Source organism: Dendropsophus ebraccatus, chromosome 13 (genome assembly GCF_027789765.1).
Source record: "Dendropsophus ebraccatus isolate aDenEbr1 chromosome 13, aDenEbr1.pat, whole genome shotgun sequence".
In the NCBI taxonomy this organism is placed as follows: domain Eukaryota; kingdom Metazoa; phylum Chordata; class Amphibia; order Anura; family Hylidae; genus Dendropsophus; species Dendropsophus ebraccatus.
This window is the reverse complement of record NC_091466.1, coordinates 10,929,826-11,218,183: the sequence shown is the minus strand read 5'-3', so window position 1 is coordinate 11,218,183 and position 288,358 is coordinate 10,929,826. Positions and strand designations below refer to the sequence as shown.

Below are 288,358 nucleotides of genomic sequence, written 5' to 3'. Positions count from 1 at the left end.
TCCCCCATTTCCAGGCCGCCTCTGCATTGACTATCATGGACTCTGGCTTTTACCATGGAGGGGGGCCTATTGGCATTCATAAATGCTCCGATTTGTCAGTTTTTTCTATCTTTTACCCTCTTTTTAATCCTTACAGCTTTTTTCTCCACATCCCTACAGATTTAAGCCGGTCACATACATTTACCTCACATGATTCCGTAAGGCGAGATTATCTGAGAGAGGAGAAATGCACTTGAACAGTATAGTGAATGAGGGGATCATTTTTAAATAGAGAGTCTCGCCTTTGTTGACCGGCTTCCCAGCTGCCATAAAATCACAAGCCGGTTATTATATTTTCACTTGTCTTCCGAATCCTCCCCCCCCTCCCCTCCTTACCGTCTACTTGAGTGCTATAGAGAGGGTGCGAGAGCTCAGTATGTGAAGATCTTTTCAAAGGTCACTTGATTGCCTGCTCACTTTATGGCTTACACCTGCCGCATTCTGGTAGTCAATGGAGGGTTCCTCGAAGACCTCCTTCACATAGAGACAAGCAGGGGGGTCGTAGTGGTGCAACGGAGAGGTTTTTAGTTTTTATAAGGAAATGTATCTAGTAATACTGCTATAGTACAAGGGCCAATAGAACCTAACCGTGGCCATAAGTCATCACCAGCCAATGGCTATCTCTCCCGATCCCTCTATACACATATGAACGGTCAACATGACCAAGCATTCATAGGTTCTATTCTTGCCCAACTCTTCTCTCCTCCAGGTATCAGGGAACATCGAGAGGAACCTATACATATTAGACCCATTAGACCAGCCAAAACTTGTCACTCATGTAGTAGGTGGCCTAAGTCTCTGTTCACACTGGTGTGAAGGTTTCCATCATAGCAGCAGGAAAACTAAAAAAAATTGAAGTACTGGGTCCACCATATGATGGACATGACCAGTGCTTGATCAACTGCATTGAAAAGGAAGTTACATAGTTGAAGGGAATCTGTGAGTAGGTTTGTGCTGCCTTAAATGAGGGCAGCATAGACTAGTGATATAAATGCTGAACAGATCGGTGTATTACTTAAATAACTCTGTTAGGCTGTTCTCCTAATAGGCAGGAGAATAGGATTCTTGCCACACCCCTCCCTCTGCCCTCCAGCTGTCTATACACAGCATGGATAGATAACTGCCAATCAGCAGCTGGTGGGCGGAGTTTTCTGCTTCTCATGAATATCCAGGACTACTGGGCTCATGCACATAATGGAGAGGACTACTTATTGTCCTTGTTATTCAGGAGGAGATCTCTGGATCAGCTGCACAAAACAATGTAAGTGATATATTATTCTGTTCGAAAAGAAGAACCCGAATCCTTCAGCTCTAAAATTCTTTCTATCTTTAAAAACAACCGACGCATTTCGAACCAGTCCGGTTCTTAGTCATGGTATCTGAATCTAGGTATGGTGTGTAAGATGAAAGACCATCTATCCATTTCCCATAGGATGGATTAGTTCTTGAACATACTTGGAGAGGGAGCATGCAGGTGGTACGCCGACCACCCCAGTCTGGGCCTAGACAGACACCAAGGTGCCACCAGGGGGCCTAAGAAACCAAAGGGAAAGAAGGACCTTGATTGAAACCTTTAAATACGTTAAAGGACTATATAAGGTTCAAAAGGGAAGAAACTGAACTCAAGAACAAGGGGACATGATCCTGATGGGATCCCAAGATACAGCCAGGGGGAGAGAGTGCCAGTGTGCTCCATTCACTGGCTGGCTGAAGATCCGCCTCTTTCGCTTCATAGACTGTAGAGAAAGAGTTGGATTTGATTGACAGCTGGGATCCGCCCTGCCACGCACTCCCCCGGCTATTACAGGACTGCAGTGGGTCTGGCTATTCTCTGATTCTCTGGCTATTCTCTGATTAAATTTATCAAACATGGTGTAAAGTGAAACTGGCTCAGTTGCCCCTAGCAACCAATCAGATTCCACCTTTCATTCCTCACAGACTCTTTGGAAAATGAAAGGTGGAATCTGATTGGTTGCTAGGGGCAACTGAGCCAGTTTCACTTTACACCATGTTTGATAAATCTCCCCCATAATATGTCTTCGTTTGAGACACATACAAAGTCTGATCTTAGTCACGAATCAAAAATCTCAAAGACGGCGCCACTTGCAAAACTTTTATCACAAAGCACATAACAACGCGTTTCAAATTTGGAAAGACCTATTCCTCAGGATAATGAGCCATCCCATCCCTATCCTCTACCGCTATGCAGTAAAGAGCATCAGATGCCCCCAAGCCTGATTGGGGTTATTGGATTAGGAGAAGTTTGAATGTATGATGCAAAGCATTATGGTCCTCAGTTCAGGGACCGTGAAGAAATATGCCTACAGAAATTACAGAAATTTATCTTGCGTACTCAGGGCCACGTACTATTGATATCCGGAGCTGAAATCTGAATAAAGGAGAGAGGGGAATAAAGGAGTGCCGGAACCCTTTCATTTTGAGGAGTGTGGAGACCCCAGATCATGGACATGCACCAGAGTAATTTTCTGATCTGCCTATATGTTTGCTGCATTGACAATAATGGCCTCCATGCAGAATAATCTATCACTCTCAAGGAGACAGCCACTGCAGTCCTACGTCACACAGAGGATGACTGCAACCGTTCCATCTTAATTTCTCGACATGACCGAAATAACCTAATTTATCCTGATCCGACCATTAAGTGACATCATATTTACATAGGAGTCCTGTTATCTTGTGGAGCAAAGCGATGCCTTGGCAGGCCTGTGATTTTACAATGCCGCTCCATTTCAGCATAATCTGTGCCCGGAGACTTAAAGGGATTTTCTGATGATGAAACATATTTTCATCTAATAATTGAAGATATATTTACTACCTTCCTGTCTAGTTCTCTGGACATCTAGTAAATGAAATTCCTGTTTCTGCTGTACACTCTAGGCAGGATTTCAGACAACTCTTTGTAATTCCCACCACATCTTCTTGACTATAACCCCACTCACTATACTCACAGGACCCTCCTACATAGTGGGAGGGAAAAAGAGTTGGGTGAATTCCTAGTTAGAGTGTACAGCAAGAACAGGAAGTCTCTTTCAGGATGTACACCACAGAGAAAGTGGGACCATGAAGACAACAAAACAAACTGTTTGCCTCTGAAGCAGAAGAAAAAAATGAAAACTGATAAAAGGTTGTAAAATAACTTTATCTAACAATACATATTCATTCACTGTCAATTAGACAGTAGAAAATTGTCTCCATTGTTGGAAAATCCCTTTAAGCCACGACTGAAATGTTAAAAAAATGACTGCTCCAAGATTTTGTGATATCCTCAATGTGCAGCTGTCACCATTTTTGTGCAGGCCTGGACTATGTTCACACTAGGTATAACACCATGGACAGTTATAGATAGATGATAGATAGATAGAATAGAATAGATAGAGGGTATTATAGATATAGATTATTAAGGTAGATGGATAGATTATAAGGTATATTATAGATGGTATTATAGATAGATGGCATAGATAGACAGGGGACTGTATAAATATTATAGATATACACTAGGTATAACACCACAGACGATAGATAGATAGATAGATAGATAGATAGATAGATAGATAGATAGATAGGAGAGAGAGAGAGAGAGAGAGAGAGAGATAGATAGATAGATAGATAGATAGATAGATAGATAGATAGATAGATAGAGATAGGAGAGAGATAGATAGGAGATAGATAGATAGATAGATAGATAGATAGATAGATAGATAGGAGATAGATAGATAGATAGATAGATAGATAGATAGGAGATAGATAGATAAATAGATAGATAGATAGATAGATAGGAGATAGATAGATAGATAGATAGATAGATAGATAGATAGATAGATAGGAGATAGATAGATAGATAGATAGATAGATAGATAGATAGATAGATAGATAGATAGGAGATAGATAGGAGATAGATAATAGATAGATAGATAGGAGATAGATAGATAGATAGATAGATAGATAGATAGATAGATAGATAGATAGATAGATAGGAGATAGATAGATAGATAGATATAGATAGATAGATAGATAGAAGATAGATAGATAGATAGATAGATAGATAGATAGATAGATAGGAGATAGATAGATAGATAGATAGATAGATAGGAGATAGATAGATAGGAGATAGATAGATAGATAGATAGATAGATAGGAGATAGATAGATAGGAGATAGATAGATAGATAGATAGATAGATAGATAGATAGGAGATAGATAGATAGATAGATAGGAGATAGATAGATAAATAGATAGATAGATAGATAGATAGATAGATAGATAGATAGGAGATAGATAGATAGATAGATAGATAGATAGATAGGAGATAGATAGATAGATAGATAGATAGATAGATAGATAGATAGATAGATAGGAGATAGATAGGAGATAGATAATAGATAGATAGATAGGAGATAGATAGATAGATAGATAGATAGGAGATAGATAGATAGATAGATAGGAGATAGATAGATAGATAGATAGAAGATAGATAGATAGATAGATAGATAGATAGGAGATAGATAGATAGATAGATAGGAGATAGATAGATAGATAGATAGATAGATAGATAGATAGATAGATAGGAGATAGATAGATAGATTATAGCAATGTTCTATACATTAGGAAACTATAACAATTAGATATACAATTATTTTTTCTGTATATGACTAATTCTTATTAGAATGTGTAATTCTCATTTATTTAATTTTTCTTTTTGTTATATTAATATAATTGATCAGTTAATTATTATTGATATTTTAATCGTTCTATTTTCATCATTACTATTACTACTATTTTTTATTATGATGGTTGTTGCTGTTTGGGCCATCATCATAGTTAGGCAGTAAGTGTCCTAAGATGACTGCAAAGTGACAACTGTTCCCCTCCTGACATTAGAAGAATTGATGGCCTTAATTTATCGTCCATGCTTATCCCGAGTGCCGGTACAAGTGGCCTGTCTCTTATATTGAGTGTGGCTTGGAGAGACTTTGAGGAGGGGGGGTGGGGGGTCTGGTGATGGTCAGGTCTCCAGTGAGAATCATGTAGTGTAGACTTCCCCAGATAGAGAAATGAGAGCGGTGACAGGCCGTGAAATCCAAATGAATAGGCCTCATCCAGCCAAATCTGCAGGACATGTCTGAGAAATAACTAAATTAGCCCCCCGCCCTCCCATATAAAGGGGCTCTGGGTAGAGTCTGCGAGAATGGGACGCTGCTTAAAATATTCAAGACGACAGTCCGGCCGGAGTCTGGAGGAAGATCAAAGACACCATAGGGTATGAAAAGTCCACCAGAGAGAACTTCTTTATAGTCTTTAATCACATAGTAGTCACCAGTTATTCCACCATCATTTCTAGTTCCTTCTAGAACATTCATAAAATTCGGAATAAAAAAAAAAAAAAAAAAATTACATTAAAAATAAATAAAAGTGTCTGTTTCTGGGTGATGGGAATAGATATGGCCTCTCTAAGTCTCATCACCCAACCTATCCACCCCCCGAGAGGCTGACCTGCCCTCGTACGCCTTTCTGCGGTATTGCTTTGTCGAATTGTTCTTGACAAGATAAAAGCTGATCTGTGATTGGCCGCTATGGGCGTCAGGTTGGATAACTCCACCCTCGTATAGTGAGGCCATTAATTTCATGGAGAATTCTTAGGGTATACATCTCCTTAACAAGAGCAACTTTTTTGAATTTTTTGAATTGTTATACCTATATGCAGCCGTCCCAGAATCCCCCGGGATTGTGCTGATTTTGTTGTAAATTATTCGCATTGAATTCCAAGATCTGATCTGAAAGAATAACCATTGGGGGCAGGGGTTGGGGGGGACTACCCTTCCACATGTACGCAGTAACTTTTTTCGTGAAGCCTGTTTCAGAAATGAGTTTTTTTTTTTTTTTTTTAATTAATTAGTTTGTCAGAAAAATACACATACCTCTAACCACAGCCCCAGGGCCGAAAGTTTAAGGAGTGTCCCGGGGAACAAAAATACGGTGAGTACAAAATAGTTACCCCCATCACCTGCAGCTCCCTGGTGCCTCAGCCGCCCTATGCATTTGTGGTTGGCTGCAAGAGTCATGTGACCACACAACATGTTCTCTGCCAGTAAATCAGGATTGTCAAAAAGGAGGTCTGGCCATGGGAGCTGCAGGAGACGGGGAGGGTGAGTATCTTTTATTATATTAGACTAGAAATGAGTGAATCTCGAGCACTCTTCCAAACCTAAACACTTAGCATTTGATTACCAGTGGCTGAAGAAGTTGGATGAAGCCCTACAGAGTCCTGGGAAACATGGACACAGCATATCGCTATGTTCACACTATGTAAAAAATACGGTTTACATGTATCCATGTTTTCCAAGCAGCCTAAGGGCCACATCCAACTTCTTCAGTCACCAGTAATCAAATGCAGGGTGTTCAGGTTCGGAAGAACTCAAGAGTGCTCGAGATTCGCTTGTCTCTATGTAAGACACATTTTCCCCAGATCTAAAGGTAATTTAAAGGGAACTTCACAACTCAAGGATTTGATAAGATTTTTACATTTCCACTGGAGAAAGTCCACAGCAAATCTTCTTTGTTAGAGCCGATCAATTTCTACAGTGTGGAACTTGTTCAGCTCTCACCCACATTTGGGAGGGTGAGAGCTGAACATTTCACAATACGGTATATTACAAAGTTACTCAAAGGGGGTCTTCATTTTTTTACATATTTTCCATGGGCTTAATTAGTAATACTCACCTACTCAAGTAATCCTCACCTACCCTGTCCCCATCTCAGAAGCAGGAAGGAGGGTGACAAGCCGGGGGACTTGGTCTCAGCCAATCACTGACCACTGAAATTCCTATCCTTTGTGTCTTCTTCATATCCTTAGTAAATTATAAGGGATTTGGGGGGAGATTTATCAAACATGGGGGAGATTTATCAAACATGGTGTAAAGTGAAACTGGCTCAGTTGCCCCTAGCAACCAATCAGATTCCACCTTTCATTCCTCACAGACTCTTTGGAAAATGAAAGGTGGAATCTGATTGGTTGCTAGGGGCAACTGGGCCAGTTTCACTTTACGCCATGCTGATAAATCTCCTCCTTTATGTCTGTAATCTAGAGAAGATCCAAAAACAAAAATATTATTCATGTTAAACCCCTAAGATTTAGTTATAGAATAGATTCTGTGGTCAGGGAGAAGACCTGATGGGGAGAGCGGGGGTAGAAGATCATTGGCATATTACGCTATACTTATATACTTATACCTAGTGTTGAATGGACCTGTCAAACTTTTGGGGTTCACCAACTTTCTCCAAACCCGAACACTTGGTATTTAATTCCCCGCGGCTGCAGAACTTAGATGGTGCCCTAGGGAGTCCTGAAGAACATGGATACAGCCATAGCAGCCCTATGGCCTAATCCACCTTCTGTAGCCATGGGGAATCAGGTTTGGGTTTGGAGAACGTTGATTGACACGTCGGCCCAACACACACACATATATATATATATATATATATATATATATATATTGACTTTGAATTACTAAAGCGGCTATGTGCTGAACTGGGAGAGTCAGGAATCTGAGAGGGAGGGGAATTAACCAGCTGTATTCAATACCATCACCAATACCTTATACTTGGTTGTAACAAACAGGATATACAGGGAATAATTATTTTTCCCTTTGCATCTACACATATTTTTTCGGCAGACAATAGTAATATCAGCTCCGGGGACTACTAAGTAACATCACTAACCATAGTCTGTCCAACACAAGAAATATAACTTTTTCTCCCATGTAAAATTGAAATTATACACCCCCCCCCCCCCAACCATCTGATCCCGTTGTATAAAGACCAAGCTCAACCACCATCAGTTGGCCGAAATCCAAGAAGGATATGAAATGTATTAAGGGATATCAGCCCAAAGCAGCTGGGTATTTTGTAGACAAAGGTAAGGACGCAGCCAGCACTTTCATTTAAGAACGAGAGGGGGAAAAAAAATCTCTTTTGTTTGATAGGCCAGAAAAAAATATCCCGCTCTGAAATTCCTTACAGTCAAGGATTTCAAAGCGTAGCCAGGAGCAGAGATGTGAAGGATGAAAACGCTTCAAAACACAACATCTAAGTACTAGGCGAAGAACGGAGAAGTTGTGAGTGGTACACTACAGCCCCTAGTGGCCAGCAGACTGTATTACGGGAAGGCAATGACTACTTATCTCCAGCATATCATGAATCAATAGCGTCATGATATGATGTCCCCATTTTTATTTCAACGCATCAAAAACAAATTTTTTATTTAAAAAAATGTAAAAGTTTACTATTTTTAATGGTGTAAATCAGCCAAGGGGAAAAAAAGTTAACAAAACCTGGTGGTATCAGTTTGCTCGGTTACACCTAGTGTAGAATTGTAGGTAAATATGTAGAAGCAATATTCTGGGTGATTACCCCTGAAGGTCAATAAATTCATTATATGAATAAAAAAAATGGTTAAAATTTTCATAGTATTTTTTTTTTTATGTAGGAAATTCACACAAAGGGGATAAAGTGGATTCTATCTACTGGTAGGAACCAGGATTGAGCCATCATATGATCAATGCTCAGTATACATACAAAATGGCCATCATAGCTGAAAACACATAAAAACACACAAACACACACACAGTCTTCACTAAGAGTGTAGGTACAATAAAGGGTGCCTCAATAATATGTACAACACATCATCGTTTCCCCCCCCCCCTTACTTCTCGTTTCTGACACTATCTGTTACATTCATAATATACAATATCTCTGGGATTACCCAAAAAATCATTTACAGATTTGATTTTTTTTTTAAGTGTCCTTTAATTAAGATTAATTAAGATTTGCAGATTTTCTAAAAGATTAGAAGAGAGGAAACTGAGTATTACATTTTATTTAAAAATTATAAACTAATTAATAAAAAAAAATGAAATGAAAATGAATATAAAAAGAACAGGAAATGTTTTAATAAATTAAAATATATCTAAAAATGGTAAAATGATGTTCTTCCTTATAAGTACCAGGTTATATCATATAGATGGTGTTATATGAGTGGTAATAGTACCGGGTTATATCATATAGATGGTGTGATATGAGAGGTAATAGTACCATGTTATATCATATAGATGGTGTGATATAGGTGGTAATAGTACCATGTTATATCATATACATGGTGTGATATAAGTGGTAATAGTACCGTGTTATATCATATAGATGGTGTGATATAGGTGGTAATAGTACCCTGTTATATCATATAGATGGTGTGATATGAGAGGTAATAGTACCAGGTTATATCATATAGATGGTGTGATATAGGTGGTAATAGTACCATGTTATATCATATACATGGTGTGATATAAGTGGTAATAGTACCGTGTTATATCATATACGTAGATGGTGTGATATGACTGGTAATAGTACTGTGTTATATCATATAGATGGTGTGATATGAGAGGTAATAGTACCAGGTTATATCATATAGATCAGGCATGTCCAAACTTTTTTCGAAAAGTGCCAAATTTGATGAAGTGAACATGTGCGAGGGCCGACCATTTTACATGCTACATGCTATATGCTTTATAACACAGGCAGATAATAGCAAGCTGGATACCTGGGGGGCCGTAAAAGTTCGGAACGCGGGCCGCAAATGGCCCTCCGGCCGGACTTTGGACATGCCTGATATAGATGGTGGGATATGAGAGGTAATAGTACCAGGTTATATCATATAGAAGGTGTGATATAAGTGTTAATAGTATGGGGTTATATTATATAGATGGTGTGATATGAGAGGTAATAGTACCAGGTTATATCATATAGATGGTGTGATATAAGTGTTAATAGTATGGGGTTATATTATATAGATGGTGTGATATGAGAGGTAATAGTACCAGGTTATATCATATAGATGGTGTGATATGAGTGGTAATAGTACTGTGTTATATCATATACATGGTGTGATATAGGTGGTAACAGTACCGTGTTATATCATATAGATGGTGTGATATGAGTGGTAATGTTACTGGTTATATCATATATGTGGTCTCCCACCACGGGTGTTGCTATTGGTTACACCTTTTGTGAAAGTCTATACTCATATGTGTAAGTGGTAATGTAGCAGTACCAAAGTTTTACCACTAGATGTCGTTATCACAAGTATATATGACTAAATATTGCACAAAAGGTTATTGTTTTTGTGTGTCACATGGATCTGTACACCAATAAGAGTTCTTTCTTCTTCTTTCCTATCACCTTTCTCTTTGCATCTTTCACACGCACTCCTCACCCACTCACAGCACACCTTACATGCGATGTAGGGAGGAAGTCACATGGGTAGAGGAAGTGTAGGGTCTTTCTACTTTGGATTCTGTAGAGGAAGGACGTAAGTTAGAAGGCTCCCTACAGCAGCCAAGTTGGGCCCTGACTCCTGCCAGGTCCCCCAGTGAAGGGAGTTGTGGTCCAGACGTTGAGTGGAGCACATGCACAGGCTAGACCCAGAGAACGGTTCCCTCAAGCAACACTACTAAACACTATGCAGTGTTAAGTCGCTACTAGAGAGAACAAGTCAGGGATCATCTCAACCCATGCCGTGGACAAGAGGAACACAGTGCAGGACAGTCTCCATAAAAAGTAAAGGAACTGATCCAGATAGAGCAAAGTGGCTAGAAGCCTATGCACTCTATCTTGCAGCGCAGGTGTAATCAGAGAACTCTGACCACTCTGCTGATCCCAGGTAACAAGGTCTGGGGCTTGTGTCACCCTCTAGGACAGGTCACCCGACACTTGTGGGCAATAGGTGGTGCAAAGACCAAAGAGTCAAAACACAGGCACAAGTATTCTCTCTACTTTCAAGTACTCTACTTCTTCTACCTCTGAAGTTCCGTCAGAGCACAGTACTACTTTGGTTGGGACTCTCTCGACATCCTCCTCTGTTTTCTGAACTTTCTACCTCTCAGCACACAACTAAGCCAGCATGTCTGTATCTTCTGCTCCACTCTTAGTACAGATCTTGCCTATCAAGTATAACGTACCCTATCAAGGAAAAGCTGTATTACCTGCTTCCTACATTAAGTAAACAGATTTTATTTATTATAAAGGGACTCTGTGGTTCTTCACTAAGCATCTAAACAGCGAATACACCTTTATTAGGTCATCATTTCCCCTTTCTGTGGGTGGCAGTGCCAATAGTCTGGGTGGGTCCCTACTAGAGAAACTTTTTCGGAGAAATCAGTTTGACCGAATTTCGGATTTCTTTGGATTTCATAGTTTAAAGCATCTATATGATACGGGGGTAGTGTATTTGGATGAATTTAGGGCTCTACATGTCAGTAACATCATTATCTTTTCGATATCTCAAAGTCATTTTTTTTTTAGACTTTAGTATTCACCATTACAGGGTCTATGCAGGAAACTCACCATTACAGGGTCTATGCAGGAAATTCACCATTACAGGGTCTGTGCAGGAAACTCACCATTACAGGGTCTATGGAGGAAACTCACCATTACAGGATCTATGCAGGAAACTCACCATTACAGGGTCTATGCAGGAAACTCACCATTACAGGGTCTATGCAGGAAATTCACCATTACAGGGTCTATGCAGGAAACTCACCATTACAAGGTCTATGCAGGAAACTCACCATTACAGGGTCTATGCAGGAAATTCACCATTACAGGGTCTATGCAGGAAACTCACCATTACAAGGTCTATGCAGGAAACTCACCATTACAGGGTCTATGCAGGAAACTCACCATTACAGGGTCTATGCAGGAAATTCACCATTACAGGGTCTATGCAGGAAATTCACCATTACAGGGTCTATGCAGGAAACTCACCATTAACATGGAGGCCAGGCAGGATTAGCAGTAGCCAACATGGAGGCCAGGCAGGAGCAGCAGTAGCCATCATGGAGGACAGGCAGGAGCAACAGTAGTCAACATGGAGGGCAGGCAGGATCAGCAATAGTCAACATGGAGGCCAGGCAGGGTCAGCAGTAGGCAACATGGAGGCCAGGCAGGAGCAGCAGTAGCCATCATGGAGGACAGGGAGGAGCAACAGTAGCCAACATGGAAGCCAGGCAGGAGCAGCAGTAGCCAACATGGAGGCCAGGCAGGGTCAGCAGTAGCCAACATGGAGGCCAGGCAGGAGCAGCAGGAGCCATCATGGAGGACAGGCAGGAGCAACAGTAGTCAACATGGAGGGCAGGCAGGGTCAGCAGTAGCCAACATGGAGGCCAGGCAGGAGCAGCAGGAGCCATCATGGAGGCCAGGCAGGAGCAGCAGTAGCCAACATGGAGGCCAGGCAAGAGCAACAGTAGTCAACATGGAGGGCAGGCAGGATCAGCAGTAGCCAACATAGAGGCCAGGCAGGAGCAGCAGTAGCAAACATGGAGGCCAAGCAGGAGCAGCAGTAGCCAACATGGAGGCCAGGCAGGAGCAGCAGTAGTCAACCTAGATGCCAGTTAAGGCCCAGCAGTAGCCAACATGGAGGCAAAGCAGGCACACCAGTAGTCAACCTAGATGCCAGTTAAGGCCCAGCAGTAGCCAACATGGAGGCAAGGGCAGGCACAACAGCAGTCAACCTAGATGCCAGTTAAGGCCCAGCAGTAGCCAACATGGAGGCAAGGGCAGGCACACCAGTAGTCAACCTGGATGCCAGTCAAGGCCCAGCAGTAGCCAACAAGGAGGCAAGGGCAGGCACACCAGTAGTCAACCTAGATGCCAGTTAAGGCCCAGCAGTAGCCAACATGGAGGCAAGGCAGGCACACCAGTAGTCAACCTAGATGCCAGTTAAGGCCCAGCAGTAGCCAACATGGAGGCAAGGGCAGGCACAGCAGCAGTCAACCTAGATGCCAGTTAAGGCCCAGCAGTAGCCAACATGGAGGCAAGGGCAGGCACACCAGTAGTCAACCTGGATGCCAGTCAAGGCCCAGCAGTAGCCAACAAGGAGGCAAGGGCAGGCACACCAGTAGTCAACCTAGATGCCAGTTAAGGCCCAGCAGTAGCCAACATGGAGGCAAGGGAAGGCACAGCAGTAGTCAACCTGGATGCCAGTTAAGGCCCAGCAGTAAGCCACTAACTTCCATTGGGAAGGGTGAATGAATTCACACAGCTTGTTGCAATACCGTGGGTCCAGTAGTGTGGCCAGCCAGAACTCGTCCCGTTGACGAATCCTTTGCAAGCGTGGGTCGGTTAGAAAGCATATCAACATGCGCTTAGCCATCCGTCTCCCATACTGCCAATGGGTACTGCCTCCATCCTCCTCATCCTCCTCATAGCCCTGCATATCCTTCTCTGGCCCCCCTCTGGTCTGGCAGGAAGGCTCATCTCCTTCTCCTCCACTCGTCTCCCCTAAGAGTTCCTGTGCATTCAGGTCCTCCTCCTCCTTCTTCTCAACTTCCTCTCCCTCTTCCCCCTCGCTACTAAGTCGCATCAGCATCAGCTCCAGTACATGAAGCATGGGTATGATGGCGCTCAGTCCTGTGTCTTGCCCACTGACCAGAAAGGTGGCCTCCTCAAAGGGTTGTAGCAAGCGGCAGGTGTAACGCATGAGCTGCCACTGCCCGATCTCCAGGTTACACAGGGGAGTCGCCGTGTCCGCCTGCATCAAGAGGAAATCAGTCAAGGCCTTCCTCTGCTGATAGAGCTGGTCCAGCATGTGGAGGGTGGAGTTCCACTGCATGGCTACATCACAAATGAGACGATGGTTGGGAAGACCATTCCTCCGCTGCAGGTCGAGGAGGATGTGGTGAGAGCGACTTGAATGGCTGAAATGGTTACACAGCTTTCGAGCCATTGACAGCACAGTCTGTAAATGGGATGAAGACTTTAGAAAGTGTGTAACTATTAGGTTTAAAACATGTGCCATACACGGGGCGTGCCTCATACCTCCTTGACGCAGTGCGGAGAGAATATTGCTCCCATTGTCACTCACCCCCGTCCCAACTTTAAGATGGCGTGGAGTCAGCCACGAGAGGATTTCCGTCTCAAGCAGGCGGTGCAGCTCTTCCCCTGTTTTTCTCCTTTCACCCAGGCAGGCTAGATGCAGCACAGCGTGACACCTCCATGCTACACCCAAGTGGTACAAGGGAGGAACACTGGCGGTTGAGGAGGTTTTGGACCTACTGGAGGAGGTGGAGGAGGACCATGACACAGGAACCCTGCTGTGACAACGGGGTGGTGTCATCGCCCTTCCCTGGCCAAGTTGCTGTGGGTCCGCCGGCCATATTACATTTACCCACTGAGCAGTAATGGACATATACTGACCTTTCCCGTAATTACAGCTCCAGATGTCTGTGGTTAAATGTACATGTCTGCTCACTGAACGGCTCAGCGAGTCGGCAACCTTTTCGCGAACATAGCTATACATGGCCGGGATAGCTGCGTTGGAAAATTAGTGTTGACTCGGCACCTTCCACCGTGGCTCCGCACACAACATCAGTTCACGGAAAGGTGCAGAGCCTGGAGCACCAGCAACTTGGCCAGGTGGGTGTTCAGCTTTATTGCTGCGGGATTGCTGGGTGAATATGTCTGCCTCCGGTATAGGGGCTCCATGATGCCAGGCTGCCTACTGCTAGCAACACAGGGGCTACCAGCTGAAGAAGGGAGTGAAGCCACACTCCCTTCCACAGAGGAGGTCCGACTCTGTGAAAGGCCCCCCTGACCAGGGCCGTTTCTGCCATGAGGCGGAATGAGTATTCAGCGATGCCCCCGCTGACCCCAGGCACTCACGACTCTCTGGAGGGCGATGACAGCTGCTGACTGACGGCACTGGAGCGCGGAAAGGAACAGCGGTGGGACGGGACGGCTGCGGCAGGACAGGTGAGCGGCTGCAGGGTCGGGAGACAGCGGTGAGCGGGACGGGACGGCTGCTGCAGGACAGGTGAGTGGCTGCAGGGCCGGCCCGGGGGGGGGGTGCGGGGCGTCCAGGCGCGGGTGATTCGGTTACGGCGGGGGGGGGGGGGGGTGCGGGGGGTGCAGGCGCGGGTGATTCGGTTACGGCGGGGGGGGGGGGTTGTCAGGGGGGTTTGCCTCAGGCGGCAGAAACCCCAGAATCGGCCCTGCCCCTGACTACTGCTGCTTCCTGCTGCTGTTGACCGTGGCTCTGCCTGGGCCTGCTGTGACCCACTATCACCCCATTTCTCCCAGGCGGAAAGGTGGTGGCGCTTCATATGGGCAGCCATGGCGCTGGTGCACAGGCACAGGCGACAGATGACCACATAGGTATCCTCCGGGCACTTTTTAAAAAACTGCCACACAGGCGAGGTGTAGAGTCTAGTACCGACAGGCTGCAAGGATGGGCGGGTGCTGCCGATACTAGGACCTGCAGTGGAGGAGGTTTCCCCAGTGGTCATCTGCTTGTCCCGGCTACGCTTCCGACTTGTTAGTTGACTACTGCTGCCTGTCTGCTTTTTAGTTGTGGCGGGCCTGCTGGCGGACGGATTCCCGGTTTACGTCATTGGGAAAAAGGACACCTCTGCATCATAACTCAAATATTATCGGTTTAATACAGTATATATTACAGGTGAGATACAGTATATATTACCGGTGTGATACAGTATATATTACCAATGTGATACACTATATATTACTGGTGTGATACAGTATATATTACCAGTGGGATACAGTATATATTACCGGTGTGATACACTATATATTACTGGTGTGATACAGTATATATTACAAGTGTGATACAGTATATATTACCAGTGTGTTACAGTATATATTACAAGTGTGATACAGAATATATTACCGGTGTGTTAAAGTATATCTTACCAGTGTGATACATAATATAATACCAGTGTGATACAATATATATTACTGGTCTGACATGTGGTGTCCCACCACGGGTGTTGCTATTGGTTACACCCTTCATAAAAGCCTGTACTTATTGTACACAAGTGGTGATGAGTAGTGATAAAGTTTTCGCTGTATGAGGTATCTGCACTTAGATGCTGCAAGGCTGAAGTGTGTAAAGGGTTATTGCTTATTTGTGTGTCACATGGATCTGTGAACCTATGGGAATCTTTTCTTCTTCTGTCCTATCCCCTCTCTCTTTGCTCCTTATACTGCACTCTTCAACCACTAACAGCGTACCTTAGATACGCTGAGAAAGAAAGTCCCATGGGTAGAGGAAGTGTGTGTCTTTTTTGTGCTGGACATTGTAGAGGAAGGACACAAGCTAGATAGCTCTATACAGTGGTCCTCTCTGGGCTCTGGCCCTCTGCCAGGTCCCCCTACTTTCAAGAGTCAGCGGAATGCTGAGGATTTCCCGCTGACAGTTCCTGCGCTGCGAGTTCCTAGACTCTTAGCAACTTTACTCTATCCGGATCATTTTCTGTGACTGTGACTCTCCTAGTCCACGGCGTGGGTTGAGGTTATCTCTGACTTGTCCTCTCCAGTAGAAATTTAACACTGCATAGTGTTATATAGAGTAGACTAAAGAGAAACTGTTAACTGTGTCTTGTCTTGCTTCCTACCCATACAGGGATAGGTGATACAGTATATATTACATGAGCTATACAGCGTATATTACAAGTGTTATACAACATATACAATGTTTCTCTGAAAAAGGCCAGGCTTCTACATTTTATTCTTAGAAAAAAGGGCAAGGGCTTATTTTCAGGGTAGGTCTTATTTTTGGAAAAACTCTGTAGCCCCACTCTATACGGTAGTCAGCCACCATACTGTATATGCCACTGTTATTAGGCTCCTATACTGTAAGTTCCCCTGTAGTTAGGTCTCCGTATTGTATACCTCCCTCCCTTACTCCCTGTAGTTGTAGACCCTCCATACCTTATACCTCCCCCTTGGCCTATGTACCTTCCAGTAGTGGATTATAATAGGGGCGTTTCAGGCGGCAGCCCGGGGCCCTGAGCTCCTGGGGGGCCCATGACCACCCAAAAAAGACTTGTACTTTCAGTGGTGTACTGTCTCCTGGCTACACTTCCCACATGATTTGCAAAAAATCACTGTTTTTTATGGCAATTTTGCACAAATCAGGGCATCATGAGATTACCTATCCTGTACTATGAACGCCAGGCTAGTGCTTCCATAGTTACAGTGGTGGGGGCCCAGGCTTGGTGAACAGCCCGGGGTCTATGGTAAAGTTAATCCGCCCCTGGTACCTTCCGTCCCCCCATATTCAATGTCCCCTACTGTGCTTCTTCTTACCCCTCCTGCCTCCCCTGCAGCTTGTGTTGAGCAGGTTAGGGTGGGGCATAACAAGTCTGGCCCTGATTGGCTGATGCTTAGCACCCAGTGACAGGAATCTGGTCAGCTGACTATAACTAGGGCATATTTTTGGGGTAGGGCTTATATTTTAGGTCTGCAAAATGAAGCTAGGACTTATTTTTGGACAAACAGTATTTTGCATGTGTGATACAGCATATAAAAGAGGTGGTATGCAGTACATATTATTGGTGTAATATAGCATACTGAGTAGAAAAGTGAATTTAAAAAGAATTCAGCTCACCATCTCAATGAAGTCCAGCAGAGCACCGAGAAAGGAATAGTCGGTCCAACTCCCGATTTGTAGCAGCCAAATAAAAACTTACACTTAATTTGATCATAGTGACATTCCATGGATCATCAAACCCACGAAATTCTGACGCGTTTCGATCTGTGACAGTTCTTAATCATGGTATCAAACAGAGAACATTAAAGAAAGCAATGAGGGAAGAGAAGTTTCAATGCATGATAGATATGAATGGATGGCAGTAAGGGTCCTATTCCGCGGGCCGAGCAGGGCCCGATCAACCATGTAAACGAACGCTGATCTGCCTATTCCACGGCCCAATAATCGTTAGTGAGGGCTGCAGGGACATCGTTACCGATGTCCCTGCAGCCCTTGCAGCATACATTACGTAGCGGGGCTTCTCCTCCGCTCCATCTTCCTCCCCGGGTCCCGCGGCGCAGCATCAGCTTCGGTGCGGCCTGACTGAGCTGTCAGACCGCTCAGCCAATCACTGGCCGCGGCGGTCCTGGCCAGTGATTGGCTGAGCGGTATGACAACTCAGTCAGGCCGCACCAAAGCTGATGCTGCGCCGCGGGACCCGGGGAGGTGCTTCTCAAATCATCGGTCGCCCGCCGTGCACCGCTATTCCACCATAGCGATGCACGGTGGGGGACCGATGATTTTAGGTTTGGGACTAAATAAACGATCAGCCGATGACACGATCATCGGCAGATCGTTTTCTCTATTCCACCGAGTGATAATCTGTCGAATCGGGACGATTCAGCCAATTATCGCTCCGTGGAAAAGGCCCCTAAGAGAAGACAAAAGAAATTTCATACATTTTGGAGGAGCGGGTAATATTAGTCATTTCAAGAACTTTTCTTTGTTTTTTCTGTTTTGTTTTTTCTTTCTTTTTCTGATACGGGGGCGAGGGGGTCGAGTTTCACAAATGCCCTAAAACAAAGGGTAATATTAGATGCAAAAAGCCTATTTAAGTGGACCAGACCTCATCCAACCTAAAATTACAAGAAAATAAAAGTTTTGGGACATCTTCTGGCACGGAACACAAAGCCAGTAACGTTTCGGCTCATGCAGCTGATATTTTCAATCTTAAACATTTCGGTATAAGCTAAAATGTCACTGGTGTTATACTGAGAGCCAGTGACACTGAGTATAAAAAGTAATGGAGTACTGACCCTAGTATAAGTAATTGAGTACTGACCCTAGTATAAGTAATGGAGTGCTGACCCTAGTATAAGTAATGGAGTACTGACCCTAGAATAAGTAATGGAGTACTGACCCTAGTATAAGTAATGGAGTACTGACCCTAGTATAAGTAATGGAGTGCTGACCCTAGTATAAGTAATGGAGTACTGACCCTAGTATAAGTAATGGAGTGCTGACCCTAGTATAAGTAATGGAGTACTGACCCTAGTATAAGTAATGGAGTACTGACCCTAGTATAAGTAATGGAGTAATGACCCTAGTATAAGTAATGGAGTGCTGACCCTAGTATAAGTAATGGAGTGCTGACCCTAGTATAAGTAATGGAGTACTGACCCTAGTATAAGTAATGGAGTGCTGAACCTAGTATAAGTAATGGAGTACTGACCCTAGTATAAGTAATGGAGTGCTGACCCTAGTATAAGTAATGGAGTACTGACCCTAGTATAAGTAATGGAGTACTGACCCTAGTATAAGTAATGGAGTACTGACCCTAGTATAAGTAATGGAGTACTGACCCTAGTATAAGTAATGGAGTACTGACCCTAGTATCAGTAACGGAGTGCTGACCCTAGTATAAGTAATGGAGTACTGACCCTAGTATAAGTAATGGAGTACTGACCCTAGTATCAGTAATGGAGTACTGACCCTAGTATAAGTAATGGAGTGCTGACCCTAGTATAAGTAATGGAGTACTGACCCTAGTATAAGTAATGGAGTGCTGACCCTAGTATAAGTAATGGAGTACTGACCCTAGTATAAGTAATGGAGTACTGACCCTAGTATAAGTAATGGAGTAATGACCCTAGTATAAGTAATGGAGTACTGACCCTAGTATAAGTAATTGAGTACTGACCCTAGTATAAGTAATGGAGTACTGATCCTAGTATAAGTAACAGAGTAGTGACCCTAGTATAAGTAATGGAGTGCTGACCCTAGTATAAGTAATGGAGTACTGACCCTAATATAAGTATTGGAGTACTGACCCTTGTATAAGTAATGGAGTACTGACCCTAATATAAGTAATGGAGTACTGACCCTAGTATAAGTAATGGAGTACTGACCCTTGTATAAGTAATGGAGTGCTGACCCTAGGATAAGTAATGGAGTACTGACCCTAGTATAAGTAACAGAGTAGTGACCCTAGTATAAGTAATGGAGTACTGACCCTAGTATAAGTAATTGAGTACTGACCCTAGTATAAGTAATGGAGTACTGACCCTAGTATAAGTAATGGAGTACTGACCCTAGTATAAGTAATGGAGTACTGACCCTAGTATAAGTAACAGAGTGGTGACCCTAGTATAAGTAATGGAGTGCTGACCCTAGTATAAGTAATGGAGTGCTGACCCTAGTATAAGTAATGGAGTACTGACCCTAGTATAAGTAATGGAGTAATGACCCTAGTATAAGTAATGGAGTACTGACCCTAGTATAAGTAATTGAGTACTGACCCTAGTATAAGTAATGGAGTACTGATCCTAGTATAAGTAACAGAGTAGTGACCCTAGTATAAGTAATGGAGTACTGACCCTAGTATAAGTAATGGAGTACTGACCCTAGTATAAGTAATGGAGTGCTGACCCTAGTATAAGTAATTGAGTACTGACCCTAGTATAAGTAATGGAGTACTGACCCTAGTATAAGTAATGGAGTACTGACCCTAGTATAAGTAATGGAGTACTGACCCTAGTATAAGTAATGGAGTACTGACCCTAGTATAAGTAATGGAGTACTGACCCTAGTATAAGTAACAGAGTAGTGACCCTAGTATAAGTAATGGAGTGCTGACCCTAGTATAAGTAATGGAGTGCTGACCCTAATATAAGTATTGGAGTACTGACCCTTGTATAAGTAATGGAGTGCTGACCCTAGTATAAGTAATGGAGTACTGACCCTAGTATAAGTAATGGAGTACTGACCCTAGTATAAGTAATGGAGTGCTGACCCTAGGATAAGTAATGGAGTGCTGACCCTAGTATAAGTAATGGAGTACTGACCCTAGTATAAGTAATGGAGTACTGACCCTAGTATAAGTAATGGAGTACTGACCCTAGTATAAGTAATGGAGTGCTGACCCTAGTATAAGTAATGGAGTGCTGTCCCTAGTATAAGTAATGGAGTGCTGACCCTAGTATAAGTAATGGAGTACTGTCCCTAGTATAAGTGATGGACTACTGACCCTTGTATAAGTAATGGAGTACTGACCCTAGTATAAGTAATGGAGTGCTGACCCTAGTATAAGTAATGGAGTACTGACCCTAGTATAAGTAACAGAGTAGTGACCCTAGTATAAGTAATGGAGTACTGACCCTAGTATAAGTAATGGAGTACTGACCCTAGTATAGGTAATGGAGTACTGACCCTAGTATAGTGTAAGTAATGGAGTACTGACCCTAGTATAAGTAATGGAGTACTGACCCTAGTATAAGTAATGGAGTGCTGACCCTAGTATAAGTAATGGAGTACTGACCCTAGTATAAGTAATGGAGTACTGACCCTTGTATAAGTAATGGAGTACTGACCCTAGTATAAGTAATGGAGTACTGACCCTAGTATAAGTGATAGAGTACTGACCCTAGTATAAGTAATGGAGTACTGACCCTAGTATAAGTAATGGAGTACTGACCCTAGTATAAGTAATGGAGTAATGACCCTAGTATAAGTAATGGAGTACTGACCCTAGTATAAGTAATGGAGTACTGACCCTTGTATAAGTAATGGAGTACTGACCATTGTATAAGTAATGGAGTGCTGACCCTAGTATAAGTAATGGAGTACTGACCCTAGTATAAGTAATGGAGTGCTGACCCTAGTATAAGTGATAGAGTACTGACCCTAGTATAAGTAATGGAGTGCTGACCCTAGTATAAGTAATGGAGTGCTGACCCTAGTATAAGTAATTGAGTACTGACCCTAGTATAAGTAATGGAGTGCTGACCCTAGTATAAGTAATGGAGTACTGACCCTAGTATAAGTAATGGAGTACTGACCCTAGTATAAGTGATAGAGTACTGACCCTAGTATAAGTAATGGAGTACTGAACCTAGTATAAGTAATGGAGTGCTGACCCTAGTATAAGTAATTGAGTACTGACCCTAGTATAAGTAATGGAGTGCTGACCCTAGTATAAGTAATTGAGTACTGACCCTAGTATAAGTAATTGAGTACTGACCCTAGTATAAGTAATGGAGTGCTGACCCTAGTATAAGTAATTGAGTACTGACCCTAGTATAAGTAATGGAGTGCTGACCCTAGTATAAGTAATGGAGTACTGACCCTAGTATAAGTAATGGAGTGCTGACCCTAGTATAGTGTAAGTAATGGAGTACTGAACCTAGTATAAGTAATGGAGTACTGACCCTAGTATAAGTAATGGAGTGCTGACCCTAGTATAAGTGATAGAGTACTGACCCTAGTATAAGTAATGGAGTGCTGACCCTAGTATAAGTAATGGAGTGCTGACCCTAGTATAAGTAATGGAGTACTGACCCTAGTATAAGTAATGGAGTGCTGACCCTAGTATAAGTGATAGAGTACTGACCCTAGTATAAGTAATGGAGTGCTGACCCTAGTATAAGTAATGGAGTGCTGACCCTAGTATAAGTAATTGAGTACTGACCCTAGTATAAGTAATGGAGTGCTGACCCTAGTATAAGTAATGGAGTACTGACCCTAGTATAAGTGATAGAGTACTGACCCTAGTATAAGTAATGGAGTACTGAACCTAGTATAAGTAATGGAGTGCTGACCCTAGTATAAGTAATTGAGTACTGACCCTAGTATAAGTAATGGAGTGCTGACCCTAGTATAAGTAATTGAGTACTGACCCTAGTATAAGTAATTGAGTACTGACCCTAGTATAAGTAATGGAGTGCTGACCCTAGTATAAGTAATGGAGTACTGACCCTAGTATAAGTAATGGAGTACTGACCCTAGTATAAGTATTGGAGTACTGACCATTGTATAAGTAACGGAGTACTGACCCTTGTATAAGTAACGGAGTACTGACCCTAATATAAGTATTGGAGTACTGACCCTAGTATAAGTAATGGAGTACTGACCCTAGTATAAGTATTGGAGTACTGACCATTGTATAAGTAACGGAGTACTGACCCTTGTATAAGTAACGGAGTACTGACCCTAATATAAGTAATGGAGTACTGATCCTAGGATAAGTAATGGAGTACTGACCCTTGTATAAGTAATGGAGTACTGACCCTAGTATAAGTAATGGAGTGCTGACCCTAGTATAAGTATTGGAGTACTGACCCTAGTATAAGTAACGGAGTACTGACCCTTGTATAAGTAACGGAGTACTGACCCTAATATAAGTATTGGAGTACTGACCCTTGTATAAGTAATGGAGTACTGACCCTAGTATAAGTAATGGAGTGCTGACCCTAGTATAAGTAATGGAGTGCTGACCCTAGTATAAGTAATTGAGTACTGACCCTAGTATAAGTAATGGAGTGCTGACCCTAGTATAAGTAATGGAGTACTGACCCTAGTATAAGTAATGGAGTACTGACCCTAGTATAAGTGATAGAGTACTGACCCTAGTATAAGTAATGGAGTACTGAACCTAGTATAAGTAATGGAGTGCTGACCCTAGTATAAGTAATTGAGTACTGACCCTAGTATAAGTAATGGAGTGCTGACCCTAGTATAAGTAATTGAGTACTGACCCTAGTATAAGTAATTGAGTACTGACCCTAGTATAAGTAATGGAGTGCTGACCCTAGTATAAGTAATTGAGTACTGACCCTAGTATAAGTAATGGAGTGCTGACCCTAGTATAAGTAATGGAGTACTGACCCTAGTATAAGTAATGGAGTGCTGACCCTAGTATAGTGTAAGTAATGGAGTACTGAACCTAGTATAAGTAATGGAGTACTGACCCTAGTATAAGTAATGGAGTACTGACCCTAGTATAAGTAATGGAGTGCTGACCCTAGTATAAGTAATGGAGTGCTGACCCTAGTATAAGTAATGGAGTACTGACCCTAGTATAAGTAATGGAGTGCTGACCCTAGTATAAGTGATAGAGTACTGACCCTAGTATAAGTAATGGAGTGCTGACCCTAGTATAAGTAATGGAGTGCTGACCCTAGTATAAGTAATTGAGTACTGACCCTAGTATAAGTAATGGAGTGCTGACCCTAGTATAAGTAATTGAGTACTGACCCTAGTATAAGTAATTGAGTACTGACCCTAGTATAAGTAATGGAGTGCTGACCCTAGTATAAGTAATGGAGTACTGACCCTAGTATAAGTAATGGAGTACTGACCCTAGTATAAGTATTGGAGTACTGACCATTGTATAAGTAACGGAGTACTGACCCTTGTATAAGTAACGGAGTACTGACCCTAATATAAGTATTGGAGTACTGACCCTAGTATAAGTAATGGAGTACTGACCCTAGTATAAGTAATGGAGTGCTGACCCTAGTATAAGTAATGGAGTACTGACCCTAGTATAAGTGATAGAGTACTGACCCTAATATAAGTATTGGAGTACTGACCCTAGTATAAGTAATGGAGTACTGACCCTAGTATAAGTATTGGAGTACTGACCATTGTATAAGTAATGGAGTGCTGACCCTAGTATAAGTAACGGAGTACTGACCCTAGTATAAGTGATAGAGTACTGACCCTAATATAAGTATTGGAGTACTGACCCTAGTATAAGTAATGGAGTACTGACCCTAGTATAAGTATTGGAGTACTGACCATTGTATAAGTAACGGAGTACTGACCCTTGTATAAGTAACGGAGTACTGACCCTAATATAAGTAATGGAGTACTGATCCTAGGATAAGTAATGGAGTACTGACCCTTGTATAAGTAATGGAGTACTGACCCTAGTATAAGTAATGGAGTGCTGACCCTAGTATAAGTATTGGAGTACTGACCATTGTATAAGTAACGGAGTACTGACCCTTGTATAAGTAACGGAGTACTGACCCTAATATAAGTATTGGAGTACTGACCCTTGTATAAGTAATGGAGTACTGACCCTAGTATAAGTAATGGAGTGCTGACCCTAGTATAAGTAATGGAGTGCTGACCCTAGTATAAGTATTGGAGTACTGACCCTAGTATAAGTAATGGAGTACTGACCCTAGTATAAGTAATAGAGTACTGACCCTAGTATAAGTGATAGAGTACTGACCCTAGCATAAGTAATGGAGTGCTGACCCTAGTATAAGTAATGGAGTACTGACCCTAGTATAAGTATTGGAGTACTGACCCTTGTATAAGTAATGGAGTACTGACCCTAGTATAAGTGATAGAGTACTGACCCTAGCATAAGTAATGGAGTACTGACCCTTGTATAAGTAATGGAGTACTGACAGGGGCGGGCTGGGCCGGGGGGCAGGGTGGCATATGCCCCCTGGGCCGATCCCCCCCAGTACATCAAAGGCTGGTCGCCGGTGAGTGGGCGGGGCCAAGGCCACGGGGGCGGCACTATGGTCGGGTGTGAAGCGCTGACTTGTGTGGCTCTTCCTTTTCTGATGGGGCAGGCAGCACAGCTCACAGCTTCCCTGCTCCCTGGAAGGAGATGTGAGGGCTGCCCACTGCCCTGGCAGAGAGAACAGACCGCCCCCCTCCTACCTGGGCCTGAAGGAGAGGACCCCCATCTGCCAAGGCCAAGGTAAGGGAAATAAGGGGGTGGTCGCGGGTGAAAGGAGGTGGAGCCAAAGTTGCGGGGGTGGAGTCTCGTGGGCTGGGGTCATCCACTAGGCCTGAACAGTATCTGGATGTTTATTATGAATTATACAGCATCCCCTCTCCTCTGCACCATGGCCTAGTAAGCAGTATTGTGAGGGGAGAGGGGATCCTGTACTCCCTCCAATGTACTGTTCTGGGCCTGGTATATGCAGGGGAGGCGGGTGGTCTGTATAGGTACCAGGCCTTGAACAGTACATGGGTGAGGGGAATCCCCTGTCCCCTAACTATATACTCAGATCACCCAGCTTTCCCAGCATCTTGTAGTCAGTATGATGGAGGTCACCCAGCTTTCCCATCATCCTGTAGTCAGTGTAATGGAGGTCACCCAGCTTTCCCAGCATCTTGTATAGTAGTCAGTATAATGGTGGTCAACCAGCCTTCCCAGCATCTTGTATAGTAGTCAGTATAATGGAGCTCACCCACCTTTCCCAGCATCCTGTAGTCAGTGTAATGGAGCTCACCCAGCTTTCCCAGCAACCTGTAGTCAGTATAATGGCACTCACCCAGCTTTCCCAGCATCTGGTACTCAGTATGATGGAGGTCACCCAGCTTTCCAGCATCCTGTAGTCAGTGTAATGGAGGTCACCCAGCTTTCCCAGCATCTTGTAGTCAGTATGACGGAGGTTTTCCAGCATCTTGTATAGTAGTCAGCATAATGGCGATACATATCCCAGACCGCAATATACATACATATCCCAGACCCCTATATACACATATCCCCGACCCCAGTGAATATACATATCCCAGACCCCAATATATACATATCCCAGACCCCAATATATACATATCCCAGACCCCAATATATATATACATATCTCAGACCCCGGTACATATACATATCCCAGACCCCAGTATATATACATATCGCAGACCCCAGTATATACATATCCCTGACCCCAGTATACATACATATCCCAGACCCCAATATATACACATATCCCAGACCCCAATATATACACATATCCCAGACCCCAGTGAATATACATATCCCAGACCCCAGTGAATATACATATCCCAGACCCCAATATATACATATCCCAGACCCAAATATATACACATATTCCAGACCCCAATATACACATATCCCAGACCCCAATATATACATATCCCAGACCCCAATATATACACATATCCCAGACCCCAATATATACACATATCCCAGACCCCAATATATACATATCCCAGACCCCAATATATACACATATCCCAGACCCCAATATATACATATCCCAGACCCCAATATATACATATCCCAGACCCCTATATATATACACATCCCAGACCCCAATATATACATATCTCAGACCCCAATATATACATATCCCAGACCCCTATATGTACATATCCCAGACCCCAATATATACATATCCCAGACCCCAATATATACATATCCCAGACCCCAATATATACATATATCCCAGACCCCCAATATATACATATCCCAGACCCCAATATATACATATCCCAGACCCCTATATATATACACATCCCAGACCCCAATATATACATATCCCAGACCCCAATATATACATATCCCAGACCCCTATATGTACATATCCCAGACCCCAATATATACATATCCCAGACCCCAATATATACATATCCCAGACCCCAATATATACACATATCCCAGACCCCAATATATACATATCCCAGACCCCAATATAAACATATCCCAGACCCCTATATGTACATATCTGTGCTGTCAGTTTCCCTTTATCAGCTACACAAACCCGGCCAATAAGCTTTATAAACTTTAATAAACTTTACATTTTATAGCAGGTTCAGAGTAGATGATCAGCTGATAATTGGACGTTTTCCTCGTCCTCTGCTGATCGGTGTCACTTTCACAGTAGATGATTATGAGCCGGAGTAGTGTTTCTAGCGATGCTTCTGGTGGGTAATCGTCCTGTGTAGAAGCCCCTTAGTCCTGATAACATGAGAGGTGCAGGATGTGGCTAGCACCGCGCACATGTCTGGAGGCTACAGGAATCTGTCACTTCTCCTCCGTACGCCTCATTACTATTCATTCTAACATCTGAGTTTCTCCATCTTCTGCCTGGAGATTTTTCTGATACTTATCTGATCTGGGAGAAGAAAGACTTTTCCCCCGCTCCACGCTGCGAGGGAAACACCAAAGACATTGTTTACAATTCAGTTCTGGGGGAAAAATTCTTCAGTTAATGGAAATAAATCGGATGTGACGGGTTTTAATCTTCACGGTTAAAAATTATGGTTTTAAAGCTAATTGGGGACAACAGGGTTAAAATGGGAATATCCATTGATACCTCATCTCACAATGTGGGCCCACCTTTCATAAGCCTGTGGGGCTATAACAGGAGTCATGAAACGTACCTCTTTACACCCTAAGGGCCCTATTCCATGGGGACGATTATCGGCCACAAAAGGAGCCAATGATCAGCCGATCAGCTTTAACAGGTCTAAAAAAAAAAAACCTCATTCATTGTTTGCACATTTTCCTGTATAATAGGAATGAATGATGGAAATAAAGGGCCACACAAACAATACAGATATCGTTCATGTGGGCCTGTTTGAACAACTGAGGGGAGGTTGCCCGGGTAATCGCTAGATCGTCCAAGCAGCCCATAGAAGATAGCAGCGGTCTTCTGACCACAGAGCGACGGCAGCAGATTGTTGCTATCCTGCTTGTTTATCTTTCAACATGTTGAAAGACAAAGCACAGCAACAATCAGACGACATTGTTCATGTCAGCTGATCGTTGCCTTCTATTACACAGGACGATTATTGGCTGTAAAGGCCGATATCAGCCAAATACTAACGGTAATCGTTTAGTGTAGTAGGGCCTTTACTCGAGCATGCTCAGGTTCATGCAAATTTTTAGCATTTGATTACTGGTGCCTGAAGAAGGGAGTCCTGGAAAACATGCATACAGCCTATGGCCTATGGCTGTATCCATATTTTCCTGGCAGCCTTAGGGCTTCACCCAACTTCTTTAGCCACTGATAATCAAATGTGGAGAGTCCGGGCTGTTCATTGCCCCTAAAAAATGTTCTTTCCATTTCAACATATTCTTAGGCCACCGCAATAGACTCCTGTCCTGAGAAAAAAAAACAGCAGACTAACTTAGGTGGAAGTAGACGAATCTAACCTGCTGATATGTCCCAACTGCACAGGAGACGCAGAGGAGGACGGTATTTCTCTTACCTTCCCACTCTGCGCTGTTCCGGTGCAGTTTGTCATGTGCTCCACAATCCAGTGAGACTGTTAGGAGCACTAGGGCCCCCATTAGGAGCACTGCCTGCCTCCATAGCACCGAACTGCCCCCAGCCGGCCCGCCCCTTTTTAATGACAACGAATGGAGTGGGCCAGCCGGGAAAAAAAAAGACGAGAAATAGATGGACCCAATTCAGCAGGTTAACACAGGCACAAAAAGGTGGAAAAGTGAAGAAATCAACACTACGTACGGGACCGCATGTTACGCTACGGGCGTAAGTTACGGCATTTTCGTCCTCAAGCAATGGTCTGGTTCATTTTTTACGGCGCCGCGTACGATCCTCGCGTAAGTTCTTACGTAGTGTGAACTGTGCAGCTGTAGATCGTATACTTTCCATTGTACGCAAACTACGTAAGTCTCCGGCCGCTTATTCACGAAACGCGCTGCGTCCGAAGACTTACATAGTGTGAAGATAGCCCCCGATATGTGTCAGTTGAGTCCACCGATCTTCACTGGACTGGCCATTCATCTAATATCTATGGTGGCGTCCCAATTCTTCCACTGTAGCAGATGGCCAAGAGGGATCAGACATGTTGAATGTCAACTATCCTATGCTTTTGGGAGATACCATGCTCTTCAAAATCTCTAGTAGTAGCTTTCTCCTCTTAGGCCTCATTCACACGTTCCGTAGGCTGTCGGTAATCTTAGACTGTAGCTACGGAAGTGTATCTATAGGCTGCATTCACACTTCTCACAATGCACAAACCTGTTCAATAGTGAACACTGATCTGTGCCGCAATTGCAGGTCCATAATAGGACCTGTCTGTCATTTTTGCCGCACGGATCGCGGTCCCGTAACATGCGCTGTACATATGAACGGGGCCATTTTAATGTATGGGCCCATATGGGCCCAGTAATTGTGGTCCGCATATACAGACAAACAACCTAACATGTGAATGTGGCTTTAACCATCACCCCTTAAGTGGGTCTTAGCACAACATCTCAATGGAGTTTGTATGTTTTCCAAATTTTCGAGGGGGTTTCTTTCTACTTTATAAAAAAATCTGTTACCAAATGGAGAGGTCATTGGCTTAGTAGATATGCCTCTCTTATATAGGAAAACGAGAATACAAGTCCTACAGGTAGCTCCCTCTATGTTGGGGGACATGCTAGAGACACACTGGAAGATAAATGAACAGTCCAAGTTCGGCTAAACAAAATGTTCACGTCCGGCTATAAGATAAACGAAACGTATTGTATGGAACTATATAAGGTTAGTGCTACTAATCGTGGATTATATATTTTAGTTAGAATACAGACTGAGAAGATGCAAAAAATCCCAAAATAGTCTGCGTGGTGGATATGAAAAGGAACGCTGTGCCATCCCTATTCATACAATTTATCACAGCCAAATCATCCCTTTCTTGCTTCCCTACATCAATGGGCTCCGTACATTGTCTTTGTTCCACAGCTAATCAGTACCAATCACACTTAAAAGAAGATTAATTATAGCTGTTCGCAGAACCATTTCACTGTTCGGGGCCCCTTACGAGTAGAAGGGATTTTGGATCCCAACATTGTCTTGGTTTTTTTTTCCGGCATGGTCTAGAAGATAATACGAGTCTTCAGTGACATCTTTGAGCTATTGTCAAAAGCCATATTGATAGCTGTCTGTATACACAGGCCCCACCGATGGGTGCGCACAACCATCACGGCTGACAGATAGACAGACGGACGGACGCCCACTGTGTCGATGATTTGTTGACGTGCGTCTCATTATCAAATTTGCTTTTCAAGAGTCTGACATTTTAAAAGCAAATTCCTTTCACACGTTTCCCCTGGTCGCTCTTGTTGAACTACATTGAGATTTCATGGGAAGAATTGCTCAATAAAATGTCTTTCTGTTGGTATTGTATAATCTTCTGCGGCTTGGCGACACACCGGCTCATTACCAAGGCGTATAATAAAAGAGAAAAAAACAAGAGCGCCCATTTAAATGATAAAAAAAAAAAACAACAAAAAAACTAAATGTTTTAGTTATGGAGCACAGGTTCTCATACCATGGCTGTCAATACTTTTAGGAGGCGAGAGTTTTATCTAGACGCTCCATCGCGCCACTTTACGTCGGGTCTGTACGCTCTACAAACAGGAACTCTAAAATAATAGAAAAAGTTACATTGTTATTTTATGAGACCTTTATACTAAGGAAGCTAGACTCAGGATTTTTAAAATAATTTTGAGAAATATTTTTACATATTTTTATTGATTTCATGGTGTACAGTTTACACGTGTTACAAGTAAAATATACATTTTAGAACAAAAAGAAATTTTAGAAAATAATTTGATTTTATCAAATTTTAATTTAGAAAAAGTTCCAGTTGTGGGTTTGTGGATGTGCTCGCGAATCGCTAATATAACGGCAAGTTCTATGTTCAACATGAATAAAATAGCTGACGCTTTGGAATGTACCACTTCTCATTGGATTGTCCTATTAAATAGAAGACTGCAAACAGAATACTTAGGATTCTGGGATTATCAGGATGGTCCTTTGCCCTCCCCTCAATGACATGCAGAGCTATCTGGTAAATGTCTGAATCTCCGCAGGGAGATACCATTTGGCATTTGCTGTGCATCCTCCGCAGGTGACCTTGGGCCAGCCTGTATTGTCATCTGGAATTTTAAGCTAATTCAGCTCCTAACTACAATTCAGGACAATCATTTAAGTGCATTAAAGTGTTCTGCCCAGAACCTCAAATTACTTCAAGGTCAGCAGCCGGTATACATAGAAGACACTCTCTAGGCATGTCATCTAATTATACCGACAACCACTATCTTCTTCATTGTAGTCTTTGCTGATTTGCCACTCTTATATATTCATTATTTTCTAAGGGTCTATAAAGGGTCTATACAAAAATCTGTTAATTATATAAATAATGGTGAAAACCAGGAAAGCAGAAAAGCAGAATGGAAAAAAAATACTGAATCTTTAGGGGGGGGGGGGGGAGGAACTGGTTAATTACATAAACAACTGAAAAAAAATTAAACAAAAAGGAATGTGAATTTTTTGAAGGAAAACTTTATGGGCCGTGACGTAATACAACGTTATGTGTATATGTACTGACTATCTACAGTCCTTAGTTTTGATAGATATGTTTTCGGGTCACTTTTTTTTTTTTTTTTTTTTTTATACTTATTTTTCCCCAAATCAGTTTTATTAACCATGTGATGTCCGGATGGAATCTAAATTCAGGATTTTGTTCAATAACAAAAAATATGGGATCACTTGTAATAGTAATAGAATGATTATATATATATATATATATATATATATATATATATATAAATGCATACATGCTGTGGGATGAGATTGCTGTTTCTGACAATCCTGAATTGGGTTCCTGGGGATAGATGGTAAATGATGATGTAATAAGATATATAATCTCAAGGTATTTTTGTTAATTCCAATAACAACAGATGGAAAGTGCAGCTCCGGGCGGGTGAATACTGCGCTTATTAGAATTTAATTATTCATCCGAAATAATACATTTTACTGTTGGTCTTAAATTATTTTAGAAGTATAAATATAGATAAATAGATTGTATTGGAAGGATATATATATATATATATATATAGAGAGAGAGAGAGAGAGAGAGAGAGAGACAAAGACAGAGAGATTAAATTAGAAGTATAGAGATATATCAATTACATTAGTATATAAATATAGACACAAAATAAGCCTATAAATTACCTTATGAATGTAGCGAATATAATAAAAATCTGTGATTTTAGCACTATATCCATATCCATCTATATCTATATATAGCTCCTAAATATTATGTATACTAATATATATATATATATATATATATATATATATACAAATAAATATATATATACATACATATATATATAATTTAAAAAAATCTATATATTAATGAGAACACTAAGTAGTGAGCAAAACAAAACCTAAAAGAATGTTAGGGCTAAACGTATATCCAGTCACTAAAACCTCCAAGAACTGGAATTATTTTAGCATACTCACCTCTTATCCCTTTCAATGAAAGTTCAATGAAATTATTCTCTTCTTTTCTGGAACATTAAAAAATTATTGAGAAAACATTACAATTTGCCATTTGTATTTTACATTAAAAAAAATAATTATTTTAAAGTTGAATTAGTTTAACAGATAAGATAAAAGATATTATTAGCTATAAGAGTATGTTCGCACATTTTTGAGGTGAAAACATGGCTGTATTTTCACCTGAAAAAACATACCCTTAACGTGTTAATAGAAAAATTTGTGAATAGAATATGAACAGAAAGAAAATGGTTAAGGGTGACAGTATAGTGTTAAACATTTTAAGTTTATAGATTATAATAAAACCAAGTGTCTACAATTTAGAAAAATTAATATTGATTTAATTTGAGTTTATTCAGAAAGATATGAAAATATTTTTTTTGTAATATATATATATTTTTTTTTTTTGTAAAATCAGGCTAACCTAATCAAACTGGATTTATTATTGGTATCACGTCTGTGGACTTCACTATACCCTATGTACAGCTCCCCAGAAATTTATGATGCCTATAAAAAATATATATGATAATAATAAATTATATAACTTAATCAGGATTTTTTAAATGGTGTGATTAGTAGGGAAAGTAGAGAAAAATGGGAAAATCTACAGATTTCTTCTAAGAACAAAAAAATGTACTTGTAAGTCAGCACTTGAGACCGTGTAACATGGAACTTTATATTGATATAAAGTATTTCTGTACTTTTACTATTGCTTACTTAATAAAAACCAAAAAAAAAAAAGATTTAACATAAAAAAGTAAGTCATAAAATGTAAAAAAAAAAATGAAATTGATGTAATGGATCTAAAAAAATAAATAAATTAATTAATTACATATATCATATATACACTATCAAGACCTAACAAAAACTATGTTGTTAGTGTGTGAAATATTATATAATTATTACATGTTTGGATTTTGCTGTTTATAATTTACTCAGATTTTTTTATTTATTTTTTTTCTAAACCTATTATTCACTGATTACAGTTAGGAATCTAAAAAAATTTAAAAAGTTCCATAATATCTTAATAAAAAAACGAGCTCAGCCTTGAGTCCTCATTGATAAACTTCTTGAAGGATGGAATATCTTCTCATTGTGCGAGTGCTGATCATCTTAATTGTGTGGGGGATAATGCTCAACCACCAACTGTGCGAACATAAAGAATCTAAATGTTAGGAGACAGGTTCCACCATTAAATCAGAGTTATGTCAGCGACGTGTCACATGTCCCAGCAAATCAATGGCTGCCGAGATGGAGTTCAAGTTCTTTTTTCTCTTATGGGAAATTATATCATCATCCTATGTACTAATAGCAACTCACCACTCCAACTTCTAATTATATTAGGAGACTCTTTTTCCCATCGAGCTATACAGCCATTTCGCAGATACTGAAAAAGTCAACTGGTAAACTGGCAAAATTTTTGCATTTTCGATTAAATAAAAATATACTCTTGATAATTAAAAAAATATATATCTACAAACTGAATATTTGCAAATAATATTCAAATTATAAACACTTTCAAAGGATCCATTTTTAAATACATTTGCCAAAAAAAGAAAAATTTAAACTGTCAACTATTTTTGATGCTAAAGCTTTAGAATATTTTTGTGGATTTTTTGGTTATCTATAAATCTAGGACGGAATTCAACTTTTTGAATAAATCAAAATAAATTGGAGAAATTCATCAAATTGATTCATTGGTAACGATTCATCTGTAAATTCTACAGTTATTCAATGTTGTTGCTGTGAAAGGTTGAAAGTTTATTTCATGGTTTAATATTTTTTGTGCATATAAGGGGGTATAATCATTGCATATTGCATATTGATAATACTAGGGGATGTGATGGACTAACAGAATCTCCATAGTGAAAATGATATCATATTATAGATATGGCAAATAAGATAGATAGATAGATAGATAGATAGATAGATAGATAGGCTAGATAGATAGGAGATAGATAGATAGATAGATAGATAGATAGATAGGCTAGATAGATAGGAGATAGATAGATAGATAGGCTAGATAGATAGGAGATAGATAGATAGATAGATAGATAGATAGATAGATAGATAGATAGATAGATAGATAGATAGATAGAAGATAGATAGATAGATAGATAGATAGATAGGAGATAGATAGATAATATATAGATAGAAGATAGATAGATAGATAGATAGATAGATAGATAGATAGATAGATAGATAGATAGATAGATAGATAGGAGATAGATAGATAATATATAGATAGGAGATAGATAGATAGATAGATAGATAGGAGATAGATAGATAGATAGATAGATAGATAGATAGATAGATAGATAGATAGGAGATAGATAGATAGATAGATAGGAGATAGATAGATAGATAGATAGAAAGATAGATAGAATATAGATAGAAGATAGGAGATAGATAGAAGATAGATAGATAGATAGATAGATAGGAGATAGATAGATAGATAGATAGATAGGAGATAGATAGATAGATAGATAGGAGGTAGGTAGATAGATAGATAGATAGATAGATAGGAGGTAGGTAGATAGATAGATAGGAGGTAGGTAGATAGATAGATAGGAGGTAGATAGATAGATAGATAGATAGATAGATAGATAGATAGATAGGAGATAGATAGATGATAGATAGATAGGAGATAGATAGATAGATAGATAGATAGATAGATAGATAGATAGGAGATAGATAGATAGATAGATAGATAGATAGGAGATAGATAGATAGATAGATAGATAGATAGATAGATAGATAGATAGGAGATAGATGATATATTGATAGATATAGAACAGGTTCAGTGCATTGTGGGTATTGGTGGGGATTCCAGTGGTAGTACCACCCTCAGACTTTTAGGGCATATCCAACTGGTATTCCAAACAAGCAGAGATACCCTATAATGTACACTACCGTTCATAAGTTTGGGGTCACCCAAACAATTTAGTGTTTTCCATGAAAAGTCACACTTCTTCACCACCATACGTTGTGAAATGAATAGAAAATAGAGACATTGACAAGGTTAGAAATAATGATTTGTATGTGAAATAACATTGTTCTTCCATCACACTTTGCTTCCGTCCCAGAATCCTCCTTTTGCAGCAATTCCAGCATTGCACACCTTTGGCATTCTAGCTATTAATCTGTTGGGGTAAGCTGGAGAAATTGCCCCCCACACTTCTAGAAGCAGCTCCCACAAGTTGGATTGGTTGGATGGGCACTTCTGGCGTACCATACGGTCCAGCTGCTCCCACAATGGGGTGGTGATCTGGTGACTGCGCTGGCCACTCCATTACCTATGATAGAATACCAGCTGCTGCTTCTGCTGGAAATAGTTCTTGCACAATTTGGAGGTGTTTAGGGTCATTGTCCTGTTGTAGGATGAAATTGGCTCCAACCAAGCGCTGCCCACTGGGTATGGCATGGCGGTGCAGAGTGATAGCCTTCCTTATTCACAATCCCTTTTACCCTGTACAAATCTCCCACCTTACCAGCACCAACCCCAGACCATCACATGACCTCCACCATGTATAACAGATGGCGTCAGGCATTCTTCCAGCATCTTCTCATTTCTTCTGCGTCTCACAAACGTTCTTCTTTGTGATCCAAACACCTCAAACTTGGATTCATCCGCCCACAACACTTTTTTCCAGTCTTCCTCTGTCCAATGTCTGTGTTCTTTTGCCCATCTTAATCTTTTTCTTTTATTGGCCAGTCTCAGATATGGCTTTTTCTTTGCCACTCTGCCCTAAAGCCCAAAATCCCGCAGCCGCCTATTCACTGTAGATGTTGTGGTGTTTTGCGGGTACTATTTAATGAAGATGCCAGTTGGGGACCTGTGAGGCGTCTGTTTCTCAAACTAGAGACTCTAATGTGCTTATCTTCTTGCTTAGTTGTGCAACGCGGCCTCCCACTTCTTTTTCTACTCTGGTTAGAGCCTGTTTGTGCTGTCCTCTGAAGGGAGTAGTACACACCGTTGTAGGAAATCTTCAATTTCTTAGCAATTTCTCGCATGGAATAGCCTTCATTTCTAAGAACAAGAATAGACTGTCGAGTTTCAGATGAAAGTTCTCTTTTTCTGGCCATTTTGAGCGTTTAATTGACCCCACAAATGTGATGCTCCAGAAACTCAATCTGCTCAAAGGAAGGTCAGTTTTGTAGCTTCTGTAACGAGCTAGACTGTTTTCAGATGTGTGAACATGATTGCACAAGGGTTTTCTAATCATCAATTAGCCTTCTGAGCCAATGAGCAAACACATTGTACCATTAGAAGACTGGAGTGATAGTTGCTGGAAATGGGCCTCTATACACCTATGTAGATACTGCACCAAAAACCAGACATTTGCAGCTAGAATAGTCATTTACCACATTAGCAATGTATAGAGTGGATTTGTTTAAAGTTAGGACTAGTTTAAAGTTATCTTCATTGAAAAGTACAGTGCTTTTCCTTCAAAAATAAGGACATTTCAATGTGACCCCAAACTTTTGAATGGTAGTGTATGTGTAATGTTATTTCCCAGTATTGGCCCCTTTCTAATCCTTCCTAATGAGTGATAAGACTCACTTAGAATTTTCACAACTCTTCCCCCCATATTTCCTCTCAGCTTGTCTGACTCTTCCTTCTGACTCTGCTCCTTCCTCATTCATTTCTTAACGTACAATATATAGGTCAATAGGTCACATATAGCACAATACACAGACCTTGAATCCCTCGTCTATGGACAATGTTTTATCTAGTAAGGACAGTCACCTCCGTATCTATAGACCTCCCACATCCTTATATACAAGTTCACGGACAAGGATGTCTCAGTCCTCCCCGTGCCCCAGACCTCTCAGCCCCTAATAACATCCAATGGTAATGGCCTCCTTCCCTCCTGACGCTCATACGTTACACACCCAGACACAGACCTCTCATGAATTCCCAATACACAGACCACTCCACCTAATGTAGAGGTTCAAGGACACAGCCTTCTCCACCCCCTCTCGTCCTAATGAACACCTCCAAGGCCAGTGACCCGTCCCTCTCCACTATTACGCAGATGTCCTAATGTAAAGAACAGAGAAATCTGCTGCCAAATCGGGATGTGTAGCTTGTAGCTTTATTGTGTCATTCACCTAGATGTTGGGGCCGATTTACTAAAACCACAGAAAACTAAGACTATGTTCACACTGCATCAAAGGTTCGTTCAGGGCCTCTATCATTGCATATGCTTAAATGGGTACTCCGGAGGAAAAATAAATTCAAATCAACTGGTGTCAGAAAGTTACATAGATTTGTTATTTACTTCTATTTAAAAATCATCATTCTTCCAGTACTTATCAGCTGCTGAATGTCCTGCAGGAAGTGGTGTATTCTCTCCAGTCTGACACAGTGCTCTCTGCTGCCTCCTCTGTCCATGTCAGGAACTGTCCAGAGCAGCAGCAAATCCCCATAGAAAACCTCTCCTGCTCTGGACAGTTCCTGACATGGACAGAGGTGGAGGGCTAATAGATCACTATATAGAGCCCAACCCACAGGCAGAGGGTCTGGTCACTATCTGTGGTGGTAGGGACACACAGGACACTTACTATGAATTACTCTATGGACTCTTGGGGCCAAATAAACTGGTGATGCAATGGGATGAGATGCAGCATTGCTTTCTTAGATGTGGCATAAAAAATTTGTATCCAGAGATCAGCACACAGACATCTCCTCATACACTGCCACCATACATGTCTCCTCATACACATCTCCTCATACACTGACATCTCCTCATACACATCTCCTCATACACTGCCACCAGCACATACATGTCTCCTGATACACTGACATCTCCTCATACACATCTCCTCATACACTGACATCTCCTCATACACATCTCCTCATACACTGACATCTCCTCATACACATCTCCTCATACACATCTCCTCATACACATCTCCTCATACACTGACATCTCCTCATACACATCTCCTCATACACATCTCCTCATACACATCTCCTCATACATTGCCACCAGCACATACATGTCTCCTCATACACTGAAATCTCCTCATACACATCTCCTCATACACTGCCACCAGCACATACATATCTCCTCATACACTGACATCTCCTCATACACATCTCCTCATACACTGACATCTCCTCATACACATCTCCTCATACATTGCCACCAGCACATACATGTCTCCTGATACACTGACATCTCCTCATACACATCTCCTCATACACTGACATCTCCTCATACACATCTCCTCATACACATCTCCTCATACACATCTCCTCATACACATCTCCTCATACACTGACATCTCCTCATACACATCTCCTCATACACTGCCACCAGCACATACATGTCTCCTCATACACTGACATCTCCTCATACACATCTCCTCATACACTGCCACCAGCACATACATATCTCCTCATACACTGACATCTCCTCATACACATCTCCTCATACACTGCCACCAGCACATACATGTCTCCTGATACACTGACATCTCCTCATACACATCTCCTCATACACTGACATCTCCTCATACACATCTCCTCATACATTGCCACCAGAACATACATGTCTCCTCATACACTGACATCTCCTCATACACATCTCCTCATACACTGACATCTCCTCATACACATCTCCTCATACATTGCCACCAGCACATACATGTCTCCTCATACACTGACATCTCCTCATACACATCTCCTCATACACTGACATCTCCTCATACACATCTCCTCATACATTGCCACCAGCACATACATGTCTCCTGATACACTGACATCTCCTCATACACATCTCCTCATACACTGCCACCAGCACATACATGTCTCCTCATACACTGACATCTCCTCATACACATCTCCTCATACACTGACATCTCCTCATACATTGCCACCAGCACATACATGTCTCCTCATACACTGACATCTCCTCATACACATCTCCTCATACACTGCCACCAGCACATACATGTCTCCTCATACACTGACATCTCCTTATACACATCTCCTCATACACATCTCCTCATACACTGCCACCAGCACATACATGTCTCCTCATACACATCTCCTCATACATTGCCACCAGCACATACATGTCTCCTCATACACTGACATCTCCTCATACACATCTCCTCATACACTGCCACCATACATGTCTCCTCATACAATGACTACTTCTCATACACTGACATCTCCTCATACACATCTCCTCATACACTTGTGGTGTACCCCCGGGGTGGTGTTATATCGGAGGAGCGGCCAGCCACTTGCTAGTTGGTCAGGTGTGACTCCACGCTGGAGGAGGTTTGCTGAGATACAGCCGGACCTTGGGGTGTTACTTTGTGATGCCAGTGCCGGTTGCACACACAGGTGTGATGGCACGCCTGCTTTTAGTTGACAAGGCCGGTTGCACCCTTTTCCCCTGTGGTCAGTGTACTGCCGGGCTGCTACTGGGTCCCTTGGGTTACAGTGATCACGGATGGCCAGAGCGGTGTAGTGACCCTCCCAGACTATAGGAACCGCCACCCACAGAAAGGGGAAGTGTCCCAAGGCTGCGGTGTGTGCTGTGTCCATGTTTTGTGAGAAATCACAGAGTCTCTTTGGTTTACTTGAAGTTGCAAATGTGCAGCAGGTCATACAGATTCAACAGTATGAGGTTTCTCTTGATAAAGCACTTGACAATAGTTCCAGATAAATACTTAACAATACAGCAACCTGATCTGTAGTAAAAGTGCAGTGTAGGATATAGTCGTGTTGACTGAGCAGTGCTGAGTGATACAAAGAAGCAGAGTGGCAGAGAGGAGGATGCCGCAAGAGTCTCAACCTATGTAGAATAGTGATGAGCGAATAGTGAGATATTCGAATATTCGATATTCGTACAAATATCCCGCGAATATTCGATCGAATATTCAATCCCATTAAAGTCTATGGGAACAAGTATTCGATTAGTGAAAAACATCCATTTGACCATTTGGAGGGTGAAACCGGAAGCTGGGGGAAGCGTACGAATATCGAATATTCGAATATCTCACTATTCGATCGAATATCTATTCGATCGAACAGTATTCGCTCATCACTAATGTAGAATACTTAGAAGAAGAACACCTGTGCCCATGTATTGACTTTAAATTAGTCTTCACACCACCTTATGCCCACTAGACTCGGCTGAACCTTCCTAGAGGGTGACACAGATCCCAGACCTTGTTACCTGGGATGAGCAGAATGCTGAGGGTTCCCTGCTGACAACCATGCTGCAAGATAGAGTTCTTAGGCTTACTGCAACTTTGCTCAGTTCCTGGATCAGTTCCTAGCTCTTTGGCTTTGGTTGTGGATACTGTCCTGCTCTGTTACATCTCCTAGTCCATGGCATGGGTGAGGATGTCTCTGGCTTGTCCTCTCCTAAGAGGGCTTTAACAGTGCATAGTGCTGTGTAGTGTTACTAGTAAGAAAGTTGACAGAGGTGTACCATCTTGCTTCCTATCCATACGAGGTTCTAGCTAAGACTGACCTGCTTTTCCTGTCTAACGTGCGCTATGAGTGGGTAAAGAGTGCAACAGAAGAAATAAGGAGAGAGGTGATAGGAGAGGAGCAGATTCCTATTGGTCTGCAGATTCAGGTGACACATAAATGAACAATAACCCTTTACATCCTTCAGCTGTGCGGCTTCCAAATACATATATACAATACAGCGTCATCTAGTGGCGAAACTTTAGTACTCCTTTCATCACCACAATAGTACAATAAGTACAGACCTTTGTGAAGGGTGTATATAACTGTAACACCCATGATAGGACACCACACACTGACATCTCCTCATAAACATCAGCACATACACATCTCCTCATACAAAGACATTGGTACATGCACATCTCCTTATACACAGACATCAGCACATACACATCTCCTCATACACAGACATTGGTACATGCACATCTCCTTATACACAGACATCAGCACATACACATCTCCTCATACACAGACATTGGTACATACACATCTCCTCATTCATAGACATCTCATCATACACATCTCCTCATATACTGACATCAGCACATACACATCTCCTCATACACATCTCATACACAAACATCAAAACACAGACATCTCCCCATACACAGACATTGGCACACAAACATCTCCTTAAACACAGACATCTCCTCATACACAGACATCTGCTCATGCACAGACATCAGCACACAGATATCTCCTTATATGCAGACATCCCCTCATACACAGACATCTCCTCATACACAGACATCTCCTCATATACAGGCATCAGGACGCAGAGATCTCCCTATACACAGAGATTTCCTCATACGCAGACATCTCCTCATACGCAGGCATCTCCTCATACACAGACATCAGCACATACACATCTCCTCATACACAGACATCAGCACCCAGACATCTCCTCATACACAGGCATCAGCACCCAGACATCTCCTCATATACAGGCATCTCCTCATACACAGACATCAGCACATACACATCTCCTCATACACAGACATCAGCACATACACATCTCCTCATACACAGACATCAGCACCCAGACATCTCCTCATACACAGGCATCAGCACCCAGACATCGCCTCATATACAGGTATCTCCTCATACACAGACATCAGCACATACACATCTCCTCATACACATCTCCTCATACACATCTCCTCATACACAGACATCAGCACCCAGACATCTCTTCATACACAGGCATCAGCACCCAGACATCTCCTCATATACAGGCATCTCCTCATACACAGACATCAGCACATACACATCTCCTCATACACAGGCATCAGCACCCAGACATCTCCTCATACACAGACATCAGCACCCAGACATCTCCTCATACACAGACATCTCCTCATACACAGACATCAGCACCCAGACATCTCCTCATACACAGACATCAGCACCCAGACATCTCCTCATACACAGACATCTCCTCATACACAGACATCTCCTTATACACAGGCATCTCCTCATACACAGACATCAGCACATACACATCTCCTCATACACAGGCATCAGCACCCAGACATCTCCTCATACACAGACATCAGCACCCAGACATCTCCTCATACACAGACATCAGCACATACACATCTCCTCATACACAGACATCAGCACCCAGACATCTCCTCATACACAGACATCAGCACCCAGACATCTCCTCATACACAGACATCTCCTCATACACAGACATCAGCACCCAGACATCTCCTCATACACAGACATCAGCACCCAGACATCTCCTCATACACAGACATCAGCACCCAGACATCTCCTCATACACAGACATCTCCTCATACACAGACATCTCCTTATACACAGGCATCTCCTCATACACAGACATCAGCACATACACATCTCCTCATATACAGACATCAGCACCCAGACATCTCCTCATACACAGGCATCTCCTCATACACAGACATCAGCACATACACATCTCCTCATACACAGACATCTCCTCATACACAGGCATCTCCTCATACACAGACATCAGCACATACACATCTCCTCATACACAGACATCAGCACCCAGACATCTCCTCATACACAGGCATCTCCTCATACACAGGCATCAGCACATACACATCTCCTCATACACAGGCATCAGCACATACACATCTCCTCATACACAGGCATCAGCACATACACATCTCCTCATACACAGGCATCAGCACATACACATCTCCTCATACACAGGCATCCGCACACAGGCATCAGCACCCAGACATCTCCTCATACACAGACATCTCCTTATACACAGGCATCTCCTCATACACAGACATCTCCTTATACACAGGCATCTCCTCATACACAGACATCAGCACATACACATCTCCTCATATACAGACATCAGCACCCAGACATCTCCTCATACACAGGCATCTCCTCATACACAGACATCAGCACATACACATCTCCTCATACACATCTCCTCATACACATCTCCTCATACACAGACATCTCCTCATACACATCTCCTCATACACAGACATCAGCACATACACATCTCCTCATACACAGGCATCAGCACATACACATCTCCTCATACACAGGCATCCGCACACAGGCATCAGCACCCAGACATCTCCTAGTACACAGTTATTAGCACATCGACATCTACAGGCCTCTCCTAATGTATCGATATCACCTCATACACACATAAGCATACACCCACATACATAAAAAGACATCAATGCACAGATTACTCCTAATACACAGTCACTAGGCCACAAACACTACTTATATACAAAGCTGGGGTCACAGGCCTCTCCTAATACACAGATGCCGAGTTGCTGGCTGCTCTTCTGTACGGCATAGGGGAAGATCATTTAGCACACGCCGGCACAGTACTTGTGTATAGTAGAAAGGTCTGACTGTAGACGTATAGCTGCTCAAGCCCCTCAGAAACTCAAAATGGTCACCAGCTAAGACTGATTTAAGAAGAAGAATTGGAAGGCGTTCCGGGGTCTCGGAGTGCTGGGGAGCGAGGAAATCTGGGAATTGTATGCACTGATTAAAAAACAAAAATAAACAGCTCCCCTGACCGGCCCCAATACATTGCTGCCATTGTACATATCTGTATGAATAGAGCCCGTCTGGCACTGTGTCAGCGTGGCTCATCGTGCCAAGACGAGTCTTTCTTCCTATTCAGACATGATGTGTCCAGAGGAAATCAGCATATAGCCAGATAATAGCAGCCATTAGCCCAGAGACCATGCTGACACATCTATATCTATCTAAAATATCCAGAGCTGGTGTATCTAAGCCTTTTGTGTGTGATACTGTCTGTTGAGCGAGTGTATCTAAGCCTATACAATACTCTCTTCATGGCTGATAAATCTAAGCCCATCTTGTGTGATACAGTTCAGATGTTGCGGTACCGTTGCGGCTTTTGTCATGGGGCCTGAGAGGTACGCTAGCACTCCCTCAGTACCACAAACCAAAGAGGCTTTGGCCATCGACCAGGCCCCGGGGATGAAAACATCCTTTTTCTCTGCATACAACTAGATTTCTCACAATAACGCTGGAACAAGACTGACAGAAGATAACCCTAGGGTTGCTGTAATCATTCTTTTATGTTACAGAGAATGAGCTCCCATTGGAGGAGAAAGGCCTGATGTCATTTGAGAGCCCATTGGCTCAGGGGAATAAGGAGATACTGACTAGTCCCTGATAGGTAGAGAGTGGGGTGGTGACCCAGTCAGACCGACTCTGCAAGCAGGTGGCAGACCTTTACAGCAGAATAGAATCAAGCCTTATATCTCCTTCAGCAAATGCTACATGTCAGTGAAAAGAGCAGTGAAATACAAAAAAAATACAGTGGATCAACAGCCTACAGTGGAACTTCCAACCCACGAGGCGCATACAAGATCTTCCAATGTGGTCAGTGGTGCCTAAGAATATAAAGTAAGTGGCGATGTGTACTCCACAGAAGCAGGGAGGCCAGAGATAAATCCCTGCTGCTAGGGGCGTAGCTAAAGGCTGATGGGCCCTGGTGCTAAATTTTAGCTTGCGCTAAAATCAGGGGCAGTCAGAAAACAAAAAAAAAACGCTATATCCAATGTCTCTAAGGCAGTGGCGTAGCTACAGTGAAGGCAGGGAAGGCGACTGCTATGGGGCCCCTGCATGAAGGGGGCCCGAGGAAGCCTGCCCTGCCTTCATGGTAGGTACCCCGCTCCTCCAGGGGTCCAGAGAGGAAGAGGGACCCCCACTGCACTGTTCAGACCCCTCACTGTAGTGCCGGGTGAGGGGGCTGAACAGAGGAGCAGGACCTGCCAGACGGCACAGGAGAGAGATTAACCTCTTAAGGACCCATGACGTACCGGCACGTCATGGATCACTGTCACTTAAGGACCCATGACGTGCCGGTACGTCATCCCTTTAAACGGGCGCCGCGGCCGGCCGGGTCCCGATCGGGGGAGATAGCCTGCTATAATACATAGCAGGCCATCTCTCCCTGTCGGCATGGAGGGTTGTTAACCCCCCCCATGCCGACGATCGCCGCTATTGGCTGATAAGCCCATAGCGGCGATCGGAACCTTTCCGGGCCATCGGTGGCCCGATGACCCGGAAAAAAATGGCGGTCGGTGCTGTCCGAGGACGGCACCGACCGCCATTACTGTAAAAAGTAATGGTGGTCACGGTACCACCGTCCCGATCGCCGTGAACGGCCGGCCAGCCGGCCGGCCGTTCACGGCGATCAAAGTCCCCACAAGTAATAAATACCTGCTCCGGACCCCTCAGCTAGGTAGCTGAGGGGTCCGGAGCAGGTATTTGTACATTACTCACCTGTCCCGGGGTCCTGATCGGCGTCTTCCGGGTTCCCGGCGTCCACTTCCTCTTGTTGGGACTTCGGCTTCTTCCGTGAGTCCCGATCGTCTCTTTCCGGCTCCAGCGTCGTCTATTTTCGTATTTTTCCGGCTCCAGCGTCGTCTATTTTCGGATCTTGCGCTCTGCTGCCCCCTAGCGGCTGATAAGTGTAATACACGTATCAGCCACTACAGGGATGTTCAGAATGTAGTAAAAAAAAAAAATTTTTTCCCAATTTTTTTTTTTTCTATTTTCCGCACCCTATCGCCGCTGAGTGTTGATCAGCATCGCACGAAAGTGCGCTGCTAATCAGCAACTCCTCCTTTTTGGCGTAGGGTGTTTTTTTTTTATATCCTACTGCCACGGTCTGCTTATAAGTGCCGAACATAAGTGCGGCATTCATCAGCAACACCATTTTTGGCGTAGGTTTTTTTTGTATACTTACTGTAAAAAACACGTAAAAAAACACTACATTACACCACACTACATTGAATAAAGTTTTACACTACACCACTACATACCCCATATACCAATCCCCATATAAAGATGGCCCCCAGGGTGTTTTCGGTGTCGGACGCATACATTATTATTGCCTCCGACACCGAAACAGCCAGTGAGGATGAATTGGGGGGGATCCTTCTTTCCTCCATTCATCCTCATCCTCCTCATCATCCAGTGACGTGTCTGGGAGTAGCGTAGCGTACGCTGCCCCCCAGACACGTCTTTTCCGCCAGTACCGTCCCAATAAGAGATGACGGTATGGCGTGAAATTCTACAAACTCTGTGAGAGTACCTCAGGGTACACTTACAGATTTAGGGTACGTGCACACTGCGGAATGGCGAAGGATAACCCTTCGTGCATTCCGCAGCTGGCACCCGCCGGCGGACTGATGCAGGGGCGCGTCTCCGCCTGTGTCATAGACTCTATCCTATGCATGGGCGGATTCCATTATCCGTCATTCCATCAACACGTTGGACGCAGAGCGGAATCCGCCCGTGCATAGAATGGAGTCTACGACACGGACGGAGACGTGCGCCTGCATCAGTCCGCCGGCGGGTGCCAACTGCGGAATGCACAAAGGGTTATCCTTCGCGATTCCGCAGTGTGCACGTACCCTTAGAGTGTATGAAGGAAGGGACACTCGAATCCAGCCGCCAGATGCCCCCCCCCCCATCCTCGGAGTTAGTGGGGAGATCGTCCGGGAACTGATCTTCCCACTGCTGGATAAAGGTCACCACCACCCGTACGGGGATAACCTTTATACCAGCACCCCCTCTTCCGGTCCCTCGCTGCCCGAGCTACTGTAGCTTGCGGCACGATCCGAACATATCAGAAGTAGTAATAGAGCCCTAATATTTAGCAGCCATGGAGCGGACCCAGCGCTTCTGGATATGAAGGACCCCGTATCGCACCAGGACAACATTTTCCAGGTGACGTCCCCCACACTGGAGAACAGGAGACCCCAGAAGAAGTGCAGAGTGTGGGGTAACAGGGGGATCAGGAAGGACACCATTTACCAGTGTGACACCTGTTCTGATCCCCCCCGGCCTCTGCATACTGGATCGCTCCAAGGCGCACCACACGTCATTGGGGTTCTACATTATCTAAATTCTTCCCCTTATTCCTATTTCAGGGGTCACGTTGATCCAGGGATTATTCTGATCGCCATTATGGAGTCGGGAAGGAATTTTTCCCCTGTGATGAGGCTACTGTCGTCTGCCTCACGAGGGGTTTTTGCCTTCCTCTGGATCAACACAGGTTGAATTTGATGGACACCTGTCATTTCCAACCTTATAAACTAATAATTGGCCTAATACCCCCAAATAAATTAGAATTGTCCCTTTTCCCCAGCTAAATAGGTATGGCCGCCATTCCCATTAGAGGAGGCCATGATGCAATTACAAAGCCTCTGTGCGGCCAGGACAGTAGAAACCCCCCTCTGGAAACTACACCCCATAAGGAATCTAACAAGTGGGGCAGCGGGTATATGGCCCCCTGGTGACGGCCACATTTGGGACGTGAAAATGAAAAAAATGGTATTTTTTATTTTCACGGCACATGTCCTACACATGTGCCCATCACTAGTGGGGTCCATATGCTCACTGCACCCCTTGTTAGATTCCTTATGGGGTGTAGTTTCCAGAATGGGGTCACTTGTCGGGGGTTTCTACTGTTCTGGCAGCACAGGAGCTTTGTAATTGCGACATGGCCTCCATCCCCCATTCCAGCCTCTAAATGGCGCTCTGTCCTTTTGGTGACTTGCCCTGTGCCCATATGACAAATTATGTCCACATGTGGGGTATTTTCGTACTCAGGGGAAACTACCCTACACGTTTTGTGTTCATTTTCTTTTTTAACCCCTTGTGGAAATGGAAAAAAATCAAGGCTAGACCAACATTTAGTGTAATTTTTTTAAAATTTTTACTCTAAATCATTGATCTTGTCTTGATTTTTTCATTTTCACAAGGGGTTAAAAGATAAAAAAAAACACAATGTGTAGAGCAATTTCCCCTGAGTACGGAAATACCCCACATGTGGACATAAAGCGCCATGCGGGTGCAGGGTAAGCCTCCAAAGGGAAGGTGCGCCATTTGGTTTTTGAAGGCTGGATTTGGATGGAATGGATTTCGAGGGGCCATGTTGCATTCAAAAGGCCCCTGTGTTGCCAAGACAGTTGAAACCCCCCACAAGTGACCCTATTATGGAAACTACACCCCTCAAGGAATGTAACAAGGGGTGTAGTCAGCATATGGACCCCACTGGTGACGGGCACAAATGTGGAACAATGTGGCGTGAAAATGAAATATTAAATTTTTTACACTATAATGTTGGTCTAGCCTTGAATTTATCATTTTCACAAGGGGTTAAAAGAGAAAAAAACACACAAAATGTGTAGAGCAATTTCCCCCGAGTCCGTAAATACCCCACATGTGGACATAAAGCGCCATGTGGGTGCAGGGCAAGCCTCCGAAGGGAAGGAGCGCCATTTGGATTTTAGAGGTTGGATTTGGCTAGAATGGATGATGAACGCCATGTCGCATTTACAGAGCCCTTGTGCTGCCAAAACACTGTAAAACCCCCACAAGTGACCCCATTCTGGAAACTACACCCCTCAAGGAATCTAACAAGGGGTGCAGTGAGGATATGGACCCCTGGATGACGGGCACATTTGTGCCATGAAAGTGAAAAAATGAAAATTTTCACTTTCACGTCACATTTTTCCACATTTGTGCCCGTCACCAGTGGGGTCCATATGCTCACTGCACCCCTTGTTAGATTCCTTGAGGGGTGTAGTTTCCAGAATGGGGTCACTTGTGGGGGGTTTCCAGTGTCTTGGCAGCACGAGGGCTCTGTAAATGCGACATGGCCCTTGAAATCCATTCCAGTGAAATCCAGCTTCCAAAAGCCAATTGGCGCTCCTTCCCTTTGGAGGCTCGTCCTGCGCCCGCTTGGCACTTTATGTCCACATGTGGGGTATTTCCGTACTCGGGAGAAACTGTGCTACATGTTTTGTGTTTTTTTTTTCCTTTTATCCCTTTGTGAAAATGAAAAATTGAAGGCTAGAACAACATTTTAGTGTAAAAAATACTTTAGTCTTTTTTCAAGCCATATTGTTTGGAAAATCTGTGAAGCACCTGTGGGGTCCAGATGCTCACCGCACCCCTTGTTACATTCCTTGAGGGGTGTAGTTTTCTAAATGGTGTCCCTTTAGGGGTGTTTTTTAGGTTTTGGCACCCCAGAGCCTCTGCCAACCTGAAGTGGTACAGTCAAAAATGACCAAAAATAACGGAGCCATTGAAATTCACTAGGCGCTCCCTTATATCTGAGGCTTGTGGTTGCGTCAAATAGCGCAATAGGGCCACATATGGGGTATTTCTATAAACTGCAGAAATGGGGCAATCAATATTGGGGTGCATTTCTCTGGTAATAGGTTTATAATTATGAAAAATATTGGATTACAATAAAATCTCTGCACAGAAAATTAAAATTTTCAAATTTCTTACACACTTAGCTTTTATTTCTGTGACTCCCCTAAAGGGTTAAAAAACTTTCTGGATGTGCTTTTGCAGAGTTTAGGGGGTGCAGTTTCTGAAATGGGGTGCTTCGTGAGGCTTTCTAACACACAGTCCCCTCAAATACACTTTAAACCTGAACAGTTCCCTAAAAATATCTGATTTTGAAATTTTACTGAAAATTTGGAAATTTGCTGCTAATGTTTTAAGCTTCCTATTGTCTAAAAAAAATGAAATATAGTTTAATAAATGCCGCCAACATAAAGTAGACATGTTGCTAATGCTATTTAATATATAATTTATGTGGTATAACCATTTTCTGTATAAGCAGAAAAGTTTTAAAGTTGGAAAAATGCATTTTTTCACAATTTTTCACGCTATTTTGGTTTTTTTCATAAAGATTCGTTATAAGTATCGACTCCAATTTACAAGAAATGTGAAGTACAATATGTCACGAGAAAACAATCTCAGAATCAGCCGGATAGGTAAAAGCATCCCGAAGTTATTAATGAATAAAGTGACACTGGTCAAATTCATAAAATTTGCTCCGGTCCTTAAGGCCATTTCAGGCTCTGTCCTTAAGGGGTTAAATACCTTTGGGTCACATGACCCAAAGGTCCTCAATACCTATGTGAAGATCAGCCCGGACTACAGGAGGAGGAGGGGGGAAGCCTGGGAGCTGTAAGTGCTGTGTATGTGTGTCAGTGAGTGTATATATATGTATCTGTGGGTATATGTATATGTCAGTGTGTGTATATATGTATCTGTGTATATATTTATATGTCAGTATGTGTATGTATCTGTGGCTATATGTTTGTGTATGTCAGCAATGTCTGTAGCACTGGTGTATATGTGTGTGTGTGTGTATGTCAGCAATGTCTGTAGCACTGGTGTATATGTATATGTGTGTGTGTTTGTGTATGTCAGCAATGTCTGTAGCACTGGTGTATATGTGTGTGTGTATGTCAGCAATGTCTGTAGCACTGGTGTATATGTATATGTGTGTGTGTTTGTGTATGTCAGCAATGTCTGTAGCACTGGTGTATATGTGTGTGTGTGTATGTCAGCAATGTCTGTAGCACTGGTGTATATGTGTGTGTTTGCTCCCAAAGATGTTCTGCAGCAGCTTCTATTAATGCTGGGCTCTAATAAAAGAACCCACCCTTAATATCTGCAGCATTTTCTTTTATTTCTGGTTGAGTATTTCTTATTACACTGAGATGATTTCCCTGTGTACAGTCTATTCATGGTGTATACATCAGCACTAGTGTAATCACATTACAGCGTATATATGTGTGTATGTCAGTGGCGTATCTGTATATATGTTAATGGTGCCTCTGTGTGTGTATATGTGCGTCATTGTCTGTGTTTGGCGGGGGGGGGGGGGAGCTACAGGATTCATGGGGCCCCATACAGTTTTTTGCTATGGGGCCCCATGAATCCTAGCTACGCCCCTGCTCTAAGGTGACGCCCCCTAATGTGCCACCGTGTTCTAATGAACTGTCACTGTCCCCCTCATTTACTGTGCCACTATGTCCACCTGATGTACTGTGCCACTGTATCCCCCTCTTGTTTAATGTTTACTGTGTCATTCTGTAATAATACAAAAAATACAACTCACAATCCCCATTATGAACTGCCAGCAGGGCATGATGGGTGTTGTAGTTCTGCTGTCATCATAAATTGTCAATGAGGCATAATGGGTGTTGTAGTTCTGCAACCTGGAGAGCCACATGCTGCAAAACTACAACTACCATCAAGAACTGTTAGTAGCGCATGACGAGGGTTGTACTTCTGCAGCCTGTAGAGCCACTGACTGAAAAACTACAACCCCCATTATAAACTGTCAGCAGGGCATGGTGGGGGTTGTAGTTCTGCAAACTGGAGAGCCACATGCTGCAAAACTACAACTACCATCAAGAACTGTTAGCAGGGCATGATGAGGGTTGTACTTGTGCAGCTCCTGCCAGCAGTATATTCAGTTGTATCTGCGATTGCTGATACAACTGAATGGGGATAGAGAGCAGGCTGCAGGCCTCCCAAACCGGCTGCCATTATCACAGCTGATTCAGGAGAACTGCAGAGTGACAGGAAGTGGTGAGGGAGCCAGGCAAGCTCCCCTAGCGTACAGGTCCGGTCACCATGGCAAACGATGCAAACCCAATAGCTACGCCACTGCCTGCTCCTGTATATACATTTTGTCGTTTAGCACATAATCTATGTAGAGAAGCAGGAACTTCCTGGTTCCTGTGCGCCAGAGCAGTACAATACTAGGGGCATCATGGGAGATTAACTGGGAGAGCGCTGTGCAAGTTACTCCACACCCTGGTGCCAAGGAGCACTCCCACTTGCCCTTTCACCACCAGTACTCAGGTACACTGTGCCCAAGCATGTTCCATATCACTGTATGCAGGAGATACCCAGGTTATACCAGCTGTACATATATAATTACATATAGAAGATACATAGGTTATACCAGCTGTACATATATAGTTATATACAGGAGATACTCAGGTGATACCAGCTGTACATATATATTATATACAGGAGATACCCAGGTTATACCAGCTGTACATATATAATTATGTGCAGGAGACACCCTGGTTATACCAGCTGTTCATATATAGTTATATACAGGAGATTTCCAGGTTATACCAGCTGTACATATATAGTTATATACAGGAGATACCCAGGTTATACCAGCTGTACATATATAATTATATACAGGAGATCCCCATGATATACCAGCTGTACATATATAATTATATACAGGAGACACCCAGGTTATACCAGCTGTATATATATAATTATATACAGGAGATACCCAGGTTATACCAGCTGTACATATATAGTTATATACAGGAGATACTCAGGTGATACCAGCTGTACATATATATTATATACAGGAGATACCCAGGTTATACCAGCTGTACATATATAATTATGTGCAGGAGACACCCTGGTTATACCAGCTGTTCATATATAGTTATATACAGGAGATTTCCAGGTTATACCAGCTGTACATATATAGTTATATACAGGAGATACCCAGGTTATACCAGCTGTACATATAATCATATACAGGAGATACACAGGTGATACCAGCTGTACATATATAATTGTATACAGTATATACCCAGGTTATACCAGCTGTACATATATAATTATATACAGGAGACACCCAGGTTATACCAGCTGTATATATATATATATATATATATATAATTATATACAGGAGATACCCAGGTTATACCAGCTGTACATATATAATTATATACAGGAGATCCCCATGATATACCAGCTGTACATATATAATTATATACAGGAGACACCCAGGTTATACCAGCTGTATATATATAATTATATACAGGAGATACCCAGGTTATACCAGCTGTACATATGTAATTATATACATTTTATTTACCCAGGTTATACCAACTGTATATATATATATATATATATAAATTCAAATATGCGGTAGCACTCCAAAAGTCCAAGAAAAAAGTGAAAATTTATTAACACTCCATGCAAAAAATACAGCGACGTTTCTGACTGCACACCGCAGTCTTTTTTCAAGCTTAAGTGAACACACTACCAATACAGGTATAAATACGTGATACAATCAGGTGATCTGACGTGAAAAATAATCAACAGGTGTGCTAGGATTGACACATTGATCCATATGTCAAAAGATTGTATACAGTGATCATAAGAACAAAATCATAGTGTATGTTATATTAGTTACATAATATATATATATATATATATATATATATATATATATATATATATAGTTATACACAGAAGATACCCAGGTTATAGCAGCTGTACGTGTATAATTATATACAGGAGATACCCAGGTTATACCAGCTGTACATATATAATTATATACAGGAGATCCCCAGGTTATTCCAGCTGTACATATATGATTATATACAGCAGATACCCAGGTTATACCATCTGTACATATATAATTATATACAGGAGATCCCCAGGTTATACCAGCTGTACATATATAATTATATACAGGGGATCCCCAGGTTATACCATCTGTACATATATAGGTATATACAAAAGATACACAGGTTATACCAGCTGTACATATATAATTATATACAGGAGATCCCCAGGTTATACCAGCTGTACATATATAATTATATACAGGAGATACCCATGTTATACCAGCTGTACATGTATAATTATATACAGGAGATACCCAGGTTATACCAGCTGTACATATATCATATACAGGACATACCCTGGTTATACGAGCTGTACATATATAATTATATACAGGAGATACCCAGGTTATACCAGCTGTACATATATAACTATATACAGTATATACCCAGGTTATACCAGCTGTACATATATAATTATATACAGGAGACACCCAGGTTATACCAGCTGTACATATGTAATTATATACATTTCATTTACCCAACTGTATGTATATATATATATATATATATATATATATATATATATATATATATATATAGTTATACACAGAAGATACCCAGGTTATAGCAGCTGTACATGTATAATTATATACAGGAGATACCCAAGTGATACCAGCTGTACATATATATTATATACTGGAGATCCCCAGGTTATACCAGCTGTACATATATAATTATATATAGTATATACCCAGGTTATAGCAGCTGTACATATATCATATACAGGAGATACCCAGGTTATACCAGCTGTACATATATATTATATATAGTATATACCCAGGTTATACCAGCTGTACATATATAATTATATACTGGAGATCCCCAGGTTATACCAGCTCTACATATATAATTATATACAGATATACCCAGGTTATAGCAGCTGTACATATATAATTATATACAGGATATCCCCAGGTTATACCAGCTGTACATATATACTTATATACAGGAGATCCCAAGGTTATAGCAGCTGTATATATATATTATATATAGTATATACCCAGGTTATAGCAGCTGTACATATATAATTATATACAGGAGATCCCCAGGTTATACCAGCTGTACATATATAATTATATACAGATATACCCAGGTTATACCAGCTGTACATATATAATTATATACAGGAGATCCCCAGGTTATACCAGCTGTACATATATCATTATATACAGCAGATACCCAGGTTATACCATCTGTAAATATATAATTATATACAGGAGATCCCCAGGTTATACCAGCTGTACATATATAATTATATACAGAAGATACCCAGGTTATAGCAGCTGTACATATATAATTATATACAGGAGATGCCCAGGTTATACCAGCTGTACATATATAATTATATACAGAAGATACCCAGGTTATAGCAGCTGTACATATATAATTATATACAGGAGATCCCCAGGTTATACCAGCTGTACATATATAATTATATACAGGAGATGCCCAGGTTATACCAGCTGTACATATATAATTATATACAGATATACCCAGGTTATACCAGCTGTATATTTATAATTATATACAGGAGATGCCCAGGTTATAGCAGCTGTACATATATAATTATATACAGGAGATCCCCAGGTTATACCAGCTGTACATATATAATTATATACAGGAGATCCCCAGGTTATCCCAGCTGTACATATATAATTATATACAGGAGATCCCCAGGTTATACGAGCTGCACATATATAATTATATACAGAAGATACCCAGGTTATACCAGCTGTACATATATAATTATATACAGGAGATGCCCAGGTTATAGCAGCTGTACATATATAATTATATACAGGAGATCCCCAGGTTATAGCAGCTGTACATATTGTAGGGATCTTCCCGGGGGATGGTGTGTTTGGACACAGTTCACAGCAGACTTGGACTTGTAAAACAACAGCTTGGCGTTTATTTTCAGCATAAACAGTCCGTAACAGAAATATAGCAACACTGTGCTTTAAGAACAAAACAAAAGGTCTTGCCCGTCTGTGCGCTAACTAACAAAAGCAGGTTACCTCTCTGGCACTTCAGTGGTCAGTATTGCGGGGTGTGAACAGGCCCCAGCAGCGGCTGTCTTCCCAGCTCTCACCAAACAGCATGCAGGCTGTTCACTCCTGGCTGAGAGCGAGAGACCTGTACACTGAGCCCACCTTTTGCCTTCTCAGGCTGATTGGGATCAGAGCTCACCTGATCCCAAAACCCACACTGGATCGAGGGGGAGGGAATGGCAAGTCCCACTACCAAAACCTACCTGCCATTCCATGTAAGTTCAGGCCCGGCAATAATAAATAATAGCTCAGCAGCATAACACTGCTGAGCACAGATGCCTCCTGGACTCACCATCTCACACTATGTATCAACCTGGGTGAGATGTACATCCCCTCGAGCACTTTTCCCGTGACATGTCCACATATCCCCCCCCTCTTCTTCAGACCGGAGGGCTGAGCATTTTGTCCCCACAGACAGTGTACCCTAGATAGGGCGTCAGCATTTGCCTGTAATTTCCCTGGCCGGTGTTCCACCATGAAATTAAAGTTTTGGAGGGAAAGAAACCACCTAGTCACCCTTGCATTTTTCTCCTTGTTTAATTTCATCCATGTTAGGGGGGCATGGTCTGTCACTAACTTAAACCTCCTGCCTAGTAAGTAGTACTTCAGGGATTCTAGGGCCCACTTCACTGCCAGACATTCTCGCTCAACTATGGCGTAGTTTTTCTCGGCCGGGGATAGTTTCCTGCTTAAGTACATCACCGGGTGCTCCTCGCCATTCACGACCTGTGAGAGGACGGCACCTAACCCTGTGTTAGAGGCATCTGTCTGTACTAGAAACTCTCGCCTAAAGTCAGGGGTAACTAGCACAGGCTGTTGGCACAGGGCAGACTTAAGGCTTTGAAAAGCTTTCTCAGCTTCTGGAGTCCATGTCACCATTGCGGACTTTGCACCCTTTGTCAGGTCAGTTAGTGGGGCTGCAACTGAAGCAAAATTCGGCACAAACCTTCGGTAATAGCCCGTAATACCCAGGAAAGCTCTGACCTGTTTCTTTGTGAGGGGTTGAGGCCAATTCTGTATTGCCTCAATTTTATTTAGTTGTGGTTTCACTAACCCCCTTCCAATAATGTAGCCCAAGTATTTGGCCTCCTCTAAGGCTAGTGCACACTTCTCTGCATTGATGGTTAACCCCGCATCACTTATGGCATCTAACACCGCCTGGACCTTACAGAGGTGACTTTCCCAATCCGGACTAAAAATGACCACATCATCGAGGTAGGCAGCGGAGTAATCACGATGTGGTCGCAGAATCAAGTCCATCAACCTCTGAAAAGTGGCAGGGGCTCCATGTAACCCGAATGGCATCACTACGTATTGGAAGAGCCCATCAGGGGTGGAGAATGCAGTCTTCTCTCTAGCCTCAGGAGTGAGTGGGATCTGCCAGTAGCCCTTAGTGAGATCGAGGGTAGTTATGTACCTGGCATTACCCATCCTTTCTATCAACTCATCTACCCTGGGCATGGGGTAGGCATCGAACTTGGAGATCTCATTTAACTTTCTAAAGTCATTACAGAACCTCCAAGTTCCATTGGGCTTTGGGATTAACACAATCGGGCTGGACCACTCGCTCTGGGACACCTCAATGACTCCTAGGTCAAGCATACGTTTTACCTCGGATGATACCGCCTCCCTCCGTGCTTCTGGTATCCTATAGGGCTTCAGGTTTACTCTGCTTCTAGGCTCAGTTTCAATATGATGACTAATGAGATGCGTACGCCCTGGTAGGTCAGAAAACTTGTCTTTATTTCTCTGCAGGAACTCCTTAGCTTCCTGCTTCTGGGATACTGATAGGGTGTCACCAATCCTGACCGGAGGGATTGGTGGTGACAGATGACCAACAGGCTTTGTCGCCACCAAGGATTCCCTGTCTTTCCAGGGCTTGATCAAGTTTATGTGATAAACTTGGAAAGGCTTCCTTCTACCTGGTTGGTGTACCTTGTAGTTGACCTCACTGATCTTCTCTACAATTTCATAGGGACCCTGCCACTTGGCTAAGAATTTGCTTTCTACCGTGGGAACAAGTATGAGTACCCGGTCACCTGGGCTAAAGGTCCTGATTCTTGCAGAACGATTGTAAATTCTGCTTTGGCCCTCTTGCGCCCTCTGGAGGTGTTCCCTTACTAGGGGCATTACAGTGGCTATACGGTCCTGCATTTGTGCTACATGCTCTATAACACTCTTGTATGGGGTGGACTCACTTTCCCATGTCTCTTTCGCTATATCCAACAAACCCCTAGGGTGACGACCATAGACTAATTCGAAGGGAGAGAACCCTGTGGACGCTTGGGGTACTTCCCTAATAGAAAACATCAGATAAGGTAGTAAGTGATCCCAATCACGACCATCCTTTTCCACCACTTTTTTTAACATATGTTTCAGGGTTTTATTAAACCTCTCTACTAACCCGTCTGTCTGTGGGTGATATACAGAGGTACGTAGGTGTGAGATTTTAAACAGTTTGCATAGCTCTTTCATTACCTTTGACACAAATGGGGTACCTTGGTCAGTCAAGATTTCCTTGGGGATCCCCACCCTGGAAAACATATAAAACAATTCCCGTGCAATTGTTTTAGAGGTAGTGTTTCTTAGGGGTACAGCCTCAGGATAGCGGGTCGCGTAGTCCAACACCACTAGAATGTACTGGTGTCCCCTAGCCGACTTTACAATGGGACCCACCAAGTCCATTGCGATCCGGTCAAAAGGTACCTCTATGATGGGGAGTGGGACCAAGGGACTGCGAAAATGCGACACTGGAGCGCTAAGCTGACATGTGGGGCACGACTCACAGTATTTTTTTATGTCAGCATAAATCGCAGGCCAATAAAACCTCTGGAGGACTCTCTCCTGCGTTTTATCTGTCCCCAAGTGGCCCCCAAGGACATGATTATGGGCCATGTCGAGTACCTGACGCCGGTACGACTTAGGCACCAGAAGCTGTTCCACCACCTCATCATTAATCTTAGTGACTCTATAGAAGAGATCATTAGTCATAGAAAAATGTGGAAATTTTTTCTCAGCTTCTGGTTCCTGAGGTACCCCATTCATAACAGTGACCTGCTCTCTCGCATTTTTGAGAGTGGGGTCCTGTAATTGTGCAGTACCAAAATTATCCCTAGACACCTCTAAGTCTGGAACATTTTGTGCAGTGGGAGGAGCCTCTTCCTCACCAGCCAGGACCTGCAAAGGAAAAGCATCATTTTCATCCTGTACATTTTTATCATTTACCGTGGGTAATGCAATAGACTTAGGGGTCTCCTCACTCCTTTCAGGGGATTGTTGTTTTCCCCATAGAGCCCAGAACAAAGGAAAATCACGCCCCAATATAACATTATGCATAAGGTTTTTAACCACACCCACTTCATATTGTACAGCGCCTAGTTCAGTCCCGACATTAGCCAGTACTATAGGGTAAACCTTTGTATCGCCATGTATGCACACCACACTCATATGTCTTGCTGGCACAAAGTCCCCAGTCACCAGGCTGGCATGCACCAGGGTGACAAGGCTTCCTGAGTCCAGCAACGCCTTAACAGGAAAGTCATTTACAGTAATGTTGCAGACTTGTGGTTCAGTCTCTAGTCCAGTGACTGCAACAAAAGACGGCTCCGCAAATAGCGACTGACGCCGGCTAGCGTCACACTCCATGGGCTCAGTGGTAAGAGGGCAATGGGCAGACATATGTCCCGTCTCATGGCATCTCCAGCACTGGATAGGGCCTGGTCTCCTTGGCAGGGAGTCCTTTTTAGGGCCACTTAGCCACCGGGGACCACCACCAGTCTTTTGCCCCTGAGACGCCTCCTGAGCGCTCTTCCCTCTATCAGCACCCCTCCACACTCCCCCAATAGATGGAAGTCTCTTACCAGCTGACGGCACAGGTCTGGCACTCCGGGGAGGTGACGGTGCTGCAGGAACATCACGGAGGTAGTCCTCGGTCGCCTGGAACCTCTCCACAAGGCTGACAAGTTCGTCGGCACTCTTAGGGTCGCCTTGTCCCACCAAGCGTTGCAGATCAGCAGGAAGTGCGCGGAGGTAGCGATCCATCACGACCCTCTCTAGGATCTGTGCAGGAGTAGAGGTGTCTGGCTCCAACCACTTTCTTGCCAAATGAATCAGGTCGTACATCTGGGACCTCGCTGACTTGTCCAGACTGTAGCTCCAGTTGCGGACCCTCCGGGCACGGACAGCAGCAGTAACTCCTAGTCGGGCAAGTATCTCCGCTCTTAGCCGAGGATAGTCCTTGACCTCTTGCTCACTGAGGTCATAGTAGGCCTTTTGAGGTTCGCCTGTTAAATAGGGAGCAATGACCTCTGCCCACTCAGGGGAGGGTAACTTTTCTCGCTCAGCCACACGCTCAAAGACAGTTAAATAGGCCTCAACATCGTCATCAGCAGTCATCTTTTGCAGCGCTCGCTGCACGGCTCTTCTCACAGACAAGGTCTCTGGCGCGGCTGCTGCCACCAGCTGGGGATTAGCACCTGCAGACGCCTCTTGCTTTGCTATCAGGTGCTCAATAAGTCTCTGTTGTTGAGCCATCGCTTGTTCGTGGCGCAGATTAGCATCTGCCAGAGCCTGTTGTTGCTGCCGATTAGCCTGCTCATGGCGCAGATTGGCGTCTGTCAGAGCCTGTTGTTGCTGCCGATTAGCCTGCTGGTGTGCAGCCAATGCCTGTTCATGGCGCAGGTTAGCAGCCTCCTGATCCTGCTTAGCGGCTGCCTGAGCCTGTTGTTGTGCGACCAACGCCTGTTGCTGTTGCAGACTCACTTGCATTAGCTGCTTCATCATTTCCTCCATGTTGCTTGACTGTTTTTGGAGTGAAGCAGCAGCCTTCACCCAGGACATACGCAGCTGTAGCCAAGTTGATGCACACCGTTGCCCCTAGCAACCGCTTTGCCCGCTCCGCAGCACCAATTGTAGGGATCTTCCCGGGGGATGGTGTGTTTGGACACAGTTCACAGCAGACTTGGACTTGTAAAACAACAGCTTGGCGTTTATTTTCAGCATAAACAGTCCGTAACAGAAATATAGCAACACTGTGCTTTAAGAACAAAACAAAAGGTCTTGCCCGTCTGTGCGCTAACTAACAAAAGCAGGTTACCTCTCTGGCACTTCAGTGGTCAGTATTGCGGGGTGTGAACAGGCCCCAGCAGCGGCTGTCTTCCCAGCTCTCACCAAACAGCATGCAGGCTGTTCACTCCTGGCTGAGAGCGAGAGACCTGTACACTGAGCACACCTTTTGCCTTCTCAGGCTGATTGGGATCAGAGCTCACCTGATCCCAAAACCCACACTGGATCGAGGGGGAGGGAATGGCAAGTCCCACTACCAAAACCTACCTGCCATTCCATGTAAGTTCAGGCCCGGCAATAATAAATAATAGCTCAGCAGCATAACACTGCTGAGCACAGATGCCTCCTGGACTCACCATCTCACACTATGTATCAACCTGGGTGAGATGTACATCCCCTCGAGCACTTTTCCCGTGACATGTCCACAATATATAATTATATACAGGAGATGCCCAGGTTATAGCAGCTGTACATATATAATTATATACAGGAGATGCCCAGGTTATAGCAGCATGCTCCATATCACTATATATATAAGATATCTCCCATATACCCTCCATCCATGTCTCCCCCATGACCCGGTAGGTTGCCCTTCTTCCTCTGACAGGTATAATGTGTGACGTCCCTGGCAGCCATTACACATAGCTGTGCTATCTGTGCACAGCGGTGAGGAGAGTGATGCAGGGATCAGTATGGGATTGTGCCGGATCTGTGGCCGGGCAGACATGAATATTCATGGGGCACATTCCTCCTCTGTAGTGACACGTCGCCACCTCACAATCATATAATTGCAATACACAAATAGGCCGGGGGTCTCCCAGGCCCGGCAGCCATGTCGCCATTAAATCTGTGTGTGGGAATTGCTGCGGGGCCCCGGTTGCAGGGCCGCACCATCTGGCTTCCCCTCTCTTCTCTCCCCTCTTAATCTCTCTTCACGTTAACCCAGTGCTCCACTTATGTGTGCCCCTTAGCTCCTGGTGCACAATGCGGCTGCTCTCCTCCTCTCCCGCTCTCAGTCCCTGGAGCCGCTCTCTTTGTCTCCCCCCCACTTCAGCCGCTCCCACCCCACAATCCCCCCCAGATGGAGGCGACACTTTTGCCACCTGGATGGCTCTTTCTCAGGTCCATTTAAAGGCCTAGCTTATTGCTGTTGACTCTTTAATTCAATGGCGTCGCCTCCTTCTCTTTCATTGCTTCTCGTCGTATAGAAAAGTTGAAAGAGGGAAAAGGAGGAAAAATCCACATTTATTTTACTATTATTACCGGTCAATGGCTGATTCATCATTGGGGGGCATGAAAGTTACATAAGTGATGGCTCCCAAGTGATATTATAGGGGACCCCTGCCTGGTGGACATGAGGGGATGTCGATGGCACCCCAATATTATAGAACCTGTATATAGTTCTCCATGGAGTAGAGCACATAGAGAGTGACTGCCTGATCTCCATCTTATAGCCATAGGCCCAGAGCTATGTAAGAGTGTATAGACTGGTGTCCACAGCAACCAATCACAGCTCAGCTTTCATTTTACCAGAGCTGACTGCTGAGCTGTGATTGGTTGCAGTTTACACCAGTCTAAATTATACAACTTTACATAAATCTCTCTCATAGGGTCTAGTATGTTCCAACAATATCTGCCATATAGCAGTGTCACTATCCTGTACCCCAAGTGTCACTATCATGTACCCCAAGTGTCATCATCCTGTACCCCAAGTGTCATTATCCTGTACCCCAAGTGTGACTATCCTGTACCCCAAGTGTTATTATCCTGTACCCCAAGTGTCACTATCCTGTACCCCAAGTGTGACTATCCTGTACCCCAAGTGTTATTATCCTGTACCCCAAGTGTCATTATCCTGTACCCCAAGTGTCATTATCCTGTACCCCAAGTGTCATCATCCTGTACCCCAAGTGTCACTATCCTGTACCCCAAGTGACATCATCCTGTACCCCAAGTGTCACTATCCTGTACCCCAAGTGTCCTTATCCTGTACCCCAAGTGTCATTATCCTGTACCCCAAGTGTCACTATCCTGTACCCCAAGTGTCCTTATCCTGTACCCCAAGTGTCACTATCCTGTACCCCAAGTATCAGTGTCATTATCCTGTACCCCAAGTGTCATTATCTTGTACCCCAAGTGTCATCATCCTGTACCCCAAGTGTCACTATCCTGTACCCCAAGTGTCATTATCCTGCACCCCAAGTGTCATTATCCTGTACCCCAAGTGTCACTATCCTGTACACCAAGTGTCACTATCCTGTACCCCAAGTGTCATTATCCTGTACTCCGAATGTCAGCGTATCATTATCCTGTACCCCAAGTTTTAGTGTCATTATCCTGTACCCCGAGTGTCATTATCCTGTACCCCAAGTGTCAGTGTCATCATCCTGTACCCCAAGTGTCATTATCCTGTACCCCAAGTATCAGTGTCATTATCCTGTACCCCAAGTGTCACTATCCTGTACCCCAAGTGTCACTATCCTGTACCACAAGTGTCATTATCCTGTACCCCAAGTGTCACTATCCTGTACCCCAAGTGTCATTATCCTGTACCCCAAGTGTCATTATCTTGTACCCCAAGTGTCATTATCCTGTACTCCGAATGTCAGCGTCTCACTATCCTTTACCACAAGTGTCACTATCCTGTACCCCAAGTGTCATTATCCTGTACCCCAAGTGTCACTATCCTGTACGCCAAGTGTCAGTGTGTCATTATCCTGTACCCCAAGTGTCATTATCCTGTACTCCGAATGTCAGCGTCTCATTATCCTGTACCCCAAGTTTTAGTGTCATTATCCTGTACCCCGAGTGTCATTATCCTGTACCCCAAGTGTCAGTGTCATCATTCTGTACCCCAAGTGTCACTATCCTGTACCCCAAGTGGCAGTGGCAGTATCCTGTACCCCAAGTGTCATTATCCTGTACCCCAAGTGTCATTATCCTGTACCCCAAGTGTCATTATCCTTTACTCCGAATGTGAGCGTCTCATTATCCTGTACCCCAAGTTTTAGTGTCATTATCCTGTACCCCGAGTGTCATTATCCTGTACCCCAAGTGTCATTATCCTGTACCCCAAGTGTCACTATCCTGTACCCCAAGTGTCATTATCCTGTACCCCAAGTGTCACTATCCTGCACCCCAAGTGTCACTATCCTGTACCCCAAGTCTCATCATCCTGTACCCCAAGTGTTACTATCCTGTACCCCAAGTGTCATTATCCTGTACCCCAAGTGTTACTATCCTGTACCCCAAGTCTCATTATCCTGTACCCCAAGTGTCACTATCCTGTACCCCAAGTCTCATCATCCTGTACCCCAAGTGTTACTATCCTGTACCCCAAGTGTCATTATCCTGTACCCCAAGTGTTACTATCCTGTACCCCAAGTCTCATTATCCTGTACCCCAAGTGTCACTATCCTGTACCCCAAGTCTCATTATCCTGTACCCCAAGTGTTACTATCCTGTACCCCAAGTGTCATTATCCTGTACCCCAAGTGTCACTATCCTGTACCCCAAGTGTCATTATCCTGTACCCCGAGTGTTATTATCCTGTACCCCAAGAGTCACTATCCTGTACCCCAAGTGTCACTATCCTGTACCCCAAGTGTCATTATCATGTACCCCAAGTGTCATCATCCTGTACCCTAAGTGTCACTATCCTGTACCCCAGGTGTCATCATCCTGTACCCCAAGTGTCATTATCCTGTACCCCAAGTGTCATTATCCTGTACCCCAAGTGTCAGTGTCATTATCCTGTACCTCAAGTGTCATCATCCTGTACCCCAAGTGTCATCATCCTGTACCCCAAGTGTCATTATCCTGTACCCCAAGTGTCATCATCCTGTACCCCAAGTGTCATTATCCTGTACCCCAAGTGTCATTATCCTGTACCTCAAGTGTCACTATCCTGTACCCCAAGTGTCATCATCCTGTACCCCAAGTGTCATTATCCTGCCCCCCAAGTGTCATTATCCTGCACCCCAAGTGTCATTATCCTGTACCCCAAATGTTTTTATCCTGTACCCCAGGTGTCATTATCCTGTACCCAAAATTTTATTATCCTCTACCCCAAGTGTTGGCGTGTCATCATCCTGTACCCCTAGTGTCAGCATGTAACTATCCTGTACCCCAAGTGTCTTTATCCTGTATCCCAAGTGTCACTATCCTGTACCCCACATGTCAGTGTCATTATCCTGTACCCCAAGTGTCATTATCCTGTACCCCAAGTGTCATTATCCTGTACCCCACATGTCAGTGCCATTATTCTGAACCCCAAGTGTCATTATCCTGTACCCCACATGTCAGTGTCATTATCCTGTACCCCACATGTCATTATCCTGTACCCCATATGTCAGTGTCATTATCCTGTACCCCAAGTGTCATTATCCTGTACCCCACATGTCAGTGCCATTATCCTGTACCCCACATGTCATTATCCTGTACCCCATATGTCAGTGTCATTATCATGTACCCCAAGTGTCATTATCCTGTACCCCACATGTCAGTGCCATTATCCTGTACCCCACATGTCAGTGCCATTATCCTGTACCCCACATGTCAGTGTCATTATCCTGTACCCCATATGTCAGTGCCATTATCCTGTACCCCAAGTGTCATTATCCTGTACCCCACATGTCAGTGCCATTATCCTGTACCCCACATGTCAGTGCCATTATCCTGTACCCCACATGTCAGTGCCATTATCCTGTACCCCACATGTCAGTGTCACCATCCTGTACCCCACATGTCAGTGCCATTATCCTGTACCCCTTGCAGCCTCTCCATCCATGGCATTGTATTTCCCATGTAATAATGGAGAGATGAAGGCCGTGCCCTGCTCTCTGCCCTCCGTGTAGCACTCGCTCTCACCATCAGCCGCACATAGTGACCACAGGGCCAGTAAAGTGACTGGCACCAAAGAGACGTGATAGATGACAGACGCCGCCGCCGTCCTCCTCCTCCTCCTCCATCCCTGGTGCCAGCTGTATCCCTCCTCGCCCCCCGCACCATCCCTGCCCCCATCCTTGGCATCTCACATCGGTAACATTTTCGATTCTCTCAGAAGGATTAAAGCCACAAAATGTCTTTTTTTTTCCCTTCAGTGACTAAGAACAGCAAACAGGCCTAGCAGAGACTCATTGACTTGCAAATGAACGCTCTGTCCCCGCGCCTAATAATTACGGCTAACGATTTATTTTCCCATTTCTCCTTTATTTCACCCCGTCCGCCACTTTTCTCTCCCTTTCGGGGGGCACGTCCACAGGCCCTCACGGCTGACCCCAATAGCCACATTTTTCAGAATCCTCTATAGGCGACAGTCTGCGGCCCCTAATGACGGAGGGTGATCGGAGGTAACGTGCCCATCATTACCATACACAGCTGTTTGCACAATTCCCACGATTCGGTGCCAGCTCTTAGTTTATCATCGGAGAAAAGAATCCAATGGGGGAACTAGAGATGGGTTGAAGGGTTACCAGTCCCTGTCTTTTTCAATTACGCCTACATGAGCGAGCAGAGGGATGCGCTCGGAAGGAAGAGGCAATGACTCAAGTGAACTGTGGAATTCGCTGTCACAGTAAAAGGGGTTGGGAACCGGCTGAGGAGAAGAGGCTCTTTGTTTTAGAGCAAGTTCTAAGTAGAGCATAGAGCTGGGGTTGTCGGAAGTAAAGCCCTCTCTTGTTTTTGTTTTTTTTTGTGAATACCCCGACCGGCTTTATCTTTAACTACAGCAAATCGTCCCTTGTAACCAGTTTACCCCCTTTACCAGTTCGCACCTCTTTTCTATGCAGACTGGCAACTGTGTCAAAGTTTAAAAAAAAAAAAGATTTTTTTTTATTTAAATTTTTTTCTTTGTAGGCGGGAGCTCCCCCACTGCGACATTCTCACGGCTTAAACATGGCAAAGGCTTCGTCTTCTTCTTCTGCGGGATGGCGACTGAATGGAGCCGGCGAGCATGGCATGGGCACTTATTAAGCCTTGGAGGGCACTAGGCATCGTGCCACTGATACAATTCAGGTCTGAATAGAATTAGCTAATAGCTGGATGCTGGGAAAAGAAAGCTTGGCTATAGGGGAAGGATTTGCAAAAAAAACGGAGACAAAAAAATTGTTACCAATGAAGACATTGGGGGAGACTTATCAAACATGGTGTAAAGTGAGACTGGCTCAGTTGCCCCTAGCAACCAATCAGATTCCACCTTTCATTCCTCACAGACTCTTTGGAAAATGAAAGGTGGAATCTGATTGGTTGCTAGGGGCAACTGAGCCAGTCTCACTTTACACCATGTTTGATAAATCTTCCCCATTGAGTTTAGCTACCTAGTACGTGTAGCTAAAGATCAGAGGAGATGCCACGGGTTTGTTCTATCTTCTAAAATCCTGGTACCAATAAGGTATTGGTGACCATAAATTGGCATGGTGGATGGTGGCAAACCCCCCCCCCCCCCCCCTTTTATATGGAAAGCACTGATTATCGTCTTCAAGTGAAACTCATTAATGTATGGCCGACATAGGCGGCCTGGACCAATGTATTATTCTGGAAGAGGCAGATTACAAACCCCCATGGGTTACATTGCACATAGGCTCCACATAGCGAGTACTGCATATCTTAAGAAGCAGGGGCTCAGCTTGGGGCTGGCATACGTCCTTGCAGTATTTTCCATACAGTATGGATTGACTATCTGCCTTCCTTCTAGAATTGAGAGCATTTTGGTTTAAGAGCTCACGGTTTTTCACGGTGACTTGGTGTAAGAGCATTGCTTTGGTGTAAGAGCTCCCTGTACTGGGTGGGAGGGGGAGTGGGGGAGGGGCATGGTTTGCATAGCGGGGTATACAGCCCTGTACTCTGACCCAGGAAGTCTCCCTCACCTTCCAAATCATAGCAGATCCACTTCAGGCTGGGGCTTACATCAGGGGACAGGACTGTGGGGGGGGGGGTAATCTCTCCATAGCTGTAACCCCTCTCTCCCCGGACAGAGAGTGCTGCATGTATGTGCCCACATCTGTCCTGCTCATTCCTTCATGCTCCCTGCAGTCTCTGTCCGCCCTTGTGTTTCCCATCCTCCCCATTACTGTACAGTAACTTATAATATCACATATTCTGCTGTTTCTGAATGTTTGTTTCATCTGTTTTACATGTTATTCAGAATAATAAATACTTATATTTGAGGTGTGGAACCAATTGTTTGCATTTCAATTATTTCTTATGGAAAAATTTGCTTTGCTTTAAGAGTGATTTGGATTACAAGCGCCCTAATAGACAGAACACATAAGGGGAGATGTAGTCTGCCTGAGAGGTACACCATGTTCTGTAGACCCCAAACCACTGTCGACTCCCCACCAATCAACTATTAACCCCTTCTATACATATATATATGTATATATTCCAGCAGTAAATGGGCATAAATGTGTGAATGTGTGAAGTGCTGCCTCACACACATTAATGTGTCAGGAGCTGGGCATAATGACAGGCACCAGCGGTCTTGCAGCTGACTACTATTAACCCTTTAAATGCTGCAATCCATAGTGATTGTGCCATTTAAGAGAGTCAGTGACAGGAGAAGTACCTGTCACTGACTGATCAGGACCCCCGCAGTGTGATTTTCCCTGACGGGTGGGGGTATAATACTTACCTCGGTCCTGTCGGATCAGCAGTCTTCTCATAGAGTGTACCCTTAGGCAGATTCTATGAGAAGAGAACCTAAAATACTGATCACTGCTATGCAATGGCAATAGCAAATATAAGTTATTGTTTTACACAAATATGATTGCAATAAAAACTATACATCATGGGGCAAAAATGATACAACAACCATTCCTGTAGGTGGAAAGATAAAAGCTTTATGGCTCTAAGAAGGGGCTCTAAGAAGGCAGGGAGGAAGATTGCTTCACTTTAACCTGGACATCCGAGCATCAATGGCCTTTGGTAGTGAAGGGGTTAATTATATTAATAATAATTATTATTATTATTATTATTAATAATAATAATTATATTTTCTATGGATAGGCGGCCCATAGCTGTTGTCAGACTGGAGAGAATACACCACTTCCTGTAGGACATACAGCAGCTGATAAGTACTGGAATAATTTAGTTTTTTTAAATAGAAATAAATTACAAATCTGTATAACTTTTGGACACCAGTTAATTTGAAATCCCTTTATGTTTTAGTAGTCAGGTTTCTCAAAAAGGCAATTGTCCAGTCAGGTTTCCATGTATGTTAGATGGTCAGTGGGTTAGACCCATGTCTGATGTGATGTAATCTCCCTGGAACATTCTGCCCGATTTTCTATTACACAGAAGCCTGGAAGAGTCAGGAGTGACGTCACCCATCAAGATGATAGGAGAGAATTCACACGGGAATTTATTGTTTTCCCCAGAGGTCCCCTTTAAGAAAACCCATATTACCTGCCCCTTTAAATCTATCATTTTTATATGGTGGAAATTCTGTAATTGACAGGAAAAATAACCTGGATGATGCAGAGGCGCAACAGCAGCCGCTTCCCGCTGACACGCTGAAAAAAGCGCTAAGTGACAGATGTCAGCGAGTTCTTCCAGCGCGGTGTGAAGGAAGGTGAGACAGATTTCACCGCATATTAATGGAAGTCGGAGTGACAGCTCCTATAACAGCATTCTCATAGACGACGGAGAGGAACAAATCGTACCCGAGACTGAGAAATGCAGGGGAAATCGGGATCTCGCCTTCCCTAGGCATATGCTGAAAGTGTGCCTTAAAGGGGTATTCCTATCTCACACCCTGTGCAGGGGGATAACATCCCGAGTCTGAGAATGGAGGGAAGATGTAGGAATGAATGGAGTACACTGCATCTGCACAGCCAGGGCCTCATTCATTTCCTATGGACCCTGCAAAGCTTTCTCCCAGAAACAGCACCACTCTTGTCCTCAGTTTGGGTGCGGTATTGCAGCTCAGTTCCTCAGAAGTGAATGAAGCTGAATTGTAATACCACACACACCCTGAGGACAGGGTTTTTCTAATTCTGGATACCCACTAAACAAATATTCACTCCACACCAGATCCCCTTGACAAATACAGGCCCTAATAAATACAAACCCACTTCGTTGACCAGACTTTTCAAATCAACTGGTGCTAGAGAGTTATACGGATTTGTAAATATTCTACTTAAAAATCTCCAGTCTTCCAGTACTTATCAGCTGCTGGATGTCCTGCAGGAAGTGGTGTATTTTTACCAGTCTGACACAGTGCTCTCTGCTGCCACCTCTGTCCATGTCAGGAACTGTCCAGAGCAGGAGAGGTTTTCTATGGAGATTTGCTGCTGCTCTGGACAGTTCCTGACATGGACAGAGGTGGCAGCAGAGAACACTGTGTCAGACTGGAAAGAATACACCACTTCCTGCAGGACATACAGCAGCTGATAAGTGCTGGAAGTCTGGAGATTTTTAAATAATTTACATCTGTAAAACTTTCTAACACCATATGATTTGAAAACTATTTTTTTTTCACGGGAGTACCCCTTTAACAAATGCAAGCCCTGGACCAGATCCCCTTGGAGCATTCTGCAGATTTTCTCTATGAATGTCACGCCTTGAAGTAGATAGGGTGAGATCATAAGCTGCGTTCACACAAGTTTCATTGTGGTACTACATCATATCATTTCTATGAAGACCCCTACAACAGTACCACAGTCAAACTCCAACATGTATGAGCGGACCCCTGCTGCGGACTCTATCAGCAGAATGAGTAGACTGCATAGTCATGTGTTACATCCCTGCTAGCCCTCTCCTGGCTCTCCTCCCTCCTTCAGGTGTCCTCCATTACAGCAGCCGGCAGTGTGAGCAGTGCAGGACACTAAGGTGAGTGTCTCCCTTTACATAGGGGCCTATATACATGCAGGGCAGTTTCAGAAAACCTAGAATCGGCCCTGTATACATGGCATCTCCCTGTCCTGGCAGCCGGGCGGTTTTAATGACAGTTGCGGTTTTGCCGGGACTGTCCTGGCTTTGACAGGGCAGTCTCGGCAAATTAAAGGGGTACTCCAGCGGGGGGGGGGGGGGATAGCTGGCCTTTTTCGCGGGGACGAGGTGGCTGAGGGAAAAGACGTCCACTTACCTCCCCGGTTCCAGCGGCGGGTCCCGCATCCTGGCGCTCCGGTTTCAAGTCCGCTCAGATCCCGCCTCCTTCACTGAGCGTACCTGAGACGTCACTTCTCGGGCCCGCGTCAGACACCAGGAAGCGGCTGGGCACCGGAGCGCCGCGACGCGGGACCCGCCGCTGGAACCGGGGAGGTGAGTGGACGTCTTTTTCCTCAGCCACCTCGTCTCCGATCCCAGCAAATAAGTGCCGCCCCCCGCTGGAGTACCCCTTTAATGTCTCGGGTATGTCCCGGCAAGCCCTGCCCCCTAGCGCCCCCAATGCAGGTAAATGCAGATGATGATGGTGTGCTGCAGGGAGCCAGGTAATGAGATGCCCACATGAGGGGGATTATGCTGCTGAGCACAGCCTACAATGAGGAGCCCCTCTATACACAGGGAGGGGTCTTTGTGTGTGTTTTGTGCTGCTTGGACTTGTAGTACCACATAGTAACTTTACTACCACCAGTATTACTCTAAGGGGGGCTTTAAAGAAGTTATCCAGCGCATTTCCTTCAATGAAACTGAGTTTCATTGAAGGAAACCCAACCAATCTGGAGACAACAGTAGGGGGAAAGTGGCCATGTTTTTGTAGCGCTGGATAACCCCTTTAATGTGGTCCTGCCTGGGGTGGACTGACACTTGCCTTGGTGCCTTAGTAATAAGGGTTGTGGCTCTTTACCACCATTTATATGGAATTGATTCTCTTTAAAGGGGTTATCCAGCGCTACAAAAACATGGCCACTTTCCCCCCTACTGTTGTCTCCAGTTCAGGTGCGGTTTGCAATTAAGCTCCATTTACTTCAGTGGAACTAATGGTGGTTTTACACGGAGCGATAATTCGCCCAATCGCACGATTAACGATTTTGAATGAACGGTGTTTTTTTTTTATAACGATCAGCGTTTAGAGGGAACGAGACATCGTACGGGAAAATCGATCGCTTAAGCCTATCTCACACATAGGTGAAATCGTTGAAAGAATGTTTACACGGAACGATCTGCGAATTTTTTGCGAACGATCAATGACGATTTGTTGAAAGGTCAAAATGGCCGATTTCTCGCTCGTCGCTTGATCGTTCGCTGCGTTTACACGTACGATTATCGTTCGAATTCGGTTGTTATCGTGCAAATTTGAACGATACATCGTTCCGTGTAAAACCACCATAAGTTTCAAAACCCCACCCAAACTGTAGACAACAGTAGGGGGAAAGTGGCCATGTTTTTGTAGCGCTGGATAACCCCTTTAACAATACAGCACCCCCTATGGTGAGCTAGTGGCATCTCGCCTCAGGCCTGGTGATGGCCCCAGAGGTGGTTTACCTGACTCCACTAAGGGTCAGGAATGGGGAAGCTTCAGCCAAAACTACAATTCCCATCGTACCAGAGCAGCTAAAGCCATATCTTTGGTTGTTCAGGCATGATGGGAATTGTAGTTTTCATACAGCTGGCCTGTCGGCGGTCATTGGGATTTGTATAAACAGGACCACCAGCTCTACCATACTTCCCAACTGTCCCGGATTCCGCGGGACAGTCCCGTTTTTGGGGTGCTGTCCCGCGGTCCCGGAACGACACCCAGTGTCCCGCATTATATGTGGCCCCACTGAAAAAAACAATAAATCAGTAACTCACCTGTCCGCCGGTCCCAGCAGCTCCTCTCCCGGCAGAGTGCACACTCCTGTCATCCTCCGGGGCTGGCAGCGGGGTATACAGACACTGACTGTGCCGGAAGTGACCTGCAGCCTCTGTCATGAATTACTTCCGGTACAGTCATTGTCTCTGTACCCCGCTGCCCGCCCCAGAGGATGACGGGAGTGCACGCTCTGCCGGGAGAGGAGCTGCTGGGACCGGCGGACAGGTGAGTTACTGTTTTTTGGGTGGGGGGGGGGTTTCGGTGGGGCCACACAAATGGCGGGATTGGCTACTATATGGGGGATTGGATAATATGTGGGGCACTATATGGGGGGCATTGGCTACTATGGGGGGCACTATATGGGGGGCATTGGCTACTATGTGGGGCATATTTGGGGGCATTGGCTACTATGTGTGGCACTATATGGAGGGATTGGCTACTATGTGGGGCATATTTGGGGGCATTGGCTACTATATGGGCACTATATGGGGGGATTGGCAACTATGTGGGGCACTATATGGGGGCATTGGCTACTATGTGGTGCACTATATGGAGGGATTGGCTACTATGTGGGGCACTATATGGGGATTGGCTACTATGTGGGACACTATATGCGGATTGGCTACTATGTAGTGCACTATATGGGGGAATTGGCTACTATGTGGGGCATATATGGGGCATTGGCTACTATGTAGGCACTATATGGGGGCATAGGCTACTATGTGGGGCACTATATGGGGGCATAGGCTACTATGTAGGGCACTATATGGGGGCATAGGCTACTATGTAGGGCACTATATGGGGACATTGGCTACTATGTGGGGCACTATATGGGGCATTGGATACTATGTGGGGCACTATGTGGGGGATTGGATACTATGTGTGGCACTATTGGGGGGATTGGATACTATGTGGGGCACTAAAATGGGGCATTGGATACTGTATAGGGCACTATTCAGTCAGCAGCATGTGGTGACTGTAGGGGAGTGGCTATGGAGGGTCGCTATGGGGGTGTGGCTATGGAGGGTCGCTATGGGGACGTGGCTATGGAGGGTTGCTATGGGGTGTGGCTATGGAGGGTCGCTATGGGGGTGTGGCTATGGAGGGTCGCTATGGGGGCATGGCTATGGAGGGGCGCACATGTCCCTCTTTGCTCTTTGCAAAAGTTGGGAGGTATGGCTCTACTATTTCTATAACCCAGGAGTTTTGTTAACTGGAGCTTACAGTGCTATGTGTGCAGCTCTCAGGTCAATGGGAGGATGAGGAAGGTGATAGTAGTATGATGGAAGGGCAGAAGGGTGTATGATGAAGGGGGCAGTAGTATGATGACGGAGGGGCAGGAAGATAATGGGGGTAGTAGTATGATGATGAAGGAGCAGGATGGTGTATGATGAAGGGGTAGTAGTATGATTATTGAGGGGAAGGAGGATGAAGAGGGTAGTAGTATGATGATGGAGGGGTAGTAGTATGATGATGGAGGGGCAGCTGCATCATATGGGCACAAACTACCAGTATATACAGTCAGTCAATAGAGTGATATCCCTGGACCACAGCCTGTATGCTGCACTAATGGTGCGTTTACACTGAGAGATTAATCTGACAGATTTTTTTTTTTTAGCCAAAGCCAGGAATGGACCTGAAAAGAGGAGGAATCTCAGTCTTTCCTTTATGACCTGTTCTCTGTTCTTTCTTCCTGACTTTGGCTTGAATAATCTGTGTACATGGATCGCTGGATGGTTTGTTTGGCCCCTTCCTGCTTTTGTGGTGTCCTACCACGGGTGTTACAGTTCTATACACCCTTCACAAAAGTCTGTACTTATTGTACTTGTGTGGTGATGAAAGTAGTACAAAAGTTTGCCACTATGGTTTTTTGTTTCTCTATGTGTCACCTGAATCTGTAGACCAGTAGGAGTCTTGTTTTCTTCTTTCCTATCACCTCTCACCTTATTTCTTTTGTTGCACTCTTTACCCACTCACAGTGCATGTTAGTCACGCCAGGGAAGTCACATGGGTGGAGGAAGGACACAAGCTAGATAACTCTCCACAGTGGTCCTATCAGGGCAGTCTTAGTCAGAACCCCGTATGGGAGAGATGCAAGGCAGTACACCTCCAACAACCTTTTTACAAGTGACTCTACACAGCACAATGCACTGTTAAACCCCTCTTAGGAGAGGACAAGCCAGAGACAACCTCAACCCACGCCGTGGGCTAGGAGAAGTAACAGAGCAGAACAGTATCCACGAAAGCTAAAGAGCTAGGAACTCATCTAGATAGAGTTCATAGGCCCACTGCAACTTTGCTCTATCTCACAGCGCGGTTGTCAGCAGGGAACCCTCAGCATTCTGCTCATCCTAGGTAACAAGGTCTGGGGCCTGTGTCAGACATTAGGAAGGGTCAGCCGAGTCTAGTGGGCATAAGGTGGTGTGAAGACTAACTCAAACTAACTAACTCCAGTCAGCATGACTATATCCTACACTGCACTCCTACTACAGATCAGGTTGCTGTATTGTCAAGTATTTGTTGGGAACTATTGTCAAGTGTGTTATCCAGTGCTTTATTCAGAGAAACTTTATACTGTTGATTCTGTATGACCTGCTGCACATTTGCGACAAGTAAATCAGTCTTCCTTACGCTAAAGAGACTCTGTGATTTCTCACAAAACATGGACACAGCACACACCGCAGCCTTGGGACACTTCCCCTTTCTGTGGGTGGCGGTTCCGATGGTCTGGGAGGGTCACTATACCACTCTGGCCATCTGTGATCACTCTAACCCAAGGGACCCAGTAGCAGCCCGGCAGGACACTGACCACAGGCTATGGCTGTATCCATGTTCTTTTGGCAGTCTTAGGGCGGCTACCAACCTCTGCAGCCACGGAGAATCAAACGTTCGGATACATTATCGAACCCGAACATTTTGACAGGTTTGCACAACACTATTTCCTATTAAACTGGGAGATGTGCGGCCAACAAACTGACAATGATTTTTCTGCTGGTCGGATCGGCCACAGGGGTGTAACTACCACTGAAGCAGCCATAGCAGTTGCTATGGGGCCTGCTGCATCAGGGGACCCCATTGCCGGCTCCTCCAATACACTGGGCCCCCTGAGCTGTCATCATTTGCAGAACCAGGTGGCCAAACGAGCACTCCTGACCAGCGCTTGCAGTTATGACTACACTTGACGCCTTAGTGGTCAGTCGGGAAGGAAGAGGCCCAATCAAAAGTTTGCTATGGGGCCCAGCTATTTCTAGTTATGCCCCTGGCTAGCGAGCAAGCATTTTCCCCATCGTTGTCTGATCTCTTGCCTTATTACAAATATCAGCCTGTATGCCCATCATTCTGCCCCTGCCCTATTGATTGATCAATGCCTTGTAGATGCCCTCTGAACATCAGGTTGGACATGCCGGTTTCCTTCAATAGCAATGGCGGCTGTTAGAGACGGCCTCTTCCACCTTCTTAACGTTGGCCATTTTGAGATTAGATTTTTTTTCCACACTTTTTTTTTAATGGTGCCCCTTCTGTTCCATGGCAGCACTGTGCCCCCCACCCCTCCTCCAGAACAAGGAGCGACAGCCTCGAGCTGAATCTCAATAGAGACAAGGTCGGGCTCATCTCTGACAAATCCAATTATTGTTTTCTGTCTCTTCCCCCGCCGCTGTGAATATCTTGGTCTCTGTAGATTATATAGGGTGGGGAATTGGGAATGCCAGTCAAAAGTGGCAACCTGACTTGCTGGCATATTCAGCCTGATAGACAAGATATGGAGGGGGTGGGGGGTTATGTATAGATTCTTCACACCAGCCTCTGCCAGCTACTCTCTCACGGCCTCTGAGTGGCATGCAGATCACGCTTGCAGTCAGGCTGGCAAATCCTTTAATGGTGTCCTCAGTGTGCCGTGCCAGTTTACCCCCTTGTGTGTGACACTTTTGGGCACTGGACTCTACCCTCTCTTTGTTCGCCCAGCTGCTGCTTGCGGCAGTCTCAGTAGTGGCAAGGCAGCTGGGCAGACAATGGAAGTGGCACAGTCCAGCATACACAGTCTGGTGGGAATATGAACACAAAGCTGATTCTGGGAAGCCGAGGTGCCATTTAAATAGGGCAAGGGTGGCTAGTAGCCCGCTGCTAAATACGCGTTGTTTGCAAAATAAGTGATTTGTTATAAGAATAGGCCGGTTCTCCTGTGGCATATCTGGTGTTTAACAGCCCGTGAGATGACAGAAACAAACAGGGCTGTATATACAGCAGATGCCACCCTATCCGATCACCTATAAATCTATCACCAGCTCCATCTTAGGGTTAGGGGGGAAGGAGGTTCTCGCATAAGATGGATGCCAACTTTTTTTTTTTTTCTAGAAAGAGAAAGCACATCTGATCTAGCTCAAAGATGAACGTGCATATAATGTCTGTCTTATTCTCTAGCGCTTTTCCCCTTGAAATGTCCTTGGTCGGGTGACAATGGTTTGTTATACAGTGATGGGAGAGTAGATGATGTATCACAACCCTGCCCTATCTGTCGGTCAAATGGAAACCATCAGCAAGTCATGGAACAACTGTACAAAGGTCAATTCCTTTATTTTCTTGAAGGGAATGTTCACTTTGCCATCAAAAATGAACCTTTTATTCAAGAATTGAATTGATTCTATAGTGTAGTGTCGGTTAAAGTGGATTCTCATGAAAATGAAGCTGGTATTGACTGTGTTTATGGCGGCCATTCAAGTGTTACATATTCAGTAAGGGAAATATCTTGGTTTCTGAACACCTTGGTGTTCAAACACTTCAGTAACCAAATGAAATCAGGGGGGATAACTCATCTGTACTATTGTTCAGCTTACAGTTATTGAGGTGTTCGAGAATACCTAGGTTACAGAGTGGGGATTCCCATCATAATGAGGGGAATACCCGCTCTAAATGGTTGTTCCCCGCAATGGAGGCAGAGAGAGAGACAGGAGCGGGCGGCTGTTTGAACTTGCCTCATTGCCCTTGCTTCTCCCCGCCACAAGGAACAGCTCCACAGCCTGCCCCAACTCCCTGGACCCTTTTCTGGGCCACTGGCCTCCCCACAGCTGATTCTGCAACCACCAGCTGACGCTTTCCCCGGGACGCTACTGTTGCTTCCCGCCACGGGGAACAGCTCCTCCAGACTGCCTGCCCAGCTCCCTGGACCCTTCTCTGGGCCACTGTCCGGCCTCCCCGCAGCTGATTATTCAACCACCGGCCAACGCTTTCCCAGGGACACCACCGCTGCTTCCCGCCACAGGGAACAGCTCCTCCAGCCTGCCTGCCGAGCTCCCTGGACTCTTCTCTTGGCCACCGGCCGGCCTCCAAGGAGCTGATTATGCAACCACCAGCCAACACTTTCCCCAGGATGCCGCTGCTTCTCCCCGTTGTGGGGAACAGCCCCTCCAGGCTGCCCTAGCTGCCAGCACCCATTACCAGGCCACTAGCACCCAAACTTCAGCGCTAGCCGCCTGGTGATGGGTTCCGACAGCAGTGGCCTGGAAAAAGCACCGTATGGAGGTGTGTGGAGGGTGTCGCTGGCCCAGAGAACGGTCCAGGGAGTTGGGGCAGGCTGGAGGATCTGTTCCCTGTAGCAGGAAGAAGCAAGGGCAGCGCGGCAGGTTCCAACAGCTTCCCGCTCCTGCCTCTCTCTCTGCCTCTGCTGCGGGGAACACACAGTAAAGGAGCAGGGATTTCCATCATAATCATGGGAATCCCGGCTTCTTTACCGTAACTAGTGGTGCAAGATGCATGGTGACTTACTGCTAGTCCTTAAACTCCATGGACCGGACTCATGGACGGTAACAACCAAATAAAGACATTTACATGTGTCACTGACCGGGTGAGCGGGCAATCCATCAGCCAAGTTGTGATGCAGGAGACTTGGAGTGGTAAGGCAGCACTGCGGAGGCACTGGGAGAGGACCAACAAAGAAATATAACCTGTAATAACATTTTTTTAAAATATATATCATCATCCAGGATACTTTCTTCCTTCAATCTGATCAACACTTGAGCTATTTATTGTATGGCGGTAGGATCAGTGAAGATCTGGGATCCCCACCAGTCTCTAGAACCAGAGATAGCTGCATCTCTGCTCCCAGCAATGAGGGAGTCCTCATATATAGTAGTTAGTTAGACAAATGGAAATGGTCCTGCATGGCCAGCTCTACATTGGTATAGTGCTATTATGTCCGTGTGTAGTCAATAGGGGAGGCTATACTTTATCCACAAGCCCTCTGCTATTTGGCCTAGTGTCTTGTTCAAAGTAGAAGTCTGGCAAAATAAAAAATAAAAAAAACCTGTGCAGGCAGGGGGTGGGGACACATAATAAACAAAGTATACTTACCTGTCCCTGCGCCCCGCAATGCTGTGTTACCATAGACCGGCGGCCACCTGCAACATTACGACCCTCATGAATTACTCGCTCGGCTAGTCAATGACTGTAATGGGACATCGCTGCGACTACTGACTGGCTAAGCCAGCCCTCAGCCGGGTCGGGTACTTTCACCCGATAATAATAATAAATTTATTTTTATATATATTATATAATAATAATTTCAGAGGAGTGAAATCCACTCACTACAAATCTGACTAAGTCTACATCAAGATGTCGCCAGCAAACCTATAAGCAGGCTTAACCCCTAGACGACCCTGGACGTACAGTTATGTCATGGATGTCTGTTACCAGATGACCCGTGACGTAACTGTAAGTCCTGGGCCTTTAAGAAGCTATGAAGAGCGCTCCGGAGCGGAGTGCGCTTCATAGCAGGTGGGGGCCGGTTGCAATCAGCAGCCGGCACCTCACTGTTAATGACAGGCTGCAGCGATCGTGCATGTAAGTGACAGGAGCAGCTTCTGTCACTTACTGATCGGGACCCCCGTAGCGTGACTGCGGGGGTCCCGATCGTTTTAACGGACCACCGGAGGCAGACTCAATGAGCAGAGCGCCTATGGCATAGCATTTTACAGTGTTTGCAATCTAAGTACTGCATGTAATAGTCCCTCAAAGGGTCTTAAAATGTGTGTGTAAAAAAAAAAAAAATACCCCAAAGCCCCTCCCCTAATAAAGATTAAAATCACCCCCTATTCCATTATATACATAAAACACATAATAATTAAATTAAAAAAACGTATTCTATACCATATCGTAATTGTCCGATCTATAAAAATATAACAATCGCCATTGTGAACGGCGTAAGCAAAGAGAGGGAAAAAAGTGCCAGGATTGACTTTTTACATTATATATAAAAAAAATGGTATAAAAAGTGATCAAAAGGTCCGATCTGCACAAATATGGTATTAATAAAAACTAGAGATTATGATGGAAAAAATGACTCCCCATACAGCCCCGTAGGTGAAAAACTAAAACGGTTATAAGCGTCACAATAGGACCATTTTATTAATAATTAATTGCCAAAAATAAAGGATTTCATATGATAAAATATATAACATTAGAGAATCTGTGTAACCTGCATATGGTTGTGTTCGGACTGACCTATAGAATAATAGTATCATGTCGCTGTTACCATATAGTGCATTACGTAGACACAGGAACCCCCCAAACATTACCATATTGCATTCTTATTTACGATTTCCCCAATTTATATCTTCATAAATAATATATTTGGGATTCCGTCATACATGTTATGGTAAAATGAAAGACGCCATTACACAGTACAACTATTCCTGTAACAAATAAGCCATTACATGGCCTGTAGATAGAAAGCTGAGAGTGCTGGAGCTCTTAGAAGGGGAGGAGGGAAAAACGAAAACACAAAAATGATAAATTGGCGCGGTCCACTGGGTCATTTTGGGCCTTCATACAAGATCTATGTTACGCTATATGTTTATGTTCACACACCACCAAAATGACGGACGTTCCTATTGGATGGCTATGATTTAACAGCAAATAACGGCTGATATATTCGTGTAGTAATGGTCGTTATTTGGCATTAAATTACGACCGTCCAATAAAACCAGCTGTCATTTTGATGGTGTGTGAACATAGCCTATAACCATTTTGTGGCAAAGAATTTTCTAGAAAAGGTCACGAACCTTTTCTAGAGGGTCTCTGGATAAACTTAAAGGGGTAGTTAACAAAAAAAATCTTTCAAATCATCTGGTGCCAGAGATTTATAATTAAAAAATCTCCAGTCTTCCAGTACTTATCAGCTGCTGTATGTCCTGCAGGAAGTTGTGCATTCTCTCCAGTCTGACACAGTGCTCTCTGCTGCCACCTCTGTCCATGTCAGGAACTGTCCGGAGCAGTAGCAAATCCCCATAGAAAACCTCTCCTGCTCTCCAGAATACACCACTTCCTGCAGGACATACAGCAGCTGATAAGTACTGGGAGACTGGAGATTTTTTTTTAATAAAAGTAAATAACAAATCTCTGATACCAGTTGATTTGAAAGATTTTTTCTGTGAACTACCCCTTTAAGTTTTTCACCAGTTTCCATGAGTATTCCCTGGGGTGTAACACCATAAAGCCTCCCTACCTTTTTGTACCTCCAGTGTGACATTTCATATAGTTGCCATTGTCTCTAAATCCCAGATAACAGAATTTTACCGACCCCCCACACATTTCGAGGTCTAGACTTTACCACAGACTGTATGGCTCGTCTTGCGTTAATCTTCACGCCCGGTGATCTCCGATTAGCTCGGACGATTGTACCTTTTTATGAACTCACCCCGGGACTCTATAATAAACCAAATCATGACAGAACTTGACCAGGCTTAATGGACACAACCCGCCATGGCCACCAGGGAGTCCTTTCGTTCTCAACAAAGGAAGCACTTGACCCCTGCTCCGTGTACTGTCGACCTCTATCTCCTGAGTCATGTCTCTTACAAGAAACTCAAAGGAATATCCAGTGACCTTCCATGACTGGGTGGGAAAAAGCCGCAACCTCTTGTTGTTGTCACGACGACAGGGCCACAAGGGAAGCCAGAAGTCTTTAAGGGTCTTTTGAGGTAGAGTAAGGGGGGCACCAAGAATGATCGGACTATTAGTGAGTCATTATCTCTCCTTATGGATGGAGTATGAGGGGCAGAGAGCGGTGGATTAGCTGCCAGGACCCTCAGATTGGATTAAGGCCTAGGACTGGATGGAAGCCCTCCGGGTGTATTGTTATCCTCTGTCCTGGAGGTGGATGAGGGGGGCCGAGAAATATTAGGGTGGATCTTGTAATGAATTTATCAGACTAGGCCTCGTGTGGTGATGTCCCTATGGCAACACTTCTTGGAAGCATTAAGACAATGCTGGGTTCTGATTGGGTATAATGAACCAGTGTTCCTATGATAACACTGATGATACAGGTCACTATTGAAAACACGCATAATAGGATTAGGTATGTAGCTCGGCACACATAAGTTTAGATACCCCAACTGAACAGAGGATAGCACACACTCTAAGATTAGATACGCCACCAAGAAATGTAAACTGTGTTGAACAAGTGTGAATATTTACTTAAATTGACATGCAGGGGTACTCCGAAGAGTAACGGAGAGACCCTGCTTTGTATCAACTGAGCTCCGCTGTAGCGTTGGATCAGAGCGGGGGGATCAGGACACAGGCAGGTTCTTTCAAATCAACTGGTGCCAGAAAGTTATACAGATTTGTAATTTTCTTCTATTAAAAAAAAAAATCTCCAGTCTTCCAGTACTTATCAGCTGCTGTACGTCCTGCAGGAAGTGGTGTATTCTCTCCAGTCTGACACAGTGCTCTCTGCTGCCACCTCTGTCCATGTCAGGAACTGTCCAGAGCAGGAGAGGTTTTCTATGAAAATTCAGATAGGGAGCAGAGTGGCAAAGATGATAGTATGGGCTATGTTAATGATAGATTCCCTTTAAACCTCTCTGCTGCCACCTCTGTCCATGTCAGGAACTGTCCAGAGCAGCAGCAAATCCCCATAGAAAACCTCTCCTGCTCTGGACAGTTCCTAGCATGGACAGAGGTGGCAGCAGAGAGCACTGTGTCAGACTGGAAAGAATACACCACTTCCTGCAGGACATACAGTAGCTGATAAGTACTGGAAGAAAAAAAAAAAAGAAATAAATTACAAATCTGTATAACTTTCGGACAGCAGTTAATCTATACAGGCCACTATTATTTAAACTCCTCCCTGTTTCTAGTAAGTTTTATAAACTTCTCCAACGTTCTAGAGCTTCTTACCCATAACCACCAGTAGATGGCAGCAGAGAGAACCTGAAACCTGTGAATGAAATTAACTCTTTACAATACCATATAAGCAATCGGGTCGTCGTGTATTCAAACAAAGCACAACTTTATTGAGAACAGACAGTGACATCCTTTTTAGATTCAGAATAAGAGAGTCTCATAATCGAGCACAGAACTGCAATCTTCTAAGACCAGAATACTAAGCATTGAGTTACACATGTCGTATTCTTAGAGGTTACTTCCTCTTAAGGGTACGTCTTGTGCATTTTTTGCGCAGCCCTTTAAGGGTTATTAGTCTCAGGATATCGGATATATTTGGGACCCCGTGTCCCTTCTTCATGCAGGAACGTGTCCCCCCCCCCCCCTCCCCTTCCCCTGCTGTGTCACACACAATAGAGGCAAATTGTATTTGCGATAAATAAAAATTCCCGGTAAGTGACTCAAGTGGGCGCCATTCTCTGCGAGCTGGTAATAAAGCGTCTCTTTAGTACCGGGGGCTTCCTTAATATTTATCGAGTTAATAGCGGAGTATTACTGCCTATTACGGCCCCTGTTTTTGGAAATGTCAGACCAGCCATCTGCAACCTTAATGCGAACCATTATCCGTATTCCCAGCTTTTTTTTTTTTTTCTTCCCAGCGTACAGATGCCACCCCATAAATACAGCATTGTTAACATAATTCCCAGGCTTTGCATGAATTACAACGCCGCTGAATGATGGGATGCGAGAAAAGAAGAAGGTGCTTCCCTAAGTCTCCGCTATTAATTATATTAGAGAGAGAGAGAGAAAAAAAAAAAAGTTTATCTATACCGCCATCTAGTGGTCGGCGGCGGTAGTGCGCTTGGGGCTGAGCATCACTGCAGTCGCCCATGGGAACAGCGGACTTTTTTTTTTTACTTCCAAGTGGCAGCAGGATACATTGCATCAGAGCCTAATCACGCAGATGCCATCATTACACGCATGTAAAAATAATAATAAAAAATAATATGATGCCCCCCCCCCCCCCTCTTGCACTGAAGATGTGAAGAGAATTTTTTTTTTTTTTGTAATGGCGTTTCATTGGCTTGTGAATCAGACGGCCTTAAACAAAGGCGTTCTGTGGAGAGGGGCTTACGACTGCATTGTTTTTCTTCTCATCCGTATGCAAAACAGGAGGCCGCACATTGGTGCGCGCCATGGTAACCACGGGGTAAGCTCGCCGGTGCAGGCTACGGGCTGGGAATCGTCGTCTCCACCGCCGGCTCGCTGATATAATGCAACTTTTTCCCCAAAGCCAGACAGTAACGTGCATTGTGGGGAGAGCGAGGCGGCTCCTTCTGTTATTTCAAAGGGAGGATCCTTTAATTCTTAGAAAGACGTGTGGTCATCGTGTGTGAGGGGGACGGAGACTTGGGAGGAATGTGAATGAACATCCTCAGCCTCACCCGCCATAACGGCTGCAAAATGGACATCACAACCATCATCTCATAGCTATACAGAGAGTCCTCCTATGTACACACAGGGATGGGAAGAGAGTCCTACTATTGTCTGTAAGGGGCAGTATTATAGTAGTTATATTCCTGTATATAGTGGCAGTATTATAGTAGTTATATTATTGTATATAGGAGCAGTATTATAGTAGTTATATTCCTGTATATAGTGGCAGTATTATAGTAGTTATATTCTTGTATATAGGGGCAGTATTATAGTAGTTATATCCCTGTATATAGGGGCAGTATTATAGTAGTTATATTCCTGTATATAGGGGCAGTATTATAGTAGTTATATTCTTGTATATAGGAGCAGTATTATAGTAGTTATATTCCTGTATATAGGAGCAGTATTATAGTAGTTATATTCCTGTATATAGGAGCAGTATTATAGTAGTTATATTCTTGTATATATAGGAGCAGTATTATAGTAGTTATATTCCTGTATATAGGAGCAGTATTATAGGAGTTATATTCTTGTATATAGGAGCAGTATTATAGTAGTTATATTCTTGTATATAGGAGCAGTATTATAGTAGTTATATTCTTGTATATATAGGAGCAGTATTATAGTAGTTATATTCTTGTAAATAGGCGGCAGTATTATAGTAGTTATATTCTTGTATATAGGAGCAGTATTATAGTAGTTATCAAAAGGCAGATAGCAGTCGGCAGCACAAACGTACAGCAGCAGTCAGGACAGAGGTGAGATAATAAATCCACCGGGGTGCTCCGTATAGAAAAAGACAAATGCAATAGCAAATGGAAAAAACTGATCCGGGCACTCACCGGTAACGTAGGATTCTTTTATTCAGGCACTATGTTCAGCGGGGAAGGGAGGACAGATGGAGGTGCGGGCGCACGCTACCCCAGGACAGCTGTTTCCCGGTTAATTGCCGCTTCCTCAAGCTTAGGGTGATACCTTTTCTGAGTGTTTGTACTCCTCCTGGTAAGACCCACGTGACCCCAATCAGCAGGCGGCACCTGTGCACACATGACTAGCACCTCCTATTTCCCATTCTACCTGCAGGAGCAATGGTGAGTGATAAGACCATGTTCACACTTGTGTTGCTTGGTGGCAGCTTTCTCCGCCGGCGGTGCCTGCTGGGTTTTGGGGGGCCCTTGGGGATTGGTCCTGAGACAGTTGGGTTTCATGGCCATTCTATTGTCTCCCTTCCCTCTTTCTGCTCGCTTTGCTGGGTTGGCGGTCGCTGACACGGTGGTGAGTTAGTGTAGGGACTCATGTGATCCAGGGGACCTGCACGTGGTGCATGGGGCAATATGGTTTGATCAGATTATATACCGACATCCTAGCGTTGGTTTTGGAGGAGAGTGGCGCTTTTTCTGGAAAATGGAAGCTATTTTTTTTTTGCAATGCTGAATAACCCCTTTCATTTTTACATGGTTATATATGTGAAATGTAGAAAGTCTTTTCCACTGTTCTCAGTCCCTGTTCACTATGAATAATGTAGTAAAAAAATACCCTTTATTATTTGGAAAGCATTGTCATCTACTGAGGTTCCCTATGGGTGACATCAGGGCCGCCGATAGGGCAGTACAACTGGTACTGCCGTATGGGGCCCGGACCCTAAGAGACATGGGGGGGGGGCCCGCCGGCCGCCGCCCCCCGTCCGCTACGCTAGGGGGGCCCGCACGGCCCCCCTTGCCACTTGTTTTTGAGCAACCCGAGAAGCTGCAGCCGCGCAGCTTCTCGGGATGCACAGATCGCTTTGATGTTCCGCACAGTGAGCTGGCGGAACATTAAAGCGATCAGAATACAGGAGCAGGACCTGTCAGCGTCCTCCTCCTGTATTCCCTCCCATAGGCTGCCGGCACTTCATACTAGCAGCCTATGGGAGGCCGGGACGTGACCTCTCCGGCAGGCGTGATCATGTGACGTCATCACGCCTGCCGGAAGTCCCGTCCCTGCGGCTCGCAAGATGGAGCCCGAAGAGGAGGAGGAGAGCTGCTGCCTGCAGCCACAGCGCGGATTAGGTGAGTATGATGTTTGTTTTTTTAGGGGCACCTCTGGGGGCATTATTAGTATATGGGGGCATTATTAGCTCATGGGGGGCACCTCTGGGGGCATTATTAGCTCATGGAGGGCACCTCTGGGGGCATTATTAATGTATGGGGGCACCTCTGGGGGCATTATTAGTTCATGGGGGCACCTCTGGGGCATTATTAGTATATGGGGGCACCTCTGGGGGCATTATTAGTTCATGGGGGCACCTCTGGGGGCATTATTAGCTCATGGGGGCACCTTTGGGGGCATTATTAGTATATGGGGGCACCTCTGGGGGCATTATTAGTTCATGGGGGCATTATTAGTTCATAGGGGGCACCTCTGGGGGCATTATTAGTTCATGGGGGCACCTCTGGGGGCATTATTAGTTCATAGGGGGCACCTCTGGGGGCATTATTAGTTCATGGGGGCACCTCTGGGGGCATTATTAGTTCATAGGGGCACAGCAGGGGATCCTACATACAGGGGGCACAGCAGGGGATTCTACATACAGAGGGCATCCCACATTCCTACTCGCTTTACTGCACATTACACCAAACAGTGCAGTTACTATGGGAACCTACAGGGGGGAGAAAGGAAAGGAAGCTGCTAGAAATGTGCGGAGCCTAAATTGTTTGTCTTGCAGGTTCTGAAAAGATGAAACGTATCTGGCAGGACTCATCATGGAGGTCTGGGCCAGATGGAGAGGAAAAGGGAAAGTGACGCCTCAGATCAAAGAAGACGTCACCTGTGAGTCACTATATGACACTTTTCTTATTTTGTAGAACATCATTTAGTAGGGGCGCCCCGAGGTGACAGCTACTACATTATCTGTACTCAGAGATATCACTGTGTTATCTGTGCTGTTACATAGGACTGCAGGTGACTACTACATTATCTGTACTCAGAGATATCACTGTGTTATCTGTGCTGTTACATAGGACTGCAGTTGACATCTACTACATGATCTATACTCAGAGATATCACTGTGTTATTTGTGCTGTTACATAGGACTGCAGGTGAAATCTACTACATTATCTGTACTCAGAGATACCACTGTGTTATTTGGTGTTACATAGGACTGCAGGTGATATCAGGTGATTTCTCCAGGTTGCAGAAGTTCAAACTTCATCGTGCCCTGCTGACAGTTTAATATGGGAGTTGTAGATTTGCAGCATGTGGCTCTTCAGGTTGCAGCACTACAACCCCCATCGTTTCCAACTGGCAGTTCATGATGAGAGTTGTAGTTTTTCAGCTGGAGAGTCAAAGATTGGAATACAATGATTAGACAATGACACAGTACAGTCCATTATTTATAGGGGGCAGTAGTGCAGTACATGAGGTGGAGGCAGTGACAGGGCATTAGAACATGGTGGCACATTAGAGTAATTGGATATAACGTTAGATAGGACTTTGCCTGATCGGGTGAGATGGGGGGGCCCCAAGCTAACATTTTGCACCAGGGCCCATCAGCCTTTAGCTACGCCCCTGGGTACAGCTGTCAGGGGCCCGAGCTCAAACAAGGATCCAGGGGGGCCCGGCCATCCAGGCTCCCTGTATACAGGCTCCTGACAGCTGTACCGCACAGGCAGGAAGCAGTAGAGACACAGGGCCCCCTCCCCCGCCCCTCACTATCTCCTCTTCCTGCTTTCCTGGTGTCTGTATTCATGTGTGCTGGTGTCTGTATACATGTGTGCTGGTGTCTGTATGTCTGTATACATGTGTGCTGGTGTCTTTATGTCTGTATACATGTGTGCTGGTGTCTGTATACATGTGTGCTGGTGTCTGTATGTGTGTATACATGTGTGCTGGTGTCTGTATGTGTGTATAAATGCGTGCTGGTGTCTGTATACATGTGTGCTGGTGTCTGTATGTGTGTATACATGTGTGTTGGTGTCTGTATACATGTGTCCTGGTGTCTGTATGTGTGTATACATGTGTGCTGGTGTCTGTATACATGCGTGCTGGTGTCTGTATGTCTATATACATGTGTGCTGTGTCTGTATGTGTGTATACATGTGTGCTGGTGTCTGTATGTCTGTATACATGTGTGCTGGTGTCTGTATACATGTGTGCTGGTGTCTGTATGTGTGTATACATGTGTGCTGGTGTCTGTATACATGTGTGCTGGTGTCTGTATACATGTGTGCTGGTGTCTGTATGTGTGTATAAATGTGTGCTGGTGTCTGTATACATGTGTGCTGGTGTCTGTATGTGTGTATAAATGTGTGCTGGTGTCTGTATACATGTGTGCTGGTGTCTGTATGTGTGTATACATGTGTGTTGGTGTCTGTATACATGTGTGCTGGTGTCTGTATGTGTGTATACATGTGTGCTGGTGTCTGTATACATGCGTGCTGGTGTCTGTATGTCTATATACATGTGTGCTGTGTCTGTATGTGTGTATACATGTGTGCTGGTGTCTGTAAGTCTGTATACATGTGTGCTGGTGTCTGTATGTCTGTATACATGTGTTCTGGTGTCTGTATACATGTGTGCTGGTGTCTGTATGTGTGTATACATGTGTGCTGGTGTCTGTATACATGTGTGCTGGTGTCTGTATACATGTGTGCTGGTGTCTGTATGTGTGTATACATGTGTGCTGGTGTCTGTATACATGTGTGCTGGTGTCTGTATGTCTGTATACATGTGTGCTGGTGTCTGTATATATGTGTGCTGGTGTCTGTATGTGTGTATACATGTGTGCTGGTGTCTGTATACATGTGTGCTGGTGTCTGTATACATGTGTGCTGGTGTCTGTGTGTGAGATCAATTCTAGAGAACTGGCTCATATACCCCATTTTCCCCAGTGGCTTAAAATGTAACCTCTGTTATATAGTTATAAAATTGTAGAACCTAAATGTGAACAAGGTGCAATTCAAATACACTTACTTGTATAGCTGTCTCTTGTGCTCTGTATGCAGTGCATTATACTCACCCCTGCAACGTACAATTTATTGCGTGTCTACAAGCCCAGCGAGGCTCATTATGATGGAGACTAAAACTTATACAAGAGTGGGGTAGGGGTTCCCCTGTATTCAGAATGCTGTTGAGTGCTAGGCAATGCCCCATCTGGGATTATTGAATTTCGAGGGTCTATGCAGAGCAGGATAAAGACACCTCTGCTGCACAAACAGGATATCCTAGAAAGCGTTCTCACCGCCATGTATTCGCTATCACTGGCTTGGGTGAGCTAAACTAGTCTGCCTGGGGGGGGGGGGTGATTTGTATATGCTCACTAACATGAAACAGCCTCATTATATTAGCCTTATCAACATATTCTATGTTAGTGAGCATACCCTCAAAATTCAATAACCCCAAACGGGGCATTGCCTAGTACTCAACAGAATTCTGAATACAGGGGAACCCCTACCCCATGCAGGAATACTTGTATAAGTTTTAGTCTCCATCATAATGAGCCCCGCTGGGCTTGTAGACGCGCTATAAATTGTACGTTGCAGGGGTGAATATAATGCACTGCATACAGAGCACAAGAGACAGCTAAGTAAGTGTCTGTATGGTGACATTTAAATTGCACCTTGTTCACATTTAGTTTCTACAATTTTATAACTGTATAACAGAGGTTACATTTTAAGCCACTGGGGAAAATGGGGTATATGAGCCAGTTCTCTAGAATTGATCTGAACCAAATTATACCTCCCAGCAAGGCGTGGGTCGAACACACAATTTTTTTTTTATTAATGTGGGGGGCCCAGACACTTTGGTTGTATGGGGCCCCGAAATTCCTGATGGCGGCCCTGGGTGACATAATCGGTTGGGGCCACTGAGACTCACTCGCCCCCCCTAGGCTGAACCCCCACCGAAATCCAGGTGTAAACCTTGTGGCCTCACAGCCAAGAAGACTGGGGGCTGGAAGAGACCCAAATACTATATATATTTTTTTTTTTAGCACAAGGCAAAACCTATATATATTTTTTTTTTTAAAGTGAAAGGTTGTGTAGATGTAAAAATAGCTAAAATGAACACTTTCTCTCTGTTTTTTTTCTGTTTTCTATATTGTTTTCTGTTCGACTATATAGTAATTAATGTATCCAAATATATTTGTTCAGTCTTCACTATAAAAGCCCATCCACCCTTCATTTACATAATATATTCACCAAAAATAAGAGAACACCTGTGTGTGCCGCATTGAAATTTGTTGGCCTTATAATGTTGTGTAGGGTCAGACAAGAAATGGAAATGGTGTGCGCCTTTGTGGCGAGCGTTTCCCATGCAGCCATACAGGAGCCTTGTGTGCATTGGCTTTTGTGGTCACTTAAAAGGTCACTGGCTAACAAGAAGTAAAAATGTTCGCTGAACGGCTAATTACCGGGGGGAGCGTCCTGTATTATCCGACACCTCACAATACCAGCACAACAGTGGCCTTCACCAATGGGGTGGAAAGATTGGAGGCATCACATATCACTAGTGTTTTCTATTGTTGCTGCAATGATGATGACTATGGTGCATGTATCTGTGACAAATTTTACAAAATTTTTATAATTTGTCAAAATTTGGTTACACTCATCAGTCCTCTGAATCCATCTCTTTAAAGTTCTTGTAGGTTTGGAACTGAAATTGTGGTTATAACTCTAAAGTTCCTCATAAACTTTATACTTTTGTCAGTATATGGTATATGGGTCTCTTCCGACCGTAGGGGTTGAGCGTGATGGAAAATCATTGTTTGACCCCTTTGTTCTGGTAGAGATAACCCTTCTCCCCATAGAAAACATGTTCCTATGTATTGGGAGGATGGAGGCCAGACAGAAGAGATAACTGAAGGTCGAATGATCGGTGTATGGCCACCTTTAAGCTGGCCATAACCATTAAACATGTGGCAGCCGAAACCTGCTGATTTGGATGGGGCCAATCAACCATCAAATATATGTGGAGGTTCTGATTCTCCTCTGACAGTAGATCTCAGAGAAGATATGGACCAACCATGTTGGATTTCAGCTTCTAAATCATTTTCTTCTCGGGGAGTAAAGTCGCTGACAGAGGAGTTGGGCAGCCGCTTCTCCCTGCTCCTCTTGTGGAATTGAGAGCGCTTGAATTGAGTACTCATGTAAATGGAGGGATTTGGAGAAAGAGTTGTCAGATAGACAAGCAATAGGTCAATCTTTTATCTACGGCTACCTTTAGGAGGAACCCATTGACTTAAGAGGTACAGATCAGTGGTTTTAGTCCTATCTACAGTATACTATGGGAGCATCCTAAAGGGGTTGGTGGATCCATATTAGTTTGGTATGTGGCTGGGGGCAGGATTAAAACAAAAACCAAGTCATCCTTACCTACCCTAGTTCCCATACATGATCCATGACATCAGGTGAGAAACAGACAATCTTTCTGGGGGTATTCTAAGATGAGGTGCCAAATGAGGGAGCCCCTTTAAGTCCTAAAAAGATACTGGATCTCTCAACCAGAACAGATAATATCTTTGAGGGTCAGTGATCTGGGAACCACTGTAGCAGTGGAAGGAAATTAAAGATTCACCATTTGACATTGACTTTATTGGTCCTCGTCTACTGGTGCCGAAGACTGGTTTCTGAGAATGAGGGGCATCTCAGCTCCCCAGCCGGCCAATGCCATATAATGGGTTAGAAGATAACCGAAGATGATTTTATCGGCACACCAGGTTTCCATCCACCATTTTGTTGCCACAGATGCACATCGCCAAATTTTCCGTACGCGAGTTGTAAAGTCGTGACTTGAGATGGAAACTACTGTAGACTTGAGGTTTTCAGCCTGAGGGTCTGGTCTTGAAGAACTGCGGTACACAAGTTTAGGATTCCCAGTGGGCCTCCTCCTCCCATGTTATTTGAGTATTTATGGTCTTATCCTGCAGTCAAACCAATTAGTCAGCGGCAGAGGTTTACATAACACATCAATGGTCACAGCAGCTTGTCTACACAGCAGGACAATGCCGAGGTCACTACCCTCGTGGTGCCTCATCCACACCATTAGCACACGGCATAGATGTCCCTGCTGACCCCTGACAAAAAGAAGTAATTGTTCCCCTGGGAGGGAGGAATTCAATAAGCCTGGCCAGTAAATGAGCGGGTCTTTATAAAGACAGGACAGTAAATAATCAGGAGTTGATGATGTCACAGGGGGGATTTAATGGCTGCCGTGCTGCTAAATGTCTTTTTTTTGTTTGTTTTTAGAAGGGTTCCGTAAAAATAAGCTGTTTATAGGGCGCCCCCCTGTTCAATGGTGTAATCTGTGTTAAAATTCCTCTGCAGCACCCCCACTGGGGAAATGCAGCATTACACAGTGCCCCATGAAATCCATGGACTGTCCACATAATGGTTGGACGCGCCTGGTCCTCCACAGTGAGAGACGCTCTTTGAAGTCACTCTTATCTTCTGCTCTTTTGAGAGTCGAACATGTATTATGTAAGAAGGTAGGGAAGGTTATATCACCTTTGTTGGTCCAGTTGGATAAAAGATTTGATTTATGACATTGCGTATGTGGTGATTAGAGATGAGCAAATCACTTAATTTGATCCGCATTCGGCTTATCTGCTGCTGCTCCTCGAGTGCCAGAAAGGTTGGATACAGTCCTGGCAAACTTCTCCCAGTTTCCGAGGACTGGATCCAGCTTTTCTCGACACCCAAGGAGGAGCGTCAGGGAGCGGAACAGAGTTGTAAGGTGGCCAACTGATAAGCTGCTTACCGATCAAACAAAGTGATTTGCTCATCTGTAATGGTAATGTCGTTCTGATTTACTGGACAGACTAGAAAGTTTTAAAGGGGTTATCCAGTGCTACAAAAACATGGCCACTTTCTTTCAGAGACAACACGACTTTTGTCTCCAGTTCAGGTGTGGTTTGCAATTAAGCTCCATTCACTTCAATGGAACTGAGCAGCAAAACCCTGCCCAAGCTGGAGACAAGAGTGGGTCTGTCTCTGGAAGAAAGTGCCATGTTTTTGTAGCGCTGGATAACCCCTTTAAGAAATGTTTCCTGGATGATCTGAATTGTAAAGGATTGTTCATTCATGTGCTACCTCTTAAGGACCATATTACACAGCCCGATATTCCAGATAAGTGAGCACTGATCTAGTAGATCAGTGCTCGCTTAATCAGCCTATTACACGACTTGATAATCATGCAGCAAGGGCTGTGTATATATATATATACAATATATATATATATATATATATATATATATAGTTGGAGATGTCTGTGCAGCCCTGGCCTTTGTCCCCAGTGTTCTTCTCTCTTCTACTCTCGATCTACTATACCTCGAGGTGTCGGCATTGAACAGGAACAAATTTCTAGATGGGGCCTTCGGTGGGGCACTGGCTGAGATACATTTGACCCCAATCTAATGGAGAGCATCCCAGTGAGGTTGTTATGGTACCAGGATGAGGCGCCTCCTCCTTACAGCCTGTACCCCTGACAGATGCCCCTATAAAAAAAAGAAAGAACCCATTGGGCCTCCCATTACCGTGAAAGTCACAGATGTCATCGTCCCATCATCTTCTCTCCTACCCTTTCTGGGCCCCCTGCCATCTTGCCCCTTTAAGATTCAACAACAATATCCCGACCTGCATGTGAGTGTCATGTGACAACATACTCGCACCATATCACTCTCCCATGTTGGCCTGTTATAGAGTATTTGAGGGGAGGTGTCCACTGGCTGAGATACATTTGACCCCAATCTAATCGAGAGGATCCCAGTGAGGTTGTTATGGTACCAGGATGAGGCGCCTGTGCCCATGACAGATGCCCCCATAAAAGAAAGAGCCCATTGGGCCTCCCATTACGGTGAAAGCCACAGATGTCATCATTCCATCATCGCCTTGCCTACCCTTTCTGGCCTCCTGCCATCTTGCCCCTTTTCAGCAACCATATGTCAGGCCTGCATGAGAATGTGGTGTTACAATATACTGACACCACTTTTCCACCTTGGTTGAGGGGAAACGTCCACCGGCCCTCACGATGTACTGACCACAGCAATTGACTATTAGGCCGGACCCAGTTTTGGAGTTTTGTGTAGATCCCCTTTAAGGTGGTCCTATAGGTTATGGATTCCTAGGTTGCCCATTCTTCACATGTCACCTGTCAACAGATGTCATCTTCCAAAATAACACTGTCTTAGTATAGGACCAAACAGGGTTTACCTGTGCATTATGGGACATGGCGGGCACCTTTGTGCTCCTTCCAGCTGCCGTCACGACCCATACAGATGCGTTTAAATGAAGAGGGACAGGAATAAATGGAGCTGATAATTGGCCAGAAAGTCTTCCAAGCCGCAGCCGGCATTTCTTCCCCATCCCTAGATAAACAGCATTGTGTGGAGTGTCCTTCACATCACATTCACTCTGTAAATATAAATGACTTCCCAGCTTTTAGGCCCGGTGTTTTTTCCTGACAAAGCCTGATTTCATTGTAAATTCTAGTCAGAAAGCCCCTTCCGAGGGCCTGTCCTTGGATTTCTATTCTAAAGGCCCAATTCAAAGGAGAACGAGGAAGGAGGCGGAAGACGTGTCATAATAATGGCTATTTTCACTGTCTTGCCCATTGTTTAGTTATCGTAACCAGCCACTTCAGGTCACTGTAATGGTAATTTAACGGTGGTCAATAGACCGTCCTACAAAACCCCTGAGGCTTTCCCTTTATCAGGCCGCCAAGGTCAAAAGCCAAACGGAGGACCTGACACTTATCACATAATAAAATGGGGTCAAAGGACCTGGGAACGTGATGTCTGTTTAGACGGAATTCAAAAAAAGTTTGGAAAAAAAAATCTCAAAACCTCGAAAGTAACGATTCATGCGGAGTGAGATATTTATCAAGTTCAAGTCCCGCTTATTATGGTGCTTTGTGTCAGTGACTTTTTTTTTTTTTTTTAATCGTTATTAGAGATGAACGAACTTTGATCACGTTCAGATCCATCTGAGCCCGAATTCTCCGCATTTGATTACCAGTGGTTGAACAAGTTGGACGCAGCCCTAGGGGGTCCTGTAAAACAAGGATAAAACCTATGGCTGATGGCTGTATCCATGTTTTTCAGGCAGCCTTAGGGTTACATCCAACTTCTTCAGCCACCGGTAATCGAATGCGGAGAATTCTGGCTCAGATGGATCCGAACGTGGTCAAAGTTCGCTCATCTCTAATGACTATCGATCACAGTTTGAACCCCTAGATGACCCATGTTGTACCCGTACACCGCTATCTGCTGTGTTGAAGGAGCTGAGCTCGCGTCATAGCCTGTGAGGAGTGGTGGTGATCATGCTGCAGCCTGTCATTAACTCCTTAAACGCCACAATTGTGGCATTTAAGAGTGACAGGAACCGCTTCTGTCACTTACCAATCATTTTCCCTGACTGCCGGAGGAAGACTACTTACCTCTGTGCGGTTTTATTGGCGATATTCTCATGGAGCTGGCCTAAGGCAGACTCTATGTGCAGAGCACCGATAATACTGATCAGTGTTCTGCAGTGGTATAGCATTGATCAGTATATGCAATCCAATTGCAGGTAAGAGTCCCCTTGGGGACTTAAAGGGGAAGTCCAGCCTCAGGATCTCTTTTGAAACAGCAGGGGACAGGGGGATAATAACAAAACGTACTAACTCACCTCTCCCCGTGCCTCTACAGCGCCAGATTTCCGCTGCGGGACCCCTGCCGGGCTCTGGGATCTCCAGCAGAGCTAACTGTAAAAAAAATAGTCAAACATTAGAAAAGCTATGAAAACATGGCTACGTTATGTTCTGACTGATGTATAGAATAAAGATATCGTGTCCGTTTTACTATAAAGTGCATTACGTAGACACAAGAACTCCCAAACACTTACAAAAGTGCATTTTTCCCCCCAATTTCACCCCATAAATAATATTGTTGGAGGTTCCGTCATACATTTTATGGTAGATTGAACGTCCTAAAAAAAACAAGTCCCTACATGGCCCTGTAGATGGGGAAATAACAGCACTATAGCTCGTAGAAGACGAGGAGGGAAAAAAACGGAAATGCGGAAATGAAAACTGGAGCCAGGTCATATAGGCCAGAGGGCTGAGAGGTCATGAAGGGGTTAACAGGGTTACACCTGACAAAATGGGCCGAAATACTGCGTGTAAACATAGCCAGAGAATAAGCCTGGGTACACAATGCGTTTTTTCAATCATTTTTTTTCATCCGTTATTTGCAAGAAAAAGAGAAAACGGATGTATTTGCGTGCATCCCCTTTTGATCTATTTTTCTATTGACTACCAATATAAAATGTGGATTAAAACGCATCAGTTTTTTTTTTTAGCGTACACAAAAAAACGGCCGGTCGATCGGATGAAAAAAATGGATGAAAAAACTGATGCATTTGTGTGCATCAGTTTTTTAGAGTAAACCAAAATGTGGTTGATTACAATGGAAAAACAGAGCAAAAAAACAGATTGGAAAAATGCAGCGTGAACGCAAGTAATGCGCTTTTCCTGTCGTAATAGTGGTGGTGAGATGCGCATGTACGTCCCCGTTTCATTCATTCTCTATGGGAGCCGCAGAGACAAGTGACCATTGTACTCGTCCTGGCGCTGCATTCTCTACAGGAGACTCCGTCCCCACCGTTCTTAAGATGGCGGAGCGGCCCAACAGCGGGACTGCTGCCACCCCATAGTTATCCTCCATCCTGAGAAAGGTGCAGGAGCACTTCCCAGTAGGCGGTGTTCAAACACAACTTCAAAAAGGACTTTTTGCATATTGAGTTCTATTGAACTCCATGGAAATAACGGCCAGTAAAACGGCTAGTAAAATTATGGACATTAAATTTAACTATTTATTTGTTTTTGTTTTTTTAGTCATCTTGGCAGTTTAAAGAGGATTCAAGAGGAGACAGAGGGAGAGGGGGATAGAGGGGGAGGCTGGGCAGAGAAGGAGGGGGAGGGGGCAGAGAGGAAGGGGGAGGGGGCAGAGAGGGAGGGGGGGCAGAGAGGGAGGGGGAGGGGGCGAAGGGGGAGGGGGGCAGAGAAGGAGGGGGGCAGAGAAGGAGGGGGGGCAGAGAGGGAGGGGGAGGGGGCAGAGAGGAAGGGAGGGGGGGCAGAGAAGGAGGGGGGGCAGAGAGGGAGGGGAGGGGGCAGAGAGGAAGGGGGAGGGGGCAGAGAGGGAGGGGGAGGGGGCAGAGAGGGAGTGGCATCTTGGCAGTTGTTACAAAGCTAGAAGTGGATGCAAGTAAGAAGTGGACAAAGTAAAAGTTGTTCCTTTATACAGTGGTACCTTGGTTTAAGAGTAACTTGGTTTAAGAGCAATTTGGTTTAAGACCTTACAGTTTTTCAAAATTGTGACTTGGTGTAAGAGCATTGCTTTGGTGTAAGAGCTCCCTGTACTGGGTGGGAGGGGGAGTGGGGGAGGGACATGGTCTGCATAGTGGGGTCTACAGCCCTGTACTCTGACCCAGGAAGTCTCCCTCACCTTCCAAATCATAGCAGATACACTTCAGGCTGGGGCTTACATCAGGGGACAGGACTGTGGAGGTAATCTCTCCATAGCTGTAACCCCTCTCTCCCCGGACAGAGAGTGCTGCATGTATGTGCCCACATCTGTCCTGCTCATCCCTTCATACTCCCTGCAGTCTCTGTCAGCCCTTGTGTTTCCCATCCTCTCTCTCTATCTCTCCTCTCTCTCTCCTCTCTCTCTCTTCTCTCTCTCCTATATCTCCTATATCCTGTGAGTCGGTCTCCTCTGCAGTCCTGGCCTTCTATTCGCAGTGCACCTTGCTGTTGGCCTCTCACTAAGGGCCCTATTCCACCGGACGATTATCGTTCAGATTATCGTTAAATCGTTCGAATCTAAACGATATTCGTTCGGTTAAAATGCAGTTACCGATTAACGACCGAACGAGAAATCGTTGATCGCTTTATAAGACCTGGACCTATTTTTATCGTTGCTCGTAAATCGTTCGCATTAAATAAGACATCGTTCGGTCGGTCGCAATAGATACGAACGCAATAGCGAATAAATATCGAAGAAAAACGATCGGAACTACGATCATAAGTAACGATTATCGTTCCATGGAAATGAGTGAACGTTTTCAGGTCTTTCGCAATAGCGGTCGTTTGAGATCGTTAATCGTTAACGATTATGCAAACGATAATCGTCCGGTGGAATAGGGCCCTAACACTGGGTTATTGGATGCAATAAAAACAGTATAAGGGTGCGTTCACACCTACAGGATCTGCAGCAGATTTGATGCTGTGTTCAGTTATTTAAATGAAATCTGCTGCAGACCCGGTAAGTGTGAACGTACCCTAAGGGTGCCATCACACGTACCGTATCGCTACGTATTTATCGCTGCGTTTTTGGTGCGATTTTTACATGCGAGTTTTGATTTTCACATGATTTTCATGTGAAAATCAAAACTTGCATGTAAAAATCGCACCAAAAACGCAGCGTTAAATACGCAGCGATACGGTACGTGTGAAGCTACCCTAAATGTAACAGTAAACTAGTTTTTTTAAACACTTTTTTTCTGCTGTTCCTGTGGTTATAGCTGCTGCTTTTCTTAGCTAACCCCCTGTATAGCGTACGTATAACCGGAGGCTTTTACCAGAATAGGTTTCTATGTCGGCCGTCCGTCGCTGCTCCTCGGAGACGACGTCGTTTCTTTGTGGGAAATAGCTTATTAGAGAATCATTCCACATAAGTGGTCACTTTGTGCTGGGAGGCCGGGCCCCTCCCCCCCTGTGTGTTACTGAGCCGCACTCCTTTCATTACACCTTCATGTAATCTGCCCACATATGGTCCCCACCATTATCATCCCACGCCATTGTTCCTAAGCCGTACAGGTGCCACAGGGATACAGAGAGCAGCGGAGGCCATGCAGCACGTTTCTACATGGGGCTGACCCTTTAAAGGGGTAGTTCACACCCCAAAAAATTGTTTTGTTTTTTTAATATACTTCCATTAATAAATCTCAAGTCATCCTGTACTTATCAGCTGCTGTATGTCCCACAGGAAGTGGTGTATTCTTTCCAGTCTTGAGAGCAGGAGAGGTTTTCTATTGCTATAGACAGAGCCCTGTCAGAATGGAGACAAAATATCACTTAATGCAGGACACGCAGCAGCTGCTAAGTACTGGAATCAAGATTTATTTTTTTTTTATTTTTTTTTTTAATAGAAGTAAATTACAAATAAACAGTTGATTTGAAAGAAAAAAAATTTGAAAATTGCTTATTTAAGGGACAGATGTATTCTCTACAAAGAGAAGAGATCTCGCATCAACCTCTGTACGACCAAAATGAGAATATCAAAAAATACTTGAAACAGTTTCCACCTATAGAGTTAATTCTTTTTGTTGCTCCAATAGACTTTGTGGGAGATTTATCAAACATGATGTAAAGTGAGACTGGCTCAGTCGCCCCTAGCAACCAATCAGATTCCACCTTTCATTTTCCAAAGAGTCTGTGAGGAATGAAAGGTGGAATCTGATTGGTTGCTAGGGGCAACTGAGCCAGTATCACTTTACACCATGTTTGATAAATTTCCCCCATTATGTTTAAGAAAAATTTGCAGACTGATTTATAGTCTCCTGTTGAATTGTGTCTGCAGCTCTTATGCAGACCTATGTGTCTCCATGGCAGCAGTCTGATCCTGCCGGCATACTTTCCACCATACATAAGCAAGAGGTAGGCAATGGGACAGTGGAATCAGACTACGCACATTATGTTTGTAGTCTGTTACCATGGAGACGCATATCATGTTAGCTGAAAATGGAAGGAGACTGTTGAAAACTTAAAAAAGAATCTTCCCCTGTGTTACTCTAATAGATTAAAGGGGTAGTGCGTTAAAGCTAGATTTAAAGATAAAAAGTTAGTGCTGCACTATACCTTTAATAATTCTTTATTATAAGCAGCAAGGGGTAGCACAATGTCTCTGCTGCCACCACTGGCTCTGTCGGGAACTGTCAGGCTGCTTAATCCCTGGTTCAGGTGCAGTTACAGATAACAGAACCTCCCCTAATGCCTATCATAATGCTTACATGGATTAGAATAGAAATTACACAGCCTCTTTACTGCCACCACTGGTCTGTCGGGAACTGCACGGCTGCTCAAGCCTGCTCATAGCACAGTTACAGATACTGAGCCTCCCATGATGTCTATTCTGTATCTGTCAGGATGCAGCAGAGAGGTCGTGTAATGTCTAATTAATGTTAGCATTAGGGAAGGCTCAGTTATCTGTAACTCTGCTGAGACCAGGGCTTGAGCAGCCCTGCAGTTCCAGTCAGAGTCAGTGGTGGCAGCAGAGAGGTCATGAAATGTAATGTATATTCTACCTAATGTTAGCATTAGGATAGACATAAGGGAGGTTCTGCTATCTGTAACCTTGTCGGGTCCAGGGCTTGAGCAGCCCTGCAGTTCCCAACAGATCAGTGGTGGCAGTAGAGAGGCAGTGTAATGTCTATTCTAATCTGTGTTAGCATTAGTATAGATATATTAGGAGAGGCTCAGTTGTCTGTTTCTGTAACTGTGCTGGGATCAGGGCATGAGCAGCCCTGCAGTTCCTGATAGAGCCAGTTGTGGCAGTAATAAGGCTGTGTAATGTCTATTCTAATCCATGTTAGCATTAGTATAGACATCAGTAGAGGCTGTTATCTGTTTCTGTAACTGTGCTGGGACAAGGGCTTGAGCAGCCCTAAAGTTCCCAATATAGCCATTGGTGCCAGCAGAGCGGTCATGTAAATGAAATGTAAAAAGTGAAAAAAAAACCTTCCTCTATAATACCCCTTTAAACTTGTCAGAAGCACCTGCCGACCATCTAATGTACATAGGGCCTCCCAGCTATGTTGGGGAAGGGTACGGGCAGCTACATTGGATGTCAGCTACCTGATCCTTTTACTCTTAGGGAGGTAGGCCTCCTGGCAGCTGCTTTCTCCCAAGGAGAGAGAGTGGTTGGCCTATAATGTACAGCCAGGGGCTATTCCCACCATGGACAGTTATCAGAAAGGGGCTGATGATGGAGGGTCCGACCACTGGGGCCAAGTACAACGCTCGGCGATCTTTGGCAGTGCAGTGGCCGAGTGTGCACACTGCTGCTACATTAAGGGGAGTCCCATCTTGTCACGTGGAGTCCTCGGTGTCAGACCTCCTGGGATCAGATACATCATTCATTCCTGAGAATAAGTGTCTGTGCTGGGGATGGGTATCACCCGTCATAGGCTTAGGAGACAGTATCACACATGATAGGCTTGGATACATTAGCTCAGCTGGCAGTATCATATATGATAGGCTTGGATACACTGGTTCAGCAGGCAGTATCACACATGACAGGCTTGGATACATTAGCTCAGCTGGCAGTATCATATATGATAGGCTTGGATACACTGGTTCAGCAGGCAGTATCACACATGGCAGGCTTAGATCCATTAGCTCAGCTGGCAGTATCATATATGATAGGCTTGGAAACACTGGTTCAGCAGGCAGTATCACACATGGCAGGCTTAGATACATTAGCTCAGCTGGCAGTATCATATATGATAGGCTTGAATACGCTGGTTCAGCAGGCAGTATCACACATGACAGGCTTAGATACATTAACTCAGCAGGCAGTATCATATATGATAGGCTTGGATACACTGGTTCAGCAGGCAGTATCACACATGGCAGGCTTAGATACATTAGCTCAGCTGGCAGTATCATATATGATAGGCTTGGATACACTAGTTCAGCAAGCAGTATCACACATGGCAGGCTTAGATACATTAGCTCAGCTGGCAGTATCATATATGATAGGCTTGAATACGCTGGTTCAGCAGGCAGTATCACACATGACAGGCTTAGATACATTAGCTCAGCTGGCAGTATCATATATGATAGACTTGGATACACTGGTTCAGCAGGCAGTATCACACATGACAGGCTTAGATACATTATCTCAGCTGGCAGTGTCATATATGATAGGCTTGGATACACTGGTTCAGCAGGCAGTATCACACATGACAGGCTTAGATACATTAGCTCAGCTGGCAGTATCATATATGATAGGCTTGGAAACACTGGTTCAGCAGGCAGTATCACACATGGCAGGCTTAGATACATTAGCTCAGCTGGCAGTATCATATATGATAGGCTTGAATACGCTGGTTCAGCAGGCAGTATCACACATGACAGGCTTAGATACATTAACTCAGCAGGCAGTATCATATATGATAGGCTTGGATACACTGGTTCAGCAGGCAGTATCACACATGGCAGGCTTAGATACATTAGCTCAGCTGGCAGTATCATATATGATAGGCTTGGATACACTAGTTCAGCAAGCAGTATCACACATGGCAGGCTTAGATACATTAGCTCAGCTGGCAGTATCATATATGATAGGCTTGAATACGCTGGTTCAGCAGGCAGTATCACACATGACAGGCTTAGATACATTAGCTCAGCTGGCAGTATCATATATGATAGACTTGGATACACTGGTTCAGCAGGCAGTATCACACATGACAGGCTTAGATACATTATCTCAGCTGGCAGTGTCATATATGATAGGCTTGGATACACTGGTTCAGCAGGCAGTATCACACATGACAGGCTTAGATACATTAGCTCAGCTGGCAGTATCATATATGATAGACTTGGATACACTGGTTCAGCAGGCAGTATCACACATGACAGGCTTAGATACATTAGCTCAGCTGGCAGTGTCATATATGATAGGCTTGGATACACTGGTTCAGCAGGCAGTATCACACATGACAGGCTTAGATACATTAGCTTAGCTGGCAGTATCATATATGGTGGGCTTGGATACACTGGTTCAGCAGGCAGTATCACACATGACAGGCTTGGATACATTAGCTCAGCTGGCAGTATCATATATGGTGGGCTTGGATACACTGGTTCAGCAGGCAGTATCACACATGACAGGCTTGGATACATTAGCTCAGCTGGCAGTATCATATATGATAGGCTTGGATACACTGGTTCAGCAGGCAGTATCACACATGACAGGCTTGGATACATTAGCTCAGCTGGCAGTATCATATATGGTGGGCTTGGATACACTGGTTCAGCAGGCAGTATCACACATGGCAGGCTTAGATACATTAGCTCAGCTGGCAGTATCATATATGATGGGCTTGAATACGCTGGTTCAGCAGGCAGTATCACACATGACAGGCTTAGATACATTAGCTAAGCAGAAAGTATCATATATGATAGGCTTGGATACACTGGTTCAGCAGGCAGTATCACACATGACAGGCTTAGATACATTAGCTCAGCTGGCAGTATCATATATGATAGACTTGGATACACTGGTTCAGCAGGCAGTATCACACATGACAGGCTTAGATACATTAGCTCAGCTGGCAGTATCATATATGATAGGCTTGGATACACTGGTTCAGCAGGCAGTATCACACATGACAGGCTTGGATACATTAGCTCAGCTGGCAGTATCATATATGGTGGGCTTGGATACACTGGTTCAGCAGGCAGTATCACACATGACATGCTTGGATACATTAGCTCAGCTGGCAGTATCATATATGATAGGCTTGGATACACTGGTTCAGCAGGCAGTATCACACATGACAGGCTTGGATACATTAGCTCAGCTGGCAGTATCATATATGGTGGGCTTGGATACACTGGTTCAGCAGGCAGTATCACACATGGCAGGCTAAGGGCCCTATTCCACGGGACTATTATCGTTCGGATAATCGTTAACGATAAACGATTAAAAAACGACCGCTATTGCGAACGACCTGAAATCGTTCACCCAATTACGCGGAACGGTGATCGTCACTTGTGATCATTCTTGCGGTCTTCTTGTTGTCGCTATTGCTACTGCGCACAACGTCTTATTTCATGCGAACGATTTGTGAATGAATATCGATAAAAATAGGTCCAGGTCTTTCTCGTTCGTTCGTCGTTTATTTGTTAACTGCTATTCAACCGAACGATTATCGCTTTGTTCTGAACGATTTAACGATTATCCGAACGATAATCATCCGGTGGAATAGGGCCCTTAGATCCGGCGAGTGGTTGTACAATCTGTGAGCGGACTCTGTGAGTCTCTGCGTTCCCTGTGTGTTGGGGTATTAGTGTCTCGGTGGGGGGAGGGGAGGCGGGGGTCTCTCCGCACCTCTGTTACCTACATGATAATTATGACTTGGAATCTGCTGACTGGATGTTCTGTGTAATTATATGAGAGGGTCTCTCCATTATCTGCTCCGTCTGCTGCCTCTCTCCCCGCACATGTCTCTAGGAACAATGGGCTGTGTGCAGGGGGGGCGCAGAAATTCTCACGCTGTCACCGGCAATGGCGAGCCGCAGCTGATGGGAACCATGAGAAGGATGAGGCGGGGAGCCGGCCCAATCTGGACTCATTAACCATCAAGGGGCTTTAGGAATCCTCCATATGGGTCAGGTTGCAATTTCAGATCATTCAGTGATAATTCCGCTATTACGCGGCCTATAACCTAGAATTTTATTCGTTACTGTGAGAACCCTTCCGGAGGTAATCGCCCTTTCTCTATTCGTTTTTTTTTTTTTTTTTTTTTTTTTTTTTTATAGACGGGCGTCTTATTAGATGACATGTTTAGGGCGCGAGGCTGATAATGAACGGAAATAAAAAGCCGCTCGCTCATTTTCTGATTACAGGTCACATGGGGCAGCGAGCGAAATGTGTGTTATTATGTGGGTGTGTATATATATGTGTGTGTGTATATGTATATATATATATATATATATATTGCATATGTGTGTGTGTGTATATATATATATATATATATATATATATATATATATATATATTGCATATATATATATATATACATTGTGTGTGTGTGTGTGTATATATATATATATATATATATATATATATATATATATATATTGCATATGTGTGTGTATATATATATATATATATATATATATATATATATATATTAGGGATGGTCTGAACCCTCCGAGGTTCGGTTTCGTATGAACCCGAACGCTCGGCATCAGATTACCGCTGTGGGAGCGGGCAGATACAGCGGAGGAACGCCTGGAAAACTGGGATACAGCCTATGGCTGTGGCTGTATCCCAGTTTTCCAGGCGGTCCTCCTGCTGGATCTGCCCGCTGCACGGAGCGGGCAGACAGCGGGAATCATTACCGATGAGTTCGGGTTTGTACGAACCCGAACTGAACTCGGTTCAGACCATCCCTAATATATATATATATATATATATATATATATATATATATATATATATATAATAATCCAATTGCCTGATTTACTATTGTTCCTTACTCACTTTACCTTAGGGCTCATAAACAAAGCCAGACTGTAATGTGGTGCCGTACCGCTTTAAGTGTCTGTATATAGATGGTTATGTATACTGTGTTGTGTCTGAGGATCTCTTGATACAAGTTGCAGTGTCCCAGTACAGATCCTTAATAAATTGGCTGTTGGATAGCTACAGGGTCATTGCTATGTGTCCCTGCTATTGCACTGTATAGTGTATTTAAAAGGGTCATCCAGCTTTTTCTTTCAAATCAACTGGGTTTAGAAAGTTATATAGATTTGTAAGTTCCTGCATTGGCCAGAGGTGGCAGCAGAGAGCACTGTGTCAGACTGGAAAGAATACAGCACTTCCTGCAGGACATACAGCAGCTGATAAGTACTGGAAGACTGGAGATGTTTAAATTGAAGTACATTACAAATCTCTCTATAACCTTCTGACACCAGTTGATTTGAAAGAAAAAGATTTTAGCTGGAGTACCCCTTTAATGTGTACTGATAGATGCTCACAGTGTATAACATAGTATAATGCTGCCACCTGGTGGCAAATCTTTGTCAGCTCTTTTGAGTAAGGTCCTCATTCACTTACATAACTACTAGAGATGTGTCTGACTTGTGCATGCTTGTTCGGCATTTGATTTTGTTGGATGCAGCCAGCCCTAGGGAGTCCAGGAAAACATGGATACAGCCATAGGTCGCCACACCTGGATTCGGCTCGTTCCTGCATTTCCAATCACAATTTATAGAACATGGGAATCTGGTATTGGGTCTGAACTTGTTCCGTTGGTCTGGGGTCTATGTTTGTACAGACGGCCTTCTCTCTGGAAGGTCCTGAATGACCCCCTATGATCCCCTGAGCTGGTGTCTCTATAGCGGACTGTTCTCCACTATTTCCACATGATAGAGGAAGTGATAAAATTCAGATAGTGGTTATAATAATCCTCATGTTACATCACTGTATATAGGATGATGTGTGCATGGACACTATGGGGTATATAGGATTCATAGCTGGTAATGGCGCCTTGCTATACAGCTCAATATGTTACACACTGATTGAATGAGATTAGATAGAGATGAGATTATATATATAGGGGCCCAGTGTTTTAATGTTCAGCCAGGGTGAGCCAGCTGAACATCAGAATATACAGGGAATGGAGCAGGACCTGCCCAGAGAGAGAGAAGGGTAAAGGACCTGATCACATGACCTGAAGGTCCTCAACCTCACAGTGTGGAGAGTAACTGACAGAGAGGAAGAGGGAGAAGAGCTGTAAGTGCTGTGTGTCAGTGTCTGTGTCAGTAATGTGTATGTGTGTATGTTAGTGGTGTGCCTAGTGTAGTATCACACATTATAGGCTTATGCTGCGTTTACACGGAATGATTATCCTTTGAATTTTCACAATTCCGAGCGCATTTGAGCGATAATCGTTCCGTGTAAACACAGCAAACGATCAAGCGACGAGCGAGAAATCGTTTATTTTAAACTTTTAAACATGTTCTAAAATCGTTGTTGGTCGTTGGCTAAAAATTTGCAGATCGCTTCGTGTAAGCAGTCTTTCACCGATTCACCCTATGTGTGAGATGGGCTTAAGCGATCTTAAAAATGATCGCAATAACGACTTTTCTTACGAATTTTCTAACGATTTATTCGTCTATACGTTATAAAAACCAAATCGTTGCTTTAGTATCGTTAAACGATCGATTGGGCGATCTATCGCTTCCTATAAAAGCAGCATTAGCTGGCATAGGCTAATGGTGCGTTTACACATAGAGATTTAGCTGACAGATTTTGGAAGCCAAAGCCAGGAATGGATTTGAGAAGAGAAGAAATCTCAGTCTTTCCTTCATGATCTGTTCTCTGTTCCTGGCTTTGGCTTCAAAAATCTGTCAGATAAATATCTATGTGTAAACGCAGCATTAGATAACTTGGTTTAGCTAAGTGTTACACAGGATGGGCTTAGATACACTGGCTTATTAGGCAGTTTCCCAAATCAAATACAAAATAGTATCACAAATGCTCGGATTAGATACCCTGGCTCAGCAAACAGATGATATGTTTAGATACACTTGCCCTGCTGGATTGCACATGACAGGATTAAATACACTGGCTGAGAAGACATGCAGAAAGTATCACATATGATTGGCTTAGATACACCATTACAGCAGACAGTATTGCACACCTTAGGCATAGATACCTTATTTCATCATACAGTATCACACATGATGGGCTTAGATACACCATTTCATTATACAGTATCACACGTGATGGGCTTAGATACATCATTGCAGCAGACAGTATCACACACCTTAGGCATAGATACCTCTTTGCATCATACAGTATCACACATGATGGGCTTAGATACACCATTGCAGCACACATTATCACACACCTAAGGTCTAGATATGCTATTTCATCATACAGTATCACACGTGATGGGCTTAGATACACCATTGCAGCAGACTATCACACACCTTAGGCATAGATACCTCATTTCATCATACAGTATCACACATGATGGGCTTAGATACACCATTTCATCATACAGCATCACACGTGATGGGCTTAGATACACCAGCTCAGCATTAAATGCATTCCTGACAGATAATTCTTGACGATCCTCTTCCAAGATGGCCGCCTCCTCCTCCTCTTCTCCTGCCGTCGTGCTTATTGCCGGCGACAGGTGTTCCTGTCGGATAATTAGTCGGACACGCCGCGCACTTATAAAGACGTCTTACATTCAACAAACAAACCAAACTTCCCATTGTGGCGGCCGAGGCTAAATGGAGAGCAAGGATGTAAGGAGATTATATGGAGGGACAATAGGCCTGAGCCTTATAATGGGGGACGTCCAGTGACCCCGGCCCGGGGAAGCTGGAGGGGTCCTGGGACGGGCTTGCTATAATGCGGGGGGTGAGCGGGATTATTTTGGTTGGTTACTCCATCTGTTTCTGCTGAGTGTGATCATTATATCAGACCTGGGAAGAGCAGCGCCTCCTATGGAGAAGTAATTTGTTCACTGACTGAAGCTTTCAGCCCCTGCCCTGCCCTCTCATACAATCGGCCGCGGTCAGGCACGCTGCATCCTCACCCGGCCATTCACCGCCTGAAAAGACCGCCCGCCGCCCTTCTCCCCCCCGGACAAAACTCTATAGTCATTCACACCGGCCCCTTTGTGTCCTATTCAATATCCCAATAATACTCAGAAACTCGGAGCGAGGCCGGGAAATGGGGGGGGGGGGGGGATTCACGATTATTTGTTCTAAATTGTTTTTATATTAAGAAAATGGTCAATATAAAAACATGAGTAAAAACAAAATATATATATATTTGTTTTATTATTATTATTATTATTATTATTATTTATTTTTAAAAGTCTAAATGTTTATATATTTACAAATATATATATATATATATATATATATATATATATATAAAATTTTTATTAACTAATAATCCCCAATTTAATTTTTCTTTTTTTTCCGGTGACATGGCTGTTTTTTTTATTTTTTTAGATTGTCTGCCTTTTGATATTGTTCATAATTCACATTAAAGGGGTTGTTCACCCAAAAACTAATTATTTTGAATAAACTGGTGCCAGAGATTTGTAATTTACTTGTATTTTAAAAAAAAAATCTAGAGACTTCCAGTACTTATCAGCTGCTATATGTCCTGCAGGAAGTGGTGTATTCTCTCCAGTGTGACACGGTGCTCTCTGCTGCCACCTCTGTCCATGTCAGGAACTGTCCAGAGCAGCAGCAAATCCCCATAGAAAACCTCTCCTGCTCTGGACAGTTCCTGACATGGACAGAGGTGGCAGCAGAGAGCACTGTGTCAGACTGGAAAGAATACGCCACTTCCAGCAGGATATACAGCAGCTGATAAGTACTGGAAGACTAGAGATAATACATCACTTCCTGCAGGACATACAACAGCAGATAAGTACTGGAAGACTTTTTAATAGAAGTAAATTTCAATTTTCTGGCACCAGTTGATTTGAAAGAAATAATTTTTTGGTAAACAACCCCTTTAAATTAAATAATAATATGGTCGCTGTCCTTTGAAACAGAGATCTAACCGTACTTTCCGACAACCCAAAACACCTAAAGTCTTGGCCACTAGGTGTCTCACTATTCTGTAATCTGCTGTCCACTGTCTGTTGTCAGGGGAAATCTGTCTCTAGTAACAGGTAGATCAGGACAAATTACAGAAAGTTAGGGTGCGGTTTACCAAGTGCTATAAGTAGAAGAGAATAAGAGATAGTACGGGCCGTGTATCTGCAAGTCTATTCAGATGATCCACGCTGCTGTAAGTCACCCCAGTACACCCCATCTAGTGCCGTCCTCTGTATATCACCCCAGTACACCCCATCTAGTACCGTCCTCTGTATATCACCCCAGTACATCCCATCTAGTACCGTCCTCTGTATATCACCCCAGTACACCCCATCTAGTACTGTCCTCTGTATATCACCCCAGTACATCCCATCTAGTACCGTCCTCTGTATATCACCCCAGTACATCCCATCTAGTACTGTCCTCTGTATATCACCCCAGTACACCCCATCTAGTACTGTCCTCTGTATATTACCCCAGTACATCCCATCTAGTACCGTCCTCTGTATATCACCCCAGTACATCCCATCTAGTACTGTCCTCTGTATATCACCCCAGTACATCCCATCTAGTACCGTCCTCTGTATATCACCCCAGTACATCCCATCTAGTACTGTCCTCTGTATATCACCCCAGTACACCCCATCTAGTACTGTCCTCTGTATATTACCCCAGTACATCCCATCTAGTACCGTCCTCTGTATATCACCCCAGTACATCCCATCTAGTACTGTCCTCTGTATATCACCCCAGTACATCCCATCTAGTACCGTCCTCTGTATATCACCCCAGTACACCCCATCTAGTACTGTCCTCTGTATATCACCCCAGTACATCCCATCTAGTACCGTCCTCTGTATATCCCCCAGTACATCCCATCTAGTACTGTCCTCTGTATATCACCCCAGTACACCCCATCTAGTACTGTCCTCTGTATATCACCCCAGTACATCCCATCTAGTACTGTCCTCTGTATATCACCCCAGTACACCCCATCTAGTACCGTCCTCTGTATATCACCCCAGTACACCCCATCTAGTACTGTCCTCTGTATATCACCCCAGTACATCCCATCTAGTACCGTCCTCTGTATATCCCCCAGTACATCCCATCTAGTACTGTCCTCTGTATATCACCCCAGTACACCCCATCTAGTACTGTCCTCTGTATATCACCCCAGTACATCCCATCTAGTACTGTCCTCTGTATATCACCCCAGTACACCCCATCTAGTACTGTCCTCTGTATATTACCCCAGTACATCCCATCTAGTACCGTCCTCTGTATATCACCCCAGTACATCCCATCTAGTACCGTCCTCTGTATATCACCCCAGTACATCCCATCTAGTACCGTCCTCTGTATATCACCCCAGTACATCCCATCTAGTACCGTCCTCTGTATATCCCCCAGTACATCCCATCTAGTACTGTCCTCTGTATATCACCCCAGTACATCCCATCTAGTACCGTCCTCTGTATATCCCCCCAGTACATCCCATCTAGTACCGTCCTCTGTATATCACCCCAGTACATCCCATCTAGTACCGTCCTCTGTATATCACCCCAGTACATCCCATCTAGTACCGTCCTCTGTATATCACCCCAGTACATCCCATCTAGTACCGTCCTCTGTATATCACCCCAGTACATCCCATCTAGTACCGTCCTCTGTATATCCCCCAGTACATCCCATCTAGTACTGTCCTCTGTATATCACCCCAGTACATCCCATCTAGTACCGTCCTCTGTATATCCCCCCAGTACATCCCATCTAGTACCGTCCTCTGTATATCACCCCAGTACATCCCATCTAGTACCGTCCTCTGTATATCACCCCAGTACATCCCATCTAGTACCGTCCTCTGTATATCACCCAGTACATCCCATCTAGTACTGTCCTCTGTATATCCCCCAGTACATCCCATCTAGTACTGTCCTCTGTATATCCCCAGTACATCCCATCTAGTACCGTCCTCTGTATATCACCCCAGTCCCATCTAGTACCGTCCTCTGTATATCACCCCAGTACACCCCATCTAGTACCGTCCTCTGTATATCACCCCAGTACATCCCATCTAGTACTGTCGTCTGTATATCACCCCAGTACATCCCATCTAGTACTGTCCTCTGTATATCCCCCAGTACATCCCATCTAGTACTGTCCTCTGTATATCACCCCAGTACACCCCATCTAGTATTGTCCTCTGTATATCACCCCAGTACACCCCATCTAGTACTGTCCTCTGTATATCACCCCAGTACACCCCATCTAGTACTGTCCTCTGTATATCACCCCAGTACATCCCATCTAGTACTGTCCTCTGTATATCACCCCAGTACATCCCATCTAGTACCGTCCTCTGTATATCACCCCAGTACACCCCATCTAGTACCGTCCTCTGTATATCACCCCAGTACACCCCATTTAGTACTGTCCTCTGTATATCACCCCAGTACATCCCATCTAGTACCGTCCTCTGTATATCACCCCAGTACATCCCATCTAGTACTGTCCTCTGTATATCACCCCAGTACACCCCATCTAGTACTGTCCTCTGTGTATCACCCCAGTACATCCCATCTAGTACTGTCCTCTGTATATCACCCCAGTACATCCCATCTAGTACTGTCCTCTGTATATCACCCCAGTACATCCCATCTAGTACCGTCCTCTGTATATCACCCCAGTACATCCCATCTAGTACTGTCCTCTGTATATCACCCCAGTACATCCCATCTAGTACTGTCCTCTGTATATCACCCCAGTACACCCCATCTAGTATTGTCCTCTGTATATCACCCCAGTACACCCCATCTAGTACTGTCCTCTGTATATCACCCCAGTACATCCCATCTAGTACTGTCCTCTGTATATCACCCCAGTACATCCCATCTAGTACTGTCCTCTGTATATCACCCCAGTACACCCCATCTAGTACTGTCCTCTGTATATCACCCCAGTACATCCCATCTAGTACCGTCCTCTGTATATCACCCCAGTACGTCCCATCTAGTACCGTCCTCTGTATATCACCCCAGTACATCCCATCTAGTACCGTCCTCTGTATATCACCCCAGTACATCCCATCTAGTACTGTCCTCTGTATATCACCCCAGTACATCCCATCTAGTATTGTCCTCTGTATATCACCCCAGTACATCCCATCTAGTACCGTCCTCTGTATATCCCCCAGTACATCCCATCTAGTACCGTCCTCTGTATATCACCCCAGTACATCCCATCTAGTACTGTCCTCTGTATATCACCCCAGTACATCCCATCTAGTACTGTCCTCTGTATATCACCCCAGTACATCCCATCTAGTACTGTCCTCTGTATATCACCCCAGTACATCCCATCTAGTACTGTCCTCTGTATATCACCCCAGTACACCCCATCTAGTACCGTCCTCTGTATATCACCCCAGTACACCCCATCTAGTATTGTCCTCTGTATATCACCCCAGTACATCCCATCCTGACCACTGACTGGCTGATCTGGCAGGTCCTACATCAAGTGCTCAGCAAGGATGCAGGAAGGAAAGAGCAGATCATGGATAGGAGGTGCACAAGAGCCAGCAGTATAGTCATTGTAACTCTAGGGCTGGAGTACCCCTTTAACAGCTGCAGTTCTTTGGGTAGGAGCAGAGAGAAAGCCGCCAACTCCTATCAACTACAGTGACATCAGAATATGAGGCCCCTTAAAGGGGTACTCCGGCAAAATATTTTTCTTTTAAATCAACTGATGTCAGAAAGTTATACAGATTTGTAATTTACTATTACTATTTACTATTTTAAAATCTCTAGTCTTCCAGTACTTATCAGCTGCTGTATGTCCTGCAGGAATTGGTGTATTCTTTCCAGTCTGGAGAGCAGGAGAGGTTTTCTATGGGGATTTGCTGCTGCTCTGAACAGTTCCCGACAAGGACAGAGATGGCAGCAGAGAGCACTGTGTCAGACTGCAGAGATTACAGCCCTACCTGCAGGATATACAGCAGCTGATAAGTACTGGAAGACTGGAGATTTTTGTACTGTACTGTACCTTCTGACAACCCCCCCCCCCCCCCCCCCCCAAATCAACTGATTGAAGGGTTGGGGGCAAACACTGCAGCTTCTCTTTTTACCAGGCACAGCGCCATTCATTCTATAGTGGTCGTGCCTGGTACTGCAGCGTTCAAGTAAGTGGATCTGAGCTGCAAAAAGATGTAAAAAATTTTTTAAAATATGTAAAAAAAAAAAAAAAACAACCTTTGACATTTCTTGTCTTGCTGGGGGTTTGCGGGGCTGAGGATGACTTTATCCAGCGGCGTGTGATAATTTACTCATAGCGATGCAGATGTAGCCCCGTTCTGGCTGCGGAGGCCTGAGGCGAGAATGGAGGTGCTCCTTTAATCCGATTACACCACATAACAGGTTTGGATGAAGGTTGGGCCACCGTTTCTATACGTTCTCCTTTCAGGCGGGGGTGAGTGGCATAAGCTGGCTGCAATGGCTCTTTTCTTCCGTCTCGGCAGGTCGCTTTTGAAGCCAGCTGCGCCAGTGTTAAAGCGAGAAAGAAAAATAGAAAAGAAATTAACAAAAGATGGAAGGCCGGCCAAGATGAAGAAAGAGGACAGGATATTAGATCTTTCCTTTAATGATCGCCAACAAATCCAGATATCAATGGTTCACATACTGTCATCCCGGCCCGGCCATCAAAGACAATGCGGCCTGTGTAGTCACAGCTTCATCTGCAGCCGGACTGGTGACATAATGGAGGCGGCACAGGCCCCGCTATAGATAACATTAACCTCCTGCAGAAAGCCACAAATAGGGAGGCCGGGCCGACATTACAGGGGTACACACCCTGACAAGAGGTCACACTGGGAAGGGCCCATGGGTAAGAACAGGGTGGGGAGATACCCATGTTATACCAGCTGTACATATATACCTACAGTATATGCAGGAGATACCCAGGTTATACCAGCTGTACATACATATTATATACAGGAGATACCCAGGTTATACCAGCTGTACATATATAATTATATACAGAAGATCCCCAGGTTATACCAGCTGCACATATATATTATATACAGGAGATCCCCAGGTTATACCGGCTGTACATATATATTATATACAGGAGATCCCCAGGTTATACCGGCTGTACATATATAATTATATACAGGAGATCCCCAGGTTATACCGGCTGTACATATATATTATATACAGGAGATCCCCAGGTTATACCGGCTGTACATATATAATTATATACAGGAGATCCCCAGGTTATACCGGCTGTACATATATAATTATATACAGGAGATCCCCAGGTTATACTGGCTGTACATATATATTATATACAGGAGATCCCCAGGTTATACCGGCTGTACATATATAATTATATACAGGAGATCCCCAGGTTATACCAGCTGTACATATATAACTATATACAGGAGATCCCCAGGTTATACTGGCTGTACATATATACCTATATGCAAGAGATACCCAGGTTATACCAGCTGTACATATATAATTATATACAGGAGATGCCCAGGTTATACTGGCTGTACATATATATTATATACAGGAGATACCCAGGTTATACCAGAAAAGTAAACAATAAAGAAACATAATACAATAATCAGGGAGGGAGGGTATAATCTCCTTTTGCAGCCAGCAGTGGTGGACCAACTAACACCACCACTGCTAGTGACTTTTACCACCACATACTGACTAACGTCACCACATACTGACTAACACCACCGCTGCTACTGACTAACACCACACTGCTACTGACTAATCCACTGTACACAGATCACTATCACCTCATCCAGTCATAAAGAGGTATCCTCAGCTCTACACAGGTTCTGTACACCATATACATTACAGTACAGTTACATCAGGTGACTCACATGGGACGTCTTCTCTAATCGGAGTTCTTCCCTTTTCATCTTCTTCTTCTGCCCTGGGCCGTTATGAGAACTTCTCCGAGCCACGAATCCACAGAATCTGCCAGACAGACATGTTAGGCTCCTCACTTTGTCACCATCCTCATCACTCTACACACTGCACATCTGTATTGGCCCCTTTACACCCTCAATTAGTGGGTAGGCTGACTCTATGTGACCCCCTTATAGTATATGCCCCCCTCTGTGTTCCACTATAGCACATGCCCTATTTTATACACTCCCCATGTAGTCCCCCTTATAGATGGCCCCCAAATGTTTCCCCCTTATAGATGCCCCTTATAATGGCCCCCATGTAACCCCCTTATAATGGCCCCCATTGTTATCCCCTTATAGATGGCCCCCATTGTAATCCCCCTTTATAATCCCTCTTATAGATGGCCCCCATTATAATCCCCCTTATAGATGACCCCATTGTAATCCCCCTTATAGATGGCCCCCATTGTAATCCCCCTTATAGATGGCCCCCATTGTAATCCCCCTTTATGATGCCTATTATAATGGCCAGCAGTCTGTGCAAAAAAAAACAAAAAACAAACACACAACTCACCTGACAACTCGCTCCCCCGCCGTGTCTCTCTCCTCCTCGGTCTGTCTGTTGACTGCCGCGCAGCTCCCGGCTCCATGTCTGTCCCGTCCCCGGCCGCACACGCACACTTGCGGTTACAAGAGGGAATGGGAGGCGGGCAGTGCAGTGGCAAGGGGGGGCGTTGCGGGTCCCCCCCTTGGTAGCGGCCCGGTCGCAGAGGCGACTGCTGCGACCGCGGTAGCTACGCCGCTGCTCAGGATCCAGGACCGCCCCTCTGACACTTTGCTCAGAATAATAAAAGCCTTTACATCCTGGAAGCACAGACAGATATATGGAAGGTCGCACGTGTCCTAACAGCATCTTCTCCTCACCCTGAAGAAGAGTATGATCACTAGTCTCCCTGACACTCCCTGACCCCCGGGTATACCCCTAAGGCATCGGGCAGCACTGGCGCCCCCCAGGTTCTGGGCAGCAGCATTGCATTACTCTCTATTTGGGGGGGGGGGGGGCGGACTCTCATCATTGTGACTGCACCATCTCCAGCTCCCGGGATCAGTGACTGCGATGCCTCCATGATGGTGGTTGGCAGCAGCCGGGGTGATAATTGGCACTGGGTGCGGCATATGGTTCCTAGCAATGGCGTCCTCTCTCGTCCTCGCATCATCAACACTTCCCTCTCTCATGTTTCAGTGTTTATTAATGTAAAAAATTCTGAAATTGAGGAGTGGGGAACACCCGGCCATATGTCTCCCAGCAGGAGCGGGAACGGCTACAGGCGGCTGCCATATTGTATCTATCTGGATGGGAGGAGAAGGCAGCGTATATGTGTATATATAGCCTATATGTATATATATAGCACTACAGGCCCCAGCGTATCCGGAGGGGGGGGGGGGCTGAAGCCTGCTGATATGTGTATATAACCTGCCGCGAGCACTACAGGCCCCAGCATATCCAGAGGTGGGGCTGAAGCCTGTTGATATGTGTGTGTATATGTGTATATGTGTATATATATATATATATATATATATATATATATATATATATATATATATATATATATATAGCCTGCCGGGAGCACTACAGGCCCCAGCATATCCGGGGGTCTGAAACCTGCTGCTATGTGTATATATAACCGACCAGGAGCACTACAGGCCCCAGCATATCCGGAGGGGGGGGGCTGGAGCCTGGTGATATGGCAGTGCAGAGAGACATGGCACTCTCTACTTCCTACTTATTACTCTCTATCCTCTCTGCTTTCTCCCTCTCTCTCATTCTGTCCTTGTGCCCTGCCTCTCTCTTTTTCCCTTCTCTCTGCTCTCTCTCTGTATTGATGTGCATGCTCTTTCTGTCACCATTCCTCTCTCTCTCTCTCCCCCATCACTCTCTGTTCGCTTTAGCCTCTCTGTGTCCCTGTCTCTCTCTCTCTCTTGGTCTCTCACCCTCTTTGTCTTCTCCTCTCCCCCCTTCCTTTGCCCTCTCTTTCTCTGTCTTTCACTCTCTTTCCTCCCCCCCCCCCACTTTCTTTCTCTCTGTGTCCTCTCTCTCTGTCCTCTTTCTCTGTCCTTTACCCTCTCTCTCCTCTGTCTCTCTGTCCTTTACCCTCGCTCTCCTCTGTCTCTCTGTCCTTTCCCCTCTCTCTCCTCTGTCTCTCCTTCTCTCTCTCCTCACCTGTCTCTCCCCCTCTCTCTGTCTCTCTCTTTCCTCTCTGTTTTCTCCTCTGTCTCCCCCCCTCTGTCCTCTCTCTCTCTCTCTCTCTCTCCCCCCCCCCCAGTAGTAAAGCAGTATAGAAACATGTTCACATAGTGAAGTTGGGGCCTAGTATCATATAACACAGTTATGCCCAAGTTATGTCCCTATCTAACCCTCCATTACATTAGTAATTAGCCCCTCCCCCCATTACTCTCTGTCCTCTCTTCTCTCTCTCCCCCCGTTACTCTCTGTCCTCTCTTCTCTCTCTCCCCCCGTTACTCTTTGTCCTCTCCTCTCTTCTCCCCCTTTCCCTCCATCACTCCTCTTTCGCCCCCCAATCTCCTTTCTCTCACTCTCCCTGTCCTCTCTCCTTCTTCCCCCTCTCTGTCCACTATCTCTCTCCTTCTCCCTCCCTTCTCTCTGTCCTCTCCTCTCTTCCCCCTTATCTCTGTCCTCTCCTCTCTCTCCCCACCCATCACTCTCTGTCCTCTCCTCTTTCGCACCCTCTTCTCCCCCCTTGTCTCTCCCTCTCCTGTCCTCTCCTCTTTCTCGCCCCCTTTCTCCCCCCATGTCTCTCTCTCCCTCTCTCCTGTTCTCTCCTCTTTCATCCCCTTTCTCTCTCTCTCTCTCCTGTCCTCTCCTCTTTCCCGTCCCCTCTCCCCCCCTTGTCTCTCTCTCTCTCTCTCTCTCCTCTCCTCTGCTCTTTCACACCCTCTTCTCCCCCCTTGTCTCTCCCTCTCTCCTGTCCTCTCCTCTTTCCTGTCCCCTCTCCCCCCCTTGTCTCTCTCTCTCTCTGTCCTCTCCTCTTTCTCTCTCTGTCGTCTCCCCCCCTTGTCCCTCTCTCTGTCCTCTCCTCTTTCATCCCCCTTTCTCTCTCTCTCTCTCTCTTTCGCTCTCCCTCCTGTACTCTCCTCTTTCCCACCATCTGTCGTCTCCCCCCCCCCCCTTGCCCCTCTCTCCCTCTCTCCCTCTCTCCTGTCCTCTCCCCTTTCATCCCCCTTTCTCTGTCTCTCTCTCCCTCTCTCCTGTCCTCTCCTCTTTCCCCCCCCCCTTGGCTTTCTCTCTCTCCCCTGTCCTCTCCTCTTTCATCCCCCTTTCTCTCCCACTCTCCTGTCCTCTACCCCCCCCTCTCTCCCCCTTGTCTCTCTCTCTCCCTCTCTCCTGTCCTCTCCTATCTTATCCCCCTCTCTCCCCCTTGTCTCTCTCTCTCTCTCCCTCTCCTGTCCTCTCCTCTTTCATCCCCCTTTCTCTCCCACTCTCCTGTCCTCTACCCCCCCCTCTCTCCCCCCTTGTCTCTCTCTCTCCCTCTCTCCTGTCCTCTCCTATTTCATCCCCCTCTCTCCCCCTTGTCTCTCTCTCCCCCTCTCTCGTCCTCCCTCTTTTCCGCCCCCTCTCTCCCTCCTTGTCTCTCTCTCTCTCCTGTCCTCTCCTCTTTCCCGCCCTTCTCTCTCCCCCCATGCCTCTCTCTCTCCTGTCCTCTCCTCTTTCCCGCCCCCTCTCCCCCCATGCCTCTCTCTCTCCTGTCCTCTCCTCTTTCCCGCCCCCTCTCCCCCCATGTCTCTCTCTCCTGTCCTCTCCTCTTTCCCGCCCCCTCTCCCCCCATGTCTCTCTCTCTCCTGTCCTCTCCACTTTCCCGCCCCCTCTCCCCCCATGTCTCTCTCTCTCTCTCCTGTCCTCTCCTCTTTCCCGCCCCCTCTCCCCCCATGTCTCTCCCTCTCTCCTGTCCTCTCCTCTTTCCCCCCATGTCTCTCCCTCTCTCCTGTCCTCTCCTCTTTCCCCCCATGTCTCTCCCTCTCTCCTGTCCTCTCCTCTTTCATCCCCCTTTCTCTCTCTCTCTCTCTCCTGTCCTCTCCTCTCCCCCCCCTCGTCTCTCTCTCCCTCTCTCTCTCCTGTCCTCTCCTCCCCCCCCCTCGTCTCTCTCTCCCTCTCTCTCTCCTGTCCTCTCCTCTTTCATCCCCTCCCCTGTCTCTCTCTCTCTCTCCCTCCCTCCCTCTCTCTCGTCCTCTCCACTTTCCCGCCCCCTCTCCCCCCATGTCTCTCTCTCTCTCTCCTGTCCTCTCCTCTTTCCCACCCCCTCTCCCCCCATGTCTCTCCCTCTCTCCTGTCCTCTCCTCTTTCATCCCCCTTTCTCTCTCTCTCTCTCTCTCTCTCTCCTGTCCTCTCCCCCCCCCTCGTCTCTCTCTCCCTCTCTCTCTCCTGTCCTCTCCTCTTTCATCCCCCTTTCTCTCTCTCTCTCTCTCTCTCTCCTGTCCTCTCCTCTCCCCCCCCTCGTCTCTCTCTCCCTCTCTCCTGTCGTCTCCTCTTTCATCCCCTCCCCTGTCTCTCTCTCTCCCTCCCTCTCTCTCGTCCTCTCCTATTTCCCACCCTCTCTCTCCCCCCCTTGTCTCTCTCTCTCTCTCTCCCTAATATTAGGAGGCAGCACAATAGTCAGATTAGAGATGAGTATTATATGAAGAGGATAGCGCCCCCTACAGCTCTCCATCACATGACACTGGTGATGACCCAGTGGTGGCCATGTTGCTGGGTGATTGTGTAGTCGGCCTGTGTATAGTGACTGCCAGAGCCCCTCGAGCCGCAGGACGTTCCCCCCCCGGACCTGTGCCCCTCACCCCCACATCCTGTGTACTGTGTATAGGAGGGTCAGACCAGCAGGGGGCGCCTCTATCCAGCTCTGTACAGCACTCTCCTCCAATGATAATACTTACTGCTCTTCTAGTCCAGTGTTGTCATAGAGACCCTATCACTACCGGCATGGGCAGGAAGTGTTGTCATGTGGACGGCATTAAAAATGTAACCTCTCCAAAGAGTAAGTTGTTTTTTTTTAATTTATTTGTAACACAGGTTATAAAGCTTTACTATCCGTCATGTGGTAACAAAGCGGCCGTTGTGAAGGGTTCAGGAACCTCACGACTAATTACACGTTACAGAAACCCTTTATTAATGGCCGAAATCAGCCACCTTGTTACCATCTAATGTCACTTAATTATGAGTTCTGCGGCCGGAATCAGGGCGTATTCTCAGCCGCTCCCCTGGATATTACAGTAATGACGGCTCTGCCACATGAAAAGCTAGCGCCGGACAATGCCCAGAGGGAAATTTACTGAAACATTGGAAATTCTCAAGTTTAACACCACAAGGGATAATGTATGTGGTAATCGGCTATGACCACAGGGAGCAAAAGCATCATCTAAAGCTAATCTATGGGAAAAAAACACTGTCATGGCCGTGGTTTGTAGGAAGGGGGTGCCATCTAGTGGCTGTTTTATGTACATGACAAACAAGCTAAGCTTGTTCTATCTATGTAAGTAATGCGCCATCTAGTGGTGGTTCTAGGTAAATGACAAACAAGCTAAGCTTGTTTTATGTAAAGGATGCGCCATCTAGTGGCTGTTTTATGTAAATGACAAACAGGCTAAGCTTGTTCTATCTATGTAAACAATGCACCATCTAGTGGTGGTTCTATGTAATTGACATGCCATCTAGTGGTGGTTTTGTGTAATTACATGCCATCTAGTGGTGGTTCTGTGTAGTTTACATGCCATCTAGTGGTGGTTCTAGGTAATTGACATGCCATCTAGCGGTGGTTCTGTATAATTTACATGCCATCTAGTGTGGTGGGTCTTGTGTAATTTGTGCGCCATCTAGTGGTGGTTCTGTGTAATTGACATGCCATCTAGTGGTGGTTTTGTGTAATTTGCATGCCATCTAGTGGTGGATCTCTGTAATTGACATGCCCTCTAGTGGTGGTTCTGTGTAATTGACATGCCATCTAGTGGTGGTTCTATGTAATTGACATACCATTTAGTGGTGGTTCTGTGTAATTTACACGCCATCTAGTGGTGGTTCTCTGTAATTGACATGCCATCTAGTGGTGGGTCTGTTCTGTTTTAAGTAAATGACACAATTTTATAGCTGTTCTCTGCAAATTACACACCATCTAGTAGTTGATCTACATACATTATTCATGTTATTGTTTTTTTATTAAAAAAAAAACAACAAAACAACAACTTTATTCTCAATCAGTTGTTAAGACAAACATAATGTGTTGTTCGATGTAAATGGCACTTCACCTAGTGGCTGTACTGTGTCCATGACATCACATGACATCACATCTGTCCATGACTGTACTGTGTCCATGACATCACATCTAGTCGGTGGTTATTTTATGTGAATGATATGCAAAATGTATAGCTGTTCCATGTTACACGCCATCTAGTGGTTGTTCTGTATAAATTACACGCCATTTGTAGTTATTCTTTTTAAATGATATGCCATCTAGTGGCTGATCCATGTAATTGACTGATTTTTTTTTCTATAAAAATGAGCATGTCTGTATAAATTATACACCATCTATTGGTGGTTCTGAGTAGTGTCACTTATAGGCTAGTCTATGTGAATTACACACTAGTATATGGTAATTGATAGAAATACTAAATTCAGGATTTTCTTTGCTAGGAGTGTGAGTCTAAGACGCTTACCTGTTATTGGAGACAGAGAGAGTGCATCATCCATAATAATCCCCCACCATAATATGAGTATCATATGTACATATGTATTTGGTCTGCATCATATGACTGACTGTCTCACAGTGTGGTTCCCCTTCCTAGTAACCCAGCTTTTCCATGTATTGGGGTATGTGGAGTGAATGTGAACCAGGCTGGAAGTAACACAACTGAGCCAAGTGTCATGTGCAGGCTTGGAGCGCTCTCTTGTGGTGTAAACCAGTATTGCTCCATATATCAGTCTTGGCACAAAAATAAGTTTTGACAAATTGGTCCATTTCTTATACTCTCCATGTGAAGAATATTATCCCACCACTTAGCACATAAAAATGTCACCTTAAAATTGTTCGTTTCACTGTTTATTCAGTCCCCCTGTGTTTATGCAGTCCCCTGTGGGTGCTATGTGATGGAGCCCCCCTCTGGTGTTGATTTCCTATGATACTGCTGTATGCTTGATATTATGATAAACAGAGTGACACAATAGGCTTGATGGTTGCTGACACAATGCCCCTGAACATTACAGAACGTACATGGTCACTGTTGTTTCCCCCATGTGATAACATGCATGATTCCTTAGTGAGTCACTTACTCCTTACTTCAGAAAAAGAGCTACAAAGTCCTGGTCACTAGGTTGCTACCTGCTATGTACTGCCTGTTGTTCGGTGGAAAACGTCCCTAGTAACAGCCTACGCCAAGACACAACACAGAGAGGGGGGAGGGGCTTAGCATGTGCTTTGTGCTGGAGAGAGAGACTGTTTGCTCACACCTGTGAGTGTCCAGGGGACCTGCAATGTCCATGTGAGGTAAATCAAAGCATAACCTTCTCCATGCTGTGATGCTGCTGTTTATTTCCTTTCTGTTCATAACACCTTGCTGACCTAATGCATCAGTATCCCCTCCTCATCCCATTTGCCATCTATAGTATTGTACTGTCTAAACTATCCCCCAGTACAATGTCAGCCTGTTCGGTGCTTAGTGTAACATTTCTTCCTGTCCTGATGTTTCCTTCATTTATGCTCACATAGAGCCTTACAGAAACCCAGTGTATCAGTAACCCATTCTCCTCCATATACCATCCATAGAAGCATACTGTGTAAATCCTTAGTCCATACAGGCAGTGTACTTTTACCATCATAATAGCATCATCAACGACATCTTGTCACCACTCTGAAGGGTTAAAGGAACAAATACGTTTATAATAAATTGTATACTGTGGCCAGGAGACCATGTGATCTTCAAAAGTTTTCCAAGGGTCAGTGATGGTGGTGCCCACAATGGCTGACAGAACTCAGGTTCGACAAAACCCATAGTGACCTGGCTATTGTTCCCTATAGGGCTGAGGTCTCGGTTCAAACAGTCTTATAGAGCGGACTCTCCATATGTCAGACAAGTCTCTTGCAACTCCCCACATCTCCTCTAGGCCGGCTTATCCATTGTCTTTTCATGACAATACTCCAGTCCTGCTGTGATAGTCTGACACTTCTGGACCCCGGGACCCACTGTACAGCTCCCACACAAGCACATTGCCACTCGCTCCAGCTCTGCACTGGGCATGCCCAGGAACAACAACAGGTTCCCCAGACACCAAGTGGTTTTACCACACACTCTCCTAGACTCCCTTTACCACCTTCTACCAGCATTGTGCTGTGAGGTATATCCCTCATCCTGCATTTGGTACGACTGATGTGGTGAAACTTGGGGGTGCACATGCCTTTGACTATTAATGTGACCACATATCGGCAGGGGGGGCAGTTAGTTACTGCCCCAGTGGCAGCCAGGACTTTTCTATGTAACTCTATGAAGGGAAGCAGGGGCAGTGGTGGAAGGTGGGGCACTTGTACATTCTCTGTCACTTCTGGAAAGTTGCCAAATACGACATATAAAAGCCTTAGAATTTCTGCCTCAGCTCTCATGTACGATGGGAAGAAACAAGGTCCCGGCCTGTGTATAACACAATATGTGGAGGACTCCGCAGCTCTTCTCCATAGTATCTGCTTCCCTCCTCTATGGTTATCCAGCTATTTCTCTCTGAACTCCCGGCCCCATAGATTGCTGGTTATTACTGGGTACACGGCTCCCCTATAATTTGCTCTCCATTAGTAAAGTGAGGTCTCGGAGAGGAGGCCGCTCCTCGCAGTCCCATCCCCCATCCTTCTCTGTGTTTTCATGCTTCGGAGAGATACATGGAGCTATGGTGGCCATTTTGTATATGTAAGAAGTCTCTTTATTATAAACTCATAATGCCAGACAAATAACCTGCAGATAGTGCTGGTCACTAGCTTCTCCCTACCACTTATTATATAGTCAAATAGATGTCATAGGGCAGGGTGTCCTATCCAGAATGGAGAGTCACTCTGGTGGTCTTGGCCGCCCACATATAGCATGGATGCTCATTTATTTAAATGGCCACCGTGTATAGCCAGACAAGGAATCCTATGGTCATCGGGGTAAGAAAAGCTGGACCATTGGTGAGGGGGGCTCATGTATCATGTTACATATACTTAGAGTAGCTATAGCAACCCTAACCGGACCCCCATATCTGTGAATCGCATAGACTACACTGGAGCTGAACTCATTGGCACCATGTAGGTCAGAGAGATGTACGTTGTAATGACAATGTAAGGACACAAGGCGACGCTATCTCAGAAGCCAATAGATGGGGGCCCCTGTATAGCTGCCGCTGGGCCCCCAGAGCTGCAGATCACAGAGAAGTCAGAAAGAAGAAGCAGAAATAAGGAGACAGAAGCCGGATCAGAAGCCTCATTTTTTTTCTTTTCTTTAATTTTAATATTAAACTCTTAAATAATTTTTACAACAAATATAGTGAGAGTTTTCCGACAAAACTCCTCTATTTCCTCGTGGACGTCTCTGATAATAGAATATACAATACTGCATCACCATACAGCACAAAGTAAGAATAGAGGGGGGGAAAAATGGCGCCTAATCCCATGTGGGAAGGGGCTCAGGTGTCTTGGAAGAGTATGAGCGGAGGGGGAAAATATCAGGCCTCATGGACCACCATCTGAGGAAAAACTCAGGCCTCACGGACCACCATGAGGAAAAACTCAGGCCTCACGGACCGCTATCTGAGGAAAAACTCAGGCCTCACGGACCACCATCTGAGGAAAACCTCAGGCCTCAAGGACCACCATCTGAGGAAAAACTCAGGCCTCACGGACCACCATCTGAGGAAAAACTCAGGCCTCACGGACCACCATCTGAGGAAAAACTCAGGCCTCACGGACCGCTATCTGAGGAAAAACTCAGGCCTCACGGACCACCATCTGAGTAAAACCTCAGGCCTCAAGGACCACCATCTGAGGAAAAACTCAGGCCTCACGGACCACCATCTGAGGAAAAACTCAGGCCTCACGGACCACCATCTGAGGAAAAACTCAGGTCTTAGGGACCACCATCTGAGGAAAAACTCAGGTCTTATGGACTGCCATCTGGGGAAAAAGTGGAAGGGTAAAAAAAATGGCAGCCATTGTGCATATAACCAGTGTCACAACGTTTAATGAGCCAACAAAATACTTGTGCCCCTACATACAGTAGATGACACTTTGGTCATCACCAAACCTTCCTGCTCGTAAATCTACCTGCCTATAATATATGGGCAAAGGATTTTATTCCATTGATAAATGGTTGGAAAATAAAGCCTGAGGGTGTTGCAATGGCGGCCACATTGGTTGTCATATTGGGAGCTTTCATTTGTTTCCTTCACTGTGAAATAATAATATTTTGACCAAGGTCAGGGGTGGGGTTAATCACATATAAAATGAACAATGGCATTGCCCTTGGCATCCAATCAACTTCTTCACAATATTTTGTAAGTGACAACTAGAAAGTGAAATCAAGAACATGGTTGCCATAAGCGACAATATTTTATATTTACTAATCATCGTGAATCATCAAAGAACCTCCAAAAATTACAGGCGGCCATTTTGCCTTTACCTTTCAGCTATCATAGTACCAAATTAAAATAAATAAAAAAATAAAAACAATAAATAAATCTTGGTTGGGTACCAGACTACATACTGTGTGTCCACACTGGTTGTCACAACCCACCTTGATGTGGAATATCTGTCCTACCATCTATTGCTTCATCTAATAAGGACGTGTATAATAATAATATACTTTCTACCAGTCTACAAAAATTCTGCCAAAATTTGAGTAAAATTTAAAAGCGAGGGAGGAAAAAGGAGAAGGGGAGGTGTACGCAGGGATCGGTCAACAACATAAAATAACAAGAAGAAGCTGTACAGTTACCATCAGGTTTATATTCAGTTATTATTACAATATACTCTGACAAAAATAGAATTTCATCTCATATCAATACGACAAAAAACATCTCCCTGTACTGTAACCATTTGCTAACATTTCGGTACTAGTTATATACAAGTGGCCAGGTCTTGCTCGCTTGTGTGTTTGGGTTGGAGGGACGGGACTGTGATGGAGATGTGGTGGATCAAAGGGGAAAAAGTGCTAAAAAGGACTGATGGTGGATAGAAGAACATGTAATAGAACCTAGGAGGCCCCGACATGAAGGCACTAAAGTTCTACTTCTAGGATACAACTTTGACAATCTGGAGAAGGCTTCTTCAAGGGTCAACCATGGTGATTTGTCATGTACCAGCTATTTCACTTGAAGAGGGTACTGAAAGGGTTGGGACACTGGGATGCAAGACGCATGATGGTAGAACCACATGGCTTGTCTATATTGTCTATAATCTGTAAGGGTTTGGTTACCCACCCCAAATCTTCATGTAGGCTATCACTCCTAATAAACCCATTTTACAAATTTACTCTGAAAGGCCTTCATGTTGGAGCCATTTCCATAAACAATCAACGTTGGACTTTTGTGGTGGAGGCTGCCATTTTGTGTGACTACAGGACACCTGGCCATTATATGTTCTTTATCCACATTACTGAGGTACGAGAGAGAAAAAAACAAGGCTCTTTTGTGAATAAAATATTCCCCTGCTTAGCTACTTCTGGACTCATTGGAAATAAATCTGCAAAATGGCAGCCTCCGTGACTCAGCTACTGTGTATGTGCACATCAATTATATTCTATGAGGAATTTAGGATGGAAATCCATAGATGAATGTGTATGTGCAGGTACCATGCAATATCATGAGGATGCATACTATCACCATGAGTGGATCATAAGGGAACCATCTTCTTTCTGACCCGTAACCAGTTTGGTTTTTATGGTTCATCCACAAACCAGAATTTTTTTTCCCCTGACCATTGGTTCTTGAGGTGATCTTCCACAAGACTTGCAACCCTTTAATTTTTGACCACGAGGAGGTGGAAATGATGTCTTCAGCATGTCATGAGAGCATGAAGAGTGAATCTGACTTCAAAATGGAGTCCCATGTGGACAATGGTTGTGACAGTTGCCCTGCCCTCTCGGAAGCTGGTGATGCCGACATCTCCACTGACTTCTAGGTATCAATTTTTTTTTCTTTAGATGCTAAGACACTTTTAGAAGGCACCTAACCATCTCCTACTCCTCCATGACCGGGAACTTCCACCCGAAGCTTGTCTAGAAAGAACATACATGCTAATCTACACCATGAGAACTTATGTATGGAGGTGTGGAATGGCTATGTCCTACCACGAGTAAGAAATTCAGATAGTTGAACTCTTAGTTCAGTGACTCCCCCCTCTAAGGTTACTCCAGACTATCTACAGTGATATACAGTCTTGGGAGAGGACCACTTTTTCCATCCAGTGTAACGCCTACTTCTTTCTACCTGACCTCAAAGAACTCCATTGACAGGTTGGGTGGACTGTTTCATACGTCATGAATGTAGGTATGCTTGGACCAAGTTTTAATAAGTGTTTTTTACATCCCTATACCTAGCATCGCTGAAGAGACTGGGGGATTGGTGACATCTGTCCATGTTGTCTATAGAGATGGGCTATATAAATAACTACATATAGTTGTACTGAGTAGAGATGAGCATGCTCAAGTGCTATAGTTTGGTATTTGGATACCGGCTGCTGCAGAACTTGGATGCAGCCCTAGGAGATCTGGGTAAACATGTATTCAAGCTCTCTCTAGGGCTGCATCAAACCTATTTAGCCACCGGTATTCTAATGCTGAATGATCGGACTCGAGCATGCTCATCTCTACTACAAAGAAGAGTAGATGGCCATATTGTATGATAATATGCAGCTGGCTGTCTCTATTACAAGAAGAAACAGTAACATAGGAGGCCTACATTTGATAATTTCTTCTTCTCTTTTTATCTGGAATCGTAGACTGGAGCTTAGTGGTGACAAGGCCAGCGGCGTGTTACTACCTCAACCAAATGTCACCACATGGCCCCCAACTTAGTTGCGTATTCCACCAAAATGTACTCAAGCTGTTCTTGACCACCAGACTGCCTAGACGTTAGTAAAAATCCATAAAGAGAGTGGAGAACAACGGGATTGTCACCTGTTTTTTAAACATTACATGTAGTATATCTGGCATTGTAGCTCATGTTTATTCAAGTAAATTGAAATATCAGACACAGCTATGACCAGACTGGCACCATTGTGGGGGGGGGGAGGCACCACCACCTTTTTATGTAACCCTGGACAATTCCTACAAATGAATATTTGCCTCCTCTGGTGGCAGCTTATCTTTCTGACAACAAATAGATCACTCAGTTGAAATCCAACATGCTGGATCCTTCTCTTGTTTGAGATCACTTATTGGGAGAGTCATAAGCATTGTCGTCCAGTCCCACCAAAATGGGTGGGTTAAACTAAATTTGGTGGCACTGGCCGACCATCTCATTTGTCTCATCTGCTTCCCTGAAGGCAGATATTGGGAAGTGAAGGGTTAGGCATGTTGAAATGTAACATCCATGCTCAATTGACTTGAGAGAATGTGTGTATATGGAAGGGGGGGGGGGGGTTGTCAGATAGCGGTCAGCATACCGAGCAGTCGGCCAACAGCCATTTTATTTGAATACCCAAGAGTTCTAATTAAGTATGGATTGGCCAAATCACTTTGCTTGTGGCCAATTTTGAGTTGCCCATACACCTGAGCCTGTTGACTTAGATTTAGAGGATTTATCGGACTCTCTAATCTTTATGGGGAGGGGTTGGGGTGTTCTGAAGGGTCAGGCATATTGGACTTCAACTGTGTGACTAACAACATTCTGTATGTTTATGTGTATGGAGAGGCTGATAGAGCTGTGAACCCAACAAAAAGCTTGGCCAACAACTACTAAAGGTGTATGGCCTCCTTAAAGGGGTATTCCTATTTCAGCATAAAAAATAACAGGCCGATCGATTGAGATGAAACCACCAGGACACCCATCATACCGAGAACTGGGAGGCAAAAAGGAGCGCTCACAGTACTTCCTGTTTACAGGATCCATGGGGTCCCTGTGGTTGTTATCCCCTATGCTATTGATAGGGTAGAGCAAGTGAAGATGGGAAGACCCATTTAAGGTTCAAAGGCCAATGAGGGACAACCATTTATTTCAATCAAGAAGCAACACTTTTTGACAAGTTTTTAGGACCAATCAGATGGGTGATAGAGGCATGGCTGAACTGCTGGCTGTCCATGGATTAGTACATGGTCCTCAGTAGACCATTAAACACCTATGGCCAGTTAAGTCCTCATGTTGTATACACCCTTGGAGGTCAACTGGGACCTACTGTACCAACAATTTCAATTGAGATATTTTTTGGGCTGGATTCACATAGAACTGTAGGTATCCTTCCCGTATTCTCCTCCATACTGGTTCCATGCATGAGGCCTGACATATGGGTCTTACAAAAAACACTCCTGGCTAATGCTCATTCTTGTTCATCAACTACTGTTTCCCTATATAACAGAATACTTTTTTGTTTTCTATAGTATTTTATGCCTTTTGATGGCAGTGAGATGGATGACTAAAGAATGGAAGTGCATGGAGGAATATACCCTTTACAGATAGGGGGCGCTGTAACACCCGACAACGTCCCTCCCCAACACCCACAAAGCATCTCAGTGGTTGATATCAAAGACCCAATGGTCAGGATACTGAAGGGAAAAGCATAGACGGAGACTTTGGTAAGTAACCACACTTTTAAAAAGCAAGATATCATTTTTAAACATATCAGTGCATACTTCTTATATGAAAATATACACAATTATATTTCATTGTCAAAAAAAAAAAAAAAACTAATAAAAAAAAAAAACATTAAAAACAAAAGAAAAGCGAACCAGCCAAACACAATATATTAGCTATTTTTTTGTTTAAATTTTAAACGCTACAATTTTGTTGAGGTTACATCTTTTTGTCATTTTTTTTTTTTTAATTTTTTGGTGTTTTTTTGTAAATATTACTTCATGCATTTTACACCTTTTTTTTTAGCCTTTTGAGAATAAATATGCTCCTTTTTTTTTTCTTTTTTTTTAAATTTTCTTCACTCTTCTAAAAACTGCAGCATTTAACTTGTAATTGTTTTTTTGTTTTTTGTTTTTGTGTCGTGCAAGTTTCTGCCACACCCCTTAATAAAATGAGGGAAAAAAAAAAAAAAAATAATAAACAAAAACAAAAAAATAAAACCGAACAATAATAACTACTCTACAGAACGCAAAATTTACGAATATAAAAAAATATTCACAATGTAACTGTCAACAGCACAAATGAGCACAAGAAATAATATTAAAAATCAGAAACAAATATTTATACAGATAAAAACAGGGTGCGGGGAGGATATATATATATATATTTTTTTTTTTTTTTAAGATTGTCATTTTTTTTCCATTGTCTTAAAAATGAATGTGTGAAAAAACCTAAAAACGGTTCTCTAAGAACCTAATCGAGTTGCCAAGGGCCCGTTCAATTCCTCTAACGTCCATTTTATGCCATAACAGCCGGCTGTGCCAAAAGGAATAAATTTTTTTTGTCATTTTGAATGGTTGATTTTTTTTTTTTTTTACTGAAATATTTTTGATGCTATTTTTTTTTTATTCTGAAATTGAAGTTGATATTTTATGATAAACACAATAAATTTCTTAAACCAATAAATTCTAAAATAGTTTTATATATAATTTCTTTTTTACACTATAGTTGGGGGTGAATATGTAATAAGAACTAGTCCGAATTCACAAGGTATGAAGACGTCTGCCTTATTGTTCATCCCTCTTATACCTGCCAGAAGACTAGATAAGATGTAACCAACCTGTACTGGATGGGATACTATGTCCTAAAAAGCCAGGTAATAATTTGGGCAACTTGGATGAAATTAATTAATTTTTTTACCTGATACTGTTTGACAATGCTGACTCTCCTTAAGGAGACCAACTTATAAAAAAAATATGCCAAATGCATCTCTACAAGAATAAAAAAAAAATCTTGCTAGTATGACCCATTTAGAGGTAGCTACGCTGTCAATGTCAAACCCACCCATCTGTCACTTCTTTAGGAGACCACTGTGTATGGAATTCTACTGGCAATGCTCCATGGGAAAAAGTATGCAAATTAGCTCTCAAAGGAGAAAGATAACTCCTTTACTATTGGAACAAACTGCCCCACAAGGGCTGTATTACACATGCAGATCTAGTAGCGATTTTTATGTCGCTTCCTACATGTCCTGACTGGTTAGTGAACAGGGCTGCTCAACCGATAACTGGATTGTTTGTGTGCCTTTTAATTTAGTCACTGTCAGCCATACATCCGCTATTACATGGGGAGGTGTGAGACCAATGATCAAATGTTTTTTTAAACCTTCCTAAAAAATGTGATCAGCCAATTAATGATAGGGCTCCTTAGTCAAGATCTGACCAATTAAAAAGGCAGGGCAACATGGCTTGGCATATAGGCCAAGCCATACACCCCCATCTGCCAGAAACTTTGGACTATAATTCCCATAATCCTTGGACAGCCAACGCTTAGGCTGTCCGGGCATGATAGGAATTTTAATTTTTCAACAGCTGGAGGGCCAAAGGCTTCGTATTCCCACTTTAACTCAACTTTAGGTGTGGGGGTGATGGCACTCCTTAAGGAGAAAAGCAGTTTATGGAATCTTTATAGCAATGCTCCATGGGAAAAAGTATCCAAATGAAGCAATGGTAATAAAATAGCAACAAAAATCTTGTCAGCTTTCATAGGTGGCAGTGTCTGTCAAGTGTCTTTACGGGGCAATGAGCAGGCTGCTATGGATATCTCTGGACCCCTAGTAAAATACCCTTTAATTCCAAGCCTTCCTTTCCAGAGGGAATTCTACTATCTGGGAAACAGCTTAGAATATAAAAGATTCTATATGATTTCACTTCCACGTTTATCGTGGGGGAGGGGTTAGATGGGCTATGTTCTATCTCTTGCAGTCATACTGCCTCTAATACACTACAAATCCCATTTGCAGCTGCGATGCGACAGCGGCGACACGGAAATCCTGTCCTGGGGAAGTGAAATCATACTCTGAGCTCTTTCCTCCAAAATAAGAAAACCGCTTCTAAAAGAATAAATATATATATGTATATATTATATATATTTCTTGTTTTTTGTCATTTTTTTTTTCTCTTTTAAAAAGGCATTGTCTGCATTATGATAGAGCTCCATGGCTTGCGGAGGTGGCGGATGGGTGGGGGGGTTGACAGTGCAGTCACAGTTTTTAGATATGTTTAGTAGCTCGATGTCTGGACGGTCCCGTCTGTGTTCCATCTCCAGAGTTGCTCATCGGAGACTGGTATGAAGCTTGGACAATGGGTGGAGGGTGGGATGGAAGGTGGCTCTCTGCGGTGAGGGATCCCAATGATCTCTGCTGGTTCTGTGAAGCAGCGAGGAATTTAATTTCCAGTTTGTCAATGAGGGCTGCTCCACGAGGCGGCCACTTTGGACTTAACCGTTTAATGAATGCCAGAAAAAAAAAAAAAAAAAAATCTGAGTCTGCAGCTTCCCTTTCAAGCAACCCGGTAATAGTGAAAGCTGCCCCCGACGGCCAGCAGCCCATGGACAGATCTCTTGGGATAAGCAGAGCAGGGTGAGGCGGTGAGCAGGGGATGGAGGGCAGTGGCGAGATTGACTTTAGCAGCTGTGGTCGACAAGACAACAAGGTAAGCAGTCGGCTTTGGAGGGCTCGGAGTCAGACTCAGCATAGGTTTGTAATGCAGCCATGGAGTCCCATGTCCTCTGCAGACATTGCCTGAAGCACTGGACTAGGAAGAATACCTACCAAATACTAAAGCTATATCTCAGGCAGTTAATGATAGGTTCCCACCCTACAGCATTAAACCTCACTGGTGACTAGCTCCCGTCTGCCAATCCCCTCCCACTGGGCACCTTCATCCTTGTAGCCGCAAGCGTAAGAACGAGGTGTGTGGGGGGGAATCTGCGGAGCAGTTATGTTACCCATGCGTCGAGCCGCATTCGTTTTACAGACGGGCTCTCCCCCTCCGTGTCACCCGAGGGTCTCAGCAGCCCGAGCGTCGAGGTGTAGTCGGCCCTTGCGTCCTCTCTGTCGTTGCCTTCAAAAGAGCTTGCGTTGCTGCTGAGGCTGTCGACAGGAGAGCGGCCCGTAGCGTCGTGTCGGGCCTGGTGGGGGAAGGACGTCAAGGGGGTGCCCGTGTTCCGTTCCCGATTGGGAGATGGAGGTTCCTTCTTGATGTTTATGTTGGGGTTGGTATTGACTGTCAGCGTAGCGGTATGTGGAAGCTGTCCACTGGATCTGCGGGAGGAAAAAAAAAAATCTTAAAATAATGTTCTTAGTCTCATCCTAACCAAGTGGTCTCTATAGAAGGAAGGTGTGGACATGCTGCCACATTGTATAACCTTAGTGACTTAAAGGGGTACTCCAGCGAAAATAATTTTTTCAAACATCTAGTGTCAGAAAGTTATATAGGTTTGTAATTTACTTCTATTAAAAAATCTCCAGTCTTTCAGTACTTATCAGCTGCTGTATGTGCTGCAGGAAGTAGTGTATTCTCTTCAGTCTGACACAGTGCTCTCTGCTGCCACCTCTGTCCATGTCAGGAACTGTCCAAAGCAGGAGAGGTTTTCTATGGGGATTTTCTGCTGCTCAGGACAGTTCACAGACCATGTACTACGGCAGGGGTGGGGAACCTTTTCCATGTCGAGGGCCGGTCGGGCATTTATAAAATCATTCGAGGGCCGCATACCGTGCGCAGCAGGGTAGCGTGGGTTTGCAGCACCCGGGGCAAGGCAAAGTATTGTTCCCCTAATGCCCCTGCTATTGTAGTTAACCCTCTGTGATGCCCCTTGTACCTGATGTGAATCCTTAGTGATACCCTGTAGCCTGAGTTAACCCCCCAGTCATGTCCCTGGTAGCCTAATTACCCCCCCACCCACCCAATGATGCCTCTGGTAGGCCTAGTTAATCCCCCCAGTCATGTCCCTGCTAGCCTAGTTAATACCCCCAGTCATGTCCCTGCTAGCCTAGTTAATACCCCCAGTCATGTCCCTGGTAGCCTAGTTAAGCCCCTCTGTGATGTCCGTGGTAGCCTAGTTTAGCCCCTCAGTCATGTCCCTGGTAGCCTAGATAACCCCCATCAGGCATGTCCCTGGTAGCATAGTTAACCCCCCAGTCATGTCCCTGGTGGCCTTCTTAACCCCCTCAGTCATGTCCCTGGTGGCCTTCTTAACCCCCTCAGTCATGTCCCTGGTAGCATAGTTAACCCCCCAGTCATGTCCCTGGTGGCCTTCTTAACCCCCTCAGTCATGTCCCTGGTGGCCTTCTTAACCCCCTCAGTCATGTCCCTGGTGGCCTAGTTAACACCCCAGTCAGGTCCCTGGTGGCCTTCTTAACCCCCCAGTCAGGTTCCCAGTGGCCTTCTTAACCCCCCAGTCAGGTTCCCGGTGGCCTTCTTAACCCCCCAGTCATGTCCCTGGTGGCCTAGTTAATCCCCAGTGCCTGCCCCAAATAAAAAAAAAATAAACATCCCACTCACCTTTCCTCCGCTATCCAGGTCCTCTTCTCCCTCCTCTCTTCTGTGCCGGTCTTCTCCTGCAGGCCCGCAGGAGTCACAAGACGTGCGCCGCTCTGTTGGGGAAGGAGCCGGCACAGACACAGGAAGATGCTGTGTATGCCGGCTCCTGCCTCACCACCGCGGCGCACATGACAGGAGAGCCGCAAACCGCAGAAGACGTGTGCCGCTCTGGAGGAGAAGGAGCCGGCATACACAGCGTCCTCCTGTGTCTGGTAACTGTCACAGACACAGGAGGAAGCTGTGAATGCCGGCTCCTTCTCCTCCAGAGCAGCGCATGTCACAGGGGAGCCGCGGGCCGCATCCGGAGGTGTCAGGGGCCGGAGGTTCCCCACCCCTGTACTACGGCAAGCATGTGCGTGTGCAGGAGGCCTATGTCCAGGGTGTCACATATCATTAAAGGGTGATGTCAGCAGTTGACACGGCTCCTAAAACAGACAGGCAGATATATTTCGCTTGGCCCGTTTCCGCTCACCGCATCTGGGAAAGTAATACTAGCGGTGTACAGATCTAAAGACGGGCTACGGGACATTGCATAAAACCATGCGCAGCGTCCATGTCTTTCCAAGGAGCAGAAACAAGCGTGCAAACCACATAGCTGAGCCATTCTGCACATTTATTTAATGAAGAATCCTGACACCCAATGATTAAAGCGTAGCTGTCATTTCAGTGTCATTTGTTAGATATCAATAAATACCAATAGTACAAGCGATTTAAAAAAACTCTGTAATAGGTTTTATTTGGCAAAAAAGGCTCTTTCTGTACTCAAAAAGCCGTTTCCCAGCCCCCACACTACTTATCTATGCATTATCTGTTCAATGTCTACATTACAGAGGAGTCCATTATAACCTATGGAGGGGCTGAGGGGGATGAGTGAGCAGCTGTACAGTTTGGAGACTGTCTGGGCACATAAAACGCTGGATTCACAGGACAGAAAGGTCACTGCTTATCTGGGAGCTTGGTGGGAGAAGATTGCAGGACGTTGTGCTGTGCAGGGCTGCCTTTTCTCCTCTTCGTGCTCACTCATCCCCCTCGACCCCTCCCTCCTCCATAGACCGTAATGGACACAGAAATCCTGCTTCTTCTAAAGTCAAAACAGCTTTTTGAGTATAGAAGGTAACTCTTTTGCTTAATAAAACCTATAACAAAGTTCCTTACAATCGCTTGTACTATTGGTATTTATTGATAGCTTAAAAATGACACAGAAATGACAGCTACGCTTTAAGACTTGCGATGTGTGAGTGACATGTCAGAAGTTTCAGAGTGATATGTACCCTGTAATGGCAGGCAACATGGCAGCTGTCAAGCCATTTATGGAAGCAAATAAAAAATGTGTGTTCTGTGGGCAGAGATGAGTCACGTTACGTGTTATGTACAAGCGGTGGATGTGGGGCTTACGATGAGAGCGAGCAATGTGCGGATTTAACCCTCTTTATGGATTCAGAGAACTGGCAGAACCAGAAGAGAAGCGCGTAGTCATCTGTGCCCCTCCCGATTCGCCCGGTTCCCTCCCTGTGTGGCAGAGCCAGCCCTTGGCATACGAGGCACAAGAGCTCCAAAAGGGCAAGAGGTGACATTTACTACCGGCCAATAAAAAGCAGCTCCTGGTCTGTAGAAGACGTTCTCAGCGACACCCTCATCCTCCATGTTATCTAATATAACGCGACTCCATGGCTATACATCCTCTTCTGGATATATTATGGCTGGGGGACGTGCAGCCATCCGAGATATTAACTCCGCAGGGATCAGCAGACATCGGATGACTGCCTCCTATATAGTAATAAAATCTGATTCCTTATTCCCATCCATCCTCTAATCATCTACAGTATCCAGCCACCCCTCACCGCCCACATCAGGGGTAGGGAACCTTGGCTCTCCAGCTGTTGCAAAACTACAACTCCCATCATGCCTGGACAGCCTAAGCTAAAGCTCTGGCTGTCCAGGCATGATGGGAGTTGTAGTTTTGCAACAGCTGGAGAGCCAAGGTTCCCTACACCTCTCCATCCCTGTAACTACCCCAGCTGTAGGGGGCAGCAGAGAGCAGATACGTACACCAGATTACTTAGTGACACTGGAACCATTTGCTGCGCTTGGTGATGCTGTTGATGTTGCTGTTGTTGCTGCTGCTGTTGTTGCTGCTGCCAGGCAGACATGTTGCCTAGTGACAAGGCTCCTGGAGAGCTGAACGTGGAGAGCGAAGATAAGTCTGCGCTGGTCAGCTGGTAGTCTGTAAGGAAACAAATAAGGGCTGGTTAGACAGAGGACTCTAGGGGGCGCTACATACCATAGTGGAGTCTACCTAAGAGCTACAGGCTGGACACATGGATGATTCTATTCACTGACATGACACAGAGATCTTGAAAATGGTGAGGGATTGTAAAATCCCTTTAAGGATTGTGTACCATGTGATGCAGTACAGGGGCTCTCCATTGGTTTCTATGGGGGGTAGCACTTGCACAGGTTCCTTTTTCCTAATTTCCCGCTTTAGCCGGGTCCTCACACTGTATCTATAGTGGACGGTTTGTTCTCATATAATACAAGTGCGAGGGAAGAAGGCCAGAGAGCCGGTGAAGGAGAATGGAGCTGCCTCCTAAGTGACACTGAGGCCAGAGACATAGACACGTGTAGGCTTTCTCATCCGTGACAGCAAGACACATGTGCTACAGGAAGGTCACACAGGTCGCCCTGCTCCCATTGCATAATACCAGAGCTGGGCAGCAGAGGGCGCTACAGGCACGCTGTTCTATTACCAGGTGGATCTACATGGCCATCTGCTTCTCAGGAAAGCTGGGCCCTAGTAGGAGATGGATAACGTGACTCTCTGAAGGCTGCGCCCCCTCTCTTACTCCTCCTGGGTGTACGCACTGTCACTCGGCTGTGAAGATCAGATCTTGTACAGATCAATTCTGTCCGGTTCCCATACAGACAGACTAAAAGACTGCAGTGTCACCTTCCTGAACTGTTCTGCAGATGCCGGAAATCCATCCAAGATGGACATCTGGTCATGGTTGGGGCAACATTACTACCATACCTAGGACTCACCACTTCTTCATCCGATGGGATTGTCTGGCACTGGCCAAGGGCGTCACACACTACTATTCCCCCCAGCAAAGTAGGTTTGGTACAAATGCAGCCATAAAGACTACCTGTATCTTAAACCAGGCCAGCCCTTATAACAGGCTCCCTTTAAAGCGATACTATCACCACCTGTTACAGTGTCACTAAGGCGGGGCTTAGTGTCCGTTGAATCCCCTCTCCCTGCCTCATTACAGGGTTCTCAATGGACGTTAAGCCGCCCCACCCTAGTGACACTGTCTGTAACGGATGGTGCCAATAACAGTACACAGATATCACTTTAAAGGGGTTGTACAGGACTAGGAAACATGGCTGCTTTCTTTTAAAGGGGTATTTCACCCAAACATAACTTTTGATATGTTGCTGCCCATGATGAGACTAACAATTCCTTCCATACTTGTTATTATCTATTCAGTCTCCTTCCACCAGTTCTCAGCTGCTGCTTTCTGCTGAAGACTCAAAAAACTGTGAGCTTTTCTTTCTGTCTCCCCATCCCTTCTGAAACAGCTCAAGCTCGAGGTCAAATTGCTGTTGAACTCACTGTGATTAACCCTCCCAGCATTACAAAGAAACTACAATGTTGCAGACAAAGCCTGCCAGGGACTTGTTTACATCATCTGTCTCAGAAGGGAGGAGGGAGGAGACAGAGAGGAAAGCTCAGAGACAGATTTTTTTTTTTTCTTCATCAGAAAGTAGCAGCTAAGAACTGAAGGAATTGAAGGAATTTTTAGTCTCATCATGGGCAGCGACATATCAAAATACTGCGGCACACTTGTCCACAGGTCATCCATGGTAATGCAGCTCAGCCCAATTCACTTTGTTGCAATACCAAATACAATCTATGAATGGTGCTGTCTCTGGAAGAATGCCGCCAGGTTTTTACCCTTTAAGAACTTGAGTGGATGAAAAAGGATTTTCACATAAGCTCGATGTGCACAGGGGAGATGAGAAGATTAGCGATATCCATAAAGAGAATGGCAAACCTGTGTTGTATGCTGTGGACATGGCAGAGAAAGGCAGTCCATGATGTGACAGTAAACTGGGTGTCGCCACCGAAACGACCGGTGTGGTTAAGGAGTGAGCCGCTTGGGAGACTCCTCCTAGCCTCTGTGCGTTCTGCCGAGAGGGGAGAGAAGAACAGGAAATGGTTAAATTGGAGCAAGACCACCCATCATCCACCATGCCATGCAGCCCTAGCCCAATAACTACACTGTAACTACACAGAATACAGGGGTCATGTAAGGGGGGGCACAATGGCCGCTGCCCCCCCTATCACACCCAGTAATGGCCAGCTCTAGGTCCTTGACCTCCCGCACACCCTCAGCAGTTCCTCTGCAGGGCTGTGAAGTTTCCTTCCCCCAGATGATCAGACAATGAGCCTTTCATGGATGCTCCCAAGCCGCGGTCTTTGGCTCAGGTCACACATCCTTGGTGTGAATATAAAGGCAGAGGGCGGGTTATTTCCTCCAGACATGACACTGGGAACAAAAAGAAGATCCCCCCCCCCCCGGGGTCCGAAAAACCATGTGACAGCAAGTCATGGAAAAACTATGTAATGCTCATGACCCGGCCACTGGCATGGGAAGTATTACATTAAAGGACTGGCCACCGGGGGCGCTGTTCTATTAGCAACACTCAGCAACAAAGGATTCACAAGCAGCCATGAGAGCGAAGCAAGCGAGGACACTCACCATCTCCAGCTGATCCTCCACCTGGGCGCAAAAAGCAGAGTACAGAAAGAGAGAGAGAAATGTGGCTTGTTAGACAGAGGAACTGATCACAGAACACAGGAGAAGCCCAGAATGAACATGGTACAAGCAACACTCAACCTAAAGGGGAACACCGGCAGAAAGGAACAGGTTTCCCGTATACCTTGTGTAACTAGTGGTGTCACTGTACTTATATACACCTCCCAACCTTCCAGGAGTTATAACAGCAGCACTCTATAAATTTTACACACATATGTAATCGTCCTTTAAATTAAAGGGCAACTCCATAAACAATTTAAAAAATAAAAAAGCTCCATATTCCAATAGCTTTTCTAACTTTTCTGCTTCCGTGCATACTAATCCTGGTATATATAGGGTGTAGGAGAGTGCCCCTAAGGCCCAGGAGGGTGCTCTACTACTAGAATAGTCTAAGTAGTCACCGTGACCAGTGGATGACAGGATGGTTTACTGGCTACCGCATGGGCCCGTGGTGTTGTCTGCAATGTGACAATGCCCCTTTACCTTCCCATAGCCCAAAGAGGATGATAGGCATTGTGGGTAATGACTCCTTCAACTCACCAAGTGATGCATTAACCCCTTGCCTCCTTGTGAGGTGATGACGCGTAAGTCTGGTTTGCGGCTGTTGGCTCCGAGCTGATTGTTCTGGGATGGAGGTGGAGGGGATTTGGCTGGGATGACTTTACCCAGGGTGTTCCCGTTTGATACCGGTATGAGGCCCGGGGAGGCTCGCGCGCTTATGTAGCCGTTGCCTGGAGGAAAGAAACAGAAGAATTGCTTCATATAGATTGTGTGACGTGATGGCAGCCATGATGTCTGGTATATAATATACACGTTTGTTCATTTTCAATTAACTTTATTTACACGGTGCACATCCCCAGGCAGAGGCGGTGACTACACCAATCTGGTAAGGATTTACTGGGCCAAGCCGGGTAATAGAGAGCAGGGATGAGGTGTACGCAGCCAGGCCGATCCCCAGGGTCCTCCGGCACAAGCCATACTCCAGTTTCCTGCAGCGGGCAGGAAGAATGCAAGGAATGCTGGGTGACGTCAATGGTGACATTCATAGAACCAGCCCGGCCAGAATCTGCAACAGCTGACGGGGATGGAGGCCGGGGTTCCCGCAGCCTATGTGCATCACCCAGGGGGGGAGGAGGGGGGGATAAAATCTGCAGATCCCGCAGAAACCGGAGAAATTACTTCATTTAAAGGGATTGGGTTAAAAAAACCCTGGTTCTTCCGCCCCCTAAAATACTAACAATGTCTGTTCCTGTAGCGTCTGTAAGTGACGGCGGGGCCATGAATAACATCGTCAGGATCTCTGCCACCGTCATTAGAGAAAACCTCCATTGTTTACATTGTGAAACCTGAATGTATCAGCTCTCCTGTCCTGACACATTGTAACAAACCACCATTGCATCAGGCTAGAGGACCCGATACAGCTGGGGATCCGGTTCAGGCCGCCATTTCCGCTGTTACCAGTTGCTCAGGGTCTTTCTATTCATCTTAAGGGGATTGTTCACCAAAACAATATTTCTTTAAGAAAGTGCCAGAGATTTGCAATTTAATTATATATATATATATATATATAAAAAAAATTTCAGTCTTCCAGTACTTATCAGCTGCTGTATGTCTTGCAGGAAGTGTATTAATTCTTTCAAGTCTGGAGAGCACAAGATGTTTTCTATGGGGATTTCCTGCTGCTCTGGACAGTTCCTGACATGGACAGAGGGGGCAGCAGAGAGCACTGTGTCAGACTGGAAAGAATACACCACTTCCTGTAGGACATACAGCAGCTGATAAGTACTGGAAGACTAGAGATTTTAATAGAAGTAATTCACAAATTTCTGGCACTTGCTGGAACCAGTTAATTTAAAAGATTTTTTTCTTTGGTGTATAATCCCTTTTAATGGACAGGTTTTCATTCAGTGACAGCAAGCAGAGAGGAGTATAACCATGAAGGGGCTATTCCTGGGGCGCGGTGCATCACAACCGCTCATTTAATGTGAGTGACTGGACTGATGTCCTTTTTCTGCCTCATGAATGCAAGGAGGCTGCGGCTAGAGCCGGAGTTGTTCTTTATTTTCCTCTCGTATCCCATCGCCTGTGGTGCGCGGCCAGTATGTAACTCCACATGACATCTCTGAGGGGTCACCTGCACACTGGTGTCCAGTGCGATTACAGGGAGAGGAGACTTGAGCGCCTTAGACAGCAGCGTGAAAGCGGCGTGGCATCTGTGCCAGGGGGAGGAGGGGGAGGGCTGTATCAAATCTAATAACGGTAATGAAATCATATTAATCACGGCGGCAGCGTAATTATGTGTAATGTCCGTCTGGTGAAACGCTAACCCTTTGATGCCCAGGCACAAAGATGGCGTCACCTATAGCAACTAGTTACTTACAAGCATTTCTAGGGTTAACTTTAAGAAGCAGCGCACCCCCCCCCCCCCTTTAACTCCATTTCTCCTCATAGGATTGTACTGCTAACAGTAAGACTCCTAGACCAGTGTTCCTCAACCTGAGGCTCTCCATCGTCCAGGGCATGCTGGGAGTTGTAGTTTTACAAGACCTGGTCGGGGAACACCACCATAGACAAGATGCTTTTAATGAACGTCAAGGGTGTAAAAATGGTTTCTTAAAGGGGTTGTTCACCATAAGAAAAAATTTCTAATTTTTTTTCTGTCAGACATTTGTAATTTACTTTGTTTGATTTGTTTTTTATTTCTATAAAAAAAAAATCTCCAATCTTCCAGTACTTTGCAGCTGCTGTATGTCCTGCAGGAAGTGGTGTATTCTTTCCAGTCTGACACAGTGCTCTCTGCTGCCACCTCTGTCCATGTCAGGAACTGTCCAGAGCAGCAGCAAATCCCCATAAAAAACCTCATGCTCCAGACTGGAGAGAATACACCACTTCATGTAGGACATACAGCAGCTGATAAGTACTGGAAGACTGGCAATTTTAAATTACAAATCTCGGGCGCCAGTTTTTTTTGTGAACCCATTAATAGCTTATTCCCAGACTGAATTAGATCCTGTGAAGTTACAGGCCCAAAGCCTGAGGCTGCACTACTGTGGTATTCTGTGAGGTACAGTGTTGTCATGGAGACTTGGTGACCTAGGTATCCCCACACAGCCTCCATTATACCTAAGAGGAATGAGGCCATCAGACTGTCTCAGTAGTGCAGCCTCAGGTCTTGGGCCTGTCTTTTTAAGTGATGATAACACGGCCTGAGAATAAGATATTACCACACGGTTTTCACATTGTTAATGTGCACTAAAGGCTCCTTTTAATGTTACTCTGCTGCTGGGTCTCCTTTAACAGGATGCACCACATCTCAGGAAGCATGTCTCCCGAGAGTCCTGCGAGTACTGGCATATAGTCAGGGAACAAAAAAATAAACCATGGAGTCCATGGTGTTCAGGACCACCCAGGAACAATCCCAGAAACACACAAAGACAGACACTGCGCTGTCACTGGGACATCCTGTGGGCAATGGCAGAACACTCTGCACACACCAAATCCTGCTGTCAGCTTAGGAAAACCTAAAACCACCCACAATGCAGAGCAGCGAGGGATCAGCGGCGCCACACTCACCTACGGGGCTTGGACAGGTTCCATTAGAATTGTTAAGGTCTCCCCCGAGCATGGCTCCTGCAAATACAAAGAGCCGGTCAGTAACACATGAGGGAAGACTAGTCATGGAACCTATGGTACTATGTCACTGTGATAGGTATACAGTATACATGAGCTAGTGCTGGGCATCAGATTGGTGTAGCTGTAGTACTGCGGGCTGAGGATAAGTGTGGAGTAAAACAGTGCGGTATAATGTGGGACAACGTCAAGGCAATGTATGTGTATGTGAAAGGTGCTATACTAGTAAAGCAGCACATGATGGGAGTCAATGTACAGGTACCACACTAGAATGGATGTAAGTTACTAGCACTATGTTAGTGAGGGTATGTGGCGATAGTACGAATGGGTGCCAGTCAGGGCAATAGTCCTATAAATGGATCAGTTGTAACAACTTACAGATGTAATAGAAGTGGTACACATCAGCAGCAGTCATAGTACTACACATAGGGGGCTATATGGGTAGTAATAGCATTACACATATACATACTGGGCAGTGATGGTATATATATATATATATTGTCTAGCCAGAGATGGTATACATATATGAGGCTGTCTGGGAAGCGGTAGTGCTATATGTAATGTAGGTGGCACTGTTAGTACTACACATAGGGGGCTATCTGGGGAGTTACAGCATTATATATATGGCTGTGCAGGCAGCAATACTAATACTCATAGGGGGCAGTCTGGGCAGTTATAGTATTATATACATGTGGCTGTGCAGGAAGTGGTACTACTACACATAGGGGGCGGTCTGGGCAGTGCTAGTATCACATATATGTGGCTGTCTGGGCAGTGGTAGTGCTATATGTACAGTAGGTGGGCACTGATACTACTACACATAGAGGGCGGTCTGGGCAGTGCTAGTATTACATATATGTGGCTGTCTGGGCAGTGGTAGTGCTATATGTACAGTAGGTGGGCACTGATACTACTACACATAGAGGGCGGTCTGGGCAGTGCTAGTATTACATATATGTGGCTGTCTGGGCAGTGGTAGTGCTATATGTACCGTAGGTGGGCATTGACACTACTTACTCACAGGTGGCACCAGGCACACACTCACCTGCACTGGCTGGCCTCTGAGGTAGCACTGGAGACACTGTGTTCCTCTGTAGGGTCTGCGGTTGCGGTGACAGGAGCCGGGGGTCTGTGAGCGAGGCCGTCATCAGAGACTGTGTGACCAGCGACCCCCCGGGGTTGCTGAACTGCAGTGCATTCTGATTGGTCACAGGTACAGTTACTGGCATAGCAAAATTCGGTGCAGGAACTGCAGACTAAAGACACAAAACCAGATTAGAGGGCGACAACCACCATGTTACCTGTGCCAGCTCATAACGGGTGCTGGGAAGAAGCACTGTAACCCATAGCAACCAGGGACAGATTCTTACAGGTTGCCACGGGCTACGGCGCCTTTGCACCAGTTTTCAGCACTTTCCTCACACACATATATAGTCTGGTCAGTTCTACAGGACGGATCATTTACAATACAATGAGCGGGTAAATATGGCGTCTACAGTACAAGAGACTTATCTATGCCCAAACCCCTCATCATCGTCATCACAACATCCCACAGCAACTGTGTCATGCGTTAGGATGAGGGGGAGCATCTTTGACACTATTTTATCCTCTGAGGTAATGGTTCAAGATGGCGCCCTATGGTTAAGAGAAGGTGGGGATGGAAGCCAGTTAGGAACTTTCAGCTGCCACAAAAAAAAGCCAAGTCACACACAATGTTAGGAGACCTTGGTTATGGGTTTAGGTATGTGTTAATAACAGGGATTAAATGGTTGGCGGCCATTTTATTGAAGACCCTGACTCCTCAGACCTTATTGGTCTAGTGAAGTATTCCACAACCTGCAGCTCTTCAGCTGTTTATAGACTACAACTCTCATCATGCCCGGACAGCTGAGGATGGGAACTGTAGTTCTGCAAGGTTAGGAAACACTGGACTAGTGTATTAAGACTCACTAATCTCCGGTACATAACAGAGGCGGCCATTTTGGATTCAAATCTTGGGATCAAATCTCCACAGCGGTAGGAAGCAACAGCTGACAAAATGGCAGACTCTGTTGTGTGTGGACAATGGAAGCTTAGACTGCTGGGTATCTGTTCCTTATGTGAGGTAACCAAGGCCAAGTAAGCAGAGCCATGCAAGCGCACACCCCAAGATCCCATAACCCCCCAGCTCCGGAGCCGACCCCAAAGATGGAGGGTTAGGTTCTAGATTTACATGAAGCAGCACTGCAGGTTCCTGGCCCTACTTGTCTGCATGAGGTAACCTGCCCTCTGTGCCACCATTGCTCCTGAACTGACTGGGCGTTATAGGGTCAACATTCCCTTCAGGGGTCTAGGAAATGACGGCCATATCAGCTGTCAATCATACAGGCTTCTATAATCTAGGGCTCTTATAAATTACTGTATTCAGACTTGTTCTAATAGAGGGACAGGGATAGCCTATGATGTATGGCCCTGGCACTAGAGGCTACAAAATGGCTGACTGGAGGTCAATGATTACAGCTACAGATTGGCAGCAGTCACTATACTACATACGGACTATAGGGCTACCGTATGGCCACAGGATAAGATGGCATCACCTACGGCCGGCACCAATAAAGCGCCAGTCTGTATAATCATGTAGTAATAGCCATCAATGGTCTCTATGGCAATAGGAAAATTCAAACACTACTCCACCCAATGCCTAAAAGTTCAGAAGTGACTACAGTAAACCCCAGTATGCCACTTTTCCAATATCACGTTCACAAGGGTTCAGGAAGCGAGAGATATGAGGAGCTATTTGCGTGATGTTGACTTTTCAGATATTGGTTGGAGTTCTGCTTTAATTTCTTTTGCCTTATAGAGGGTAATATAGATGGGGAGAGGATATAGAAGTCTACCTGTGGGAGGAGTCACTTTGCTCATGTTACTAGAGGTGTAGAGGTTGGTGGCCATGTGGGTTAGGGCAGGAGCTCCGAACGTGCAGTGCTGCTTTGGCCTGTGGTCCCTCCCCCGCGGTACTCACTGCGAGTCTATAACTCTGCATCATTTTATCAAACTCCTCGTCAATCTTTTTATATTTCTCCTCCGTCTGCGGAGTCAGCGCAAACACCTCGTCCGCGTCCGGGCTCTCGTACTCCCTGTGCTTCTTGTTCAGCGCCTGTTTTTTTTTTTCCGGATCGGGGTAGGGTTTGGTGTTTTTTTATAATTTTTTTTTTTTACGTTTGTTTTTTCAGGGAGGGTAGGAATGAGGAACGGAAAAAAAAAGAGAGAGAAAGAGAGAAGAAGGAGAGACATGAAGAGCGGTTGTCAGTGAATGGGTACTTACACCGTAGCGTTTGAATAGAATATCCAAGTCTTCGCTGGCTTTGCGATATTTGTCTTCCATGAGAGGGCTCTGGTCAATGGAGTCATCCCCGTCTGGTTCGGGGCTGTCGCACCCGTTAAAACCTTTCTTTCTTAATGTCTGAAATCATAACCAGGAAAAACTCAGCTCTGAACCTCTTTCGCTCTTTGGGAAAGCGGGGAAGGAGGACAATCCACAGTATGTCTCAAGGGGCGGCCATTTTGTTGACTACATGTGGACAAATGTAAAAATACCACCATACTGTTCCTCAATCATACCACAGACTGGGCCCAGGGACTGTTGCTCGTTTTACCTATTATTTAGTGTTGAATGAACTTGCCATCTTGGCGGGGAGATATTTTGGGTCTGGGGCCCTCTGGGCAGTTCTACTCTATGGCTTCACCAGTACAGAATGAATTAGGAGCTCATCTCATCTGACACCGGTGACAGATCAAAACAAAAAAAAAAACACCTCGGTCTGGGTGCTGCCTCAGCAGAGCGACTTACTTGGGACAAGATACATAATTGCAATAAATTCTTGCACCGTTTGCTGACTGGAAAAAAAAATGCTCTGCAGCTGTCGGCTTCTTTTATTCTGTAAATCTGGCTATTTTTACTCGCAGAGGCGTCTTAAAATAAACACGCGACAGTCCGTGGCCACCAGGAGTGTGTCTGGAGCCCAACAGCGCTAACAATGCAGCATATTTACAACTTTAAAAAATAATTAATTTAACAAATTTTTCTAAATTCAAGTACAACGCGGTAGTACATAAGCAGCGCCACCTAGTGGGCAAGTAACCAAGAAAACAAAAAAAAATAGAATGTATCCTGTGATATGTATGACTAGGACTTCTGTGGCTATAAAGGCGGCCATATTTGTTGTCACCATCAATGGTAAGTAATGACGGAACTTTATTGTTTCCACCCCCAGATTTTCTTTAAAGGGGTGGTTCACCAAAAAATATTTTTTTCAAATCTACTGGTGCCAGAAAGTTATATACATTTGTAATTTACATCTATTAAAAATCTCCAGTCTTCCAGTGCTTCCAGCTGCTGTATGTCCTGCAGGAAGTGGTGTATTCGGGAACTGTACAGAGCAGCAGCAAATCCCCATAGAAAACCTCTCCTGCTCTCCGGACTGGAGAGAATACACCACCTCCTGCAGGACATACAGCAGCTGATAAGTACTAGACTGGAGATTTTTTAATAGAATTAAATTACAAATCCCTGGCACTTTCTGGGACCAGTTGATTTGAAAGATTTTTTTTTTTTTTTGTGAACGACCCCTTTAACCTCCCTGTCTGGCTGTCAACCAACGCTCCCAAGTTTAGAAATAGTGGAGGACGATTCAAGGATAAAGTTATTGGAGATTTTTCCTAAAACTTAGGGTGTGGTGCTGTTTAAATGTGGCGGAATGCCATGTAGGGGCAATGCCAGGGTATACGCCAGCGTCACGAGTCAATATATACTTGTCCTCAGAGGAACAAACTGCGGCGGCACCGCTCTCCCCTCCTGGCATGTAGGGGGCTCTGCAGGATAAGATTTATTGGGCGTCCTGGCGATGCCAACGTTAAATGGCAGTCACGGAATCTCTTAAAATCTTCTAATGGTTTCCTGTTGCTTGTGACCCAGCATTTAAGTAGAGTGCAAATGGCGATTAGATGCATTTAGGATTTTATGAGCGGGTGCTGGGCTCGCCTCATGTGCACTTAGGATACCAAGATCCTGCTCTCTGTGTCTGGGCATCTGGGCAGGATGTACTCAGGCTCAAAGTGAAAAGTTTCCGACCAACACAAGAAAACTGTTTTTTTTTTTCTCGCTGCGCTAAAGGTCCAAACCTCTCAGTGTGACGTGTCCCTAAACCCGGTGAAAATGGCCGTTATTCCACTCAGACATAACTTCGATATGTTGCTGCCCATGGTGAGACCAACAATTCCTTCCATACTTGTTATTATCTATTCAGTCTCCTTCTCCCAGTTCTTAGCTGCTGCTTTCTGCTGAAGACACAAAAATCTGTGCATGCGTCTTTCTTTCTGTCTCTCCCTCCTCCCCCTCCCTTCTGAGACGGCTGATGTACACAAGTCCTTGGCTGGCTTTATCAGCAACCTTGTAGCTTATTTGTAATGCTCGAAGGGATAATCTGAGGTCAAGTTGCCGATGAACTCACTGTGATCAAAGAAGCTACAATGTTGCAGATACAGCCTGCCAGGGAGGGGAGGGGGGTGGAGGGGGAGACAGAGAGAAAAGCTCACACACAGATTGTGTTTTCAGCAGAAAGCAGCAGCTGAGAACTGGGGGAAGGGGACTGAATACATAATAATAATTTAGAAGTTATTCTTAGTCTCACCATGAGCAGCAACATACCAAAAGTTATGTTTGAGTGGAATACACCATCTCAGCTCCCTGGTATATCTAGGCAGGAGGGCAGGAGGCTAGGTGATACCCATATTCGCTGACCTCGCCTGCTGTAAATCACTAAAAGGGCTAAAAGGGATCCGGACACTGGTTGTGTGTGTATATATATATATATATATATATATATATATATATATATATATCCTCCAAACAATAGGAACAGCTGAGAATCACAACAGACTGCAAAGTGAACATATTTTCTCATTTCAGCCGCATAAGCGCACACCAAGCACGTCGGCCATATGGACCCGGGACATCTGCTGAAGGCATAAGAACAGCACTAAGGAAGTCTCTCAGGTGACAAGACGCCTCCATGTGCTCAGCCGCCAGCCTTGCGAGCACTCCATAATGTCTAAACTACTGAGTCCTCCGAGCAGGTGCCAGAAAATACTAAACCAGACTGGACCTGAATGATGTTAAAGGGTATGTGTCCTCCATACAGCACCACTATACATAATCTACATAAAAAGTTATCCTGCACTGATCCTAAGTTACATCCTGTGTTATACTCCAGAGCTGCACTCACTATTCTGCTGCGTACATACATTACATTACTTATCCTGTACTGATCCTGAGCTCCATCCTGTATAATATCCCAGAGCTGCAGTCACTATTCTGCTGGTGGGGTCACTGTGTACATACATTACTGATCCTGAGTTACATCCTGTATTACACTCCAGAGCTGCACTCACTATTCTGCTGGTGGGGTCACTGTGTACATACATTACATTACTGATCCTGAGTTACATCCTGTATTACACTCCAGAGCTGCACTCACTATCCTGCTGGTGGGGTCACTGTGTACATACATTACATTACTGATCCTGAGTTACATCCTGTGTTATACTCCAGAGCTGCACTCACCATTCTGCTGCGTACATACATTACATTACTTATCCTGTACTGACCGTCTGTGTACATTGATATAACCTCACTGTATACCTATTCCAGAATATAATCCTGCCACATCTGGGAAGCTCTGATCACATATTACTGTTGTAATTATAAGCCCATCCTCTGGGGGCGCTGTTAAATTACAGCGTACAGATCCGGCTCTTCTTTACAGCACAACCTGAATGGCCGCTCTCACTTATAAACCCTCCGCACACACAAAGCCAGATGAATAGAGTTACTGTACTGAGAACCAACTGGTCAGAGATTTTCTTTCTCCAGAATAGTTAGAGGAAATCAACATGAAAACCTAAAATTTTCCTTAAATACCTAGTCACTGTGCCCAATAAAAAAAAAAAAAAAAAAAAATCTATCTAATATATATATATATATATATATATATATATATATATATATATATTTAATTTTTTATATATTTTATATATATTTACTATAATATAATTTATTTTATTTTTTTAATTCTTCTTACACAAATTATCAGCATAAAAGTAACCTTGACTATGACACACTATGTGCTGTAGCGGGGGGGGGGGGGGGGGGCTATGCTGAGCATTTGGTCTTGGGCTCCTTCACTGAATCTTATAATTTTTTCTTATCAGGTTCATCCAAAAAGTTTTCCTGTGACCCATGGCGGCAGGACAAGGAGGATGATTTATCATTGGCGCAGTGGTCTGGTGACAGAATTGTGCTGAGGAGCGGGAAATCATCGACTGCCGGGAGCAATGGATTTCCTATAAAAATCTCTGCTGCGTATGGAGTGAAAGAAAAGAAAAAAAAAGTGATAGGGGGTTAAATAGGGTGGAACTGGGTAACCACATATTTTATTAATGTTACGTGGTTACAGCCTCAATAACAGCAGGACAGTGCGGCCTGCTCCAATAGGAGACATTTCTAATATACATTCCTCCTGTTCTAAATTCTTAAAATGCTTACAGTGCCCGCATCCTCCACCAAATGGTTGGGTTGAGCCAGCTACTGCAATGGTGCTAAGATGTAATACCGCACACAACCACCACACAAGAGTGGCGCTGTTTCAGGAAGGAGAGAGCTTTATGCTATCGGGATATAGTATGAGGGGATTGAATGCAACCTCTGAGGATCATTCTACTACAGTGGTGGCGGCCATGACAGCAGGACGGCGTTGGCTGTTTTATCCCTTTAAAACGCACATTAGCGATGATCGTCTGAGGGATAACAAATAAGAAATGGACGGGCTCCTCTAGGTCCTATGGAAATGTGGGATAAGCCATTGGGCTCTCCAGATGTGTATACGGCCGTTCCCCGTGCTGAGATTTCAGCAGGCCGGCTGCATGTGGCGTGATAACGCGCCTTCTCATGAAAAAGAAATGAAGATAAGACGATTCCGGCTCTGTCGCTGGCAGGGGAAAGCTGGAATTAACCCCGCCGCTGCCAGAGGGAGCTCGCACATCCTCCTGGCATTCTCAGGGTTAGAGCCAAAGGAGGGAGGGGGGGCGAGCAGATAGAGTGACATGAGAAAGGTCAGACAATGACATTCAAAACTCTGCCCGTCACCGGCGAGGCTTCAGCCGGCAGAGAGGAGACTGTGCAGAAACACCTCAAATCATTAGCCGGCTCATTCGTACAAAGCGGGGGGATCAAGGCTTTTATTTCAACACTTAAAAGGACATTTCTAGCTGGCTGAGGAGCAAAGACGACATAAGACGTCCTCGCGGGGCAAGAAGGGCGGCACAAACAAGCGTCACTCAATGGACCATCCATGCAGCCATTTTGTTTGCACAATATTTATTACTACAGCACGACTTGAGGTGGTCACACACACCGGACAGAAGTGGTTGAACGGCCATGGAGCGAATGGTTGTCTGGGATCGTCCGGAACAACCATGCACTAGAGATGAGCGCAACTGGAGCATGATCTAGTCCGATCGTTTCGAACTGGAATAACAGTGGATGAAGTAGATGGATCCAGCCCTAGGGAGTCCTGGCTGCAGCCTTTGGCTGTGTCCATGTTTTTCAGGACTCCCTAGGGCTGGATCCTACTACTTCAGCCAGCAGTAATCAAGTGCTGAGCGAGCAGACTAGAGCATGCTCCAGTTCTTACCTGGTTGGCTGGCGCCAACCAAGTCATGGGGAAAAAAAGCAAATAGGGCCGCTGTATGCACTGGAGGCGGGTTAGGCGTAGCCAGATTCAGAAGGAGGCACGTCACCGAGGGGAGGGGGGATATCGGGGCCAGTCTCCAGTGCTTAAAGTGGTCCTATTTGAATATAAAGTAACCAGCGCAGCTTGCAGGACCGGGCAGCAATTTGAAACACGGACTGCGCCACCAGAATCTCCACCCAGCGCCAACCAGGTGATAGGAAAAAAAACCCAAACATTTTCATTAGCCTTAGTGGTACATTTTCTTTCACCCATCCTGAAAGATCAGTCATAGACAAAAGATCACTATAGGCCAACGTCTTTTCTCTGGTCGGCCAAAACAACTACTCGGAAAAATTTCATCTTTAATGGTAAGGTGTCAAGGTCCATAGAGCAAGAAAGCAGGCAACTCTTCCACCCATCAGCTGTGAGGACAGAGATCAGGATTAGAAATGAGCGAACCTGGAGCATGCTCGAGTCCATCCGAACCCGAACTTTCGGCATTTGATTAGCGGTGGCTGCTGAAGTTGGATAAAGCCCTAAGGTTATGTGGAAATCATGGATATTGTCATTGGCTGTATCCATGTTTTCCAGACAACCTTAGAGCTTTATCCAAGTTCAGCAGCCACCACTACTCAAATGCCGAAAGTTCGCTCATCTCTAATCAGGACTCCTTTACTTTAGTCTTGAAGACTAAGGATCCTATTAGACAGCCCGATGACGGCCCGATCAATAATGTAAACCATTTATTAATGTAAATAGTTTACTGGGCCTATTACACGGCTCGATGATTGTGCAGCAGTTTAGCAAGGGCTGCACAGACATCATTAGTTTTGTCCGTGCCTCCCTTGCCCTAAACTGTACATCTTACCTCTCCACGCTCCTGGTCTTCTTCTGCCCTCTGCTTGCTTACCAGAGCCGCAGCTGCAGCTTCAGAGCAGCCAGCCTGAACTGACGGGCCACACGGCAGTCCTGGCCAGTGATTGGCTGAGCAGCCTATCAGTTCAGGGATTGCTCTAAAGCTGCAGAGGTGGCTCCGGGAATTGAGCAGGGGGCAGAAGAACATGAGGAATGTAGAGAGGTAATGTATTACAGTTTTTTTTGTTTGTTTTTTTACACAATCTCCAGCCAATTTTAGGTGAGGACCAAAAACGCAATCAGCTGATGATTAGCTGATAGTTGTCTCTGTTATGGTGCGTTTACACACAGAGATTTATCTGACAGATTTTTGAAGCCAAAGCCAGGAACAGACTATAAACAGGGTGCAGGTCATACAGGAAAGACTGAGATTCCCTGTCTTTTCAAGTCCATTCCTGACTTTGGCTTCCAAAATTGATCAGATAAATCTGCCTGTGTAAACGCACCATTACACAGAGCGATAATCGACCTAAGTCAGCCAATTTAAATGTTATAATATGGAAATGATTCCACACCCCAATAAGGAGAGTAGAATATATACCCATAGGATGCACTCTCTAGAGAGCAGAGCGGGTTAGATACCACTGCCGTCTCTCGCCCCCTCTCACCAGTACGCCCGCACACCTCTCTCTTTCACACTTGCTCATCACTCATCCATACACCTGCACGTCTTCATCTTACATTATAACTGGGAGCTCCTCTGTAATTCAGATGGAGCAGGAAGAGGAGGATGGTGCTAATGAAATAGCGGCACCTTCATCACACCAGCTGAGACTCTCGCCTAAACCTTCGCTTACACTCTATTAACCCTTTACAAATTGGAGCAAGGAGGTTGAAGTAACGGCCCCCTACCCACCCCCAATAATGGTGAGAAAGAGAGTCAGCCACGCGATAACAGGCAACCATTGTGGTCGATAAGTCAGGACTACTGTAGGCCACCACCTCCAATGGTATCTGCACTGTTGATAGACAATGTGTCCCCACCAGCAATCCAGGCATGTAAGGGTTTGTATACGATGATGTAGGCTTCATACCGCTATATGAAATCTCTGAGGGGTGTAGATATTTCCCCATAAACAGGCACAGCTAGTAAACAATATTCCGCCCACAGCTCAGACTAATAGAGCTAAAATGTTATGTTTGATCATTTCGGGGGCCTTCTGAGAGTTTCGGCATTAGTATTATTTAAATATGAGTTGGAGTCCGCCCTCCAAAAGTAATAAGCGCCTGCTCCCTTTAATCTTACAGCGGGGAAGCGAAGGCTGCCATATGTATATAATGAGACATTGAAAATGCAGTGAGTAAGAAGAATTGTAGGAGGCAATTACTGGTGAGGGAGCGGAGCAAAGGACTGCTTTATATGATGGTGTCGGCTGTGGAAAGCGACGGTAGGGGGTGGGGGTGCGGTGATGAGTGCGCACACACACGACCCCACTGATTCACTGCCAGATGCCGGGACTGCAAGGGTGAACGTGGATCCACCCACTAAACAACCACCTTCTAGAAGTTTAAAGCATTGACTTAACCCTGTGACTACTTCACCCAATCTTAACCTAGAACTACCAGGGCCTAAAGGGAAGAATATCTGGATGGATGGAGCCTCATTTCATCTTCAAAAATATTACAACTATAATACTGCTCCTATATACAAGAATAAAACTACTATAATACTGCCCCCTATATACAGGAATATAACTACTATAATACTGCTCCTATATACAAGAATAAAACTACTATAATACTGCCCCCTATATACAGGAATATAACTACTATAATACTGCCCCTATATACAGGAATATAACTACTATAATACTGCTCCTATATACAAGAATAAAACTACTATAATGCTGCTCCTATATACAGGAATATAACTACTATAATACTGCCTCTTATATACAGGAATATAACTACTATAATGCTGCTCCTATATACAAGAATATAACTACTATAATGCTGCTCCTATATACAGGAATATAACTACTATAATACTGCTCCTATATACAGGAATATAACTACTATAATACTGCCCTCTATATACAGGAATATAACTACTATAATACTGCTCCTATATACAAGAATATAACTACTATAATACTGCTCCTGTATACAAGAATATAACTACTATAATACTGCCTCCTATATACAGGAATATAACTACTATAATACTGCTCCTATATACAAGAATATAACTACTATAATACTGCTCCTATACACAGGAATATAACTACTATAATACTGCCCCTATATACAAGAATATAACTACTATAATACTGCCCCTATATACAAGAATATAACTACTATAATACTACTCCTATATACAGGAATATAACTACTATAATACTGCTCCTATATATAAGAATATAACTACTATAATACTGCTCCTATATACAGGAATATAACTACTATAATACTGCCCCTATATACAAGAATATAACTACTATGATACTGCTGCCTATATACAAGAATATAACTACTATAATACTACTCCTATATACAAGAATATAACTACTATAATACTACTCCTATATACAAGAATATAACTACTATAATACTGCTCCTATATACAAGAATATAACTACTATTATACTGCCCCCTATGTACAAGAATATAACTACTATAATACTGCTCCTATATACAGGGATATAACTACTATAATACTGCTCCTATATACAGGAATATAACTACTATAATACTGCTCCTATATACAGGAATATAACTACTATAATACTACTCCTATATACAAGAATATAACTACTATAATACTACTCCTATATACAAGAATATAACTACTATAATACTGCTCCTATATACAGGAATATAACTACTATAATACTGCTCCTATATACAGGAATATAACTACTATAATACTGCTCCCTATATACAAGAATATAACTACTATAATACTACTCCTATATACAAGAATATAACTACTATAATACTACTCCTATATACAAGAATATAACTACTATAATACTGCTCCTATATACAGGAATATAACTACTATAATACTGCTCCTATATACAGGAATATAACTACTATAATACTACTCCTATATACAAGAATATAACTACTATAATACTGCTCCTATATACAAGAATATAACTACTATAATACTACTCCTATATACAAGAATATAACTCCTATCATACTGTACTCCAGTTCTCAGTGCCCATGTTCTAACTGCTCTGAGGACACTTGGGGAGGAGTTCATGGTGCAAGGGTCATGTGACTGGTGACCTAAGGTGACAATTCCTTGGAACATGACCATTGTATACTCTTACAGGGTGTGATATATACACATTTATACACCCGTTCTAGATCTTTTACAATAAGTTTCCATGACATCAGGTCACAGCGTCACGTCCTCCGTTTTCACTGTCGGCACATTCATAAAGTCTCTGTCACTCCGGCCACCAACGCCGAGGACTTGTGTCATATAAGAAAACAGCTGAGCTTCTTGAGATGTGATCCCTCTGGAGGAATCGATCCTTGGCCCCTGTCGGGTATCACGGAGTCAGCAGGCAGTGTGCAATGCTCCACGCTCCCTTACAGTCCTACCAAACTCTACTCTGCTTTCATTCTTTCTATTAACCCGCCCGCCCCCATCTTGGTGGTCGCAGATCCTGCACTGATCACTGATCCTGAACTTCAAAAAAATAAAAAAAAAAAACTCTGGATCTTCCCACCTCATAAGTCAGACTAGTCAGTAATTTCCCATCTTCCTACATAGGGTCAGATGGCGTCAGAGCAGGATATGGCGGTTATCACCTGGTTATCAGGCAGATAAGGCCTGGACCTTCCTTATCCTTACAATAGCAGCTTTAGCACTTTGACGCCCGGACGGCGATAGCCCCGGGGACCAGGGGTTTCACCCTATCAGCTCTAAAAGGCTGAACAGATTAGATAGAAAATGGCCGCTACTTGTGCTAATGGCCCGGGTTTGGCTGGTCTGGATTCAGGTTTGCCTGTGGTCTCTCTTATTGTCGTGACAGTGTGACGCCGCAGGACAAAGGGCGACCGAGGCCATAAAGCGATATTCTGGAAATGATTAACTGCTTCCTGCCCCAAGGTTTACCTGGAGTTTCCTACAAGATGTCACTGGTGTTCAGTAATCTGTGCTGGAGGCAACAAAGGTAAAAGGGAAGACTGGTTTCTGCTATAACTACCATAGACGGAACGCTATCTGTCAGGAAACACGGCCAATAAAGGGAAGGGGCGCTCACCTCTATAATGTCTGCGTTTGTCCGACTCTCGTGAGGTTCATTGTACTCTGTGTATTTCAGCAGCACTTTGTCCATGTCGGTGCTGGCATACTGGAACAGCTTGTTTGAGTGGTTGAAGATGATGAGAGCGATCTCACAGTCACACAGGACGCTGAGCTCATAGGCCTTCTTCATCAGGCCAAACTTACGCTTTGTGAACGTCACCTGTAGAGGGAGATGAGATGTTAGTTACATCAATGGTCATGACCCCATGTAATAATACACCATCCCACTGAATATAACTACTATAATACTGCTCCCTATATACAAGAATATACCTACTATAATACTGCTCCTATATACAAGAATATAACTACTATAATACTGCTCCTATATACAGGAATATAACTACTATAATACTGCTCCTATATACAGGAATATAACTACTATAATACTGTCCCTATATACAAGAATATAACTACTATAATACTGCTCCTATACACAGGAATATAACTACTATAATACTGCTCCTATATACAGGAATATAACTACTATAATACTGCTCCTATATACAGGAATATAACTACTATAATACTGCTCCTATATACAGGAATATAACTACTATAATACTGCTCCTATATACAGGAATATAACTACTATAATACTGCTCCTATATACAAGAATATACCTACTATATTACTGCTCCTATATACAGGAATATAACTACTATAATACTGCCCCCTATATACAGAATAATAACTATTATAATACTGCTTCTATATACAAGAATATAACTACTATAATACTGCTCCTATATACAAGAATATACCTACTATAATACTGCTCCTATATACAAGAATATATCTACTATAATACTGCTTCTATATACAAGAATATAACTACTATAATACTGCTCCTATATACAGGAATATAACTACTATAATACTGCTCCTATATACAAGAATATAACTACTATAATACCCCTTATGGAACACAATATAGTTTGCAATTCTCATAGACAGAAGGATAAATGTGAGCGGGACGCAATGTTCATTACTGGATCGGTAGATTAATTATGTCTGATTGGAGCGGACAAATAATTGAATCCCTATATACAGCGCTCTCAGCTCTGCAGCCTGAAGCGATGTGCGATAAGCCATTAAACATTCATCTTCACACCTGAAGTCCCCATCTCCCGGGCCTGTGCTCGCTCCCGCCTGCTGTGCGCTGCGATGCAGTATGATCGGGATGAAACCCTTCTGTATCACCTTCTGGGCCTAATAGCGGAGATCTCAGAGCTCACCCGTATCATGAAGTGGGTGTTATGTGGGGAAGAGGTTATGGTGTATACCCTGAGATTAGTGATGGTGCCCTTAGGTACGACACATTGCTGGTCTCCTAAAGGAGACTACTCATTGAAGAGAACGAGCTGGTACAGACACAGTGTCGGACAGGCCCTTCGGAGGACTGGAGAATCATCCGGCGGGCCCCCAGCTTTAGAACCTACACTAACATTGACTGACATGTCGTTTCTTAGTGGTTCTTCATTGGTGGGCCCCTAGGATATTTCCTCTGGTGGGCCCCAGATACCCCAGTCCGACACTGCACAGACATTATCTGCAGGCAAAATATTATGCAAATTCCCTCTCTCACACCAGTCCGGGTCTCCTCCTGTAGACAGCTGTTTGGGGGATCTTGCCCCCCATTAACAGAGGAGGGGACTGGTTGGATACAGATATTCCCAGTGACTCTTCCTTTCGGAGGATCCTCAGCTTTGGTTGGTGGGAGATCATGTTCCTCCTTCTGGAGGAGAGCGAATTTGCATACTGTTTTCCCATCAAGCATTGCCTAATAAGAAGTCTCCTCAATGAGAGTCAGTACTCTCCCTCGGGCTGCGTTTAAAGCTAGTCATTTTGGCTAAATTCACCACTTTAAGTGGTACCAGCTGACGACAGGGAATGTCAGGAGAGGAAATGATTGGGCATGTGGAATTTAAACTGCCTGATCCTTTTTTTTTGGTGCAGAAAGGCTGCTGCCCGAAGGGTCTGGCATCCGCTTTCTCCATTCTGTCCATTCAAAAACAGGCACACTTGGTCAAGCATGTGTATGGGGGAACGGGAGAGAAAGCTGTCAGCAGAACGAGTGTTCATGTGTATGGGGGGGATCGGGAGAGAGAGAGCTGTCAGCGGAACGAGTGTTCATGTGTATGGGGGGGGATCGGGTGAGACAGCTGTCAGCAGAACGAGTGTTCATGTGTATGGGGGGGATCGGGAGAGAGAGAGCTGTCAGCAGAACGAGTGTTCATGTGTATGGGGGGGATCGGGAGAGAGAGAGCTGTCAGCAGAACGAGTGTTCATGTGTATGGGGGATCGGGAGAGAAAGCTGTCAGCAGAACGAGTGTTCATGTGTATGGGGGATCGGGAGAGAAAGCTGTCAGCAGAACGAGTGTTCATGTGTATGGGGGGGATCGGGTGAGACAGCTGTCAGCAGAACGAGTGTTCATGTGTATGGGGGGGGGGATCGGGAGAGAGAGCTGTCAGCAGAACGAGTGTTCATGTGTATGGGGGGGATCGGGAGAGAGAGATCTGTCAGCAGAACGAGTGTTCATGTGTATGGGGGGATGGGGAGAGAGCAGTCAGCAGAACACTTGGTCATGTGTATGGGGGGATCGGGAGAGAGCGCTGTCAGCAGAATGTGTTCATGTGTATGGGGGTTGGGAGAGAGCAGTCAGCAGAACACGTGGTCATGTGTATGGGGGGGTCGGGAGAGAGAGCAGTCAGCAGAACGAGTGTTCATGTGTATGGGGGGGATCGGGTGAGACAGCTGTCAGCAGAACGAGTGTTCATGTGTATGGGGGATCGGGAGAGAGAGATCTGTCAGCAGAACGAGTGTACATGTGTATGGGGGTTGGGAGAGAGCAGTCAGCAGAACGAGTGTTCATGTGTATGGGGGAGTCGGGAGAGAGAGCAGTCAGCAGAAAGAGTGTACATGTGTAAGGGGGGGATTGGGAGAGAGAGCTGTCAGCAGAACGAGTGTACATGTGCATGGGGGCGACAGGAGAGAGAGCAGTCAGCAGAACAAGTGTACATGTGTAAGGGGGGGATCGGGAGAGAGAGCAGTCAGCAGAACGAGTGTAGATGTGTAAGGGGGGATCAGGAGAGAGAGCAGTCAGCAGAAAGAGTGTACATGTGTATGGTGGATCAGGAGAGACAGCTGTGAGCAGAACGAGTGTACATGTGTAAGGGGGGGGGGATCGGGAGAGAGATCTGTCAGCAGAACCAGTGTTAATGTGCACACATGCATCCCCCTGAACCTCTATGTACTTGGTGGGGGGTGAGTTCTACATGGGAGGGAACTTTTTCGCTCTTGGGTGGAGGAGCCCTTTAAGAAGACTTTTTGCAGCAATTATTGGACCTTCTTAGGTCATCAGTTATAATTGTGACGCTATCGGTCACTGACAAATGATTACGGAGATGGGAAGACTGGTGTCGGAGAGGACTCTCTACCACTATAAGTGTTCTTCCTCCTTAATCCAGATGACAACACAAGTTGACCTATTTTATTAGCTCGCCAGGTAGTGAAGAAAGTGAGCAGTAAAGCGCACAGCCGGCTGGCAGCGGAGTCTGTGCGGTGCAGGGTCTGACATGAACAGCCTTCCCCTGGTCACGTGTGCGCTCACGAGGAACATGCCCTATAATTCATCCTTCACCCGACTCTTATGTGATGTGACAGTTGCCAGGGTAACGCTCCGAACGGCGAACATCTTGCGCACACAAGCACCGCACAATCTGCTTACAAACAAAAAGACGGCCATATGCAGAGGAGAGATGTGGAGACCGCCGCGAAGAGGGCCTCAAAAACGGAAGGCTTTAAAGGGCCACGCCATCCGTGATCTGTGTGAATGGTAAAGGGTAGAGGCCTGGTTGTAAGTAGTCAGGAAGGCGGGGCTTCTTTTCCTAGCATAAAAAAATGCAAAATTTACAGCTCTCCAGTGGTTGCAAAACCACAACTCCCATCATGCCCTGACAGCCTTGATGGGAGTTGTAGTTTTGCAACCAATGGGTTGGAGTTCACAGCTTCCTCATGTAATTCATGAGTATCTAAGCCTTCCTCGCGTCTGGAGATAAATGGCAGGAGCCTGTCTGACTGTGCTCGGGCCGGGCCTGGCCTTGCCTCATCCAGGTCCCCCAGCTGCACTATGTCTCCATCGTACTATCATGGATGACAGACTGAAGAGGAGGATGGATTTCGGGATGGGGGGGGGGGAACAATAAAAAAAAAAAAAAAAATTGGCCATTGAGATTGTAGGGAATAATAAAGCTCGATAAGAGGAGGGGGCCTATCTGTGTTCGGCCAGGCAGAGTCACAGGCCGGGGTCGTCCCCTCATACTGGATGTGACCTGAGTGGTATGTGGCCCCCGCATATGAGTGGTATGTGGCCCCCACAGCATATGATCGGCATTCCCTTGTGGTCTCTGGTTGGCAGCTGCCCCGCGGCCGTCACCTTCTCATCGCCCTGCTCTCAGGAACTACGGGAATTGTAGGCCTCAAGGGTTCCTCGCCACCAGCTCTGCACGCCACCACACATCCTTTATTATACAATGATGGGGGCTGTAGTGTCCTGTGGTTGTCACACATTATCAGCTTAGATACACTGGCTGATATAAGACATATTAGGCTCAGGTTCAACATACAGTATCACACATAATTGGCTTAGATACATAAGCTTGGTAGCACATTAAAAGGTTTAGATACACTGGCTCTACTGGCTTAGACACATCAACCTAGCAAAGATTATCACACATGATAGGCTTAGATACACAGAATCAGTAGACAGTATCACCTATTATATAATTAAATACACAACCTTAGTAGAACAGTATCACACATCATAGGATTAGATACAGCATCTTGGCAGAGAGCATAAAACATAATAAGATGAGATACACCACCGTAAGGGAACAGTATAATATATAATTCTACAGCACACTATCACATAGAACAGGCTTAGATACACCAGCTCAGCAGGCAGTATCACCTATAATAGGATTAGATATACCAATTTAACAGCAATGTATCACACATCAAAGGATTAGATACACCAGCTCAACAACACAGTATCCCACATGACAGGATTAGATACAGAAGTTTAGCAGAAAGTATCACACATAACAGGATTAGACTAAAGGGTAGTATCATACATAATAGGATTAGTTACACTAGCTCAGCACACAGTATCACACATGACAGGATTAGATACACTGGTTTAGCAGGCAGTATCATACATGATAGCCTATTTCAGTAGACAGTGTCACAGACTTAGATACATGCTAAGCAGACAGTATTACCCATAATAGGCTTAGATACTATAGCTCAGCTGGCAGTATCAAACACTGCAAGATTAGATACACAGTCTCAATAGATACTATCATATATGACAGGATTAAAGACACAATACCATACATACAAGGATTAGGTATACAGTCTCAGAAGGCTGTATCCCATGATCGGCTTAGATACACCAGCACAGTAGCATGTATTACACATGATAGGCTTAGATCAAAAACACAGTAGAAAGTATCACAGATAACAAGCAGCAAACCTCATACCATAGTCTTAGATACACCAGCTCAACAGAGCGTATCTCACAAAACAGGCTTAGATACACAGCTGAGCACACAGTGTCACACACAATAGGCTTAGATACACAGCTTAGCTAATAGTATCACACACAATAGGTTTAGATACACATCTCAGCATACAGCATCACACAAAATAGGCTCAGATACACAGCTCAGCACACAGTATCACACACTATAGGCTTAGATACACTGGTTCATTTTAGCACAAGTAAAATGGTGCCAATATGAGGAGGAGACGCAGAGGATCTACAAAGTGACGGTGACTGTACACGACAGGAGGGGACAATTACATGACTATATACAGGACCTCCTCCCCGCCAGCACACGGCCATTGTTTATGGTGCTGAGCACTGCGCCCCTCACAGGCCCCTGTTCACACTGCAGGCCGATCACCTTTATCTGGTGACAGGATCCAGGCCGCAGCTAATTCATGTCTCCCCTCAGGGAGGGGGCCTGTCATGCTGAGCCGCTTATTACCAGGGATTAGTGAATTGTATTAACACTTCATGGTAATATCCTCCATACTCACTGAGGTTTCACATCTCCGGTGAGGCGGCAAATGTACCGGGGGTGGGAGGGGGCAAGAAAGAGATTTTCCTCAGAAACACAGGCAAAACTATTATAGACTATGGTACATTATATACCTAATGTTCTCCAGTCTGGGGCTCTGCAAAGGCTGCCAGGGCATGCTGGGAGTTGTAGTTATGCAACCACAGTGGTGTGGTTGTAATAAAAAGCAACATTTACCTCAGGGGCGTATAAATAACCCAACACTAACTTATATGCCCTACAACAGTGTTTTCAAGCCTGTAGTTGCACAACTACAACTCCCAGCAAGTCCTAAGAGCCGAGAGCTGTTAGGGCATTCTGGGAATTGTAGTTATGCAATCGTAGGGGTAGGGGTAGCCGAAAGGAGCAACATTTACCTCAGGAAGGCGGTCATAACCCGACACTAGTACACACTGGGCTATGTTACTTGACTATAACAGGGTTTGTTTGTTTGTTTTTACACCTTGAAATTCTCAAAAACTGTCAACCGGAACGTATATTTTTCATGGAAAATTTCAAGAAAAATCGAATGAAATGGGAAGGATAAGACTGCTTCCAATGGAAGGTGCTGTATTTAGTACCACGGCAATGTAACACCCATGGAGGTTTGAGGTGGATCCAGGTGGGCTCCTCCAAAATGGCCAATGTTTCTTTTTCCGTCTTTTTAGTAAGACGACACAATGAATGAAAGGAGACTCCAAGATGAGGAGTGGCAGGAAGTCGTATTTCCTGGTGAAGCAGATAGATTCTCCCACGCTTCCTAGCATCTGTGCGTGTGACAAGGACCATCAGTCACATGACCCCAACTTTCCGAAATCTCTGCTGGAGCTATGGCTGCGGGGCGAAAGCTGAAGAAGTGATCTAAGGCAACGCTGTGGAGGCACAAGGTACGCAGCGCCTCATGCCTCTCAGAACAACTAGCGGGTCACAGTACAGGGGGTGTCAGTAATGGGCCGGGCAGGCGAGCGTTCACACTCACGCCATAGAGACACAACAGCTGCTCGCCGCCTCATTTCACCGTCAGTGCTGTGATCACAGAGCCGGAAAATACACTGGCCAATTGTGGCTCTTTGTAGGTCTGAGGGCGGCATATTCTCGTCTATCACAGCGTCGGGGAGCAGGGAATCATGGGAGGGAGATGTAGCTCTGGGCTGCGATTATCCAGGCCAGCGCTGAATAAACATAACATATAGAGCCGTGTATTGGGCAGGACCTCTACCGACATATATTATGGCTGGGGCCTTCAGTAATCACCTGTAACCGGTGGGGAAACCTGAAAGTAAGTGTACAGTTTTCCGACAGCACCACCACAGGTGAAATGAGGCATTACACAGTGTCCATTTAAAATAATGAGCTGTCTATGAAACAGAGGACAGGACAGGTCCTCCAAAGCGAGAGACCCTCTTTGTGTATGGTTTCCCAACTGGCAAAAGGCCCAATCAGAAGCCCTCAACTCCTCCCTACTTTTATGGAGTTGGGGCCTTCTGATTGGAAATATGGTTACAGTTGTGCCGCTTTGGAAACCATATACAAAGAGGGTCTCTCGCTCTGGAGGACCTGTCCTGTTTTCTGTTTCATAGACAGCTCATTATTTTAAATGGACACTGTGTAATGCCTCATTTTACCTGTGGGGTTTCTGTAGGAAAACTATACAGGGCAGAAGGAACTTATGGTACACTGCATTAATATGTAGGGGGGTCAGGTGGAACTGGACGCATCGCTGTAAAGTGCACCCCATCATGTCGTCATTACAGCTACCATTTAAAATGTCTGCTCACGTTCCAGCCTAGAATCCTTTAAGAAGAAGAAAGTCTAAGGGGAATGAATGATGGATCTGTAATGGTTCATTACCTGGAAGTGGGGTATACACACCATCTAACAATCTCCCCTTTAAAAGAATATACTTCTAATTTCCAAAATACAAAAACTTGGGGTAATGTGGCGGTCCACCATGATAAAATCTGCTCTGCCATTGGCTGCGGAGGCTTCCAGCTCCTCAGTCCCCTGTTATTTGCCATGTTGGCGTGTTTACTGTAGAAATGAGCCGGGTAGACCACAGCTTGTCATGAGACTAGTCAGCTATAACAGGGGGGCAGGCATCGTGTCTCACCGCCACAGGCACAATGAGAACGAGTTCAGCGTTAATAGCTAAGCAGCGGTGACAAGGACAACTGCCGGGGGCTTTTATCTTTCCAAAACAATTGTATACATTGTACACTATGTGGGCGGCTGCATTGTAACTCCGTTCACTCACAAAAGACTTTCATGTGCAATTTCAAAAATTCTATAGCGACTTTACACCCCCCCCCCCATCCCGTCATGTGCTGACCCCTCATTTCTGACAGCCTCGTCTTGTTTACATTGGTTTCTTTGGGTTTCCTCTGTATACTGGTTACTTCCTGTTACGGCCAAGCAGGAAGTCACTAGTGACTGATGAAGGTGACAAACACTGTTGTATACCGTCCTCCTGTCACTAAGGCCAAAAAGAGAGGGACCTGTACAACGGGGTAATTAAAGGGGTGCACAGGCTACTATCACGTCTGAGCCCTCGTAGAAAAAAAAAAAAAAAAAAAAAAAGTGTCCCATACACTACCACATTAGACATGGTTGGAAGGGCTATGGGAAAACATTGGATAACAAAGTTTTGGCTATCTGGCTGACCAGGTCTGATAATGGTTCCTAAGCCAAGTGAGTTTTGGAAGGTTGGTTAGAGTCTACTGGGTCTTTATGATTATGATCATTATCCTTGAACTAGATCCAAGAAGCCTCTGTCCACTAGTCCTGTCAATCTCAAAATGGAAGGTCAAGCCCCCTCTTTGGTCAACCACCATCTTATAATTATTCCTAGTTTTAGGGCTTGTAGCAGTCCCACACCCTGAAACCCTGACTTCTACTGACCGACAGTCATCATGACTATGGGCATCAAGTATAAGCTAGCACAGTAAGCTTTCATCTACAGTCCTGGCATTCGTACTTGGAAGGTCAAGTGCCATCTTGGGTATCTTCTGTCTATGCCTAGGGTTTACGGCTCTTAACCAGCCTGGAACCCTGACCTCTGTCATACAGAATATGGACAGATAGGATTTCACTCTAACGTGATACAATCGTCACTGGTGTTCCTCCCGAGGCAGGTGGGAAAGAATTTGCTTGGACCATTAAACAGTTGTCATGACTATGGGCATTATTTCTGAACAAGTATCAGCTGGCACTAAATGTTATAGAGTCTATACTGTCTAGTCCTGTCGTTAGGGTCAAGCACCATCTTAGATCCACGCCTTGGGGTCTATCTTCTCCAAACCTGACTTCTGCCATTGTGAGGAATAGGGACGGGTTAGATTTCAATCTAGTTTGATATAGTCCCCCCTCCCCAAAAGAAGATAAGGACCCTTCATCATACCCAATAAATCCAATCTCTTCCCATAAATTCTCAATATTCAACCAGTTTGCAGGTACTCACGTAGTACTAGTGATTTGTGAATTTTTATAGGGATTCTACAACTGAGCACTAAAGAATGTTCGTATGAATGGAATCTTTTCAATAGAATAAGGAAACTAACTCTGTCTGGCTTTGTAATCTGGACCGCCCCTTTCCAATGTGGCAGCTATAAGGGGGCGGTCCAGACTACGCAGCCATACTGCAGAGCACAAGGGCTTTTATTTCTGTAATCTCAATCTTTACCAAAAGATGGCACTAAAGGAGGCAAACAAAGGCCAAATGCAGTAAACTTAAATTATATTTATTTATAGGGTAAGCAACTATTTACTTAAAATAACTTCTCAAGTGAACATCCCCTTTAATTTCTTACTTTTCTGATGCACAGCTGACCCTGCACTATTCTGTTTATTGGACGGTAACTCTGTTACTCAACATACCTGAATGTCAGCCAGTTCATTCTTTGACATCAAACAAACAAATAGCGGGTTCACAACATATGGCGGAATGATTACATCTTGTAAACAGAATTTGGACGTTTATTCTTCTGAGCAGCATAATGCGGGACATCTTGAACCCATTGTAGTCCCGGGGCAAACAATCTCTACTCATATGGTTCGCTTTTCTAACCCTGGCTGTCTGAAATCCGCCCTGGGGGCACGTCACATGACAGCGGCTTAAAGGATCATTTAACCCTTTCATAGCCGCTGAAGTCACCACTGAAAAGGCAAACTTTATAAAGTGTCTAATGTTCAATTCTAGGGCTGGGCGGTATACCGTGAAAATACCGATACCGTCTAACCGACCTCAACATTGCCAGGACGGTATGTGCGGTATTTTCACGCTTTCCCCGCCTGAGCCGTGAGCAGTGAATTAGTGTGCTCTCTGTGCAGGGAGGCCGACATGACAGAGCGCCCCCCTCCACACCCAGCACGACAGAGCGCGACCCCCCACCCCGTGTGCCGTCTGTGCAGGGATGCCCATACTTCAGAGCCCGGCATGACAGCGCGCCTCCCCCCCCATCTTCGTGCGTGGCATGACAGAGCGCACAACCTCCTGCCGGACAGAGCGCGTCATGCTTTCCCACGCGGCCTGTCCCATCAGAGCGCGCTATGCCCTTCTCCATGCACCCATCCCGGCCTGTCCAATCAGAGCCCCTCCCCACCCAGCACCTGTCCCATCACAGCGCGGAGGGCGCGGAGAGCGGGAGTAGCCCAAGGGAGAGAACCTGTAGAAGATGGTACTGCGATCTAGAGCTGTCACTACCCCGCAGGAAGGAAGCAGCTGCCAGCCCCTGCAGATCCTCTTCTCCTTGTATGTGCCCAGTGCCCAGGTGCTGGAGCTGCTGTTTGCCCTCAGCCTGTCCCTGGTGTCAGCAGGAGCTGTAAGTGCCCAAATACTGCGCTGTGCCCCTATACTGTGCATATACTGCGCTGTGCCCCTATACTGTGCATATACTGCGCTGTGCCCCTATACTGTGCATATACAGCGCTGTGCCCCTATACTGTGCATATACTGCGCTGTGCCCCTATACTGTGCATATACTGCGCTGTGCCCCTATACTGTGCATATACTGCGCTGTGCCCCTATACTGTGCATATACTGTGCGCCGTGCCCCTATACTGTGCATATACTGTGCGCCGTGCCCCTATACTGTGCGCCGTGCCCCTATACTGTGCATATACTGTGCGCTGTGCCCCTATACTGTGCATATACTGTGCGCCGTGCCCCTATACTGTGCGCTGTGCCCCAATACTGTGCATATACTGTGCGCCGTGCCCCTATACTGTGCATACACTGTGCGCCGTGCCCCTATACTGTGCATACACTGTGCGCCGTGCCCCTATACTGTGCATACACTGTGCGCCGTGCCCCTATACTGTGCATACACTGTGCGCCGTGCCCCTATACTGTGCATATACTGTGCGCCGTGCCCCTATACTGTGCATACAGTATACTGTGCGCCGTGCCCCTATACTGTGCCTATACTGTGCGCCGTGCCCCTATACTGTGCCCCTATACTGTAATAACTAGTATGCACTAAATGGCTCTGCTTTGTGTTGCTGCTAAGTGAGTTATTATTTTTTTCACTTTTGTGAATCAAAATATTGCCACTTTGGCATGGCAAGTAGGTGTGGCTTGCAAAAGGGGTGTGGCTTACAAAAGGGGCGTGTCAGAATTATCGTTCAATTATCGTTACCGCGGCTACGTGTGGGATAAACCGCGATATTGATTTTGGCCAATATCGCCCAGCCCTATTCAATTCTAAACTTCATACTCATGTCCAGGGAGCCATATAATACTAGATTAGTTTTATAGTAGTGATATTCATACACATATGGGGCAGTATTATAGAAGTGATATTTGTACACTTATATTCTTGTATATAGGAGCAGTATTATATTGGTTATATTCTTGTATATAGCAGCAGTATTATAGTAGTTATGCGGTTCAGGGAAGAAAAAGAGTGCTGCACCTCACACCTATGGCCGATACTAGTGCCGCTTGGCTAAATAAAAAACACATCAGAATTTTGTGTATGAATTGATCAAGCCATACTGCCCCATGTACCTCGTGCCGGTATCTGATACACATGGGTCCCTACACTAAGTCCACACCGTGCCAGTCAGTGGCCACCAACCCCGCAGGCGTGCACAGCCAGGGAACGGGGGCCATGGGACGGCCCTGCGACCCCCATGCCACAGGACCAGACCCAAAAACACCACACCAGAACCCGGCCAGCACCGCCGGCGGAGAAGGTGCCCCCAAACAGCACAAGTCTGGATGAGGTGTTGCACTCACCATAGCTGCGACAAACAGAATGGGAAAAAACAGGAGGGATTAAAACCATGTGCACTCAGGTGTCTCCTGCTAATTGCGGTCATGTGGGTCTCACCAGGAGGAGTGCAAAACACGGAGAAAAGAGAGAAACAAAATGCGGTTCAGGGAAGAAACAGAGTGCTGCACATCACACCTATGGCTGATACTAGTGCCCCTAGGCTAAATAAAAAACACATCAGAATTTTGTGTATGAATTGATCAAGCCATACTGCCCCATGTACCTCGTGCCGGTATCTGATACACATGGGTCCCTACACTAAGTCCACACCGTGCCAGTCAGTGGCCACCAACCCCGCAATACCAAATACCATATCCATACTTGTGTCGTTTGGGGGCAGCCTTCCCCGCCGGTGGTGCTGGCTGGGTTTTGGTGGGGCTTTTTGGGTCTGGTCCTGTGACATTGGGGTTGCAGGGCCGTTCCATGGCCTCCCTTCCCTGCACGTGCACGCTTTGCGGGGTTGGCGGTCGCTGACCGACACGGTGTGGAGTTAGCGTAGGGACCCGTGTGGACCAGAGGACCTGCGCGGTGGTACACGGGGCAATATGGCTTGATCAATTCATATACAGACACTCTGGTGTTGATTTTTAATATAGGCCTAGCGGCATTAGTATCAGCCATAGATGGGATGTGCAGCCGTTCCATTCTCTCCAGTTCGTGTATTATAGTAGTTATATTCTTGTATATAGGAGCAGTATTATAGTAGTTATATTCCTGTATATAGGGAGCAGTATTATAGTAGTTATATTCTTGTATATAGGAGGCAGTATTATAGTAGTTATATTCTTGTATATAGGAGCAGTATTATAGTAGTTATATTCCTGTATATAGGGGAGCAGTATTATATATTATTTAAAAACCAACTCCAGGATGTTGGTATATAATTTGATCAAAGCATATTGCCCCATGTACCAGCGTGCAGGTGTCCTGGCTCACAGGGATCCCTACACTAACTCACCACCGTGTCAGTCAGTGACTGCCATCCCCGCAAGGCGTGCACAACCAGGGAAGGGAGGCCATAGAACAGCCCTGAAACCCCACTGTCACAGGACCACTACCCAGAGGCCCCCGTAAATCTCAGCAGGCACCGCCGGCGGAGAAGGCTGTCACCAAACAACACAAGGTCTAAAACACTCACCACACTCCAACAGGCAGAATGGGAAGGATAGGAGGTACAAGTCATGTGTGCACAGGTCACATTTCTCCCTTTTCTCAGTGTTTGCACTCCTCCTAGTAAGACCCACATGACCGCAATTAGCAGGAGACACCTGTGCACACATGACTTGTACCTCCTATCCTTCCCATTCTACCTGCTGGAGTGTGGTGAGTGTTTTAGACCTTGTTCACACTTGTGTTGTTTGGTGACAGCTTTCTCCGCTGGCGGTGCCTGCTGGGATTTAAGGGGGCCTCTGGGTATTGGTCCTGTGACAGTGTGGTTGCAGGGCCGTTCTATGGCCTCCCTTCCCTGGTTGTGCACGCCTTGCGGGGATGGCGGTCGCTGACTGACACGGTGGTGAGTTAGTGTAGGGACCCATGTGAGCCAGGAGACCTGCACGCTGTACATGGGGCAATATAGTTTGATCAAATTATATACCAACATCCTGGAGTTGGTTTTTAAATGTAGCTGAGAAGCATTAGTATCAGCCATAGGTGCGAGGTGCAGCGATATTTTCTCTTTTTTTCCGTATTATAATAGTTATATTCTTCTATATAGGAGCAGTATTATAGTAGTTATATTCCTGTATATAGGGGACAGTATTATAGTAGTTATATTCCTGTATATAGGGGGCAGTATTATAGTAGTTATATTCTTGTATATAGGAGCAGTATTATAGTAGTTATATTCTTGTATATAGGAGGCAGTATTATAGTAGTTATATTCCTGTATATAGGAGCAGTATTATAGTAGTTATATTCTTGTATATAGGAGCAGTATTATAGTAGTTATATTCTTGTATATAGGAGCAGTATTATAGTAGTTATATTCTTGTATATAGGGGCAGTATTATAGTAGTTATATTCCTGTATATATGCAGTTATATTCCTGTATATGTATGCAGTATTATAGTAATATTGTAAAATATTGTAGAATAGTCATTTGGGGGGGGGGGGGGAACCTAAGACAGACCACGTTTACTCAGATATGATATGGTCTTTTTTACCAATACAGCAGCCATATTTAGAGTGTCTATGAGGCCTGAGCACTGGCCATCTTCATTCACTCTATGTCTACAGATAAAGAGGAAGATGTCATAGAGAGAGCAGACCAGAACATCGACACTCAGGACTCAGCACAGTAATGCAGCATAGATTGTAAGCTCCTGAGCCTGAAAACCCTATTCCTATGAACTAACTACTCCAATAGAGGAAGGTTACGCGCACTATAGACATTACATAACCGCAGGCCAAACAGTTGTTCAGTCGTCCACTATCACACCTGACGTTCAACTTTATACAAGTTATTGAAGTTATCATAGGAGCAGCCCCCTTTTTTTGTCTCCTGAAAAAAAAAGTTTTTTTTTGTCACGTCTGGCAAAAATCTTCAGCCTGGAACCAACTATACCAATGGTGGAACCACAAGTATCACAATACCATCAATACCGACCTGTCTGTTCCGCTCATCTGTGATCCTCTGGATCTGAATCTTTTTCCTGCCCATGGTTCCTGTAAATCCTCACTGTCCAAGCGAAGACCTTGCGGAGAATGGGTTCCCGTCTTTGATCCCCCCCTCTCTTTACAATTGCAAACAGTCCCCCCGCTCGTCTCCCTTCAGTTCATGTTACTTGTCCGCTGGGTCCAGATGTTCGCAGGGGTTTTCGCCGCCTTCAGTTCTACAGAAGAGGGGAGAGAGAAGAAGAGAGAGAGAGCATGTGAAAGGCATGTTTCCCATCAGACAGAGTTCAGCCTTGTTAAATCACATCCCCTTGGGGATAATATCCTCAAATCCGTGCACATTGTTCGGCTGCAGAAACTCTCCCTAAAGCCTTCTAACAGTTTAGAATCAATCATGTATTATCCGTCTTATTATCTTCCCCATACAATATGCTGATGGGGGCAGAAAGAGCAGGAGCATGCTGCCTGGGTCTGCTACCGATTCTGCTGGGTTCACAGTATATCGGGCCCCTGTTCCCTTAACAATCCACCCTTTCATCTCTGCTAAGGGCTATGACGGAACTGCTGTGACAGATAATACCAAGCGCAAATCTATTAACAGCTGGAGCCTGTGCAATGCCTGTACATATAACTCCTTGGACTCTTCTCTTACAAATTGATAATAAATGTGGCCTTCTATTTTTCCTCTTTTTAAGATTGTTTTTTTTGGGTGACGCCACAGAAGAGGTCCCTCGGGGGAGGTCACTGAGGATTCCCAGAGCACTAAATGGCTAATGGAAAGTGAACAACAGGGGGCACCCAATGGACGATCGGACATATTATGGGACAATAAAGTTAAAAACATGGGGGAGGGGGAAGGGCGATGCAGCTTTGCCATTCGGGGTCAGGGGAAGGTGGGTGATAACTAACAAAGGTCAATAATAAACAGCTGAAAATATATATTTTTTTTTCAATAAGTGGAGAAGAATACACAAGTAACTAATGAAAACGGAAATGGGATTATTATACCACACTATATTGCTTATAGTGCTTTTTTATTTTGTTCAATATAATTTATTATATTACTATATTTTTATTGAAAATATATATATTTTTATGTACATCTATATTTTACTTAAGGTATCTTAAAGGAGAAGTCTGGAAGGGGGTAAAAAAAGTCATTAGGGGCAGGATGTGGGGGAAAATAAAAAAAAACACACTATGCTTACCACCCCCAGTGCCCACGCTGTGCTGCATCATGGAGATCCCGGACCCGGCCGGCTGTCGTCTTGTCCCCGATCTCGGGTATGTCACGACCTGGGATCCATGTCAGACTGGTGGGATTTAGCTCGCTCAGCCAATCAGTGACTGCAGCGGTGTCCCACCCCAGTTACTGATTGGCTGAGGGGGGCATCCATCGCCAGGTCATGACATAGCGGGGGGGGCTCAGAAGACAGCCAGTAGGGTCCAGAAGCAGGAGGCAGCTCTCAACGGGGCATCTGGACAGGTGGCTATAACTTGTCTGCCTGTAATGATTTTTTACCCCCTGCCAGACTTCTCCTTTAATATATATTTAGTCATTTATTTTATTTTTTATTTTGTATAAAAAGGTTTCCCCTTTTTATTATACATTTTTACAGCTTTTATCATTTTAATTACTATAACTACCAAATTTTACAAATACATATCATTTTACAATTTCAAATTTTATTCAAATGAATTTATTCTTCAATTTTTATTTTTTAATAATATTCACTTTAATATTCAAAACTTTAAGGCTATGTTCACACGCTGTACAAACAATGGTGGCCTTTAACGCTACCTATGGCCGGAATTTATGATCATGACCATTAATTCTGACTGTAGGTAGTGTTAAAGGACGGCCATTCACGGCAGAACGGCCATTGTTTGTACAGCGTGGGACCATAGCCTAATTCTACAAGGGCAACCACTGACTATTATAAATTACAGAACCGATATAGAATTTCTCCCCCTAGTGGCCAGATAACACAAAAACAGAAAAACTTGGTTAGTCACACCTTCACCTGTACATATAAAAATATATGAAATACTATTTAGCAAGGTGAATAAGGTTACATCTAATAAGCGTGGGCCATAACTGGTATTTGGCGGCAAGACGCGGACGCAATAAACTGCAGTTCAACCCAAGACGTTTCACAGCTGAATCTCTTCATCATAGGGAAGGTTCTTGGACTAATATGTAAAAAACAGGAAGCTGTCTTTGTTGTCCAGAGCAAAATGGATGAGTCACTGCATTAAGACAGCGCAGCGCAGGACCTCCGAGTGTGTTGTGTGTGTGCGTGGCGAAGAGGGCAGCCAAGGAGCGCCAAAAGGCTCGCCGTCTCCACGAATTGTTCTCCGCTGTGCGCTCCATTGTTTTTGAGAGGAGGAATTTTACACTTGCCGTCCCAAAAATAGCCGAGGCTCGGTATAAAAATAGCTTTTCCACTGTAAGATTCTCAGGCCAGGAAAAGCCTGAGAGAGTGAGAGAGGAAAAAAAAAAAGCTGGAACAGGTCAGATTCCCAAAATGTGTTTTGGAAAAGCAGCTGGGAGCGCAGAGCAATGTAACATGGAGGAGTGCCGCCGCTGCCGGGTACAGATGCCCAGTGTTACCTCTCTGGGCCCAGGAGAGGAGAACACATCACAAGACCAAGAGTTATATACTTACTTAGTAATATAGCAGTTATACTCTTTGTACATAGGGGGCAGTAGTATAGTAATTATGGAGCGATTGAGAATGGAGATGCGACACTCATCGGTTAGTAGACAAGGCAATCCAAAGAATTTATTCGAGACACCGTGTGCTCAGCGAGGAAGGTAAAAGATGGAAAAGAAGGCATGTTTCTGAAGTGACAGTTTTGCACTATAAGCGCTGCATCAGGTCAGGAGATCCAGGTCAAGCGTGAAACTGTCGCTCCAGGAACGCACCTGCTTTTCGATCTTCCACGTTGAGCACGCAGTGTCTCAAATAAATTCTTGTATTTTTGTATATAGGAGCAGTATTATAGTAGTTATATTCTTGTATATAGGGGGCAGTATTATAGTAGTTATATTCCTGTATATAGGGGGCAGTATTATAGTAGTTATATCCCTGTATATAGGAGCAGTATTATAGTAGTTATATTCTTGTATATAGGGGCAGTATTATAGTAGTTATATTCTTGTATATAGGAGCAGCATTATAGTAGTTATATTCTTGTATAGAGGAGGCAGTATTATAGTAGTTATATTCTTGTATATAGGGGCAGTATTATAGTAGTTATATTCTTGTATAGAGGAGGCAGTATTATAGTAGTTATATTCTTGTATAGAGGAGGCAGTATTATAGTAGTTATACGAACTGGAGAGAGTGGAACGGCTGCACATCCCATCTATGGCTGACACTAATGCCGCTAGGCCTATATTAAAAATCAACACCAGAGTGTCTGTATATGAATTGATCAAGCCATATTGCCCCGTGTACCACCGCGCAGGTCCTCTGGTCCACACGGGTCCCTACGCTAACTCCACACCGTGTCGGTCAGCGACCGCCAACCCCGCAAAGCGTGCACATGCAGGGAAGGGAGGCCATGGAACGGCCCTGCAACCCCAATGTCACAGGACCAGACCCAAAAAGCCCCACCAAAACCCAGCCAGCACCACCGGCGGGGAAGGCTGCCCCCAAACGACACAAGTATGGATATGGTATTACACTTACCATTGCTGCTCTCACAGAATGGGGAAGACATAGGTTCCAGACATGTGAGCACAGTAGTTATATTCTTGTATATAGGAGCAGTATTATAGTAGTTATATTCTTGTATATAGGAGCAGTATTATAGTAGTTATATTCTTGTATATAGGGGGCAGTATTATAGTAGATATATCCCTGTATATAGGAGCAGTATTATAGTAGTTATATTCCTGTATATAGGGGGCAGTATTATAGTAGTTATATCCCTGTATATAGGAGCAGTATTATAGTAGTTATATTCCTGTATATAGGGGGCAGTATTATAGTAGTTATATCCCTGTATATAGGAGCAGTATTATAGTAGTTATATGCGGTTCAGGGAAGAAAAAGAGTGCTGCACCTCACACCTATGGCTGATACTAGTGCCGCTAGGCTAAATAAAAAACACATCAGAATTTTGTGTATGAATTGATCAAGCCATACTGCCCCATGTACCTCGTGCCGGTATCTGATACACATGGGTCCCTACACTAAGTCCACACTGTGCCAGTCAGTGGCCACCAACCGCGCAGGCATGCACAGTCAGGGAACGGGGGCCATGGGACGGCCCTGCGACCCCCATGCCACAGGACCAGACCCAAAAACACCACACCAGAACCCGGCCAGCACCGCCGGCGGAGAAGGTCGCCCCCAAACAGCACAAGTCTGGATGAGGTGTTGCACTCACCATAGCTGCGGCAAACAGAATGGGAAAAAAACAGGAGGGATTAAAACCATGTGCACTCAGGTGTCTCCTGCTAATTGCGGTCATGTGGGTCTCACCAGGAGGAGTGCAATACACGGAGAAAAGAAAGAAACAAAATGCGGTTCAGGGAAGAAAAAGAGTGCTGCACCTCACACCTATGGCTGATACTAGTGCCGCTAGGCTAAATAAAAAACACATCAGACCGACACGGTGTGGAGTTAGCGTAGGGACCCGTGTGGACCAGAGGACCTGCACTGTGGTACAATGGGCAATATGGCTTGATCAATTCATATACAGACACTCTGGTGTTGATTTTTAATATAGGCCTAGCGGCATTAGTATCAGCCATAGATGGGATGTGCAGCGGTTCCATTCTCTCCAGTTCGTGTATTATAGTAGTTATATTCCTGTATATAGGAGCAGTATTATTGTAGTTATATTCTTGTATATAGGAGCAGTATTATAGTAGTTATATTCCTGTATATAGGGGCAGTATTATAGTAGTTATATTCTTGTATATAGGAGCAGTATTATAGTAGTTATATTCCTGTATATAGGAGCAGTATTATTGTAGTTATATTCTTGTATATAGGAGCAGTATTTTAGTAGTTATATTCTTGTATATAGGAGCAGTATTATAGTAGTTATTGATGAAGGTGGAGAGACAGGCAGCCCGCACTGCATACAAGTATTCCCGATATAACTGACCGGAGGCACTAATGGAGACTATAACGAAGACTGCTGGGGTGCTAACATGAAAAGGCAGTAAAGAAATGTGGGAAGGAGAGATAGTCCAGCACTCACCAGATGTCGTCTTCAATAGTTTATTGCATGGAACACATAGCAGGGAGGGGAAGGTGGATCAGTGCAGGTGCAGGCGCATCACCTGGGATAGCTATTTCGGGACTCCTCCCTTCGTCTAGCCAGGCCGATGGCTAGACGAAGGGAGGAGTCCCGAAATAGCTATCCCAGGTGATGCGCCTGCACCTGCACTGATCCACCTTCCCCTCCCTGCTATGTGTTCCATGCAATAAACTATTGAAGACGACATCTGGTGAGTGCTGGACTATCTCTCCTTCCCACATTATAGTAGTTATATTCTTGTATATAGGGGGCAGTATTATAGTAGTTGTATTCCTGTATATAGGGGCAGTATTATAGTAGGTATATTCTTGTATATAGGAGCAGTATTATAGTAGTTATATCCTCGTACATGGGGGCAGTATTACAGTAGTGATATACTTCTACATGTGGGTCAGTATAAACCTTCTCATTAGCCAACTACGGTAGGAATGTTTATGATAATAATTAACTCAGATAATGAAATTCAGATATTTGCCCACCTTCTCAATATTCTCAGCAAAATTCAGGACATAAAGCACTTTGTATATTCTTATCCCATATATTACCCAGTTCTCCCAGTGGAATACAACTGTAGGAAGTGGAAATCCTTCCGCCTCCCCTGCCCGTTCCCCTGAACTCTTACACCCTGCAGCAGTTTTAATATGTATGATCTCCTGACGATTGAGGAGTGTAAGTCGCGCATTAGCGCGTGGCCCACCGTGCAAAGGCTGCAATTCACAAGAACACCCGCTCACGACTGCACCGCGTCTAATTATGTCGGTGTTGCTCTATCTGCTAATTAAAAATCTGCGGATCTATCTTTAGCAAGGAAGGAGAAAAAAAAAAACAACACTACCTGTGTGCGAGAAGAAGAAAGTCGACATTACCGAGACTGATGAAAGGGGTTGTCCAGGATCAGAACAACATGGTTATTTTCTTGCAAATCGCAGTGCCATACTTGTCTACAGGTAGCATCTGGTATTACAGCTCAGCCCTATTTGAAGGGGTTGTTCACCAAAATGTTTTAAATCAACTGGTGCCAGATATTTGTAATTTATTTCTATAAAAAATTCTCAAGTTTTCCAGTACTTATCAGCTACTGTATGTCCTGCAGGAAGTGGTGTATTCTTTCCTGTCTGACACACTGCTCTTTGCTGCCACCTCTGTTCATGTCAGGAATTGTCCAGAGAAGTAGCAAGTCCCAATAGAAAAGCGCTCCTCCCTGCTCTCCAGACTGGAAAGAATACACCACTTCCTTCAGGACATACAGCAGCTGATAAGTACTGGAATACTTAATTATTTTTTTTTTTAAAGGAAGTAAATTACAAATCTATATAACTTTCTGGCACCAGTTGATTTGAAAGGGGGAAAAAAAATGGTGAACAACCCCTTTAATGGAGTTGTGCAGCAATACCATACATGGCCAGTGGACGGAAGTGGCGCTGTTATTTATTTATTTTTTTTGGAAGAGAGCAGCCATGTTTTTCTGACAGATGTTATCAGCTTTGTTTTTCTATGTACTGTATATCCTACCACATCCTTGTACTTCTTCTGAACCTTACACCTCTGGGTTCTTAGCACTTCCCTTTGTGAAATCGACTTCCTTTCTGTAATTAGCTGCATCCCTTAGAGCCGGGTAACAAAATCCCCATGACACACCGCTCAAAATAGTCAAGAGATAAGGAAGCTGCACCAGGGGCTCCAGGACACCAATATTTATTAGGGTGACCTCAACATGGTGCTATGTCTCAGTCATAACATGCCATTGTCTATAAGGAAAACCGGCATGGATGAAGACAGGTATGGGTCGGGATATAAACCATTACCAATGGAAGCAATTGTCCTCTTCCATCTTGGCTTCTTGGACACCATTTATGATCACCCAATGGGTTGAGCGAAGTTGCCGAACTGTTCAGGTTCTACAACATTCTCTGAACTTGAATGCTCGGCATTTGGCTCCAGGTGTCTGAAGAAGTTAGATGCCACCCTAGGGCTGCCAACATGGGTACAGCCATAGGCCATAGGCTGTGTGCACGTTTTCCAAGACTGCCTAGGATGCATCTAACATCTCCAGGAGTCAAATGCAGAGTGTTCGAGTTCAGAAAACGTTGACGAACCTGAAAAGTTTGGCAACTCTGCTCAACACTGACATTGAGTTTTCTATCCGAAATATCTGGAATCAAAGCCTATTCTGGCGTTTCTACCGCAGACTGGGGCACAGCTTTCTCCATGGGTTGGCCTAATTCGGAAGTGGCATCAAATTCCCTTTATTTCCCACAGAGCAGATTCTAGAGTTTGCCGTTTTCATGGGGATTCCGACAAGGAATCTGTATCAGAGTCCTGATGAATAAAAATGAGTGTGAATAAACCCTAAGGTCTAGTGGTCTTAAAGGGAATCACTAGTCACTAAGAAATCACCCCCTCTGTTATAAATACATTCCTATATGGCCCCTAGTACGGTTTCCAGCCATATAATTGCTTGTGCGCCAAAAACATACTTACCCATCCAGGCATAGATACTGTAGACACTGCTGGCGGGAAAACTCTCACGTATTCACGCCACCCTGGAAGCATTGGCGCTCAGGGATGGACCCAATGTGGCAATGCAGGCACCTGCACCTATACAGCGTCAATGCCATGGAGGTGGAATAATGAGGAGTTTTCTGGCCAGTGGTGACCACGTAGATAGGTAAGACTTACAAAGTACGTTTTCGGCCCATATAAGTAACACTTATAGCGATTACTTACATGGCTGGAAACCGTACTAGGGGCCATACAGGAACCAAGTTAAAGCTGCGGGGGCAATTTCTTAGTAATAAGTGTTTCGGTGAAAAAAAAATCCATAAGGTAGTCATCATAAAGTTTGGTGAAACCCAAGCCATGCAATGTCAACATCGGTAAAAAAAAGGGGTATGTCCTCAGATATCACCCAGAAACTCAGCCACGGTTATGCTACGTGTCACCCTTCAATAACGCTGGGTTCAGGCTACATCTCACGTGGCAGCCGTTAAGCTAATAGAAATTTTCAAAAAAATTTTTTTAAAATGTACGATAGATTAAAAAAAAATAAAAAAATTACACAGTGGAGTGGATTCCCCTTGAAAAAGTAAACTCCGCACAACATTTTTCCCAACACGGTCTGAACATTTTGCTAAATACAAATGTTTAACGTACAAAATTATCATGTCTAAACAGGTTTTTATTTCTAAGTCATCCCCGTCAAAGGTCAAAATGCAGATTTTTTTTTATTTGGAAGCCGTAACAAATATTTGATAAAACAACCTGCTCCCGTCTTCTGGCAGCACTTTTTATTTTGCAGGGATATTAAAAAGAAAAAATAATATTTTTGTCGCAAGCGGTTGAAACCAAATATCAGGTGGACGGTTGGGATACTCTTAAAGGCAGATCTATTTTCTTATTGATTTTATATATTGATTCACCGTTTTTTCTTGGCCATGTTGGCTTTCTCCAATTTACCCGTTCCAGTTTAAGAAATAATGATAATAATCAATGGACCGGATTTGTCTCTGTATTTAATGGGGAAAAGAAAATTTGGAAAAAAAAAAAGTTATACATATATTTTTCTAAATTCCGAACGCAAAAATAAATAAAAACAGGTCGATGGTAAACTTTTCTGTGCTGCGGAGTTTATATACTCGGTTGAGTGAGGCGAAATAGCAATATTTGACCCTTGGCACTTCGACCTATTATGGACAACGATGGAGACGCTTTATTTCTATCGTGATGAGAGGAAAAGCAATAAAAATGGATAAACACCTGACCTACTGGTGGCTACAACTGAACAAAAAGCTACAAACAGTACAATAAAAAAAAAAATTCACAAAAACTTTTAAACAAATACAAAAAAATAAAATACATTTAAAAAATTTCAAACGAATCAGATGATCTGGGGCTGAGGTGGTTACATACATGACCAGTCCTTGATGGGGGAGCAGACCCATCCTTCCCACCCCGACTCCCACTTTTTGAGTATTTTATGAGGTTCCTGAAGGCGAATGTTTATTTTCCAGATAAATTAATCCTGTCGTGAGGAGTAGAGGGAGTTCAGGCCACCATAGGCTGACTATGGGCAGTGTATAGCCTTCGGGAGAGGGATAAGGTATGACTTAGTGGCTAGGACAGAGTTGTACACCGTCTTTATTAAACTAAACCAGAATTTTGACCGAGCGGAGACCACAGGGCCCAAGTTATAAAGGCCGAAAGAAGAGCTTCATTCACTTCCACCCCCAGCCGGTACACGTTATGTGAGACACTTTGTCTAAACACACACACACACACAAACAATTCCTATTCAGTGTATGAATACAGCGCGCTCCATAGATCCATAAAACAGTCCTTATTTCCAATTTTGTGATGGAGTCTATATATCCCTCCCCCATTTGCTGCACTATGCAATTGTTATTCGAGAGCAGTGGTTCCCAACCAGGGGGCCCCAGCGTTCCCTGGGGAAGGTGGTGTCAGCATGCCTGTGGTTTAGCACCACATAGCGAAAGGATCCTGCCTTCAGGAACAGCCTACCTACAGGGGGCAAACTATATTGACGAAGGGTCCTTTCTACAGAGGGGTCCTACCTACAGGCGGGGGGGTTTGACTACCAGAGTACTGGGGGAAGTACCTACTCAGGGTTCCAGCTTACTAAAGGAAACTACATAATGGAAGCACCTGCATAAAGGGGGCACCTACCTAATGGTGCTAACTGCTTACTGTTGCAACCTATCTGAATAAGAGTCGAGTTGTGGCTGGTGGAAGAAATTGTCATGGCGGTGTGGGCCAGATATAGAAAAGAATGTGTCTGTAACCCTCTAGATGGTTACTCCCCTTTGCGCTACCCTCATGTGCTACCTACAAGTCTACAAAAAAAACTACAGAAACAGCGCCTCTCTTGTCAGTAGGCTAAAGCTAACACTGCAGCACAACCTCATAATAAAATTGTGGACAACAGCAATGCTCTTCCTGGAGCATTGTCATGGCGGTCTGGGCCAGATAGAGAAGAGAACTTGTCTGTAACCCTCTAGATGGTTACTCCCCTTTACGCTACCCTCACATACTACCTACAAGTCTACAAAAAAACTACAGAAACAGCGCCTCTCTTGTCAGTAGGCTAAAGCTAACATTGCAGCACAACCCCCACACAGCACAACAGCAATACTATTCCTGGAGAAGAAGACCTCCCCCCATTATAGGAGAAGATAGCGGTATCGATATAGCGATATAAAAGGAAGCCTTGTATCCTAGGTCCAGGGGCCGCCTGAGGTTCTATATGACTCCAAGAAGGCAGCCACACAATCTTGATACAGCTACAAGGACAGGTGGTTACATGCGGATTACCATGTGATCAATAACCTCGCCGTGACACGACATGTCCAGGACCGACCTGCTAATAGCCGTCACAGATTATCAGGAGTGGAGGCGCTGTATCTTATCTAGTGGATGCAATACAATCATCAATCACAGAGCTGCTTCATCTGTCACTGGACTACATCTCCCACGATGCAACACTGATAACACAGACAATAGATCACTCACCAAAGATCTACATACATGAGCAATACAGGAGAAATAATAGAATCTACACGGAGCACAGCTATGGCCGACATGATGTGGACTCCTCCATACTACAACAGCGAATGCAGCTCTGGGGTATAATACAGGATGGAACTCAGGATCAGTACAGGATCAGTTATGTAATGTATGTACACTGTGACCCCACCAGCAGAATAGTGAGTGCAGCTCTGGAGTATAATACAGGATGGAACTCAGGATCAGTACAGGATCAGTTATGTAATGTATGTACACTGTGACCCCACCATCAGAATAGTGAGTGCAGCTCTGGAGTATAATACAGGATGTAACTCAGGATCAGTAATGTATGTACACAGTAACCCCACCAGCAGAATAGTGAGTGCAGCTCTGGGGTATAATACAGGATGTTACTCAGGATCAGTAATGTATGTACACAGTGACCCCACCAGCAGAATAGCGAGTGCTGCTCTGGAGTATAATACAGGATGTAACTCAGGATCAGTAATGAATGTACACAGTGACCCCACCAGCAGAATAGTGAGTGAGGCTCTGGAGTATAATACAGGATGTAACTCAGGATCAGTAATGTATGTATGTACACAGTGACCCCACCAGCAGAATAGTGAGTGCAGCTCTGGGGTATAATACAGGATGTAACTCAGGATCAGTAATGTATGTACACAGTGACCCCACCAGCAGAATAGTGAGTGCAGCTCTGGAGTATAATACAGGAAGGAACTCAGGACCAGTAATGTAATGTATGTACACAGTGCCCCACCAGCAGTATAGTGAGTGCAGCTCTGGAGTATAATACAGGATGTAACTCAGGATCAGTAATGTATGTACACAGTGATCCCACCAGCAGAATAGTGAGTGCAGCTCTGGGGTATAATACAGGATGTTACTTAGGATCAGTAATGTAATGTATGTACACAGTGACCCCACCAGCAGGATAGTGAGTGCAGCTCTGGAGTATAATACAGGATGTAACTCAGGATCAGTAATGTATGTACACAGTGACCCCACCAGCAGAATAGTGAGTGCAGCTCTGGGGTATAATACAGGATGTAACTCAGGATCAGTAATGTAATATATGTACACAGTGACCCCACCAGCAGGATAGTGAGTGCAGCTCTGGAGTATAATACAGGATGGAACTCAGGATCAGTAATGTAATGTATGTACACAGTGATCCCACCAGCAGATTAGTGAGTGCAGCTCTGGGGTATAATACAGGATGTTACTCAGGATCAGTGCAGCAGGTGGTATCAGTCACACATCTACATGTAAAGGTTTCTCAGAACTAGAGATCCGTGAGATAAAGTAGTGATCATGCAGGCTGGACTATTTTTCTGGACTTCCGGCAGATGCCTACAATAGTGAATGGAGATTTTACTAAAAAATTGTAAAAAAAAAAAAAAAAAAAGAACAAGCAAGCGACATAAACCAGGCACTAATATTATTGGAATCAGAGCTGAGGACATCAATCTGCTCCATCAATGAAACGCTAAAATTATTTACAATAAAATTAATATTTTCTATTCTATAAGTTCACCGGAATCCTGTAACTCTCAGAGTGGACGGATCCAGAAATAGATCTTTCCAATGAACTGCAGAGATACAAGGACACCGCTATGGTCCATGACAGCTCTAAAGAGTCTATTCAGCCTACGGAAGGTCATGTGACCCATCTCCGCCAAGATAGGCGGAGCTTACCCTATAGGCCTGACTGGTTAGTACCATGCTGACACCTAGTAGTACAATGGTACAGTTCAATACTGACCCACCGAGGTATAACGTTACAGATGACCGTGACCTCTGTACCAGACGTGGAGTCCCCCGAAGAAGGGCATGGCGGGCATCACTTGGCACCGGTATATTTGCTGTACTATCCTAAGACACAAAAGGAAGGACAGCAGCCAGGAAGAAGTTCTCAGCCAAGGTGGAAAATTCCTCTCCTCAGACAGGATGAGGATGTGATACGAGTTCTAGTGAGGTCGTCACCAGGCGTGGCACAGACAGACTGACACCTCGGCTAACACCGTGCCCACCCAGACTAAGCCCTCATGTTACCAAGTCATGGTCTATATTTATCTCCTGCTCCCTTCCCGCTGTTTATTACTCTCCTACCAGGCCGGTTGCTATGGTCCTCCACCCCTAGCAACGGACACCAAGGAAACCAAGGTTGAACGCTTGTTGCTGTGGGAAGCAAAACAGAGAAACTTCACAGCGCTGGAGACTCCGGCAGAAGAAGATCCAAAGACGGGAAAGTTGAGGCGGTGATGACGGCCAATGTCAATGTTTGCGACAAAGTGGAATTTCTGGCGGATGAGCGTTCCCTTTAAAAGCGACTGAATACATCAAAGTGGGGGAGGGTGGGTAAGAGAGGGAGGATGGAGGACTAAAAGCCACCAGTTCTTCCTGACATGAGATTCCCGGTGACAATCGGAGCCCCACTGTGTCCCCTATTCACTCGGCTGATTTCCGTCCGCCACTTAGAAGGGTCTTGTTTTTCAGATCAGGCCAATTACACGGCCGGCCGTCTGTCAATTGCCATTGTGCAGCTTTACATGTGCAAATGACACGATAAGTGCTGTCACCCCCGCTCCAATACAGGCCCGAGAGACGGCACACGTGTGGCGGACATGAGCCTGACTCATTCCGGAGCGTGTCGCTGGGAGGTCAGGGGTCAGCGCCGGCAGAGACGCTTCATTAAAGGGACGGTAATCTAATGGTATATAGGATATCAGATGGGTAGAGGTGAAGCCGGTGGATGAAACAGAACACCAAGGAAATGACAGTACGTAAGGTTAGTCTTCTCCAACCCATAATGATGGGAGTGGTAGCTGAGGACCCCAACCCAAGCTAAACTTAAAGGGGTACTTTCAAATCAACTGGTTTCAGACAGTTATATAGATATGTAAATTATTTCTATTTAAAAATCTCCAGTCTTCCAGTACCTATCAGCTGGTGCATGTCCTGCAGGAAGGGGTGTATTCTCTCCAGTCTGACACAGTGCTCTCTGTCGCCACCTCTGTCCATGTCAGGAACTGTCCAGAGGTTTTCTATGGGGATTTGCTGCTGCTCTGGACAGTTTCTGACATGGACAGAGGTGGCAGCAGAGAGCACTGTGTCAGACTGGAAAGAATACACCACTTCCTTCAAGGCATACAGCAGCTGATAGGTACTGAAAGACTGGAGATTTTTTAATAGAAGTAAATTGCAAATCTGTATAACTTTCTGAAACCACTTTATATGAAAGAAAGATTTTCGCTGGAGTACCCCTTTAGAGGGGGTTATCCAGGTTTAGAGAAACATAGCCGCATTATTCCAAAAAACAGCCCCAACCCTATGCCCAGGTTGGATGTGGTATTACAACTCTGCTTTATTCACTTCAATGGAACTGAGCTGCAATACCATACGCAAACTGAGGACAAGAGTGGCGCTGTTGGTTTTTTATTTTTCTAATCCTGGATAAACCCTTGAATTTTTTTTTCTAAACTAAAATTGATATCACGTGACCCTAGCCTAAGAGCGACTCTTTTACACCAGATAATAAGGATGGAAGGCAGTCACTTGCAGAGAACGCCGCAGGGGGTTAACATTGCACCTCTCATCACACTATGGAGAGATATCGGAGGAGACAAACTACTTCCTCCTGTGTTCTCACCTCCCCCTGAACCAGGCCCTGGGCTCCTCATTAACATGCGCTAATCTGCATAAAATGGTCTGAAGCCTGCGGGAACCTCCCATGATGCTCAGCAGCTGCTCAGTTGTGTGTGTATGGGGGGGGGGCACTATCTTTATGTTTCATCTTTATATACCAGTATATACATTCAGCCTGTAATATACTGTCCACTTATAGACAGATGTAGCAGAGCTGTGTTTGTCAACCCCAGGCCTACTTTTTTTGACCCCCTTTAACACTGACTTAGTGGCACCTAAAACCCACCTCCTAGCGGGCACTGTCAATAGACTCCCCACTTCAAAGGTCAGCTTATTACAGATTACGCTTCTAAAAGAGACCATGAAAACATTACAGGCCACTTCAAACAGCAGCAAATGAAAGCCCTGTCGCTGCGAGCGCAGGATGGGAGCTGCCGAGTCGGGGACTGGATTCCAGTTATTAAACTTGTTCCGTTTCATCCCTCCCCGGTACATGATGTTCCCTGTGAAGAGCCAGCCTACCAAAAAGTTCCACCGGCAAATGAGACATGAATTATTTATACCCCGTAAATGTGGAGCCTCTCAGACTGCCGGGGAACTACAAGTCTCAGGCAACACTGGGAGTAGTAGTAATGGAAAAAAAATTATATATATATATATATATATATATATATATATATATATATATATTATTATTTTATCTGTTAATAAATATATATATATATATATATATATATATATATATATATATATAAAATTATAATTATTATATAATTTTTTTATTTTTTATAATTATTATATAATTATTTATATAATTTTTTTTTAATTTTACCGTACTTCCAGGATGCATTGCAGAAATGGCGGAGATGATGGTTCGCAGGTCACGACGCCTTTCTCAGGAATCTAGCCATTTTGGGGACCAGGCCTCACAATAAGCCCTCCGCAGGCGTCACGTGGGGGGGGGGGGACGGGGGGTAGCAGTATAACTCCCATTCTCCTGTAAAGCATTGCTGACATAGGGTGCGTTCACACCTACAGAATCCGCAGCAGATTTGATGCTGTGTTAGATCAAATCCGCTGCGATAGAGTACATGTAAAGCTGTCCTTACAGGAAATTCACAGGGAAAAAAATTCTATATAGTAAAAAAGTTTATAATATAATAGTTAAAAGCTCCTTCCTTGCAGGCAGTGCTGGCCGTGGGTGGTGCGGCTTACCTTGGCAGCATGTATGCCATGTGAGAGGCGGCGTCCTGCACGATGGGGGCTCTCCTGGTAATGACAGGGAGCAGGGCCCCCCTCCCCGCAGCAGGAAGCACGCTACCTTCCAGGTTCTTGTCAACCCAATCAAGTGGCGGCAGCCTAAGGATATCAAGTCTTCCGCTGACTTCTTTTGTTTTGTGTATCCTGAGACATGATAGTCCCCTCCCCCCGCCGCCCCCAGCCCCCCATGACTATAGGAAGCAGGCGCCTCTCACACTTTGCTAGAAGAGGAGTTGAAGCATCTTTTAGTAAATGTGCCCCCGGCTCCCCCCCATGGCTGCCCAATCTACCCCCAGCATATGTTATTAACCCCCCTCCCAGAAAGAACTGACAGATGCACAGTACTACTTCTCGTATAGTCAGTGTCTTCTGCGTGTATAGCCTCACCTTATTGTATAAGCACAGTACAACTTCTCATACAGTCAGTGTCTTCTGCATGCCTATAGTCTCACCCTATTGTATAGGCACAGTACTACTTCTCATATAGCCTTACCTTATTGTATTAGCACAGTACTACTTCTCATATAGTCAGTGTTTTCTGCATGTGTATAGCCTCACCTTATTGTATAAACACAGTACAACTTCTCATACAGTCAGTGTCCTCTGCATGCCTATAGTCTCACCTTATTGTATTAGCACAGTACAACTTCTCATACAGTGTCTTCTGCATGTGTATAGCCTCACCTTATTGTATAAGCACAGTACTACTTCTCATATGGTCAGTGTCTTCTGCATGTGTATAGTCTCACCTTATTGTATTAGCACAGTACTACTTCTCATATAGTCAGTGTTTTCTGCATGTGTATAGCCTCACCTTATTGTATAAACACAGTACAACTTCTCATACAGTCAGTGTCCTCTGCATGCCTATAGTCTCACCTTATTGTATTAGCACAGTACAACTTCTCATACAGTGTCTTCTGCATGTGTATAGCCTCACCTTATTGTATAAGCACAGTACTACTTCTCATATGGTCAGTGTCTTCTGCATGTGTATAGTCTCACCTTATTGTATTAGCACAGTACTACTTCTCATATAGCCTCACCTTATTGTATTAGCACAGTACTACTTCTCATATGGTCAGTGTCTTCTGCATGTGTATAGTCTCACCTTATTGTATTAGCACAGTACTACTTCTCATATAGCCTCACCTTATTGTATTAGCACAGTACTACTTCTCATATAGTCAGTGTCTTCTGCATGCCTATAGCCTTACCTTATTGTATTAGCACAGTACTACTTCTCATATAGCCTCGCCTTATTGTATTAGCACAGTACTACTTCTCATATAGCCTCACCTTATTGTATTAGCACAGTACTACTTCTCATATAGCCTCACCTTATTGTATTAGCACAGTACTACTTCTCATATAGTCAGTGTCTTCTGCATGTGTATAGTCTCACCTTATTGTATTAGCACAGTACTACTTCTCATATAGCCTCACCTAATTGTATTAGCACAGTACTACTTCTCATATAGTCAGTGTCTTCTGCATGCCTATAGCCTTACCTTATTGTATTAGCACAGTACTACTTCTCATATAGCCTCGCCTTATTGTATTAGCACAGTACTACTTCTCATATAGCCTCACCTTATTGTATTAGCACAGTACTACTTCTCATATAGCCTCACCTTATTGTATTAGCACAGTACTACTTCTCATATAGTCAGTGTCTTCTGCATGCCTATAGCCTTACCTTATTGTATTAGCACAGTACTACTTCTCATATAGCCTCGCCTTATTGTATTAGCACAGTACTACTTCTCATATAGCCTTACCTTATTGTATTAGCACAGTACTACTTCTCATATAGCCTCACCTTATTGTATTAGCACAGTACTACTTCTCATATAGTCAGTGTCTTCTGCATGTGTATAGTCTCACCTTATTGTATTAGCACAGTACTACTTTAGTGTCTTAGTGTCTTCTGCATGCCTATAGGCTCACCTCATTGTATTAGCACAGTACTACTTCTCTTATAGTCAGTGTCTTCTCCATGCCTATAGCCTTACCTTATTGTATTAGCACAGTACTACTTCTCATATAGCCTTACCTTATTGTATTAGCACAGTACTACTTCTCATATAGTCAGTGTCTTCTCCGTGCCTATAGCCTTACCTTATTGTATTAGCACAGTACTACTTCTCATATAGTCAGTGTCTTCTGCATGTGTATAGTCTCATGTTATTGTATTAGCACAGTACTACTTCTCATATAGCCTCACCTTATTGTATTAGCACAGTACTACTTCTTAGTGTCTTAGTGTCTTCTGCATGCCTATAGCCTCACCTCATTGTATTAGCACAGTACTACTTCTCTTATAGTCAGTGTCTTCTCCATGCCTATAGCCTTACCTTATTGTATTAGCACAGTACTACTTCTCATATAGTCAGTGTCTTCTCCATGCCTATAGCCTTACCTTATTGTATTAGCACAGTACTACTTCACCTGACTTGATCAGGATGCTCCGGTGCCCACTGCAATATTTTTACACGGACATCGATAATGCACCCATAAAGGGTTAAACAAGTTAGCGGCCAGTATATCCTGTGACCCCTTGAAGGGGATGTCCACAACTACAAAAAAACAAAAAAAAAGCCTTTATTCCCAGAAATGGCACCGCCCTCATTCACTGGCTGTGTCTGGCATCACATATAAATGAGCTGCAATACCAGATACAGCCTGTGAACAAAGGTGGCGCTGTTTCTGACCCCTTTTATCAATTCTGGAAACTTCTGTAAACTAAAAGTCTGCGCACAATGGATCCCCGGCCAATCAGCACTGCCGTACAATGAGGGTTATTGATGATTTATTCTCGGCCTCTGTGACCGGACGTGAACAATATGGCGACGTGTTAACCTTATGAAGTGTGGAGAGCGGCACACTTTAGGCACTCGGAGCTGTCTGTGCCAACCAATCAGGTCTCTACTTTCATTTCTTCCCCAACCTGACAAGGTTTTCTATCTATCCGCCTGTATATGTATACATGGCCCCCGATATATATACCGTAGGGGATAATAATAAGAATAGGACTGTGGCAGCACAGATTTCCTGTCGTCCCCCGTTCTCCTGTTATCGTGCTTCACTTAGAGCCAGACACAAAGTGATACCGACATGCTCGGCACATGGATACCGTGAACCCGTCTCCATGGCGACTATCACCACGCAACAGCTCCAAGGTCTTGGACTCCTTGATGCTCCAAGAGGTGGGAAAAGCAGAGGCAAGACAGCGGGAGCGAGCAGCAAACCTCCGGGGAGTCCACCCCAGCGCGGAGGTATCACAGCGGCCCCCGGCAGGTTAACCCTCTGCACCCCCCGGCCTCATCACACTCACATACAAATACCAGACAGTCACTGTGTGTAGTGTGTACATCTCCCGGGCCCCGATGGACAGGGGCCCCCAATACTCTCACTTATTTATATTATCTCATGCTTTAAGGCTTTTAGGCCTCGTCCGCAGGTGTTATATAGTTATCAGATTTAGGCCTCGTCCGCAGGTGTTACATAATAATCAGATTTCGGCCTACCACAGAGGCTTCCACGTTGCAGATTATGAAAAAACTCCTAGACATAATAACCTAAGGTTCTGGACACCATTACAACCGTCAGTACAATGGAACACGACGGAGAGATAGGTGAGGCCTCAATCAGTGCGAACAGAGCCAAGACTCCATCAGGTACCATCATCCAGGAGTGAGTGCACCAAAAACCACCTCAAAAGAAGGGTCAGGCACCCATCCGTAGGCAGCTCTTTGGGGAACCTGCCCCGGGATGCTTTTGATTCAGTTCAAAGGGTAAACCCATTCTCATCAGAGAGACTAAGCTGGAGTATGAAGGTTTATGGGTAGGCAATGTTATATGGGAAAACAATATTCAGATTAGCTCTTTTCCAGAAGGAAGAACACCATCTCTCTAGTGCCGCCTATCGCAACGTCCGACCCATTAGACTGCCAAAGCAAAACTTCTTTCAAAAAAAGGTGCGACACTCTATAGGTGGCCATTTCGAGGTACTTGCCCTAAGATTGAAGAGCCCAGGATGCTGCATGGAGGCTCACAGGCAAAGCTTCATGGGAAAAACATAAATAAGCTCTCCTCCAGAAGGAAGACAACATCTCTCGAGTGATGGGCAGACCCCATTATACATCAATGGGGTCCACTGGTATTTCTTGGGATCCGTATGGAAAGGGCATAGAGGAGACAGAGCAGGTAACAGTTGGAAGTGGTAGAATTACCCACGTGTTCGCCAACAGAGCGCCACCCCGCCATAGATGCAAGTCATTTTGAGAAAGGTAGAAATACAATAAGATTTTTTTTAATGATTTCCTGAGCAGCACCATTCCTCAGGCCTCAGTGATGTCACTACCACATAGAATATCTAGTGACATCACATCCTGGAAAAACCACCAGAAGTAGTGGCGCAACATTACTCTGGACACCATAAGAGTAATCGGCTGTGTGGTAAAACAGACGCCACGGCGCAGTACACCCCTCAACAATGTAATTAATAGCCCATGTAATAAGGCGCTGACGCCGTCGCTCATTGACTTGGCTTTTCCGTGCTCTCGGTAATGAAACAGCAATTTCCTTGGATGAGAACAGCGAGTGCGGGCCGGCTCTGAATCAATGAGAGGGGCCCTGACCCAGCTGAATGGTGAAGTACATGTTATGCAGGGGTCTGGCTTTTATTCCTTGTCCCAATTATGGCCACCGCAGGGACATCTGCAGCCGTTGCCATGGCAACAGATGCAAACAGTGGTGACGGCGACAGCGCGCCTCACCTGTTCCCCTCGTGTCTTGTGAAAGAGACCTTCATTGCTTCATGAGTAATGACGGGTCGGTGCCAGGAATGCTGGACGACGGGCCAAGAGATTCCACGTCCATGCCACCCCGATGACAGGTCCCGGGTCACCGCTAACCACAAGTGTATGCCGAAAAACCCTAATCTGTCCCATTAATACAAAAATCATCATCCTGTACAGATCCGATCCTAGAAGATCTGTGAGGCCCAGATGGTGAAATAATATCCTCCCCTTCACACATCCCTCGTAGGAGCTGTAATGGCGGCCATACTGGAGGTCACCCATCTTTCCCAGAAACTAGAGACAACTAGAAATATAATTTGTACCAAACAGTTGTACGCCCACCGATGGCTTCAAATCGTTCTGCCTCTTTAAGAACTTTAACCCTTAAAGAGCAGAGCAATCCTAGGTAAACGCAGTACAAAGAGGTTTAATCATACATCGCCCCCACTGTTTGCTTCCAGAGCGCTTTCCGATTTTTTACGCTTAAGTGCAACGCAATGGTGTGACGGCTGTGTGCATTGTTCCATCAAAGGAAAAAAAAAAACTTCCTCTGTTACTTAATGTATTAGAAGAAATCTAACAAGGAAGTATTTAAATTACAAGGTTTAGAATGACATCACCAAAGTATAATATATACACCAGCACGCTGGCCGCTATATTGACCAACACAGCTGGGCCGTGAAGGTTTTTTTTTTTGTTTTTGTGTCGATTTAATAAAGCTTGCTCAATTTGGATGTGATACATATGCTGGGGGTCACAAGGACTCTTCATGAAATGGTGACTGAAGTAAGCAGTGCCATCCAGCCCCTCTCGCCTCGTCTATGCCCCCAGCTCAGTGCCAGTCCAGTGATGACCTTTACATGTCAGACTGCGATTATGCCTGTCGATTCAGGTATGCGTCAGGAAGATATCTCACGGTATACCGCCATTGGAATTCTCTCCTGACATATACCACTGTATTAGAGAAGTCACAATACCAGAATGTGAAACGGATACATAGTGTAGTATTATAATTCTTAATACCAAAACAACACCTTGCCAAAAATAAAAATGACTTTAGTGCGGTGCGCAGATTCCCCGTGTCAGACGCAGAGCACCCATCCTAAACAGTCTATTAACAGTAAGCCAGAGATGCACAAAGCACTAAGCATCCCTGGCTTACAGTTTTGTAAATTGAGAAAAGGGATTCCTGCCCCTTGCTCCACTAACTATATGGAGTTTCCAAGTCGCTCTACGTTGGTAGTTCAGGGCACCACAGAAGGTACTGTATAATGACTAGTGATGTGTACGCATCACTGAACACATACACAGCTCTACAGCAAACTGCGTAGGCTACGTCTATATGAAATCCATTTGCCCCCACACAGTACTGAAACCATACAGAAAAAACGAAGATCATACAATCCTACACTATATAGCCATGTCGACTGTGCGATATATGATGGGAAGGTACAGTCTGCTGTGCTTTCTTACACTTTCCTAATAGACCAGCCGGTCCTCTGAAGGCCAGTAGAACCATCAGGTGTATGGAGCCCTATGGATAAGTTTGACCCATACACTGAGAGCTTTTCCCATCAGAATTGGCAGACATGAGGCTCCAAGGCAGTCTGCACAAAGACTGACAAAGTCTGGTTGTTAGGAAAGTGGTGCCTAGCAACATATAAAAAATATCTTAGTTGTTAGGCATGGTATCTATAACAACCAGACCCTGACAAATGATTCAAGGCCGGACTTGAAAAATAATCATGGTGTCAAGCACAGAAGGCTAAATGGGAAGCATGCAGGAGGAAAAAAATGGAGGCCGCTTAAACCGCCTCCTACCACCAGGTGTTTCAATCGCGGCCTCCATCGCTCATCTCAATTAGCTTCCTAGGAGGAGAAGGTACAATCTCAGTAAAATCCTACGGAGACTACAAAGAAAAATTGAGGTCTGATTCTGGCAACCTCCCAGAGGGGAGAAATTATGTTGGTGACCTAGATTTCCGCAGATAGCTGATATAAACCGAAGATCTAGACGCGTCGCTCTGCCGCTCCAGCCCAGGCAGAAAATGCATTAGGGCAGAGATGAAAAACCTCCAGGTTAATATCAATGAGGTCCAGGGTGCCCGGGCTACACAACTAATTTACCTCTCAAAATGAGCAAAACAAGCGCCGATTCTGCTGGTGGTACACGCCGAGTCAACCGTACGTCTGATATTTAATAACGGTCCCCCCCGTCTGCTGCTGGCAGGCCGGAAACAAAATGGCTTCCAAGAGACAATAGGTCTAAGAAGCCGCCACTGCATGATTGACACATAGTGCCGTACAAATAGATATGGGCATCCCTGACTGTGTGTTTTATTATATACATATTTTTTTTTTCCTTTTTTTTTTATACCATTTTTTAAAAAATATATAGCAGCACTGTCTATATTTTTATTTTTCCGGATTTATTTGCTCTTAATCATATATAGCAGCACTTTTTCCTCTATATACTTTAAAGTTTATATACTTTTTTAATTATGTATAGCTTTTGTTTTTTTTTATACTTTTTTTCCTTCTATACTTTCGCCTAATTATATACATAGCAGCCCTTTATATACTATGTATACATTTTATATACTCTTCACTTACAGGTATCAATTTATTTATTTTATATATTTTTTTTCATAATTATATACAGCATTTTGCATATACTTTCTCTTAATTATAGATAGCAGCACTTTTTATTCTATATACTCATAAGTGTCTATACTTTTTTTTATATTTTTTCTTATTTATTTGCTCTTAATCATATATAGCAGCACTTTTCTCTCTATATACTTTAAAGTTTATATACTTTTTTAATTATGTATAGCTATTTTTTTATATACTTTTTCCTTCTATACTTTCTCTTAATTATATATAGCAGCCTTTTTATTTTATATACTATGCATACATTTTATATACTCTTCACTTTTATATTTTTTCATAATTATATACAACATTTTGCATATTCTTTCTCTTAATTATAGATAGCAGCACTTTTTTTATTTTATATATGTTAGTTTTTCATATTGTTTTAATTAATTATATATATATATATATATATATATATATATATATATATATGCAAAAAAGGGGTCCGTGGAGCCTCAGTTACGAGTCTCAAAACACGGGAATAGCCAGATATCCCTCTCTCCAGAGAAGAAAGCCCATTGCCAAGGGGTGCCTCCTAGTGGGGAGAGCACCAAACCACCCTGATACGTAGTCCCTCAGGTCCTCACTCATGTTGCGAGCTTTAGGACCTAAATAGGGAAACACCAGGGTGGCCCCTGTGAGTCAAAGTCTAACTCTGTGGCGAGTATAACGACATAAGACAAGGGTTACCAAGGCTAGGCATCCTTCCACAGACTGCAGTTTCGGGGTATTGCCCCTCGTCAGTGTGGAGCAGGATTCTGGCTACTGGGGCAATGATAAATAGACCAACAAAACACAACAATCACTGAACTCAGGGAGAACAGTGAAAAATTCCAATGGAGTACTCATTTAGGAGTCTCCATTGATTGTCCCATACAAAATTTAAATATGCAAAAAAGGGGTCCGTGGAGCCTCAGTTACGAGTCTCAAAACACGGGAATAGCCAGATATCCCTCTCTCCAGAGAAGAAAGCCCATTGCCAAGGGGTGCCTCCTAGTGGGGAGAGCACCAAACCACCCTGATACGTAGTCCCTCAGGTCCTCACTCATGTTGCGAGCTTTAGGACCTAAATAGGGAAACACCAGGGTGGCCCCTGTGAGTCAAAGTCTAACTCTGTGGCGAGTATAACGACATAAGACAAGGGTTACCAAGGCTAGGCATCCATCCACAGACTGCAGTTTCGGGGTATTGCCCCTCGTCAGTGTGGAGCAGGATTCTGGCTACTGGGGCAATGATAAATAGACCAACAAAACACAACAATCACTGAACTCAGGGAGAACAGTGAAAAATTCCAATGGAGTACTCATTTAGGAGTCTCCATTGATTGTCCCATACAAAATTTAAATATGCAAAAAAGGGGTCCGTGGAGCCTCAGTTACGAGTCTCAAAACACGGGAATAGCCAGATATCCCTCTCTCCAGAGAAGAAAGCCCATTGCCAAGGGGTGCCTCCTAGTGGGGAGAGCACCAAACCACCCTGATACGTAGTCCCTCAGGTCCTCACTCATGTTGCGAGCTTTAGGACCTAAATAGGGAAACACCAGGGTGGCCCCTGTGAGTCAAAGTCTAACTCTGTGGCGAGTATAACGACATAAGACAAGGGTTACCAAGGCTAGGCATCCATCCACAGACTGCAGTTTCGGGGTATTGCCCCTCGTCAGTGTGGAGCAGGATTCTGGCTACTGGGGCAATGATAAATAGACCAACAAAACACAACAATCACTGAACTCAGGGAGAACAGTGAAAAATTCCAATGGAGTACTCATTTAGGAGTCTCCATTGATTGTCCCATACAAAATTTAAATATGCAAAAAAGGGGTCCGTGGAGCCTCAGTTACGAGTCTCAAAACACGGGAATAGCCAGATATCCCTCTCTCCAGAGAAGAAAGCCCATTGCCAAGGGGTGCCTCCTAGTGGGGAGAGCACCAAACCACCCTGATACGTAGTCCCTCAGGTCCTCACTCATGTTGCGAGCTTTAGGACCTAAATAGGGAAACACCAGGGTGGCCCCTGTGAGTCAAAGTCTAACTCTGTGGCGAGTATAACGACATAAGACAAGGGTTACCAAGGCTAGGCATCAATCCACAGACTGCAGTTTCGGGGTATTGCCCCTCGTCAGTGTGGAGCAGGATTCTGGCTACTGGGGCAATGATAAATAGACCAACAAAACACAACAATCACTGAACTCAGGGAGAACAGTGAAAAATTCCAATGGAGTACTCATTTAGGAGTCTCCATTGATTGTCCCATACAAAATTTAAATATGCAAAAAAGGGGTCCGTGGAGCCTCAGTTACGAGTCTCAAAACACTCGTAACTTGAGACTCGTAACTGAGGCTCCACGGACCCCTTTTTTGCATATTTAAATTTTGTATGGGACAATCAATGGAGACTCCTAAATGAGTACTCCATTGGAATTTTTCACTGTTCTCCCTGAGTTCAGTGATTGTTGTGTTTTGTTGGTCTATTTATCATTGCCCCAGTAGCCAGAATCCTGCTCCACACTGACGAGGGGCAATACCCCGAAACTGCAGTCTGTGGATGGATGCCTAGCCTTGGTAACCCTTGTCTTATGTCGTTATACTCGCCACAGAGTTAGACTTTGACTCACAGGGGCCACCCTGGTGTTTCCCTATTTAGGTCCTAAAGCTCGCAACATGAGTGAGGACCTGAGGGACTACGTATCAGGGTGGTTTGGTGCTCTCCCCACTAGGAGGCACCCCTTGGCAATGGGCTTTCTTCTCTGGAGAGAGGGATATCTGGCTATTCCCGTGTTTTGAGACTCGTAACTGAGGCTCCACGGACCCCTTTTTTGCATATTTAAATTTTGTATGGGACAATCAATGGAGACTCCTAAATGAGTACTCCATTGGAATTTTTCACTGTTCTCCCTGAGTTCAGTGATTGTTGTGTTTTGTTGGTCTATTTATCATTGCCCCAGTAGCCAGAATCCTGCTCCACACTGACGAGGGGCAATACCCCGAAACTGCAGTCTGTGGATGGATGCCTAGCCTTGGTAACCCTTGTCTTATGTCGTTATACTCGCCACAGAGTTAGACTTTGACTCACAGGGGCCACCCTGGTGTTTCCCTATTTAGGTCCTAAAGCTCGCAACATGAGTGAGGACCTGAGGGACTACGTATCAGGGTGGTTTGGTGCTCTCCCCACTAGGAGGCACCCCTTGGCAATGGGCTTTCTTCTCTGGAGAGAGGGATATCTGGCTATTCCCGTGTTTTGAGACTCGTAACTGAGGCTCCACGGACCCCTTTTTTGCATATTTAAATTTTGTATGGGACAATCAATGGAGACTCCTAAATGAGTACTCCATTGGAATTTTTCACTGTTCTCCCTGAGTTCAGTGATTGTTGTGTTTTGTTGGTCTATATATATATATACACACATATCAGTTGCTTTCATTTTTTTTTTTTGTTGTTCTTTTTCCTTTTTAATTATAGATAGCAGCCTTTTGATGAATTGTCAGTAACTCCCTGCCCAGAGGGATCCTGGGATCGCCCTTGTGTCATCATTTTACTATAAATTTCATTGTCACGTATGCCTACCTACACGGAAAGCGATTACTAATGCAATCCGTGTGTTAATATGATGGATACCGGCGGGAGCTGTGTGCTTAATGGAGCGGTGGAAGAAAATTACAAAGAAAAAAGGATAGAAATCATTATAAAATGTAATAATAACAATAACTCTAAGATCTAATAGAACAATCCAGAGGAAACTGCTGGGGGGGCAGTGAAAGGGTTAACAGGCGCCACTTCACAGATAACAGCTGCATAACCAACCGGGCGCCATTAAATACCAATGGCCAAATGAGGACTTTTGTTCTGATCTGACGCGGCCTGACCACAAGAGCCCATTTGTTCTCTGGTAGCCGCCATGTACGTTGTTCTCTGGTAGCAGCCACACGTCTGGGTTGGCTATTGGAGGCCGGACCAGGATCCTGGGGGAACAGCATGGCCAGGTGTGTCTGGTTTATTAGTTCCTGCAGTTGTTTTATATATTGGCTTTAGAGCTCACCTAACTTTCCCAGACTCCTGAACTGCAAATCAATCTATAATCCATCTTTTTTTCCCTCAATACAGCTCCTATAGGGGCTGTTAACCCAGCTTTCCCAGACTCCTGAACACTAAACCTGTCTGGTATGTTATCGCTATCTAATGGCTATCATTACTGTATCCACTTTGGCTGTAACTTAACTTTCCCAGACTCCTGACATACCAAGGTGCCTATTAAAACTTGCTTGTTTTCTCCATTTTCAGCTAATGGGAGTCCCATTAAGAGCCCTCACCCGGCTTTCCCTGACTACTGAATGACAAATCCTCCTTTACTGAAGCACAAATAGGCAAATAGTTCCAGTCCTGCCTGAAAGATCCTGTGGTGGCTATTCTGCGAGTCACGCAGCTTTCCCAGACTACTGAATGGCTACAATGTACCTTATCTCCTTGACCTACTATGTCCATAGTCCATCTTTCCCAGACTCCTGAAACGTAACTACTATCTCCAGCTAACAGAAAGCATTATAGTCTAAGCAACAATAGTAACTCAGCTTTCCCACAGTACTGAATGACAAACCTATCTACACTGATGCAGGAATAGGAAGTTTTTTCCATTCCTATATGTAGAAATCTGGGTGACAGCCTCTGTGGGAGCAGCAGTGGTATGTATACTAGTCATCACCCAGCTTTCCTGGACTGCTGAATGGCAAAGCTGTCTATGATCCACCTTTTTCTCCCACTACAGTTCCAACAGGGGCTGCAGCCCAGCTTTTCCTGAATCCCAAATTAAAAGTGGGCATCTAATGATGCACAAATTCTCCATTCCTGTCCGAGAAAGTCTTGCTATGAGGACGGCAATGGGAGATATATTGGTTGTAACCCAGCTTTCCCAGGCTACTGAATGGCAAGCCTGTCTATGCTGATGCAGAAATACTCAGGTTTTTGCCAACCAGTCTTTGTCACCGCTCTGTGGGAATTGCAACAGTGGCTATAGAGGTTGTCACCCAGCTTTCCCTGACTCCTGAATAGCAAAACTACCTACACTGCTGCACAAACAGGTAGATTTTTTTCCCCAGTCTGACTAACAGCTATACCGGTTATCACCCAGCTTTCCCAGGAATGGATACAAAAAGCTAAAACTTGTAGAGGGTGCATTTAAAGGGGGTGTTCAATTTTAGGTGGTGTGGTCTGTAACGCGCTCCGAGAACAAACTGTGTTTGTTTTTAAGCAAAGTCAGAGCGAATGAGTAGGTAAAGTGTGGCATCAGCTCTGGCACAGCGAGGTGCCCGTGCTGACACTAGGAGAAGAGCGGCACACGGAGCAGGCCTGGCAGCCATGTGATATGTTTGCAGTCGCACAGACAAGGAGAGGCTCTGATTGACTTGCTGCCTCAGCATCTCCTGCTCGCTGATCCAGAGAAAAAACATTGGCTGCCAGGAGAAGCCGGGGTCTTGTTTGTTTTCTTGCCGCGCCAGGCATCGTATTAGGATAGAGGGTGATGCCACATCTGGATAAAGGAAATTGGGGGGGGGGGGGATAACAGAGAAGATGTAGACCGATTATCAACCAATGTTAAAAAGAACCATGCCCCCTGTGTCGATGGCAGCCATGTTTTTAAGGTAATCACACAAAATTGGTGCTGACCGATGACTGCTGTTTTACATAATAATTTGTCCACCAGGGGGCATCAAGAATTGTATATGTATGAAATATCTGCCAACCTGTTGCACCACAACTGTTGGGATGTTCCCATTATGGGAATTGTAGTTTTTGGAAGGCAACAGTTCATACGTTACAAGATCAATGATTTGTCTGGACCCTGGGGTAGTCCATATCACTGATCGAAGTATTCCTCCATGACTACCCCAGTTTGCCAGAGAGATGCCACCATGACCTTGTGAAGGTCACCCCGTCCTCTATCTAGGACGTAAAGGACGAAGATGACACAGAACAGATGCATAATAAAGCAATTTCACCAGATGCTGGGGGTCAGTTGGGGCCCACGTGAGAAGCCCTCCCACCGCTGGGGGGGTACACTTAACCCACTGCACGCATCCCATTCACACAGTGCCTCTTTTCACAGCTCGTGCCAGCACAGGGCTGGGCAGCCGTTGAGATACGAGCGGACAGCTGCCTCTCAGCTGCCGCCTGTCACCGCTCATACATCTATTAGAAAAACACAAAACCTGTCTATTTAACACCCAGGAGGGGTTAACCCTTCACCTGCCACATCCACGCAGCTCCATCAAGGTGACAAAAGCCTCTTTACGAAACCAGAAACCAAGGTCCCCCCCACCCTTAACCAATGTAACCACAATCATGGCGTCTAGAGTGGTCGGAGCAAATCGACTGGACGGTTAGAATTAAAAAATCGTAAAAAAAAAATAGTTAGTAGTAACTGCTTCATTGTGACCTGTACTGATTACATAAAAAATGCCGCCACCTATAGCCAATTATAGAAAAATTCCTTCACACTTCACAGTGGGGCCCAAACTTGGGCCGGATTGGAAATTGTAGGACCATAGTGTTCCCTTCATCTCCTATATGGACACAAGGACAGTTATACGGTATAAGAACCCAGCATACAGCTCCCTATATCTCATCTACCTGGACTGATCTCAATGTAAGTTACAGATGAGGATGAATGGGTTCACACTAGTCGATAACTCCTGGTCCGGCCATGTGTCTGATGACCAGGCTGTCACTATCGGCCGTGGTGCAACCTAAATTTGTGGCGATAAAAATCTAAAAATTTATGGTGTGACTAAAGGGAATGGAGTCCCCTTAGAGGCAACCAGTTCATGCTGCCCAAACCTCATGTTATCAGGGTGGTCTTCGTCAGCTTCTCATTACCTCACCGGTCTTGACTAATACATCTCCCCTTATACCCAAACAGGAAGGAATCTATTGACGAAGATTGGTGGGGTGGGGAGAAACTGCAGGAGACCGCCTCACTGACTTGTGGTTCGGGCAGCATAAAAGTGATGACGGGTTCCCTTTAAGAGGTGTACATGATAAATGCTAAGCATTTGCCCTTCAATCTGCTCGCCACCATCTTGGAAATATCTATCTCCCAGTGGGGATTAGATGCGGAGAACAATACCCCCTCCTATGATGACAGACATTATTTTGGGTGTAGACAGTGCACACGGAGAAGTCTCGTAAGTGACATGAGATACGGGACAGTCTTTCACAGTAATATGGCAGCTGGGCCCGTGAGCAACTTCACAAGTATTTTGCAAGTAAACACGATCCACCTCGTATCCAATCGGACAATAATGATCACTCTGTTCAACGTCCGGCATCTGCCGATACACAGACTGCTGAGGGCCGTCTGATAATCCAGAGAGGAGCAGACTTTACATTACAATTATTCTATGTTGAATTTTATACTAGGCCTCCGGCTGAACTTTATTATTTAAAGGGGTTCTCGAGAGCTGTATAAATAAAGTTTATTGAAGAAAGCACAAGCTGAGATTTGATTTTGTAATACAGGCCTTCGTAGCCATAGCAACCAGAGCTCCAGTCTCATTATTCAAGAGCAGAGTTGAAAATGAAAGCTGAATTCTGATTGGCTGAGCATCAGGAATGAAGCTTTGATATGAGGCTCTTCGATAAACTTTATTTGTACATATATCCGCTTTACATCCATCGAATAATCTGAACATTCTGACCATCCTGTGGATGGATTCCACCTCAAAGGAATATTACAGGGGGCACATTACACCAGGCTTATGGGTGGGTGGACTGTGTTACTGGATATAGCAGTTTCTTCAAAAAGTGGCAAAAGCTGAGGATGAGTGTTTTACACCAGAAGCAGAAAAAGGGAACTAACATGCACGCTGTATACATGCACTAAGGTCTCGTACAGCACAGCTTCCTCTGCTAAAAGGTGGGGGAGGGCCGGAGCGTACGCTGTCAGTACACTGGGAGTGATGGTATACAGACAGCAGGACGAGCCTCGTTCATACTAGGAGAGCATGATGGGCACAGCTATGCCCAATCTACCAATACTTTGCTATTATGAGCTAGCGGTGAGTATTGCTAGTAATGGTAGTGGTGGGGCCTAGTATAGGCCTAACTCCATAATGCAGTGAAGCAATACTGAATATGTCAATAGTGGGAAAGGGACAGATTGTAGTTACGATGGATCTCGGTCGGGGATCAGGTTTGGAAGAGATGTTTATGTATATAAGGACCCACTAGATATAATATAAACATATTTATAGAGCATGTACCCAATGGTCACTCAATAGATGTTTGGAGACCCAACATATCTACTGAGGACTTAACTGATAAGGACCTAACTCGTATAAATACAGAGGTTTTAGCAAGTGGAGGCCCAAAAGAAGTAATTTTAAGGGAACCAATGAAGACCTAACAGAAGTATCTACACAGGAAGTAACCATGAAGACCCAGTAAATATACATTATTTACATGGGAATATACATTATTTACATGGGAATTAACCAAGGAAGACCTAATAGAAGTATCTCCACAGGAAATAACCATGAAGACCCAATAAGAAGTATCTACATGGGAAATGACCATGAAGACGCAATGAGAAGTATCTACATTGAAAGTAACCATAAACAATCAATAAAAAGTATCTACAGGGGAAATAACCATGAAGACTCAATAAAAGTATCTACAGGAAAATAACCATGAAGACTCAATAGGACGTATCTAAACAGGAAGTAAGCATGAAGACCCAATAAATATTATCTACATGGAAAGTAACCATGAAGATGCAAAAGGAGGTATCTACAAGGAAAGGAACAATGAAGACCCTACAGTAGTATCTTTACAGGAAGTATCCAACGAAGGCCCAACATACCTGGGGTGTAACTAATAGATACTCGACTGATGTAACCACATTGGACGTAGCCAGTGAACACACAACATAAGTATCTGCATAGGAGGAACCAAGGGAAGAAATAACCTAGGAAATCTTCAGTGAAGAATTGACACACACATCCATACAGGATGTAATCAATGGACATCCAATTATATAGAATATATCCAATAAAAACTTACTAGATGTATCTACATAAAATTTAATCAAATGAGTCTGCATGTGACATAACCAATGGAAATCCAAAGGATATAACCTAATAGAATACATCAAGTCATACTCAACTGAAAAACATATATACATAGGATATAACCAATGGAGACCCAACAGAAATATCTAATACAAACCAATAGGGCCTTCTTGCAAATGGTATAAAACTCTTTCAAAGTGATCACACCTCCACCCATCACCTTGTACAATCACTGCATAAACCACTACTTGCCAAAAATACTCGTACAGTACCTTTACAACATTTCCTACTACCAGTACTCATGGTTCTAAGCGGCCCTATGTACTGTACAGTCGGGAGAAACAGAAATTCTCTTTAAAAAAAACGTATCCTCACTATAGACACTAGAGATATGTATATGGATACCATTACAGAATCTTAGCCGGGGTCGACACTGGGGTCCCAGAAACACATTTGTTACTGAAAATACAGGTTTAAGCCGGCATACTGTGGTGCACAAGTTATAGAGTTTATCTGTTGAAAGCAGAAAACCACAAGGAACCACAGAAACAAAATTAGTAATTAGAAACACACACACAAGAAAAATAGTCAAATCCATGGGTCAAGTGTGTCCATTTTGTGCCATTTCTGTAATAAAATATTCCCCCTCCCCTAAAAAAAAAAAAAAAATATGTAAAGACAAAATGTAATATTTTGTGGCTTTACCTGCATGAGAGGCGATATTGCCAATGTGATAAACCAATCAGATGCTTGCTTTCATTATCCTACAGGTCTGAACAAACCATTGCCCCAATGACCTATGACCACACCTGTCATTTATCTGTAACATGTGTGCGCATCATATGACCTTATACCGCCATGTGCTGCTCATTAAACTGGAGATTATCAAAGTAAAAGTAAATCTGGGCCAGGACCAACAGATACCTCCTCGTCTCCACCAATCACACCAAATTATATTCATCCTGAAAGTAGGAGCTCAGTCGATCACTGGGATTAAACAATCGCGGGATCATTTCTCTATTGGTAACATGCTTTATATGCAGATTAGCCATGGCAGAATACAACATATACTAAAGATGGTCACTAAATCACATATCCCCCCCACTCTTCAACAAGTGTCTGAATTCCGAGTTACCATAACGTTCCTTAGAACCCGACCAATCACAACAGTGTCGTACTAATCCGAATATAATTATATAGAATATAATTCTGTGCCACAACAATTCATTTTGTAGTTACGAAACAAATTTTGCATCCAACAAACAATACCTTTCTAAAATATAATAAAAACCTGTCTACAGTAAGTCGATGGAAACTAAAGCTGCCAGCCTATCCATATATTTACATACAAGTTCCTCTTTTGTCGGAATGGAAATTTTTTTTTTTTTTAATCTCTTTACACTTAGACAGAACCACTTGACTGAGTCTCGGCACATGAGCGTCAATTATCCAACACACGGTAACACCTCACCTCCTACACCCAGGTTTCACTTCCCTGGATGTCACACAGGTTGAGCAACTAAAACCACGTGCAGAGATGTGTATATATTAGATAGCATAAGCTATGCAGGCCGCGATGCCAGTGCAGGTCTGTGCAGCTGAGCAAATTAGGGTCTATGGTTGAAAACAGGGCAGAAGATGGGGGGCCGGTGGTACTGTCTTCAGGGGTTGGAGCAAAGAGCTTGCAATCTGATTAGAAGACGGGATAACGCAGTTATGTTTGGCCTGGTACAGTAAAGTACATACAGCATTGATGACAACCATATGTAACGCTATGCAAGATGTTGGTGTTGGGGGGGAGGTTACAGTTTCCAGGATTCGGGAAGTTAGGCGCAGGATATGATCTCTGTTACAACAAGGAAACATGGTTCTTGCCGATTATAAACAAGACGTTGTGTTTCCTGGCCTGTCTTCCCTCGTCAGCTCCCCCCACCACCACCACCACTACCCAGAGGAGCCGGGGGACTCGTCGTGAGCCAAAGTCGGGTGACCCCGGAGGGTACAAAACGCAAGGCCTTGCCGGCGAGATTAGGCTCCCGAAGTGTATACCATAAGCCATGCCTTATAAGGAGCGCGTGTACAATCTTTTCAGCTAGTGCTAATGACGAGACCCTTAAGCCTGCAGATTGTGCTGGCTGGAGAGAGGAGGGGGGGGGGGGGGGAGAAGCAGGACGTACTTACAAGCAGGGAGCCACGATGACTGTCTTTCCCGGCCCTCTTCCTTCGGGAAGTGGCCCTGGAGACTGGAGCAAGAAGAAGGAGTACGGAGATTGAAGAGAAGAAGACGACGAAGTGGCCTCTCGGTCTCCGTATCTTGAAGCCACAAGGACCGACGAAGAAGAAGTGTCCCCAGTTTGTCACTAAACAGTGTGGAAGGTCCCCCCCCACCACACACACTCACACGGCTTGTCCTGAGTGACAGAGAGGACCTCTGCCGTCAGCGGGTAAAGGGCAGTGACAGATGTAAGGAGGGGAGGGGGGCTGCCTGTATGTGTGTGTGAGTGTGAGAGGAGGGTATGGTTTGAGGGGGAGGGAAGGGGATGCCTCCTGCCTTAAAAACAGCTGTTGAAAAGAAAGCCGCTGAGTTGATTTCCTTTCCAGTGTGCCTTTAACCGGTCCCTCCCCCCCCTCCCTGGTAGCAGAAGTCTTTAACTAACAATTACAAGTTCTGCAACCAGCTAAAAATTTTTGTTATTTTTGTAAAACGTTAAATTTGAGAATTGCAGAGGGGAAGGTTAAGGGAGTCTCAGTTCGGACCCAAATTAAGGATGCTCCCGCCCCCCCCCCCCCCCCCCCCCACCATTTAATGCCCCCCCTCCTTCCTTTGCAATAAACACATACACTAAGGCCAATTGACTCCTGAAGCTGATTACCCCCGCAGGATGTTTTTGGACAGTGGAAATCTTGCACCTCTGGCCCTGATGGGAATTACACTGTGAGGGGCTGCAGGATGTGAAGGATGTTCTGTCAGGCACATGACCCCCTACTTCAACACTGAGAAGAACTGCTAAAATATTGGTGACCCAAAAATGAACTTTTTTTGCAACCAAAAAGGTTAAAAAAAAAATTATAATAATAATAAAAATAAATAATGAGTGATTGAAAACCAATACACTCATCTGGGAAAGGGAAAATGCTGTTGTAAAGTTTTATCTAATTTTTTTTTCCCCAGAATTTTTTTATAATTTTTATAAGACCAGTATGGACACTACTAAAGCTCCCCATAGAGTTGACACTCAGCTTTCCTATACCCCAGAATAACAAATCTGCCCCTTTAGTTAGTGATGCTTGGACTGTTAATAATCAGATATTTACCTATCTGGACTTCAAGAAAGCTGAGTGGTGACGCCTTTAGGAGGAAAACGTCACCGCTATACGCCATCTTTTCTAAAACTTAGTATATAGTGCAAAAATTTAAAAAAAAAAAAAAAAAAAGAAAATGTTGAGAATTTTAAGAATTTAGTGTATGAGAATGGGAATGACACAGGGACCTGGTGTGCGGAGATGGGTTTATGAGCCCGTCCTGGTGGCTAATGCTCTCCTTCAGCTGTCTACATTGTCACTTGCAGTCATGTGGGGGGTAGGGGGGTGCACGCAGAGAGTCATCCATAATGATCAGCTTTGAAGGGGCGCCGATGATGGATTATCTTACTACTGCTTCGTGCCACTAAATGTTACAGAATACCCTTTCCACTGAGCAGACAGCCATGTAACAGCATGATATATTGGGGAGAAGGACAAAGGGGGGGGGGGCAATATAATGTTTATTTATTTTTAGTTATCGCTAAATGTATGACTCACATTACAACTCATCCAGGTTCCTCATATCAAAAGTAGGATATAACACCCCCAGTCACCCACTTAATTCTGCCACCATGGAAATTACATGAGCCACTAAAAATAAGCCAGACACCAGGCCTTCGAGATCCCTGCTTTTTTTTCCCCATGGTGCAACACCAACCAGCCATCAGGTAGCTTCACACTAACTTCCTCTGGACTAAATGAATAGATTTGAGAGGGAACTTGGTGGATGTTAATAATTTTTTGTTGGAGAAGATATATGGCTTATAAGATGTGGAACAAGCTTCGTAACTTACTCTACCACCAATAGCTGGCCACCGACATAAAGGCCCTATTACATGGGCCGATGGGGAGGAGCAAGTGGGCACTGACCTGTCAGATCAGTGCTCACTTGCTCATCGTTTCTAGGGATGAGCGAACCGGCCCAGGTTCGGGTTCCCGCTGTCTCCCCGCTCCATATGTCTATGGCTGTATCCCAGTTTTCCAGGCGGTCCTCAAGGTTGTATCCACCCTCTCCACGGAGCGGGCAGACAGCGGGAATCAGAAGCCGAGAGTTCAGGTTCATACGAACCCGAACCTAGGCCGGTTCGCTCATCTGTAGTCGTTTCCCACTCACTGCCAGCACTATGACATGCGCCAACAGCGAGTGGGTAAAAGCCGGGTGCCACAGAGAGGTGCGGCAGGGGCTCCCTGGACGATATTTAGATCGTCCGGGGAACCTATAGGAGACAGCGGCGGTCTGCTACTGCCACTCCTATTACATGGAACAATGGCCAGCAGACCGTCGTTATTGTCCAAAATTTTTTTGAAAGACAAGGATCAGCCGTCATTGTGTATGTCAGCTGATTGTTGCCTTTTAACAGTAGCTATTACACCAAGAGATTATCGGCCATAACAGCCAATAATCAGCTGGATATGGCCAGTAGTCGCTTGGTGTAATAAGGCCTTAAGAAGAAAGTCTTCCAGCTCATGGCTAATCATCCATTCAAGAAATACTCCAAAACTGGACAACTCACACTCTCAGCTGATGAACATAGAGCACTTATAGACAAGTGATGATGGTAGCCAATAGCAGTCTGTGGCCTGCCAAAAACATCATCCATCCAGTTGGATTCTTGTGGTTGTTGATAGCTGATAATACAAGTCTATGATCGGTCGATCACTTGCCATTAGAGATTAACGGAAGTCGAGCTAGCTCGAGTCTGATCGTTCGGCATTTGAATACCAGTGGCTGAAGAAGTTGTATGAAGCCCTAGGCAATTGTGAAAAACATGGATACAGCCATAGGCCATAAGCAGTATCCATGTTTTCCAGGCAGGACTCTCTAGTTCCCACTTTGTATCATATGAATGATCGGCTGGAATTTATGTGTATATGTATATTGTCAACTCAAAGTGTACCAGCCCCTAAACATACTTATATATCATATATCCTAGAGAAATGTTGAAAGTCTAGATCAGTTGAGGTCTGAGTTTTAAAACCCGACCCCCACATGGTGTGTTCTTCTCCCAGCTCCATCTAGTGATTGGTCGGGTTCTGGACGACATGTCAAAAAAACGTTTTAATTAAAATGACAGTGCCCTTTTGGGTATCTGGTTGAGGTTCATATGTCAGCTGGTCAAGCGTGTCACCATGTTGTATGGAGGTCTTCAGGCCTCCAACATTATCACCACGGGAAATTCTCAAATGTACAGACTGTCGGTGGAATGAGGAAGATTACGTTATCTAATCCTTTCGCTGATATATTACCATGGTGGAGGGGAAAAGGGTCCGTTTAGATTGCGCCCCCCCACGCATGGTGTCTGGAGATCATCCTACGTTAACAGCCACTTGCTGTCCCGATGGATTATACATTGGTCAGTGCTGCTGATAGGACCTGATAAGACCTCAGACATACAGTCAATGGACTGGCTCTAGGTGTGAAAGAGGGAGATTGTACACAAGGGGGGGGGGGTATTCATGGCAGATGACTTTAACTCCTTCCTCGCCACATAATTCTTTGCTTATTCTGGGTTTAGCAGACCAGTGGGCGATCCTGCTGAGTGAGTGACAACTGTCTCTTTATGGACACCGTCAATCAATGAGAAGGACAATCAACTGGAGACCATTTAAACCTCTTTTCGTTTGGGCTCAGGAGTCCAGTGGGCAGCTTGTTTAGGGACTGACCCTTTTCTTACGGAGAATACCGTCAGTCACTGAGTACAATGACCCCCTCAAGACACCCAATTCCAGAATAAGCAGAGGGAATCTAAGGGTCCCATCACACCAAACGATTATCGTCCCAGCCGATAATCGTTTGGTGTCATGCACAATGTTGCCTGTCTTCTCAAAACATAACCTACTCAAAACGATAACGATAGCGATGGCCTACTGGCTCTGTATAATAGGAGCGTCGACAGCAGACCACCGCTACCTTCTATGGACCACTCGGAGGATCTAAGGTTTGCCTGGGCAGCCCTCCCGCTGCTTCCCGCTCAATGTCTGTGCGTGTAATAGCACAGACAGCGAGTGGAGAACAAGCAGCAAGCGAACGCTGACCTAACAGGTCACTTGCTCCTAATATCAGGCCGTGTAATGCGGCCCTTACTCAGTGACTGACCTACTAAAATCACTGGCATTCCCTGAGTAGGACCACTGGACTCCTAAGACCCGAATAAACAGAGGTTTAAAGGTAGTCCACTGGGCAGTCCTACTCTGGGACTGAAAGGGCTCTATTACACAGATTTTTGCCGATAATTGGCTGATTTGGCCATTTATTGTTCTGTGTAATAGAAACAACGATCAGCCGATGACAACGCTCGTTGGATTAGGTTTGGACCTAAAATCGTCGGGCCTCGACGTGTAATAGCAATTTGAGGCTGATGACTGACGGTTCCTCAAACACCTGACACCTTACCTCTCCCCGCTCTTCTCTCCTGTGCTCTGCAGCTTCCCGATCCCGGCGGCTGCAGCAGCGTCTGAGTGGCCTGTCAGCTAACAGGCTGCCCAGCCAATCACAGGCCGCGGAGGTCCCGTCCTGTGATTGGCTCTGATATTGCTGCCGCCGGGACCGCGAAGCTGTGGAGCACATGAGAGAAGACCGGGAGCGGGGAGAGGTAAGGTAACAGGAGCTTGGGCAAGGGCTGCATAGACATAGTTATTGATGTCCATGCAGCCCTTTCTGGACATTTATCGGGCCGTGTACAACCCCTGGCAAAAAGTATGGAATCACCAGTCTTGGATGAGCACTCACTCAGACATTTCATGCTGTAAAACAAACTCAGATCAAAAACATGATACAATATTAAGGTCATTCCAAAGTGCAACTTGTTGGCTTTCAGGAACACTCAAAGAAATGAAGAGAAAACATTGTGGAAGTTAGTGAATGACACTTTTATTGACCAAGCACAGGGAAATAAATATGGAATCACTCAATTCTGAGGAAAAAAGTGTGGAATCATGAAAAACACATAAACAAAAGACCATTCAAAATACATCACTAGTATTTAGTTGCACCACCTTTGGCTTTTATAACAGCTTTCAGTCTTTGAGGCATGGACTTGATGAGTGACAAACAGTATTCTGATCAATTTGGTGCCAACTCTCTTTGATAGCAGTTGCCAGATCAGCTTTGCAGGTTAGAGCCTTCTTGTGGACCATTTTTTTCAATCTCCACCACAGGTTTTCAATTGGGTTGAGATCTGGACTATTTGCAGACCATGACATCGACTGAATGTGTCTTTCTTCAAGGAATGCCTTCACTGTTTTTGCCCTATGGCACGATGCATTGTCATCTTGGAAAATTATTTCATCATCTCCAAACATCTGTTCAATTGAAGGGATGAGAAAACTGTCCAAAATGTCAACGTAAACTTGTGCATAGATGGAAGAATTAACCACAGTCATCTCCCCAGTGCCTTCGCCTGACATGCAGCCCCATATCATCAAGGACTGTGGAAATTTGGTTGTTTTCTTCAGGCCTCTTCATAAATCTCACTGGAACGGCACCACACAAAAGTTCCAGCATCATCACCTTGTCCAATGCAGATTCTTGACTCATCACTGAAGACAACTTTCATCCAGTCATCCACAGTCCATGATTGCCTCTCCTTAGCCCATTGGAGTCTTGTTTTTTTATGTTTAGGTGTCAATGCTGGTTTTCGTTTAGCTTTCCTGTATAGAAATCCCATCTCCTTTAGGTGATTTCTTACGGTTCGGTCACATACATTGACTCCAGCTTCCTCCCATTTGTGCTTCATCTGTTTAGTTGTACTTTTTCGGTTTTCAAGACAAATGGCAAGGGAAAGGAAATAGACTGGGTGTGTCCTTTTTTTCTACCTCCAATTTGAGTGATTCCACACTTTTTTCCTCAGAATTGAGTGATTCCATATTTATTTCCCTGTGCTTGGTCAATAAAAGTATCATTTACTAACTTCCACAATGTTTTCTCTTCATTTCTTTGAGTGCTCCTGAAAGCCAACAAGTTGCACTTTGGAATGACCTTAATATTGTATCATGTTTTTGATCTGAGTTTGTTTTACAGCATGAAATGTCTGAATGAGTGCTCATCCAAGACTGGTGATTCCATACTTTTTGCCAGGGGTTGTAATAGCAGATCGTCGCTCGTTTACTAAAATGATCGGGCCGTGGTCTGCCTGTGTAATAGAACCCAAAGTGTGCACACTAACATCACTATCAATCACTAAGTAGGACCACCCACTAGACTCCTAGGCCTAGAATGCACCTCAGTGGCACAACGTGGCTGCCCAGGAAAGGTATTCAAGGAAATTTTATTGTTTTTGGTACAGTTTCGGGATTGTCATGGGTGAACCTTGCCTTACACAGGCCACGAGAAGCTATAGGAGCCTCAGTAGTATCTAGACGAGTGATGCCGTCACCCTGTCTCCCGTGTGTAACCACATCACTGTTTCCTCACAACATATTCAAATTATTGTCAGTAAAAGCGACGTCTATGGTTTCCCTGTTAGTTTTCGATCTTCACCGCTCTTCGATACGGTCTATAGAAGGTTACAGTTACTTTCCCAGTCTGACACTACAACTCCCAGCATTAGACATGTCAAGTATCCAAATGCTGGAAGAATAAAAGGTCAGGAGAAGCAATTCTCGTGAAGGGCCACCAAACCGGCAGCTTCCGTCAGTCCATCGCTTTACGCTTTCCTCAGACTGTAATGGCCGATACCAGGGAACAACAGATTTGTTTTCAGCAATAGCAAATGGAGACGACATCGACCTTCGCTCCATGGTCCCTTTCAGGCTGGGGTGCAAGTCAAGCCACGCGCCTCACGTTGTGATACAACTGTGTTTCTGGACACACTGTATCTGCTTACCGCAATGTCATTTTCTTCTCTCATTTTCCTTGAACGGAAACCACGAGAGTATTTCATTTCCAGCCCTTGGAGCTGACTGAGCCTCTATTGTTCGCGGCTGAGCAGTAGTGTATGTATTGTGTGCGTGTGCCGGGCTGCAAGCTCTGTGCTCTGCCACCCGCAATCCAATAGAAGATCAGGTCCCCTGCCCAGATCTATAGATTCAGAGGTGAGGAGAGGCTGACCAATCCCTAACAGAACTAGGGGTCACATGTACAGATTACAGGTCCCAGCATACAAATCACAAGGATACTAATAAGCTGGGATCCTGGGAGATTTCAGCACTGAAGCCTGCAGAATAGTGAATACAGCTCATAGGTATAATACAGGATGTAACTCAGGATCAGTAATGTATGTACACAGTGACCCCATCAACAGAATAGTGAGTGCAGCTCTGGAGTATAATATAAAATGTAACTCAGGATCAGGATAAGAAAATAGACAAATATTATCTACTTATTTTTTATGTAGGTTATATTTTAAGGGCAAGGCCATATAAAGATACTCAAGATAGCCATCATGTGGCCCATTAAGAGAAGGGGCTAATAGTGGGCTAGGCAGAACTTTATAGGGAGGTCACACAAAATGTGTGTGTGTGGGGGGGGGTTCATGCCATCACATCTCATGGTAACCAGGTGGGCCCGATCCTTGGCCTTCCCCACTCCTTGTGGCCATTTCCCCTAGAATTTATAGTGTGAGTCCAGCACAATACGACCGGGACAGGCTTCTAGAAGTCGTATTGTGCTGGACTCACACTATAAGTTCTTATTGCACTTGGGAGCTGTAATCGGGCCCGTCCGAGCACATGGACTGAGGGAGTGCCGGGTGAGCTGACTCAACCCACTTTATATTTCCCCCTAAATGACTTGCAGTCACATACATCACCCTGGTAATGGGAACATTTAAACTCCTCTATATGTCTTACTTATCAACGTCTCGTACTTCCCAAAAACGTTGTTATCGATACAAGACCCCCCCCCCACCACCACCAACTTTGCATGCACTGGCGTCAGATAATTCCTCTGTGTTGTTCTGGCCGCAGACCTAGATAGATGTCCTGGTGTGACCCCTCTAAACCGAGCCAAAACGGCCGCTGGGCTCGGTGCAACCCCAAACGCACAGCGTTCCCTATATCCAGATGGGGGGGCAGGGACTGACTATCGGACTGCCGGGGACCTCTGCGTCTTCTGTCCGAGCCAATGATCGTAGCAGGGACTGCCACAAAGAGAGCAATGTGCATTAAGGGTGGAGGAACAGATTCATTTGCTGGATAAGGGAAGGAGGAGGAGGGGGATCTCAGCTGTTGTGGGGCTGGCGCTGTTATGGACGCGGGGAGGCACATGTGGAATAGAACGTAATGTTCTGGTTGAGGAATAATCCACCAGAGCTTCGGATTGATGTAATTGGGCCAGACGGTTAAGAGGGGAGGAAGGGGAGTGAAAAATATGAGTGAAAATCTCCTGTACGGAGGCTCCAGTCACGACAGCCAAATTCTCACTTTCACCAGCAACGAACAGGACCGGTCAGGGGACTACAAGTCCCAGCAGACACTTCACTGACCACCATGAAGACTATGCACTCCAAGAATACTGTTCAGCAGTACTGGAATGGTAAATGGAACCTCATGCCAGGGGCCTAGGTATTGGGGGTGCAGAGGAATCATATGTACCCTATTAAGAAGGTCTGGTGAGGGTCCCCTTGCCCTGTTCCCAGCCCATCTTCTCTGGACCTATGGTCCTTTCCCCCCATCCCCTTTTTACGGACAGATTCAATGCACGTCCCTTCAAAGCATATTTGCATTTTACTTACGAAATTCATGTTCATATAACAGATGGGACAATCACCGGATCAATATCAACATAGCAGACGCAGTAGAGCTGAGGTTGTTGTCTGACCGACCACGCCGTGATATCATTACCTGTAACCTGTGTTTCCTTTCATAAAGCTGCAGGCGCTCCGACAAGAAAGCAAAATGGTAATTTCACCTCTGCTACATCTATAAGTTATTAATAGACTTGCTCCTTTTAGCTCAATGAACCAAAAATACAGCGGGGCTGCCGGGGACGTTACAGATTCCCTGCGCTAGTCTTCAGCATCTGACTGCAGGCTGTGGTTGTTTAATAGCAAATACAAGTGCCCTAAAGGGGGAGTTTCCATTTCAGACCTTGTACGGGGAACCTAGGTCACCTGACGAAGCGGAATCTCGATTTTCTTTCCAATTCTTTATTTAACGCAACATAAAAGACCGTAACCGGACGCATATTCTTTACACCCATCAGCCGACTATAAGGATCATGGGGTTGGGGACAGGTTAGTCTGACGTGATGGTGGCCATAAACAGAGTTCATTAAGAAGTTTAATGAACCTAAAGCTAATCTACAAATAGTCCATTCAGTGTGAAAATTTGCACCTAGCCCCTAACTTTATAAGCTCTCTTTGCACTGATGTCCAAAGTGGGACATACACAAGCCCAACACTTGTTAGCTAACAGATATCTCTTCTGAGTCCCCCTATGCACACTCAGCTCAGCTGAGCATGCATGTGTTATGAAGGTTTTGATAAAATCTTTTGTTAAAATCTTGATTTTGATTTTGTTAAAATCTTCCATACCTGGTCTATCTTGACCCATTCCACCTGGAAGTCTAGAGGCCGCCTTACACATTTTTAGGCCCTTTTCACTAATGGCTATTTACTAAAAGCAGAGTTAAAGGGGTCATGCCACTTTCTGGCAAAAACAGTGCCTCCCTTGTCCTCAGATTGTGTGTGGTATTACAATTCAGCTCCATTTAACTTATTGGAAGTGAGCAGCAATACCAAAGCCAAACTGAGCACCGAAGTGCTGCTTTTTCTGGAATAAAGCAACCATGTTTTTCTAGATCTGGATCACCCTTGGAGTGCTCTAACTTGCTCCAAGATGACAAGCAGTAACAGTTTTCCACAAGGTGCCTATACACAGAGTACGTTCACAGTGAGTAAAAGCGTGGGAATTCCGCGTGGAGCCCCCGCCTCGGAATCCCGCCTGCCTCAGTGTGTCAATATGATGCCTCACTTGCCTCCGCTCAAAGACTTGACATGTCAATTCTTTCAGCGGAAAGCCACGGGGACCTGAGGCGCGCGCGAGGCATCGCATTGACAGTGAGGCAGGCGGAGTGTAGTCCGTGGCAGAGCTCCGCACAGAATTCTGGCACTTTTACTTAGAGTGAACTCACTCTTAGGTTGGCCATCAGTATAAGCTATATGGGGCCTCCCAAGCCTCAATTAAAAGATCATGACAGATCAGAGAAGGATCAGGTATTATTGATTTTTAACATCTAACTCTATTGTTCTCAGAAGAATAAGCAGGCATCAGAGCTCTCTGCCTGAGGGTTACCCTTCCCCATAGAGAACACATGAACGCTTGGTCGTGTTTGGGGATGGGAAGGACAGGAGAGATAGTTGTCAATCCAATGATCATTTGGTCATCAGAGACCTTAGTTTTTGTTGGTTCTTCAATAGAACCACAATGGTATCTCTGCGCTGCAAGGTAGTTCATCAGATCATCTCAGATTTTCCATATATAGTAGCAGATGAGGACCATCACAACAACCCAACAATAAAAACGACCAAGACCAGGGACTACAGTGGTAAGTTTTTTTGAGCTTCTCATTTCACCCTACCATGAAGCAGTGGTCAATAGAAACTCAAGTGTCCTATTATATGGCTTTACGAGTGGAACATGTGTCCAAGGCCATCAGAAGGTTACAGCCATCAGTGACTGAAGAGGACAGATGTCACCCCCACCTCTTCTAGTCCTAGACTTGTAGTGTCTTCAACTACACTTATGTCACCTGTTCTCTCGTAGGAGCAAACACAACAAGTCCTAATGATTACCTTTCCGCTACCCCCGCTTCTCTAAGACAACTTACAAAGATGCAATAAAAGTCATTATTAATGTGAGATGGTTCGATCGGTACCTGGAGCTGCTTCCCGAGATCTCTGCTCATCATTCGAGGGAAACAAAAAATGTCCACAAGGAATATCTGAAAGAGAAGAAATGGATAAAGTCAGCTGTGTTACAAATCGCCGAGGGGTTTACAAAGCGAGAGGCGAGTATGTGGAGATATGGTTTAATTGGCATCAAAAAAGTAGCCTACGAGCACAATGCCGAATATTCCTGAGCGGGGGGACACCATGAAATGCACTAAAGACGGACATTGTTACACGTTGTTAGACATGGCCCGTGAACCATTAAAGGTCTCACACCAATGTCACTGTGAAAGAAGAGGCATGGCGGGGAAATAGCTGGACCTGAGGTCCTTAGCATCGAAGCATAATTACCAACAACAAGTGGAAAGCATTGATTTCAGGAAGGACACAGTCCTCTCCGATAAGGAATCTGTAGAAATATTAACACTTTCCGTCAACCAAGGCAGGAAATCCAGCAAAAAGTTCCAATATGAGGAGAATGAAAGCTGGACCACCCCTGTGGCCCCTTCACTTACATTGATGTAGGCCACCCATTCCCTGTTCATGCAGAGAGATGCATGGCCATCAACAATGGTTTTAGAGTCACATAATCCCAGTGGCCAGCCAATGAACAAGCATTTGGTGATCCATTGGCCAATCGTTGAGTCTCTTGCACAGGGCAAAAATTGACCCATTCAGTAGATAATTGTTCTCTTTACAAATGGAGCAACAACCATTAATGTTCCACTGGAGTCAAGGCCCTATTCCACCAACAGATCTGACGACAGATTATCTGCCAAAGATTTGAGGCCAAACCCAGGAACAGACTATAATCAGAGAACAGGTTATAAAGGAAAGACTGGATTTCTCCTCTTTTCAAATCCACTCCTGAGTTTGGCTTCAAATCTTTGGCACATAATCTGTTGTCAGATCTGTTGGTGGAATAGGGCCTATAGGATGGCCATACACAGTCGTTCAGTTGGTTTAACCAATTCCCGGAGACCAGCCATCTGTCCAAAATGTCAGAGGAGAAAAGGCTTGGGCATGCTGGCGCTAAACTGCCCAATCCTTTTGTTCTTGAGGAGATAAGCTCCCCTGTGCACACTGAAAACACGTAGGGGGCCCTGAACTTGGGGGAAATCTGGAGAGACAGCGGTTGGCTGACAGCTATCTATATATGTCTAGCTTATCTTGTCATGGCAACGTGCTCCTGCCTAGTGTGAACAGTGTTCTAGGAGAGCTGACCAATTTTTTTCCTTTTTTTTCTGTGTTCCAGTTGGGGGAGTGGCTGCCTCTATTTGGTCGTGCACTCCACCTGTCTCACCCAGGTGGTGCAATTATTTTTGCAGGTATTAGACGGATCTTGCATGCCCAGAGCATAGGCGTATTATACGCCATGGAGAGGCCATAGTGTACATACAGTGTAGGGTCTGCCTCGATATGAGTCCACCTTATCGTGGTGAGGCAGTTTACGCTGTTTGCAAATAGTAACCAAGAGACTCATTATTTTTGTGGGAATTTTTTGGGCAGTTAGGGGGGCTGCTTTTAATTATTTTCATGTCTATGGTGGGTCTGTATCTTGCTGTTGCGGTGAGCTGTTGCATTTTTCTGTGTTTTTGTGTGTTTGCATATGTCTAGCTTAGGAGACATAAAAACAACCACTAATGTTCAACTAAAGTTGGTCATAGACCCATCAGTAGTTTGGTTAATACGGCAGAGGACATTGGTCACCATTTATTAGGCCTTCTATTGGCAACACACATTTGGGCCAATGGTCAGCTTTATACTGATTATCATGTGTGCCTATAAGTCAATTGATATAAATGATAATATTGGGGAATGATGACCTTAGCTGGACTGGACAGGGCTACATGGGATCAACAAGACGTCAACAATTTTGGCAAGTTGCAGTCATGAAGGTTCTGACGTATGGCTGAATGAGGAGGCTGAATGGGGAGGCCATCAGCATTACAATAGTAGTCCTTATCTGTCTACAGAACCAAACAGATTGGAACCAATCAATGGAACATTTTTCCACTCCTCGAAATTTGCCATTGCAAATCTCCTTGCATGAATACCCCATTACCAACAAGCATCCAGATAGGGGCACTGATCGAATCATAGAGCGACCAGAATAATAACCAATGACCCTTTTCAGCAACACACATGACACCCTCTCAAGTCTACACTCACTAGTGATTATAGGACATGGCCCGGGACCAGATCGTACCGACATATGGCTGTACAGAGTGTTTATACTCATTGGTAAGCAATGGTATGCATTGGCGTCTACACATCGCTGTTACTCATCCTGACAAAAGTCAAAGCAGATGGCTCTATGACTCAAACAGTGTTGTACAATCTTTGTATGGAGAATGGGATGTTACTGGGGTCTCCGCTGATTACTCATTATGTAATGTTAAGGAAACAGAGTGAATTATGCCAAGCACTGTGCCATGGTACTCATATACTGCTTCTTAATTGTCTAATCTGAGGCTACCAGAGGGGACAAAGAACCCTATGGCCTGGAACAAAGCTACCTAAATTGTGAGCCTCCATAGACACAAAAGCCCTGAGATGTTCTATGTCTGACAATAAACCAGTAGGACACGTGTTCCTCGAGGTTCCTCACTGCATAGAGGAACATGGACAATCATTTTCCTATTCATTTTAATAGGATTATCATCAGGCACCGGCCTCTCATCACGGGTCCAGGCAGGTGGATATATCAGCAATCGGCCCTAAAAGAGCAGCATTGTGACGTATATGGCCTGTGTCAGAGCAGATGTGTACTAAAAAGTCATGGGTTTCGAAATGTAAACATAGGGGCAGTACTATAGTAGTTATATTCTTCTATATAGGAGGCAGTATTATAGTAGTTATATTCCTGTATATAGGAGCAGTATTATAGTAGTTATATTCCTGTATATAGGAGCAGTATTATAGTAGTTATATTCCTGTATATAGGAGGCAGTATTATAGCAGTTATATTCTTGTATATAGGGAGGAGTATTATAGTAGTTATACTCTGGTATATAGGAGCAATATTATAGCAGTTATATTCCTGTATATAGGGGGCAGTATTATAGTAGTTATATTCCTGTATATAGGGGCAGTATTATAGTAGTTATATTCCTGTATATAGGAGCAGTATTATAGTAGTTATATCCCTGTATATAGGAGCAATATTATAGTAGGTATATTCCTGTTATATCCCTGTATATAGGAGCAGTATTATAGTAGTTATATTCTTGTATATATAAGGGCAGTATTATAGTAGTTATATTCTTGTATATAGGAGCAGTATTATAGTAGTTATATTCTTGTATATAGGAGCAGTATTATAGTAGTTATATTCCTGTATATAGGAGCAGTATTATAGTAGTTATATCCCTGTATATAGGGACAGTATTATAGTAGTTATATTCCTAAACCCAGGAGGTAGTAGTAAAGTGCCGGCGGAAGTAAAAGTGAACAGCACAGGAGGGGGCGCACAGGAGATGGCAGATTTCAGGATAAGGACGGTAAGAAATCTCGGCTTCATCTTGACACATGACAGGAGTGACATTCAAAATAGAAAACAAATGTAGCAAAACAAATTTTTCACATTCCTTTAGAAACCTATAGTTCATGACTGATGGAAATAGGAAATTTGAGTGGACTTGTTCATTAGCCATGGGTAGCCCTTGTGGCAAGCTGCAGAGGCTAAAGAATATATAGCTGGAGCCTGTAATGTAAACTGGCTAGTGCAGTCCATTCTCTCTATTCCCCAGCGCTCTGCCAGCTTTCATCTGCTCATTCCCTCCTCCTAACTTCTCTTTCGTGGCAGCACCCATGGGTTTCAAAATCCTGTTTGCCCAATCAAGTAAAAAGTAAAATCCGATAGAGCCTGTTAAGTGAATTAAATTATTAAACAATGGATGAGCCTGGGCCTCTCGTGCCTGACAGAGCAATGTTCTTGTTTCCAAGTGAAAGGTTTTCTCTTTTCAGTTGTGTAATATTGTTCTGAGCCGAGGCGATAATCGATGGGGAATGCACAGCCCACGGTGCAGCCCGCTCATCCACGATGAGTCTTCACGACCTTAAGCTGTTTAACAAGTCAAGGGGCATTCCTTGTATTGGTGCAGAATGGTCTTCGCTCACCAAGAAGAGAGGGAAACTGAAGAGTTAGAAGGCACGGCTTTCCACCATCCTTGACGGAAGACGTCGGCTCATTCTGTCCCACGGAACGTCTGGAGAAATATCCGACTAAGAACTGGTCTGGAGATTTAAGAAAGGGAGTAATGGGATTTTTATCAGGAGTCAGTCCTCATTTGTCATGTTCAGGATCAGCAACCATCTGGGTGTAGCAGATACGCTGGTTTGACATACACCAGGACCACTGATGAGCTTGTCCATCTTGCAGCTTCATCTTCTGACAAATTGTCCAAAGATTTCATCGTCTCTTCGGAACGAATTACTTCTCAGAGTTCCTATCTTGACACATTCCTCCTCGGGTTCTCACACCTACCCCGCCATGGTATTAAACTCTTCAATAGAAAGGTTTCTATATCATAAATCCTTTCTAAAGTCATGTTTTTTCTCCATTTTATCATCTATTAAGTTGACAAATTACACAAAAGTCTACAGTAATGGAGCCTTGGGATGTTTTCTCCAACTTTCAGCGGACACCTGTGGTTCCTGAGCTTGGAATAAATCTCAAAGTCGGATTTCACTGGCGGTTTTCATGACTGGAGACAAGCGAAAAAAGATGGCAATTGTTGGGACACCCAAGTAAGGGGGTATGACTCGCAGGCCGATGTCCATAGACAATACAGTTTTAAGGGTTTTGGGTCAACAGGTGAACTTTCTGCTAAGGTCTATGGGCAGCCATGGAAGCCTGTGGTAAGCCAATTGGGTGACATAACTTCCTAAGACTTTAATGAACCTACTACACATAACCCATCTTGTATGGTGAACTAAAGGTGCCCATACATTTTCAATAACTTTTAAGCCGATAGACATCTCTCCTGAACCGGATAGATAGTTTACATGTATGGCTGACCACTATTGAAAGTGTATGGCTACCTTAAGTGGGTGAGGTATCGTTGTTATTGAATCTTAAGCCACTTTACATAGATCCTGTCAAGCGGGACATGGCAAAGAGTAAGACACGGATACAGAAGTGCTACTACACATGAGGAAGCATGTATGCAAAGAAGTTAGAAATGCTGATACATGGAACAGTTACCAGAAGAAACATGAGCGCAGCATAAAATCTGCACAAAAAAAAAAAAAAAGGACAGAGAGACCTCCTGGGAGTATGGATGGTACTAAAGAGCAAAAATAAAAAATGGGGTACATGACCCCTGAACATCTCTGCATCCTTAACCCCTAGGACAGTAACCAGAATGTTTGGGCAGAAGGTTTAGGGGCTAGTTCCGACCTAAGACAACCGCACGTAGCACTGGGTCCATCCCTCTCCACCATGTAGCCCCCTATATATATAATAAACGTTAAATAAACATTGTGTGCTGACCTCATGACCTTTCATAAATACGGAAATAATCTCTGGATTCTGATACAAATATAATTTACAGGAAGTGATACTGTATGCACATCCGGATAGACACAGATACTTTTAAGATGGTGGAGGACTGGAAAACTCCAGGACAACTGTGTCATACTTAGTGGGCGGTATACAACCCAAAGACAGAACCCTGGCGTTATGCTCACCTCCAAGGAGTCTACTACTTTGTATACTTTGGTAACATGCCACACCATAAACAAGAGATTTATCCCCATATATTAGAATCTGTCATATTATATAGTTCTCATATATTACGCTATGATCTATGTGATACATTATATTATCTTGGAGAGCCATGGTGTAGGGACAAGGCAGCCAAGGACGGGGACGTGGTGAGGTCAGGTTCTGTGATGCCGGTGACGTGGATCATCGCTGCACATCGGCCCCTGACAGACTCCTTGGCTCCTGGTGTTAGTAGCGCGGGCTGTGACACACAGGTGGAAGGCGATATCACACCGCTCCCAGGATCATGTTAAACAGACCTCAGATCACGGATATAAAAATTGTCTCCTCAGCTAGATTTGATTTCCGCACCTTTAATGGCTCCTGACTCGTTCCTGTGAGCGCCTCTCAATAATGGGGAGGAGAAGGCGGCTTGCTTTACACGTAATGGCACCTGGTAAATGTCATCCTTTAATGAAGGTTATTAATGGAGTGAGGAGAGGCTCCCGCTTAAAGGGGACTGTCAACCTGTTAGGCTTAGGATACCATATTAAAGGGAGTTATCCAAGATCACAATCTATCACCTATCTAGTAGATCATACCTGATCGGTGACGGTCTGATGATTGGGACTCCCCTCATCACATGAACGGAGTCCTGTGATATATGGCTAGGGGCAACTACCTATGCCTATGTGTGATATGGGGCTGTCGATAATATTCAAGCTCTGAACTCAACTAAGGCAAAGTAATGGAGCACCAGTACACCCCTGATCTGATGAGACATTGGGGCTCCAGTAGCTGGACCTCCTCCGATCAGACACTCATTCCCTATGCAGTTATAAACTTAGTAAAAACCCCTTTAAACCTTGGATATTGTACCCACTAAGTGACCCTCTTAAACATAAAAAACAGGAAGTCACATGTAGGATGTGTGGCAACGGGGAACCCTAGGACATAAGAGTCAATGCTGTTGGGAACTATGTCATATGACCCTTAAAAAAATGTTCTGATTGGCTGAGCGAGAACACATGGAGCTTCCTGTTTCTGGAGGTGTGTCACTCCCGAGTGGAGGAGAAAAATAGCAGTGGGGAGGAGGATTGGGTTGAGTTACCACAAAAATGACCTTTGAAAGGGAAGACGCACACAGGAAATGACTTCTGATTGGCTGCTGAAATCTAACTTCCTGTTAAAGAAGTAGTCAGCCAACTGAGCCATGGAGGACTTTTATTGCACCATATAAGCACTGATGGAGCAGTAGCCACTTGGTAGACACTTCTATATAAATTTCCTATGAACACAGCCATGAGGTCGGGCACTTCCATGTGCTGGGAGGGAAGGTTTGACCATTACTGTATTGACGATATTCCAATGCTGGGAGTATATGATATGAGTTCTGAAAGATGGCACCATGTTCTGGCCCAAGTGTGGAGATGGTTGCCTGTGAAGGTGAGGCCAGAGCAATGTGAGCCTTAAAGTCTTAAATTTAGATTTAAATTTAAAAACTCAATATTTTGTTTCCTTGGGACTTGTATTTCCAGCCGATAAGAACCATAACACATCATCCTTGGAGACATAAACAGAGTAAGGAGCCATTGCCTGAATTCACACTATTGGGTGTCAGGACAGAAGATAAGATAAAGAAACAGGAGGAGGAGGGGGAGCGGGGACATGATAAGCTGTGTGAGACAAGTCCCATTTACAAACCTCAAGACAAGTTCCCATTGACAAAGACACGATTATAAATGTACAAGAAGGAGATGGTCTCTGCACCTTTACAGCCATATTACAGTACAGACTCCACTCATGACTGACAGCAGATAAGAAGTGAAGACCACCCAGCCTGACCCTCCCTGACCTCTACTTAGTTGTGCAAGCAAGGTATTCAGGCCTCCAGGAAAGCTGAATTATGCCCTTTGCAGGAGCTGTTGTAGAGACAATGATGAAAAACGTTTTTTGTTAACTTACTTCTATGCTGAGATATGATTGGTTGAACCTGCAAGGCCCAAAGCCTGAGGCTGCACTACTGACAGACAGTCCTGCTAGGTAGAGTGTTGTCATGGAGACCCTGTGTGGATTCAAACCAAACTCTATATCAATATTTACTTCCTGAGTGGCAGTTATCAACAGTGGACATGGAAAAACCTCCATACCAACAAGGCCGCCGACTCTCTCAGTAGGGTAGCCTCAGGCTTTCGGCCTGTAACTTCAAGTGATTATATCTAAGCATGGATATAAGAAATTTAAAAACAGTTTTCACATTATTAATGTTCACTAAATGTTCTATTTAACTTTAATACTGGTAGGTTTCCTTTAAGCATACGAGAAGAAGAAAAAAAAGAAGCCTGGAAACAAGAAATGGAAAAATACAAGCTACCAAGTGAAAAAATCTGGGAGAGAGAGAAATATAATGAAAGGAGGGGGATGGAAAAAGAACTGTATGAGACGTGAGGAAACACAGAGGAAAGGAGCGAGAATCAACGAGATGCTGAGTGACAAGTGGAAGAATAAGATGTAAGAAACAAGGTAAGAACGGGATCTGTCTGATTGGCCAAAAGATTTGGACAAGCTCATCTGCATATAAGACGCCAACACACGCTGTATAAATATTCCATATTAATACAGCACCAACATAGAGCATGGCGCTGTACATATTACGCTCTATGTGCCAAAACTGCAGATCACATAAACTTTTATTTAAGGGAAAGAATGAAGGATAGATCTGGTGCAGGGAGCTCCCTCCTAACAGCACAACAGTGGTCCCGGCCCTGGCACTGCCAAGATAGTGCCAGCCAATTTAGTGGTCAAATGTCATTAGCCACAGAGCAAACAGCTCAACTCAAGCACCGGCAAGAATTAATAGTCAGACACCGCCTACTGCAATAACCCCAATCAATCACAACCCACCCATGCCAGCCATAAGGCCTCATGACTGCCTATGGCAACCATAGGCAATACCCATGACAACCTTAGTTTTTGGAAGGTTTTTTTTTTACTCTAGTGTAAACACTGCCCCTAGAGGTAAAAAAAATATGGCAATTGGCCATATTTACACATAGCGATGGGATCACAGAGGAGCACTGGAGGACTTTCCAGTAGGAATACAAATTGTGGTCAATAAGAAATGACCCATGGAACAAGAAGACGAGAAGCTACTAAAACCAGAGGGCGCTATGGAGGAACTATTGAGAAACCATGATGGAGTAATCTGGAGTGTGCAGGATGTATGCAGCACCCCAGAAACATGGTGGGCCACCAGAGTGGTGGGCCCTGACACTGTGACCGTTAGGAGCCGCCACTTTCGATTTAACTGTCCAACTTCCTTTCTGCTCAGGGGGAAGTGAAACTGGCAGATGTTCGATGAGAGAGGACAGAACACCCTGAACGTGTAACTATACAAGGGGAGACAACACCAATTGTGCAGAACAGCAAAAAAGAAGACAGTGATTGCGGTGGAGGTCCACAGGTATCAGGAGACTATCCAAAGGTCCAACATAGAAGGAGGGGTCAAAGTTCAACTCTAGATGGCGGACCTACAACTCCAGTTGGTAAAGATCATGAGATACTCATGGGCTTTTAAGAAATGGTCTTAACCTCACATCCCACCCACATCACTTTGGCCAGAGAATGGCTGGCAATATTCGTGTACCTTTGCCAATCATGGTCCTTGGGGGCACTCTGGCTAATTTGAGTGCTAAGGGCAGCTATAATTACTCAGAGTGCCCCCAAAATGATACCAAGAGACTTACAGAGACTGAGACTTGGCAGAGTGCCTCCATAATCACAAGTCCCCACTTTAATTAATCAGAAGTAGAAATTAAAAAAAACCCACCACCACTTATATTATGGAAGTGAGTGGTGGTCATGTTGCTCTCTTTGTGCCAGTTGTGAAGTGTTTGCCGTTGGTAACGAGAGCTTCAGTAGTGACGGGTTAAACGCCCGGGCGCACCGCTAATTAAGAAAGTAAGCACTCGACCCGCATTTTACGGAAATAATTACTAGATTGTGTTCCCAGCTAATTTCTCTTGTACATAGCAACCCTAAGCTGAGATACCTGCGGAGACAGCACGGGAAGCGGGAGTAATGATTAACCCACAGAGGCTGGAGAGAACAAGCACAAGGTGTTGGCCGCCGTGTAAACTGCTCAAAACTGAATGAACTGCCCACTTCAATGCTGCCGCGCTGACCTATTTATTCTCATTCATGGCCTAGTTATACCATGCCCGCCAGCAGAGTGAGGCAAGCCATTTGGTGGGCCTGGGATCAGTCGTCGGGCCAACGCAAAACCTCCGGGAATGTGCTCCCAGGGGTGCGATTACGGTACAACACAAAAAATCGGGTCAAAGTTTTGTCTGTTGGATATATGCAGCCCTAATGTGATCCTCTAAGCTTACCTTACGAACAGTGTTTTAGGGTACGGCCATTTTTGCAACCGACCTCTGAAATTCTCTGTGGCTCAGCTGGGGAATTTGTGTCTGCAACATAGATTATACAGCACTCCAAATAGCTGCGGCTTGCCACATCAAAGAGTGGTAGCCGATAGCATGTGGTGCCCTGTCACTACGCACAGTTACAAAAACAAAAGGATGCCCATGTGACGCGGCGCAAAGAGGTTTTTTCCCCTTCCCGGCTTATTAACTCTTTAAAGATTTTCCACAGTAACATTTACGAGTCTGTACATATTGCTGCTCGTACAGATCAGCACCATAAAGAGACCTCTTGTTCTCGTTGCTCTTTCCCATCTCTGGATCACCCTGCCGAGATTGTAGGTATTCTTAACGCATCATGTTATCCACCACAGAACAAACTGATTGCCACCCATGAGCTAAGAGGGCCATACTCATCAGACTTTATTTGTCCAGGACGTGGCCAAACCAACTGTGAATGTACAGACCATCAACAAGCCAGACAGAACTGGGGGATTTTATTTCAAAAAGTTGCAAATGATTGGCTGAGGGTACGATTACACGGAACGATAATCGGCCGAATCGGCCCTATCCGGCCGATTATCATTTCGTGTAATAAAGACAACGATCAGTCGATGATCATTGTCATCGGCTGATCGTTGATATAGGTTCAGACCTATAATTGTCGGCCACCGACAAACGATTTGCAATGATTTGCAAAAGAAATACATTACCTATCCATGGTCCAGGGCTCCTCCTGCTCCTCTTCTCCCCGGGTTCCGCGAGCTGCAGCTCCAGAGAAGTCTATCTTAGGTGACGGCCGCTCAGCCAATAACAGTCCGCGGCCAGTGATTGGTTGAGTGGCCGGTCAGCTAAGACAGGCCGCTCTGAAGCTGCAGCGTGCGGGACCCGGGGAGAAGAGGAGCAGGGGGAGCCCTGGACCCGGGATAGGTAATGTATACCAGTTTAGCAAGGGCTGCAAGGACATCGGTAATTATGTCCCTACAGCCCTTGTTAAACGATTATGGGGCCGTGTAATAGGCCCTGTAAACGAGCGCCGATCTAGCCGATCGGCGCTCGTTTACATTTATTATCGGGCCCCTATCAGACCGTATAATAGTACCCTGACTGTGGCTGATCCTGCCATACACTGGTGTTCTCAGACTACTACCGAAAAATTCCAACCCGGCCAATAACAAGAAGTTTGCTGTTAGCGATTGAGACTGATCATTTGTGTATAGTGTTCAGTGAACAGTGTTGAGTGAACTGTTCAGGATTGGCAACGCTCTCTGAACCTAAATGCTCGCCATTTGAGTCCTGGCAGCTTGAGATGTGGGAAATATGTTTTTCAGGACCCCCTAGGCCGTCACCCAACTTCTCCAGCCGCTGGAAATAAAAGGCTGAGCGATCAGGATCAGGCAAGTCTGCTGAGTTTGTCCATAGGGAGACACTGAAATTTTGCGGGGTCAGCCAACAATAAGCAGGTGGATTAGACAACAAGCACATATTGAAATCCGTAATGGGGCTGACCCAGAAATTATTTTAGAATGCCCAAAAAGGGGTCTTTCAAGTCCTTCAATAGAAAGGCTAAGTCAGAGATTGCATTCTGAAATGTGGAAAGGTCCAACCTCAAAATACGTGGTGTAGGCCCAGTTTCAATGCCGCTTATAATGCAACTTAAACATTAAGCTCAAGAGGCAGATGATGCACATTTTGGGGGCAGGATACAGAATGTTCTAAGAGGTGAGCATTTCATTTTGTCATTCCATTTGTGAGGCAGATCGTCTCCAGGCTGTTCCCGCCTTCATCAATAGATGAAAATTTAAAGGGAGATAAAAAAAAGAAAAACAATTTATTTTCATTCATTATTCATGCGGTTAAGCAGCCGGCGGGTTAAAGTAAAGGCTTTGTAAACTGTTTTTATGTTCTATGGCAGAAGTCCTAACCACTTTTAATAATACTGTGCATTTGGGAACAAGAACGGGGCATGCTGGGAAAGCCTATCTTCTATGCCAATGACATAGTGAATCTAACACATACTCATATTACTTATTTTAAAAGAATCAAGAGGTTTGGAAAAACTTCTTACATACTAAAAGACTCCACCCAAGATGCTAAACCTGGGGGAAGACCCACATAAGCTGGTAGAAGACCCATCTGAAGTAAAACCAAGGTGAAGACCCAGCAAAGCTGGGCATTACCTAAGGTAAAAACTGGGGGAGGAAAACAATATTTGGTAGACCACGACAGGTGGCGCAGAACCAGGTGGAGGATCTAGCAAAGCTGGCAGAAGACATACCTAAGGTACAACCTTGGGGAAGACTACCAAAGCTGATAGAAGACATTTTGGGGAAGGGGGGGGGATAAGTCAGGTAAAAGACATATCCAAAGCAGAACATGGGAGAGGTCAACAATGCTGGTAGAAGAAAGAAGGAAGACTATGAAAGTTTTTAGAAGACAACATCTCATTTTATATTTCCGCCTCACCTCCATGTTCTCTGCAATGAAGACTTTTTGAAATCAGAAATTTTGCTGAAGAGTGCAACCGGCCAAGTAGTAATGTTGTTATATGTTATATGATGAAAGAACAGGAAGTGAAGACAGTGTAAATCAGAAAGCAGACGATATAAGGGGAAATGTGAAAGACTGGCCAAATGCAGAACAACATTTTCGATAGGCTGTCCGGGAAAGAGATCAGAGAATGGAGGAGCTTTCCAGTTCGATAAAAAAAAGGAAGAATCAATACTATTTCCACTTCTAAGAACCACGTTGCGAAAGGCCGTAGGAGTCATAAGAAGCTATACATTATTTTTAGAAAAGGTCTTAAATATTAAAAAGGTGTTTAAAATGACTCAATAGGTGGAAGGTAAGTGAGAACCTCTTTGGTTTGTCATTGATCCATTGACTTTTCTGGGTCTATTACCTATAAACTATTAACCTGCCAAACTTGCCATTTTGGAGGGCCACAATACATTTTAAGAAAACGTTTGCTCATCCAAATAGATGGAGCCACAGTAGGCTGGCTGTACACCACCTGTAAATGAATGTTCATTTGACCAACCAACATCCCCCTACTTGATGTCCATATACATTATAGTTGGCCAAACCCGCTGATCTAAAAAGTATGGTGTAGAGATAAAAGAATCTCGTGCACGCTCAGGTTTGTCCGAACCTGTATTTGATTACCAGTGGCTGAAGAAGCTTGATGCAGCCCTAGGGAGTCCGGGGAAAAATGGATATAGTCTATGGCCGTATCTGTGTTTTCCAGGCAACCTTGGGGCTGCACCAAACTTCCTCAGTCACCAGTAATCAAATGCGTGTGGGTTCGGACAAACTTGATGGCGCTCAAGGTTTGCTCATCTCTAGTATGGAGGCAATAATACACTTTAGGGCCCTATTCCACCGGACGATTATCGTTTGCATAATCGTTAACGATTAACGATCTCAAACGACTGCTATTGCGAAAGACCTGAAAACGTTCACTCATTTCCATGGAACGATAATCGTTACTTATGATCGTAATTGCGATAGTTTTTCTTCGCTATTTATTCGCTATTGCGTTCGTATCTATTGCAAACGACTGAAAGATGTCTTATTCAATGCGAACGATTTGCGAACGTTTTGCGAACGAGCAACGATAAAAATAGGTCCAGGTCTTATAAAGCGATCAACGATTTCTCGTTTGGTCGTTAATTGTTAACTGCATTTCAACCGAACGATTATTGTTTAGATTCAAACGATTTAACGATAATCTGAACGATAATCGTCCAGTGGAATAGGGCCCTTATTGAAGGGTCTTGGGCTGTCCAACTCACGTGTCTGACATGACTGAGATGTGGCCATAGTCAACAGAAGATTTCAGAAAAATCCAGGATGTATATACGTATACAACTTCTGTGATCATTCTCTAGCATACAAATGGGCTTCCAGCATCGATACTTTCCATCAAATGATAAAATGTTTTATTTGGACTTAGACAGATACCCTCAAAGCCTCACTGTGTGGCCACATGCTAGAGCCAAACATTGAGAATTTCAGGTTTTAAAACACGATCCTCTACAGATAAGACCAAAAGAAAAATTCTAAGGCGGGGGCCAGACATCAGCCGAGCATTGATGAGGGAACAAAAGCTGTTGCTACAAGCCTTTCACGTGTCCGGGAGCCTCCTTACATTCGCAGCTTTTGCCGTAGAACTTATTTACTTAACACCCACACTTTACTGAATGACGCAGACAAACAGGTGATCTATGTAAATCCATCCTGCAGCTATGGATGGAATTTACTTTACAAAACATACAACAGATTTATTTGGAAAAGATGACATTTTTTTTTCTTTTTTTACTTTATTCTTTCCATACTACACTAAAGATCGTGACAACCTAAAAGTGGCTATATACCTTATACAGTTATTGGCCAAGCATTTGTTCAACCAATAGATAGCCCTCTGGACCCCCTATACACATGCACATCCCCAGCTCCATCCTTTTTCCCGACATCTGCCTTTGGGACACTTCTATCCATGGTTGGCTGGTCCCACCAAAACCAGACGGTTTGATGTTGATCTAAGACATATGAGCACTTTATCGACCACTCAGCTCTTTCTCCTAAACAGGGTGCAAAAACCATAGGGCTTGAACATTCCCCCTAGAAGTCGATGCTGCCCATATGGGGAGAGGGGCACCATGCACACATAGGGGCCTGTTTTTATGACCCATTGTTTGGTTGAAAGCTATCTTCTTGGTATGGCCAGTTCTAAGTGGGCTGATCAAGCCACTTGAAAATTCTATGTCTATGGTATGGATGACCACAGGTGTTGGATCTACCAACAAATATGTAATGTCTATGGCCACCTCTATGAAGGGTATGGCACCTTAATCTCCCACCCCAATATAACAGACCCCCCCCCCCCCCCCCCCCCCCGTTTTAGCCACTGGTCCGCCAGTTATTAGACACCATTCCCACTATTTTTGATGGCTTCCAAGTTTTTGGAATGCAGGGATTACTTTTCACCATTGCGCCAGCCGGGAGACTAGTTACCACCATACTCCACTGGATGAGTGAGATGGAGCAGAAGGCCGGATGATGCTTTTCAATTTCTATGGGGGGGTGAGCTACCAAAGCACTGAAACGGCACAAAGCACTTTATTAAGGCCAACTGCAAGTTTTTGCACCTTGCTGAATACTGTTTAAGGCTATGTTCACACTACGTATATTTCTGCTCGTAGTGCGAACCGCGGATATACGCACGCAGTTTTAAGGTTGATGCGTTCGCTTGAAAGTATACGATATACGGCCACACAGTTCACACTACGTATGAACTTACGTTCGCATTGTATACGCCGCCGGGAAAAATGAACAAGACCATTGTTTGAGGACGGAAATGTTCGAACTCACGGCCGTGGATTTACATGCGGTCCCGTACAAAGTACTTATTTCAGTCAAATTGGACTTGATTTTTCGATCCAAAAGGTTCTGTGAGTTTTATTGGGCTGGGCGAAGATTTCCAAGTAAATGACCTGCCTCAGATCGCTTTGAAACAAGCTAGGGAAGCATAACTGTACTGCGGGCGTATGTTCGCAATGTGTACGCATTCAGCCGCATGTTGATTTTTCGCACGCCCGTAGTTTCAGCCGCACATGTACGGCGGCGTAAGAACTGCATACGGATTCGTACGCAGTGTGAACATAGCCTAATCGTGCAATAATGTTTTGGGGCAGAATACCCCTTTAACTTATACAGGGTTCCCACACTAACTGGAAATGATAGAATTGCTATTTAAGCAAAACTTTGCCTCTCTGGCGGGTAACTAGTTGGAGGCTGAGGACAGCTATGTATTCCTCTAATAAACTTCCTCTGCCGAGCACACGAGGAACTGTTTTCTTGGAAAAAGAAGAGAGAGGCTTGCTGCTGGTAATTATAAGATACTGAGATGTTGGTCAGCACATCCGTATGGGAGGGAAAGTGATAATGTCTGTAATGTATGCGGAGGGGCACAAACTTATATCGAAGGGCACCGAGAATGGGTGAATTATGTGGCGTTTCCATGCCATCCAGGAACAGCAAGTTATAAGTGCTGACCTCTCAGCCCTGTCATGGCCGCTCCAACCACCCATTGAACACATAGGACATGGGGTAATTATGGGACACAAGTAGAATAATGTTCCCCTCATCACACTGTAGACCTGACCTGGCCACAGGAGTAACACAATTACTGCTCAACACCGCTGCTGAGATCAGATGCTCCTTACACGGCTCGATAATCGTGCATCTCGCTATTGATGTCCATGCAGCCCTTATTTTAAAAATGTAAAATAATAAAGTTTATACATACCTCCCCACAATCCTCTGTGTTCTCCCAGCTTCTGCCCAGTCCCGTAGCCACCTCTTAAACTTTAGAGCCTGTTTCTAAAGTGACAGGGCGCTCAGCACTGGCTGTGGCGGTCCCATCTTGGTCAGTGATTGGCTGAGTGGCTTGTCACTTCAGAGACCGGCTCTGAAGTTCCACTGGTGGCTGAGGGGACCGTGAAGAAGTGAGGAGAACACTGGGGATCGTGGAGAGATATGTATAATTTTTTTTTTTTACACAGTCATCAGCCGTTATATTTAGGCTGGAATAAATGACGATAATCAGCTGAGTTTTAAAAGAAGTGGTCAGTGATGTGGCTGCTAGACCCTGATCACAAGTAAGCGCTGATCGCTGCAGCCTTAGAGACCCTCAAGCCCCAGATACACCTGGACAGACCTCGGACCCCAGAGAGTACAATTATAGAGAATTGACCTGAGTGACCTGCAGCACAGGATGGGGGTTGTATTGCACAACCCATGGACGAGTATGCCGTGTTCTTCGCGGTTGATCACAGTGGACCTAAGCGGCCAAACCCGCCAATCTGGAATTGGCAACCTACTACGGTGAAGTAAGTGTCCTTCATGAATCTGATGTGTGACAGGTCCCCTTAACATTTACAGGATCAAAAACAACTAAGAAATTTAGGTGGCAGCCAAACAGGAAAAATAAAAAAAAAATATAAAAATGAAAACCAGCAGAAGCGGCAGCTCACCGAGGTGTCATCACCACCACCACCACCAACGCGTCACGGCCTGGTTCAGTGACTGTTCAGCTGGTTTTTCTTCTCATCTCAAAGCCACACAGAGATCTAATCTTCTCACCTCGCCCCATGTAGGTTGAAAGGACGGGACTCTGCGGTTGCGATATCTGACAGGTTTACGGATAACATCTCATTTCTCCAAAACGCGTTTAATTGTAGCCATGAAAAAAAAAAATTAAATAAAATCGTACGGAATCGCCGCTAATAGGAAAGATTAGGATCTGCACGGTCTGTTCTTGAAATAAACACACTAAACTTGCTGGTAGGTAAAAGAGGAACATGTCCTTACCCCAAAGTGTGAAAGGAAACCAGAGATCAACCACATGGGTGGGACTTGTTGACCGTGGTCAAATTCAGGACCCTGGTTGTGTAATAGAAAATCTCTGGTGGTCCATGGGGCGGGACCGCACTACGATATCAAAACCAAGATGCCACCATGGACTTCAGAGATTTGTTGGTCCTCCACCATGAAGTTCAATAATGAAGGTCACAACCCATAGCCCATATACTCTGGATGCCAAAGCCATATGTACCATAGACATGGCTATTCAACCCACCCATAACTGCTATGGCTAACAAAGTCATGTTCTGAGTTTATGGATGGTGTGAAGGTGAGCAAGACTCACAAAAGGGCAATGGTAGTCTTAAGCTTCCTTAGATATGCCTTCCACCACAATCACTACCCTGTAAAATGCATATAATATCTCTACCGGTGAGACCTGAAGGATATGGCGGGCCTAAAGCCTGCCGGTATCCTACTAAACTCTATCGTTATCTCAACACTAGTGTTGAGCAGAGAGAGACCAAACTGTGTGGGTTCAGCAATGTTCTCCTAACCCGAATGCTCGGAATTAGACTCTCCACGACTGCAGAAGTTGGGGAGAACGTTGCCAAACCCGAACAGTTTGGCCTCTCCACTCAACACCTCTCCAGAAGAAAACCGAGGTAACTTAGATGTTGGGTCTGTGTGTTAATGTTATGTGTTACTAGATTATGGTGGTCATAGTCAAGTCAACACATCCTTAACATAATAGCCCTCAGGTAAAATGTTTGCAGAGTCCCAGGGTTAGCCTTCCAGTGATACACGACACTATGGACCTTATTTATACACTAGTAGCCGCCATCTTCACCGACACAGTTTCTGAGAAGTCTGAAGGGAAACGAGTCTAGCTATAAAGTTGGTGGGTTTTTTTGTTTGCTTGTTTTTTCCTTCCATTTTGCTACTTTGGTTGAAGAGAGATGAACTTTTTAGATTCATATGGTCTGAATTCATTGGGTTCCAAGGGTTGTTGCGTTAGGGGTTAAGGTAATGTTTCAGGCCTCTTCAATTCACCGGAATCTCATACAACGCGTTTCATACATACAACTTAATAATCTAGTGTAGAGATTGAATTAAACTAAAGGAACATCGCCGTCACCGGGACATAGAGAACCAAATAGATAATAAATAATGCATGACTGTGTGTAAAATATCAAAGCATCCAACGGTGGTGTAAAGCGGGGACAATGGGCTTCATGATCCCCAGAAAAAACAAGAGCAATGGAAGCCTCCTTGAGGAACAACATCTCTCATACTCCAATGGCTTTCAGAGCTGCACTCACAAGATTTCCCAGGATGGAATAGGAGCCACCATCTTTACATTTTGTGTATCCTTCTTTTTCCTACATACAGTGAGAGGAAACAGAAGATTCGCCGAGCGTGGCAGCTACAGAAGAACATTGCCACCTTTACAAACAGGCCCTTGTCCCGCAGTCACGAGATACAAGTTTTAGCAGCGGGCATCTTGCTGACCAAGCGTTCAGGTATTAACAGTTTCATAAGAGCTGGACAGCTCTTAAAAGGAATATTGCACAAGACCTTGGCGATCCTCCGTCTTGCATAATTCTTAGACGGTGGCTTGTGTTAACATGCTGACGTCTCCGCGGTTGTCCAGGAAACATATCATCAACCTTTTAGTTGATGAGGACAAACTCCTTATGAATTGCCCTATTGGGGCAAAAAGAGGGAGGTCTCCAATATTTGACCACCCTCTACCAAACAGAGTGGAAAGACACTTGGCCTCGAAACATTAACTTCCACATAGGAGGACCCTCTTAACAAAAAAAGGTCGGACAACTTTCTTAAAATTAAAAGGAGTTACTTACCTCCTAAAGTGCCAGTCAAGGGCCAAAAAAAGAGAAAAATGACCTGCCCCTCTAAGTCCTACCAGGAGAACCAATAAAAAACACATGAAGGACGTCCCTATAGGGGCAGTTGGGTTTGACAGAGTAGTGGGGCTTCTCCCCCCCAACCCCCTCTTTAAAGCGAAAGTACCACTAGGTACATCGCTAAGGGTGTTTTACTTGAATGGATCGGCAACAGCATGGGTCTTCCGGGCATGAAGCACTGGGGACAGGCCCGCCACCCCGGTGTGACGAAACCCCTCCCCTTTGTGACGCGGCTCCATTAGAATCACAGATGGGAGAGGAGATCGTCACACTGGGGCTCCGAGGGGCCCGTCCCCAATGCTTCATGCCCGGCCGATGCTCCGGAAAAGACTGGCAATCGGGGGGTGGTTCAAAAAAACATTGCAGCACCGGCGCTGATCCATTCATGCAAAAAACTCTAAGTGATGTACCTGATGGAGCTTTGCTTCAAAAGGGTTATTTAGAATTAGAAAAAAAACACAGCTACTTTCTTGCAAAAACAGTGCCACCCTTGTCCTCAGGTTGTGTGTGGTATTACAGCTCAGTTTCATTTACTTTCTAATCTGAGCTGCAATATTGCACCCAGACTGAGGATAAGAGTGGCGCCGTTTCTAGAAGGAAGCTGCCATGATTTCCTAAGCCTGGGCAACCCCTTCCCATACGACCCTGACACACTTTAGCCATAGTTTAATATCAATAGGTCCTAATCTGAAATGCCCCTTTTATATTTCTTTGTCCCGCCGCCCGCCAGCTGATGTTTACCCGGCCGCCTTGCTGCGTACGCCGATCTAACATGGCTAAGGTCTGCAGAAAACAATGTTTAATCTCTGAAGGATGTGAGATTAGTCATAGACTGTATAACGCTATGAATCACCGGCACGGAGATGCTCGGTTGTCAGGGGCGACCATGTACTCCGTCCTAATGAGGGACAATGTGAACATGGCCACGGCCGCTGCCCGCATCTCCGGGAACCGGCCTGTTTGTTCCGTTATTTTTACACTTTACCGGTGAAGAAGCTTTTGTACAGCCAAAAAGCCATGGCCACATGGCTAAAAATACCCTCCAAATTACGGTCAGCGGCCGCGGCTACTGTAAACACAGGGGTGGTAAAGTGTCCCGGGCCGGCCCATGTGTGTGCCAGGGTGAGAGCAGTGTAGATTACCACCCACACCTGTCCACATGGATCTCCCTGTGATCCGGGAACTGGCAGAGAGGAGACGTGCACCATGACAGGCCCGGCCCTCTCCTCACGGATAGGCCGGACGGCTGTGACCACTGGGAAATATGAGAATGTGCCCTCCATGACAGGAGAGAAATATGGGGTGGTCTCCGGCCAATGGAGCTTTATAAATATCTGCACTCACAGGACTGGAGCATGGAGGGAGGTCTGACTATCCTCTGAAGACTCGCTCACTGGACAGGCAGGACTAGACCCAATGAATACACACACTATCCTTAAATACTCTGTGCTGCTGGAGGATCCTGCTCCTTCTTGCGCAGTCTTTAGATCCAGCATTCTCTCCAGCCAGCCAACACTGACCCCTTATCATATGAGGGGACAGGTTACTGCCTCCTACAGATCAACAAACTGAAATACTCTGTGCTGCTGTGAGCCGTTAGTTGTTCCACTCTCATTCTTTGCCCACACACACACACACACACACACACTTGCATCCACAACCTCACATCATTATATTACTGTGTCTATCAATGCCTCTAGTGAGATCTACATGCCCTCCTAAAATACTCTGTGCTGCTGATGGACACTGCTCTATCACATGTATAAAACACTCACTCACTTGTGGACATCCCTCTCTTACACAGCTCCTATGCTCATATGAGATGACAGCTTACCGCCTCCTACATATCAACAAACCCATTTCCTGAAATACTCTGCACTGCTGTGGTACTTTGGTTTTTTTCACTCTGAGCCTCTGTTCCACCCCACACGCACCATTATTCCCCTCCTGCCTCCAGTCTATATAACACCGTATCTATCCCTGTCTCCAGAACGGTTAGCCCTCTCAGTCAGCGGCAGTCTGCTGACAGTTTCCATCTAGAAAGTGAAAACATGGTCCCTTTCTTCCACAGCGCCACTCTTGACCGCTGTTTGGGTGTGGTATTGCAGCTCAGCTCTACTAAATTGTAATACCCCACACAACCTGAGGGCAGGGGTGGTGCTGTTTTTGCAAGAACAGAGCGGTGCTTTTTTTTTTAATGTGGAGAACCCCTTTAGTTTTTAACCTAAATTTAATTTAGGGTGCCTTCACACCTACCGGATCCGCAGCGGATCTCACTTCTGCGGATTAGCAGCGAGATTAGCTGTGGATCCAGTATCGTTCACCCCTATGATAGCACATACTCGCAGCGAGATTGACATCCCGCTGTAAGTATGTGCTTTAACTCCCTGGTGCCCGCATCCCCATGCCATCAGCCCCGCCGCTGACATCCTCCATCCCCGGGGATGGAGAATGGGACGGGGATGGAGGATGCCGGGGACGGGGATGGAGGATGCCAGGGACGGGGATGGAGGATGCCGGGGAAGGGGCTGATGGGACTGGGATGCGGGCGGCGGGGATGCGGGCACCAGGGAGTTAAAGCACATACTCACAGCGGGATGTCAATCCCGCTGCGAGTATGTGCTATCATAGGGGTGAATGATACTGGATCCGCAGCTGATCTCGCTGTGAATCCGCAGAAGTGAGATCCGCTGCGGATCCGGTAGATGTGAACGCACTCTTATTCAGGATTCAAAAAGTCATGGCTACTTTCTTCACAAAAACAGCGCCATCCTGGTCCTTAGGTTATGTGTGGTATTACAAGTGGTCTCCACCTCTTTCAATGGAAGCCAGCTGCAATACCGCACACCAACTGAGGACATGTTTTGTTTTAAAATCCTGGATAATCCCTTTAAAGGGAACCTGTCACCCCCGTGCCGGGGTGACAGGCTCCCGACCCCCCGTTAGAGCCCCCTATACTCACCTAATCCCGCCGGGTCCCGCTTCTGGATGCGGTCGGGTGACGGAGATCTCAGCCGCTGCAGCCCGGTGCGCGCGCTGAGAGATGAGTCCAACACCCATAGAGAATGACAGGAGAGTCCAGCGCTCCGTCAGTCTCTATGAGCCCTGGCACGGGGGGTGACAGGTTCCCTTTAACTCTTATAATCAGCCAATTTGAGGAGGTAGAGCTGCAGGAAGGTGGGGGGGGGAGAGAAGCAGTCTAAACCAAATCAGGAGACAGTTCCTGACATAGACTGAGGTGGCAGCAGAGAGCCCTGTGTCAGACTGGAAAGAATACTTCCTGCACTTCCTGCAGCACATACAGCAGCTGATAAGCACTGGAAGATTGGAGAGTTTTTTTAATAGAAATAAATTACAAATCTATGGCACTTTATGGCACCAGTTGATTTTAAAGTTTTTTTTTTTTTTTTTTTGGGGGGGGGGGGGGGGGGGGGGCATGAACAACCCCTTTAAAGGGTATCCCAGCTATGAACAATCCCTATGAGTTACGATGGGCGACACAATGTCCACCTGCTGCGACCCCCAGCGATCAACTGTAATTTGAGGGGAAACCTGGCGGCAAGTGTTCAATTTCCCTACAGCGCCATCACAGGTGAAATTGAGCATTACAGTGTGTCCGTTCATGTCAATGGTGTCTGTGTGACGCAGAACAGGACGGGTCCTCCAAGGATAGGGGGATCCTAAAAAGAGGACACGCTGATAATTCAAAATATGAGAATAGAGTATATAAAAATGGCTTCTGGAAACTAGACAATCCCTTTAAGTAACCCCAACCAGAAGCCCACCTATACTGTACTGTTTTATATAAACAAGTGTACCTCCAGGGGCACAGGTGTTCGAGACCAGGGTCATGATCCTTATACCAATATATATATATGGCTTAGTGTGCATAATACAGTTGACAAGCAAGGAGAAGGATCATAAGGAAAACTGAATTATTTAGAGAGTGGACGGCACCATGCGGCACAGCGGCTAAACACAGTGGAGGCAGCCACTTCTTAGGCCGCTCCATTATTAATGTCAGTGCCGTCTGACAGTCCCCATTATGGTGCCGTATACACAGTGGCTGGGAACTGCTAACATGTCTCCCAACCTACCATCATCTAAAATGGGCCCTGTAGTTGTCACTTCCACGTACCCACTGGCAGATTACCTTTCAGGATGCTGGCACAGCTGGGTCACAAACCCTCTAAGAGCCATAGCTGCCCCAATGGCGGTCACCCGGCTGCCTCAGAATCAGATACAGCCGATACGTCAGGGAACTGTTAAATGTCAAAAACGACAGGATACGTGAAAAACAACATTTTTAAGATACCAGCGAACATAGGTAAACCCAGTTTCCCCGCAGCCACCAGGAGGGAAAATAAAAACAGAATCCTGATCTGTTCCATGCTGGGAGAGATACCAGTACGGGTCACGGTATGGAGGAGGCTTCTCTGCACATGGTGGAGCATTAGAGACTTAGAGGGGGCCTCTAAAAGACGCCTGCCAAGCAAAACTCATCAGTGTTATGAGGAAAGAACATGGTTCAGGGTGGCGCTGATTCTCATTGAGGAGACTTATCTTTAAGCAAAGCACTGTGGGTAAAAATATGCAAATTAGCTCTAATAATTAAAGATACACAGCTGCTCTGTGGTTCTTAGATGCCTTTAGAGGGGGGTAAATGTACACATAAGATATGAATATGAACCTCTTAAGTTGGCTATACCCTGGGGATAGTCACCAACAACCCTGATATTGCTAGTACAGTCCCTAAAAGGGGCATTAAAGGGGTATTCCCACAGGTTGCAGACTACACACAATACAGCGTCCAGACAGGCCAGGCGTGGCAGAACAAGCTTTGTGGGTACAAAATGGCCACCCTCAGGTTTATTCTCCAGGCGGCGGAGAATCTATGAAATTACTTATGGATATTCATTGTTTTGTCTTGTGGATTTTCAAGGTCAAGTTCGGGACGGGGAAAACATATTTTTCAAAGCGGTCCCAGAGGAACTGAAACAATCCCAGATTCACAGATATTGTTATTTGAGAACAAATTGGCCATGTCTAGAATCAGGAGAGGAAACGTGGGGAAAGCGCAGAATTAACCCTTACAATGCCGGGATCACGTTACAGTCAATGCTCTGAGAGTACAAACAAGAAGGCAAGAAGCCGGGGGACGGATATACAACAGAGATTGATGAGGCACCAGTCACCCCATACCTTTAAGATATCACAAGTCATTGGGGTCAGAGGTGAGGCAGTCTATAAACAGTCAATCCCGACAAGTAAAAGATCCCAACTAAAACTACAACGGTATTCGGGTTCACTCTACTACCTGCTGCTCTATTCTATATATGTATTTCTCGCTCGCTCTGGGTGACGCTTGCTTGTACCCATCTCTCAGCACTGAGAGGACAAGGCTGCACGACATGGTAAAGGGTTTCAGCAGAATGGATTAACGTGAGAAAAATGCCATCGAGATGCCCCATGGCCCCTGGAATAACCTTCCCAGAGACGTGACAGCATCGTGGAGCCTGTGAACGCAGCGAGCAGAGGACTGGATTCCCACGATCCAGCATTAAGGAGCTGCTGTTATCTGGAAGAAAGGGGGCGGGGTCAGACCACGGCTACTCTCCCTGCTGATCCTAAAAAGGAAGAAGACGGCCCGGCTTTCTATGATGGTGTTTACCTATGGAAGGGAGGAGGGGGGGCGATACTAACCTCACACACTTTCCCCATTGTGATGCCATGGGCCGCACCTGTTCTCCATATGCTAGGGAGGGAAGAAATTCATTCCGTCATCACAAAACTGAATGTTGTTGAAAACCAGAATTTACACTAAAAACAATATTATAGATCTTATGTGCTGGATCCCTGACGTGTTTTCTGCAGAGTACTGGATCTACATTTTCCAGTACTGGATCTACGACCCATTTTCTGTATAGATTACTGGATCTCCCACACGTTTTCCAGTACTGGATCTCCAATGCGTTTTCCGCACTTCTGAGTACTGGATCTCTGATGCATTTTCCGGTATTAGATCTCCCACGTGTTTTTCCGCACAAAGTGCTGGATCTCTGTTGCGTTTACCAGTGCTGGATCTCAAACGTGTTTTTCGCACAGAGTACTGAGTCTCTGAGTACTGGATCTCCGACGTGTTTTCCAGTACTGGATCTCCAATGTGTTTTTCGCACAGAGTACTGGATTTCCGTTGCATTTTCCAGTACTGGACCTCCGACGCATTTTCTGCACATAGTACAGGATCTGACGTGTTTTATGCACAGAGTACTGGATCTCTTTTGCTTTTTCCAGTACTGGATTTCCAACATGTTTTCCGCACAGAGTAATGAATCTCTGAGTTCTGGATCTCTGATGAATTTTCCAGTACTGGATCTCCAATGCGTTTTCCACACTTCAGAGTACTGGATCTCCGAGTACTGAATCTCTGATGCATTTTCCTGTATTAGATCTCCCACGTGTTGTTCCGCACAAATTACTGGATCTCTGTTGCGTTTTCCAGTGCTGGATCTCCAACGTGTTTTTCGTACGGAGTACTGAATCTCCGAGTACTGTCTCTCTAATGCATTTTCCTGTATTAGATGTCCCACGTGTTTTTCCGCACGAAGTGCTGGATCTCTGTTGTGTTTACCAGTGCTGGATCTCAAACGTGTTTTTCGCACAGAGTACTGAATCTCTGAGTACTGGATCTCTAATGCATTTTCCTGTATTAGATGTCCCACAAGTTTTCTTCACAAAGTACTGGATCTCCGACGTGTTTTCCAGTACTGGATCTCCAATGTGTTTTTCGCACAGAGTACTGGATTTCCGTTGCATTTTCCAGTACTGGACCTCCGACGCATTTTCTGCACATAGTACAGGATCTGACGTGTTTTATGCACAGAGTACTGGATCTCTGTTGCTTTTTCCAGTACTGGATTTCCAACATGTTTTCCGCACAGAGTAATGAATCTCTGAGTTCTGGATCTCTGATGAATTTTCCAGTACTGGATCTCCAATGTGTTTTCCACACTTAAGAGTACTGAATCTCCGAGTACTGGCTCTCTAATGCATTTTCCTGTATTAGATGTCCCACGTGTTTTCCGCATAAAGTACTGGATCTCTGTTGCATTTTCCAGTACTGAATCTCCGAGTACTGGATCTCTGATGCATTTTCCAGTACTGGATCTCCCATAAATTTTCTTCATGAAGTACTGGATCTCCGACATGTTTTTCAGTACTGGATCTCCAACGTGTTTTCCGCACAGAGTACTGGATATCTGTTGCTTTTTCCAGTACTGGATTTCCAACATGTTTTTTTTGCACAGAGTAATAAATCTCTTGAGTTCTGGATCTCTGATGCATTTTGCAGTACTGGATCTCCAATGCGTTTTCTAGTACTGGTTCCCCAATGCATTTTCCGAACAGAGTATTGCAAATCTGAGTCCTGGATCTCCAATGCATTTTCCAGTACTGGATCTCCGACGTGTTTTCCACACAGAGTACTGGATCTCTTACGCGTTTTCTGCTCAGAGTAAAAGATGTCGCTCATTTTTACGGTGCTCCAAAACCCACGATGCCAGCGCATTCTAGCCTGCCGGATCACTATAAGCAAGAATTCAATGGAAGAAATTCAAGGGTCACCTCCGATATGGGGACTGCCCTGTATACATCATAACTATAGGTGATCAGAAACCAGAGCTTCAGACTTTTAAAGGGAAAGCGACAGATTGGAGGAATTTCAATGGACGGAAATCCCTGTAACATTGGTGCTGTTGCTTCTTCAGAAATCAGCGAGCTGCAGAAGAGCTTCCATAGATGCGTCGTCGCTTGTGACTGCCGGCCCACGCCATCCAGAGACTGGTGTTCAACAAAACCACAACACACAGACCTGCGAGAAAACCAACATCCGCTCGTCCTCCCCCACACTCTATACTCTCTCTATCATACCTCGCTCATTCACGGGACCCAAATCTACCTCCAGCGAGGGGGACGGGTCTAAGGTGCGGCCTGACTGGGGGTACGGCAGCAGACTATGTCTATAGGACTGATATTCTGCACGAGGAGTAGTAACATTTAAAGGGTTAATTAGCACAGTAAAGCTAAAGACTGTATATGGTGCCCACATGATCCTGTGACTACTCCTGGGGATTTTTACTTTATTATTATTTATTTACATATTGTTTCATTGTTGGCGTTTTGAATCTCTTAGCAGTTGTTGCCACGCCTCTCAGTCATGTGACTGGTGGGAAGGGCCTGATGTTTGATATAACAGGTGATAGGTTCCTTTCAGCTGTCACATTATAATGTATTCCACACAGAATTATTTCAGATATTCTGGCAGAAAAAACAGGGTTGTTTCTAGACGGAGTGCCCCTTTAAAACGGGGGTGGGGGGGACACGTGAAGATCGTATCGTGCTTTGCGTCCCACATCTGGTGTAACCTCTGGTGACCCTATGTTGCCTCCACCCCAACAATAGCCAGTCAATAAGAACATAAGTGGCTGAGGCACAAGGTTCTCCATAACGTGTACCTCACAAGTCCACACCACGCACCGAAAAAACACAAAAAAAAACTGTTCTGGGACGTTGCTTGGTTTATGAAAGGTGACATCCTGAAAGGCCACCATTGCAATGCCTATTAAGGTGGCAGCGGGTACCAGAAATTAAAAAAAAAAAAAAAAAATTTACAGAACTGACAAGAATTACAATTTCGAAAGGGAAAAGGTAAAAAATGCAATAAATACAGACAGAGAGATCAATGAGATCAAGTGGCGGAAAACAGATTGGAGGAAATACAACCATATTACGAGAGAGAAAAGAATACCTAGTTTGGGTTCACATATATATATATATATATATATATATATATATATATATACATACACACATACATACATACACCAAGGTTACTAATAATGTGTAAAAAAAAAAAAAACTTTGGGGAAACCCTGGTGAGCCCCTAATAACTCCTACTCCTACCGTATACGGCACTTCATATACACACACGCCACAGTCCATTCTGTACAGGTCTCCATGCGGTGCAGTACTCGCAGTAATATGGTGACTGTTCTCTGCACTGATTCGGCACATTTTCTATGCACGACGCCCATACACGTTACATGGCGTATTAAATTTTGGCAGATTCAGAACAAGTCCGACAAGAAATCCTGGAGCTCCCGAATTAGATGACACCCTGGAAGGAAAGTTTCACTTTGTTGCAACATCCCAGATATTGTCATAAATAAGATCAAACGAGGTTAGTGTGCCTCATGCCCCGGTAAGGGAGGGGCTACACGGGCAAAGTTTATAACACTATCACAGGTATTAAAATCCAATAAGGGGCAACACCGCCCACCTGGCCAGGAAAAAAATATTATCCTTAAGGGTACGTTCACATCCGCAGCGGATTTTCTCCTGCGGATCCGCAGCAGATTTAAATAGCTGAACACAGCATCAAATCTGCACCATCAAATCTGCTGCGGATCTGCTGCAGATCTGCTGCGGATCCTGTAGGTGTTCACACCTACAGGATCCGCAGCAGATCTGCAACAGATTTGATGGTGCAGATTTGATGCTGTGTTCAGTTATTTAATGAAATTTAAATGAAATCTGCTGCGGATTGAAAATACGCTGCGGATCCGGTAAGTGTGAACACACCCTAAAGGGGTAGCACCTGTAAAAAATGTGGAGGGGAGGGGGCTTTGATACCAGACTGCTACCATCCCCTCTTTAGGGTTTCTCCAGATGGAGATGGGGCTATGCGATATGATCATGGCGCCCAGTAATTAATCAATATAACATGTAAAAGTACTCAACAGGATCTCTATGGCTACATACTACAGCTGTTATAGGGTTAAAACTTACTTCTGTAATGCAGGGATAAGAATGGCACAGGCATTGGACAATCCCTACTAAGAAGATGCTGATCACAATGTGATCCTGACGATCAGATAAATCCAGAGTGTTCCATTCCCCTACAGCACCTCCACTGGAGAAATAAAGTATTACACAGTGCCCATGAACATCACTGTATTATTTAAAGTTCTTGATAGTCCCCCCAAAAAAATTCTTTTAAATCAACGGGTGCCAGAAATTTTTAATATACTTCTATAAAAAAAAAAATCTCCAGTCTTCCAGAACTTATCAGCTGCTGTATGTCCTACAGGAAGTGGTATTTTTCCAGTCTGGAGAGCAGGAGAGTTTTTCTATGGTTTTCTCTGACATAGACAGAGGTGGCAGCAGAGAGCACTGTGTCAGACTGGAAAGAAATCACCACTTCCTGCAGGACACCCAGCAGCTGATAAGTACAGAAAGACAAGATTTTTTAACAGAAGTAAAATTACCAATTTCTGGCACCAGCTGATTTGAATTTTGTGAACTACCCCTTTAAGTAACCAGGACAGGTCCTGCAGAATGAGAGACAGGGTGCTCAAAAGGAACACCCCTTTAAGAGAATATTATTACTATATCGGGCTCTTTTGTTACAGCTTACAAGTACATCTCCGCTAGGAGGAGGCTGTCGGATTGTTGCATGTGATACTACGTTGTCCCTTTAAGTCATCGAGGAAAAAAACCCACCCGCTCACACACACATATACACACAGGTGCTTTCACAGTAGAAGGAGCCGTCATAGCGAGGCCCAGATAATGATCCCATTCTGTGTAAGTGCGAAAGAACAAACATGTTTTGTTGCTGAGAAGGCGGCGGAGGGAGTGCGAGAGGCATACGTGTGACAGGAAAACAGATGTCTCTCCAAATACACTGCTCCGCTTGTTAAACACCCCGACCTAGCCAGATGAGGCGCCCGCAGCTGCTGCAGCACTGCAAGTCCCAGCATGAAGCTCCCCTGCAGCCGGCAGTTCTGCCAGTTCAGTCACTCCATGAAACTTTCTTCTCTTCCCCATTGGTCGGGGGAAAGTTCATCATGTGACTTAAAATATGTCAAAAAGGTTTTTTTTTAATTATTGTAACGTTTATGCTGGGATCTGTAGTTCTACAATGCCTGATAGGACATAAAGGTGGCTTAGGTGTCGCTTCTATAGTGATGTAGCCCTCTGGCTCCGGGTTATGTCAGCCATTTTTATTTAAAATCAACTGGAGCCAGAAAGCACCAGAAATTTGTAATTTACTTCTATTAAAAAAATCTCTTCCAGTACTTATCAGCTGCTGTATGTCCTGCAGGAAGTGGTGTATTCTTTCCATGCTTACAAAGTGCTCTCTGTTGCCACCTGTGTCCATGTCAGGAACTGTCCAGAGCTGGAGAGGTTTTCTATGGGGATTTGCTGCTGCTCTGGACAGTTCCTGACATGGACAGAGGTGGCAGCAGAGAGAACTGTGTCAGACTAGAAAGAATACACCACTTCCTGCAGGACATACAGCAGCTGATAAGTACTGAAAGATTTGAGATTTTTAAAAAGAAGTAATTTACAAATCTTTATAACTTTCTGACACCAGCTGATTTGAAAACAATGTTTTTTTCTCTGGAGTACCCCTTTAAAATTTTTGATACAGTGCTGAGGCTGCATAGAAAATGATAAACATCCTGGCTTATTCATTTCAGCACTGTGTGAGACTGGAAAGAGTACCCCACTTTATAAAGGACATACACCAGCTGAAAAGTACTGGAAAACTTGAGATTAAAGAAAAAAAAGATCACTGAGTATTCTAGAGTTTTTCTAACTATGCTCAGAGGGGAGTTAAATGGGAAAAAAAAAACCTGTACTTACCTTCTTATGTCAGCATATGGACATTCCTGTTCAGCCAATCAGTAGCTGAGACAGGACACCCCTGAAGACCCTGATTGGCTGAGAGGAAAGGTCCTTGTGCTGACTGACACAGGGCTGTGCGATGCAGCAGAAACAGTGACAAGGTAGGGTAAGTTTGGGTGCAAGTGACATAGGGTCTGTGATGCCCCCCTACCCTGAATATGTTGTTGGTATACAAATAAGCAGGACATGTGACCAATGTCACGTTTTAATTGTAAATCCTTAGCGACATGGCGTGCGACCTCACCCGCTAAACCCTAAATAGGCGTCATCACCTATTTTCCTAAAGGGTTACGGTCAGTGAATGCCTGTGCAGCTTCAGGAGAGAAGATAAAAGAAAAAAAAAAAGAAAAAAGCGCCTAAAGGGGACACTGCCGGTCGCGGCTTAGCTTACTGTCACAATGGGGAGTCAAATGTTTTGTCAGACTGTGAAGTAACGCAACTGGTTTGGCGAGGACGAGCCCCTGGTAATTATGCAGAAAACTCTCAACAGCTGCGGCGCTTTGTGTTTTCCACCTTCCATTTCAGGGTGGCTCCGAGGTACCCGAGGGTTAACCCTTACATTACTGGCTTCGTGACAGGAACTCACGCCCTTTGACAATCATTAAACAGGTTTACGACTGTGAACATTGCAGGTGAACAGCTACTGGGAAGAGGCTAGGCCCGCAATGCTAACCAGAGAGGGAACTACGGCATGGCCGGCCAGATGCTAAAGCCATTCACTTGTTCAACCATCAAGTGACTTTTTGAAATTTTTTTTTTTTTGTCCATTTAGCTAAAAGATTCAGTTGTATGGGGGCCTTCCAACTATCCAACTATGGATGATGTTGGAGGACATAGGGGACGGTCATGATAGATTTTCATCACTCGACCCCTTTGTTCTTGGAGGGATAAAGGCAATATTACACGAAACGATTATCGTCAGTATTCGGCCGATATTCGCATTGTGTAATTGTAATACAAGACAACGATCAGCCGACATGTCGGCTTATCGTTGTCCGTTGTTCGTCCTTCGATATGTTGAAAGACAAACGACTAAGATAGCAAAGATCTGCTGCCATCGCTTTGTGGAACAGGAACAGCAGTCGCAGACCGCTGCTATCTTCTATGGGCTGCCCCCCCCCAAATCTCACCCGCTCGCTGGTGACGCATGTAATAGGGACTTCAGCAACCCCAGTAGCCACCTACCTCCTCTATCCAGCACTATCATTTCTTTCTAAGTACCAATGTTTTAGGTAATTTTATCCAGTAAAAATATGTAAATTAGCTCCTGTGGCATTTCTCGGTCCCCCAGTGCACTGTTCAGCCCGCCTCCGATGCTTAAGCCCGCCTTCTTACGCCTACTGGAATATGCATTGGTAGGCGTGACCGTAGGAGGTGGTGGGCCAAACTGTGCACTAGGGGGGCTGAGGAACACCCCTGTTGCTCCAAAGGCGCTAACTTACATATTTTTACTGGGTCAAATTTCTCAAGAAAGGAGTGAATTAGAAGGATCGCAAGAGCAGCGCTGGATAGAGGAGATAGGGGGCTACCAGGATCAACAGGTTCGTACAAGTTTTCCTTGAAAGGTGTATAGACAAGGTTAGAAATGTTCAGCCTATGGCTAGTGTATTGGCTGCCACCAGTGGTGGTCACCCAGCATCGTAGGCCACAAAACAAAAAGACCTCATGCAAGACAACCCAGTAGATGTATATTTTTAGGAGATATGTAATTTAATGGAATTCCCAGTAATGAAAGTGGAAGTATCCTTACGTTTTTTTTAAGCTGTTGTTCAGGTGCAGGTAGAGCCAGAGAGACTCGTAAAATTAGAAGTCAATAAAGATTATCCTGTCGTCTGTGTCTGCTTGAGTTTTTTATTGCACTGGATAGAGACTTTACAGAAGCGCAAAAGCCTCATAAAACACTCGGTAATAACATTCATGTCAATCCACTAGAAGTCATCAATACCTGCAGAAGATTCGCTATGGATTTTTTTTTTTTTTGTGAAAGGTCAGAAGAGAGAGAGGTAGAGAAGTGCCGGATACAGATCTCCTTGAGAATCAAGCACTTAAGATGGGGCGCAGAGGCATTTAGCTGACCGTCCCTGGCAGACGAGAGACATAATGTTACTGCTATTAAAGATCCAAAGCTCTTCTGCTCTGATTGAATTATTGAAAAGCGTAGAATTATTTATAAGGAACATACGAGCAGTGTGTACATGTTCCAGAGTTTGTAGGGCGCAACGGTGGGAGAGGAGAAGCTTGGCATTGTCAGGGTTAAAAGGTTCTACCAAGCTCAATGTATGGAGGGCAGATCACTAATAACTTGTATTGACCTCAGACCAACAGAAGTCTACATCCCATGGAGCTACCGGCTGTATATATACCGGATTACTGTAGACTTCCCCAACCAGTTACACCACTCCAGGTCATGGTTCTTTTGATTTGTTCAATCATGATGTAAGAACTAAAATACCAGAAACTACTCCATGCAACACAGAAAGAAGAAATGGAAAGGTCAAACTTCTTCAATCTCCAACCAAATACTGGTGGTTGGCTAAAGCTGGCCACACGTTATTGGTAGCTGCGTGCCAGGCGTTCATATGGCCAACAGCAATCTATCCCGATCCTTCTATACGCATGGCTGAGCAGCTATATGGAGGATTCAGGAAGGAAGGCTGTAAGCCAATTGTGCGTGTGCATAGGGGTAATCCGGACAGATGACCGTCACCCCATCTCACAATCCCCTCCAGTAAGGTGGCCTATCCCATCCAGTAAGGTGGCTCCTATTCTCCTCATGCATGTGCATGGGGGATCGTTATGAATGGTTCCAAAGATGGGCTAAAAAATGGTGGACAGTAAGGGCCCTAAGGGACGATTATCATTTGCATAATCGTTAACCATAAACGATCCAAACGACCGCTATTACGAAAGACCTGAAATCGTTCACCCATTTACATGGAAAGATAATCGTTACTTACGATCGTTCTAGAGGTCGTCTTGTCGTCGCTACTGCGTTCGTCACTACTGCGAGCAACGTCTTATTCAATGCGAATGATTTGTGAACGAGCAACGATAAAAATAGGTCCAGGTCTTATTGAACGATCAACGATTTCTCGTACGGTCGTTAGTCGTCAACTGCTATTCAAACGAACGATTATTGTTTAGATTCAAACGATTTAACGATAATCTGAACGATAATCGTCTGGTGGAATAGGGCCCTAAGAAGCATAAAACCTGTCAGGGAAGACTCAAGGAGCTAAATCTGTATAGTCTGGAGAAAAGAAGAGAAAAGGGGGAACATGATTGAAACCTTTAAATATGTTTTTAGCTGTTATCCAATCTCCTGATCTCTTCTTAATGGGAAGAACCTAGCTACCACCAGACATCTCAGTGACCAATCTTCTGAGTACAAGGAGACTGGGCAAGTAAAAACTAAAAATGCCCGACTGATACGTCCTTCCCCTAACATCTGTCATTGGGGGGAGAAATGGGAGGTGCTAGAAAGCCCAGCAGTGGAAGCCATAAAACTCGTGTTTCCCCATCAATGTGATCTTCTGACATCAGGGAAGAGGATATACATATTACCATCTAAACATATTCGATGGTGGGCCGCTTCCACAGAAATTGGACGGCTTGGCTGGCTTTTATTGAATTTGCATGGCCAACCTAAAGGTCTGCTAACCAAGTCAACCAGAATAAAATCCACCAACAAATACCTAATATCAATGAGCGGAAGGAAAGATGGTGGCTAGACTGCCCAAGGCAACTTTGGAGTAGTTGGACTCCAGTTCCACAGGGTGTTTGAAGGAACTCGGAAGGGGAAACAGTTCAAGTTCAAGTCTACTTCATATAGCACCTAAAGTTGAAGAGCGGCTCACACTTCCTTTCCCCACATGGCAGAAGACTGAAAAGCATTGCCACCAATTTGCTTAAAGAAGGCAGAAGGAGCTGGGACTAAACCGATTGCTCAATGAATATCCGGCCCGGAGCCATTTATTTTATTACCTTCTCTTCCTGTGGATTAAATAAGGTGTAGAGACAGAACTGGATTTAGTAACTGGGGTGGCTGACTCATCACCTCCTCTTGGCATCCCCCAATATTTTGGTCTTGCGCTACGATACTAAGTAATAAATGAATCACAGTTTGTAGAAAAATAAACCCGAAATGCACGTCGCTGGCTTCTATCACTTGTATCTCTGAGTCTACGAAGCCGCTGACTTGTTTTGATAGTATGACATCACAAAGCTTTCAGGAACCACCACAATATACCAGAATGGTCAATTAAATGGCCGGCTATACATCCCGGCTACTCTGCAAATCCATCTCCTAGTACAGAAGCAACCACTGGAAATAGAACTGAATGGAAGAGGAGAAAGAAAGCGCTGCAGTCATACCCAAGAAATGCCCTAACATTATCACATAAAGGGCATTCTAGCCAGATAGAAACTAATCTACCTGTTCAGTTTTATTTGTCCAATATACCGCCCTTTATCAACAAAAATATAACTACTATAATACTGCCCCCTATGTCCAAGTATGTAACTACTATAATACAGCTCCTATATACAAGAATATAACTACTATAATACTGCCCCCTATATACAGGAATATAACTACTATAATACTGCTCCTATATACAAGAATATAACTACTATAATACTGCCCCTATATACAGGAATATAACTACTATAATACTGCTCCTATATACAGGGATATAACTACTATAATACTGTCTTCTATATACAAGAATATAACTACTATAATACTGCTCCTATATACAAGAATATAACTACTATAATACTGCCCCCTATATACAGGAATATAACTACTATAATACTGCCTCCTATATACAGGAATATAACTACTATTCCATGGCCTCCCTTCCCGGCATGTGCACGCTTTGTGGGGTTGGCGGTCGCTGACCGACACGGTGTGGAGTTAGCGTAGGGACCCGTGTGGACCAGAGGACCTGCGCGGTGGTACACGGGGCAATATGGCTTGATCAATTCATATACAGACACTCTGGTGTTGATTTTTAATATAGGCCTAGCGGCATTAGTATCAGCCATAGATGGGATGTGCAGCTGTTCCTTTCTCTCCAGTTTCCATAACTACTATAATACTGCCCCTATATACAAGAATATAACTACTATAATACTGCTCCTATATACAAGAATATAACTACTATAATACGAACTGGAGAGAATGGAACGGCTGCACATCCCATCTATGGCTGATACTAATGCCGCCAGGCCTATATTAAAAATCAACACCAGAGTGTCTGTATATGAATTGATCAAACCATATTGCCCCGTGTACCACCGCGCAGGTCCTCTGGTCCACACGGGTCCCTACGCTAACTCCACACCGTGTCGGTCAGCGACCGCCAACCCCGCAAAGCGTGCACGTGCAGGGAAGGGAGGCCATGGAACGGCCCTGCAACCCCAATGTCACAGGACCAGACCCAAAAAGCCCCACCAAAACCCAGCCAGCACCACCGGCGGGGAAGGCTGCCCCCAAACGACACAAGTATGGATATGGTATTACACTTACCATTGCTGCTCTCACAGAATGGGGAAGACATAGGGTCCAGACATGTGAGCACAGACATATCCTGCTAATTTTGGTCATGTGGGTCTTATAAAGGAGTGCTAGCTGTTCAGAGAGTGGGAGAATTGCAAAACACGAACTGGAGAGAATGGAACGGCTGCACATCCCATCTATGGCTGATACTAATGCCGCCAGGCCTATATTAAAAATCAACACCAGAGTGTCTGTATATGAATTGATCAAACCATATTGCCCCGTGTACCACCGCGCAGGTCCTCTGGTCCACACGGGTCCCTACGCTAACTCCACACCGTGTCGGTCAGCGACCGCCAACCCCGCAAAGCGTGCACGTGCAGGGAAGGGAGGCCATGGAACGGCCCTGCAACCCCAATGTCACAGGACCAGACCCAAAAAGCCCCACCAAAACCCAGCCAGCACCACCGGCGGGGAAGGCTGCCCCCAAACGACACAAGTATGGATATGGTATTACACTTACCATTGCTGCTCTCACAGAATGGGGAAGACATAGGGTCCAGACATGTGAGCACAGACATATCCTGCTAATTTTGGTCATGTGGGTCTTATAAAGGAGTGCTAGCTGTTCAGAGAGTGGGAGAATTGCAAAACACGAACTGGAGAGAATGGAACGGCTGCACATCCCATCTATGGCTGATACTAATGCCGCCAGGCCTATATTAAAAATCAACACCAGAGTGTCTGTATATGAATTGATCAAACCATATTGCCCCGTGTACCACCGCGCAGGTCCTCTGGTCCACACGGGTCCCTACGCTAACTCCACACCGTGTCGGTCAGCGACCGCCAACCCCGCAAAGCGTGCACGTGCAGGGAAGGGAGGCCATGGAACGGCCCTGCAACCCCAATGTCACAGGACCAGACCCAAAAAGCCCCACCAAAACCCAGCCAGCACCACCGGCGGGGAAGGCTGCCCCCAAACGACACAAGTATGGATATGGTATTACACTTACCATTGCTGCTCTCACAGAATGGGGAAGACATAGGGTCCAGACATGTGAGCACAGACATATCCTGCTAATTTTGGTCATGTGGGTCTTATAAAGGAGTGCTAGCTGTTCAGAGAGTGGGAGAATTGCAAAACACGAACTGGAGAGAATGGAACGGCTGCACATCCCATCTATGGCTGATACTAATGCCGCCAGGCCTATATTAAAAATCAACACCAGAGTGTCTGTATATGAATTGATCAAACCATATTGCCCCGTGTACCATCGCGCAGGTCCTCTGGTCCACACGGGTCCCTACGCTAACTCCACACCGTGTCGGTCAGCGACCGCCAACCCCGCAAAGCGTGCACGTGCAGGGAAGGGAGGCCATGGAACGGCCCTGCAACCCCAATGTCACAGGACCAGACCCAAAAAGCCCCACCAAAACCCAGCCAGCACCACCGGCGGGGAAGGCTGCCCCCAAACGACACAAGTATGGATATGGTATTACACTTACCATTGCTGCTCTCACAGAATGGGGAAGACATAGGGTCCAGACATGTGAGCACAGACATATCCTGCTAATTTTGGTCATGTGGGTCTTATAAAGGAGTGCTAGCTGTTCAGAGAGTGGGAGAATTGCAAAACACGAACTGGAGAGAATGGAACGGCTGCACATCCCATCTATGGCTGATACTAATGCCGCCAGGCCTATATTAAAAATCAACACCAGAGTGTCTGTATATGAATTGATCAAACCATATTGCCCCGTGTACCACCGCGCAGGTCCTCTGGTCCACTAGGCACTAGTATCAGCCATAGGTGTGAGGTGCAGCACTCTGTTTCTTCCCTGAACCGCATTTTGCTTCTCTCTTTTCTCCGTGTTTTTGCACTCCTCCTGGTGAGACCCACATGACCGCAATTAGCAGGAGACACCTGAGTGCACATGGTTTTAATCCCTCCTGTTTTTTCCCATTCTGTTTGCTGCAGCTATGGTGAGCGCAATACCTCATCCAGACTTGTGCTGTTTGGGGGCGACCTTCTCCGCCGGCGGTGCTGGCCGGGTTCTGGTGTGGTGTTTTTGGGTCTGGTCCTGTGACATGGGGGTCGCAGGGCCGTCCCATGGCCCCCGTTCCCTGACTGTGCACGCCTGCGGGGTTGGTGGCCATTGACTGGCACGGTGTGGACTTAGTGTAGGGACCCATGTGTATCAGATACCGGCACGAGGTACATGGGGCAGTATGGCTTGATCAATTCATACACAAAATTCTGATGTGTTTTTTAATTTTGCCTAGGGGCACTAGTATCAGCCATAGGTGTGAGGTGCAGCACTCTGTTTCTTCCCTGAACCGCATTTTGCTTCTCTCTTTTCTCCGTGTTTTTGCACTCCTCCTGGTGAGACCCACATGACCGCAATTAGCAGGAGACACCTGAGTGCACATGGTTTTAATCCCTCCTGTTTTTTCCCATTCTGTTTGCTGCAGCTATGGTGAGCGCAATACCTCATCCAGACTTGTGCTGTTTGGGGGCGACCTTCTCCGCCGGCGGTGCTGGCCGGGTTCTGGTGTGGTGTTTTTGGGTCTGGTCCTGTGACATGGGGGTCGCAGGGCCGTCCCATGGCCCCCGTTCCCTGACTGTGCACGCCTGCGGGGTTGGTGGCCATTGACTGGCACGGTGTGGACTTAGTGTAGGGACCCATGTGTATCAGATACCGGCACGAGGTACATGGGGCAGTATGGCTTGATCAATTCATACACAAAATTCTGATGTGTTTTTTAATTTTGCCTAGGGGCACTAGTATCAGCCATAGGTGTGAGGTGCAGCACTCTATTTCTTCCCTGAACCGCATAACTACTATAATACTGCCCCTATATACAAGAATATAACTACTATAATACTGCTCCTACATACAGGAATACAACTACTATAATACTGCTCCTATATACAATACTATATCTACTATAATACTGCCCTCTATATACAGGACTAGTATAATCCTATCTCCTATATACAAGTCTATTGGTGGCAGCTGCAGACCCCAACAGAATGATGCTACCATGTGAGGTGTGCAAGGCCTGGCCCGTCATCAAGTCCCTGGACAAACAGTAGCCATTTGGTGCCCCCCTTGATGTGGGTCGGTGGTCCAGCACCTGTTTGGTGCAGACAGGTGCTTTGCAGCCGCAGCAGCAGGAAGTACAATCATGTGTCAGCTCGGTGGAGGGGAGTGGAGCAGGCTGCACCCTAACTTACACTACACCCGATGATCAGGGTGGATAATACCGGCGTGGTGAGCCAGCATCGCCCTGTCATTACACCAGTGCACATAACCTGCTGTGCAGCCTCTTATTATCCTTTATCTAACTCCGCCGGCGTCACGAGAGCGCTGCTCTGGGAGATCCTTCATATTCACACAGATCTATTACACATAGAAAGGGTGGAGACCAAGATGGCTGCTCCTGCAGCATCATCACAGTAATAATACAGGAACACAGGGGGTCCGAGAATGTACTGATCTCAGAAAGCTGTGAGAAGGCTTTCCCTGCAGCGCCACCACAGGAGATATTAGGCATTACACATGGTCCACTCAGTTGTCTGTGCAATGCAGGACAGGACGGGTCCTCCCAAGTGAGAGACACTCTTTGTAACAATTCTCCAGTCTGGCCTTGAGATCAGAATCCCGATTTAGAAAATCCCCCCTCTGATTTAAAGGAACAGAAAAAAAAAATGATTCTAAAAAGGGCTACAGTATTGCATTTATAATGCAAATTAAAAGGGGTATCCAAAATTTGAAAAAGCACAGCCACTTTCTTGCAAAAACAGCGCCACCCCTATCCTCAGGTTGTTAGCGGTATTACAATTTAGCTCCTTCATTTCAATGGAACTAAGCTGCAATACCACACCCAAACTGAGGACAAGTGTGGTGCTGTTTATGGAAAATAGCAGCCATGTTTACCCAAGCCTGGACAACCATATGTTTCCGGGTTTTTCTTCAACAGTACGAACGCTATTTCATATGACCATAACGGTTCTCTGTTTTGAATGTAAAAAAAAGCCATAACAATATGGGGTGGGGGCGCAAGGATTTAAGGGGTTAAAGGAAAAAAAATAGCCTAAAAATAACCATATGCCCGTGCACCAACTGTTCGCAGCCAGGAAAGCGAGAGAGAGCGGTGACAGATCGTGTAGGTGGGACTGAGTGCTGCCTTCGGCTGGCTTTGTTTTAGCCCCTTAAACAGCGGCGCGCCTGGCGTGGACGCTCCTAATGAGGAGCTTGTTAACTCATTATAAATGGGCCGCGGAGAAGCCCGACGCTTTCTGCGTGGACCCGAAGCAGAGGTGCGCGCTTGTTAGTCAGACAATGATGAAACGCGTGGGGACAGACAAGGTCGCCGGTCGCCGAAACAATACGACCTGTCAGGAATAAATTGCTCTGGCTGTTACAGGAACCTTTAAGGTAATTTGTTTTCCCTGGAAGACGGGGGGAAGGTATGGGCCGTCACCCGGGGTGATGTGTCAGGTACTGAAACGCGCCCTGTAGGGTCAAAGGCACCCGTGTGAGGAATTCTGGTGAGATCATTTGCGTTCTTCAAGGTTTTCCATAGTCATTCCGTCTCCGGAACATAGTAGGTATCAAAGTGGAGACTTATGGACACTAAGGGGAGATATATGGATTTACAGCCACAGTAAGTAAGTATGTACCCCCACCACCACCGCAGGCAGTGCCCATAGGTCCATAATCAATCACAGGGGCAGGTTGCTTGCGGAGGATAAATAATATCCCATTCTTCTAGAAGACCTAAACCTTCACAACGCATTTCAAGAGCAAACTGGTCATTACATTTATAGTGTCGGGCAGACTTGCTGAAATGTTCAGGTTCGGCAATGTTCTCTGAGCCTAGACCCTGAGCATTTGACTCCTGGCAGCTGGAGAAGTTGGATACCACCCTAGGGAGTTCAGGCCATGGGCTGTATCCATGTTTTCCTGGCAGTCCTAGGATGGCATCCAACTTCTTCAGCCACTGGGAGCCAAAAGCTGAGGGTCTAGGTTCAGAGAACATTGCCGAACCTGAACATTTCAGCAAGTTCGACCAACACTTCTCTCCATGTTTGCGTGGGTTTCCTCCGGGTACTCCGGTTTCCTCCCACACAAAATCATACAGATAGGTGAAGCGCTGCGGAATCTGTGTGCGCTATACAAATAATAATAAAAAAAAACACTACGGGTGAAATGACCAGTTTGCGTTTGAAACATTGTGAAGGTTTATGTCTTCGAGAAGAATGGGATATCATTTGTCCTCCGCAAGCAAGTCCGCTCCACACTATTCATATGACATCATCAGTTATGTGAACTTCCTCCCCGTACAGTCCACTCTCGGAAAACATTGTGTTATCAGAGAGTTTCAGTCTTTCCCAGATCTTCTCCCACTTTTTTCCCCCTCAAAGTTAAGAAATCAAAAGAACAGTAAAGAGTATGGCAAAGTTCTGAACGGTGCTATGAGGGTCTTCATGGATTGGATGGCCACACAGGTCACCATGTCAGATGGAGAGATGTCGATGTGAAAAGTGGAAACACGTTGTAGAGCCAAAAATGACATAAAAGGAAATAGTCTGTAAGTAACAGAAAAAGTTTATGAGACAGAAAAGAACTGGTCCTGGAAATTCCAAAAGCTCTTCAAGATACTGGTATTACACAGACAACCCACTGATATGAATGGTCAATGTGCAATTCTTCTTTTCTCCTGCGGGAGTGCTGTAGAGAAGCTGAACACTTGCTATTGGGTTTTATCACAGAACATCAGCTTAGTACCAAAGGGTGCACCTTTAAGGACTCTTTCTAAACAATCCCATCTTCTTGTGGCCTAGAAGCCAGTACTATCACAGTGCCGTTTCAGGATTGTCACAGTCCGTGGGCGTTGATGTGTATTTTTACACAGGTGGGATAGCGGAAGTTGCTCCACTCCTTCTCCGCTCCTATTAGGGCTCCGGTTCGCAGGTGTTGGGGGGAGGAGGGGGAGATGCGGCTGCAGTGTGACATGTAAGAGTATCTACAACACATTTATATCTAATGGCGTCTTACCAGAAAACTTTGCCTTCTCATCGCGTCAAGAACACATGCAGATTCCCACCCAACCGCTGAATTAATTTGACGCCCCCATGCCGATGAATCACTATCCTGCTCAAAATAACAGAAAAAAAGGCTTATTTATAGACAGCACGCTTCACGGCATGATGGCGCTGGCCATCTCTGGGTGCGCTTGGCCCAGGATAGACCACAAAGGGGTCACTCAGCTTTCCCAAACCACCGAAGGACCATTCTGATACCTATATAGTGATTCCCCTGCATATCTAAAGGAGTCTGGGTGACAACCAACATCATAGGGACTGTCACCCAACTTTTCCAGATGCAAAGCCCTCTAAAGCTGGACTCCTCTTACTTGCAGCCTGAATGTCGAAACGTCGGGAAAGCTGGGGGACTACTCCTAGATGACCATAATATGAAGCAATAAGAAGATGATTTTTACCAGAACTGCAAGGCCCAGCATGACAAGCACAACAACTCCCCAGTTACTGTCGTGCCTCAGCTGCTGCAGAACATCCTGCCCGGCCTCGGAGAGACACACAGCTTCTCCTTGTCCGCAGTCCGTGGCTCATTTTCTGCCGTCACAAAATCCTTAAGGTCAAAGAAGACGAACGGCTCCTATGAATAATTTAGGAACATGGAGGGGGCGGTGGTGCTCAGCCGCTCTATACAGATGTTAATTACCAAAAATGAGAAATTAGCAGCGGTGGCCCCTGTGCTGTAATAAGGTTAGTGCCGCGGCTCATGCCAGGTAGACAGACTTGGCACCCAGCAGGGAGACGGCCCGCTGATGTCACCTAATAGAGGGGACAAGATGTTACCGGGCGGCTGACGAAATCTTGTCAGCAGCTGCTCTCGACACGGGGAGCTGGCAGGTAAGGACGCCAAAAACCAGCACGCCGAGGGCACCGAGCCTGCAACACTTAAAGGGCAATGCCAACCCTGGTGCTAAACGCGTAATGTTTGATCAGTGATACAATGGCCACAGCTTTCCTGGATTTTCAAATATGTAATGGTGTATACCAGATGTGACGTTCAGGATTCTGGAAAAGTAAAACTAAAGGCTACTGGTGCATTTCTGACAAGGTCCTGGACTCTATAATGGAATAGTTGATGAGTCCTCAGCGCGGACAGTCACAGTAATGGCTGGCGGATAATCTGCTCACTGTTAGCTGATAGCTGCCAGGCCGTGTCATGGAAATATGTGATGGGGCCAGACTGGCGTCGCATGAAGGCCGCTGCAAGAACCTTCCAAGTAGCTAACCACTACTTAGGGAATCCTGCCAATCTGTGCCCATGGCAGCCATTCCTTCACTATACACAGATCCATGTCAGCCATGTTTCTGGGAAAGCTGGGTGACAACAGAAAAGCCCTCAGCTCCAGCGACTTTCCCGGACTATCAATGTTATGCAGCAACACTGGGACTGTATAGGAGTAGTATAACTAGGTATATTTACCATTCAGGAGTCTGGGAAAGCTGGATAATAAACCATATGAGAGCTGTAACAATGACATAAGCCAAGGAAAAGGAAAACCCTTGTGACAGAGTTTGGTTAATCCAGTGGGCAGATGGCGGAGCCCATGCCTACTTCCAGTAGACGTCATGTTGGGAGACTTCTGGTTACTAAAGTCGTGTTAAGATAAAAATGAAAATACGTTTCCACCCAGCATTTCCCAACCTCTCCACAACCCCATGGGAACATTCCCTAACATGACCTATGTCCTCAAGTTTCTGTTGCACACAACATTGTGTTACACAAAAATAAAATTTTGTGTCACCGAATTTTATTTTTTTGTGGGGGTTTTGTGGGGGATTTATTAGACCCCGCCCCCTTTTTCATGCTCAAATTCACTAAAAGGTGCACACTTCTTAGCGAATCTGGCCAGCCGTGCGCCCAACCTTCCAGCAGGTGTAGATTTGGATCGTGATTTACACCTGCGAGCAGGCATGAATCATGATAAATGAGGTGCAGGGGGAGGCCATGCCTCCTCCCTGCTTTGCCATGCCCCCTTCACGCCCGTCGGGCGAAAGGGGGATACGGCAGGCGTACGCCAAGGAGAAGGGGCGAATCTGCACCTTCTCCCTGGTGTACGTACCTGCCGTAAGTTTCATAAATGTCCCCCTATGTGTCAGATTTTTTATTTTTTTTTGACAACTTATGTACCCATATAAAATCATATGGTGGCACAATTTCATTTTTTGGAAGGTTGTGACCATATTAATAAATTTTATACTTCCTTACTTTAAAATGTATTGTTAATAGTAAATCATGAAAACAATTCTCACACAACACTTTTTGTGGAAAAAATAATATAGTGTAGGGGTACGTTCACACTTACCAGATCCGCAGCGGATTTCTCACCTGGTCCCTGCTCCAGCTTGCTTCGGGGCTTCCGGTGTCTTCACATCCCGCTCAGCCAGTCAATGCGCTGCGGCGGGGCAACGCACTGATTGGCTGAGCGGGACGTGCCGAGAACCCCGAAAGCAAGCCGGAGCGGGGATCAGGTGATGTATAGGAGAAATCTGCTGCGGATCTGGTATGTGTGAACGTACCCTAAGGGTATTTTGTCTGACATAATAGTATTTTGTAACCTGTAATGGTATTATGCGCCACTTCATAGTATTTCTTATCACAGAACACTATTTTGTGAAAGGAAATAGCATTTTGTGACAGAGGACTGTGACACAATCTTATTGTAAGGCAGGGTAAACATGCTTTTGTGCAATCTGTTTAATGTATAAGTTTTATAGAAAAAAAAAAAAAAAAACAAATGGATTCGTTCTTCCTTTCATTTCTATTATTAAAAGAAAACGGGTTGAAACGGATGTATTTTTTTTAACGGACACAAAAGTAGTGTTGACTGCGTCACTTCCTAGAGTGGAGAGCGGCAGCAGCGGAGAAGCGCGCTCTCCCATAGACACTCTATGGCACCCTGCCGCAAATTACGCTTGATTTACTCAGTGTGAACATAACCTAAGTGTTCTTGGTTTAAGGGTTGTGTTTTTAATTTTTGCTAATTTTTAAGAAGTCACAAAATTCCACTCAACTCAGTAGGTGGCGGCGTAAAAATCGCACACAAAAAAGTGCACCGACAATAATTAAAAATATTTGTGCAGGGAAACAATAAGATTAATTTTGCAGAAATGAAACTAACAAAAAGGAGAAAGTGCAAGGGGTAAAAAAAGTCACAACTTAGAAAGCCCCCCCCCCCCATAGTATTGTGTGACACCTAAAAGTTCACTGACTACTACTTTGTAACACCTCTATAAGGAAGAAGCCACACTTAGTCTATAGGAGAAGCACTGAAAAGCACTGCTGGGAATGGCAAGTTGCGCCCCCTCTAGGAACTCAGAGTGAAGTGCAGTCTGAAGGCTCATTTTCAATATGCTCCCGATAAAACATAGTCAATAAGGTTACCCAGAATCCTTTGCACGTTACATTATACAGCCGCTGCCATGTTTTTAGCCTGTGTGAGTGTATGAATCACCACAAGCATGGCTGATAGTGACTAAGTCCTAGAAATAATTAATACAAAGTCATCTTACAAAAGAAGCAGGGTGTGTTTGAGAGTCTGCGGGGCTACACCCCGTGAGGCAAGCAGTAAACAAACAGATTACAACAGGGGCCTAACAGATCCTTACACACCTGTACTTTTCCCTGCTCTGGTGACTAAACAAAAAAAATTAATCTAAAAAATCCCTTTAATCCAGAATCCCACAGTCCAGATACTCGCTTAGTCTGGATCTTGATGTGCATGAAGGCTGCTCTCACAATCCACTTTTCTATGACCAGAAGCGGCGGCCATCTTGTCAGGGCTGCTAGAATTTTCACTCAAGGCCTGATTTCCATTGTAGTAGCCCGATTCCTGAAGAGGTGGCAGCCATATTGTCTCTTTCGCTGACAAATATTGATTGTTCATCTCTTGTTAGGCGAATGTTAAAAGTCACCAGACTGTATCCCGAGTATTGACAGACCCTGACGACTAAAACATTCGTCCCATTAATTAAGACGCCAAGGTCAGAGAGTGCCCGTAACCGTCGACCGACTTGTTGAGCACTCCCCGCCAGACGTCAATAAAGTGCAGCTACAGAAAGATGGCCGACGGACGGAGACTAATTTCAATAAGTGGCAGACGTACGTGGGCTGGTCGATAGCCCACGATAGTCAACGTCTCTTCTACCTGCGAGGATAATAAGAAAGGAAATATACCATCAAATAATCCCTATGAATAGTTTTTTCCTAAACTATTCAAAGTCCTGCTTAAGAGACGGACACATGGGTGCGTACGCGTCCCTCACATGACCATAAAAAAACAAAGACGACTTCCCCTGACTCCCTAACTCTTTAATAACTTGATACTGTAATACCCCTTTAAGACTTAATATTGCTTGACAACACAGGGTGCAGCTCCTTGGTGACAACCATAGACTACTACACGGTTAAGAAGATCCGATATTTATGTGTATGTACAGTATATTCATATGGGCTCCAATAACTCTAGGATGGTCCCTAGGTATAAAAGAAAATGGAGGCCTTAACCCCAAACAGTCAAAACAATGGTGTATATCAACCAATCAGGTCATTGCTTTCATTTTCACAAACATGAAATCTGCAGTCTGACTGGTTGCCATGGCTACTCTCTGCAATAGGTTATATATAAGACAATGTTACCCATAGCAACCAATGGGATCACTGCTTTCATTTCAACAATGCAGGCTATGAGATCAGAACAGCCATCTGATTGGTTGCCATGGCTTCAGTTTTATATAGGAGGTCATGTTACCCACGGCAACCAATCTAAGCTAAGCTCTGGATTCTGATTGGTTGTTGTAGGTCACTTAAAGGGATAATTAGTCCCAGATTTTTCATTGTATATAATAATTTATTGGAGACAAGTGACCTAAAAACTAATAATAAATATTATATACCATAATATTCCTCAGCTTTTCCAGAACCCTGAATGGCAAGTCTGCCTAGTCACACAGTGATTTATTCATTGTCCCTGAGGAGCTGCAGATCCCATCGAAATTTTACAAAGCTAGATGATGATATCACAAGGGTTTCCCCCAGCTTTCTGAGTCTCCTGTATGGTAATCCAAGCGCCATATTGGTTGTCACCCAGCTTTCTAAGTCTACTGTATGGTAAACCAAGCGCCATATTGGTTGTCACCCAGCTTTCTAAGTCTACTGTATGGTAAACCAAGCTCCATATTGGTTGTCACCCAGCTTTCTAAGTCTACTGTATGGTAAACCAACCTCCATATTGGCTGTCACCCAGCTTTCCGAGTCTACTGTATGGTAAACCAAGCTCCATATTGGCTGTCACCCAGCTTTCTGAGTCTCCTGTATGGTAAACTAAGCACCATATTGGTTGTCACCCAGCTTTCTTAATCTCCTTTATGGTAAACCAAGCTCCATATTGGTTGTCACCCAGCTTTTCGAGTCTCCTGTATGGCAAACTAAGCGCCAAATGGGTTGTCACCCAGCTTTCTGAGTCTACTGTATGGTAAACCAAGTTCCATAATGCTTGTCACCCAGCTTTCTGAGTCTCCTGTAGGGGTAAACCAAGAGCCATATTGGTTGTTACCCAGCTTTCCCAGTGACAGATATAACTCAGGACCGATAGCCAGGAACGATAGCTTTCCATTAGCCAATCGAATCCCATGGTGAGACACAATTACTTCTTATTAGTAGTGGGTGCCGTGACCCAGATAGAGGAGATCCGAGAGAAAAGAGAAAAACTCGCGGGGAGGCAATTATTTCAGGGACAATTAATATAATGAAGCCTATGGTATTGTATGGTGCCCGCGCCCGCTCCTGCAGGATTAGCTATGCCTGTAGCTAGCCTGAAGGCCGGGGCTTAATAAAAGGCTGCAGTCACCGCTTTCCTCCTCAGTGGGACTGACTTTCCACTTTCACCGGCCAAAAATAGATCTCTCCCTTCTGCTGCTCATTTCAGGGAGGTGTAAAGCCATCACAAGGGCCCCGCATCACCCACATCCATAGATTAGTATGACAGCAAAGAAGAGAGCTCTGGTCTCAGACACCAAAGTTACCTGTACTGATCCATTCTGTATTATACCCCAGAGCTGCACTCGCTATTCTGCTGTTGGGGTCACTGTGTACATACATTACATTACTGATCCTGAGTGGCATCCTGTATTATACTCCAGAGCTGCACTCACTATTCTGCTGGTAGGATCACTGTGTACATACATTACTTATCCTGTACTGATCCTGAGTGGCATCCTGTAATATACTCCAGAGCTGCACTCACTATTCTGCTGGTGGGGTCAATGTGTACATACATTACATTACTGATCCTGAGTTACATCCTGTATTATACTCCAGAGCTGCACTCACTATTCTGCTGGTAGGATCACTGTGTACATACATTACTTATCCTGTACTGATCCTGAGTTACATCTTGTAATATACTCCAGAGCTGCACTCACTATTCTGCTGGTGGGGTCAATGTGTACATACATTACATTACTGATCCTGAGTTACATCCTGTATTATACTCCAGAGCTGCACTCACTATTCTGCTGGTGGGGTCACTGTGTACATACATTACATTACTGATCCTGAGTTACATCCTGTATTATACTCCAGAGCTGCGCTCACTATTCTGCTGGTGAGGTCACTGTGTACACCCATTACATTACTGATCGCATACAGATCGCGCATTACAGTCTGTATCATACTGCGCAGCTGCATTCATCAGTCTGCAGGCTTCAGAGCTGAAATTTCCTCAAATTCCTGTGTATGTATTGTGCAGTCATCTGATTCACACTGCATTACAAAAACAGGTAAATTTGTTATCACTTTCTACTGACAACTAGGAGAATTGTGAATACAGCTCTGAAGGATGTGATAAGTAATGTAATGTACATACACAGTGACCCCACCAGCAGAATAGTGAGTGCAGCTCTGGAATATAATACAGCATATAACCCAGGATCAGTAATGTAATGCATGTACACAGTGACCCCACCAGCAGAATAGTGAGTGCAGCTCTGGAATATAATACAGGATGTAACTCAGGATCAGTAATGTATGTACACAGTGACCCCACCAGCAGAATAGTGAGCGCAGCTCTGGGGTATAATACAGGATGGAACTCAGGATCAGTAATGTAATGAATGTACATAGTGACCCCAACAGCAGAATAGTGAGTACAGCTGTGAAGTATAATACAGGATGTACAGTAACTCAGGATCAGTAATGTAATGTAATGTATGTACAGTGACCCCACCAGCAGTGCAGCTCTGGAGTATAATACAGGATGGAACTCATATATATAGAAAAAAAAAAGGGAAATTTGGCAGCACATCTATGACTCTGTTCACACTGCAGGTTGCACGCTGCTTGTGGCTTAAGTACAGACAAAAAACAGAAGGTGCAACAGCAACGGACAGGTGCAAGGGCTTACCGTATATACTCCTCCTAGCGTACACACGGTAAACACCCGCTCTATAGATATTAAAATATAAAAAACATTTTTTTGAAAAAGTGAGGATCTTAGCAAACTACTTGATCAAACAGAGTGTACCATGTCGCCACGTTAAGGTGTCCACACTAGCAATGGCCTCTCCTGGGCTAAATAAGCCTACAACTGGGCAGATAGGAGCCAAATGATCTCTTTTATAGTAGCCTTGGGACATGGGTGGAGTGCAAGCCAACAGGAGGTAGCCACACCCCCCACATTCAACAGAAAATATATAGTTGCACGTCTGGTAATTTACAATTATTCACCATCCAAAGACTTGATACAGATCTGATTATGGATTTAAGAAATGTTACTTTGGTCAGGATTGTGTGTGTGTATGTGTATATATATATATATAATTTTTTAATTTTATTTTTTTATATATAATTTTGACCCACTTTCCAATGTTATTCTGACAGCAGCCATTTCCGACTGTAATAACCTAACTGGCTGTGGAGACATCGCCACCCAATAGCAATATCTCTAGGCAACAATATCCAGAGAATATGACCTTCGGGAAACTGTATCTTGGTAACCGAGAAGGGTCCCAGAGGAGATTGCCCCCACCACCACCCCCTGGTGCTCTGCTTCTGCTTCACGTTCAAAAAGATCCTAAAAGTATAAAGAATATGGACCTTACAGGGGAGCGAAGGTTATCTACCTGCCCCAGCACCTTCCTAAGGTCCTTTCTATACGACCACCCTTTGAGAAATGTGAGGGTCAGGTTTAGGATGTTACAACACAGCACCACCAGTGGCTAAAAGGAAATACGACCACAAATTTAAAGGTGTTGTTAAGTTTACAAAAAACATTCCCATATGCACCAATATGAAATTCTCTGCTCATGGCCCTCATCTCTTTAAAGAGTTATATAGAGACTATAAAGAGTGTCTCTCACCCTGGAGGACCTGTCCTGTCCTAAACATTGTTTAAATGTGTAATGTTTTCTATCACCTGCGGGGGTGCTAAAGGGAAAGTAAACACTTACCGTCAGCTCATCGCTAAGAGTCACAAAGTACCCTTCTAACACATACATATCTATATATACTCTCTAACACATACATATCTATATATACTCTCTATCTGCGGAGGTAGATCACACATACATGGAGGTGAATAAAAACACACGGCTGTACTCCAGTGAGGTGGATTTGATGGGAGGGCAGATGGGAAGAGAGGTCTGGATTGGCTCCTTGCCCCATATCAGTAAAAAGGTGTCCCTGTATACAGACAATTTAAAAATTGCAAGGTAGCATCATTAGACCAAAGAGCCTTGTTATGTTATATGGAGAAGTTAAGTGTCCTAATCCAAGTCTAATACAACCATAAATATACACGCCCCCCATAGCCCTCCACATCACACATACTCACCATATATAAAAGTCCGGGTATATAGACGATGTACAGATTGTAAGGTGCCATCATCAGACCATTGAGCCTTGTAATGTTATATCAATCTCCATGATGGAAAAGTTAAGTGTCCTAATCCAAGTCTAATACAACCATAAATATACACCCCCCCCCCCCCCATTGCCCTTCACATCACAGATGCTCACCATATATAGAAGTACCGGTATATAGACGATGTACAGATTGTAAGGTGCCATCATCAGACCAATGAGGCTTGTAATGTTCCGGAGAAGGTAAGTGTCCATATCGGAGTCTAACCAAACCATAAATATACACCCCCCCATAGCCCTCCGCACCACAGATGCCCACCATATATAGGAATCCTGGTATATAGACGACGTACAGTATATATAAGATTGTAAGGTGCCATCATCAGACCAATGAGCCCTGTAATGTTCCATCAGTCTCCACGATGGAGAAGGTAAGTGTCCATATCGGAGTCTAACCCAAACATAAATATACACGCCCCCCATAACACTCGGCACCACAGACGCTCGCCATATCTTAAAATCTCAGGATATTACCCGTATAATTATCTCGCAATTGTGCCCAGGAATCCCCAACCTATAAGATGTAATTATATGAGTCAACACATCAGGTTTTTTTTTTCTTTCTCCTAAGTCTTCGTCGACGTGTTCTGATTAGAAAATAAAATTAAACACCTAATTGGCACTCGGCGTCACCGGCAGCAGTCACAGTCACCATGTTAACAGTAATGACGGGGTATCGCAGACCTAATTGCAAATTTGTATTTTTTTTTCTCTCTCTATTAATTATGAGCACAGTGAATCCTTTTCATCAACAATGCCAGGTTGCGTTTTCCCAGGGGCGATCGCTCTGCACCCATGGGTGTTCGGCTCGACTGAGAACCTCAGACTGGGAATTTGGGAGCTTAGAGTTAACCCTTGCAGCAGTCAGCGTCAGACCGGACAATATTCAGAATATCTCAGGTTGAATGAAACGGGGTGGGGTGGAGCTCGTAGCGACTAGCGTGTGGGGTGGCAATTAACACGTTGTGTAAGAGTTCACACAGCTAAGGGCCCTTTTCCACAAGACGATTATCGTTCAGATAATCGTTAACGATAAACGATCTCAAACGACTGCTATTCCGCACGACCTGAAATCGTTCACCCAATTACACGGAACGATGATCGTTACCTATGATCATTCTTGCGGTCATCTTGTTGTCACTATTGCGTTTGTCACTACTGCCGACAACCGAACGACATCTTATTCAATGCGAACGATTTGCGAACGAGCAACGATAAAAATAGTCTCATTAAGCGATTAAAGATTTCTCGTTCGTCGTTTAATCGTTAACTGCTATTCAACTGAACAATTACCGCTTCATTCCGATTTAACGATTATCTGAACGATAATCGTCCCGTGGAATAAGGCCCTATGCTGTAAAAATTATTAGTTTTGGACTGATAGGGAGAGCCCAATGCTCGATCACCCCTTTCCGGCAGATTATAGGGACTACTGGTACCGGTCAATCGCATATAGTTTTACTTGTAGTGATGTCATCAGAGCAGTATGGTGATGTCATAGATCACCATACTGAAGGTTCGGCCCATAGGCAGCTGTGGATGTAGATTATAGGGTCTTACGACATGGGTTGATAATGAATAGTATTTAACTTGTAGTGACATCATCAGATCTCTGTAGTGATGTCACAGACCCTTCTCCATGAGGCGCACAGAACTAGCATCATATAAAGTTGCCACAGATGGAAAGGGGCAATTTTCTAGCACTATACCCCGCTTCTAACAAGACCATATTATGGGGCCTTCTGACACGGGGCAACCTTGTGTGGCATTTTACTTCTAGTGATGTCATCAAAGCTGTGTGATGTCACAGAGTCTTACCAAAGAGCTCAAGGGATTATTTCGCCATTGCCCCTTTCTAACAGATGTAGATTACATGTTTGCCTAAGAGAAGATGACTGCTCCCTTCTGACATGGTTCAAGTGTGTATAGTATAATATAGTGTAGTATAGTATAGTGTTGTACATAGTACAGTATAGTACAGTGTTGTGCATAGTGTAGTGTGGTGTATAGTATTGTGTATAGTGTGGTTTACAGTATAGTATAGTGTTGTGTGTAGTGTTGTGTATAATATAGTGTTGTATATAGTATAGTATGGTGTATTGTATAGTGTTGTGTGTAGTGTGGTGTATAGTATAGTATAGTATAGTGTTGTGTATAGTATGGTGTATACTGTAATATGGTGTATAGTATAGTGTTGTGATGTGATGTCATAGATCCTTACCCAGGGACTTATTTAATTGGCACCATACAGAATTATTACTGATTTTCAGGCAGTGCCCTAACAGCAGCAGATTATCGGGCCTAGGAGAAGCGAGCTACTTCCTTCAGACTGTGTGATGACGTATAATGTTTAAAGTGTATCTGTTGTTTTAAAAAACGTTTGAAATGTCATAGAGACACATCATAGAGACACGTCATAGAGACCAGTCATAGGTTTTGATCAGTCCGGGTCTCAGTGTTCACAGATGTAACGATCAGGGCAACGAGCCGGAAGAAGACGCGCTGCAGCACAGTCCATTCCTGCTCTGACTTTGAAAAAAAGAGTCAATCAGAACTTTTGACAGGTCTATGACAGGTCTCTATGACAGGTCTAAAGTTTTTTTTTTTTAAACGACAGGTACACCTTAAAGCGGTTCTCCAGTGTTAGAAAAGTTTCAAAACCCCACATAAGCTGGAGACAAGAGAGTGGTGCTGTCTCTGCAAGAAAGTGGCCATGTTTTACTAATGCTGGATAACCCCTTTAACTTGTGGTGACGTCATCAAACTTTTCTGCTGATGTCAAAAATCCTCCTTTAAAAAGGGTAGGTCACTTTGTGAACTACCCCTTTAAGAGCTTTTAGGACATAATCACTGAGCCTTGGTCAGGTCTGTCAGCGATCGGCAGACCTGACAACCACCCAGCTCTTCAAGGGAGGCCGATTTGGGGAACCAACTATTGTCATGTTACCTAACGAGGGCTCGAGAATACAGCGGCTGCCTATGGATACGCTAAGAGTTCATTAACGCGGGTCGATAACTGGTGCATCTATGGTAACAAAGCGTTTCCAGAATGTTTATGAGGATGGGAAATTAGATTGTAAGCCCCCGGGGACGGCACTGATGTGAGTATATTATGAGGTCTGGGTGTGTGAGAGCGATGCCGCCTGGTCATGCAAGGGTTAACGGGAACAACCTAAGGAGCCCATCAAACTGGTATTCCATGATATGTGTGTATATCGACCCGCCGAGCGGAATATTGACCCTTCTCTCGTTTCCCAAGGTCCTTTAATACGGGGAAGGGGGGGGGGGGCGGGCGTAATCCTTGTCAACAAGCTCCGTCCTTGGTTGTTTATGACTCGGTTCCATTAGGATGCTGAAGCTGCAAGGGATGCTGGGATGTGAAGGAATGCTGGGAACAGGAAAAAAGGAAGTTTCCCAGTGCTGACACGTGATTGATTTAAAGGCAATTTCTACAATGGGATTACAGAGAAGACGAAATCACTTAGCTGTAAATAAGTAAAAAAAAAAAGTGCGCCCGTGGCCGGAGAAGGCAGCACTTATAAAAGGTAATATAGAAGCCATTACTGAACCGCCGACTCTTACCAACCATAGGCGGGATGAAGCAGAGCCGCAGGTTTTAAAGAAACAGGTGATTATTTTTCTACAGCTAATGTTGGCAACATACGTAGCGTCTAAAGGGGTCCTCCAACAACTGTCTTAGACTCTACATTTTATCCATCTTTTCAGGAAGTCTTAAAGAGCTTGGGTGCTCTACAATTCTAGAAAGTAAAGGCGGTGGGCCTAAGCTCAAAGAATTCATCAAAGCTATCATCCTACATCATGGACTTCCCCTTTAAGCAGCAACCTTACCAAGCGGTGATAAGCCTTTTAAAGGGAAATTACTCCAATATATTTGTTAGGTTCCCACCTGCTCAGTTATGATGGGACATGGCAGAGATCTTCTAGAAAACCTCTCCAGGTAAAAGCCCCCCTTTACAGGTCTCTCCTGGAGAGATGTACGCTACATAGACGACATTTTTTTCTGGCAGATCAGACCAGACTCTCTCCTATGGGCTCCTGTATAGCAAGTTCAAGTAGAAACATATAGGAAATGTGGCGAATGGTGTGCAAACAGAATTTATGACCCTCAACCAGAAGAAACCTCCATCAATCACCCCTGAAGTTGTATATGTGACAAAGCGGCTTGTGACCTTTCCCACATAAACTAGATAGCAGGCGTGGGGCTGAAAGCAGAAGAATATGGCTTCACATAAATTACCTGGAATAAGTCATATACCAGGGACAGGATCTCTTGATCTTTGCGCTGCCATGTACGAGACCCAGCTAGTTCTGTAGTAGCCTCATGTTTGTAAGAAGAGCCCCCATAGAGTAGTCCCATGTCTGTAAGAAGAGCCCCCATAGAGAAGCCCCATGTCTGTAAGAGGAGCCCCCATAGAGAAGCCCCATGTCTATAAGAGCCCCCATAGAGTAGTCCCATGTCTGTAAGAGGAGCCCCCATAGAGTAGTCCCATGTCTGTAAGAGGAGCCCCCATAGAGTAGTCCCATGTCTGTAAGAGGAGCCCCCATAGAGTAGTCCCATGTCTGTAAGAAGAGCCCCCATAGAGAAGCCCCATGTCTATAAAAGCCCCCATAGAGAAGCCCCATGTCTGTAAGAGGAGCCCCCATAGAGAAGCCCCATGTCTATAAGAGCCCCCATAGAGTAGTCCCATGTCTGTAAGAGGAGCCCCCATAGAGTAGTCCCATGTCTGTAAGAGTAGCCCCCATAGAGTAGCCCCATGTCTGTAAGAGGAGCCCCCATAGAGTAGTCCCATGTCTGTAAGAGGAGCCCCCATAGAGTAGTCCCGTGTCTGTAAGAGGAGCCTCCATAGAGTAGTCCCGTGTCTGTAAGAGTAGCCCCCATAGAGTAGTCCCGTGTCTGTACGAGGAGCCCCCATAGAGAAGCCCCATGTCTATAAGAGCCCCCATAGAGTAGTCCCATGTCTGTAAGAAGAGCCCCCATAGAGTGATAGGCACAGTCACTATGACATAATACATGCCGGATGATGACATTATTGCTGGATCATAATAGCCAGATTACTGATTAGTTGTGAAGCCTGAGCCCTGGGATCCTGGGGTCACATCCCGCAGAGGTCACATCTGTATGGAGTCTATACCCTCTCCCTGTGCTTCCTCCCACACTCCAGAGACAGAGCAAGAGGTCAATTTAGATTGTGAGCCTCAATGGAGCGAAAGAGAGAGGGAAACAGAGAGAGAGAGACAGAGAGAGAAAGAGAGAGAGAGAGAGACATACAGTAGTGAAGAGATAAACAAAGAAAAAGAGAGAGAAAGAAACATAACATACACAGAAGACAGAAAGCTAGATAAGACCAATGATAGGTAGAATACATGGTTTAGATACATAGATTAGATACAGATAGACAGCTATAAGGCAGGTCGATGAGACAGATAGATAGATAGATAGATAGATAGATAGATAGATAGATAGATAGATAGGAGATAGATAGATAGGAGATAGATAGATAGATAGATAGATAGATAGATAGATAGATAGATAGGAGATAGATAGGAGATAGATAGATAGAAGATAGATAGATAGATAGATAGATAGATAGATAGATAGATAGATAGATAGATAGATAGATAGATGTAGCGGTCCTGATGTCCGTTCAGCACTCACCTCCCATCCTGGCTCCATTAGTGTCGCACACTCAGCACTGTGCACCAATACAATTTACACTCATAGTAATAAGAACAGAACTATACAGCGCAGTATAAGATGACACAGACGGGAGAACCCGGGGCACCATGGGACCCGCCGCATAGAGTGGCAGCTAATAGTGACACGGGCCTGACCCTGCGGCTAAAGTCCTCCATTGTCAATAGAGCTAAGTACACACCATACAACAACAGCCCAGGAGCAGCCCCCCTGACTACTGACCCCCTCACACATCCCCCCGCCATGCACATGGTACGGATAAGAAGAGTCACTACGACCCCTACATACCACCCCCTGACCCTGCATAGAAAGTAAGTGCCCCCCTATAGGAACCAATCACACAGGGCCTCTATGGTGGGATTATAACCCACCACCGCTGGGGATGATCATTGCAACGTCCAGATGTCAACGTAAACACAGCGGTGGTGCTGACCCCCCCCCCCCCCCCCCCCCCCCTTATTTATACACCCTTCACTCACCAGCCTGCACTTAAAGGGGCACAAGCGGTGATTCGGAGGGATAAGTAAGTGCCCCCCTCCTAGTAGGGTAAGTATGGCAGCGCTCCACCTGACCTATATTTACTTGGCACATGGGCAGGGAGGGGGGCACTGATTTTCGACATTAACCCCTGCAGGGCTGGAGAGGCCTACAGACATCCCACCCCCACCCCCCTAGGAGGAGAGGCAGAGCCCCTCCATGTGTCCAGAAAGTAAACAGAAGGTGCACTACTCACCACAGAGGAGCTCCCTTGCTGCTGTCCCCCGGCTCCTGAGGGCTTCTCCCCTCCCTTGTCCTCCTGGAGGGGAGTCTCAGGATCTTCTGCTTCCCACCCCCCCCCAAAAATCACCAGTAGTTCAGCTGGCAGCCCCCCCCGGTCCTGAGCCGCCTGCTTCCTCCCGTGCTCTCCCCCACCACCCTCTGCTACAATCTAACAATTTTCACCCAGCAAAAAAAAAAAAAAAAAAAAAAAAAAGCTATACTGTATGTGCTGCTGCACTGACACCGAGCGCGATGACAGGCAATGACGGAAGCCAATCAGAGCGCTGGGAGAGATGACAGCCGGCCAATGAGAATTGGGGGGGGCGGGACCGGGGGGCGCGCACACGGCTCAGGTTAGGCTGAGGAGGAGGTTAGGTTGAGGCGTGTTACTGTGAATCCCTCCGCCTTAACCCCTTCACCGCCGGAAGCTTTGTAATATCCTGTGTAGGTCGCCAGGTGATATCCAGCGGCCGTGTGGATCAGCCTGACAGAAAATATGATCGGAGACTTGTGGAGGGTCTGAGGGGCGGAGCGTAACACGGGTCTTCAAAAAAGTCCCTGTAATGCTCCTCCCACTCTGGGGTTGGGGGGTAATCTGAAGGAAATGTCCCCCAACATGTGAGACCCCCAGCTGCTGCAAAACTACAATTCCCATCATGCCCAGGGAGAGAATGGAGACAGGTGTGCTCTAATATAGTGTATATATATATATATATATATATATATATATATATATATATATATACAGTGGTACCTTGGTTGAAGAGTAACTTGGTTTAAGAGCGTTTTGCAAGAAGAGCGCACAGTTTTTCAAAATTGTGACTTGGTGTAAGAGCATTGCTTTGGTGTAAGAGCTCCTGGTATTGGGTGGGAGGGGGAGTGGGGGAGGGGCATGGTCTGCATAGCGGGGTCTACAGCCCTGTACGTCTCCCTCACCTTCCAGTTTATAGCAGATCCACTTCAGGCTGGGGCTTACATCAGGGGACAGGACTGTGGGGGTAATCTCTTTATAGCTGTAACCCCTCTCTCCCCGGACAGAAAGCGCTGCTATACTGTGTCCACATCTGCCCTGCTCATTCCTTCTACTCCCTGCAGTCTCTGTCAGCCCGTGTGTTTCCCATCCTCTCCATTCCTGCTATAATGTTCCTGCACTCACACTCAGCTATACACACTGCTGCTATAATGTGCTTGCACTCACACTCAGCTATACACACTGCTGCTATAATGTGCTTGCACTCACACTCAGCTATACACACTGCTGCTATAATGTGCTTGCACTCACACTCAGCTATACACACTGCTGCTATAATGTGCTTGCACTCACACTCAGCTATACACACTGCTGCTATAATGTGCTTGCACTCACACTCAGCTATACACACTGCTGCTATAATGTGCTTGCACTCACACTCAGCTATACACACTGCTGCTATAATGTGCTTGCACTCACACTCAGCTATACACACTGCTGCTATAATGTGCTTGCACTCACACTCAGCTATACACACTGCTGCTATAATGTGCCTGCACTCACACTCAGCTATACACACTGCTGCTATAATGATTATAAAATGATTTTTGGGGTGTGGAACCAATTGTCTACATTTCAATGATTTCTTATGGGAAAATTTGCTTTGGTATAAGAGTGGATTTGGATTACAAGCACAGTCCCGGAACGAATTATGCTCGTAATCCAAGGCACCACTGTATATATATATATGTGTGTGTGTATGGTGGTGGTACTTATATACTAGGAGGAAAAGCTAGCTACTTCTGCCCAAATTGTGTGATCATTTGAGGGGCCCCAGACAATGTTACATAGGGCCAAAGGTGTGACAGATGTAGAGGGATGGAGGCTCTAGACACAATATGGCTGATAATGGTCCCGTCCTCTACTCTAAGTGTCATTATCCTGTACCCCAAGTGTCATTATCCTGTACCCCAAGTATCAGTATCCTGTACCCCAAGTGTCATTATCCTGTACCCCAAGTGTCATTATCCTGTACCCCAAGTGTCATCATCCTGTACCCCAAGTATCATTATCCTGTACCCCAAGTGTCACTATCCTGTACCCCAAGTGTCATTATCCTGTACCCCAAGTGTCACTATCGTGTACCCCAAGTGTCATCATCCTGTACCCCAAGTATCATTATCCTGTACCGCAAGTGTCATCATCCTGTACCCCAAGTATCATTATCCTGTACCGCAAGTGTCATCATCCTGCACCCCAAGTATCATTATCCTGTACCCCAAGTGTCACTATCCTGTACCCCGTGTCACTATCCTCTACCCCAAGTATCATTATCGTGTACCCCAAGTGTCATCATCCTGCACCCCAAGTGTCATTATCCCGTACCCCAAGTGTTATTATCCTGTACCCCAAGTATCATTATCCTGTACCCCGAGTGTCATTATCCTGTACCCGAAGTGTCACTATCCTGTACCCCAAGTATCATTATCCTGTACCCCAAGTGTCACTATCCTGTACCCGAAGTGTCACTATCCTGTACCCCAAGTATCATTATCCTGTACCCCAAGTGTCACTATCCTGTACCCCAAGTGTCACTATCCTGTACCCCAAGTGTCATCATCCTGTACCCCAAGTGTCATTATCCTGTACCCCAAGTGTCATTATCCTGTACCCCAAGTGTCATCATCCTGTACCCCAAGTGTCATTATCCTGTACCCCAAGTGTCATTATCCTGTACCCCAAGTGTCATCATCCTGTACCCCAAGTGTCATTATCCTGTACCCCAAGTGTCACTATCCTGTATCCCAAGTGTTATTATCCTGTACCCCAAGTATCACTATCCTATACCCCAAGTGTTATTATCCTATACCCCAAGTATCACTATACTGTACCCTAAGTGTCACTATCCTGTACCCCAAGTGTCATCATCCTGTACCCCAAGTGTCATTATCCTGTACCCCAAGTATCATTATCCTGTACCCCAAGTGTCATCATCCTGTACCCCAAGTGTTATTATCCTATACCCCAAGTATCACTATCCTGTACCCCAAGTGTCACTATCCTGTACCCCAAGTGTCACTATCCTGTACCCCAAGTGTCACTATCCTGTACCCCAAGTATCATTATCCTGTACCCCAAGTGTCACTATCCTGTACCCCAAGCGTCACTATCCTGTACCTCAAGTGTCATTATCCTGTACCCCAAGTATCACTATCCTGTACCCCAAGTGTCACTATCCTGTACCTCAAGTGTCATTATCCTGTACCCCAAGTGTCATTATCCTGTACCCCAAGTATCACTATCCTGTACCCCAAGTGTCATTATCCTGTACCCCAAGTGTCACTATCCTGTACCCCAAGTGTCACTATCCTGTACCCCAAGTGTCATCATCCTGTACCCCAAGTGTCATTATCCTGTACCCCAAGTATCACTATCCTGTACCCCAAGTATCATTATCCTGTACCCCAAGTGTCATTATCCTGTACCCCAAGTGTCACTATCCTGTACCCCAAGTGTCATCATCCTGTACCCCAAGTGTCATTATCCTGTAGCCCAAGTGTCATCATCCTGTACCCCAAGTGTCATTATCCTGTTCCCCAAGTGTCACTATCCTGTACCTCAAGTGTCATTATCCTGTACCCCAAGTGTCACCATCCTGTACCCCAAGTATCATTATCCTGTACCCCAAGTGTCATTATCCTGTACCCCAAGTGTCACTATCCTGTACCCCAAGTGTCACTATCCTGTACCCCAAGTGTCATCATCCTGTACCCCAAGTGTCATTATCCTGTACCCCAAGTGTCATTATCCTGTTCCCCAAGTGTCAGCGTGTCACTATCCTGTACCCCAAGTGTCATTATGCTGTACCCCAAGTATCAGTGTCATTATCCTGTATATAATATATTTTGGGACCCCCCCCCCATACCTATACCTGTAGTATTCCTTTAGTATATAGTGATATTACACTGGAGTATACAGATGTGTATAGAGATTATAGTGATATTACACTGGAGTATACAGATGTGTATAGAGATTATAGTGATATCACACTGGAGTATACAGACAGATGAGTATAGAGACTATAGTGATATTACACTGGAGTATACAGATGTGTATAGAGATTATAGTGATATTATACTGGAGTATACAGATATGTATAGATATTATAGTGATACTACACTGGAGTATACAGATGTTTATAGAGACTATAGTGATGCTACACTGAAGTATACAGATGTGTATAGAGATTATAGTGATACTACACTTGAGTATACAGTTGGATGTGTATAGAGGTTATAGTGCTATTACACTGGAGTATACAGATGTGTATAGAGATTATAGTGATATTACACTGGAGTATACAGATGTGAATAGAGATTATAGTGATATCACACTGGAGTATACAGACAGATGTGTATATAGATTATAGTAATATTACACTGGAGTATACAGATGTGTATAGAGATTATAGTGATATTTCACTGGAGTATACAGATGTTTATAGAGATTATAGTGATATTACACTGGAGTATACAGATGTGTATAGATTATAGTGATATTACACTGGAGTATACAGACGGATGTGTATAGAGATTATAGTGATATTACACTGGAGTATACAGATGTGTATAGAGATTATAGTGATATTACACTGGAGTATACAGACGGATGTGTATAGAGATTATAGTGATATTACACTGGATTATACAGATGTGTATAGAGATTATAGTGATATTACACTGGAGTATACAGATGTGTATAGAGATTATAGTGATATTTCACTAGAGTATACAGACGGATGTGTATATAGATTATAGTGATTTTACACTGGGGTGTACAGACAGATGAGTATAGATTATAGTGATATTACACTGGAGTATACAGATGTGTATAGAGACTATAGTGATATTACACTGGAGTATACAGGTGTGTATAGAGACTATAGTGATGTTACACTGGAGTATACAGATGTGTATAGAGATTATAGTGCTATTACACTGGAGTATACAGATGTATATAGAGATTATAGTGATGCTACACTGGAGTATACAGATGTGTATAGAGATTATAGTGATATTACACTGGAGTATACAGACGGATGTGTATAGAGATTATAGTGATATTACACTGGAGTATACAGATGTGTATAGAGATTATAGTGCTATTACACTGGAGTGTACAGATGTCTATAGAGATTATAGTGCTATTACACTGGAGTATACAGATGTGTATAGAGATTATAGTGATGCTGCACTGGAGTATACAGATGTGTATAGAGATTATAGTGATATTACACTGGAGTATACAGATGTGTATAGAGATTATAGTGATATTACACTGGAGTATACAGACGGATGTGTATAGAGATTATAGTGATATTACACTGGAGTATTCAGATGTGTATAGAGATTATAGTGATATTACACTGGAGTATACAGACGGATGTGTATATAGATTATAGTGATTTTACACTGGGGTATACAGACAGATGTGTATAGATTATAGTGATATTACACTGGAGTATACAGATGTGTATAGAGACTATAGTGATACTACACTGGAGTATACAGATGTGTATAGAGATTGTAGTGTATAGGAAGCAGCGGATATAAGAAATCCACAGACATTGTGCAATCCTCTTCCCTTCAGTCGTCTCTCCCTGGGAGCACTGGCGACACCTACTGGTTAGTCTGAAGCCGTCAGCTGATTATAAGCTACAGCGTCATCCCTACTGTACAGTATATAAAGTTGTGGGGGATTGTGGGACCATATACAGTATCTCTACTCCAGAAGACCACCTCTTCTAGAATCCCACCCATGTATCCAGGCCACATGTCCCCTCAGTTCCATCATCCACTATTCACACCCACCAACTTCTATGGGAGACCACCCCTCTAAAAGACCACATTTCATCTCACAGAGGTTTCACTGTAGTAACATCCGGTCACACGTCAGGTGTCGGTCACAGACGATTTTCCTCATAGTGCTCAGCTGCTGCAGCACCTCTTTTTTGGAAATATTATACTTTCCTATATCTTACAGGTCCCACCTGGGCAGTATGTAAGCTCCACTCTGGCACTTCTGTTACAATCACTTAAAAAAAACTTTTGATGTGTCCCACAGACATGTCAAAAGTTTTAATCCGTCGGGATATGCGTGTTCAGACCCCCACCACTCACTAGAGGGTGAAGCACCAGCTGAGTGTCTTCTCCCCATCTTATTGCAGGGGAAAGGCTCCATAGTTCTACCATTTTATTGCAGTGAGATGTGGACAGCAGCAAGTCAGACAGAGAAGCTCTTAGCTAATCGCTTCTTCTGGCGCTATCTAGAGAACACCCAGACCCCGGGGAGATAAGCGTCTACATATTCACTCCAGCCGGGCAAGCATGTGTATGGGGAGATAAGCCGCTACATGGACACTCCTGCCGGGCGAGCATGTGTATGGGGAGATAAGTCGGGAGCATGTGTATGGGGAGATAAGCCGCTACATATACACTCCAGCCGGGCAAGCATTTGTATAGGGAGATAAGCCGCTACATGGACACTCCAGCCAGGCGATCATGTGTATGGGGAGATAAGCCGCTACATGGACACTCCAGCCGGGCAAGCATTTGTATAGGGAGATAAGCCATTACATGTACACTCCAGCCAGGCGATCATGTGTATGGGGAGATAAGCCGCTACATGGACACTCCAGGCGGGAGAGCATGTGTATGGGGAGATAAACCGCTACATGCACACTCCAGCCGAGAGAGCATGTGTATGGGGAGATAAGCCGCTACATATACACTCCAGCCGGGCGAGCATGTGTATGGGGAGATAAGCCACTACATGGACACTCCAGCCGGGCGAGCATGTGTATGGGGAGATAAGCCGCTACATGGACACTCCAGCCGGGGAGCATGTGTATGGGGAGATAAGCCGCTACAAGGACACTCCAGCCAGGAGAGCATGTGTATGGGGAGATAAGCCGCTATATGCACACTCCAGGCAGGCGAGCATGTGTATAGGGAGATAAGCCGCTATATGTACACTCCAGCCAGGAGAGCATGTGTATGGGGAGATAAGCCGCTACATGGACACTCCAGGCGGGAGAGCATGTGTATGGGGAGATAAGCCGCTATATGCACACTCCAGGCAGGCGAGCATGTGTATAGGGAGATAAGCCGCTATATGTACACTCCAGCCAGGAGAGCATGTGTATGGGGAGATAAGCCGCTACATGGACACTCCAGGCGGGAGAGCATGTGTATGGGGAGATAAGCCGCTATATGTACACTCCAGCCAGGAGAGCATGTGTATGGGGAGATAAGCCGCTACATGGACACTCCAGCCGGGGAGCATGTGTATGGGGAGATAAGCCGCTATATGTACACTGCAGCCGGGGAGCATGTGTATGGGGAGATAAGCCGCTACATGCACACTCCAGCCGGGGAGCATGTGTATGGGGAGATAAGCCGCTACATGTACACTCCAGCCGGCAGAGCATGTGTATGGGGAGATAAGCCGCTACATGTACACTCCAGCCGGGGAGCATGTGTATGGGGAGATAAGCCGCTACATATACACTCCAGCCAGGCGAGCATGTGTATGGGGAGATAAGCCGCTACATGTACACTCCAGCCAGGTGAGCATGTGTATGGGGGGGAGATAAGCCTCTACATGTACACTCCAGCCGGGGAGCATGTGTATGGGGAGATAAGCCGCTACATATACACTCCAGCCGGGCAAGCATGTGTATGGGGAGATAAGCCGCTACAAGTACACTCCAGCCGGGAAAGCATGTGTATGGGAAGATAAGCCGCTACATGGACACTCCAGCCGGGCGAGCATGTGTATGGGGAGATAAGCCACTACATGTACACCCCAGCCAGGCGATCATGTGTATGGGGAGATAAGCCGCTACATGGACACTCCAGCCGGGCGAGCATGTGTATGGGGAGATAAGCCGCTACATGGACACTCCAGCCGGGAGAGCATGTGTATGGGGAGATAAGCCGCTACATGTACACTCCAGCCGGGTGAGCATGTGTATGGGAAGATAAGTCGGGAGCATGTGTATGGAGAGATAAGCCGCTACATGGACACTCCAGCCGGGCGATCATGTGTATAGGGAGATAAGCAGCAGGTGTATGGGGAGATAAGCAGCAGGTGTATGGGGAGATAAGCCGCTACATTTACACTCCAGCCGGGAGAGCATCTGTATGGAGAGATAAGCCACTACATGGACACTCCAGTCGGGCGAGCATGTGTATGGGGAGATAAGCCGCTACATGTACACTCCAGCCCGGCAAGCATGTGTATGGGAAGATAAGCCGCTACAAGTACACTCCAGTCGGGCGAGCATGTGTATGGGGAGATAAGCTGCGACACGGACACTCCTGCCAGGCGAGCATGTGTATGGGGAGATAAGCCGCTACATGTACACTCCAGCCGGGAGAGCATGTGTATGGGGGGGAGATAACCGCTACATGTACACTCCACTTGGGCGAGCATGTGTATGGGGAGATAAGCCGCTACATGTACACTCCAGCCGGGGAGCATGTGTATGGGGAGATAAGCCGCTACATATACACTCCAGCCAGGGAGCATGTGCACGGGGAGATAAGCCACTACATGTACACTTTAGCTGGGCGAGCATGTGTATGGTGAGATAAGCCGCTACAAGTACACTCCATCCGGGGAGCATGTGTATGGGGAGATAAGCCGCTACATGTACACCCCAGCCGGGCAAGCATGTGTATGGGGAGATAAGCCGCTACATGGACACTCCAGCCGGGCGAGCATGTGTATGGGGAGACAAGCCGCTACATGTACACTCCAGCCAGGCGAGCATGTGTATGGGGAGATAAGCCGCTACATGTACACCCCAGCCGGGCAAGCATGTGTATGGGGAGATAAGCCGCTACATGTACACTCCAGCTGGGAGAGCATGTGTATAGGGAGATAAGCCGCTACATGTACACCCCAGCCGAGCGAGCATGTGTATGGGGAGATAAGCCGCTACATGTACAACCCAGCCGGGCGAGCATGTGTATGGGGAGATAGGCCGCTACAAGTACACTCCAGCCAGGCGAGCATGTGTATGGGGGAGATAAGCCGCTACATGTACACTTCAGCTGGGCGAGCATGTGTATGGGGGGAGATAAGCCGCTACATGTACACTCCAGCCGGGGAGCATGTGTATGGGGAGATAAGCCGCTACATGGACACTCCAGCCAGGGAGCATGTGTATGGGGAGATAAGCGGCTACATGGACACTCCAGCCAGGGAGCATGTGCACGGGGAGATAAGCCACTACATGTACACTTCAGCTGGGCGAGCATGTGTATCGGGAGATAAGCCGCTACAAGTACACTCCATCCAAGGAGCATGTGTATGGGGAGATAAGCCGCTACATGGACACTCCAGCCGGGCGAGCATGTGTATGGGGAGATAAGCCGCTATATGTACACTCCAGCCAGGAGAGCATGTGTATGGGGAGATAAGCCGCTACATGTACACTCCAGCCGGGGAGCATGTGTATGGGGAGATAAGCCACTACATGTACACCCCAGCCGGGCGAGCATGTGTATGGGGAGATAAGCCGCTACATGTACAACCCAGCCGGGCGAGCATGTGTATGGGGAGATAGGCCGCTACATGTACAACCCAGCCGGGCGAGCATGTGTATGGGGAGATAGGCCGCTACAAGTACACTCCAGCCAGGCGAGCATGTGTATGGGGAGATAAGCCACTACATGTACACCCCAGCTGGGCGAGCATGTGTATGGGGGGAGATAAGCCACTACATGTACACCCCAGCCGGGGAGCATGTGTATGGGGAGATAAGCCGCTACATATACACTCCAGCCAGGGAGCATGTGTATGGGGAGATAAGCTACAGCTTAGTCACTCTGTGCGAGTCCATATACCCACTGCTCTCTATACCTCCTATCAGCTTAGTCCCTATGTGTGCCCACATACCCACTGCTCCCTGCAACTTTTCAGTCATCCCTCTTCTCTCAGTCCAATGATGCCCCCTCTTATATTCTATACAATGGGCAAAATGTCTTCAGGCGCATTGTAGAGTCTATTGGTCATCGATATCTCACCAAGAGATACACTACCACAAAGTAGCCTCTAAGGGCCTTTGTATTGGCTAGCACTTTCACGCCCTCTTGTGGTTAGACCCGGTGTGTACTCACCTGCAGTCATTACATATCTGAGTTTTGCAGCAATCTGACATCCCTATCTGGGCGCATTAGGCTTTCTGTGAATGAGTGTATATGTCAGACAGCGACGGCCATATTGCTTTCCCCTATGATGATGACACCAGTTAGCAGACGGAGTTATACACATGATGATAAGTTCACAGACTTTCTAGATAGCGTGCACTATTGTACGATTACTGTAAGTGATCACCTGCGCTCAGCATTTCCAGGAATAAAGTCTACGAGACGTCCTATTACCCCATACCACACCTCTAACCCTATTAACGTCTGCCAGGACTGCCCTCCCTCCTCATCCTCGTCTTGGGGATGCCATGACTATACAGGCCGACCACTTAAGGAATCTGTCTGCAGCAGAAATGCAATCACAGTATTGACATCTCATCTCCCTCCCTGCAGACAGTACAATGGTGGACGGCGGTAACAGGACGGATATAAGGGACACTTTATTACCTTTAATTCTACTTTTGACTTTAAAATCTGCATAACCTGCATCCCCATTTTTTATAATCTTCGCTTTACTGGTTTGATGTGAATTTTGAGTTGTTTTCTTTAGTCGCATCCAGAGCTGCGCTCATAATTCTGCTTTTTGGTCTGAGAATCACGTCGTATTTTGGCTCCACCTCCATCAGACATGTGACTTAACAGGCTGTAACTATGTGAGTCATCTGAGCTCCCACGATGCCCTGCTCTCTGGGAACAGGAATAATAATGCAGAGTTTTACTAAGGAATGAAGAAACTATTATGTAACGCGGACAAGAATGATGAAATGACTGGAGTATATATAATAATGAGTATTATTACCTAACTCACAGGGGTACTTATTGGACTATATATGATCCATAGTTGCTGCAGTACTGATTAAGTTGACCCAATTTTTATTTTTTTTTATTTTTTGGGGGGGGGGGGGGGGGGGGGGGGGTACAATCCCAAAAACCTACCACAAAATGGCCCGGGGTGTTCAACCCTTGGCCAAACGGGGGCAATCCCATTGGTCTCTGGGCTGTCTCAGGGTGGGGGGCTTAAATATCCCTATTTTGCCTTTTTTATAAGTTGCCAAAAATCTTATACTATACAATGGCATCTTATATACATATCTTATTATATGGCATCATATATATCTTACACTATACAATGCCATCTTGTGTATATCCTAAAATATACAATGGCATCATATATACACAGTATACAGTGTATACACATATATATATATATATATATATATATAATATTTATATATATACAGTATATATATATATATATATATATATATACAGTGGTACCTTGGTTCTCAAACTGCTTGGAACTCAAACTGTATTTTCAAGGAAAGTTTGCTTTGGTTCTCAAACTCTCAAACTTTTTGGGCGCCCAGTCTTGAAGTATTCTGTATCTGAACGTTTTTGCGAGCGTGGATGGCGATTTGTACCTTGTGAGTTTAGCAGTGGTGAGGCGTCACATACAGTACAGCCTGGGCTGGGTTCACACTATGTATATTTGAGGCAGTATTTGGTCCTCATGTCAGGTCCTCATAGCAACCAAAACCAGGAGTGGATTGAAAACACAGAAAGGCTCTGTCCACATAATGTTGTAATTGATTAATTAACCAATATAGGACCTCAAATAGCCAATATCCCTATGCATCAGAGCAATACATTTAACCTACAACTAAAAGATGCTGGACAAAATACTAAATTTATCAAAAAAACTTTATTGTTACATACAGAAGATACCTTTTAAAAAC

The 288,358-nt window shown here is 44.8% G+C and overlaps 1 protein-coding gene and 1 long non-coding RNA gene across 8 annotated transcripts; both read right to left on the bottom strand.

Annotated features, from left to right (window-relative positions):
- Positions 1-30,749: 30,749 nt before the first annotated feature.
- Positions 30,750-81,658, bottom strand: LOC138770790 (uncharacterized). Its single transcript, XR_011359502.1, has 3 exons — positions 81,556-81,658; positions 32,688-32,734; positions 30,750-30,799 (listed from the first exon to the last, which is right to left on the bottom strand). It is a non-coding gene; the product is annotated as an uncharacterized lncRNA (long non-coding RNA).
- A 49,880-nt stretch (positions 81,659-131,538) lies between these two features.
- On the bottom strand, positions 131,539-276,499 carry MEF2D (myocyte enhancer factor 2D). 7 transcript variants are annotated; one of them, XM_069950688.1, is made up of 12 exons: positions 276,409-276,499; positions 218,239-218,304; positions 172,863-173,088; positions 157,816-158,019; positions 147,214-147,351; positions 144,955-145,165; positions 143,853-143,909; positions 140,820-141,010; positions 140,223-140,243; positions 139,515-139,647; positions 137,509-137,683; positions 131,539-134,180 (listed from the first exon to the last, which is right to left on the bottom strand). In XM_069950688.1, exons 3-12 carry the CDS (start codon positions 172,914-172,916, stop codon positions 133,856-133,858), a joined length of 1,509 nt encoding a protein of 502 aa, XP_069806789.1. In that variant the 5' UTR covers positions 172,917-173,088; positions 218,239-218,304; positions 276,409-276,499; the 3' UTR covers positions 131,539-133,855. The 7 variants fall into 7 exon arrangements, with proteins under 7 accessions (XP_069806789.1, XP_069806793.1, XP_069806791.1 ...); XM_069950692.1 differs by lacking the exon at positions 147,214-147,351 and adding an exon at positions 146,911-147,045; XM_069950690.1 differs by lacking the exon at positions 276,409-276,499 and adding an exon at positions 275,637-275,655.
- Between the last annotated feature and the right edge of the window lie 11,859 nt (positions 276,500-288,358).

What these genes read in the sequence shown, in the direction of transcription:
- MEF2D (XM_069950688.1), bottom strand. Translation starts at nt 172,916, where the DNA reads ATGGGCAGGAAAAAGATTCAGATCCAGAGGATCACAGATGAGCGGAAC. An exon ending in AACCTGTCCAAGCCCCGTAG is followed by an intron (nt 141,011 to 143,852) that starts GTGAGTGTGGCG and finishes TCTTTCCTCCAG; the next exon opens with GCAACGGCTACATAAGCGCG. An exon ending in AGGGGTTAATGCATCACTTG is followed by an intron (nt 140,244 to 140,819) that starts GTGAGTTGAAGG and finishes TTTTGCGCCCAG; the next exon opens with GTGGAGGATCAGCTGGAGAT.